This window comes from Narcine bancroftii, chromosome 1 (assembly GCF_036971445.1).
Source record: "Narcine bancroftii isolate sNarBan1 chromosome 1, sNarBan1.hap1, whole genome shotgun sequence".
Lineage (NCBI taxonomy): Eukaryota > Metazoa > Chordata > Chondrichthyes > Torpediniformes > Narcinidae > Narcine > Narcine bancroftii.
The window spans coordinates 75,885,794-76,174,151 of record NC_091469.1 but is presented as its reverse complement, the minus strand read 5'-3'; the positions used below and the strand labels follow the sequence as shown (position 1 = coordinate 76,174,151).

General features: G+C 41.6%; 2 protein-coding genes across 8 annotated transcripts; both read left to right on the top strand.

Moving 5' to 3' along the window:
• The first annotated feature begins 77,164 nt into the window (after positions 1-77,164).
• Positions 77,165-188,464, top strand: cep78 (centrosomal protein 78). Of its 6 annotated transcripts, none has more exons than XM_069930429.1 (17): positions 77,165-77,867; positions 98,455-100,455; positions 117,778-118,043; positions 124,498-124,673; positions 126,106-126,178; positions 126,269-126,372; positions 126,504-126,678; positions 127,393-127,506; positions 131,656-131,720; positions 154,657-154,765; positions 178,359-178,482; positions 179,347-179,389; positions 181,593-181,739; positions 184,264-184,341; positions 185,300-185,466; positions 187,250-187,385; positions 187,628-188,464. In XM_069930429.1, the coding sequence occupies exons 2-17, from the start codon at positions 100,325-100,327 to the stop codon at positions 188,162-188,164; spliced, it is 2,445 nt and encodes an 814-aa protein (XP_069786530.1). In that variant the 5' UTR covers positions 77,165-77,867; positions 98,455-100,324; the 3' UTR covers positions 188,165-188,464. The 6 variants fall into 6 exon arrangements, with proteins under 6 accessions (XP_069786530.1, XP_069786541.1, XP_069786537.1 ...); XM_069930440.1 differs by lacking the exon at positions 98,455-100,455 and adding an exon at positions 80,314-80,385; XM_069930436.1 differs by lacking the exon at positions 98,455-100,455.
• A 37,258-nt stretch (positions 188,465-225,722) lies between these two features.
• LOC138759938 (phosphoserine aminotransferase-like) lies at positions 225,723-267,108 on the top strand. 2 transcript variants are annotated; one of them, XM_069930420.1, is made up of 9 exons: positions 225,723-225,863; positions 249,222-249,282; positions 249,359-249,428; positions 252,025-252,230; positions 252,326-252,498; positions 262,219-262,388; positions 263,383-263,511; positions 265,308-265,445; positions 266,626-267,108. In XM_069930420.1, the coding sequence occupies exons 1-9, from the start codon at positions 225,801-225,803 to the stop codon at positions 266,729-266,731; spliced, it is 1,116 nt and encodes a 371-aa protein (XP_069786521.1). In that variant the 5' UTR covers positions 225,723-225,800; the 3' UTR covers positions 266,732-267,108. The 2 variants fall into 2 exon arrangements, with proteins under 2 accessions (XP_069786521.1, XP_069786522.1); XM_069930421.1 differs by lacking the exon at positions 225,723-225,863 and adding an exon at positions 225,932-226,118.
• Positions 267,109-288,358: the final 21,250 nt, after the last annotated feature.

Here is a 288,358-nt window from a genome sequence, read left to right as displayed (position 1 = left end):
CTAAACCTAATTGTTACTGAAATATTTGCTTGAGAAAAATTGTCATTGGCCCATTTCAAACTTTTTCTTTACATCCACATACCAACTTAACAAATCCCTCACTAATCACAGAGCATCCATGGCATAGGGAATACTTAAAATGGTATGTGAGTGGAAAGAAAAAAGGTTGAGAACCTCTGGTCTAGATCCTTCACATGGACACCCCCCCCCCCCCCCCACTTTTAGAAACTTATTGATGACACTTGCAAAATTACCCATTTTCATCCATTTCATTAACATAGATGATAAACAATAGATCCAGACTGATCCTTGAGGCACGCTACCAATCACAGGCCTCCAGATAAAGAGAAAATTATCCGTAGCTTCTCTGTAAACCCAATGTCTAATCCAATTTACTACATCACAATGAACACCAAGCAACTTAACCTCCCTGACTAACCTCCCATGAGGAACCTTGTCAAAGAATTTACTGAACTCTTTATGGTAAACACATACATGCCTTTCCTTCATTAACTTTCCTAGTAACCTTCTCATAAAACTCTATAAGATTTGTTAATCATGATCTATCATGCACAAAGCAACATTGACTATCCTTAATCAGTTCCTGTTTAACCAAATATTTATATATCTGATCTCTTAGAACACTTTCCAATAATTTATCCACCTCTGATGTCAGGTTCAGAAGCTTATAATTTCCTGGATATTTTTCAATCCTTTTTTTAAACAATGGAACAACATGAGCTGTAATATGTGGTTTGTGGAGGAACACGTGGCTTCTCTGTCTGGAACATTGTGGATTGCGGAGGGTTACACATCCTCCCTGTCTGAAACTTATTTGGAAGTTACATAATTTGCCAATTAAAGTTTGTCTCTGGCCACCCATTAGTGCACACCTTTCCATTGGCTCATTTAAATTACTTAGGGTCATCATCGGCCAGACGCCCAGCTCAGAACTGTATAAAACATCGATACATAGCACATTTCTTTCTCTCTGCCTCATGATCCAAGCGCCACACATCACTCTACACCAACTCGTTACTGTGGACATCACTGGAGAAGTCATGGGTAAAGTGTGCAGTACACATAAGCTGAGCCATAGTACTGCGATAGATCAGTGCTTGCAGAGAGTCCCCATTCCACCCCCATTGGTACAGAAAATCCAGAGTGTGTTTGAAAGTCCCTGTCTGTGAAATGTGTACTCATGCTGAGTGGGTAGAAGATAGATGGCCACTGGTATCGGACCTCAACTGGGGTCTGTTGTGAATGTCTATGTAGCTGTTTAGTACCAGAGAAATTAAGTATCATTTGATGGTCTTCCCCTATTTGTCTCCCATATGTTCAATAAAGTTACCACTTATGTCCAGACTCATCTCTCTCTGTGAACCCACTGAACCTGAACTTTCCAAACACAACACCCTCCAATCCTCCAGCGCCTCATGGCCATAAGACGTAAGTGTAGAAATAGGCTATTGAGTCCTCTCTGTCATTTAATCATGTGCTGATCCATTTTTCCACTCAGCCCCACTGCCTGGACTTCTCCCCATAACCTCTGATACCCTGGATAATTACGAACCTATCAATCTTTGCCTTAAATACATCCATTGACCTTCCCTCCATTTGGCCTGGGGTAACAAATTGCACAGATTTACCACTCTCTGGCTTAAGAAATTCCTAGGCATTTCTGTTCTCAGTGGATTCTCTTCAATCCTACAGTTGCGCCCTCTTGTCCAGACCTAGACTCTCCCTCCAATGAAAGCAACCTTTCTATATCTACTCTGTCCATGCATTTCAACATATGAAATGTTTTGATGAGATCCATCCTCATTCTCCTAAATTCCACTGAGTACAGGCCAAGAGTTGTCAAAGGCTCCCAGGACAGGTGAGATATATCTGCAAAGGCCCCTGCAATCTCCCTCGAGGTCCAAGGGAAAATCTTGTCAGATCTTTGGGGCCTCAAGACAGGAACTACCTCCTCCTCTTTTATCTGTTGAGGTTCCCTGACCTCACTTCTTGTTTGCCTCACTTCCGTAGATTCTGTGCCAGTTTCCTGAGTAAATACAAGTTGAAAAAACTCATTTAAGATCTTCCTCATCTATTTTGGCTCCATACATTGCTAACCACTCTGATCTTCCAGAGGGTCAATTTTGTCCCTTATTATTCTTTTGCTCTTAATATTTAGTACCTGTAGAAACCATTAGGATTTTCTCTCACATTGTCTGCCAAAGCAGCCTCACATTTTCTTTTAGTTTAACTTATTACTCTTAACTTAACCTAACTTAACTCCCTTCTAATTCTAAGTGCACGTGTATGTAATGTGCATATGTTCAGGAAAGTTCTTTGCTTTAATAGTCCAATAATTCACTTCTCACTTCTCCAAGTTCACTGGTATCATGGAATTCTTATACTGTGCACAGAATTTTCACCTGGCTCTGGTGCTTAAAGGTAAATGGTTACTGGTCAGGAAGGTTTTTGTTGGTTTCAGAGAGATATATGTTGCTCATTGGACACACACAAACTGATTCCCTTTGATCAGTCACTTCAGTGTCTTGTCAAAGAAACTTGCCCCATTATGGGTTTTCCAAATGATAACCTCTTCTTCCAGGTCACCACAGAGTTCCTCTTGTTTCCCTTATTTGAGGAGAAACACTCCAGCCAGCCATTTCCTCTTGTAAGGACTACAAGGGTTTTCAACAGGCTGAACTCAGAACTTACTACCCGTCTTCAAAAGTGGGTTTTCAGCAAGCCTGCCAGCTTGCCATGTTGCAACCTCAAAAACTACTGCAAAACTCACTTCTCTCTCTCTGCTTGTAAAAACCAAACCTCCTCCCAAAGCTCCAAATCCAATCCTTGAAAGATCTTTATTAGCCCAGACTTTTCATTTACACCTGTTTTTGAAATTCTTTCCAAAGCAGTTCCATTGTCTTTGCAAAAATTACTGGTGCCTGAATGTCTAGCTTCAGCAAGGCTCTAGCATTTTAAATGAGATGTGTTTTGTTACTCTGTTGTGAAGTGACCTACCCCATAATCTATCTCTTTTAAAGACATATTTATATATAATATAAAATATAATTTAACCTGTAACATATTCACAACAATATTCTAATTCCTTTTCCAGATTTCCCACCATCTTCTTTCTTTGGCTTGGCTTCGCGGATGAAGATTTATGGAGGGGTAAGTCCACGTCTGCTGCAGGCTCGTTGGTGACTGACAAGTCCGAAGCGGGACAGGCAGGCACGGTTGCAGCGGTTGCAAGGAAAATTGGTTGGTTGGGGTTGGGTGTTGGGTCTTTCCTCCTTTGTCTTTTGTCAGTGAGGTGGGCTCTGCAGTCTTCTTCAAAGGAGATTGCTGCCCACCGAACTGTGAGGTGCCAAGATGCACGGTTGGAGGCAATATCAGCCTACTGGCGGTGGTCAATGTGGGAGGCACCAAGAGATTTCTTTAAACAGTCTTTGTACCTCTTCTTTGGTGCACCTCTGTCTCAGTGGCCATTGGAGAGCTCGCCATAGAACACGATCTTGGGAAGGCGATGGTCCTCCATTCTGGAAACTACAGGGGAATCACGCTGCTCTCCAGTGCAGGCAAAATCTTCGCTAGGATTCTCCTTAATAGGCTAATACCTAGTATCGCCTAGTGTCCCACCATCTAAAAAAAGAACAAAAGAACAAGAAATATAAATATGAATAGCCATAGGTTGCCTCAGCATGACTCATGGATGATTGTATACCTTGCAATCCCCTCATCGTTTGGCTCATTTAATTTCCAAACATCTTACAAACACAACTTTAAATGTTTAAATGACTGAGCATCGACACCCATTAGGGTAGAAAACAACATAGATTTGTAAACTTTTCAATGACAGGTTATTTATCCTGACAATATGCCTCCGAGGATGATGTATTCAAGAATAGGTTTGATGGGTTCAAAGAGAATCAAGGTTGGACACATGTTATCAACAAACATTGGGCTTTATTTATGTACAGGGGAATTCACAAAAGGGCACACACTCACACAGACTAACATAAACAGCACAGAGGCACTTGAGAAACAAGGATTTAACTTCTTCAGCACCCATCACCCACAGGCACAGTATACTGAGAAACAAGGCTTTAACTTCTAAAGCAATCACCACCCATAGGTATTCCCAGAAACAAAGATTTAACTTCTTCAACATCCACGGTATATCACATATCTAATGTGTACATACACATGAACCTGATTTCCAGTGTTTCCGCTGCTCAGGATCCAGAATGGGCCCTCTTGAGCTGCCTGTGGTTCGCAGTCTGGAGTTCAGCAATGGTCACAACTAACGAAAACATACACAACAATAAATCACAAATAACTACACATCAAGTGTGAATAATTCACTGATAAACATTCTCAACTCCTAATTGGGAACGCAAGGGTTAAACACTACAGTATGATCAACTCTCTCTATCTCTAGCAGGCACAGCACTCTAACAAACAGTAAATTAATTACAGCTAACAAGTATATCAAATGAATCTGGTCTCCAGCATTGCCCACGGCTTGGGATCCAGGATGGACCTGTTGCATTCAGCCTTTCGGAGCTGCCCATGGCCTGTAGCCTGGAGTTCAATGATTGTCTTCAAGCAGCAGCAGTATACAAAGAGAGGGGGACAGAGACTGTGTGTGCTTGGCTTTTTCTGTCCAAGACCTGTCCACATGACCTACAAAACTGGATGCACAGCGAATCATTCTGGATGCTGAAGACATCATAGTGAAAAGCTTACATGAGGTGTTATCACTTATGCTGCAAACAGCGAGTAGCAAGGTGACCAGCAAGAAAGTAAGTGTGCAGCCTAAAAATGCAGGAAACGCTGTGGCCATCCCTCTCAGTAACAAGTAGACCATTTAAGAAGACCATGGTACAGAGCCTTTGGCCCACAATTTTGTGTCAACATATATACTGTCTAAAAATTCCCATAATCAATCTTACCTTTCCATCTCTCATAGTTAAAACATAACCTTCCATTTGTCCAACATCTATGTTCCTATCAAAAAGTCTCTTAAATGTTCCAATTGTATCTCCCTCAACCACCATCCCCGGCACTGCATTTCAGGTACCCACTACTTTCTGTGCAAAAAATAATCTACCTCTTACATTTATCCAAAACTTTTCTCCATTCACTTTAAACAGACGTCCTCTGGAATTGTCCATTGCTGCTCTGTGAAAAAGGTGGTAAGTGTCCACTCCATCTATGCCTCTTATAATCTTATACACCTCTATTAAGTTGCCTCTCATCCTCCATCTCTCCAAAGAGAAAATCTACCCCTCTGAACGTTTTTTCATAAGAGATGTTCTCCATTTAAGACAACATCCTGGTAAATTATCCTGCACTTCACATTCATGGAGATGCTGAGAACATAATTTTCACTGAGGTGGTTACACCTAAGAGGTGACCACCAGGAGAGGCAAGGGAAGGAAGCAGACAGTATTGTGTTCACCTGTGACCATGCCCCTGAATGACAGGTATACGGCTTTGAATAGTGCTCATGGGAATGACTCTTCAGGGACAAAGGCAAGGATACAGGCAGGCAGAATAAAAGTGATAGGAGTCTCAGTAGTGAGGGGAATAGACAGGAGATTCTGCAGCCACAGGTGAATGGACAGGAGGTTCTGCACCCATGGAAGAAACACCAAGATTGTGTGTTGCCTCATGAGTGCCAAGGTCAAGGACATTCTCAAGGAAGAGGTGAACAGTTAGAGATCATTGTACACATTGGTACAAACAACATGCTGTATGTCGAGTAAGAGATGAAATGCTGCTTAATGATTATAGGCAGATACATAAGAGCTTGAGAAGCTGAACCTTAAGGGTAATGATCACTGGATTACTCCCAGAACCACATGCCAGTGAGCTCAGAAATAGGAAGTTAAGCCAAATGAACTTGTGGCTAAAGAGCTGGTGAAGAGGACAAGGATTTTGTTTTTTGGGTCACTGGAATCTCTTCTGGAGAAGAGACAACCTATTCAAGTGGGGATGGGTTGCACTTGAAACAGAGAAGATCCCATTATCCTGGCAAGCAGATTTGCTCATGCTGTATGGGTGGGTTTAACTAGATGGGGGTAGAATCCTATGCAGGATGGAACCATGTGAGAAGATAGAAGTTGGTGAGAGAAAGTTTAGAGACCAGAAGAAAGGCAGGGAGCGAGGAATGTCTTGGTTTAAATTGTGCCTACCATATATACTCGTGTAATAGTTGATTGCATAAAATAGCTGACGGCACTTCTCCTGCCTTTTTGGCCAAAAAATCATGTTTTCCATACGACCCGTGTAAATGTTCCTCCCCCCTCCCCCCGCCAACATTTTTAGCTCTGCTGCCGCCCACCAGAGCTCCCATTGCCCTGAACACGGACATAATGCCCAGTCCCAGCCATCCAAGCTACTGACACCTTGAATGATGCAGGTACTTACCACAGTCAAAACAAGTATCACTATGTGATAAATGTAAAATCTTTCAGGCCTCTTTTTGATTCATATGTTTTGGGAATGCCCAAAATGAAAATATTTTTGGGAATAATTTTTCCAAACTTTATCAGAAATTCTTAGGATTAATGTAGAACCTTTCTCATTTATTGCTTTATTTAGTTATTCTCAACAAGAAAATATTTCCTTGAACTTAATTCTGAAAAAGAATTGTAGCCTTTACTTCATTGATAGCCAGATGAGCAATTTGGATGAAATGGAAAGATAGTTTACCACTAACTTAAATGCAATGGATATAGGATATTACATCTTGCTTAAGCTTGGAGAAAATTAGATATAATATTAAAGAGTTCATGATCAAATTTGACAAGATATGGGACCAGTTTATGGACTATTATCATAATTTGAATACATAGGCACTCTGATGGTTTCCTGTCCATTGTCCAGGAGCCAAAACTATATTTTTTGCATATTATTTGCTGGTGGTGGTGTTTAGTGGGAGGGGTAGAATCAGAATGGGGAGAGGGGGGTCTTTTTTACTTTCTTTTTCTTCTTTTCCTTTTTTTTCTTTTTAATCTTTTTTCTCTTTATAAGTAAAAGTGATTATAATTTACCATGAATATTGACGTGCAGTAAATAACTCAAGAGGCTGAGACTGAGTCACTGATTTTCAGGCTTTTATTCACAATGGACAGGGATCTCATCCACCACATATGTTATGGCTTTTGTGATGCCCTCCTTTAGGTGGCCCATGCTTCATTTGTAAGGAAGAAGGAAGTGGATCTGATAAGGGGCAGGCTTTATCTGCATAATGTGGAACCCACTAGGCATAATAAAAGAACCCCAGGCACCTTTTCAGGACCTTGAGGCTGTGGGTAAGGGGAAGGTCTAGCCAAAGACGCATGCAGTTGGGGTTGGGGCCAATGACCCTATTCTCCATGACACAGCCAAGGATTGCCAGTCAGGTAGTGTGAAAAACACACTTATCCTTATTGTAGGTCAGGTTTTTTTTGGTAATTCTTTATTTATCACACTATGAACCATATCAATCAAAATATTTACAGATGCATCTCTTTAAATATACACAGTGACATTTTCTCTTTTTTTCCCCATCCCTCCCTCCCTCCCTTCTCACCTCCCTCCAAAAACAGTAAATATTGAACATACAAAATACAATAAAACAACATCTTTTTTACAAAAGGAAAACAAACAAAAAAGACGTGACATCTACTTATACACATTAAATTTGATTGTGTTTGTCTTCTTATCGTTTTAGGTGGTGGTGGTCCAAGGCCTGCTCTTTCTGTTATGTTCCATATATGGTTCCCAGGTTTTTTCAAACATTGTAACTTTGTCTTTTAAATTATATGTGATTTTTTTCCAATGGAATACACTTAAATTTGGTTATGTATTCCATTAATATTTATAGTCATATAGTTCAACGTGGCCATCTTATATCTTTATTTTCACTTCTTTTCTGCCTCTTCACCACCTCCATCCCCTTTTTTCCATAACAGTTCTTTAAGTTTTCCTTTTTAATCTCACTATATGACAACGCACTTAAGACATGAAATAACCCAACAATCCCACAAGCAATAACCCTTTAACCCCAAATGAACTCCCCCCTCCTTGGGTTGCCCCTTGTCCATTTGGTTTGCAAACTTACTCGCAAGCGTCAAACGATTTCACAGTGACCGTTATCCTCCCCCCTCAGAGAACACTATTTTTGTATACATATAACAAAGCTCTCTCTCTCTCTCTTTTCCCCCTCTTCCCCTCCTTCCCCTTCTCTTATCTATCTTTAAATCTTTCTATATACATTATCTTTACAATATTATTACATATTTTTGTATATTTTCTTGCTGGTCTTCCTTGTCACTCCTCCTCCTCTATACTCCTGTCCTGCAAACATTCAGCAAATTCTTGGGCTTTCTTTGGGTCCGAGAACAGTCTATTTTGTTCCCCAGGAATAAATACTTTGAGGACTGTTGGATGTCTTAATATAAAGTTATAACCTTTCTTCCATAAGATTGCTTTCGCCGTGTTGAATTCTTTAAAAGTTCAAAGCTTTTTATCCAGGTAAAAAAATATTTTTTGTCCTTTATATTCCAACGGCTTATTGTCTTCCCTAACATTCTTTCTTGCCTGCTCCAGTATGTTTTCTTTTGTCGTATATCTTAGAAGTTTTACCAATATGGATCTCGGTTTTTGATGTGGTGGTGGTTTCAGTACTAGTACTCTATGTGCCCTTTCGATTTCTATTTCTTCATGTGAGTCTGTCATTCCCAACACCTTCGGGATTCATCCTTTTATAAATTCCTTCATACCTGACCCTTCTTCGCCTTCTTTCAGGCCTACTATTTTTATGTTGTTTCGCCTACTACAGTTTTTCATACGTCAGTTTTTTGTGACAATAAATCTTGTGTCTCCTTAATTTTTTTTGCTCTCTTCCAACTTCCCTCTTAAATAATTTCTCTCCATTTCTACAGCAGCTTCTCATTCCTCCACATTTTCTACTCTTTTCCCTATTTCAGTCATGACCAACTCTAAGCCTTGCTTTCTGTCTTCAACTCTTTTCATTTTTCTTTTGATTCAACTAAATTCTAATGATAGCCATTCTTTTAATGACCTCATTTGTTCTTCAAAAAAGGCTTTATCTAAATTTTGTCCTTCTACTTTATTTTCTTCTTTCCTTTGAAATTCTTGGTCTTCTTCCTCCTCCTCTTCTGTGTCTGTATCTATGTCTGTGTCTTCTTCTCTTCTCTGTACCAGTGTATCTTCATCCTTCTCTGATGAGCTGCTTCTGTATCCTTGCTAGGCCTCCAGCTGCTGTGTCTCCTGCTGCTGGGCCTCCTGCTGCAGGTCGACCCGCTGCTGGGCCCCCCACTGCAGGCCAACTGCTGCTGGGGCCCTTGCTGCAGGCCGACCCACTGCTGGGCCTCCTGTCGCAGGTCGTCCCCTTGCCAATCACCCTGTTGCTGCTCACCCTCTTCCAGCCCTTCATTCTCTTTCTCACCACTCTTCTTTTCTTCTTTCTTGCTTCCCTTAGCCAAATGCCCTGATGCTGGTGTCTCTCTCAGCTGGCCGCTCCTTAGCCGAGTTCCCCTCCCTCCAGTATTAACCTTTTCTTTTACTTGCGCACCTTTTCTTGGCTCTTAAAGCCATTTTTGAAGTCTACCGGTCGGGAGGACACTACTCCTCTCCACGGTGGCTCCCTGCTCCGACGTGTAGGTACGGCCTTCTTCTTTCTTCTCCAGTGATTTTCCTTCTTCCCTTTTCTCTGTTATTTTTACTTTCTCTCTTTTAGATGCCATCTTCTGTCTCTTTGTAACTTTATCTTTCTCTTCCTGTATTTTATATTTAATGAGCTCTGTTTTTTCAAACTTTTTTTCTTTTCTCTGGAGAGGGCTGGTTATACTCGACCAGCCACTATTCCATCACGTGACTTCCTCATTGTAGGTCAGGTTGAGGCATTTGCCGGAGGTGAGGAATTTCTGGAGGTTCGCGTCATGGCCTTGCAGGTCGTGGTGGCAGATTGTGATGTTATCCAGATATGGGAAGATGGCGTGAGGTCATTTTGTCCTACCATCCAGTCCATCTCCCATTAAAAGATGGAAACGCCATTGGTGACACCGAAGGAAACCCTGAGGAAGTGGTAGAGGCGACCGTCCACCTCAAAAGCTGTGCACTGGCGATATTCAAGGTGGATGGGGAGTTACAATACTGGGTGATTTGGTTAACCATATCTGCGATGAGAGGAAGGCTTGCTGAAAACCCCATTTTGAAGACAGGTTGTGAGTTCTGAATTCAGCCTCTTTAAAACCCTTGTCGTCCTTGCAAGAGGAAATGGCTACATGTAGCAATTAATGCTTTGACTATAGTCAATCACCATTCTGTGTTTACTCCCACCCTTGAACACTACTACCTGACCTCTCCAGGGGCTGGTACTGGTCTTAATAATCCCCTTGTCCAGGAGTCATTGTACCTCTGTCTTTATAAATACCCTGTTCTCCTCACTGAATTGTTTGCTTTTTGTGGCGATTGGCTTATAGTTGGGGGTGAGTTGGCGAACTGCAATGGGGGATTGATGCAGAGGATAGAGAGACCGTGTATCAGTTGGGTCAGTGGGGGAGGGAGGAGGTGAGGAGGGGAAAAGCAGCTGGTAAAAGAACTGCTGGTTGCCGACCATGAGGGGTGGGAAAGGGCCATCATATTGCATAGAGACAGTCTTTAAGTGGTACTGAAAGTCTAGCCCCAACAGTACCGGTATGCAGAGCTGCGGCATAATGAGGAGCTTACAATCTCAATATGCCGTGCCCCGCATGGTCACCATCACCGTAGTATTGCGTTGGATTTCTGCGGAGTGAGACTTTGAGGCTAGGGCGACTTTGTAGTCAACCAGTTTTGCCTCAAGGGAGAAACGTTGGACAGTGTCTGGATGGATAAAGCTCTTGGTGCTCCTGCTATCAAAAAGGCATTTAGTCACCTGGTTGTTGATGGAGATGTCCATCATGGAGCAGGCAAGTTGGTGAGGGCTGTTCTAATCCAGCACTACTGAGGCTGGGTTGGTCCATGGTCCGACCTATGCTGACTCGCCATCTGGGGGCATGATGACAGTGCCCACACAGTGGCATGAGTCTCCCTAGAAGTTGGTGGGATCCAAGATAGTGACCCCTATGTTGTGGTTGGTCATCCCTGGAAGATGCCAGTGTCCAAGATGGCAGCTATCATGCCATGCATGCAGTGGCACTGGGACAGGAAGGCTGTGATCAGCATAGTGGCCCTCTTCCTGCACTTGGAGCATACCGCATCTCTTGCTGGGCAGTATTTTCGGGGGTGTTTTGCCTGGCAGTAAAAGTAGCACTTTGGGTGCTCCTGGGAGACAGCGGCTGTGTAATCTGGTGCAGTAGCGGACTGGCGGCTTGTAGACCTGTATCCCAGGATGGCGACCCCCGTGTGGGCCCGTAAGCAGAGTACACTTCTACGTGGCAGAGGGCAATCTCCATTGACTTCACAAGATTGATCACCCCTTTTAAGTCTAACTTACTCTGCTCGAGTAACCTCTGGTGCACATAGTTGGACCTGATGCCTGCAACATAGGCATCCTGGATCATATCCTCTGTATTTTGAGTGACTGATACTGCCTGGAAGTTGGACATCCACGTGAGTCCCCAGAGGGCCCAGAGGAACTCACAGCCCAATTCACCCAGTCGCTATCTGTGGGTGGCCAGCATGTGACTGGCGTATACTTTGTTATCTTTTTCTGTGTTGTAACGGGACATGATAGAATAATTATGGGTAAAATATGTCTTTAAAGAGATAGATTGTGGGGGTTTAGTGTACTTTATACTTCATAAACAGAGTAACACTTCACAAAAGACATCTCATTTAAAATGTAAGTGCTTTGCTGAAGCTAGACGTTGAGGCTCCGGTTGACTTTGCAGAAGCAATGAAGAATGCTGATCTATTGTGTATGGGCAATAAAGTCCAGACTCAGAGATCTTTTAAAGATTGAGTTTGAAGCCCTGTAAGAAGTTGTATGTTTTTTTATATAAGCAGACAGAGGAAAAGCAGATGATTTCTCTTATAGCGAGAGAGAGAGAGAGAGAGAGAAGTGAGTCTGAAATAGCTTTTGAGGTTGCAACATGGCAAGCTGGCAGGCTTGTTGAAAACCCTATTTGAAGACATTGTGAGTTTTGAGTTCAGCTTGTTGAAAACCTTTGTAGTCCTTATAAGAAGAAATGGCTGGCTAGAGTGTTTCTCCTGAAATAATGGAAACAAGAGGAACTTTGTGGTGACCTTGAAGAAGAGGTTGGGAAGTTTCTTCTGCAAGACACTGAAGTGACTGATTGGAGGCAATTAGCTTGTGTGTGTCCAACGAGCAACAAATTTCTCTGTGAAACCAACAAGAATCTTCCTGTGCGATAACCATTTAACTTTTAACACCAGAGCCTGATTAAAATTATAAAAGTTGAATTCTGTGCACAATATTTAAGAATTGCCTGATATCGATGAACTTGGTGAAGTGAAGAGTAAATGATTGGACAGTGAAACAGAGAATTTTCCTGAACATATACACATTACATACACATGCACTTAGAATTAGAAGGGGGATAAGTTAGGTTAAGTTAATAGTAATAAATTTAAAATTGAGCCTGTTATTATGTTTAAAGAAAATTAAAAGCAACTTTTGTTTAAGTAACTATTGTCTTGGTGAATTTCTTTTGCTGCTGGGTTTTGGAGTCCTCTGGGCTCATAACACTGTTTTGTCCTTTGAGTATATCCATCGCTTCCACGTATGTGGTGGCGTCCTTGATCATTGGGAACACTCGGGGTTCAACTTGGGAAATACAGTCTGTTTGCTCAGTGGCCACGATGCCGGATGAGTTTTGTAGGAAGACCTTGAAATAGCGCAGCCAGAGTTCGAAGCTGTCTGAGGCATTAGGCGACTATGGATCGATCTCCAGCTTGTCAGGTTTCAGGAGTTGGTCCATTATTGGCAGTGAAAACAAAAAAAATTTGAATAAAATTGACGTGCTGTAAATAACTCAAGAGGCTGAAACTGAGTCACCGATTTATAGGCTTTTATTCATAATGGACAAGGACCTCATCCTGTGCTGTGATCTGGGCTTTCTTTGAAAGGGTTAGGGTGTTAGAGGATTTATACAAGGTCAAAAAAGGGAAGGGCCACAGGTACAGTCACAGAATGGGGTGGAACCAGGTATCATGAATACAGCAGTTCACCAGTTCACCACAATTACATTGTAATATTTGAATAAAGTTTTCCTAAGGGAATTTCCATTGTGTTTAAGACAATGTACAAACTACTTATGATTCATGTTCTATATTGTATTTTATAAAGTTGTGTGGTTTATGTGTGGTTAATATATAACAGGTAATCTTTCTCTCTTCCAAATCAATAAAAATATATTAAAGAGAAAAGAAAACCACATCCATGTAAAAATCAACCCCCCCCCCCACCAAATTTGACCTAAAAAAATTGATCAACCCTCCCCCCCCCAAATTCGACCTAAAAAAATTGATCGCATGGAAATGAATAAGTGTATTCCATTGGAAAAAATCACATATAATTTAAAAGACAAAGTTACATTGTTTGAAAAAACCTGGGAACCATACATGGAACATAACAGACAGAGCCGGCCTCGGATCTCCACCACCTAAAATGATAAGAAGATAAACACAATCAGATTTAATGTGTATAAGTAGATGACACGTCTTTCTTGTTTGTTTTCCTTTTGTATAAAGATGTTGTTTTATTATATTTTATATGTTCAATAGTTACTGTTTTTGGAGGGGGGTGGGAAGGGGGGAGGGAGGGATGGGGGAAAAATAGAAAATGTCACTGTGTATATTTAAAGAGATGCATCTGTAAATATTTTGATTGATATGGTTCATAGTGCGATAAATAAAGAATTACAAAAAAAATGATCCCCAAAACTCGACTATTTCACAAGTATATATGGTATTTAATGCTAAAGGCTTGACAGATACGATGAATGAATTCGGGACATGGATCAACACATGACTGGGATGTGGAATCCTTTACAGAAACTTGGCAGTATTGACAGCTCAATATTCTAGGCTACAGTTGCTGCAGGAAAGACAGAAGTGGGTAAAAGAGGAAGGGATGTTGCATATTGATTAAAGTTATCACAGCAATGGCCAAAGATGATATTACAGGTGGCTCTACCAGGAAGGAATATTGGAAGGACCAAGGACAAGAAGAATCAAGAATAATATTAAGAATATTAGTGTGAGCAAGAAACAAGCTGACTCAGGCGAAGTAAATGAATTCAACAGGTCAAGCAGCATCTGCTAAGGAAGAAACAGCACTTCCAATATTCCTTTGTGTCAACTCATCTCGGTCCTTCATTTGTATGTTTCTCATACTCCAGTGCTCAGATCTACATAATAACTAAGTTACTTTCTTTTATAGAGCTATCTAGAGCCTTTCATACCTTTATTCTTCAAAGAGGTGAAGTAAAAACAATTCATCACAGACTCATGACTTCCCATCCAAACTGTGGAACATTGGAACTTTTATGTCCTTTGAACAATTAAAACACAAATATAGAATGGCTGTTTTCTCCAGGTTAGATTGTCCTTAAGAGAAAGATGAGGACAAACATTGAGCCCACCTGAAATTAGTGTAACTGAATGAATGCTTTGGATGGGGAATATATCAAAATTTATAACAAAAATGTTCTATGCTCTCCAAAGAGAAGGTGCAAAACCAGGTTTGCAGAGGCCAAGAGAAAGATGAGAGTTGGACTTAGGTACGGTGATTTCAGAAAGAAGCTGGTCAGATTGGATTAAGGAACAGCATGAAATCAATTATAAATGCAAGATATGGACTGGTTCAGTATAATTTTTATATCAATTATACCTTACCCCACAAAAGTTACAAAGCTCAAAAACCGAAATTTCAGAGATGTGTTTCAGATGAGAGACTGAGACAGGAACCTTTCTACATGCCTCATGGTCGTGTGTGAATGTGAGGCCATTTTGACAAGAAATCACAGAAAAATTAACCAGAATATCAGGAGTGACCTTCACGGGAAACCCACAGCTATATCTATTAGGTCATTTCATGGACATAAGCAACAAATTGACTAAATATCAAATCTCATTTATAAAAATAGCACTGGCAGTAGTGGAAAAAAATATTGTGTTAACTTCAAAGTCTGATTCCCCTCTACTTATAGCATGATGGACTGTGGAAATGAATAACTGTATACCTTTGGAAAAAAAATCACTTATAACTTAAATAATAAATATGACACTTTTGTAAAGGTTAGGCAGGCATACCTGGACCATAGAGGGGTCCAGATACAGTAGTAAAAAGGAACAAAATAGTCTAAAAGTAACTATTATATATACAAAAATGTAGTTTCCCCAACTGTACTCTACAAACAAAATATATATAAACTCTGATGGTGAACGGATCTGTATGTATGGAATGGGGGGTGGGGGGTGCGGGGGAAGGAGGGAGGGATGAAAGGAGGGACATTTTTGTTTTTGTTTGTTGTATTTGTGAGAAAATGTTTCATATATTGTATATTTAAAATGTTACTACACATTTTTGTAAAAAAGAACAAAAATAAAATATTCATTAAAAACTGTGGAACATTTTAAGATCCAGGAAATTGGGTTCAAATAAAGACCTTGATAAGAGACTATCAGCAGGGATTAAGTAGCAAAAGGGATAATAAGGCAAAGACAAAGTTGATTGTCAGGCATCAGGTAAAGTTGCTGATGAGAGTGTTTTAGTTGCAACCTTTTACAGATAATTGATTCAGCCAGACTCATTCTGAATTACTAATAATGAAATGGGTACGAACTGAGATGATCAACAGAAATAGTACAGGCAGTTCCTACGCTACAAACACTTACCGATGGAAATCTCTACATATGAATGCGCTCCCATAGTATTATTGAATTCAAATGTCCAGTACATACATTAATTCCAACAAATAGTAAAACTAGTTTCCTCTCTCTTCACTTTCAGTATTTGTTCTTATCATTCTGATTTGCTTTCGATGCATTCATTAAAATAGTATAGAAGTATAGTTACCAGGTTGAATGATTTTCGTGTCATTTTCAAATTGTGGTCAAAATTTACTTATGGCTTCTGTGAAAATGGAAACTGTGGCCTGAATTTAGAAAAAAAAAACCTTGAAAATTTCCCAATGCATGTTGACTGGAGATAATTACTACATTGGGCACTCTTGCATTCAGAAGCCAGATCAACAAGAAAGCACAGATATATATTACATATAGAGCTCTATAAAGAAAAAAGTGGTATCACCATGACAACCCCATTTATCTCTCCATTTCAGAGGTTTGGAGATGGTTGAATGTGCCCCACCACCTTCTTGTGCATTGTTATTCAATGTAATTATTCTTTATTTTTGTTTATTAAGAACTACAAGGTTTTTTGAGCATTAAAAATAACATTGCTAAGATTGATTCTGTGATCTCTTATATTAACATGCTGAAAATGAACATTTATGTAAAATATTTCATGACCTTTTTTTCCAGAGACATTTTGAAAGATATTAACTGCTTATACACTGGCAAATGGCACAACCTCTAGCTGTCTATGGGATATTTGATTTCATTACTGGGCAGGTCTCAAATTGAGAAATCAGCATTCCTAAGGGAACATTTGAATAAAACGTAAAAAAAAACCGAAAGAATTTCAGAGATAAATAATAGGTAGTGTAGCAAATTTGTATCAAATACAATCTGCTAGGGGAACTCAGCAGGTCTTGCAGCATCAGTGGGAGAGAAAGAATGGTTGACATTTTTAGCGAAAACTCTTCATTCTGATGAAGAGTTTCGTCTCGAAATATTCACCATTCTTTTTTCTCCCACTGATGCTGCAAGACCAGCTGAGTTCCTCCAGCAGATTGTGTTTGACTTCAGGTTCCAAAATTTGCAGACTTCTGTGTGATTCAAGCAAATACGTGTTTTCTTTTCTTACTTCTATGTCAATTAATTTTAGATTTGATAAAAGTTTGGGCTCAAAATATAACATCTCTGTGGAAAGCTAAAAGCAAAATAAATGATGACGGGGTTATCCTGTAGCAGCCTGTGCATGGAGAAACGGACTGGCCCACAAAATGGCCGATGAATGTGGCGACTATGCAGACCTAGGGGTGACACCTAGGGCGTCATCCTAGGTGACCTCCCAAGCAGCAGGAAGATGGGAACTGTAGTAGGAATACCAGCTGATTCCAGGCCGTTGGTCCGATGATGCAGAGCCCTTACGTCAGCACCTGAGGTCCATATAAATGCAACAGCCAGTGCAATAAACCACTTTTGACTTCAAGGCTTTGGTGTGTGTGTCGTTCTTCTCCATACCCGTGCAGCGCTAATGCTACATTGGTGACCCTGACAGGTCCAATCGGCAGTTGGACCTGAAGATGATTGTCCAGGCGGAGCCAGTGACCATCCATGCAGTCTCCCTCAGGCTCACAATGTTTTGAATTTCGCAGCCACTCATGTGGTTTGAGCAGACCGAGGCTTAGTTCCAGCTTCGACACATCATCGCCACCGACGCCTGCTACTTCTACATCATGAATGCACTTGATCAAGACACAGCAGAAAGGGTTGTAGACTTCCTACTGCAGCCTCCAGAGCAAGGAAAATACGTGGCCCTCAAAGAGCTGTTAACCCATACATTAGGGCTCTCATGGCGTGAGTGTGCTGCCCAATTGCTGCACATGGATGGAATGGGGACAGGGTCCCTTCCACCCTAATGAGCAAGATGCTCGCTTTGACTGAGGGCCATAAGCCCTGCCTGCTCTTCAAGCAGATCTTTCTGGAGCAGCTGTCCGATGATATCCAACTCTTGCTCATGGATTAAGACTTTAGCGACCCCAAAAGGATTGTGGCCCGGGCAGACCTGCTCTGGAGAGCAAAGAAGGATGCCAGCGACTTTGTAGACCACATCAACAAGCCCCATGAACAGCCTTCTGTGAGACCAAGACCAGCAGAGAGACATTAATACCCTGGGACAATCCAGTTACTATCATCAGTGATGGGGTTTGGAGGCCTGTTGATGCCACCCACCCTGTGGGTTTCTGGGAAATGCCCTGGCCAACCGTCATTGATGGCTGCAGTGGTTGCCTCACATGATAACCTCCTCTACGTTTGGGACTTTTTGTTGGGCAGGCATTTCCTAGTTGACACCAATGCTGAGATAAGTGTTCTGCCCCCTGCAGGCCTCAACACCCAAAATGGCAAGCAGGGCCCAGCACTGATGGCACCTAACAGCTCCTCCATCTGGACTTTTGGTAACTGCACCATCCCCCTTTGGTTCAGCAACAGCTGCTTCACATGGGCCATTACCCTCATGGCAGTGGCGCAACCGCTCCTGGGGACCAACCTCCTTCATGTCCACTGCCTGCTTGTAGATATCAAGGGACAGCACTTGGTGCACACCAGAACTTTTCAGACTCAACCTCTGGTGGAAGCCAAGCTACCGGCCCCCCACCTTGACTCTATTACAAATTCACCCGCATCCTAGAGGAGTTCCCCTCAATAGTGGTGCCATAGTTCTCCACAGCCAAGCCAAACCATGGGGTGAGGCACCACATTCTGACCAAGGGCCTCCTACTCCACACCAAGGCATGCAGACTCCCTCCCAAAAAGCTCAGCCTAATGAAGGAGGATTTAAAGAAAATGGGGGAGCTAGGGATTTTGTGATGCTCTGACAGTCCCTGGGCTTCCCCCTCCACATGGTGCCAAAAACAGCGGGGATTGGAGGCTATGTGGCAACAACCACCTCCTCAATGAGGCCACCATGCTCGACATTGTGCGCCTCATCCAGGACTTCGCTGCCAACCTTCACAGGGCACAAGTGTTTTCCAAGGTGGACCTCATCCGGGGGTACCACCAAATCCCAGTTCACCCCCAGGATGATCCCCAAGTCTGCAATTATAACCCCCTTTGGCCTGTTTGAATTCCTATGCAAGTTCTTTGGTCTGAAAAATGAGGCACAAACTTTCCAGCAGCTGATGGATGCAGTGAGCCGGGACCTCCTATTTGCATTCATCTATTTGGATGATATCCTCATTGCTAGCCACAGCCCCAAAGACCACACCAACCACCTGTGACAACTATGCACCCAGTTAAGTAGTTGGTTTGACAATTAACCCCTGGACACTATTGATTTCCTGCTGCACAGAATAAACAAATATGGGGCAACACCCCTCCCTGAAAAGGTCGAGGTGATCCGGCACTTCTCCAAACCACATACAAAAGGGCTACAGAAATTTGCCAGTATGATAAACTTTTACCATGGATTCATACCAGCAGCGGCCCACATCTTGCACCCCCTCTTCGCGCTGATGGTGGGTGTCAAAGGTCATTAATTAGCACGATAAGTCTTCAAGGGTGTTCCAGAATGCCAAAGAAATGCTGGCCAACGCCACCTTCCTGGTACACCCCAGATCAAAGGCACCTACTGCTCGGATAGTCGATGCCTCCAGCACAGCGATAGGGGGTGGACTGGAGCAGTAGGAACACTTGGCCTTTATCAGCAGGCACCTCCACCGCCCAAAGCTTTCGACTGAGAGCTATTGGCCTTGTACTTAGCGGTAAGATTATTTCCATTACTTTTTGACGGTTGGCAATTCAACGTCTTCACCGATCACAAGCCACTGACCTTCGTCTTCCTTAAGATATTGGACCCGTGGTCGGCCCGTCAAAAAAGACGTGGTACATATCTGAATTTACCATGGATATACAGCACATCATGGGGAAAAACAATGTGGTAGCCAATGCTCTGTCAGGCCCTGCTAGTGAGTCAGTACCCGTCCTGTCCTGGGGGGTTGACTACGTGACCCTCGCCAAAGAACAGCAGCAGGACCCTGAGATACCTACGTATAGGACAGCCGTCTCCAGTCTTAGGGTGGAAGTCATCCCCATCGGCCCAGTTAACCTGATTCTACTGTGCGATATCTCCACTGGCACCCCTCGCCCCATCATCCTAGCTGCACGGAGGCAGCAGGATTTTGATACCATACACAATCTGGTGCATCCTACAATCCGAGCCACCTTCAAGATGGTTTGTCTGCCACGACCTCCATAAGCAGGTCAGCCAATGGGCCAAGACCTGCACGAACTGCCAGTCCTCAAAAGTGCAGCCTCACACAAAGGTGCCCACACAGACTTTTGAACCAGCGTAGCACAGGTTCAGCCACGTACATATTGATATAGTTGGACTACTACCAGTTTCCCATGGGACGAGATACCTGCTGACCTTGGCTGATTGCTCCATGAGGTGGCCTGAGATGGTCCCGTTGGCTAATACCACTACAGAAACCTGTACCAGGGCATTCATCGGCACAAAGGTGTCCCAATTCGTGGTCCCAGAGCACCTAACCTCAGACAGGGGGGCATAATTTAATTCTGGGCTCTGGGCATCACTGGCATACTATCCTCAGGTCAATGGGTTGGTAGAGCGGTTTCACAGACACCTAAAAGCAGTTTTGATGGTCCAACTCAAAGGTCTCAACTGGTGGTCGAACTGCCTTGGGTCCTGCTGGAGATTCACATCATGAAGACTTCAATACCTCAGCAGTGGAGATGGTCTATGGCATACCTTTAATTATTCCAGGGGAATTCCAACAAATTCCTGCGTGACCACCCTTAAGAGCTTGTGGTGAAAACTGGGGTCCCTGGTCCCACAACAACCCCCACCACACATAAAGCCCAAATATAACATCCTCAGGGACTTAAAGACTTGTCAGTATGTGTTCGTGCAAAGGGACACACACCAGCTGCCCCTACAACAACCCTATGAAGGGCCTTACAGAGTCATCAGGGACAATAGCTCCCCTTTCTTCCTCAACATAGACAGTAAGGAGGAGTCCTTTACCATTGACCACCTGAAACTGGCATATCTGGACTTTTTATTTGTTTAACCTCTTTTTGTTTCCAATCTATTATGAATCTTCCTTTTTGTTCTTGTCCACATTTCTCTTCATATCAAAATGTCTTGGTTTTTGATGTTTTGGTTAAAAGTCATCCACCAAAAATTTTAGCTCTAATTCTTTCTCCATGGGGGTCACTTGGCCTGCTTAGTATTTCCAGGATCTTCTGTCTTAATTTCATATTTCCAACATTCACAGCACATGCTTTTCCCCAGAAGTCTAATGATTGTTTCTAGCTCCACATATAATTTTTCACTCTTAATTTCAATTATTTTTTGAATATTGTTATTCCACAAACCTCACTACTACAACTTGTGCCCTCCAGGGGCTGTTACTGGGTTCTACGATGCTCTCTGCTAGCAGACACCCCACACTTTTATGAACTCCCTGTCCCCGAGGCTGTATCACCTGCTTCTTGTGGCTAAAGGTTTGCAGTCGGGGTAAGGTTCAGGAACGGGGGTCGGAGGATCCTAGGGTAGCCAGCCCACAGGTCGGTTGCCCCAGCTGGCCTTCTGGTGTGCGATTGGCCGTGTTCGGAAGGAAGGGTTATTTGGTTATTTCTGACTGTGAGGGGAGGGTGGGACCTGCCAAACTGCATCAGTATGCTCTTAAGCTAACACTGGAAATCGAGCCCCAGTATGATAGGCGTGCAGAGATGGAGCATTACTAGCAGTTTGAAGTTTTTACACTTTGTGCACTTAATGGTCAGGGTCACAGTGCAGCATCCACGGATTTCTGTGGAGTGGGACTTGGATGCTAATGCTACCTTGCACTTGGCAGGGGACACTGGCAAGGTGTAGCGTTGGACCATGCTTAGGTGTATAAAGCTCTCAGTACTCCTTGTGTTGAATAGGCAGCCTGTGGTATGACTATATACCTCAATGTCCATCATTGATCTTACCAATTGTCGTGGTCTGTTTTGGTCCAGCATGATGGAGGCTAGAGTCAACTTGTTGTTGGAGTCACTGCTGCTATAGCATTGGGACAGCTGCCACCAAGATGGTTGCCGTGGAGATCCTGAAGATGGCTGCCTCCATGGATTGCATGCAATGGGGTCTGGAAGAGATGCCAGACATGATGTCATCCCATGTCATCTTCCTCCCATTCCCACCATTTGGTTCTCAGCTACCGGAAGTGATGCAGAAAGAGGGTTGACACAAGATGGCGACGTGAGTCGCGGTCTGCACGTGGCACTGCTGGAGGAGGATTTAGAGTGGAATACCTTAGCGTAGTTGCCCTTCCTCTGGCATTTCAAATAGGTCATGCTCTGGGCCGGGCAGTACTTTCTCGGGTGTTTGGTCTGGCTGCAGTAGTTGCACTTCATGTCCTTGAGTCCCAAGATGGCGGTGCCTGTGCTCACCATCTAGTGGTCATGTGGTTTGCTGAATAGGCTTCAGTGTTCTTTTGGGCTGAATCTAACAATCAAGTCAGCTGTATAACTTCCTGGAGGCTCTGATCGCCCTTCTCATGGATGTGGTTGGAATAGAAGCATGCCACTAACCTGTCATGGATGAGTTCTTCTTGATAGGCAGCGCTGTTACATCCATGCACACACAGGCTCGTACCAACTCCCTCATGGCCCTCACAAAATAATTGACAGACTCACCAGGGTCCCAGCATTGGGTGACCAGTAAATAGTGGGCATACATCAAGTTCACAGGGGTCTCATATTGCTGCCGCAGAAGGGCCATCACGTCATCATACTTCACACAATCCCATATTATTTGGTAGGCTCAATAGCCCACCAATGAAAAAAGCAGATCATACTCATTGCCATCAGCTGAGATCTCGTGGCACCTCATAAAGGCCTGTAGACAGTGTAGCCACATTGAATTTAATGGAGGCCTCTGGTTCCCTGCGATCAGTCTTCAGCTTTTCTTCTTGGATCACCTTAACCATGGCAAAAGATTCAGAATATTAAATTGTAGTGCAATCAATAACGACAGGCAGGCACAAAGCAAGTGATTAAAGGCTATCTGAGTCCCATTTGGGGTCACTAATGGGATCTCTGTTTTCCAGCAGGAGATGGACTGCATGGTAGACTAGCACAACCTAAGATTGACCTTCTCGAACTTGGACAATGTCAGCATCTGCAGCCACGACCAGCATGACCATGATGACAACCTGGAGAGATTTCTCCGGATGGTTGAGGAGCTGAACCTCACTTACAACAAAGAGAGGTACATGTTCAGTACCACCCGCCTCGCCATCCTAGGGTACATCGTAGAACACAGTGTCATCGGTCCTGACCCAGAATGTTTGTGTCCACAAATGGAACTGCCTCTCCCCCACATGCTCAAGGCCCTCCACAGGGCTTTTCTCCTATCCTATTACTCCCAGTGGGTCCCCTGTTTTTCGGACAAGGTCCGCCCACTGGACCAAGCCACCATCTTCCCCCCCCCCCCCCCGCCCCCGAGGTGCAAGCAGCTTTCGCTCACATCAGGCAGAACATCACCAATGCCACAATGCATGCTGTGGATGAGGACATCCCATTTCAGGTGCATCTAATGACGTGATATCGCCCTTGTGGCCACCCTCAACTGGGATGGGAGGGGAGGGGGGGGTGGTGACAGATTATAGATATGTTTTTGGGAGATAAATTGGGACAGGTTTTTTAGTGCAGGTCATATACAAACACTTTAAAACTGATCTTATTTAAAATACTGGAGCTCTGCTCATGTGAGACAGGTGGGCTCAAAAACTTTTGGAGAGTGCCCAAGAGACTTCACTAATGGATTGTTGTTTATAAAAAGGCAACAGTTGAAAGAGCTTGTGGAGCCACATTCTGTCTGGAGTGGAACTTGCTGTTCTAAGAGGGTCATGTGGTTTTGCAAGCAGAGAGAGTAAAACAGGTTTTTTCTCTGAGAGAGAGAGAGAGAGATCAGTTTTGCAGTTTTACAGTCAGCAGCAGCAGCTGGGACTGGAACAGGACAAGCTGGCAAACTTATGGAAAAGCCCCATTTGGAAGACGGGTTATGAGTGCTTAGTTCAGCCCTGTCAAAGCCCTTGTGGTTCATGCAAGAGGAGAGGACTGGTTGCCTCATGTTTCACTTGAAATAAGAGAATATGGACTTCAGTAAGGCCTTCGATAAGTTACCACATGGAAGGTTAGTTAGGAAGGTGCAGTCTTTAGGTATAAATTTTAAGATAGTCAAATGGATTGAACATTGGCTGAAAGGGAGAGGCCAAAGAGTGGTAGTGGATAATTGTCTGTCAGGTTGGAGGCCGGTGACCAGTGGTGTGCCTCAAGGATCTGTATTGGGCCCATTGTTGTTCGTTATATACATTAATGATCTAGATGATGGGGTGGTGAATTGGATTAGTAAATATGCAGACGATACTAAGATAGGTGGAATAGTGGATAATGAAGAAGGTTTTCAAGGATTGCAGAGGGATTTGGGCTGCTTAGAAAGGTGGGCTGAAAAATGGCAGATGGAATTTAATGCTGATAAGTGTGAGGTGCTTCATTTTGGTAAGAAGAATCAGAATAGGACGTACGTGGTAAATGGGAGAGCATTGAGGAATACAGAAGAGCAGAAAGATTTAGGAGTAACGGTACATCGTTCCCTGAAGGTAGAAACTCACATGAATAGGGTGGTGAAGAAGGCTTTTAGTATGCTGGCCTTTATCAATCATTGCATGGAATATAGGAGTTGGGAGGTGATGTTGAGATTGTATAAGACGTTGGTGCGGCCTAATTTGGAGTTCTGTATGCAGTTCTGGTCGCCTAATTATAGGAAGGATATAAACAGAGTGGAGAGAGTGCAGAGAAGGTTTACCAGAATGTTGCCTGGGTTTAAGCATCTGGAGTATGGGGAGAGATTGGACAGATTGGGTCTTCATTCTTTGGAGCGTAGAAGGTTGAGAGGGGATTTGATAGAAGTATTTAAGATTATGAAAGGGATAGACAGAATGGATGTGGATAGACTATTTCCGTTAAGAGGAGGAAAGATTAAAACAAGAGGACATGAGTTAAGAATTAAGGGGCAGAGGTTTAGAGGTAACATGAGGGGGAACTTCTTTACTCAGAGAGTGGTAGCCGTGTGGAATGATCTTCCGGGAGAAATAGTGGCGGCGGAGTCAATTGTATTATTTAAGAAAAGGTTGGACAGGTATATGGATGAGAAGAAGATGGAGGGTTATGGGCATTGTGCAGGGAGGTGGGACTAGAAAGGGGTGTTTGGTTCGGTGCGGACTAGAAGGGCCTAATGGCCTGTTTCCGTGCTGTAATTGTTATGTTATATGTTATGTTAAACAAAAAGGAACTCTGTGGTGACCTGAAAGAAAGAGGTTATCATCTGGAAAACGCTGATGGGCAAGTTTCTTCAGCAAAACACTGAAGTGGCTGATGAAAGTAAAAGGAACAACAAATCTCTCTCTGAAAACCGACAGAACCTTCCTGAGCGGTAACCATTTACCTTTCAAGTACCAAAGTCTGGTGAACTTCATAAACGTTAAATTCTGTGCACAGTATAAGAATTGCCTGAAACCAGTAAACTTGGAGAAATAAGAAGTGCGATTGGACTATGAATCAAATAACTTTCCTGAACTTACACTCACATTACATACACATTAGAATGAGAACGGGGTTATGTTAGGTTAAGTTAATAGTAGAAAGTTAAAGTTTGATCCTGTTTTCATGTTTAAAAATAATTAAAAGCAACTTTTGTTTAAGTAACCATTTGTCTTGGTGAATATCTATTGCTGCTGGGTTTGGGGGTCCTTTGGGCTCATAACAGGGGCGACCCATGGCCTTCTTTTCGAGGATCCTCCATGGTTCCAAGCTCGGGCACTCTTGCCATTGAAAAGGAGGCCCAGACGATCTTGGAAGCGGTCCACCACCAGCGCCACTAACTGGCAGGCGGGAGGATCACCCTCCTCACTGACCAACTTGCATTGGCTTTCATGTTCAGCACCACCCATAAGGGCAAGATCAAGAATGATAAGATCTTGTGCTGGAGAGTCAAGCTGCCCACGTTCAGCTATGACATTCAGTATAGATCAGGGAAGCTCAACAACTCCCCCAATGCACTGTCCTGGACCTGCGCCACTGTGCAGTCTGACCAACTGCACAATACCCTTTGTCATCCAGGCGTCATGCGCCTGTACCATTTCATCAAGTCCCAAAACCTCCCCTTCACCATCCAAGTCTGGATGATGACTGAGTCATGCAGGGACCGTACAGAGTGCAAACCGTGCTTTTTCTGCCTGCCACAGACCCACGTTGTCAAGGCCACTCGGCCCTTTGAATGCCTTAGCATCAACTTCAAGGGCCCACTGCCTTCCACGAACAAGAATGTCTACTTCCTCGTGGTTGTGGACGAATACTCCTGTTTTCCCTTCACCATTCCTTGCCCTGACACCTCCACAGCCACCATTATCAGAGCACTGACGCAGACTTTCACCATGTTCGGATAACTGGCAATCATCCACAGTGATCGGGGGGTCTGGGTTCATGAGTAAGGATCTGCGCCAGTATCTGATAGCGCGAGGCATTGTGGCTAGTCACATGACTAGCTACAATTAGAGAGGCAACTGGCAGGTGGAGCACAAAAACAGGGTGATCTGGAAGGCAGTCCTCCTGGCCCTGAGATCCAAAGGCTAGTACATTGACTACTGGCAAAGGCACTCCATGCCATTACGTCACTCTTTTCCATGGCTACTAATTAGACCCCTCACGAGCGCATTTTCTCATTTTGCAGGAAATCAGCGACAGGGTCTCCCTCCCAGCTTGGCTCACATCTCCGGGACTGGTGCTCCTCTGTAAACACATGAGGGCCCACACATCCAACCCGCTGGTCAAGCAGGTGCTCCTCCTCCATACCAACCAGAACTACGCCTACATCAGTTACACCAGTGGCTGTGAGGACACCGTCTCGATCAGGGATCTGGCACCAGCAGGGGCCCCACCCCCCGGAGCATCATAACTACCTGGCCTGACCTCCCCACCATGGGTACCCTTGGCCTACCCAGGATCGGGAGCCGACCTCCTCCTTCCCCAGAGTGCCCCACTCCTAGTGGACCACACCCACCCGGCCACCCACACGGACAGATGTACAGATAGACATCAGGCTGTCCATACCAATGTCCACCACGGCTTCGCTGGACCCAGCCGACCCTCAGGCTGCAACCACACTCTCGCCGACCTTTGACCCCGAGCCAACCCTGCGACAGTCCCAGAGACTCCAATGGCCGCCAGACCATGTCAATCTGTAAATACCACCTGGCACCATTTTACATCTCCTCCCAGGACAATTTTGAGATGGGGGTGGAGGTGATGATACGGCCACCTGCAGGAAGACCACCTCAGGGGCTGACTCTACCTGGCTGGCTGTCAATCAGCCGACCTGAATAGAAACCTGAGCCAGCCCCTCCTGAGCCAGTCACACGGGGAGCCACCAAGGCTTGAACTGGTGTTCAACTTTTACTGGAATAAAGCCTGTTGTACAGTCTTTTGCGTTTTGTGCTTGTTTGCTGCTACCTCAGCTCACCACAACTCTCTTAAAGTGGCTCCTTATCCCTGCTTAATAAGAGTTGCCCTGGTCGAAGGGGAAGGTGGGGTTAATTATATGTAATGTTCTTTCGGACAGCTCCATGGTGGAGGAGGAACCAGCACATGCAGCAATGACTAAATGTTTTCAAAGTATATGACTGAAAATAAAGTAAAATGCTTTAAGTTTTATGAATTCATGCAAGTGAAATTTGTTCAGTGTAAGTAACGTATAGTATTTTTGTCTTTTCAACTGTTTATTCTTAATGCAGGTGCTTTAGTTAGGTATTGTAAGAGTAAGTCTAAAGCAACCGGAAAAAAAAACACTTATTCTGCATCTACCAATCCCCACAGGTGCCAGACAGCATGGTTCATTTTTACTGTAGTTGAGTTGGTTATTTATGCACAATATCTGCATTTAAAATTTTTCTTTCAGAAAAGGATATTTACCTTCACGCTTTCTGTTTCAACATACATTTTAAAGGTTTTTTTATAACTGGGACTGGCTCTTCTGTCCTAATTTCTCCTTGAAATTTCATTTCATGGCCCTGGTGGTTTTTCAGCTGCTGAAAGAAATTTTATGGCAAGTCGCAATATTTTATTCACTGCTGAATTAACTAATGGAAACTCAATCTTCAACACATATTTTGTTTCAGTTGCAGACTATTCAAACCTATCAGGACAAGGCTAACCTCACACTGATGGTGAAAGATCATGCCTTTGAAAAATGAGCAGACACATCCAAGAGAGGAATGCAGAATATGTTCCAATGAAACTCAGGAAGCAGGGCAAAAAGGCAGAAAATAATTTTTTTTAAATTTTATTTTGTTTTGTTTCCATGATCACCGATGCACTGAAGTATTAATCTCAGTAGGTCAGTAGATCAGGCAGCACCTCTGGAGAGAGAAACAGAATTAATGCTTCATGTTGATGGCCTTTCATCAGAACTGGGATAAATTAAAACTAAAATAAGTTAAAAGTTGCAGAGAAAGAATTAGGCCTGGAGAGAACAAGACAGAGACCAAATGAGCTAAAATGTTCAAGTTTATTGTCATACGTACCAAGACACTGTAAAAAAGATAATTTTGCAAGTAGTCTAGCAGATCAACCTATTCATCCTCATGGCTGGAAAGAAAATGTCCTTGAAACAGGTGGTGCGTAATCTCATGTTTGTGAATCTTCTTCCCAATGAGAGGAGAGTGTGCTGTGGTAGGATGAGTTTTTAAATTTGTTGGCTGTTTTTTGAAGTCAGCGGGAAGTGTAGATGGAGTGAATGGAGGGAAAGGGCATCTTGTGGGATAGCCTTAACAGCATTCACAATATGTGACACAAGTGCTGGCATTGCTGTTTGAAAGAGTGTTGTAAAGATATGTCTGGAAGAGATGTAAATAGGTGGAAGTGAATGCAAACTGTTACAGAGTTCTGTGTTGTGTATTGGTCTATGTGTTGTATGGTTTTATGTTAAAAAATGACAGTTTGCCTTAAAGAGCCAAGGTGAAGGTGGACTGCTGAGAGAGTGGGAGATGGACTGAGCATGGGCAGAAAATGATCTAAAAATTTCTGGACTTGGATGATAAACCACCACTGGGTGTTGCTGTGGAGTGGAAGAAGGCCCAGAGCAGGAATCGTGGTCTGAAGGACAGTTTAGAATGTTGGGATTTCAAAAAGGATGAACATTCCGAAAGCAGCCAGAAGGATCCGGACCAAACCAGTGGTTCCTCTCTCTGCAAGCAACACAAGAAGACAGCTTCGAATTTTGTGCTCTCTGTCTCTCTCTCTCTCTCTCTCTCTCTCTCTCTCTCTCTCTCTCAAAGATCTTTTGGTTTCAGTTTACCAAACAAACTGAATTTTGTTTATGATCTTTGCTTCGGTTGAGATCGAAGTTTTGTGAGTCTTGTGTGTTTTGTGTCTGAATTTTTCTGTGGGCTGGTTGGAAATATAACTTAGACTTTAATTACATATGTTATATTTAGGCTGGGGAATTTATTAGTTTTACATTGTTCTAGAAATTTGCATAGTAACCACTGGGCATTGTTATAAAAGGGAAGATTTTGAATTAAAGTTTGAAGGTGAATTTTTTTGTTGATAAAGTAATTGCTCATCTTTACCCCTGTGTGATATGCCTTCTTTGTGGTTGCTGGTTTGATCTTGTAACAAAACTGAAATATCAAAAGCAGAGAGAGCACAAGAAGAACATTGTCAACATGAGGCAGGAAACTATGTGGATAATTATTTTATATTATGGAATTTTATTCACTCTGTTCATTCTTATTATTCTGTCTTTTGTAAGTGATCCTTCACTCCATCTTCTCTTCTGGGCAGATCAGCTGAACAAATATTCATCACTCTCTCTCAGCCAGCTCTATAATCATTCACATTGTCATCTCTCTTGATTAATCATAATAAACAGGGGATTGTAGCAGGGTCACTATGATTATAGCTCGAGGGTGAAAGAAGACTTGCACTCCAAGAGAGTGTAATCAACATTGGCTTTATTGAACTGAAGCTCTGCCTTTTATAGGCAGCCGGCAGTGTCACCACTGAGCCGTGGCTTGAGCGAGGCTGGCTACTGATTGGCTGTCCTGGGTGTGCATGGCCAGATTGGACCTCCTGCAATCTGCTGGCAGTGATTGGTCGACTCGACTGCTATTCCTGCGGCCTATGGGTGCGGGCACCTTATCCTGCGTGCTTTCTATGGCTGTTTGCCGTGTCGGCCCGCAGAGTGGACTATGGGAAACTACAGGATGACCCTATTTATTTCTTTGTAACTTAATTCCCAATTCTGAAGAAAGGTCATCGAAGTGAAATGTTAACTCCTGTTCTTCTTTCCATAAATGTTGTCTTACCTGCAGTTTTCTGTCTCCATTCACATACTGGTTCACAGTTCTCATTAAGCTCAATTACAATCCCATCACCCTATTCCCTATAGGGACTTTATTCTAAGCATCTGCATTTTTTTGTTTTCCTCTCTGCATCTCGCAAGCCAGAACAAAAAGTTCCCAAGGGCGATAGTGTTGATTGAGTGCAGAAATTGAAAAATTGTGGCGCTGGAGATTACCTGTTAGAAGGTGTGGTAAACCACTGTTATACTGTGATTGGCTACTGCCGGCTGGACACACCTCCAAGACTGATCCTACCCATAACCCCTTTGCATGCTCCCCATTCATCCTGCCATTATCAGTTGATGCTCCAGTCTATGGTCAATAGGTCCTTACAAACAAGGAAAATGGCCAACTGCCTTTATGCCTAGAGACTTTCCTTTCTGAATACGCTGTGGCAGGCTCTGACGCGCCGAATCCAACCCTTCTCAGGGAAGGATAATCAGCGGAGTGCAGCGATCTGCTGCCTGGCTTAAATGTACAGCCACTGCAACCGGCTGGTTAAGGGCGGGCTGATGACAACATCAGCCTACGACCTATCTCCCCACTTACCCCTCTCCCTCCATGACCCCCTCAAGGCAGGGCCAGCGGCAGGAGCCATCAGGCAGCAGGGACTGATGGGAGCCGTCAGGGCAGCGGGGGCCGGCAGGAGCCGTCAGGACAGTGGGGCCCAGCGGGAGCCATTAGTGGTGGTCGGTGTGGGCTGTGATAGCCTCACCAGGCCACTCAGCTGGAACTGTTCTGGGAAACACAGAGCAGTTCCAGCTGTGTGGGGGATTATGGGTAGGGATGACGGCCTTTGCTCTGCTGTGCATTTATGATGGGTGGCGCTATGGCACCAGTCGCCCTGCCTCCATCAGATCTGGAGGGCGCTACAAGGTGCCGCTTCACATGAATGCAATGCTGGAGCAGCTTTTTAGGGCTGCTCTATGAAAGGTAAATTTTAAGTTTTCCCTCTGTGCTTGTAGCCGGCCTCCAGGTGGAGGCCTGGCATGAAATGGCCTAATAATAGCCTATCAGTTTCACAACTTCAGGCTTTTGTGGTCATTGATGGTGCATCGGAGGGATTGAAGATTGACTGGCTGACAAGAAAAAGAGATGTGTGGTAAATTACAACAGACAATTTGCTACAAGGATGAGTGCAAGACCTCAGTTGTTTTTAATTCTCTGCTCCACATTCACCGAATCCTTTTGCATGATTTTCAATCTCTACAATGTGAAATTGTCATCACCAAATATATCTTCTCCTCTTTCCATCATTCCAAACAGATCAATTCTCCTGCAATTCTTTTGCGCATTTTTGCTTCTCTGAAAAAGTCCACATTTTCTCTCATGCTATCTTCAAGAAATGCAAAATCCATCATAAAATTAAGATGCATGGAAGTTGTGTCTTCAGTTCAACACATCCATGCTGACAAAGTTGCTTTCCTAAGCTTGTCCTTATTGCTTGCGTTTGGTCTATAACTTATCCAAATGTATTTTAAATGTTATAATTGTTTCTGCCATTACCTCTGGCAGTTCATTCCATATACCCACCACCTTCTAAGTGAAAAAGTTGCTATTAAGGTCCTGTTTAAATATTTCCCCTCTCTTATTAAATCTATGCCCTCTATTATTAGACTCCTGTCATTTGGGAAGAACACGATGACCATTCACCTCATGTATGATCCCCATGTTTTTATATACCTCTACAAGTTCACTCCTCAACCTCCTACACTTCAGAGAAAACGGCCCAGTCCTTATAACTCAAACCCTCTACTCTGAGCAACATCCTTGTCAATCTTTTCTGCACCTTTTCCAGTTTAATGACATCCTTCCTATAGGTCGATAACCAGGACTGTACACAATATTCCAAGTATGATCTTGCCAGTATCTGGGAAGACAATTCAATTGGTGGAATTGATGGAATGTTTAATTTCACCTTTCAAGCAAAGACATTTTTCCTTCACTCCAACCACAAAAAAAGCTTCTAAGCACCTATTTTGTGCTCTACTCCTTCCAGGCTGTTAAAGTTTAATACCACTTTTAATTCTTCTAAACTTTATGGAATATGGACCCATGATATTCAATCTCTCCTCATATGCCAATCTTCTGATGCCAGAAATTAGTCAAGCAAGTCTATGTAGCACTATTTCCAAAGCAAGTATAAACTTTCAGTACAGAAAATAAATTTACACTCACAATTCCTAGTCCAAACCTGCATCCTTACAGTTCATTACTTCCTCTCTCATCCAGCTTTGCCTTGTTCATAAATCTATGCAATCAGCCCTTTCACAATTTTATTTATTTAAATTATTAACAGCTGAGGCTCACTACTAACTGCCGCACCCTGCTGGGTATTCTGCCAACTTGAAAATAATCTGGTTATTTTCATTCCATTTGCTATCTCTCAACCAACAGTGTATGCCTGTTAATATATTATCATAAAAATTGTGAGACCTTATTTGGTCTAAAAATCTTTTGCATGTATTTTTTTGTCACTGCTCTTGAGAAAACAAAACAATGCAACCAAGGTCACAGGGGTCCTTATCACAGTGCTATTTAGATCTTCAAAACAGCTGAGATCACTGGGGTCTCCCTTTCCTCTGTTGACAACATTTACAGGAAACATTGGTTAAATAGGCTTAAGAACATAGAACAAAGAACAATACAGGCCCCTCGGCCCTCAATGCTGTGTTGACCAATATATTTACTTTTAAAAGTACCAAAGCCTCCCTACCTCATAACCCTCAATTTTTCTTCAATCCATGTGCTTGTCAAAAAGTCTCTTAAATGCCCCAAATGTTTCAGCCTCCACCACCATCCCTGGCAAGGCATTCCAGGCACCCAAAACTCTCTGGAAAAAATTACTCCTGATGTCTCCCCTAAACCTCTCTCCCTTAATTTTGTATATATGTCCTCTGGTTTTTGCAATTCCTGCCCTGGGGAAAAGGCATTGACTGTCCACCCTATCTTTGCTTCTCAGAATTTTGAAGACCTCTATTAAGTCTCCTCTCCATGCGCCAAAGAGAAAAGTCCCAACTCTGCTAAACTTACCAGATAAGACATTTTCTAATCCTGGTAAATCTCCTCTTCACCCTTTCCAGAGCTTCCAAACCCTTCCACTAATGAGGTGACCAGAAATGAACACAATACTCTAAGAGTGATCTCACCAGAGAGTTGTAGAGTTGTAATATGACTTATTGACTCAAACTCAATTCCCCTGTTAATGAAGCCCAACATCCTATAGGTCTTCTTAACTATCCTACCCAACCCCAACCAACCAATTTTCCCTTGCAACCACTGCAACCGTGTCTGCCTGTCCCGCATCGGACTTGTCAGCCACAAACGAGCCTGCAGCTGACGTGGACATTACCCCTCCATAAATCTTTGTCCGCGAAGCCAAGCCAAAGAAGACCTTGAGAGGTGTAGGAATTTGGACCACAGGGTCCCCCTGTTCATCCACACTCTTAAGTAACTGATCATTATCCCTGCACTCAGCCTTCCGGTTTGTCCTTCCAAAATGCATCACCTCACACTTATCTGGAATGAACTCGATCTGCCACTTATCTGCCCAACTCTGCTTCCTGTCTATATCCTTTTGTAACCTATGACAACCTTCAGCTCCATCTATAACTCCTGCAACCTTCGTATCATTTGCAAACTTACTGACCCTTCCTTCCACCTCTTCATTGAGGTCATTTTTAAAAATCAGAAAGAGCAGGGATCCCAGAACAGATCACTGCGGAGCTCCACTTGTCACTGGACCTCCAGGCAGAATACTTTTCTTCCTCTACTACTCTCTGCTTTCTACTTGCAAGCCAATTTTATATCCACACTGCCAAGGTTCCATGGATCCCCTGCCTCATTACTTTCTGAACGAGTCTCTCATGGAGGACCTTGCCAAATGTCTTACTAAAATCCATATAGACCATATCAACAATTTATTTTGTTACCTCCTCAAAAAACTCAATTAGGCTCATGAGGCAAGACTTTCCCTTCACAAAGCCATGCTGACTATCCTTGAGTAGACTTCTCCAAATATTCATAGATCCTATCCTTAAGAATCCTCTCCAATAGTTTTCACACCACTGATGCACCCTTTGCACCCATCACATAGTATCTTTGACCTACGACTGTCATGAAGGAGGTACAGAAGCTTCAAAATGCCAAGCTTCTTGCAGGCTGTAAAAATTGATGAACAGTATTCTGTAAATGAGATAATTATACTGAATTATTTATATTATACCTTTATGTGATTACTACATCGTGTCTGCCTGTCCCGCATCGGACTTGTCAGCCACAAACGAGCCTGCAGCTGACGTGGACTTTTTACCCCCTCCATAAATCTTCGTCCGCGAAGCCAAGCCAAAGACATACATGCACCGTGGTCAGGGGAAACACTGATTTGTCTGGTTGTACATATATATAGTCAGATGATACATCTTCTCCTATCTTCATGATGCATGTGTTGCCTCACTGCATGTTTCAATATTATTCTGAGTTAAAAGTAATACATTATAGGGTGGCTTTTATATTTTTGAATCATTATTAATGTGGTGTCATAACACATTACATTGTCTCATTAGATTATTTTAGTGTTATACAGAATCTGTGGCCCAGTGTTATTTATGCTAAATATAATAAATGACTTTTTGCCAAAAATACAAAAGCAAAAAATGCAAGTAGGTAATCTATATATTTAAAAGAATGGAAAATGCGGTAAGTTACAAAACCCATTAAAAATAATCTTCTTATTCAGTATGCTCTTGTATTTATTTGTTAGTTTCCCCTTTGCACTCACCCACCTGGTGCCTTTCAATTCACCAAATAAGCTAATGTTTGAGATGAATTTCAAAGTATTCTCTTATTTTTGCAGACCAGGTTGATAAAATTCAGAAAACATTTTCAGAAAATATGGATCATGCAGGCAAAAAGAGTGTGGTCAAAAATAAATCTTAAGTTAATTAATTAACCATATTATTTCAAGATGATACATACTTCAATTGTGTTTTTTTTAAAAATTGAGGTTTAACTGCTGAATAATTTCTTATCATATTCCAACTTGCTTTGAAGATGTATATTTTTTGAGATTTTTCTTCTGTCATTTAGATCTGTGGAATTGGAAAGGTTTAAAACTGAAGACTTTAAATGCATGGGTTTATGTGTGGGAAATCATGTCTTACAAATTCAATAGCTTTTTTTCAAGTCAAGTCAAAATTTATTGATATTTGATTGTACAAGTACAACCTGACAAAACAGCATTCTCCGGTCCTCAGTGCAAAACATACAGACACACAACCTGACACAACACACAAACAGACAAACAATACATATGCAGATCAAGTATTTTTATCTTTTAAAATAAATATATAAATATTGTTTTGTACAAATGAGAGTCTTGGATGATTAGTGTGAGCAGTTCCTTGGGTTGTTCAGCAGCCTTACTGCCTATGGGAAGAAGCTGTTCCTCAGCCTGGTGGTGCTGGCTCTGATACTCCTGTATCTCTTCCCTGACGGGAGCAGCTAAAAGATGCTGTGTGTAGGCGTCTTCAAGGATTTTGTGCATTCTCTTCAGACAACAATTGTGGGGGGGGGGGGGGGAGTGGAGGGAGACTCCAGTAATCCTCTCTGCTATTCTTGTGGTCCCTTGGATTGACCTCCAATCCATTTCTTTGCAGCAACTATACCATATTGTGATGCAGCCGGCTAGGACACTCTTGATAGAGCTCTTATAGAAGGTTGACATAATGGTGGTTGGTAGCCTTGCCTGCTTCAGTCTTCCAAGAAGTTAAGTTACTGTTGCACCTTCCTCACAAGTGAGAAGATGTTGAGTGTCCATGATAGGTCACTAGTTAAGTTAACTTGGTGCTCTCCATTCTCACTACTACAGAGTTGGTGATGTATAGTGGAGGGTGGTCATTCCTTATCCTTTTGAAGTCCACAATCATCTCCTACGTCTTGTCCACGAGACAGGTTATTACTCTCAGACCATTTCATGAGATTTTCCATCTCTTCTCTGTAGTGCGATTCATTGTTGTTGCTGAATTGGACTGAGTGGAAACTGCGAGCATTGACTAGTCATTTGCCCTTCACATCCACCAGCAGGCCATGTGCTCTGAGGAAGTCAGCCCCCAACAGCGCAGTACCCACTGAGGCCAACACGAACTTCCAGCAGAACTTGTCTTTCCCAATATGGATCTGCGACCTGCAGGTGCCGAAGGTTTTGAGGCGGAACCTTTGGCTACCTGCAGGGTGGAACCCCGTGCTCGGGTGCAGGTCTTGAGGTCGGTTGGTTGTAAGACACTCCGTTCCGCTCCAGTGTTCACCAGCAAATGCTGGCCGGTGGACTTATCGGTCACATGCAGGAAGCTGTTTGCATGGCCAGCCGCCACAGCCATCAACGGTGGCTGATCGAGTCGTTTCCCTGAAAGGTGCAGGGCTGCCTGCACTTATGAGCTTGAGCCCCCCTAGAATTGGTGGTAGAACCACCAAGTGGGGTGGTGCTCCTCTGGCTTGTGCTTGGGGGGGGGGGGGCTGTGACCAACTAGGCCCTGGGCAAGTGACCTGGCTGAGGGTGGCTTCATTTTCCCTTTTGGTTCGCCAGAGGGTGTCTGCTCAGGCTGCAACTCGCCATGGGTCCATGAAGTACTCGTCTGCCAGCAGGAGTTGAATGTCCTCGGGCATCTGCTCCAAGAAGATCTGCCAGAACAAGAAGCAGGGCTTGTGATCCTCCACCAGCGCCAGCATCTTGTCCATCAGGGCTGACGGTGTTCTGTCTCCTAGCCCGTCGAGATGCAGGAGTCTGGAGGTGTGCTGCTGTGGGGAGAGACTGAATGTGCCAAGTAAGAGGTTCTTGAGGGCAGGGCATTTACCCTTGGCTGGCAGGTCATGGATGAGATTGTCCACCCTGGCCATGATCTCCTCATCGAGTACGCTCATGACATGGTAAAACATCATGGCATCTGAGAAATGTTCCTGAGGCGAAACTGCACCTCCGCCTACCCAAACCATGTACATGGACGATGTGTCCAGAAGGGGAGCAGTTTCACCGCGACAGTGTTGATCTCTGAGGGATCCATGCTGGGGGGCCGAAAAAAACGTCTGGACTTGTCGTGGTCACCAATGTAGTGGCAGCTACATTGAAGGAGACTAACGACCACCACATTGGAGGTTCTCAACGACCATTTATTTCAAATCCCGCGCACGCCCCTTTAAGGACAGTGTGAGCTCCGTCCCCACGCGGACGGTGACATCATCACATCTAGCTGAGGCGTGTGCTGGGCTAAAGCCACGAGGCAAAGAGGTCCCCCATCGGTGACATCTTCTCGTGGCTGCCCAGCCACGCGGCGGTACAAGTGGGGCTGGTTCGCCATGGGTATTTGTGCCGCCACATTATTTATTTGTTTTTATTTTATTTATTTGTTATTTTTAGATGAAAACTGATGTTTTGACTAATTAATGTTTTTCCCGTGGGATTGTGAGATGTGTTATATTGATTTCTAATGGTTTACGTGTGTGTTTTTGTGGCAATACCATGACCCATAAAATAGAGGGGGATAGTGCTATAATCTATGGCACTTTTTGGGTAGGGTTTTTTGTTTATTTCCTTTTTTTCTAAATTTGTACTTTGTTTAATTTTTCTGTTTTTTTTGGATTGCAGGTGGTAACGCTTGAGATAGTATGTTAATATATGAGTGTAGCAGGAGCTACTAAGGGGAATGAAATAAGGAGAAAACACACTATAAGTCACTTGCACTTCCAAAGGTTTTATTTTGAAAAGCCCATGCTGCGCCTTATAAGGTCGTCTGTAAGTCCCGCCCACGCGCAGGCAGTGACGTTATGATGCAGTCGAGTGCGCGTCTGCGTGCACGACACGTTTGAGCATGGGAGAAGATGTGCTCAGCGGCACTATCTTGCCGTGGCTGCTCCGCTGCTGCAACAGTACGGAGCCAGTTCGCCTGTGTCTCAATATGCGCCACCATACAACCCCCACCCAGAACCAGCTCTAGAGTTCCATTACCCCTTTGGGAGGTCATCCCCAGCGCTTGGGTTGCACTGGCTGGCTGAAGTCGAGATGTGCAGGCTTCAGCTGGTTGACTGTGAACAGTTCCTCCCTACCCCCACTATCCAGTGTGAATATTTTGCCCGTGCTGCGTAGGACTTTGTACAGGCCCTCATAGGGTCATTGGAGGGGGGCGGAATGTGGTCTGTGGTGGACCAAAACAAAGTCTGCAGTTAATAAGTCCTGAGGAATTGACGTGGGCCAGCGCCCGTGGTGTGAGGGTGGGTGGGGGGGGCAAAGAACGCCAACCTGTGCTGTAGTTTCTGCAATGCTGCTCTCCCCTCGGCATCTGGGTCTTGGGACAGTGGGAAGAACTCACCTGGCAGGATTAATGGGGCACCGTACAACTATTCTGCGGAGGAGGCCTGCAGGTCCTCTTTGAGTGCAGTTCCGATGCCCATAAGGATCCAGGGGAGCTCGTCCACACTGCTTTGGCCGGTTAAACGGGCCATGAGAGCTGACTTCAGGTGGTGGTGGAAGCATTCAATGAGGCCGTTGGATTGTGGGTGGTAGACGGCAGTCCAGTGCAGCTTAATGCCTAGGAAAGTTGCTAGTTGTGTCCACATTGCCGACGTAAACTGTGCTCCTCTGTCAGTGGTAATAAGAGCTAGGATTCCAAACCTCACAATCCAATGCACAAGCAATGTCCTGGAACAGGAATCATTTGAAGTGTCTTTTCAAGGGTTGGCTTCTGGCCATCTTGTGGTGCAAACTACCACCGTTAGCAGGTATTGGGCATCCTGGAAGACAGGTAGCGAGCCCATGATGTAGACATGTATATGCTCCAACCGCTTCTTCATCTCACACTGGGTCCAATTGCAGACCAGTTGGGCAACTTACTTTCTCAGGCCATGCCATGCAAACTTCTCCATCACCATGCGGGTTGTGGTTTTTATGGATGGCTGGGTGAGGATATGGACGGCCTGGAAATCTGGTGCCTCCATTGCTGTGGTACGACCGGTCACGGTGAGCCAGTGGAAACATCGCACTGCAGTGTGTCAGAGGTGTCTGGCAGGCTGATGTCCAAACCGAAGGTCAGTGATGGCTGTGCAGAAAGCCTGCGTTTCCACATCCTCTTTTTGAGCTTGTGTCAGTTTGGAGTAGTCCAGACCAGGGGACAAGGTTTGGATGGTGTGTCAAGAGAGGGTGTCGGCCACAACATTGTCCTTACCAGAGAGGTGCCGAATGACGGTGATGAACTCCGATATGTAGGATAGGTGGCGTTGCTGGCGAGCTGACCAGGGATCCTTGACCATAGAGAAGGTGTATGTGAGGGACTTGTGGTAGGTAAAAACCATGAATGGCCTGCCCTTCAGAAAATAGCGGAAATGTCTAATGGCAAGGGAGAGTTCCAGGAGCTCCCTGTCAAATACGCTGTATTTAAGCTCGGGTGGGGGGGGGGTGCGCAGATGGCAGCTGCAAAAGGCCATTGACAGATTGTTCGAGAATGCCCCTGATTGTTGTTGCTGATGCGTCAATGGTGAAGCCCGTGGGCACAACTGATCTGGGGTGAACCAGCAAGATGGAGTTGGCCAGAGCATTCTTAGTTGCGGTGAAAGCTGCGTTGGCCTCCCCTGTCTGAGGATCTTGCATTTGGCCGGCATCATGGTGAACAGTGGTCGCATGATCTGTGCTGCCCCTGGGATGAAGCAGATGTAGAAATTAACCATCTTGGTGAATTCCTGGAGGCCTTGAGGGAGTTAGGGCAGGCAACCTGGTGTATAGCTGTGACTTTGTCCGTTGATGGTGTTGCCCTTATGGTGATAGTTTGGCCCAGGAATTGCATGGAGTCTTTCCCAAACTGGCACTTTGCCAAGTTGACCGTGAGGCCGAAGTTGGACAGGCCGTATGTAGAGACTTTTTTAAAACTTTATTTATTCGTTCAAAATACAGATAGTAAATAACATATACAACAATGAACCAGAAACATGAACGTTATATTTTATTAAAAAAAAGAAAAAAATGAAACACCCCCTCCCCCCTTCAGCCAGCTCTCCTAAGGAGAGTCATAAAGAAAGGAAAAAAAATATTAAGGAAAAATTAAACATACATAGTAAAATCTAATCAACGTAAATCAAAATGTAAATATTCTGAATATAACAACCACTTACTAATAAAAAAGCTATAGTTATCACGTGAAACATATGTAATTTTTTCCATTATTAAACAATATGTCATCTCATTATGCCATCTATTAATATCAATCATATTTGTATCTTTCCACGGACTAGCAATACATTTTTTCAATTCAAATAATGCTAAATATACAAAAGCAAGTTGAAATTTATCTAATCCCAAACCTTTCAGAGGTTGCAAACTGCCCAATAAAGATACTATCGGATCTAAAAGTATTTAAATCTTATACAGATATTCTAAAAACAATTGAATTTTCCTCCAAAAAGATTATATATATATATAGCTTGCCGAAAGTGAGTCAGAGGAGGAGGAGCTTGCTGAAAGTGAGGAGAAGGTAAGCTATTAAAGTTGAGGGGCTTACTGGGGCTTGGGCCTACTTGGTTCGGCTGGGAGTCGGAGGAGGAGCTTGGAGAGAGTCAGACTGTGAATCAGAGGAGGAGGAGCTTGCTGAAAGTGACAGGGTTAATTGATCAAGGGGCCAATAAAAGGAGTGAAAGGGGAGGGTGCAGCCAGCGAGGAGTGGCTCAGTGAGTGAGTGGAGCAGTGAAGGAGTGAGACTTCCTGGCTTTGGCTTATCAGGCTTCGGCGAAAGCAGGCAAGGAGAAAAGGTAAGCTGAGTTATTTGCCTTCATATTCAGAGTCATGCCAATAGAGTTAGTGCTCTGTACTGGGTGTCAGATGTGGGAACAATGGGTGACCTCCACCCTCCCAAATGGCCACATCTGCACCAGGTGTACCGAGATGCAGTTACTAAGGGAGCGAATTAGGGATATGGAGTTGCAGATTGATGACCTGCGGCATGTAAGGGAGAGTGAGGAGTTAATCGACTCTACTTTCAGGGCGATAAATACTCCAGAACCCGTGTCAGGTAAGTGGGAAACCATCAGGGGGGGAAAGAAAAAAGCGAGAAAAACGGAGAGCACACCAGTGACTATCCCACTCAGCAACAGTTGTGTTGTGTTGGATTCTGTTGAGGGAGATGACTGGACAGAAGATGGCCACGGGCACCAGGTCAATGGCAATGAGCCTGGCAGAGTGGTGCAAAAGAAAAGGAAAAGGAGAAATGCAGTAGTTATTGGGGACTCCATTGTCAGGGGTACGGACAGGAGGTTCTGTGAGCCAGATAAGTATACCCGCATGGTGTGCTGCCTCCCTGGTGCAAGGGTACGAGATATCACAAATCGGGTCTAAAATATTGTGAGAGGAGAGGGAGAGCAGCCTGATGTCTTGGTACATGTGGGTACAAACGACATTGACAAGAAAAGGGAGGAGGCAATGAAAAGGGATTACAGTGAGCTGGGACGAAAGCTGAAAGACAGGAACGCTAGGGTGGTGATCTCGGGATTACTACCTGTTCCAAATCCAAGTGATGAAAAGAATCTAAGGATAAGGAAAATGAATGTGTGGCTGAGGTGCTGGTGTACAAGACAAGGATTTGGCTTCTTGGATCATTGGGATCTCTTTTGGGGAAGGCATGATCTTTACAAAAGGTGTCAACATTTTGGCAAGTATGTTTGGTACAGCAGTGGGGCAAGGTTTAAACTAATTTGGCAGGGGTATGGGAACCAGAGTGATAGGAAAAAGGGTAGGGAAGATAAAGTAATGGCCATGAAAAGTAAAATAGGAAAAGTAATGTTGGGAGGAGAAAGTAAAAAATCAGATGGTGCAGTGAGTTTTCGGGACAATGATAGTGTTAAGAAAATTACAAAGAAAAATAGTGGGCAGAAAAATCAAAAGAAAAGGTTACAGAGTCACTTGATATTAAAAGGACAAAGAGCATAAGGGCACTTTATCTGAATGCCCGCAGTATTAGAAATAAGGTTAGTGAACTTGAGGCACAAATCGGTACCCATGCCTATGATTTGGTAGCCATCACGGAAACATGGCTACAGGGTGACCCTAAATGGGAATTAAACTTTCAAGGGTATCAGGTGGTGCAAAGAGATAGACAGGATGGTAAGGGAGGTGGAGTTGCACTCTTAATCAAAGATGAGCTCCAGGCAGTAGTGAGGAATGATATAAGATCTAAAGAGCATAATGTTGAGTCCATTTGGGTAGAGATAAAGAATAACAAAGGAAAAAAATTATTGGTGGGTGTTATCTATCGCCCACCATATAACAATAGTTTAGTGGCACAGGAAATAAATAGAGAGATAAGTGAGGCATGTAATAATGATACGGCAGTCGTCATGGGGGACTTTAACTTCCACATAGATTGGGAAAATCAAGTTGGTTGTGGGAGTCTGGAAGAGGACTTCATAGAATGCATCCGCGATAGCTTTCTTGAGCAGCATGTTAAGGAACCCACAAGAGAAAATGCTCTCCTGGATCTAGTGTTGTGCAATGAGATAGGTAGAGTAAATGATGTAATAGTCAGAGACCATCTGGGAAATAGCGATCATAGTATGATTGAATTTCTCATTCAGATGGAAGGGGAAATAGTTAGATCTAAAACTAATATATTATGCTTAAACAGGGGTGACTACCATAGGATGAGGGAGGAATTGGGCAGAGTGGACTGGGAGCACAGGCTAATTGATGAAACAGTTGAGGAACAGTGGAAGATTTTCAAAGAAACATTTTGTAATGCTGAACAAAAATATATTCTGGCCAGGAAAAAGGGCAGCAAGGGAGGGAAAAATCAACCGTGGTTAACAAAAGAAATAAAGGAGAGTATAAAATTGAAGCGCAGGTGTACTAAGCTGGAAAGAGCAGTGGGAAACTGGAAGATTAGGAAAACTTTAAGAGACAACAAGGGGTTACAAAGCGGTTAATAAGAAATGGGAAAAAGGATTGTGAAAGTAAATTGGCACAAAATATAAAAACAGAAAGCAAAAAATTTTATAAATATATAAAACGGAAGAGGGTGGCCAGAGTTAACATAGGACCCTTGGAGGATGAGAAAGGAAAACTGGTAGCAAAAAATGAGGAAATGGCTGAGGCATTGAACAAATATTTTGTGTCAGTCTTCACGGTGGAAGACACGTCCAGCATGCCCAAGTGCGGAGTTAAGGATGCGAATGTTGGGGAGGGCCTTGATAAAATAGTTGTTACAAAGGAAGTAGTGATGGAGAAACTAATGGACAAATCACCAGGTCCTGATTATATGCATCCAAGGGTTCTAAAGGAAATGGCAGAAGTTATAGTTGATGCATTGGTGGTCATATACCAAAATTCCTTGGATTCTGGGCAGATCCCGGCAGACTGGAAGATAGCAAATGTCACGCCACTTTTTAAGAAGGGATGTAGGCAGAAGACTGGAAATTATCGGCCAATTAGCTTGATGTCTGTGGTTGGAAAAATGCTTGAAGCCATCATTAAAGATGAAATAGTGAAACTTTTGGAACGTAAGGGTTCAATCAGGCAGACGCAGCATGGTTTTAGAAAGGGAAGATCTTGTTTGACAAACTTGTTAGGATTCTTTGAGGATATAATGGGTGCGGTGGATAGAGGGGAACAGGTTGATGTTGTATATTTGGATTTCCAGAAAGCGTTTGATAAGGTGTCACACAAGAGACTTCTCAGTAAGTTACAGGAAAGTGGAGTCCGGGGAAATATATTGGCCTGGATTGAAAATTGGTTGTCTGACAGGAGGCAGAGAGTCGGGATAAATGGGAGTTTTTCAGGTTGGTAGAGAGTGGTAAGTGGGGTACCGCAGGGGTCAGTGTTAGGCCCACAACTGTTCATCATTTACATTGATGACTTGGAGGAGGGGACAAAATGTGGTGTAGCCAAGTTTGCGGATGACACTAAATTGAGTGGAAGAGCAAATTGTAATGAGGATGTGGAGAGTCTGCAGAGGGATATAGTTAAGCTGGATGAGTGGGCAAAGGTCTGGCAGATGGAGTACAGTGTTAGTAAGTGTGAGGTTATCCACTTTGGAAAGAAAAATAAAAGAGCTGAATATTATTTAAAGGGTGAAAAACTACAGCATGCTGTTGTGCAGAGGGACTTGGGAGTGCTTGTGCATGAATCGCAAAAAGTTAGGTTGCAGGTGCAGCAGGTTATTAAGAAGGCAAATGGAATGCTGGCCTTCATCGCTAGAGGAATTGAATTCAGGAGTAGGGAGGTAATGTTGCAACTGTATAAGGTACTGGTGAGACCGCACCTGGAGTACTGTGTCCAGTTCTGGTCTCCATATTTCAGGAAGGATATACTGGGTTTGGAGATGGTCCAGAGGAGGTTGATCCCTGGGATGAAGGGGTTGACTTATGATGAAAGATTAAATCATCTAGGATTGTATTCACTTGAGTTCAGAAGAATGAGAGGAGATCTTATAGAAACATATAGGATTATGAAGGGCATGGATAGGATAGATGTAGGAAGGTTTTTTGAGCTGGCCAGGGAAACTAAAAGGAGAGGACACAGTCTTAAGATTCGGGGGAGTAGATTTAGGACAGAGATGAGGAAAAATAGTTTTTCCCAGAGAGTAGTGAATGTTTGGAATTCTCTAACCAGGGAAGTGGTTGAGGCTGCCTCATTAAACATATTTAAAATTCGGTTAGATAAATTTTTACATGATAGAGGAATTAGGGGATATGGGGAGAAGGCAGGTAGGTGGAGTTAGGTCATAAATTATATCAGCCATGATCATATTGAATGGTGGAGCAGGCTCGATGGGCCATTTTTGGCCTACTCCTGTTCCTACTTCCTATGTTCCTATGTTCCTATGTACATAACCAGACAGCATGAAAAAAAGTTCCAACAGAATTACCATATCTAAAACACGAATCTAATTCACGAAAACCATACTTTTTTAGTTTTTCAGGTGTTAAGTATGATTAATATAAAAAACTATAATTAATCATTGCATAGCATATCAGTCTAATTACACTATCATAACAAATATCTAATCAATCATCTTCAGAAAAAATAAAACCAATATCCACTTCCCATTTACCTTTGGATTTATCCCAACCCTTTTTATCCATACCATCCTATAATGTTTAATACATGAATGAAATATAAGCCTTCTCTGGTACCTTCATAAGAAAAGTCTCAAATTTAGTCATTTCAGGAAAAATCATATCGCTACCAAACACACATTTTACCATAGATCAAATTTAAAAATAAAGAAACAAAGAGTTCTTATCAATACCATAGCTGTCCCTCATCTTTACGCTTAATTGAACTGTTTAAACCTCGAACATTAAAAGTAGCAAACCTCAACTTTAACATATCTACTAATATTACTAAAGACCAATAATGTCTTTATATAAAAACTCAAATCGTTGTATATAGGCCTTCCAATAGGAGAAAAAAAATCACAAATTAAAAGCTAGATAAAATGAAAATAAAAAAAAATAAAAATTAAAAAAATTAACAAAACCCTCCCCCCCAAAAAAAACTACCAAAATGTAGTAATCCCTAAACAAAATTTGGGTGTGGATCACCCAGCAGTGGCTGATGACTAATAGAACCTAGAACAAATCTCTTCCTCCCCAACCAAACAAAAATTAATCTCAAAATATAATAATGTAAAAAGTAAAATAAGAATAAGAAGATTCTTCTATTCATCCAAGAGGTTCCAAACTCGGAGATCCCATTTCAAAAGAAGTTGGACTCTTTCCATTTCCGTTTTTACCATTTCTGCCATTTCTTCCGTTTCCAGAACAACCAGATTTTTCTTTAGGAGACAATGGTGGGGGGGGGGGGGGGGGGGCGTGGCAAGATGGCATAAGGAATAGACGTGCCTTCCAGCCCTCTCCCGACTCTTTGGTTTTGTTTTGTCTTTAAATGCTCGTTAAAACCTTTTAAAGGTTAGATATAGTTAGAGCTGTTAAACTAGTTTCCAATGGTACAATTGTTGAAAAAAAGCAAGAAAAAACGGAAACAGATCATTAAGAAATTACATTTTCCGAAGATATCAGAGCCGACCTGTTTACAAGAAGCCAGGACTCAGAGTGGAATGGATCCAGGAGGAGAAGCACAGGAATCAGCAACGGAGCTCTGTTCTTTGCCGGTAGGGCTCTTTAAAAATGGCGCCCGGCAGCCCTTAGAACAAAGAGCTAGCCGGGCGCGTGTATTTCAATCAGCGCCCGCTACGAGCGCTGTTACAGAGCCTTTGACAGCTGAAACAGCTGGGAAGCCGTCAGCTGAAGGCTTGCAGTTAAAGAGACGCCCACTGACTGATGTAGCGGTGGCGCTGCGAAGTGCACCACCTGAAATGAAGATTTCTACAGACTTTAATGTGTCAGAGATGCTTGACAGAATATGGCTTGGGGATAACCCTCACCATCAACCTCCAGACGTTACTGGGAAGGTTACGGCAGGGGTTTCTACACAAAGTCACACTGCAAGAAAAGCAGTTAAATTAAGGGAGGGAATATAAGATCCTTTGGCTATTTAGAAACAACAGGACCCTATTGTGTCTGAATCTACTTCAATGGATAAGTTTCTTAAGAGTCTTGAATCTAAGTTAGCTGTTACATTGAAAGAATTCGCTAAAACTTTAGCTCAACTTGATACTAAAATTCAAACCTTGGTGGACATTAATACTCAACAGATGGATGATTATAGAGCTTTTAAACTTAAAACGAGTGAAGACTTGATTTTGGTTGTTTAAATTATTATGATAGAGAGACAATTTTGCGTGTGGCCATAAGAAGTGCACAACAAAGAAGATCTCCTTTGATGGTTCAGAATAATCGTGTTTTTTTAAAATCCGGATTTGAGTCAAGAAGTTATGTCTCAACGACGTGAATTTAACTTTGTGAAAGAAGTGTTGTGGAAAAAAGATTATAAAGCAACATTTAGATATCCTGCGGTATTGAAGATTTTTCAAGATGGTTACCAACCAAAATTTTTTGATGATCCTAAGGAAGCCATGGATTTTGCTCAATCATTACCAATTATACAATTTTAGGAAAGATGTAGTCCTCCACGGTCCCCAAAGAGAGTGGAGACATAAGATGGGAATCGAATTCCAAGGAGAAATGGAAATAATGGTGTTCGAAGTGATAAAGTTGATTAAAAAATAATAATAAAAAGAAGTTTTTTTTTCTTTGAGAAATAATGATGATAGTTATTTTGACTCCGTTTGTTAAATATATGCATTTAAGTTTGATTTAAATATGTTTTTAAGTGTGATATCTTAGTATTAATTACTTTTCTTTTTGTTAGTATTTTTTGTTTTTTTGTAAGTGGGTTTTTTTCTTACATATATTACTAACTTTATTAATTCTTCACTCTTTATTTTGGGGGAGGGGGGGTTGGACTAATTTGAGTTGGGTTATTAATGTTGTGTAATAATTATTGGGGGGGTATAGTTTATTTAGATTACTGATGCTGTATTGTAATTTCATTATCTTATTCTTAATTTTTTTAATGTAATCTTATATTTTATTCATGTTATAAAATCTTAAATAAAGTTTTAAAAAATAAAAAAATAAAAAAAAAAGGAGACAATGGTGGACTACATCTTTATCCTCTTATATCTGGCAATGAATCAGCAAAAATCATTGCTTCATGATCATCCTCAAAAAACCGAGATTGATAGTCTTCATGAAACACCTTCAACACTGCCGGATAGCGAAAAGTAGACTTATAACCTTTACACCACAAAACTTCTTTAACATTGGTGAGGCCAAATTTGGAGTACTGTGTACAGTTTTGGTCACCAAATTATAGGAAAGATATAAACAAAATTGAGAGAGTACAGAGAAGGTTCACGAGAATGTTGACAGGATTTCAAGGTTTGAGTTACAGGGAAAGGTTGTGCAGACTGGGGCTTTTTTCTCTGGAGCGTAGAAGATTGAGGGGGGACTTGATAGAGGTGTTTAAGATTTTAAAATGGACAGACAGAGTAAATGTGGATAGGCTTTTTCAATTAAGAGTGGGGGAGATTCAAACTAGAGGGCATGGTTTAAGATTGAAGGGGGAAAATTTAAGGGGAACATGAGGAGAAATTTCTTTATGCAAAGGGTGGTAGGGATGTGGAATGAGCTTCCAGCAGACGTGGTTGAGGCGGGATCATTGGTTACATTTAAGGATAGACTGGATAGTTCCATGGAGAGGAGAGGACTGGAGGGGTATGGTCCGGATGCTTGTCAGTGGGACTAGGAGGGTGGGAATTTGTTATGGCATGGACTAACAGGGCCGAACTGGCCTGTTCTGTGCTGTAAGTGGTTATATGGTTATATGGTTATTAAATCGACGTCGACGTTGAATAACCTCTTGACTCAAATCAGGATAGAAAAAAACTCTGCTATTCTGAATCAATAACGGAGTTTGTCGTTTTCTCGCATTTTGCACTGCCAGTTGAAGTATTGCTTCTCTATCCAAATAATTCAAACCAAATTATTACAGGTCTCGGTGGCTGACCAGGTAAAGGTGATCTCCTTAAAGTTCTATGAGCTCTTTCCAATGCCAAGCATTCAGAAAAAAATTCTTGCCCTAGTACTTGTGGGATCCAATCTGTAAAAAAATGAAGAGGATCTTGTCCTTCCATACCTTCTGGCAAACCAACAATTTTCACATTATTCCTTCTACTTTGATTCTCCAAATAGTCTATTTTCCTCTCTAACTTCTTCTCATGTTCTCGCAATTCTATAACGGATTTTTCAACCTTCAATACTTTTTCTGTATTAGAAGCCACTTGTTATTGACATTCCAAAAAAGCAGACTGAAATTTTTAAAAATCTTCTCAAGATGCTTCTACACGTGCTTTAACTGTATTCAATTCTGATCTTATCCTTTGAGCCAGCTCATTCATGATAGGCTGGATGACGTAATTTAACTGCTGACATTGTAGCTCAGAAAAGCTCAGCCCTGCTTTCTCTGACGTAATGGCAGAACCAGGTAACTGCAGCTCCTGCTGCAACTCAACAAAAGGCATTTTAACAGTTTTACTGTGGGTCTGGACTCCCAGCAACGGCACCCCGACTTCCTCAGGGGGTCGACGCCGGGCCTGCTCCACAGCTTCTTGTTTTTCCAGAAAATCACAGAGAAGTTCAAAATCTCCAGGTTGGAGTGGTGCCTGAAGCCTTTCAGACAATGGAGTCGTCTTCCTGTGTGCTCCCTCCATTAAAATCGGCAGGCTGCCAGAATCGGGATCCACTTCTTGGGAACACACACCTTCCTCCAGAGAATGGGTAATTCCAGTGCTATCCTTCACTTGGTGAGTAGTAGACATTTTTTTTCAGCTCCCACAGGCAGTCTTTGTAGTTTAGGCACTGAAGAAATTAAACCTGAGACTGTAGCAAGTTGTTTAGGACCCAAATCTTCAGTACTTCGAAAATGTAACTTCTTCTGCACTTGAGGTTTAATCTTTTTACCATTAATGGCCATAATAGTTCCTTAATACTTTAAACTAAAATTTAAAAAGTTTAAACTTGAAAACAAAGGGTTAAAAAATGGGTACTTAAAAGTCCAGCCAGAGAGGTCGAGATTACACGTCTAGACTCTACACCATCTTGCCACGCCCCTGTATGTAGAGTCCGCAGAGATGATCCTTGTGCTCTTCGTGGTCCTTGCTGGCAATGAGTATGTTATCCAGGTGGATGAACACAAAATCCAAGTCTCTGTCCACCACATCCATCAAGCACTGGAAGGTTTGTGCCACGTTCTTGAGGCGAAATGGCATGCAGAGGAATTCAAAGAGTCCAAATGGGGTGATGATGGCTATCGTCTGGATGAACAGGAATCTGGCGATAGCCACGCACTAGATCAACCTTTGAGAAAACCTTTGCGCCGTGCAGGTTGGCTGTGAAGTCTTGTATAGGCAGGATAGAGTAGCAGTTAAGCATGGTGGAGTCATTAAGGCAGTGGTAATCTCCACAGGGCCTCCACCCACCTGAGGACTTGGGGTCCATGTGAAGTGGGGATGCCCACGGACTTTCAGAACTGTGGACTATGCCCAACTCTTGCATCTGAGAAAATTCTTCTGTGGTCAATTACAGTTTATCCGGGGGAAGCCTTCTGGCTTTGGCATGGAGTGGGGGGCCTTGGGTTGGGATATGGTGTTGCACCTCATGCTGTGGAATAGTGGAAGTGGGGGGGGGGGGCGTGGCAAGATGGCGTAGAGTCTAGACATGTAATCTCCACCTCTCTGGCCAGACTTTTAAGAACCCGTTTTTAACTCTTTGTTTTCAGGTTTAAATTTTTTTAAACTTAGTTTAAAGTATCAAGGAATTGTTATGGCTATTAATGGTAAAAAAATTAAACCTCAAGTACAGAAGAAACTACATTTTCAGAGTGTTGAAGATTTAGAGCCTAAACAGTCTGCTACAACTTCAGGTTTGCTTTCTTTCAAGCCTAAACCACAGAGATTGCCTGTGGGAGCTGAAAAAATGACTACTATTCACCAGGAGAAGGACATCGCTGGAATTACCCATTCTCAGGAGGAAGGTGCATGTGCCCCTGGTGTGAATCCTGATTCTGGCAGCCTGCCGACTTTAACGGAGGAAGCACGCAAGAAGATTACTTCATTGCTTGAAATACCCCAGGATATACTCAAATCTGAATATTTTGGTCTTTTTTGTGAGTTTTTGAAGCAACAACGGGTTGCGGGGGGAGAACAGCGTCGGCCCCTGAGGAAGTCGGGGTGCTGTCGCTGGGAGTCCAGACCCGCAGTAAAACTGTTAAACTGCCTGTTGTTGAGATGCAGCAGGAGCTGCAGTTACCTGGTTCTGCCACTATGCAAGAGAAAGCAGGGCTGAGCTAAACAGCTAAGCCTTATCATTCAGCCTATGCTAAATTAAATGTCTCAGAGGCTCAGTTTGGAACTGGATACAGTTAAAATATGTGTGGAAGCATCTTGTGAGGATTTTAAACAATTTCAGGCTGCTTTTTTGAAATGTCAACAACAAGTGGCTACTAATACAGAAAAAGTGTTGGAGGTGGAAAAATCCATTAAAGAATTGCGAGAACGTGAGAGGGAGTTAGAGAGGAAAGTAGATTATTTGGAGAATTAAAGTAAAAGGAACAATGTGAAGATTGTTGGTTTGCCGGAAGGTATGGAAGAACAAGATCCTCTTCGTTTTTTTACCGAATGGATTCCACAAATACTGGGGCAGGAATTTTTCTCTGGAGGTCTGATATTGGAAAGAGCTCATAGAGCCTTAAGAAGAAGACCTCTGTCTGGTCAACCACTGAGACCCGTGATAATTCGATGTTTGAATTATTTGGACAGAGAAATGATACTTCGTTTAGCAGTGCAAAATGCGAGACAACGACAAGCTCCGTTAATGATTCAGTATAGTAGAGTTTTTTTAAATCCTGATTTGAGTCAAGAGGTTATTCAGCTTCGGCGTCTATTTAATCCAGTTAAAGAAGTTTTGTGGCGTAAAGGTTATAAGTCTACTTTTCACTATCCGGCAGTGTTGAAGGTGTTTTGTGGAGACTTTTAATCTCGGTTTTTTGAGAATGAGTGTGAAGCAATGAACTTTGCTGATTCATTGCCAGATGTAAGAGCCCACCATTGTCTCCTAAAGAAAAATCTGGTTGTTCTGGAAATGGAAGAAACGGCAGAAATGGGAGAAATGGGAATGGTAAGAGTCCGTTTCCTTGAAATGGGGTTGCCGAGTCTGGAATTTCTTGGATGAACAGAAGAACTTTTTTATTTTTATTTTCTTTTTATGTCATTATGATATCTTGTTGTTATTCTTTGTTTGGCTGAGGAGGGAGAAATTTGCTCTATGTTCTACTAGTCATCAGCCACTGGTGGGTGATCCACACCCAACTTTTGTTTAGGGATTACTACCTTTTGGTAGTTTTTTTTGCAGGGGGGTTTTCTTTTTATCTTTTTTTAAAATTTTCATTTTATTTAGACTTTAATTTGTGGTTTCTTTTTCTCCTATTGGAGGGCCTATTTACGTTGATCTGAGTCTTTATATATTGATATTATTAGTTTTTAGTAATATTAATGGATATGTCAAAGTTGAAGTTTGCTACTTTTAATGTTCGGGGTTGAAACAGTCCGATTAAGCGTAAGCGTATTTTTATCAAGTTTGATCTTTGGTAAAATGTGTTCGGTAGAGATATGATTTTACCTGAAATTATTAAATTTGAGACTTTTGGCAGAATGAGATGAAATATTGTTTAATAATGGAAAAAATTACATATGTTTCACGGATAACTATAGTTTTTTTTATTAATAGGTGGTTGTTATATTCAGAATATTTACATTTTGATTTATATTGACTAGATTTTAATCTGTGTGCTTTACTTTTCTTTATTTTTTTCTTTTTTCCTTTATGGCTCTCCTTAGGAGAGTTGGCTGAAAGAGGAGGTGGGGGGGTTTCTTTCCTTTTTTTTCCTTTCTTTTTTTAAAATATATATAAAATATAATGTTCCTGCTTTGTTTATTGTTATATATGTTACTTATTATCTGTATTTTGAACAAATAAATAAAGTTTAAAAAAAAAAGGAATAGTGGAAGTAAACTGCGGCCTGAGGATGGATGGGAATTCGTCCAGGATGCGAATGTACTCGTCTTTTGGGATGCTCACTGTAGCCATGCTTGCATTGTGAGTGTTGGTTGCTTTAAGTTGGATGGTTTGGAATGTTTATGCATGGACTAGGCATTTGGCCTTCACATCCACCTGCAGGCTGTGCGCTCGTAGAAAATCTGTGCCAAAGTGTGATGTGTCCATAGCGGCTAGTGTGAAATTCCACTGGAACTTTTCTCTACCAAGTTGCATTTGGACGTTGTGCATGCCAAAGATCTTGATGGCGGTGTTGTTTGCCGTCCAAAGAGTGGGACCTCGTGGGTGTGTTCATGTTTCCAGGGCTGTTGGCCGGATGACACTGAGCTTGACACCTGTGTCAACCAGGAACCACTGGCCACTAGCCTTGTCGGTGACATGCAATAGGCTTTGGTGTGGCCAGCTGCTGTAGCCATTAGCGGCGGCTGGCCTCGGTGCTTTCCAAAAACAAGCAGGGCTGCCTGTAACTTCGTGCATGTGACCCCCAGTGTTGGTGATAAAAACACCAGCTAGTGTTTGGTGCCTCTGCTGTTTGCTGGGGCACAGTTGTGCTTGATTCGGACGGGGTCCAGTCTGTTGACCTGGATGGGGAACGAGTTAATTGGTTCATGGTGGACTTGTTTTTGTGTTTTGTGCACCACAGAATGTCTGCTCTGGCTGCAATCTTACATGGGTGTGAGAAATCTTCATCCACCATCATCAGTTGTATGTCATCTGGCATCTGTTCCAGGAAAGTCTGCTCAAACATGAGACACAGCTTGTGGCTCTCTGCTAATACGAGTATTTCTGTCATCTAAGTCATCTAAGTGCATGAGCCTGGCAACACTCTGTTGTCTAGACAGGCCAAAAGTACTCAGTATGAGTTTTTTGAGGGCTGGGTATTTACCTTCCTCTGAAGGGTCCTGTATCAGGTCGTCTACTCTGGTGCAGTTTCTTAGTCTAGGGAGCTGACGATGTGGTAAAACATTGTCAAGTCAGAGGTTATCTGTCGGAAGTGAAATTGCATTTCTGCTTGCCCGAACCAAGTGCATGGATGAAGTGTCCAAGCGTTGACTGCTGCAATGTCCATGTTGTAGAGTTCAGAATTGCCTGGGCTCGTTGGGGGTCACCAATTGTAGTGGTAGCTACTAAGGGGAGTGAAATGAGGAGACTGTAAGTTGCTTGCACTTCCAACAGTTTTATTTTGAAAAGCCAAGGCGGCGCCTTATAAGGCGGCCCGTAAGTCCCGCTCACGCACGATGCAACAGTCCGTTTGAACACAGGAGAAGATGTGCTTAGCGGCGACATCTTCACACAGCTGTTCTGCTGCTGCAGCTGTAATTGTGCGGAGCTGGTTCACCTGCATCTCGATGTGTGCCGCCACATGGGAATTCTCCCTGGACAGGAGAGATGAAAAGGGATTTCAAAATAACAAAATATGAATAAAGCTATTAAGATTGTTAGTTTTAATATTAATGGGATAATGGAACAATAAAAAGAAAGAAATTACTATCTTATATTAAGAAATTAGGGGTAGAGATTGCTGTTTTGCAAGAAACTCTGAACTGAAAAAGAATACTTAATATTGAAAAGAGATTGGATAGATCAAGTAGTTTTTTTCTTCATTTAATTGTAAGGCTAGGGGAGTGGCAATTTTAACTAAGAAAAATTTACCAATTAAAATTCTAATGTTGTTATGGACCCTGCAGGCAGATATATAATGGTGAATTGTAAAAGATTTTCTGAAATGTGGGCTCTTCTAAATTTTTATGCACCTAATTTAGATGATGAAAAATTTATACAAGATTTTTTTTAATATGAGAATGTTTTAATAGGTGGTGATTTTAATTTTTGTTTGGACCTTTTTTAAATAGGTCTTCAAGAACAGTAGTTCATTCTAAAGCAGCTAAAGCTATGCTTCAATTGATGAAGGATTTAAATTTAGTTGATATATGGAGGAAAATCCATCCTGGAGATAGAGAATATTCTTTTTTATTCTATTCAGCTCAAAATCAATTAAGAATATTAAATGTTGATTATAAAGCAAGAATAATGTCTGACCATTCTCCACTATTGATGGTAATTGAATTTGCTGAAAAGCAACAGTCAGTTTATAGATGGAGATAAAATCCCACGTTATTAAAAATAAAAAATTTCTGTAATTTTGTAAGATATATTAAACTATTTTGTGATGTTAATTCATAATCAATGGATGATAAGTTTATCATTTTGGACGCAATGAAAGCATATCTAAGAGGTCAAATAATAACTTTTACTTCAAAGATTAAGAAGAAATATATAAGAAAGGTTATAAGGCAACCTTTAGATATCCAGCTGTTTTGAAGGTTTTTCAAGATGGTTACCAACCAAAGTTCTTTGATTCTCCAAAGGAAGCTATAGCATTTGCTCAAGAGCTGCCAATCACTCAGTTTCAACAGAGATATAGTCCGCCGCAATCTCCGAGGAGACAAGAGATGGAAGAAAAGAGCCGTGCTCCAAGAAGGAATGGTCGTAATGGTGACTCGGCAGTTGGAGCTGATTAAAAGAAGAGTTGTCCTTTTTTTTCCTAATGCTTTTTTTCAAAAAAAAATGGATATTAAATAATGATGATGTTAGTTTAAGATGAAGTGAGAGTTGGGGGAGAGCACTATTTTCTGAAAGTCATCTGCTACGTGTGAGTTATCTCACACCCATTTTTTTTTGGGGAGTTACCGCATTGCGCGGTTTAGACGGGAGGGGGTATTTTTAACCTCCTACCCGTTTTTTTTTCTTTTTTTTTGTATTATTAGATTAAAGAGTGAAGGGGTTTTTTTTGTTTAAATACTAAAAAATTTTTTTTCATTTTTATTTCTCTTCTTTCTTTTTTTCTTTTTTTTTGATCGTATTAAGAGACGGTAAGGGGGTAAGAGTTGGGGTTTTTTTCTAACTGTTGTAAGACATGTCAAAATTTAAATTTGCTTCTCTTAATGTTCAGGGTTTGAATAATCCTATAAAGCGTAAGAAAATACTTGCTTATTTAAAAAAATTTAAAGTAGATGTGGCCTTTTTACAGGAAACTCATTTGACAGATAAAGAACATTTGAAACTTAAGCGGGACTGGGTTGGACAAGTCTTCTATTCTTCATTTAATTCAAAGGCAAAAGGAGTTCCGGTTTTGGTACATAAGAATTTACCGTTTCAATTGCAAGACAAGGAGAAAAATGGAGGAAGACTACTTAAGTTGAATTGTATGATCTCTAATGAAGCCTGGACTTTGATTGATGTTTATGCTCCAAATGTTGAAGACACTGCTTTTATTACAGAAATATCTTTATTATTGGGACAAACTAATTCCAATGTGATGATTGGGGCGGATTTAAATATGGTATTAGAACCGTTATTGGATAAGTATCCAAAGGTAATTAAGAAATCTAAGATGGCGATACATATGGCTAATATGATGAAAGATTTGAATTTAGTTGATATTTGGTGTAGATTTAATCCTACACAGAAAGACTTTTCTTTTTATTCTTCTCGACATAATTCTTTTTCAAGACTTGATTATTTTTTAATTTCGGCACATTTACAGGATAAGGTTATATCTGTGGATTATAAGCCAAGGTTAGTCTCGGACCATTCATTGTTATTACTGGAATATCAAAGTTCTCAAGTTACACAACATACTTTAAGATGGAGATTTAATACTATGTTACTACAAAAGCCAGAATTTATTGTTTATTTGAGAAAACAAATTGAGGATTTCATTGCTAATAATGTTCACTCTGTTTCTGATCAGTTTGTTTCGTGGGATGCAATGAAAGCTTTTTTACGAGGTCAAATTATCAGTTATGCATCCAAACTGAAAAAAGAGAGAGTTAGAGAAACTGAGGATTTGGAGAAGAAAATAACAATCTGTGAAAAAGAATTTCAAAAGAAAGCTACTGAATTCCAAAAGATCCAATTAACTAATTTAAAGTTGAAGTATAATAAGTTACAGTCATATCGATTTGAATGTTTGTTGAATCGTTCAAAAAATAAATTTTATGAATGGGGTGAGAAAGCTCATAAAGTATTAGCTTGGCAATTAAAAAAAGAACAGTTATCTAGGATTATACCAGCTATTAGAAATAAATCGGGTATTACTTTTAGTCAAAAAGAAATTAACGATGAATTTTGTAATTTTTACAAAAAACTTTATTTGACTGAATGTAAAGAGATAAAAGAAGATGCAATAGACTCTTTTTTGAAAAATATTAATTTACCAGTTATCTCAAGACAGACAAGAGTTAGATAAACCTTTTACGGATAGTGAAATTGAAATGGCAATAAAAGATATGCCAAATGGAAAAGCGCCTGGTGGAAATGGTTTTTCTATTGAGTTTTACAAGACTTTTTATGTTGATATATCTTCCTTATTTAAGAATGTAATACAACAACTTTATGATACTTTTCAAATACCTGAGTCCTGTTCTAATGCTATAATTACAGTTATACCAAAAAAAGATAAAGATCCCTTACAGGTAGCTTCTTACCATCCTATATCTTTGTTAAATGTAGACTATAAAATAGTGGCTAAAGTTATGGCTAATAGGTTGGCTCAGTATTTACCAAAGATAATACATCGTGATCAAACAGGTTTTATAAAAAATAGGTATGCTTCGGATAATATTCTACAATTAATTACTTTGATAAATAGATCTAAATCTTAGAAGAATTATCCAATGGTGGTTTCATTTGATGCAGAAAAGGCATTTGATAGAGTAGAATGGAAGTTTTTATTTGAAGTACTTGAAAAGTTTTCGTTTGGTCTCTCATTTATTGGTATGATTAGGGCTCTGTATAATGATCCGAAAGCTAGAGTTGTTACTAACTAGTTGTTACTAACTTTCAGAATCCTTTAATTTATTCCTTTAATCCTTTAATTTAACAAGATCTACTATACAAGGATGTCCATTATCACCCACCTTGTTTGCTTTAGTTATTGAACCTCTAGCACAATTAATACGTCAGAATGATAGTATCAAAGGTATGAGAGTTTTGAATGAAGATTACAAAATAAATTTATTTGAAGATGACGTTTTCCTGTATTTGGTGGATCCTGATGTTTCTCTGCCAGCACTTCAAGATTCCTTAGAGATTTATGGTCAATTATCTGGTTATAAGGTTAATTGGACTAAAAGTGAAATTTTATCAATTAGTAAAGATGATTATTCAATGTTTAGAAATATTACGAATTTGAAGTGGACGAAACAAATTAAATATTTGGGAATTAATGTTAATACTGACTACCAAAATTTATATTCACTTAATTATCTTCCTTTAATGAAGAAGATTAAGGCAGATTTAGTTAAATGGAAAGATTTACCTTTGGGTTTATTAGGAAGAATTAATACTATAAAAATGAAAATTTTTCATCGTATACAATATTTATTTCAATCAATTCCTTGTTGTTTACAAAAAAGATTTTTTAAGGATTTATATAAAGTAATTAGGGATTTTTTGTGGAAAGGAAAATTTCCTAGGGTGGCGTTGAAAAAATTGATGTGGAATTTTCAATTTGGAGGGTTACGGCTACCTAACTTTCAATTTTATTATGAAGCAGCTCAATTTAGATTTCTTAGCGCATTAATGGCTACACAAGATACGCCTAGTTGGGCACAGATAGAATTGGCAGTTATTTCTGAACAATTTTCAAATGAATTTTTATTTCGATGGAATAAAAATTTATTACGAACTTATGATGTACCAATATTGAAACATTTAATGAATTTATGGACAAGAAAATTACATAAAATGGGATTGAAAAATAAGTGGTCGGGAAGATTACCATTATATAATAATCAACTTGTTCCTTTCACAGTATCTAATACTATTTTGAAACAATGGGAGGAGAAAGGAATACATAATTTATCTGACTGTTTTTTAGAAGGTCATTTTTGTTCTTTTGTAGAATTGCAAAAGAGATTTGATATAAGTGGTTATTCTATATTTGTGTATTATCAGTTAAGATCTTTTGTAAAACAGGTATGCGGTTGTCAAATGAATTTACTGTCTGAAACTGATTTTGAGAAATATGTGCTCTCATTTCCAAAAAAGGGTTATATATCAGGTTTGTATCGTATTTTGTTGGAAAGTGAAAGTAAAATAGATTGGGATAAAGATAAAATGAAATGGGAAAAAGATTTAAGTTTAACAATAACTGAAGAAGATTGGTCTGAAATCTGCCGTAATAGTGTTCGAAAATTGATTAATGCTAGATTGGCGATGATTAATTATAGTTTTATACATCAATTATATTTAACACCCGAAAAATTTAAAAAAATTTGGTTTTAGTAAGTCAGATCTTTGTTTTCGTTGTGATCAGGTTTCTGGTACTTTTTTACATGCTGTTTGGTTGTGTGATCAGTTACAACAATTTTGGAAAGGTATTCAATCTGTATTTAATAATCTATATAATCTTCATATTGTATTAGACCCTGATATATTTTTATTAGGGAATATGCAACCATTGATTGATTTAGAATTAGATAATTACCAGATCTCTTTTATTTACTTAGCGCTGGCAGTGGCCAAGAAATGTATAGCGATTACTTGGAAGAATAGAAATGTATTGTCTTTAGATAGGTGGTATTCAGAGATGAAGTTTTGTTTGATTATGGAAAGAATATCTTTTTCTAAACAAGATAAGATGTATTTTTATGAGCTAAAGTGGACCCCATTGATTGATTATATACAATTTAAATAAGTTTGAATTAATCATTATTTTCTTTAAAAAAACTTTTTTTATTATATATTTTTCTATATATATGTTTTCTTTTTTTTAGTTTTTTTATTAGTTGGGTTTTTTTTTCGTTTAAGTTCTTTTTGTTTTTGTTTTTTCATATATATTCTTATATAATAAAATTTTTTTGGATTAATAATTAATACTTAATTATTTTTTTTTTGTTTTTTTTATATATATCGATCTTTTTTTAAGATATATTTTTTTAAAAATTATACTAATAGTATTAATTCTTCACTCTTTATTGTGGGGGTGGGGAGGGGGGGTTTAGGGGTTAAAAATAGTTTTTTTCTTAGTCTTAGTTTTTAGTTGTTAGGGGGAGATGCCGAGATTGGTATTGTATTAACTATGTTACTTTGTACTTGTATTACTTTATTTTGTATTTTTTTTGTACGTGAATTACTTACTTTCTTCATATGTTAAAATTAATAAATAAAGTTTCAAAAAAAAAAGAAGGAATATATGAGGGATTTAGATAAATTAGAAAAATAAATAACTATATTGGAAAAAGATATACAAAAACACAATTGGAAGATAAACATAGACATTTAATTAATAAAAAGTAACAATATAATACAATATTGACCTATAGAACAGAAAAAGTTGATTCTTAGATCTAAACAAAAATATTATGGATTAGGTGAGAGATCACATAGTCTTAGCTTGGCAATTGAAGGAAGAACAATTAATTGAATACAACAGGATAACAAAAATGTGACATTTAAACCTCAAGAAATAAATGAAATTTTTAGGAAATTTTATGAAAAATTATATACTGCTGAATTATTACAAGATGATGTTAAAATAGATAATTATTTATCATGAATAGTACTCCCTAGTTTAACTGAATTAGATAAAGATGAATTAGACAATTTATCGAATGAGAAGTTAGAGAAGCACTTCATTGTTTACAAAATAATAAATCTCCATGAGAAGATTTTTGTGGAATTTTATAAAGAATTTAAAGATTTGATCATTCCTTTGTTTATGCAAGTAATAGAACAAGCTTCTAATATATGTGCTCTTCCAGAGGCTTCCTTAATAACCATAATCACGGTTATTCCTAAAAAGAATAGAGATCCATTAAACCAGCTTCTTATCGACCAATTTCATTGTTGAACGTTAATTATAAAATTATAGCGAAGATATTAGCAAATAACATTTATAAATTACTTTATAATACTTTGCAAACATAAATATGAGAGGATAATACAAAAATTGAAGCAACATTATTATAAGCTAGAAGAGAGGGGTCATAAAGTTTTGGCTTGGAAGTTCAAGACTGAACAAACTTCAAGGACAATAAATGCAGTTAGGAGAAACTTAACGGTAACTTATAAACCCCAGGAGATTAATGATGAATTTCGTACATATTATCAAGATTTTTCTACTTCTGGGGTGACTCAGGATAATGACCGGATTGAAACTTTCTTGGCTAATTTAAACTTACCTTCCTTGAATGAGAAAGATGTGAATGAATTCGATATTTTTTTTACTGAGTTAGAACTTAAGGAGGTATTACAAACTATGCCTAGTGGGAAATCTCCAGAAGATGGATTTACAATGGAGTTTTATAAAGAATTTTATGATCTATTACTTCCAGTATGTATGAATGTGCTCATACAAGCTACAGGTACACGATCCTTTATCCAGAACCCTTGGGGGACAGTGTGTTCTGAATTTTGGATTTTTTTTGATTTCGGAAACCCCACCTGAATTGTGCTTCCGTATCCACCCCCACCCCCTTCCAGTCCCTTGGCCGCCTCCGCCAAGCGCTTATTTGCTTTGTTATAGAATTACTTGTCCTGGTAAACTTGTACCTCTCACTTTGTTCGTTTTAGATTGGTCACCAAGTGTTCGAGCTACCAAAAGAAAATAGACACCCACACCGAGAGCAGTTCAGTTTATACAAATGTTTATTACAAATTCAAAAGCTGATTTCAAACTACAATATGCAAGCCCTTCCCAATTATACTTATCAACGCCTGGACTGGTCCAAACTGCTGAAGCGAGGCAATGACCGCACACTTGTAGTAGGTTGTCGGGGCGCCAGTAGCACCTTCTCCACCTCCCCCGACCAGGACATTAGCTGGACTCAAGAAGTTTTTCTTCTTGCTGAGAGACGTTTCCACCCCTCAGAGAGTCTCCACTTCAGCAGTGGGACCATGGCTTATATTACCCAAAAAATTGTTTTCTCATAGCTTATCTCTTTGAATAAATGATTTAATTATCTTCAAGGTCTCCTGACAGTCTGCGACCAACAAAAGGCAACTGTATCTCTGGGCTGACCCTCATGGTATAAATTAGATTATGTCTACTGATTCATATGCATCCCTGGGCCCCATGGTGTAATTTAGATGCTGAAGATCCAGCTGCGCTGGGTGGGTCACGTCTCCAGAATGGAGGACCATCGCCTTCCCAAGATCGTGTTATGTGGCGAGCTCTCCACTGGCCACCATGACAGAGGTGCACCAAAGAAAAGGTACAAGGACTGCCTAAAGAAATCTCTTGGTGCCTGCCACATTGACCACCGCCAGTGGGCTGATATCGCCTCAAACTGTGCATCTTGGCGCCTCACAGTTTGGCGGGCAGCAACCTCCTTTGAAGAAGACCGCAGAGCCCACCTCACTGACAAAAGACAAAGGAGGAAAAACCCAACACCCAACCCCAACCCACCAATTTTCCCTTGCAACCATGTCTGCCTGTCCCGCATCGGACTTGTCAGCCACAAACGAGCCTGCAGCTGACGTGGACTTTTACCTCCTCCATAAATCTTCGTCCGCGAAGCCAAGCCAAAGAAAGAAGACTAATTCATATGCATCCTGGGCCTCATGGTGGAATTTAGGTTATGTCTTCTGATGCAACTGCATCCCTTCTTGCATAAGCTGGTCTAAATCCTCCATTACACTACTGGCTCAGGTCATAAGACAGAATGTTGACATTAAGGGAAATAAAATTGGTGAGGAAGAAAATAAAATTAATCTGTTTGCAGATGATGTGTTGATATATTTAACACATCCTAGAAATCCCTTGGGGCAACTTCAAAATTTGTTGAATCAATATGGAGAAATATCTGGTTATAAAGTTAATTGGAATAAGAGTGAGATATTACCAATATCAGATGAGGATTATATCAAGATGTAACGGTCGATAGAGATTATCAAAATTTATATAAATTAAATTACATACCTGTGGTGGGTGAGCAGTGTAAGAAGCACAGCCACTACGCTGAGGGTCATTAACAACAGTTTTTATTTGAATTTGGCGCGTGTCCCTTTAAGGGCAGCGTTGGTTCAGTCACCACGTGCATAATGATGTCACAATCACTGCCTGGGGTGTATACCACGTGGGAGGTTTGAGTGAGGAAGAAAGCCCCGATGGCGCCATCTTTCCAGGGCTGCCCTGCCACGTGAGGTTACAAGCGGGGCCAGTTCACCCTAAGTGAGTGCGCCACCACACAGCCACCCCAGAACCGGCTATGCGTCTCGCCACTTGGGCGGGCGGCCTCATCGCTTGGAGCTGGCTATCTGCACCGGCTGCGACAAGTCCAGGTGGTCCATTGTGAAAAGTTCCTCCCTTCCCCCAACGTCCAGTGTGAAGGTTCCGCCAGACTGGTGTAGGACCTTGTACGGACCCTCGTACAGGTGCTGTAGCGGTCCGCCTGCGGTCTTCTTTGAACAAACATGAATTGGGCAGAGTCAAATTCCTTGGGGAGGTGTGCCGGCCAAGTGCCGTGTTGCGCTGGAGGCTGGGGGGGGGGCAGGAAGGCCAGTCTCCTGCGGAGATCTGCCAGCAGGTTCGCGTCCCTGGGTGCGGTGTCAGTTCTGGGCCAAAGAACTTGTCGGGCAGGGAGAGTTGTGCGCTATATACCATTTCCACTGCCGAGGCTTGCAGCTCCTCCTTGGGTTCCACCCTGATCCCGAAGAGGACCCAGGGTAGTTCGTCTGCCCAGTCCAGGCCGGTGAGTCTGGCCATGAGCGAGGACTTAAGGTACCGGTGGAACCTCTCCACCAAACCGTTGGACTGTGGATGGTAGGCTGTGGTGTGGTGGAGCTTGACCCCCAGGAGTTTTGCCATTTGGGTTCACAGAACAGATATGAACTGGGCCCCATCACTGGTGATGTGTGCTGGGACCCTGAACCGTGCGATCCACTGGCTGACCAGGGTCCTGACGCACATCTCCTTGATGAGGATAGCCTCTGGGACATCTCGTGGCTCAGTCCACCACTGAGTAGGTAATGCGCCTCCCTGGGCACTGGCAAGGGGCCAACAACATCTACATGTATGTGCTGAAACCTGCGAGCTGCTGAGTCGAAGTCCTGGATGGGAGCCTGCGTGTGCCAGTGGACTTTGGAGGTCTGGCACCTGGTGCAGTTCCTGGCCAGCTCCACCAGCTCTTTCTTAAGCCCATGCCACACGAACTGCTCCATGACCATCCGCACGGTCATCTTTACCATGGGGTGAGCGAGGTCATGTATCAGAATGAAGACTCCCGCTCTCCAGTGCGGTGGGACTACTGGACACGGTGTACCTGTTTAAATATTGCAGAGCAGCGTGTCCGGGCTGTCGACTGGTGTAGCTGAGGAGTCCATGGAGAGTACCGTGTGTGCCTCCGGCTTGTGAGTGCACCAGCAGCGTCACGCTGGCAAGGGCCTCCTTCATTGCCGCGAATGCCTTATCTGCCTCTTCCAACCAGGTGGCTATCAGCGCGAAAATTGGGCGCATGGTACAGGTGGCCCCGGGGATGAACTGAAGGTAAAAGTTCACCATTCCCATGAACTCCTGCAGGTCTTTAAGAATGGAGGGTTTGGGAAAAAGTTGGACGACCGCCACCTTCTCCACACGGCCCCAGCCGCCGAAATGGTATGCCCCAGGAACTGGAGAGACTCCTTCCCAAACTGACATTTGGCTGTGTTGACTGTAAGGCTGAAATCTGCCAGCTGGGCAAACAAGGTGAGGAGTTGGGCTTTGTGCTCCTTGTGTTTGCGACTGGCAATCAGCATATCATCCAGGTCCTTTCCCACCGCGTCCATGAGGCGCTGGAACGTCTGGGCCGCATTCTTAAAGCCAAACGGCATGTGGAGGCACTCAAAGAGGCTGAAGGGGGTGATAATGACCATCTTACCCACATCATCTGGGTGTACCAGGATCTGATGGTATCCCTGCACGAGGTCCACTTTGGAGAAAACCCATGTGCCGTGGAGGTTGGAGGAAAAGTCCTTTACGTGGGGAACTGGGTACCTGTCAGACGTGGTTGCATCATTCAACCAATGGTATTCCTCGCAGGGGCTCCAATCCCTAGACGATTTCAGGGCCATGTGGAGCAGTAATGCCCAGGCACTGTCCGAGCATCGGACGATTCCCAGCTCCTGTAGTCTGGAAAACTCCTCTTTCGCCTGCTGGAGCTTTTTGGGCAGCAGCCATCTGGGCCTAGCATGCAGTAGGGTCCTTGCAAGGTGATGTGGTGGAAGACCCCATGCTGGGGCAGGGCGTCATCAAAGCGTGGCTCCAAAATGGCGGGGAACTCGTGGAGGATGTCGGAGAACTCATCTTTGGCGGCAGCTACGGCAGCGATTTCAGGCTTGCAAGCACTTGTCCAATCATACAGAGTGGAACATGCAAGCATTGACCAGCCTCTTGCCCTTCATGTCGACTAGTAGACCGTGAGCCTTCAGGAAGTCGGCCCCCAACAGCGCAGTGCCCACTGAGGATAGCACGAACCTCCAGTGGAATTTTTCCTTGCCGATCTGGATCTGAGCCCTGCCGGTGCCTTAGGTCTTGATGGTGGAGCTGTTGGCCGTCCGCAGGGTTGGACCATGAGATCGGGTGTGAGTCTCTAAGACTGTGGGGGATAGGACGCTCAACTCAGCCTGTGTCCACCAGGAAGCGGCGGCCGGTAGATCTGTCTGTGATATGAAGGAGTCTATTCATGTAGCCAGCCGTTGCAGCCATCAATGGTAGCTGGCCTGGTTGTTTCCCTGAAACTCACAGGGTTGTCAGCACTTATGGGCTTGCACTCTCCAGTATTAATGGTAGAAACACCAGGTCGACTGGCTCTCCTCCAGCTTGGTCTTGGGGGCGGCTAGCGGTCAGCTGATTCCCGGTTGTGCCACCTGGTTGAGGACTGTCTTGTTCTCCCTCTTCATTCACCAGAGGCCATCCGCCCAGGCCACAGTCTTGCGTGGGTCCGAGAAATCCTCATCGGTGAGGAGCAGCTGGATGTCCTCCAGCATCTGCTCGAGGAAAATTTGGCAGAAGAGAAAACAGGGCTTCTGGTCTTCTGCCAGGGCCACCATTTTATCCATCAGTGCCAAGGGACTGCGATCTCTGAGGCCATCCAGGTCCAGGAGCCTGGACGCCCGTTGCTGGGGGGTGAGCCCAAATGTCCCCAGTAGCAGGTTTTTGAGGGCGGTGTACTTGCCCACAGCCGGGTGGTGGGGGTTAGTGGATGAGGTCGTCCACCCTCACTGCTTGGTAAAACATTACTCACAACTTGGTAAAACATTGTGGCGTCTGTGGAGATGTTTTGAAGCTGGAACTGTGCTTCCGCTTGCCTGAACCATGTCCTCAGGCGGTGGATCCAGAAGGGGGGAAGCGTGATTGAGACGGCATTAACCTCTGCCGAATCCAAGGTTCAGAGTCCAGAAAAACGTCTGGGCTCATCAGGGTCACCAATGTGGCGGGTGAGCAGTGTACGAAACATAGCCACCATGCTCAGGGTCGTTAACGACTGTTTTTATTTGAATTTGGCACATGCCCCTTTAAGGGCAGCATTGGTTCAGTCACCACGTGTGTGATGACATCACAATCGCTGCCCAGGGTGCGCACCACGCGGGAGGTTTAAGTGAGGAAGAAACCCCCAATGGCGCCATCTTCCCAGGGCCACCCCACCACGTCGTGTTACAAGGCTGGTTTGGCCTGAGTGAGTGTGCCACCACATACATTTAGATTAAGCTTGACTTGAATAGATGGAAGGATTTACCTCTTTGATAGGGAGAGTAAATTGCATTAAAATGAATATATTTCCTTGTATTCAATATCTTTTTCAAACTATTCCTTGCTCTGTACCAAATTTTTTAAAGGAATTAAATATGGTGGTACGATTGTTTTTATGGAAAAGTAAATAGTTGAGTTTCTTTACAGAAGTTGACATGGAAATATGAGTGGGGTGAACTTCAACTACCAAATTTTCAGAATTATTATGAAGCAGCACAATTAAAATTTATTAATAGGATGTTTGATATTGACCAATTCCAATTTGGGCTAAAGTTGAACTGGCTCAGATCTTTGAACATAATGTAAATCAATTTATATATAAATGGAATCCTACTTTTTTTTATAAAAATATAAATTGCCGGTATTGAGATATTTAATGGAGACCTGGTATAAAAGGGATCAAATCATAGGAACTAAAGGTAAAATTTCAGCTAAGACATCATCATATTAGAATAAAATAATTCCTTTTTCGCTTAATAATCCCTACTTGAAAGCTTGGGAATTGAAAGGTATTAAATTGATGGAGGACTGTTTTGAAGCTGATATGTTTCTTTTATTAGACAGAGAAAAATTTGGGATATTTTCAAGCTCTTTATTTGCTTATTATCAAGTTTGGGCATTATTGACAGAAATTTTGGACAGGATCTGATTTTACCTGGACAAACTAAATTTGAGATATTAATTGTTGATAATGGGAAGAAAGGGTACATTTCTGAAATGTATGCATTGTTACAAGAAAAGATGTTAAAAAATGAAGGATAAATGGGAGAAGGACTTATCTATTATGTTATCTCAGGAGGAATGGATGAATATGTGTGTAGACAGTGTTACAAAATTAATTAATGTGAGATATAGTTTAGTTAATTATAATTTTTTACATCAGTTGTACTTGACTCCTGAGAAGTTGAAAAAATACGGTTTGTCTTTTCGTTGTGGAAGACAGACAGGTACTTTCTTACATTCAGTATGGACATATGAAAAAGTTAAACCTTTTTGGGAAAAATTATTAAGTTTTTGGAAGATTTGTTCTAGATTGAACTACAACTTGATCCATTATTGTGTTTATTGGGTTATACTATTTCATTAACAACTGGTTTACAATTAGATAAATTCCAAATTGCATTTATACGTCTGGGGTTAGCTGTAGCTAGAAAATGTATTGCTGTTACGTGGAAGAATTGAATATTCAAAGATGGCATAATGAACTAAAATCGTGTCTTTATTTAGAGAAGGTAACTTATAATTTATGAACTAATTATTCTTTTTTTGATAAATTGTGGACTCCATATTTGAAATGTATGGGTTTGGATATACGGTAAATGTTTTTTTTAAAGATGTAAAGGGTCGGCACACCACACAGCAACCAATAATTACCTGTAATATGTATTTTGCTCCAACATGGGGGAAGGGATGTTGGGGGTAGGGTGGGGGCAATTGGGGTAGTAACAGTATAGTTTTCTTTTAGTAAGTTTTGTATGTATTTTAAAAATTCATAAATAAAGTTTTTTTTAAAAAGATGACATATTTGAAGCAAATGAAAACTTTTGATATGTCAAATAAATATTTTATGTAGAGGCATAATATTAACTTAATCTTGCTATACAATTTTATGATTATTACTTTCTGTCAAATAAAGTTGCATTCACAACTTCAAAAAAGTTTTAAGTAAATTTTATTTTGGATTTAATTTTATAAATTGGAATAAAGCACTTTATAAGAGCCCCAAAGCTAAAGTAATAATTAAGGACAGATATTTCAACCATTTAATTTCACTAGATTGAGTAGCAAAGATGTCCTTTATCCCCAGCTCTGTTTGTATTGGCCATAAAGCCTCTTGAGCAAATGATTCATATAGATGAGCTTTAGGGTATACCAAATGGAACATAAGATTAGTTTATTGGCATATGATGTTTTGGTATATTTGACTCAACCACAATCATTGTTACCTAGATTTTATAATTAATTGATAGAGTATGGAAGAATTTCTGGTTATAAAATTAACTAGGATAAAAGTGAAGTTATGGAATTAGTGCAAGGTGATTATTTACAATGTCAAAAATATATTCAATTTAGATGGGCTAAAATGGGATTAAGTATTTAGGGATATGTATAGACAATAATTTGAAAAATTTATATAAACTACATTCCATTGCTTAAGAAAATAACTGAAGACTTGAAGAGATAGATACATTTACTATAACTTTAAATGGAAGAGTTAATTGTATTAAAATGAATATTTTTTTTCCAAGAATTCAATATTTGTTTCAAACTTTACCAATTTCAGGAATTAAATAAACAAGTCAGGAAATGTCTTTGGAAAGGTAAAGGAGCAAGGTTATCGATGGAAAAATTAACATGGAAATATGAACAAGGTGGACTACAACTTGCTAATTTTAAGAATTATAATAAGGTGGCACAATTGAGGTTCTTTGCTTCTTTATTTTGGAAAATTAAATCAGCTTGAGTGGAAATTGAGATAAATAAAATTGGAGAAGGAAAAGCTGAAGAGTTTATTTATAAATGGGAACCAAGATTGATGACTGCTGACAGAGATGCTCCATTATTTAAACATTAGATCAATATTTTGAATAAAATTAATTTAGAAAATGATGGATGTTCCTGTCCCCAAATATGCCATTGGTTAATCCTCTTATAACTTTCTCTAAAGATAATCCATTTTTGAATATATGGTATCATTAAGGAATTTGTAAAATAAAGGATTTTTAAGAAAGTGGCTGATTGATGACATTTGATCAATTGAGAGCTAGCTATGACATTCCTGGTAATACTCTTTTTTGTTATTTTCAATTGAGAGCTTATTTAAGAGATAAACTGGAACCAGAAATGGTATTAATGAATTGTACAGATTTAGAATTGCAAGAGAAAATGTCTAAATTAGGTTTATAAAGGTCAAAGGAAAGGTGGGAACAAGATTGACATATATTAATATATCAACAGACATGGCAAAATTTGTGTAAAGGTATTATGATTAATACAATTAATGTAAGATATAATATAACTTTTTACATCAATTATATTTCACACCTAAAAAATTGAATAACTGGAAATCAGATATTTCAGATCGGTGTTTGAGGTGTGGTGATGAGATTGGAACATTTTAACATTCAACTTGGTCTTGTTCAAAAGTTAAACCATTTTGGATTTGTATTAGTAATTTTTTGCAACAAGTAAGTTATATTGTTTTTCTGTTAAATTCTGAATTATTTTTGATGGGAAATTTTGGAAATATAATTCTTAAATTAGATTTATCAGATTCTCAATTAAAATTTGTTGACTTAGCTTTGGTAATAGTTGTTGTTTGGAAATCTGATATCTCTTTAACATTATGAAGATAGCAAGCAGAAATTCAAAGTTGTATTCCATTAGAAATAAATATGTATAATTTGAGATTCACTTTTTTACATATTCTCTTTTTTATAGATTTAGAGCCCGTATGCTCAAACAGTAGGTATAAATTTATAAATAATTCCTTTCATTCCTCCGGTTTCAGGAAGTCTTCCCTTAATTAATTTTTTATATATGAAATCTTCAAGTGTTTCCAAGAGCAATCCAATCAATCTGTATTCTTATATTTTTTTAGTATATTAGTGTTTTTATATATATATTGTGTAGTTTTAGTTTTTTTGGGTAGGTAGGGCAGTTTTCGGGGAGCAGAGAGGGTGTTTTAGTTTTTCTTTTTTCCCCTTTCTTTTCATATATTGCATTATGTCCTTTGTATACTGTTTTGATATATGAAAATTGTATTTATGCATGTGTCTATTATAAATAAAATATTCAAAAGAAAGTATATAGCTAGACCAAGAAAGGTGGGCCAAGTGGCAAATGGAATTTAACTCTGGCAAACTTAAGAAGGAAATCACAAAATCTAAAATAAGTAATGAGGTTGCTTTGGAGGCAATATGAAGGAAAACCTGAGGGTTTCTACAGGTCTATTGAGAGCAGAAGGATAATAAAGGTCAAAATTAGACCCTTTGAAGATCAGAGTGATCAGCTATGTTTGGAACAAAAAGAGATGGGAGAGATCTTAAATGGGTTTTTTGCATCAGTATTTACTCAGGTAATTGCCACAGAGACTTGGAAGTAAGGAAAATAGGCAGTGAAGTCATGGGACCTACACCTATTAAAAGAGGAGGAGATGCTTGCTGTCTTAAAGAAAATAAGGATGGATAATTCCCCGGGGCCTGACAAGATATTCCCTCGAACCTTGAGGGAGGATAGTGTTGAAACTGAAGGGGCTCTGGCAGAAATATTTAAAATGTCCTTAACCACAGGTGAGGTGTTGGAGGATTGGTAGTTTATGTTATTCTGATATTTAAACAAGGTTCCAAAAGTAACCCATGAAATTATAGGCTGGTGAGTCTGACATCTGTAGTAGGTAAATTATTGAAGATGTCCTCTAAGAGATTGCATATACAAGTATTTGGATAGCCACAGACTGATTACAGATAGTCAACAAGGCTTTGTGCATGGTAGGTTGTGTTTAATCAATCTTAGAGTTTTTAGAGGAGGTTACAAGGAACATTGATGAAGGAAAAGCTGTGGATGTTGTCTACATGAATTTCAGTAAGGCATTTGACAAGGACAAGGTCCCACATGGGTGGTTAGTCAGGAAGATTCAAATACTCGATATTCATGATGAGTGAGTAAACTGGATTTGACGTGGGAGAAGTCAGAGAGTGGTAGTGGATGATTGCTTCTCAGACTGGAGGCTTGTGACCACTGGCATGCCTCAGGGATCAGTGCTGGGACCATTGTTGTTTGTTATCTATATCAATGATTTGGATGATAATGTGGTAAATTGGATCAGCAAGTTTGCAGATGACAAAGATTGGAGGCATAGACAGGGAGGAAGGCTTTCAAAGCTGGCAGACAGACCAGCTAGATTCCCTATTGTCATGCTATCAATTAGACACAACAGACCAGAAGTTGAGTTTTTTAATAATTTTTAATTTCTTGCACCATGAATCATATCAATAACATTCACAAATGATCATCACTAATATATACACAGTGACATTTCCTCTTTTTTCCCCCTTTCATCCCTCCCCCCACCCCCTTCAAAAACCAATAAATAATAAACTACATAAAACAAAGAAATAACAAAAAGCAAAGAAGTTGTATCATCCACTTTTACATATTTAAATCTTATCGTGCTCATAATCATGTTGTTTTAAGAGATGGAGGTCAGTTGGGTACCACTCTTTTAATTTCTGAGGTATAATATATAATTTATGTAGCCAGTTATATACGTAATATAGTATCTTGTTCCTCCCATGTTTTGTTCTTTATCTGTTTAGATCTTTTTCCCAACTTTGTTTCAGTTTATATTTTGTTTCATCCTCTTCCTTATATTGCAGTTTGATGTACAAGTTGGTTATAAATTTTTAAACTATCGTGGTGTCTGTGATTAGATATTCATACCTGCTACTTTCTGGTATCTCAAGCTATTTCCCAATTTATCTTTTAAATAAGTTTTCAACTGGTAATATGCAAACATTGTACCTTGTGTTAGTCCATATTTATCTTTTAATTGTTCAAATGTTAATAAATTATTTCTCAAAAAGCAATCTTCTATTTTCTTGTTTCCTTTTCTAGCCCATTCCTTGAAAAATAAATTATCTCTTGTAAAGGGGATTAATGGCTTTTGTGTCGATAACATTTTTGGTATTTGATAATTTATCTTTTTTTCTTCCAGGTGTATTCTTTTCCATAATTTAAGTATTTGATGTAATATCGGTGAATTGTTGTATTGCACCAACTTTTCATCCCATTTATAAAGTATATATTCTGGGACATTTTCTCCCAATTTGTCTAATTCTATTTTAGTCCAGTCCTGTTATTCTCCTCTCTGATAAAAATCTGATAAATACCTTAACTGCACTGCCCTATAGTAATTTTTGAAGTTTGGTAGCAGCAGCACCTCCCCCTTGTTTGTATCTCCATGTTAATTTTTCTAGCAATATTCTTGATTTCTTACCCTTCCATAAAAATTTCCTTATTATCTTCTTCAGTTTTGCAAAAAAAATTTTCTTTCAGGGGAATTGGTAAAATTTTTTATAGACATTGCACCCATGGAAACACATTAATCTTAATACAGTTTATTCTCCCTGTTAAAGTTAACGGTAGCTCTTCTCTAAATTTTCCTGTATTTTTTTTATTAATGGTTCATAATTTAATTTGTATAAATATTTCAGGTTATTATCTATTCTGATACCAAGGTAACGTATCGCCTGTGATTGCCATTTAAAAGGGGTTTATTTTTCAAATTCTGAATAATCAACTTTGTTCATTGGCATCACTTCGCTTTTATTAATGTTAACCTTGTACCCTGATATCTCTCTCCATACTCTTTCAGTTTCATATATAGTTTTTTTTAATTGATCTATCTGGCTCTGTTAAATATACAGTGATGTCGTCTGCAAATAGGCTGATTTTATATTTTCTCTTTTATTTTTATTCCTTATCAACTCCACCAATGGTTCTACAACCAAAGCGAACAGTGAAGGGGACAATGGGCATCCCTGTCTTGTTGACCTGCTTAATTTAAAGTGATCTGATACATATCTATTTGTTACAATCTTTGCTAACAGTCCATTATATAATGCTCTCATCCAGTTAATAAATTTTTCTGGTAGTTTAAATTTCTGTAACACTTTAAACAAATAATTCCACTCTACCCTGTCAAAAGCTTTCTCTGCGTCTAGCGTAACAGCTACCATTGGTGTTTTATTTATTTCTGCTGCATGAATTAAATTGATAAGTTTACAAACATTATCAGCTGCCCGTCTTTTTTTAACAAATCCAGTTTGATCTTGCCTTACTTGTTTCAGTACACAGTCATTCAGCCTGTTGCAATGGATAAATATTGGGAGGAATTTTGGTAAGATTACAGAAGATTACATACATTCACACATTTTAAAACAGATCTTATGTGAAAGACTGAAGAATTCATATTCAATAACATTGCAGGATCTCTGGAGAATGTGATGCACATTTCACAAGTAGGTGCTAATTGAAATGATGTCATGAAATGAATGGACTGGAGACACTCTGGTGGTTGGAAGCTCTGTTCAAGGGTTTACAGAAAGGTCACTCCTTGGTTTTGTTTACTTAAGGCAACAGCTTGACCAAGAGACTAACTCTTATCATTTGCTGGAGAAGGTGGGGGTTTTGAGAGAGTCACATGGGCTTCCTGCAGTTGGAAGTTGGTTGGAGAGAGAGAGAGAGGGAGAGAAAGAGAGAGAGAGATAGAGAGAGAGTCACATGGGCTTCCTGGCAGTTGGAAGTTGAAGTTGGAGAGAGAATGAGAGAGAGTCAAGTTAACAAGCTCTCCCAGCTAGTCTGTGTGACACTGAAGCAGCTGAACAGTGCAAGCCAGGAAGCTGGTTGAAACTGATGAAAAACTCCAGAGCAGTAGATGACTGGAAGTGCTATCTGTCTGATGTTTCTCTTGGAATAAGGAACAGAAAGGAACTCTGTGGTAGCCTGAAAGAAAGATGTTACCATCTGGAAAACCCTGATGGGGCAAGTTTCATCAGTGAGACATTGAGGTAACTAATAGTGGTACCTCAGTTGTGAAAATCCTGGAACAAATCTCTCTGTGCAAACCCTACAAGAACCTTCCTGAGTGGTAAACATTTATCTTTTGAGCACCAAAGTCTGGTGAACTTTAAATTTTATATATGTTAAATTCTGTGCACAGTATAAAAATTTCCTGCATCCAAAGAACTTGGAAGAAGGAGAAGTGAGATTGAACTGTGAACCAAGGAACTTTTCTTAAATACACACACACACACATCATACACGTGCACTTAGAATTAGAATTAATATAGAGATAAGTTAAAGTTTGATTCTATTTTCATCTTTAAAGATAATTATAAATAACTTTTGTTTTAAAAACTACTTGTCTTGGTGAATATCTATTGTTGCTGGGTTTTGGGGTCCTTTGGGCTCGTAACACTGTTTGCTAGTAATTTTGCTATTAATTTATAATCTGTATTCAATAATGATATAATCAATAATGATATAATCTGTATTCAATAATGATGCTCTTTAGAAAATTTCCATCATGTAGAACCCATTGACGGTGCATGCGATTTTCACATATCTTTTCCCTCCTCCACTCCTCTATCTGCTCTGGCACTCAGGTTCTCATCCCCTGCAAATCTTGTTTAAACCCATTGTTTATCACTAGAGGGATAAAATATATGTTATCCAAAACCTGCCCTTACCTGCTGAATCCTTTTTTTTCCTTGAAAAGGGTGGCCTGACATTTTTGTTAAGATCTGGCAACTATACCTGGACCACATAGGTGCCCAAATGCAGCAGAAGAAAGGAATTTTCTGAGTGGAAGTGATTTCCCTAATTGTATTCTATATCTTGAAAAGATATGAAAACTCTGCATATGAAGTGGGGAGGGAGGGAGGGAATATTTTGTTATTGTTGTTGTTTGTAAGAAATGTTTAATATATTGTGTTATTGAAGATTTTATGTAGATCTTTGAAAAAAAATCAAAAATATTCAAAAAAAAGGGCAGCCCTTTCTTACTTCAACTCCTACTATCCCTCACCTCTAAGCTGTTTTCACCGAAGCCTGTTGAGCCAAAGCCTTCCCACTCTGACTCAGTCCACTCTGACCTCGATGAAAGTATGGCTGAAGGACTGTTGCAGGAAAAAAGGCTATTGGTACTTGGATCATTGGGGTCAATTCTGGGGTAGGTGTGACAAGAGGATTGGGTTGCACCTAAATTGGAAGAGATCCAATATCTTTGCAGGGAGGCTTGCTTATGCTTCTTATGAGAATTTAAAGTAAATTGGCAAGGGCGGATGGATGGTGTTGAGAAGCGTAACAGCAGTGCAAAGTTGGGAAGAAAAATTTAGAGAGTAATTTTGCAAGTCCAGTGAACAGATCAGAGAAAGGCAGATTAAGGATCGAGGGCTCAGCTGCACTCACCATAATGCAAAGAACTTTACCGATAAGACAGATGAGTTTTGAGATGAATCAGCACTTGGTATTATGATTTTATTGTAATCATGGGAAGGGCCGAATAGTCGAGGCAACCTAATGTTCCAGATATACAAGTTCTAAACATCGGGCACACAAAACTCAAAACGGTCAACCAGTTTACCTATCTCGGCTGCACCATTTCATCAGATGCAAGGATCGACAATGAGATAGACAACAGACTCGCCAAGGCAAATAGCGCCTTTGGAAGACTACACAAAAGAGTCTGGAAAAACAACCAACTGAAAAACCTCACAAAGATAAGCGTATACAGAGCCGTTGTCATACCCACACTCCTGTTCGGCTCCGAATCATGGGTCCTCTACCGGCACCACCTACGGCTCCTAGAACGCTTCCACCAGCGTTGTCTCCGCTCCATCCTCAACATCCATTGGAGCGCTTACACCCCTAACGTCGAAGTACTCGAGATGGCAGAGGTCGACAGCATCGAGTCCACGCTGCTGAAGATCCAGCTGCGCTGGGTGGGTCACGTCTCCAGAATGGAGGACCATCGCCTTCCCAAGATCGTGTTATATGGCGAGCTCTCCACTGGCCACCGTGACAGAGGTGCACCAAAGAAAAGGTACAAGGACTGCCTAAAGAAATCTCCTGGTGCCTGCCACATTGACCACCGCCAGTGGGCTGATAACGCCTCAAACCGTGCATCTTGGCGCCTCACAGTTTGGCGGGCAGCAACCTCCTTTGAAGAAGACCGCAGAGCCCACCTCACTGACAAAAGGCAAAGGAGGAAAAACCCAACACCCAACCCCAACCAACCAATTTTCCCTTGCAACTGCTGCAATCGTGTCTGCCTGTCCCGCATCGGACTTGTCAGCCACAAACGAGCCTGCAGCTGACGTGGACTTTTTACCCCCTCCATAAATCTTCGTCCACGAAGCCAAGCCAAAAAAGAAGAAACATAAAAGGGGAATCCAAAAGAACATAACAGCAATACTTGTAGGGGATATCCTGAAGGAACATGTGAGGCCTTCGGAATCAAAGAAGGGAGTTCAGTTCATTGATGCTATTTTGTTAGCTTCCCAACAGTCAGTTGAAATTAGTATCATTTGGAAGCAAATATCGGAAAGGTACAAGAGCAATAGAATGATGATAGTGGGAGATATCAACTTTCGCAATCTTGACTGGCATTACCTTTGTGGAAGGGGCTAACATGGAAGGGGTGGTGGAATCGGCAAGTGCATCCAAGAAAGATTTTTGAAACAAAATGTAGATGGTCCCCTTCCAGAGACACAACAGCGCTCAACCTGACAAATAGGTGGACTCTCTTTTTCTGAGTGGAAGAGGCGCTTCAGGCAATTTCTGCCGATGGCGAATGTGTCTTCCTGATGGCAGCGAAAGCAAAACCCGTGTCATATTTGCACCGTTTCATGACATGACAACAAATGAATGTCAGTTGGGAAAGATTCTGGGAGCAGTGACCATATCTCTAAGTTTCAATGTTACATCTGACGTTCAGGGTCATTTCTTATCGACATTTTTTTCTTTGGCTTGGCTTCGCGGATGAAGATTTATGGAGGGGTAAATGTCCACGTCAGCTGCAGGCTCGTTTGTGGCTGACAGGCCGATATACCTTAAAACTAGTAGGGGAATACCCTAAACTTAATCACTGGACGTAGTTATAGCTGTGGCCTTCTGCCGTGCCTGCCTGCCTGCGAACAGGAACAATACTGGCTAACATTACTTCGTAATGACAGCCACGGCCAACGGATGTGAACTCCAGATGTTTCGGGATATTCGCAAACAAATGAATGCTGACATTCCTCGAAACATCAATATTGTCGCCCGCTTGCACAAGGACGAACAAGGCAGGCGGTATGTTGCGAGAGGCGGTTGGAAAACAAGGAGAAGGCGGATTTACGGACTGGAGCGACCGACGGGCAGGGCGGACGCCATGTTGAGAGAGGCGGCTGGAAACCAGGGAGACGGGGGGTGCACGGACTGGAGCGACCGACGGACAGGGCGGACGCCATGTTGAGAGAGGCGGCTGGAAACCAGGGAGACGGCGGGTGCACGGACTGGAGCGACCGACGGACAGGGCGGGCGCCATGTTGAGAGAGGCGGTTGGAAACCAGAGAGACGTGTGCACGGCGGGGAGCGACCGATGGGAAGGGCAAGCGCCATGTTGAGAGAGGCGGTGCGAAACCAAGGAGACGGCGGGTGGACGCCCAGCGGAGGAGTTTTCAAACTGCCGCTGTGAGCAGGTGAGGTTCGAAGCACTTTAAAGGCCTTTGCGCTGAGCTTCTTTGTTGCAAGGAGTTAAAGATTTGCAGGTGCTTGCAGTTTTTGCTTGGAGGGCTCGGGAAGAGAGTGAATGGCGGGTGGTATGGCTGGACGTTTAATAGTGCCCTTGCTATATTTGCTTAGACCCGTTTACCTGCTGGTGATGGGACGGGAATGTTCTGGCCCTTCCTGCCCCTCGTCCATCGCTCTTCAGACTTCGACCGTGGGAAAAAAAAATCCCCCTCCGCCAAAACAAATAACCAAGGCTTGCTTTGTACAGCTTTCCATCCGATACCTTGGTCGCAGCAAACACACTCTTCTCCCCTGCCCTTCCAAGACAACTTCAGCACTTCCCCAAATTCCCCCACAGGGCATCTATTCCGCTCACAACTTGATCCCACATCTAATTTTAGCCCTGGGACTCCCACCCCCCCACCACTCCAACCCTTGGCATCACCTTTCCCACCCCCCAACCCATGGCATCACCTTTCCTCCCCAAAACCCTTGGCATCACCTTTCCTCCCCAAAACCCTTGGCATCACCTTTCCCCCCAACCCTAGGCATCACCTCCCCCCTTGGCATCTCCTACCCCCCCAACCCTTGGCATCACCTTCCCCCCATCCCTTGGCATCACCTTCCCCCATCCCTTGGCATCAACCCCACATCCCTTGGCATCACCACCCCCAACCCTTAGCATCACCCCCACCCTTGGCATCACCCCACCCTTGGCATCACCCCCACCCTTGGCATCACCTCCCCCCAACCCTTGGCATCAACTCCCCCCCAACCCTTGGCATCAACTCCCCCCCAACCCTTGGTATCAACTCCCCCCCAACCCTTGGCATCAACTCCCCCCCAACCCTTGGCATCACCTCCCCCCAACCCTTGGCATCACCTCCCCCCCCACCAATCCTTGGCATCATCTCCCCCCCCACCACCAACCCTTGGCATCACCTTCCCCCAAGTTGAGCTCAGCCTCTTTTCTGCCCTCTCCCAATCAACACTTGGATATTCTTTCCATGAAATACAATTTTGATATCTAAATCATCCCTAAACTGTTGATTTCCATCACCTGGGCTCAAATTTATTTGAAGCTGGTGCCTCACTTGTTAATTGCTGTGTTGAACATGACAGTTTATTGACAAATAAATGTATAGATGCACCAAAATTGTTTCTTGCTGCAGCCAACCAGATAGGTAAGATACACCAACTGCAGATGGCACCTCAGACCGATTACAATGGAAACTTTTATATAGGAGCTCTACTGTATTCTGTTGAATTTAAGGAAAATGACAACATTTCTTGATTGAAGGGCTTCCACATGAGAATTTAAGAGTCGTAATGATGTCACTTAACAAGACAAAAGATATTTCTCTGATTCGATGGAGGGTTTCACATTAATCCAGAATCTTTGGCAAGGTGCAAATGAGGTTAGTTTATAAGACCTCGAAAGTGGTAATCTCTGAATTGCTGCCTGTGCCATAGCATTGAGGATAGGAATAGGAAGTTGTGGCAGATGGATGCATGGCTGAAGAGCTGGTGCAGGGGGTAGGGATTCAGATTTGTTGATCATTGGCATTTCTTCTGGGAAGGTTTGAACTGTACAAAAGGATGGGCTATACCTGAACAAGAGAGTGATCAATATCCTGGTGGCCAGGTTTGCTGGAGCTGTTGGGAAGAGTTTAAACAAGTTTGGTAGGGGGAATGGGAAGCAGAATGTGAGTGCAAAGAGCAGGGGAGAAGGAGGAAGAGATATGCCATGAGTTGTAGATTTGTAAGGAAGGACAGGCACGGGAGGAAGCATAAATGTAGTCAGTTGGAGGGTTACGATGGGATGAGGCAGGAACTAGGGAGAATAAATTGGAAACAGATGTTCACAGGAGAAAGCACAGATGTGGAGGATGTTTAGGGACCAATTGCATAAAGTTCTGGATAGGTTTGTCCCACTGAGATAAGGAGAAGATGGTAGGATAAGGGAACCAAAATTGACAAAAAAAAGGTGAGACTTCTAATTAAGAGGAAGAAGGATGCACACATTAGATTTTGGAAGCCAAAAAAAAGGGGCTAATAAGAATTATATGGTAGCCAGGAAGGAACTTCAGAAAGGACTTAGGAAAGCTTGAAGGGGGCATGAGAAGGCCTTGGCAAGTAATTTTAAGGAGAATTCCAAGGAGTTCTATGCATACGTGAAGAACAGAAGGATGAGGAGAATGAAGGTGGGGCCACTCAAATGTTCTAAATGAATATCTTGCTTCATTATTCCAGGCAGAGATAGGAATCAGACTGTAAGAATTGACAAACAAATCCGGTCTGAATTATGTCTGGATAGTATGACTAATATGATCAATGTAAGATATAGATTAGTACAATGTATTATTTTGAATCAATTGTACCTCACAACAAATAAAATAAACGGATACCTTTCAGATCGATGTAATAGATGTGGTGAGGATGCAGGAACTCTTTTACATTCAACCTGGTTATGTTCTAGAATCTAAAGTAAGACTTTTTTGCATACCTTTGGACTTTTTAAAACCCAGATGACAGGAACTTAATTTCCACAAAACGCAGAATTATTTTTATTTAGGAATATTATAGGAATAAGACACACATTGAAACTCCAAATATCAAATAGAATTTGTTAAAATTGTGCTGGCAGTGGCCAGAAAATGTATAGCTGTTGCAATGAAGTCTGATTCACATCAAGGTATGGCACATTGGAATGCAGAGATACATAGTTGTATTCCCCTGGAGAAGATTACCTACAATTTAAATATGACATTTTTACACATTTGGCAACCATATTTACAAAATTCAGGCTTAAATCTTTAGATGAGTTCTTCCCAACCCCCGAGACCAGCGTTGATCTCCAAAGAAAATTAAATAGAATATGAATTTGTGATCTGCCACTTTTCAGCAATCCAATCAGCTTTCTTTTCTCACTTTGCTATCTTCTTACCTTTTTCTTGCTTTTCTATACTTTCATTCATTCATTTCTTTTTTTTTTCTTTTGGGTTGGGGGGGATTGAGTTAATATCTTCATGGAGTAAACATTGAATGTACTTTTGTACTTGTATTTTTAACTTTGTAATTGACTCCCTGTTTGATAAAATTTAAAAAAAATCAAATATTTAAAATAAAGGCCAGCGGGATGCTGAGCTTTATTAGTCGAGGGAATGAGTTCAAGAGACGATAGGTCATGTGGCAACTTCACAAATCTCTGGTGAGACCTCACTTAGAATATTGTGTTCATTCCTGGTCACCTCATTATGGGAAGATTGTGGAAGCTATGAAGAGGGTGCAGAGGAGATTTACCAGCATGATGCCTGGATTGGAAAATAAGTCCTAGATAAGTTTAGCAGAGCTAGGACTTTTTTATTTGGAGGAAGAAGGATGAGAGGTGACATAATAGAAATCAAAAGGATCCTGAGAAGCTTAGATAAGGTAGACAGCCAGCACCTTCTTCCCAGAGCAGGTTTAGCAAACATCAGAGAACATCTGAACAAAGTGAAGGGAAGTGGTTTAGGGGAGACATCGGGGCTAAGTTTTTTTTTTATAATGGAGAGTTGTGGGTGCCTGGAATGCCTTACCAGGGTTGGTGGTGGGCGATGGTATAATAGGGATATTTAAGAGACTCAGAGATGCATAGAGGGTTATGAAGTAGAGTGAGTTTTGTTTTATTGGTAAGAATATATAGGTTGGCACATCACTGAGGACAAAGGGCCTGTAGTGTTCCATGTTCTGTAGGAGCCTGTGATATAACAGGAAACATACTAACATGGATAGACCATTGGCTGATTCAGAGGGAACAGAAAATACAGGGATCATATTCTGGTTGGTTGCCAGTGGTGTTGGGGCTGCATCTTTTTATGTTATATATCGGTGATCTAGATTATGGAATTAATGGCTTTGTGGCCCGTTTGTAGATGATTCGAAGATGGGTGGAGGAGCTGGTAGTGTAGAGGAAACCAAGGCTGCACAAGGACTTGGATTAGGAGACTGGAGAGAAAAGTGCAAATGAAATGCAATGTTTGAAAGTGTATATGCATGCACTTTGGTAGAAGAAATGAATGAGCATATTATTTTTTAATGGGCAGAAAATTGAAAATACCCTCAAAGGGATCTGGGTGTCCTCTTGAAGGATACCCTGAAGGTAAACTTGTACGTTGAGTCGATGGTGAAGAAGGCAAATGAAATGCTGGCAATCATTTCAAGAGGAATAGAATACAAGAGAAAAGATGTTAGGTTGAATCTTTATAGGGCACTGGTGAGACCTCACTTGGAATATTGTGAGTAGTTTGGGGCTCCTCATGTAAGAAAGGATGTGCTGACTTAAGACCCCAGTGAGCTTGCTCTGCCATTCAGTGAGTTGCTTTTTCCTGCAAGTTAGGCAGAATTTCTATTTATTGGTAGTACAAAAAACTGTACTCAAGAAAAGATACAGAGGCCATATGGGTGGAGTTGAGAACAAAAAAGTTGTTACCACACTGTTAGGATTGTATTATCGACCACCCAATCGTCAGAGCGAATTGGAGGAGCAAATCTGTAGAAAGATAGCAGATCAATATAGGAAGCAGATTGTTGTGATAGTGGGGGATTTTTAACTTCACAAGTATTGACTGGGAATCCCATACTGTAAAAGGGATGGATGGCTTGGAGTTTGTGAGATGTGTCCAAGAAAGTTTTATAATTCAATATATAGAGGTACCAATGAGAAGGGATGCAGTACTTGATCTCCTGTTCGGGAACAAGGCAGGACAGGTGACAGATGTATGTGCAGGTGAACATTTTGGGTCCAGTGACCATAATGTCATTAGCTTCAAGTATTTATGGAAAAAGGACCTCATATTGAGATTTTAAATTGGAGGAAGGCAAATTTTGTGTAATTGAGAAATGATTTAGGAGTTTTTCTTTGGCTTGGCTTCGCGGACGAAGATTTATGGAGGGGGTAAAAAGTCCACGTCAGCTGCAGGCTCGTTTGTGGCTGACAAGTCCGATGCGGGACAGGCAGACACGATTGCAGCAGTTGCAAGGGAAAATTGGTTGGTTGGGGTTGGGTGTTGGGTTTTTCCTCCTTTGCCTTTTGTCAGTGAGGTGGGCTCTGCTGTCTTCTTCAAAGGAGGTTGCTGCCCGCCAAACTGTGAGGCGCCAAGATGCACGGTTTGAGGCGATATCAGCCCACTGGCGGTGGTCAATGTGGCAGGCACCAAGAGATTTCTTTAGGCAGTCCTTGTACCTTTTCTTTGGTGCACCTCTGTCACGGTGGCCAGTGGAGAGCTCGCCATATAACACGATCTTGGGAAGGCGATGGTCCTCCATTCTGGAGACGTGACCCATCCAGCGCAGCTGGATCTTCAGCAGCGTGGACTCGATGCTGTCGACCTCTGCCATCTCGAGTACTTCGACGTTAGGGGTGTAAGCGCTCCAATGGATGTTGAGGATAGAGCGGAGACAACGCTTGTGGAAGCGTTCTAGGAGCCGTAGGTGGTGCCGGTAGAGGACCCATGATTCAGAGCCGAACAGGAGTGTGGGTATGACAACGGCTCTGTATACGCTTATCTTTGTGAGGTTTTTCAGTTGGTTGTTTTTCCAGACTCTTTTGTGTAGTCTTCCAAAGGCGCTATTTGCCTTGGCGAGTCTGTTGTCTATCTCATTGTCGATCCTTGCATCTGATGAAATGGTGCAGCCGAGATAGGTAAACTGGTTGACCGTTTTGAGTTTTGTGTGCCCGATGGAGATGTGGGGGGGCTGGTAGTCATGGTGGGGAGCTGGCTGATGGAGGACCTCAGTTTTCTTCAGGCTGACTTCCAGGCCAAACATTTTGGCAGTTTCCGCAAAGCAGGACGTCAAACACTGAAGAGCTGGCTCTGAATGGGCAACTAAAGCGGCATCATCTGCAAAGAGTAGTTCACGGACAAGTTTCTCTTGTGTCTTGGTGTGAGCTTGCAGGCGCCTCAGATTGAAGAGACTGCCATCCGTGCGGTACCGGATGTAAACAGCGTCTTCATTGTTGGGGTCTTTCATGGCTTGGTTCAGCATCAAGCTGAAGAAGATTGAAAAGGGTAGACGGCGATCCTTGCATCTGATGAAATGGTGCAGCCGAGATAGGTAAACTGGTTGACCGTTTTGAGTTTTGTGTGCCCGATGGAGATGTGGGGGGGCTGGTAGTCATGGTGGGGAGCTGGCTGATGGAGCCTCAAGAAATGGGGGAGATCTTAAATAGTTTTTTGCATCAATATTTACTTAGGAAACTGGCATAGTGAATAAGGATGGAAGGGAAACAAAAAGAAGTGTCATGGAACATATGGATTTTAAGGACAAGGAGGTGCTTGCTGCCTTGCAACAAATAAAGGAAACAAATCTCCTGGACCAGATATGCTATTTCCTCCGCACCTTGAGGAAGACAAGTGCTGAAATTGCAGGTATATTCAAAATGCCCTTATTCACAGAGGATTGGAGAGTAGCTCATGTTGTCCTGCTTTTTAAGAAGGGCTCCAAAAATAAACCAGGCAATAGAGGCCAGGGTGCCTGGTATCAGTAAGTATATAAATTATTTGAAGGATTTCTGAGAGATATTTGAACTATCATCAGCTGATTAAGGACAGTCAGCATGGATTCATGCATGGTAGGTCATGTTTAACAACTCGTAGAATTTTTTGAGGAATTTACTAGGAAGGTTGATGAGGGAAAGGCTGTGGATGTTGTTTACATGGACTTTAGTAAGGCCTTTGACAAGGTTCCATATGAGAGGTTGGTTCAGAAGGTGAGGACACACGGTATACATAGAGAGGTTGCAAACTGGATTTGAAATTGGCTTGGTGGAAGAAACAGGGAGTGGTGGTGGATGGTTGCTTCTCATATTGGAGGTCTGTTCGAGTGGCGTGCCTCAAGGATCTGTGTTGGGACCATTATTGTTTGTTATCTATATAAATGATCCAGATGATAACGTGGTGAATTGGATCAGCAAGTTTGCTGATGACACAAAGATAAGAGGCGTAGTGGACTGTGAGGAAGATTTTCAATGCTTCCAGAGGGATCTAGACCAACTAGGGAATTGGGACAGTAAATGGCTGACGGAATTTAATGCAGATAAGTGTAAGGTGTTGCACTTTGGAAGAGCAATTCAGGATAGGACGTACACAGTAAATGGTAGGGCATTGAGGAGTGCAGAGAAGCAAAGAGATCTGGAAATACATGTACATTGTTTCTTGAAGGTGGTGTCGCATGATCTTAGTCTTTATAAATAAAAGTATTGAGTATAGGAGTTGGAATGTTATGTTGAATCTGTTTCAGACATTCGTAAGGCTAAATGGGTGCAGTTCTGGGTGCCTAACTATAGGAAGGCTAGCTATAAGGTTGAAAGAGTGCAGAGAAGATGTACTAGAATGTGGTGGGATCTTCAGGGAAAGATTGGACAGGTTAAGATTTTATTCCTTGGAGCAAAGAAGAATGAGGAGAGATTTGATCGAGGTTAACAATATTATGAGAGGTATAGACAGAGTGGATGTGAATAAGATTTTTCCACTTAGAATTGGGAAGATAAATATGAGAGGTCAAAGTTTTAAGGTGAAGGGGGAGAGTTTTAGGGGTCTGCCCCTTTTTATACAGCTTACTACCGTGGTATCATCACCAAATTTGTAGACGGTGTTGTTGTCTTTATATTTCTTCTTTGGCTTGGCTTCGCGGACGAAGATTTATGGAGGGGGTAAAAAGTCCACGTCAGCTGCAGGCTCGTTTGTGGCTGACAAGTCCGATGCGGGACAGGCAGACACGATTGCAGCGGTTGCAAGGGAAAATTGGTTGGTTGGGGTTGGGTGTTGGGTTTTTCCTCCTTTGCCTTTTGTCAGTGAGGTGGGCTCTGCGGTCTTCTTCAAAGGAGGTTGCTACCCGCCAAACTGTGAGGCGCCAAGATGCACGGTTTGAGGCGATATCAGCCCACTGGCGGTGGTCAATGTGGCAGGCACCAAGAGATTTCTTTAGGCAGTCCTTGTACCTTTTCTTTGGTGCACCTCTGTCACGGTGGCCAGTGGAGAGCTCGCCATATAACACGATCTTGGGAAGGCGATGGTCCTCCATTCTGGAGACGTGACCCATCCAGCGCAGCTGGATCTTCAGCAGCGTGGACTCGATGCTGTCGACCTCTGCCATCTCGAGTACTTCGACGTTAGGGGTGTAAGCGCTCCAATGGATGTTGAGGATGGAGCGGAGACAACGCTGGTGGAAGCGTTCTAGGAGCCGTAGGTGGTGCCGGTAGAGGACCCATGATTCGGAGCCGAACAGGAGTGTGGGTATGACAACGGCTCTGTATACGCTTATCTTTGTGAGGTTTTTCAGTTGGTTGTTTTTCCAGACTCTTTTGTGTAGTCTTCCAAAGGCGCTATTTGCCTTGGCGAGTCTGTTGTCTATCTCATTGTCGATCCTTGCATCTGATGAAATGGTGCAGCCGAGATAGGTAAACTGGTTGACCGTTTTGAGTTTTGTGTGCCCGATGGAGATGTGGGGGGGCTGGTAGTCATGGTGGGGAGCTGGCTGATGGAGGACCTCAGTTTTCTTCAGGCTGACTTCCAAGCCAAACATTTTGGCAGTTTCCGCAAAGCAGGACGTCAAGCGCTGAAGAGCTGGCTCTGAATTTTATTCCTTGGAGCAAAGAAGAATGAGGAGAGATTTGATCGAGGTTAACAATATTATGAGAGGTATAGACAGAGTGGATGTGAATAAGATTTTTCCACTTAGAATTGGGAAGATAAATATGAGAGGTCAAAGTTTTAAGGTGAAGGGGGAGAGTTTTAGGGGTCTGCCCCTTTTTATACAGCTTACTACCGTGGTATCATCACCAAATTTGTAGACGGTGTTGTTGTCTTTATATTTACCTATTTATATATTATATTTATTATTTACTTCTGTACTGAAATAATTTAATGTATAATTGTAGATGGTTTATCGTACATATAGGTTTTATTGCAGAAAGTAAGAACTTCGGTGCATTTGTACAGCGTAGATCAGAAGACAGTGGAGCAGAAGTAGGCCATTCAGCCCATCGAGTCAGGCTGAGCAGTGGACCTGATTTATTTTCCCACTCAGCTCCGCTGCTTCGCCTTCTCCCCATAACCTTTGATGCCTTGGCTAATGAAGAACCTATCAATCTTTGCCTTAACTTCACCCAATGGCCTGGCTTCCACAAACATCTGTGGCAACAAATTCCACAGATTTACCACCCTCTAGCTGACGAAATTCCTCTCTATCTCTGTTCTAAGTGGCACCCTTTCACTTCTGAAGTTGAGCCCTCATTTTCTAGATTCTACTCCCATGGGAAACAACCTTTCTACTTCTTCTCTGTCTATGCCTATCAACATCCAAAATGTCTCAATGTGATCCACTCATTTTTTCTAAACTCCAAGTGCGGGTGAAATGAGTACAGTTTCACAAATGATAACCCTTTCATTCTTAGAATTATCCTTGTGAATCTCTTCTGAACCCTCTCTAACATCAGCACATTCTTTCCTAAATAAGGAGCCCAAAATTACTCAATACTCCCAAGTGAGGTCTTACCAGTGCCTTATCAGATCCCTGCTCTTGTATTCTATTCCTCTTGAAATGAACGGCAGCATTGCATTTGCCTTCTTCCCCATTGACTTGTTGGTCAGGACTCCCAGGTCCCTTTGCATGTGGGTATCTTCAGTTTTCTCTCCATTAAAAAAAAATCTGCTCTTTTTTTTCCTCCCAAGTGCATCACTGTTCTCTGACATGATATTTCATTTGCCACTTTTCTGTTCATTCTTCTAATCTGTCCCAAGTCATTCTGGAGCCTTCTTGTTTCCTCAACACTACCTGCCTTCATATTACCTGCAAACATGGCCACAAAGCCATTCATTCCACCATAATCCAAATATACAACTTAACAAACAGTAGCTTGAACACTGACCCCTCTGGAACACCACTAAGCAACTTGCAGCCAACCAGAATATGATCCCTGTATTCAAATTCTGCTTTCTGCCAATTAGCCAATGTTCAACCCATGTTAGTATGCTTCCTGTTTTACCATGGGCTCCTATTTTGTTCAAGTACACTTTGTCAAAGGCCTGAAAATCCAAATACACAACATTCTCTGCATCTCCCTTATCCAACCTGCTTGTCACTTCTTCCAGAATTCCAATAGGTCTGTTAAGCAAGATTTTCCATTCAGGAAAATCTTGTCATGTGCCTCCAAGTACAGGTACACAATCATTTATCTGGACATCTAAAATCTGGAAAGCTCCAAAATCCAGTAAGTGGGGAGAGAGACGGCAGTGTGAGTCAGGCAGACGAGGGGGAGAGACTGGCAGCGTGAGTCAGGCGGGCGAGGGGGAGAGGCCAGCAGCGCAAGTCGGGTGGGTGAGAGACTGGCAGCGCAAGTCAGGCGAGCGAGGGGGGGTAGAACGGCAGCGTGAGTTGGGCGGGCGAGTTGGGGGGAGACTGGCGGGCAAAGGGGGGGTGAAGAGACGGTAGCATCCATTGCTGCTCTGTCATCTTCCCCACCCATGCCATCTTCTTATCTACTTTGGCCAGTTCCTCTCTCATGCCACTGAAATTCCCTTTACTCCAGTGAAATATGGCACACCTAACTACAGTTTTTCCTTGTTAAATGTGAAATTGAACTCCCTGCTAATGTTTCCTTTACCCTCAGCTCTCTCGTGCATTACAGAATACCCAATCAGTACAGACAATCCCCTGGTGGGCTCATCAAGAAGCTGCTCTAAAAAGACATCTCGTTGGCTTTCTACAAATTCTCTTGAGATCTAGTTGCACATTAAAAAATCTCCCATGACTATCAATATATTGCCCTTTGACAAGCCTTTTCTATTTCCTGTTGAAATTTGTTGTCCACATCCTGGCTACTTTATATGGAAGTCTGTAAATATTAGCCAACGATGTCTTCTTTTCCTTTGCCATTTCTTAATTTGACCCACAATGTTGTATATATCATGATCCACTGTCACCACTTTCTAATGATTTAATGTTTGTTCCTGACCAACAGAGCCTTGTCACCCCTTCTGCTTACTTACCTATTTTTTCGATACACTATGTATCCTTGCTTTTAATGACATCCATCCTTGAGCCACAATTCTGTGATGGCCACTGCATCGTACCTGACAATCTATAGCTGTATTATGAGGTCATCCACATTATTTCTTGTGCTGTGTGCATTTAATACAAAATCTTTAGCCCTTTATTTGTTAGTTTTGACTCTGTGTTCCTGTTGCATTGCACTGGCTGCAATTTTGCTTGATTTCAAAATCCCTCCCAGCTGTCCCTACTTGAATGCCAACTGCCTCTTCATTTTGCTTCCCACCCCCTGCGAATCAAGTTTAACCCCCCTCCATCCAGCATTAGCAAATTACCCTGCCAGGCTATTGGTTCCCCTTGAGTTCGGGTGCAGCCTATCCCACTTGCACAGGTTACTCCTTCCCCAGAAAAGGTACCAATAATATTCCAATGATGATTGTACTTGCATCAATAACAGTAAACTCACTATCATCAGCTTTCATTTTGTCCAATTATCGAGGGCAGGCAAAAGTTGTGGGAAAAGATCCTGCTGATTAAATTGAGATATACAAGTACACCACTTTAAAGCAGTGAAATGATTCAAATACAAGGATGAGCATTTACTCATAGTGTACATTTTGAGACAGTATTGCATGCCAGAATAATGTCAGCATCAATAAAGGGCAATGTTGATAACAAAGCTGTGAGGAGATTCTTTTGGAATATAGCAGATGGTGAGGACCATGAGAGGCTGACACAGTGACAATGATCATTGTAATTGCAGCACTTTTAAAGATGGCTTGTAATTTAATGGTCATTGATTTAAGAGTTGAAATAGCTTCTAACAACTTGATTGTGGGTAATGATACATGCATCAAGATGTTTGCCAAAGTGCCATAAATAAAAAGCATACCAAATCTGAAGAAACATTTCAGCAGAAATTGAACATTTCAGGCAACATATAATACAGAATTTCTTGTACCGTTAAAAAGCAAAACTGATAATGATAATTGCTTGCTCCACAAACAATTCCATCAGATAAATTTAAAAAAAACTATTAAAAGAAGATTGGAAGGATATTTTAATGTGAACATGTCATAACATTAACAGATCATTTTCTGGAACAACGTGCAGATATATTTAAAAATTATTTACTGGTGTTAAAGGAAATAAAGTTCACAAGCACTACCAGTTGAATGACATACTAATCTACAAGCTTAGTTTGACTATACTGTGGATTCCGGTTTGTTCGGTGGACTTTACGAAATGACGACACCCAAACTTTTGTCCCGGTCAGACTATTTTATTCTGCAGAATTGTAAGCTATCTGCACAATGCCTCACAAAGATGATCTCTCTATAAAGGCAGGCAGAGACTGACCTCGTGTTTCACAGCTTGCCTTTGTTCAGTTTACACATGGGTCGGGTTACATTTGGCCCAATCAAAAGTTCACATAATACATTCTTACCCAATGCAATTGCTTCTGACATACACATTAGGTTACTAGTTAAGATTGACAGCCTCTTATCAGATTTGCTCCTTGATTGATTCAGAGTAAATTCCTATAATTCTTCTTTGGCTTGGCTTCGCGGACGAAGATTTATGGAGGGGGTAAATGTCCACGTCAGCTGCAGGCTCGTTTGTGGCTGACAAGTCCGATGCGAGACAAGCAGACACGGTTGCAGCGGTTGCGGGGGAAAATTGGTTGGTTGGGGTTGGGTTTTTCCTCCTTTGTCTTTTGTCAGTGAGGTGGGCTCTGCGGTCTTCTTCAAAGGAGGTTGCTGCCCGCCGAACTGTGAGGCGCCAAGATGCACGGTTTGAGGCGATATCAGCCCACTGGCGGTGGTCAATGTGGCAGGCACCAAGAAATTTCTTTAGGCAGTCCTTGTACCTCTTCTTTGGTGCACCTCTGTCACGGTGGCCAGTGGAGAGCTCGCCATATAACACGATCTTGGGAAGGCGATGTTCCTCCATTCTTGAAACGTGACCCACCCAGCGCAGCTGGATCTTCAGCAGCGTGGACTCGATGCTGTCGACCTCTGCCATCTCGAGTACTTCGACGTTAGGGATGAAGGCGCTCCAATGAATGTTGAGGATGGAGCGGAGGCAACACCGGTGGAAGCGTTCTAGGAGCCGTAGGTGATGCCGGTAGAGGACCCATGATTCGGAGCCGAACAGGAGTGTGGGTATGACAACGGCTCTGTATACGCTTATCTTTGTTCAGTTTTTCAGTTGGTTGTTTTTCCAGACTCTTTTGTGTAGTCTTCCAAAGGCGCTATTTGCCTTGGCGAGTCTGTTGTCTATCTCGTTGTCGATCTTTGCATCTGATGAAAGGTGCAGCCGAGATAGGTAAACTGGTTGACCGTTTTGAGTTTTGTGTGCCCGATGGAGATGTGGGGGGGCTGGTAGTCATGGTGGGAAGCTGGCTGATGGAGGACCTCAGTTTTCTTCAGGCTGACTTCCAGGCCAAACATTTTGGCAGTTTCCGCAAAACAGGACGTCAAGCGCTGAAGAGCTGGCTCTGAATGGGCAACTAAAGCGGCATCGTCTGCAAAGAGTAGTTCACGGACAAGTTTCTCTTGTGTCTTGGTGTGAGCTTGCAGGCGCCTCAGATTGAAGAGACTGCCATCCGTGCATCCTTTTGAATTGCATTGCCCACCTTACTAGACTGCTGCAAAATCTGACTGCTCTCACTGGCTTTTAACCCCTTCCTTCCTCATTTCCCCCCCCCCCCCCCTTTTGTGATTTTATCACAATTCCCTAAGCGGTCGTGGTGGTTTATAAGCAGCATATCCCAACAAAGGGGACATTGCACACTCGTCCCTAACCCACCATCGGCCACTTCCTCACTACCTATTTCCTATGCTCCTCTATATTCCCCAGCCTCCGACACTCAGCTTCCCAAAGCTCCAATTCTGTCTGAGCCTGTGTCTCCTTCTCATCCCACTGCCCAGTCTCAACCCCCACTGATCCCATTGTAGGGGTGGTTGGGCTTACCCAAGCCAAAAAGACTTTCTTAATTAATGGCAACAAGCAACATCTGATCAAGAGGGGAATTATTAATACTACTACTGTGAAAAATGGCTGGAGATGATTAAACTAGCACCATTCTGTGAAGGGTGATGAAATGCAAAATATGTAGATTAGAGCTTGAAAATAGTTAGCCTCCAGCTAGTGGGGGGCCCCTTTCTTATCAGAAGCCTCAAGGATAACGGAATCTGGTTTAAACTGGCAAGATGACCTAGGGTATCCAATAGTAATCATAGAACTAGACGCCCCCAATGATGAGACTGCCTGATTAACATAACATGCGATGTATGATGAAGGAGGGATTGTGCAGTATCTGCAGGGTTGGGAGTAGAAAGAGGAAGATTGTAAAGCATTGAAGTCCCGATTGGAAGGAGCCATAAGGAGGTGTGGTGATGTTGAGCGCAGGACTGTACAAAAGAGTGTTGATTTTTGACCTCTGGCGTGTCTTGGAACTAAGAGACATCTGGCTCTGCAGACCCGAAATAAAGCTGAACCTGTTCTCCAAGACTTTGTCTCCAGAGTAGTGATTGTGAACACTTTATATTTCACACTAGTTAAACCATCACAATCTTGGTAAACCACGAACCCCCCAAAGGCCAAAATTTGCATGCAACCAATTAAAAAATTGGTGGCCATAGCCAGCATTGTCCTTTAATTCTTGCTGCTGAGTCTTAAGTTTATTTATAGCCCAAGTGAATGAGACATTTGGAGCGGTGTTGTTGCTTGCCAAACATGATGCAGACACCTCCTTCTTTAGCCTTTAAACAGTCCAAAGCCTGTCGATTCTGCCATGTCATCTTGCTTGTCGCATCGACCTGCTCTCCTAGGGCATTCAATGCATCATTGCAATACTTGATAAATCTCTGTTGGTTGTAATAAATATAGTTAATCCATTCTGCATTCTTCGCAATTCCAATTATTGGTAGTAAGGCTTCCCAACCTGCTGCTATCTCATTCCTGGCCTTATATTCATTCGGTATGCCCTGGAGTTGTCCATTCACATCATTTGTTATAGTGGGGTCCAAGGTGTAATCGCGTTTTACTTGGTTGTGTGGCATCACTTCAGGGGTTATTATTACTTTGTGCATAATCATAACTCGCGCACATCTGCCTGCCCAATTATATGGGAGGGAATACCTTAAATCTCCTCCACAGTCCCACCATACATTTGCTAAGGCATGGACTAGGGACTCCATAATATCGGGAGGGGGAGGTGGCATATGCCCTGGGTTGTCTTGTGCCAAATTAGCCCAATCCTAAAATTCTCCTGAGACATTAAAAGTGTCTTCACACGGGCCTTGGAATTGTTCTACCTTATTATTATCCTCTCTCTCATAGCATTCAAACTTAGCCCCTGGAGCCCATATTACTCCTTCTGGGGGAGTCTGAATACAGTTTATAGTAGCCCAGGAATTAGAAGAATTGTAATTAGCCATAGAAACATAGAAGATAGGAGCAGGAGTAGGTCATTCGACCCTTCGAGCCTGCTCCGCCATTCAACGAGATCATGGGTGATCTTAAAGTTCAGTACCCCGTCCCCGCCTTCTCTCTGTTACCTTTAATACCCTTATACTGAAGAAATATATCTAATTCCCTCTTAAATATATTTAATGAACCTGCCTCTACTGCCCTCTGTGGCAATGAATTCCACAGATTCACCACCCTCTGGGTAAAGAAATTCCTCCTCATCTTGGTCCTAAATGGTTTGCCTATTATCCTCAAACCATGGCCCTGGGTTCTGGATTTTCCCATCATTGGAAACATCCCATCTGCATCCATTCTGTCCAGTCCTGCCAGAATTTTATATGTCTCTATGAGATCCCCTCTCAATCTTCTAAACTCCAGCGAGTACAATCCCAATTTGCGCAATCTTTCCTCATAAGTCATTCCTGCCATTCCAGGTATCAGCCTGGTGAATCGCCTCTGCACTCCGTCCCTTGCAAGAACATCCTTCAACATCTTTTCCCCGAGAATTCCACTAGTTAGCTGATTGATATAACACACACCACTAGGGGCTGGTGGTTTGTTTATTTTTGACCCTTCCCTTTATATTTTGATTCCATCCACAACAGGTTTTAGAGTTATACAGGACTGGGACCTTTAACTTAGGTGGGTTTGCCACCAAACAAAACACAACAGTCTGATTGGGAAACCAGTGTAGCGGTGTATTTGCCCACTTATACCACCCATTTCTCTCCACTTGATTCCAGGTGACTTCTCGCTTTCTGGTTGTTATGCCTCGTGTCATTCCTTCAAAAACTATTGTCAGTAGGCATCCAATCCAAATTCACTTCATCATACTTCGTTCTGTTTGTCTTCACTTGTTAAAGAATAAAATCCTACAACATATAAACTAGTTAGTTTAAATATACTTTCAATATATTTCTTCTGTCCCTTTTTCGTTTCCCATATTACCCACCCCCCCCAACCCTTTGGTTGGCAGAGCCAACCAACTTGCAATAGTGTAAGTGCACCCAAGAGTTTTTTCCTTCCACTTTTACCATTGTTGGAGTGGTGAGGAGGACCAAATGGGGTCTTTCCCATTGAGGGTCCATGGAGCCTTTCACCCAATTTTTAATCATAACAAAAGAATCAGGCTGACTAACAGTTGGTGTTTGTAAAGGCTCCAGTGCTTGGAAGGCAGCTCTCACACGAGAGGCAGAATCGCGTGTGTCAGAGCCAAGATATAGGTAACCACATCAGAACTCGGGATGCAAGATAATGGGGAGGGGATAACAATCATTATGTGGAGTGCGGAAAGGATGACCATAAATTATCTCCGCATGTGTCAACCCATGGCGGGAAGCCGATCCCGTACGAACTTGAAAAAGGGTGATCGGGAGCATTGCAACCCATGTTCCTTTTGTCTGGTTGTAGAGCTTTGCCAGTTTAGTCTTAAGGGTCTGATTTGCGTGTTCTTTCATACCTTCGGCCCTTGGGTGATAAGCACAATGTAACTGTTGTTTCATTCCAAGATATTACAAACTGCACGGTTTATAACAGCAATAAAATGTGGTCCTATATCTAAACTAAGGCAACAAGGAACACCAAAGTGAGGAATTAACTCTTAACATAACCCAACTACTAAAGCAATCTATTATTACTAAAACATATTTATAATTCTGACATCTAGGTAACTCAATAAAATCCAGCTGCAATGTATCAGATGGTCCTTCTGGCAAAGAAGTTTGACCAATCTGTCAAGGATGACCTTTACCTGGGTTAAAACGAGCGCAGGTGAGACACCTGCCGCTAATATGATCAGCAATTCGTCTGACCTCCGGATGCCACCAAATCTGCAGCATTTGACCGTAAGTGGCATAATGTAAAACATCAAGTATCCAGGCTGCCAGTTGATCATTCGTACACGTTTGACCGGCTGGCGTTACCCAAAGCACAAGTACATCATCATAATAACAACCGGAACATTTCCATCACTCAATTTCTCTATCAGAGATGCCCCTCTAGTAGAATGTAATCTGGATGGAAGCCATAAGGCTCATTGAGGAGGACTCCTGTTGCACTAAATTTTTGGAGACCCAATCCTGATAGCCCTGCGCTGTGGCTTTAGCTGCTTTACCTGCTGCCTCATTAAGTTTAGAAATCATTTCTTTATCATGGGTATGTGCTGTAACTTTAAGGATAGCTACCCTTTCTGGGAGTTGGATTGTTGATAACAAACTCTGAACCGTTTGTTGATGGGAAATGGGGGTCCCTGACGATGTTATAATGCCCTGATTTTTCCACAACTGTCCAAAATCATGTGCCACTCCAAAGGCATACCAGGAATCTGGGTAGCTATTTACCGACAGGCCCTCGGAGAGAATGCAAGTACGCACTAGGTCAAAGAGCTCCTTCCGTAGCAGTGGCCTCCAAGGTTTGCCCATTCTGATCAATCTGCAGAGCCTGTGTGTCTTGTACCTTGGGAGTCAATGTAAGTCAGTATAGATGGACAGATCATGGTCTTCCAATGGGTGGCCAGTCAGGTCCTGTCGAAGTAATACTGCGAGTTGGACATTCTGTAAACAGTTGTGCTTCGGCTCCTCCATCTCTTCTGGTGGGTGTGTCACAAAGGTGGCTGGATTGATCATTGTTGCTGTGCGAAAGGACAGTTGGGATTATTAAGCAGTGTTACCTCATATTTATTCTGCTTTGCCGTGGTCAAATGTTGCGTTTGTTGCTTTCCCAGCAAGGTTGTAACTGAATGTTCTGCATAATCTACTATATGCTGTTGGAGTGTCAGGTTGGTGGTGAGTTGAAGAGATAAATAGATAGCCACCAGGATTTGAATGCAGCGTGGAAGACCCAGCATTGATGGCTCCATCTTTGTGGCCTTAATGGAGTCTTCTTCCTGCTTGGTAGTTGAAGCTGCTTCTTCTCTGTCACTAACTCCAAGCCTTATCCATCTGCCTTGCTGACTCAACTCACGATCAGACATCTCTATGAGGGGAGCTGTTTGCTCGATGTCTCTAGCCCGACGAGATGACCTCTTCTCCATCTTTACACTTCAACCTGTCTTCTTTGAACTGTGAACAAATTTGTATCTTGCGTGGTCCCTCTAAGAGTATTCCTGGCTGTCTTAGTTCTGTGTTCTGTAGTATTCTGCACAAACTGGCTGCGTTATCTATGTTTTCAATAACTTCTCAAAACATTTCTTCTGGTCTTCCTGCCAATTTGCCTGGCTGGTAGAGTGGTATCTTATGTTTTTCTGCAGTGTTCACTTATTGCTCCTAGGTCAACAGGTGTCCTGCAAGACTTCTGTCCTCACTGAGGTTTCAGTTTAATTTTAAACTGTGCAATTGCAGACAAATGTGTTTTAACAAAAGTTCCACAGACTTTCTTTAAATCTTAACTTCTTTTTTATGGTGGCCAGATGGTTTATCATGGCTTCGGCTTCGGGCATTAACAGGATCCGAAAATACTTTGGGTACTGCTAGCGCAGAGGGGACCGCTGCTGGGGTCTAGATACGGGCGGATGATATGGTGGTGGCAGTCCTTGAGGGGGTCCCCGAGGAGTACTCGGGGTCCATCCTACATCCTCCCAGGGTTCACTCATCTCTCCCTCCTCTAACAGCCTTAGGGCTTCCATTTGACTGCGTAGTCTTTGTTTATCCTCTGATACAGGAGTTCTTCTTGCCTTCCTTTCACCTTTACTTTTTCCTGATCTTTCCTTTCCTGTTCTTTTCTATGTGCACATAGAACTGTGGAGGATCTCCACAGTTTTTACTGTTTCCGCCCTTCTGTCAGTGGGATCCCCAGTTTTACGGCGTTAGTCTGCCAGCTTGCAAGCTTATCTCTTTTCTTTCTTGTGTCAGTAGGTGCCATTTTCCTATTATATTTCTAGCTTTCTCATTTGATATACACTTCCAAATCAACTGTTGTGCCTCTTTAATTATTTCATCATCCCATGTACATCCTAAAGGCCACCCAATTTTACCAAACCTCTTATTCAAAGCTCCCCCACCCCCAAAAACTTTACGTATAGTCTTCTGGATATTTCTCATACATTATCTGTATTGGTGAACCCCATTCACTCTCTGTATCTGTACAATCACCCATTAAGGTCCCTGACCTTATCTGAGCTCCTGGAGCACCTATTCAACCGCAGTCCCGGACCGCTGAGTTCCCTGAACTCTAAATTAAAGTCTGACCTTTTGCTGTCCACAGTTAAATTCCATCTGGTCTCTCAGTCCCCGGCAATAGAATCACGCAGAGATGGTTCGTTCAGAGCAGGGAAAATGGAGAAGATAAAAAATGATACTTATTCCTCTGGCCAATTCCCTGGTCTGCACAGGTCCATTCCACTTCATTCCGTCTGCCAAAGATCTGCAGAGCCTTTGCAATCCCACTTCTGACACCAAATGTGGATTCCAGTTTGTTCGGTGGACTTCACGAAATGACAATACCCAAACTTTTGTCCCGGTCAGACTATTTTATTCTGCAGAATTGTGAGCTATCTGGACAATGCCTCAGAAAGATGCTCTCTCTTTTAAGACAGGCAGAGACTAACCTCGTGTTTCACTGCTTGCCTTTATTCAGTTTATGCATGGGTTGGGTTACATTTGGCTCAATGAAAAGTTCACACAAGACATTCTTACCCAATGCAATTGCTTCTTACATACACATTAGGTTACTAGTTAAGATTGACAGCCTCTTATCAGATTTGCTCGTTGATTGATTCAGAGTAAATTCCTATAACCAAAAATTTGAGGAAATTTGGGGGGCATCCGAGGCGCTCTAGTATTTGCCAAAGCCCTTTCCTACTCATGGTGTCAAAGGCTTTGGTGAGGACAACAAAGGTGATGTAGAGTCCTTTGTTTTGTTTTCTGCACTTTTCTTGGAGCTGTCTGAGGGCAAAGACCATGTCAGTAGTTCCTCTGTTTGCGCGAAAGCCGCACTGTGATTCGGGGAGAACATTTTCGGTGACACTAGGTATTATTCTATTTAGGAGAATCCTAGCGAAGATTTTGCCTGCAATGGAGAGCAGTCTGATTTCTCGCCTTTGTTTTTGTACAGGGTGACGATGATGGCATCACGAAGGACCTGAGGCAGATCTTGAAAAACTCATGCAGTTTGGCATCCAGAGTTTTGCCGCCAGCCTTCCAGACCTCTGGGGGGGGATTCCATCCATACCTGCTGCTTTGCCACTTTTCAGTTGTTCAGTTGCCTTATATGTCTCTTCCCGGGTGAGGACCTCATCCAGCTCTAGCCTTAAGGGCTGTTGAGGGAGCTGGAGCAGGGTGGATTCTTGGATTGAGCGGTTGGCACTGAAAAGAGATTGGAAGTGTTCTGACCATCGGTTGAGGATGAAGATCTTGTCGCTGAGGAGGACTTTGCCGTCTGAGCTGCACAGCGGGCTTTGGGTGAGGGGCCGTACACAGCCTTTAGAGCCTCGTAAAAAACCCCTGAAGTCGCCAATGTCCGCGCTGAGATGGGTTCGTTTGGCGAGGCTAGTCCACCACTCATTTTGGATCTCCCGGAGTTTGCGCTGAAGATGGCTGCATGCGCGACGGAAAGCTCGTTTCTTCTCTGGCCAGGACGGCTTTGCAAGGTGAGCCTGGTGGGCAGCTCGCTTCTTTGCCAGCAGCCCCTGGATTCCTGGTTGTTTTTGTCGAAACAGTCCTTGTTTTTCCTGGAGGAGAAGCTCAGTACCTCTTCAGTGGATTGCAGTATGGCAGTCTTCAGCTGATCCCAGATGGTTTCAGGGGACGAGTCCATGAGGCGGATTGCGTTCTCGAGCTTTGCACGAAAACCAACAAGGTTGGGTCAGATACAGCAATGAGCTCTCTGAACCATTTTCCATTAACAATGGCATGAAGCAAGGCTGCGTTCTCGCACCAACCCTCTTTTCAATCTTCTTCAGCATGATGCTGTAACAAGCCATGAAAGACCTCAACAATGAAGACGCTGTTTACATCCGGTACCGTACGGATGGCAGTCTCTTCAATCTGAGGCGCATGCAAGCTCACACCAAGACACAAGAGAAACTTGTCCGTGAACTACTCTTTGCAGACGATGCCGCTTTAGTTGCCCATTCAGAGCCAGCTCTTCAGCGCTTGACGTCCTGTTTTGCGGAAACTGCCAAAATGTTTGGCCTGGAAGTCAGCCTGAAGAAAACTGAGGTCCTCCATCAGCCAGCTCCCCACCATGACTACCAGCACCCCCACATCTCCATCGGGCACACAAAACTCAAAACGGTCAACCAGTTTACCTATCTCGGCTGCACCATTTCTTCGATACAAGGATCGACAACGAGATAAACAACAGACAAAGGCAAATAGCGCCTTTGGAAGAGTACACAAAAGAGTCTGGAAAAACAACCAACTGAAAAACTGAACAAAGATAAGCGTATACAGAGCCGTTGTCATACTCACACTCCTGTTCGGCTCCGAATCATGGGTCCTCTACCGGCATCACCTACGACTCCTAGAACGCTTTCACCAGCGTTGTCTCCGCTCCATCCTCAACATCCATTGGAGCGACTTCATCACCAACATCGAAGAACTCGAGATGGCAGAGGCTGACAGCATCGAATCCACGCTGCTGAAGATCCAACTGCGCTGGGTAGGTCACGTCTCTAGAATGGAGGACCATCGTCTTCCCAAGATCATGTTATATGGCGAGCTCTCCACTGGCCACTGAGACAGAGGTGCACCAAAGAAGAGGTACAAGGACTGCCTAAAGAAATTTCTTGGTGCCTGCCACATTGACCACTGCCATTGGGCTGATATCGCCTCAAACCCTGCATCTTGGCGCCTCACAGTTCGGAGGGCAGCAACCTCCTTTGAAGAAGACCGCAGAGCCCACCTCACTGACAAAAGGCAAAGGAGGAAAAATCCAACACCCAACCCCAACCAACCAATTTTCCCCTGCAGCCGCTGCAACCATGTCTGCCTGTCCCGCATCAGACTTGTCAGCCACAAACGAGCCTGCAGCTGACGTGGACATTACCCCTCCATTAATCTTCGTCTGCGAAGCCAAGCCAAAGAAGAAGAAAGAAAGAAATTCCTATAGTTGGTAGTTGTGCTAATTGGTCCTTTTGAATTGCCTTGCCTGCCTTGCTAAAATGCTGTAAAATCTGGCTGCTCTCACTGGCTTTTAATCCCTTCCTTCCTCAATACCATTTAAAGGGAGGCTCAAGGATCGTGTACCCTCCAATGCAAGTTTTTGGTCAAAATCACTGGGTGACTGGGCAATATCTGTTGTTGCAGTGTTTAGACAAAATTAACTAGATTATCAGGGATTATAGGTAAATCTCTGCTACAATATGGACAATGAGCAACACTGTGGACATGTATATTGGCATGAGCAATTAATTGTTTTCTACCTTTCGGTACCACCTACCATGTATTCTATCTCTTTATTTTACCTGTCCCTATTATTTTTTTTATCTCTCCAACTTTTTCCTCATCCCAGCTTCCCTTCCTAATGGCTTGTTCCTTACGTGTCTCTCCACCTCCCACAGCCAGTCCTATACTCTTGATGCCTCTGAGATTCTTCCTAACCTTCTTTCTCCCTTTTTATTGTCTGTAATTTCACGTGTTTATTTTTGTCTTGATAAAGGGTTCAGGCCCGAAACATTGACTAATTATTTCTCCCCATGGATGGTATCTGACATGCATCCCTCCAGCAATACTTTTTCAGAGAATTCCAACAACTGAAGGTTTTTTGTTTATATACCTTATGGCAGGTTGTTTGAGAATCAGAGAGAGATAGCATGGAAGATTCGAGAGACTTTAATACCCAGTTTCAATGTTTTACTTAAAGTGGGAATTGTTTAGTGTATCTAAACAAATATGATGTGGTAGCAAGAAGTTCAGTGAATAAACCACAACAGCAGTTATCTGTGAGCTGAACCAACAGAACTGTGTTATGGAATCTTCGCAGGAGTTTGATTAATTACAGTTGGCGTGCTATCACAATCACCTGATCTCTGAGGTCATGCACCTCCCAGTGTTCTTTGTGCCCCCGGCCACTGGGAACTCCTAATCCCGTGGAGGCCCGTAACTGCGGACACTGGTTTGATAATGAAGTGGCATGGTTCGCCACAATGTCATTCATTATATGATATTGTAGAGCGTGTGCTACCGCGAAGTGTGGGAAGAATGACACACACCCAAAAAGTGAAAGTCGAAGACTGGTTTATTGCACTAGAAACCTGGCTTGTATTCTCTCCCCGCCTCTGTTAGTGGGTTGCTACCCAACGCACCCCCAGAACTGGCGATTGGAGTGCTGTCTGCCACTTTCGGTGGCCTACCTCTTTGTCGCAGGGCCTGCGTGGAGACCAGTTGTGCTGGCTTGAGATGGTCGATGGTGAAAGTCTCTTCTTTACTACCAACATCTAGCACACATGTCGACCCATTGTGTCTGAGTACTTTGTTTGATCCCTCATATGGCCGTTGCAGAGGTGTCCTGTGTGCCCCAGCATACAAAAATGAACTCACAGATCTCTTCGTTTTTGGGGACATAGGACTTGGCATGGCTGTGCCACAAAGGGGCTATGCAGTCTCTTAGCCTTAATGAGGTCGTTCGGTCCTCTAGGTTCTTGCGGCTGCCAAGAATTGCTCTGGTATAATCAAAGGCGCTCCATACACCACTTTAACTGCTGAAATCTTCTTTCGGTGCGGTGCGGATCCCCCGAAGGACTCAGGGTAGTTCATCTGCCTAGTTCGGTCCCTTGAGCTGAGCCATCAAGGCTGCCTTTAGGCGCTTGTGGAACCGCTCTACCAACCCGTTGGCCTGAGGGTGATGTGCCGTAGTGTGGTGAAGCTGGGTTTCTAGCAAGTTGGCCAACGCCACCCAGAGTTCTGAAGTGAACTGTGTACCTCTATTGGAAGTCATATGCTCCAGGCCTCCAAATCTCGACACCCAGGTGTTAATCAGTACCCTGGCTCAGGTATCAGTGGCTTTGCCAGCCAGCAGGACTGCTTCCAGCCACTTTGTGGCAGTCAACCATGGTGAGGAGGTATCTTGCCCCACATAAAACCAGTAGCAGCCCTAATATGTCGATGTGGACGTGGCTGGTTGTGCCAGGTTGTGCACTGTGTCGAAAACCTGCTGCCTCCATGCTGCTGGCACAATGGGATGGGGTTTGCTGGTGGAGATGTAGCAGATGTCTGGCTATCAGGGCTGATTGCGATGTCCTCCACCCTGAGCCTGGAAACTGCTGTCCTGTATGCTGGGATCTTAGGGTCTTCCTGCTGTACCTTGGCTAGGGTTATATAGTCTGTTCCCTGGGACAGGGCCTGGACTGACTCGATTGCAGGGCGCAACAAGTGCGTTGGCCTCCACGTTGGTCTTACCCGTGATGTGTTGAATATCCATGGTGAATTCAGACACACATGAGAGGTGTCGCTGCTGCCTGGCCGACGACAGGTCCGACACTTTATGGAAGGCCAAGGTTAAAGGTTTATGGTCTGTAGAGACCCTGAATTGTCTACTTTCCAAAAAATAACTGCAGTGCCTCACATCTGGGTATAGCACCAATAGATCATGGTTAAAGGTGCTGTATTTGAGTTCAGGTGGCCGGAGGTGCCTGCTAAAGAAGGCCAGGGGCTGCCATTGCCCTTCGATTAATTGTTCCAGTTTGCCTTTTACTGCTGTGCTGGAGGTGTCCACTGTGAGAGTGGTTTGCACCTCTGGCCTGGGGTTACCAGAAGGGATATACTTAGCCTTCTCGAACGCCTCTGAAGCCTCATTGTCCTGGGTAACATCTTTATTTTCCCCCACCATGATGCAGGCCACTGCCGGTATGAAACTGTGATTAAAAATTAATCATACCAGCGAATTCTTGCAGTCCCTTCCCTATATGGGGCTTGGCGAAGGCAAACAGCCTCTACCTTTTCGAACAGGGGCTTCGCTCCATGCCTATTGATTCTGTGCCCCAAGAAGTCAATTGTTTCCAGACCGAACTGGCACTTAGCAGGGTTTATAGTTAGTCCGAATTCCTTTAGCCCACACGTCAAACTCTGGCCCGCGGGCCAAATTTGGCCCACGATATAATTATATTTGGCCCGCAAGATCATTTCAAAAATGTATTAGAGGTGGCCCGCTGGCCGCCACGCCAGTATAGCGCATGCACAGTAATACAACAAATCCCAGAATGCATTGGCGTCAGCCTGATCGCCCCCACCTCCTCTGCTTACGTGGCAGGGTCTCACCGTGGACTCTGGTTTTGGGGCCTGGCCGGTGTCAGGGGAAGCCAAGGCCGCTTCCCAGCGCCCGGAACCGGAGGCCTCAGGCCTGACCTCGCCAGGACCGTTGCCCACTGCCCCTCCCTGCCGCAGACCGACCCGCGACTCACGAAGACGGGGCCGCTGATCCGCCGAGATGCCGCCCTGCAGCGAGCGCCGATGCCCCCGCACTGTCGTTGTCCAACCCGATCGCCCGCAAACCCCGCCCTCTCGCACACAGGCCTGAGTAAGGACTATGAACTTCAATCTCAGGATAAAACGATCTTCCAATAGTTTCATGTCACAGTGATAAATATATTCCTGGTTAAAAATGATCCTGCATCTGGATACAAGCTCATTAGGCATAAAACTTGAAAAGTGTGTAAATCAAAGGATATCTGTACCAATGGAAAAAGGGCATGGCAAGTAACCCTGCTAGAGTTCATGCCCACAATCAGTCACCCATTTGATTGTTTCAGGAATCATATTCTTCTCCCACATTCTCAATAGCCCTCAGATTTTACTATTCGACAGCACACTAGCAACATTTGACAAATCCTATATAGAGAAATATTATTGATTGAATATTTTATTTTTCATTTGTTAATGAATGCTTCTGGAAAGAGTTTATCCAAAACTATTATTAAACATTTATTTTAATAAGAAAAAGTTTAACATTACATATGTTGAAAGAAGAGAAAACATGCAGATGTTGTTGAAAATTTTCAATAAATATTTAGTTCGGCCCTCAACTTAGTCCAAGTTTTTAATTTGGCCCTCTGTGAATTTGAGTTTGACACCCCTGCTTTAGCCGGATGCACAGTTGCCTTAGATGGGCCGTGTGCTCTGTATGATTGTGGCTGGCGATGAGAATATCATCCAAATAGATGAATGCGAATGTGAGATCCTGACCCACTGCATCCATCAGCCTCTGGAAGGTCTGGCCTGCATTTTTTATGTCCAAAGGGCATTCTCAGGAACTCTCAAGTCCAGAAGGGGTAAAAATGGCACTTTTAGGAATGTCATTGGGATGGACCGGGATCTGGTGATAGCCCCTGATGAGGTCGACTTTTGAAAATTCCCGTGCCCCTTGTAAGTTAGCGGTAAAATCTTGGATTATGGGGCATGGGGTATCTGGTCTGGTGACCTCACTGAGGAGCGATAGTCATATGGCCTCCACCCTCCTGCTGCCTTCTCCTCCTTCAGTACCATGTGCATGGGGATGCCCATACAGATCATGGCTGATCACTACCATCAGTACCCCTTTCCAGCCTTATCCCCATAACCCTTAACTCCTTTGCCCACTAGAGTCTTATCTAACTCTCTTTTGAACATAATCAGCGAATCTGCCTCTACCACCCTCTGTGGCAGAGCATTCCACAGATTCACACTTCTCTGGGTAAAAAAATGTTTTCTCATCTCCGTCCTAAAGGGCCTACCCTGTATTCTTAAACTATGCCCTCTAGTCCTCGTCTCCCCCATCATTGGGAACAAGTAATCCGACTTCACCCTGTCTATCCCCCTGATAATTTTGTATTCCTCAATCATGTCCCCCCTCATCCTTCTAAACTCCATCGGATACAAGTCCAGTTTTTCTAGCCTTTCAGCATATGTCAACCCCGCCATCCCTGGAACTAACCTTGTAAATCTGCGCTGCACACCCTCTATAGCTAGTATGTCCTTCCTCAAAATTGGAGACCTATGATGCAATGTGTAAATCTATAGATAGGCTATTAAAGTTAACAGATTCCTTCCAAATCAAACAAACACATTTCCCATTGACTTCTGTGAAAAAGTATTCATTTTCCCACTGTGTCTGAAATTTTGGCACTCCCTTGCTATTATCCATCTTTCTGGTTATGCAACTGAGGTAAACAATTTTGTCAAAGTGTAATGTTGCAAAGGTTGGTCAAGTAGTTGTTAAAAATATTGACATCTAGTGTGGAAACTAAGAAGTGCAACGTACATGCAGTGCAATTTATTGTGAGAAACTTCTAATAGGTCATACAGGGTATTCAATTTTATTTTTAAAATTCACACTGGACCACTTAAATGGGTAATGGGCCACAGTTTGCCTAGGGCCATAGTTTGGCCTTTCCTGCTCTAAATGCACATGAATTTTAAACAGAATTTGTGCCTGGTGATACCACATGAAATCAAAGGAAATCTACAACACAGCAAGAAATCCTTTCTTCATCCTACCTTCTCATACTTGTGCAAGTGGAAAATTAAATAGGCAATGAAACTTTTTTTTTTAAAATGTGGGGCTTCTTCCTGCATGCTGTGAGAGTAACCGAATAAATCATTCATAAATCACCTTTGTTGAGCTCACCAAAGCCTTCGACACTGAGCAGGAAAGGGCTTTGGCAAATACTAGAGCGCCTCGGATGCCCCCCAAAGTTCCTCAACATGGTTATCCAACTGCACGACAACCAACAAGGTCGGGTCAGATACAGCAATGAGCTCTCTGAACCCTTCTCCATAAACAATGGCGTGAAGCAAGGCTGTGTTCTCGCACCAACCCTCTTTTCAATCTTCTTCAGCATGATGCTGAACCAAGCCATGAAAGACCTCAACAATGAAGACGCTGTTTACATCCGGTACCGCACGGATGGCAGTCTCTTCAATCTGAGGCGCCTGAAAGCTCACACCAAGACACAAGAGCAACTTGTCCGTGAACTACTCTTTGCAGACGATGCCGCTTTAGTTGCCCATTCAGAGCCAGCTCTTCAGCGCTTGACGTCCTGTTTTGTGGAAACTGCAAAATGTTTGGCCTGGAAGTCAGCCTGAAGAAAACTGAGGTCCTCCATCAGCCAGCTCCCCACCATGACTACCAGCCCCCCCACATCTCCATCGGGCACACAAAACTCAAAACGGTCAACCAGTTTACCTATCTCGGCTGCACCATTTCATCGGATGCAAGGATCGTCAACGAGATAGACAACAGACTCGCCAAGGCAAATAGCGCCTTTGGAAGACTACACAAAAGAGTCTGGAAAAACAACCAACTGAAAAACCTCACAAAGATAAGCGTATACAGAGCCGTTGTCATACTCACACTCCTGTTCAGCTCCGACTCATGGGTCCTCTACCGGCATCACCTACGGCTCCTAGAACGCTTCCACCAGCGTTGTCTCCGCTCCATCCTCAACATTCATTGGAGCGACTTCATCCCTAACGTCGAAGTACTCGAGATGGCAGAGGCCGACAACATCGAATCCACGCTGTTGAAGATCCAACTGCGCTGGGTAGGTCACGTCTCCAGAATGGAGGACCATCGCCTCCCCAAGATCGTGTTATATGGCGAGCTCTCCACTGGCCATCGTGTCAGAGGTGCACCAAAAAAGAGGTACAAGGACTGCCTAAAGAAATCTCTTGGTGCCTGCCACATTGACCACCGCCAGTGAGCTGATATCGCCTCAAACCATGCATCTTGGCGCCTCACAGTTCGGCGGGCAGCAACCTCCTTTGAAGAAGACCGCAGAGCCCACCTCACTGACAAAAGACAAAAGAGGTAAAACCCAACACCCAACCCCAACCAACCAATTTTCCCCTGCAACCGCTGCAACCATGTCTGCCTGTCCCGCATCGGACTTGTCAGCCACAAACGAGCCTGCAGCTGACGTGGACATTTACCCCTCCATAAATCTTCGTCCGCGAAGCCAAGCCAAAGAAAGATTTACATTCATTTTATTTATATATTTATATTTATTTAAAATAAATTTTAAATTTATTTTAGTATATATGTGATTATTGTCCTCTCTTTCTCTCTCTCTCTCTTTCTCTATATACATTCAAGCATACTCTTGTATTACACGGTTAATAAGTTCCAGAGAAGTTCAGTGTTATGGAAAATCCTACAGTTCAAAGTGTTATTACAATGTACTTTAATGTAATACATTCCAATCCTCTAATTAATTGTCCTCTTACCTAGAACTCTTATGCAAACTTGCGCACAAAATATTTAAAAGGGATAAATAGAACTGAGGGATGACAAAGATTCCTTATTGCCAATAAGGGAACATTGTTTATTTAAGAAAATTTGTCTAATATTTATGTCAAATTGCCCACATGAGACTTTCACCAAAGTTAGATTGGAACCACTGCCAACCATTTTTACGCACCTACCGTTCCATAACCAACCGCACAAGCAAATTCCAGGGGTTCCCTCCATACAAATTAGCATTATTCAGTGGTTTGGAAACTCGCTGGTCTGCAACATCAGAGCAGAGGCAAAAATAAAATGATTCCCATCAGTGTAAGGCAGCATGCTGTGGGATAGTGCAGGGAGCCCGGTCACAGTGGGGACAGCAATAACTTTTAACACAGCCACTTTCTCTATTGCACAGCTCAGTGCCTATATTTCAACCGACTGTGGGAAAATTGCAGGGGTTCCCTTCCATACTTTTTTTTAAGTAAAATTACTGTGGGGGTTGGAACAGGGAAAGACACTCATGGATAACAACACTTTGAACAGACAGCCTGGCATCTAATTCAAAGCTGTAAACAGCATTATTGTTCTCAATTGAAAGACTTTATCAATGGATGTTCACTCAAAAAGGCATCTGTTCAAAGAGAAGACTATCTCCTTATGACTTAAGCTTTTGGGCAATTGAAACTGAAAACCAGTATTGATCAAGCAAGTCATGTGATTGAGACACCTGAAAAAAAAACAGCATTTAGTTCATCAGAAAGAAATCTGGAAAGATAGAATTGGAGTGACTTCGGGTGAGATGATCATTTCTGCTGTGTCTCCTTGTCAGAGGAGACCAGTTATCTACCATTATAATGGTCATTTTTTATAGACCCATGTCTGGGTAAAGGAAACACGATCAGTCCTGTATTTGGATCATGACCATTCTAATGGTCATTTTGTTTAAGCCTTGCCTGGGTTCGTGAAAGCATTGTGAAAGTCACAAATTTTATAACCCCCCATGCAGGGAAGAGAGGAGTTGTGACAAATCATTCGTATGAGGGAACATTTCTTTGAATGCAACTCAATAAGAATTCATGAGTTTTCAGAAGTCTCATCACTCAGTGTCTCACCTACTACTTCATAATTACTTCTGAACATCAGATTACAGGTTCTGAGTTTCAATACCAGATTTCCAAGACTGAACTTTGAATTTTTCAAAACTGTGCCTAAGCTGTAATGGTTTGGGTAATCCACACACTTATATACATTTGTGCATACTTGGGGTTAAGTTTAGATTTAAGTAAGATGTTATATTATTAATAAAAATTGTTTTAAGATACCATTGTCGTGGTGAATTTCTAATGCTGCTGGTCTACGACAAAATAAAGACTGGTGTTTTTCAGTGGTTTGGAAACTCGCTGGTCTACCACATCAGAGCAGAGAGAGAAAAAAATTTCCCATCAGCAATGACATCAATAACTTTCAACACTATTGCACAGCTCAATGCCTATATTTCAAATATTTTAAACTAGAGTCTTGCAAAGTATTATGAGATGATTTTAATAGCAGCAATAATAAAACTTTAAAGTAGCAAATAGACATAACATGGTTTTGAACAGCTCGGGTTTTGATATAACGTGGTTTGAAATTTTTGACCCACAGTTTTATACATAGTATATATAATTTTATATACAGTTTTATAATATATATATAGTTTTTTTTTAAACACGTTGTGTGATATCTTTGGCTTGGCTTTGCGGACGAAGATTTATGGAGGGGGTAAAAGTCCACATCAGCTGCAGGCTCGTTTGTGGCTGACAAGTCCGATGCGGGACAGGCAGACACGGTTGCAGCGGAAAATTGGTTGGTTGGGGTTGGGTGTTGGGTTTTTCCTCCTTTGTCTTTTGTCAGTGAGGTGGGCTCTGCGGTCTTCTTCAAAGGCGGTTGCTGTCCGCCGAACTGTGAGGCGCCAAGATGCACGGTTTGAGGCGATATCAGCCCACTGGCGGTGGTCAATGTGGCAGGCACCAAGAGATTTCTTTAGGCAGTTCTTGTACCTCTTCTTTGGTTCACCTCTGTCACGATGGCCAGTGGAGAGCTCGCCATATAACACGATCTTGGGAAGGCGATGGTCCTCCATTCTGGAGACGTGACCTACCCAGCGCAGTTGGATCTTCAGCAGCGTGATCCACGCTGCTGTGATATATCCCCCTAGTTTAATGTTAAAACTATTTTATCTAGATATAGTTTAATAAGACAACACATTAGCATTTTAAACACACACGGTTATTTGAGATAGAAGACAGAATGCAGCTGGAAATGAAAATGGATGCTGATTGAAGTTAAAATCAAGAAGATGAAAAGGACTTATGATGGTGCTTGAGATATTGGGGACAATAGGTGTTAGTTCAGAAGCACCTGTATAAATGCACAACCATTTTAGTTATGAGGAAAGCAGACTTCTCGGAGACATAAATGGACTTAAATGCTTTTAGTACATTCCTGTCTAAAGACCTTATGTGCTTCAAAGACAGAAGTGATGTCACATACCATGTGACATGAGAAATGGGCTGGAAATATATTATCAAAATGAGAGACAGTTCAGTTTGGAGAGGACAGAAGTCAAACTCTGTGACACACAAGGGGTGGAACCTTGTGAAAGACTGGGTTGAATTACAGTAACCAGAATAGGTGCTATTATGTGTAACTCCTAGAAAAAGGGGGTCACAAAATAAGTGGCTTTTGAAATAAGGAAGACCAATTCGCTGTCTCTTTTGAAAATAGGACAGAATTCTACTGGGTCCAATTTGTATGGCCACTTTGTTTAACCCTTGTCTAGGTTTGTGAATTCATCATGGAAAAAAAATAGCCACTTCAGTTAACCCTTGTCTGGGATTGTGAATTCATCGTGGAAGAAAATAGTCACTTCGTTTAACCCTTCTTTGAGTTTGTAAATTCATTGTGGAAGAAAATAGCCACATTTGCTGTTTCTTTGAAAAGAGGGCAGATTCTTCATGTGGAAAACAGATTACAAAATCTTCAGTACAAAGATTGGATCCTGGGAAGACAGGAATTGTACTCTCCTTTTCCCAGGACGTACATTGGTGGCTCAAAAAATGGTCACTTCTATTTAAAGAATATCTCTCAAGACATCTCATCAAATGGATTGTGAAGAAAGAGAACTTTAAAAATTATTTCTGAACTGAGAATTTAAGATCTTCAAGCAAGACTAAAATGATGCTGAAGTTTTAAAAATTGACTTTTTCAGAGAAGAACTTTATACACACACATATATTTTACATTTGCACATAGTCAGGTTAAGTTTAGCTATAAGTAAGAAATGCTATGTTATTGATTGGTAAATGCAAAGTAATAGTTTTTAATTAAACTATTATTTTGAATTTACCATTGTCTGACGAATTTTCTATTGCTGTTCTTTTGTTAGTGCTAACAAAGTCCCTTTAACAAAAATTCAAAGGGTTGTTTTAAACTATATATGTATGTGTGTGTGTAAAATATATATATGTGCGTATGTAATATGTGTGTGTCTATATATGTGTGCATGTGTATGTAAAATAAGTGTGTCTACATGTGTGTATGTACACACACACACACACACACACACACACACACACACACAGAGTGTATATATACACAAATGTATGTGCATGTATATAACCCTAACCCCACCTCACTGTCAAAAGTCAAAGGAGGAAAAACCCAACACCCAACCCCAACCAACCTATTTTCCCTTGCAACCGCTGCAACCGTGCCTGCCTGTCCCGCATCGGACTTGTCAGCCATAAACGAGCCTGCAGCTGATGTGGACATTCCCCCTCCATAAATCTTCGTCCGCGAAGCCAAGCCAAAGATTTTATATATAAAACTGAAGACCGGAAGGAGACCTCGAGGTCGTCCATGCAAGTCTCTGTCAGGACGCTGTCAGGAAACCCTATACTACTGTGACATCCAGCCAAGAGAACTAGAAGCTGCAGCTGCTGACAGATCCTGTTGGCAAGCCCTGTGCTATGAAGCCTACACCAGTTTTGAAGATAGGTGCTGCCAAAAATTGATGGAAAACCATGAATGGTGTCAGAAAGCAGCAGTTATTACAAAAACGGACTTCCAGTGCCCCCATTGTGCTAGTCTTCTTTGAATGGAAGGGCGCCCAATTAAAATAAAGTACGTATGTGTGTATAAATATATATAATGTATGTGTATACAAGCACACATGTGTGTTCATGCGCACTGTGGTCCAGAGAAACACTTTTTGTCAAGTTGAATATGTGTAGTCAGATGATGAACTTGAACTTGTTTATAAACACCCCTTGGACAGAGAGTTTCATACTTCTACCATTCTTTGGATTTAAAAAATGTATTGTCCTATTTATTTATATCAGTTAAATAACACAAGTGAGGGAAACTCAGCAAGTGACACAGCATTCCTTGTGTAGCAAAGATATGTTATCAACATTTTGGGCCTGAGCTATTGTCAAAGAATTAACAAAAAGGAGGGAGGCACCTGAATAAAATGTGGGGAAGAGCACAGACCTAAAGGTAATATAAGTGGATACGAGTGGGAGGGCAGATGATAAAATTAAAAAGCTGGGAGTTGACGAATAGCTCTGAATGGAGAGGGAAAGGGGTTGGGAGCTGGAGGAAAGGATGATGGAGCTGGTGAATGGATAGGGAAAGAAAGAAAGGGAAGAGGCCCAATAGAAACCAGAGAAGTTGATGTTAATACCATAAGGTTGGAGAGTGCCCAGATGGAATAGGTGGTGTTCCTCTGATTTGCAGGTGGCTTCAGTGCATGAGGCCATGATAGACATGTCGACATGGAAGTTGGGCATGGAATTGAAATGGTTGGCCACTGGGAGATGCCCACTTTTACAACAGACAGAGCCAAGGTGTCAAGTAAATGATGTCCCAATCGGCATCCAGTCTTTCTCATGTAAAGATAGCTACATTAAGAGCACTGGATGCAGTGGATGACCCTGAGGATTCATGAGTTTTGCTTTACTTGGAAGGACTGTTTGTAAAGGAGAAGGTGTAGGCATAAGTGTAGCACTTCCTGAGGTAATACGGGTAGGTGCCAAGGGGATGATTGGTGGGAATAGATGAGTGGACGAATGAATCACGAAGGGAGTGGTCCCTGCAGAAGGTGAAGAAGGGAGGAGAGGTGAAGATATGTCTGATGGTGGGATCGAATTGTAAGTGGTTGAAATTGTGGAGGATAGATAATGTGTTGGATGTGGAGGCTGGTGGGATTGTAGGTGAAGTTGAGAATCCTGTCCTTGTGTCTAGGGGTAGAGGGAGCCAGGGCAAATATGTTGGAAATGGAGGTGATACAGGTAAAGGCCGAGTTGATGGTGGTGGAGGGGAAGCCATGCTTTTTGAAAAGGAGGACATCTTGTAGGATCTGGGATAGAAGACCTTATTCTTGGGGACAGATGCCATGGGCACTGATGAATTGAGAGAAAGGAATGGAATCCTTACTAGGGACAGGGTGTGGAGGTGTTGTCGAGGTAACTGGGAGTTGGTGGGTTTGTGAAGAGTTTGTTTCCTCTATCTCCATGGAGATAGAGAGATCAGTATTCAGCCCTCATTAATTGCTTAAAAATGTAATCCTTAGTCAAAATCTTCCTAAATCCCTGCTATCATTCAATAATGTGTACCTTTTAAATTTAACATTTAAAAAATTTCATCCCTGCACTTTCTATATTCTTCTAAACTCTAGCTGTATTAAATACTACTGGTCTGATTTAACTGCCTTATTTTGAGGTCTTAACAAATCTGTCACTCCAATGTCATCCAGCAAGCTATGGAGACATGTTTAGTTTGAACCATTTGAATCTCTGAATGCCTCCCACTGGTCTGACTGTTGCACTCCCCAGCAGCAATTGAGAGAGGCATAAACAAATGGGTTAAGTTTAACACAAAATTTATTAACAAACAAAATAATAGAATAAACTTACACCCAAGCACAAGCCTTACTGTCAACAGATTATTATATGGCCTATGAAGGGGGAAAAACCCACACCATTACAATCCAAACTCAAATACCCCCATAAATCAGTAAAAATTCCCAAAACAAAACCCCAAGTCAGTCACGTCAAGTCGACCAGCCAAGAAGGAACAGCTTACAGATCTGGTCTCCAGGCTTGGGATTATTTGTTTCCTTGCCCACTGATCTTTTAATTTGAGGGTGAATCCAGATAACCGTGATCCCTGGAACCTCAGAACCCTGTCAGGGGAACATGAGACTTGCTTAAGTTTTGAATGTGGCAACAGCCACCTTTACATCCTTCACCTGGGAATTTTCACAGTGAACTCCCAGTCATCACATGAGGTTTACGCCTCCGAAGCCCTCCTTAGGGTTATCATATGACCCTCTGTCACACAAATCTTTCAAAGCCCTCATTAGGGTTAACAAGTGACCTTCTGTCATGCAAGTCCTCTCCTTTGGACACTCTGGGTTGGGTGGTCTTGTGACTCCTGTCAAACAAAGTCCTCCTCTTTAAAGGGGATGGGAAAGGCACTGGTCAGTCCCACACACACTCTGCATATCAATTGTCCGTAACTGTTTTCAGTTCATTTACACTTCTGAGCCTGGTCAAGTTTGTCTTCTGCTCCACCTACCCACCGCATGCTAAATTTAATCCTTTATTTTTTTGTTTTTGTCCTTTTCCTCAACTATGCTCAATCAAATAAGTGATCCAATGGAAGTGCAAAAAATTACAAGAGATGTAGATACTTTTAGTTCCCCAGTATTAGAGCACATAGATTTAAGATTAGAGGAGTAAGTTTAAATGAGATGTTTTTTAAACACAGAGTGGTTGTTGCCTTGGGAGAGGTAGTTGAAGCAAAGATAATAGCAACGTTTAAGAATTTAGATAGATCCACAATTGGCAGGGTTTGGAATGATCAAAACCATATCAGATAAGGATTTATTTTATTCTCCCTCTGTGTAATCCACCTAGGTTTTCTTTTCAACTCTGCTCCAGCTTCCTCGTAGCTCCATCCACACTATCTCCCACTACCTAGTTTCTTTTCACTTTCTGGTTCTATTGCTCATCACCCACACACTATGCTCATTAGGCCTCTTATCCACTGGTTCCATCTGTCCATTATCTTCCCTTATCCGGTTCTACTCAACATACTCCATGATTATCGTTGAGATAAAACCTGTCGCCCTTTTGTTGTCTTTACTTAATCATCTCACAGGCTTTATCTCTACCTCCACCATCTTTCACACCTGGCTCCACCTGTCCATCATTCCACTATTCATCTTGTTCCACTGATTACATGGCATCTCTTACCTCAGGTCTCCCCCTCACCTCTTTATACAACTAACACCTCTCCACAGTCAGTACTAATACAAGATTTTGACCTGAAATATTAACTATTCCTTTCCTTCCACGGATGTTGACTGACCCATTGAGTTCCTCTAGCAGTTTGTTTGGTTTTTTTGATTGCTTGCACCCCATTTATTTGATTTTTGATTGATGTTTCCATCAATAAAATTCTTAAAATGTCTGAAGAAGTGAAGAAGCATTGTTTCAAAAGGGAGGAATTTTGCAAAAGATTTTTTTCTAGTCAAGTCTACACATCAAACGTTCTCCCTAGGCACCTGAAAGCAGCAAGGCAAAGCGGCTAGCAGTTTTCAGGTGCCTAGCAGCGGTCAGGCTGTTGACAGTCAGCTGGCGACCTGCTGACAGCCACCCTTCCCGCTGCTGACACCTACCCTCCCCGCTGCCGACACCTACCCTCCCCGCTGCCGACACCTACCCTCCCCGCTGCCGACACCTACCCTCCCCGCTGCCGACACCTACCCTCCCCGCTGCCGACACCTACCCTCCCCGCTGCCGACACCTACCCTCCCTGCGAGCCTCACATTACATGTCAAAGAGCCTCATGTGGCTCGCGAGCCATGGTTTGGCCACCCCTGACATAGTAGGTGGCAGAAATGGTGGAAGAGGATATGCTGGATGCAGTCTAGTGGGGTTGTATGTGAGGATAAGAGGAATCCTGTCCTTGTTGCATGTAGGGACAGAAGGGGCCAAGGCACATGTGCAGGTAACGAATATATGCAGTTGAGGGCCAAGTTGATGGTGGTGGAGGGAAAGCCACATTGTTTGAAGAGGGAGGACATCTTTGGTGATCTGGCATGAAAGTCCTAATCCTGGGTGCAGATGCGATGGAGACGGAGGAATTGCGAGAATGGAATGAAATTCTTATAGGGAACAGGGTGTGAAGAGGTATAGTTGAGGTAGCTATGAGTGCCGGTGGGTTTGTAAAAGATGTCTATTGCGGCAAAATATCTTATTCAATTGAATCATTTTTGCCTCCAAGAAACAAAACATTTATGCAATAACTGCAGAACCAAAGCTGTCAAAGCTAAGTGTTTTGAGACAAATGGGTTTTGTGAAGGGTCATGGCTGTCATGTGACAGCATTGCCCACTATCTGGTTGGAAGACACATCACCTACCAATCAAGATTTAGACCCGCTTTACCCATTAGTGCACACCTTGCTGTTGGCTAATTTAAATAACTTTGTACTTGGCCTTGTACTTGGCCTTAGCCTTTGTAGTTGATTTAACTTTATTGACCCTGTAAATGTCCTGGGTTGGATCCAGCAGCCCTCCTATTCTTGGCCTTGGGCCATTGGCTATTGTAATTGATTCAACCTTGCTAGCAAGGAGCTATATACTTTGTAAATGACCTGGGCTGGACCCCCAGCCATCAGTACTATAAAAGGCACCATGCATGCTCGGCTCACTTTCTTTGCCATCTTCAAGAGACCACCCTGCTTCACTTCAGGCTGAGTACCGTGGAATGCGCTGGAGAAATTGTTGGTAAGGTGTGCACTGTTATAGAGTTGGGTTTATTTAGTAGCATAGAGACTTGCCTGCACTGAGTCAAGGGGTGGTGGGTATTGTATTGTTCTTCCTTAATTGTTTGCACCCAGTTCATTGTGTATGTGCGTGTGTGTTTTATTCCCGGTGCGATTTTCCCACTCTCGCTATAAATTGTGAGCATCATTGTCCTCGCTCGTCTTTTGTAAATAAAATCATTTACTACCATACGGTGTTCTGAGTCCTTGCTTTTGAGACCTATCGAATCTGTTTTCTCATTCACAACAACGTGTCCTTAAAAATCTAAATTCATAGCATTTTTGAAGGAAGGCAGAAATGTCAAATCATTTCTTGCTTGCTCTCTTACTCTCTCCGATGTATTGAATTTAAAAACTACTTTTTGAAGGAAGGCAGAAATGTCAAATCATTTCTTGCTTGCTCTCTTACTCTCTCCGATGTATTGAATTTAAAAACTGCTTGTCTTGAAGGTTTTTCCATGTGGACTAAACGTTTCAAACCCTTGCATGATTGTAAAACCCTGACATGAGTGAAAAGGTGCATGTTCCATTGAGGGATTTGAGCATAAAAGTCAAAGTTGACATCCCAGTGCAGAACTGAAGGAATTATATTTTATCTTTCAAAAGAGATTTTAACTCCTTTGAAGCAATCTTTGATTGAACTGTAGGGAATGAAGCTAGGAAGATAGGAGTGACAGTGAGGAATTTTTTTTTGTGGTTGTAATCATAATTTAATAGAATGTAGAATAATACCACACTTCAGGCTCTTTGGCCCATCATGTCTGAGCTGACCATGATGCCAATCTACCTCATTTCTTCAATCTCCACATGGTCCATCCCCCCCCCCCACCCCCCACATACACTGCCTATCGTGTAACTGTAAATTCCTCTTACATATTGCTATTATCTCTATTTTAACCACCCCTCCCACTCCCACCCCAACTGTCAAGGCTCTATGTATTTTAAAAGAAATGCCTCGCTGATCTCCTTTAAACTTTTAAACCATCAGTTGCTTGAATGATATGCAAGAACATTCCATGGGGTCCAATCTATTTCTGATCACAAAGTTTTTACATAGTTGTCAGACATTTTTGAAGCAAATAAAAGATCTCGAAGGGCGAGTTAAGGGTTGAACAGTGAATAATCCTTCATCCACATTAACAGGTTATTGTCTAGAATCCTTGAGTTTGTAAAATTTCATGAGTTACCTTTTTACTTGTACTTGAGAAATTGTTGATTTGCATGATTTGTGCTATGTTATATGCAGATATTTAACTTTCTCCATGTTGTTTTGAATTCATTTCTTAAATTTGGTGCTTGGGAAAGAGTGAAGAGCTTCAGAAATTAATTACTTTTTTTTCTTTCATTCTTTCCCTAGGCTCTCACATAAAATGATTGAATCAACTCAGTTGCGCCAGCGAGGGCCTTTGGATTTTGAATCACATTATGAACACTTGTGTGCTCTTCATGACCTAGTTCCACTGAGAGCAGTGAAGGCAAACTTAAATCGAGGTTTCCTGGATATTAATGGTGATAGGATCAAGCTGTCTGAGTGGACACCAGTCTTCCGTTCAATTAGCATTAACAAGCATTTGGCTTTTCTTGCCATTAGGAGTTACTACCAGCCTAGTCTTGGAGAAACAGGTAAAATAGCAAACGTCAACTAAAACAGAAATGTTGGATGAATTCATCCAGTCAAGTAGCATTTGTGGAAGGAGAAAGCATTTAATGTTTCAGGTTATAGACTCTTCATTGAATTGAAAAAGAGAGAAAGTTAGTGAAGCCAAGTAATGGATAAGGTAGGGATGGCAATGTTTGAATCAAAGGGAATATCTGTAATATAATGAAATGATGGACAACCATTGACTAGATGTCTATTTAATACGTTGTTAATGCTTTGAAGTCTGGGTGATGTGTTTTCTCTCTGATTGGAGTGTGCGGAGCAGGTCAGAATGTCCAAATGAAAGAGCCGCGGGGTGGGTGGAGTGTGGGGATGTACAAATGATACAACAAAATGAAATAGCAAATCATCTGACATTGGGGAATTCAAACTTTTGAGTCCAGCAGGATGAAAGATGAAACGTTGTTCCTTGAATTCACATTGAATTCACATTCACATTGTTCCTCATTGTAATAGTGAAGGTGGCTGGAGACTGAGGTTGGAGTGCAATATTGAATTTAAATTGTAGGTAACCAGGAGTTTGTGATCAGTCCCATGGACTGAACATAAATACCATGCAAAGCAATGATCAAGTCTGCATTTGGCTTTACTAATGTAGAGGAAGTCACTTTGTGCACATCAGATACAGCAGACTAGATTGAAAAAAATGCAAGTGAATTGCTGCTTTATTTAGAATTTGCTTCGCTGGATGGTGAGAATAAAAGAGGTGCATGTATGGATGTTGCATCTCCTCCTTTGGAATAGAAAGTCGTAGGTAGAAATCGAAGAGCAGACTAGTGGTCTTTGCAATATGCACAAAGGTTTAGAGAGGGAAATGTGACTGATGGTGCGACATGATGAATTAGTTAGGACTTTATATTTGTATATTTTGGGCTGCTAAGCACATTCCAATCGGCCAGATAATATAACATCACCCATTATTCATAACATTAGCAACACATTACACAGAAAAAGGAGCTTTAATGTCTAAAAACTTTTTCAGGGATTACTCTATTCATGACACCCTTTTGTTTACTTTTCCTGCGCCCCCTCACTTGATACTTTTCAGTGGAACTGAAGAAGGTGTTGCAATTGAAGGAGGTGTTATAACTGCCTCCCCCTTCTCTGTCCAGGGACCTAAACACCCCTTCCAGGTAAAGCCTAGTTTCACATGCACCTCCTTCAACATCATCTCTTACATTTGGTGCTCTCAATGTTGTCTCCTCTATATTGCCAAGTAACTGCATGCTTCACCTAGTTTCCAGCTATTTAATTCCCCTGAAAAAACAAACAAACAGAAGAGCTATAGAATCTATGAACAAAAAATGCAAGCTCGAGGGCCTCAGCCAGCATCCATGAGCCTTGTTAAAGGGTCCTGACATGAAAGGTTTCTCTCCATGAGTTCCTCCAGCTTCTTACTGTTTGCTCATTTTTAGTTCTCTTCTCATTCCCACACCAAACTGTCTTCTACCTTCTCTGCTGCCAGTTTGAAGACACATGCATTTCTGAAGAACCGCACTTCATATTCCACCTGGACAGTCAACAAGCCAAATATCAAGTGCTAATGAATTTTTTTTTACCATTTTTTAAGTCACCCACACCCTCTTGTTCCCATTCTTAGGTCCTCTCTCTCACACATACACCCTTCCTTTCAAATTTCATGCTGCTTGACCTGTGGAGTAACCATAGCAGTTTGTTTTTAACTGTCCACTTAATTGTTATCCACCATTTCATCTACTTCACTTTGTTCCATCCTTTGTCTTCAATGTTGTTTCTATTACTTTGTCTAACTTCCCAGTTCTTTTGAATGGTCTTCAACCTAAAGCATTAATATTGAAGCATCACCTGTTTTTTTCTTGCACTAATTGCAACTGTGAATATTTATTCTTTTATGTTTATTATATTTGTTTCTGTTCTGGCTTATTGTGGTAATTTAATGTTTATGATTGTAATTGGTGTATCTTCCATACCTGTTTGGCTGCAGCAAATAAGAATTTCAGTGCATCTATACTTTGCAGTTGTATATATGAAAATAAACTCTAATTTCTAATTAACTGATTTCTCTTTCTACAGATGTTTTTTGAGTGGTTGTGTTCTTCCAACAAAAAAAAACTGCTTGAGGCGCTCAGAGAGTCGAGAAGCCTCTGTGCCAGGGGAGGGGGAAGAATTGTTTTTCAGGTCAAGACTTGTAACAAATTCGAGCATCTACTGTTTTTCATTTTTAGATAAACTTGCTTTATTTTTTTTCAACCAGTACAGCAGCTGAGGGAAATCATGAGTTCTGCATGAAAAATCTAATTAGCGTGATTTTTATCATTTCGTTTCTAGTACAGAAAAAGACCATTCAGTCCAGAAGTTATGTATTGTGTATTTGTACTGCATCCGGTTTTTTGCTAATTCATCATGTTTTATCAATATATTTCAATACTTTTCTTTCAATACTTCTATGTTATTCACATCACTGACTCCTTGTGTTATAACCTGAATATTCTTCAGGCTGTCTTCATCTGTTTTGCAGTAGAATTTGCTTGTATTCTCTTGAGGTGGCTGATGAGGCAAATGTGTGAATTATAGATGGGGCAGTAAAGTAGGGTGGCCATTCCAAAGGAGGACATAGTCATAGGCTACTATATATATGTATATGTTGTGTGTTTTTAAAAACAAAAGATTTAAATGGTATTACAAAAATGACAAATGCAAGCACACTATATAACCTATGACCTTTGAAATGGCCACACCCTATAATTGATGCCAGAAAGATTGGGTGGGCTGGTAAGTTGTGAGGTAGTGTGTTGTGCTCCTTCTTCTATTTACATAACACATTTGCATGACTCAGATGGATGTACTTAAGTTCTCAATACCACCCTGAATAATGCTTTACTTTGGTTGTGGGTCAGAGATTTCCAGGAGTCAGTGGTGATGTTGCAAAGGCTGCAAAAGTAAAAAACATGGTTTAAATCTTTCATTACAGGCCACACCCTATAAATGATGCAGAAAGATTGGATGGGCTGGTAGGTTGTGAGGTGGTGTGCTCCTTCTTCTAGTTACATAACACATTTGCATGGCTCAGATGGATGTACTTGAAGTTCTCAATACCACCCTGAATAATGCTTCACTTTGGTTGTGGGCCAGAGGTTTCCAGGAGTCGGTGGTGATGTTGCATTTCTTTAAACAGGCTTTAAGCACATGCTTGTCTGTTTTCCAACATCAGGCATTTTAACAACATGCCTTCAAATCCAATAAAGGATTTTGTCCTTGCAAAGGGCATTAATGTTAGTTCCCTGTAAATTTTGGAGATTTTTCAGAGACAGCATTAATGGTGTCTTTCCAGATGTCTGGTGGACTATGTCTACATAGTCATAATCATTTAGGAGTAAAGGGATCTCTGCTTCTTTGTGCACTAGATCTGGGGTCCTGATCTTCAAATGCCCCTTTCTTTATTCAATCAAAGATTGTTCTGGTGCATGGAAGACAGCTGAATTTCATAATAAATGTCTAACTACTGCCTGTAAAGAAATTTTTACTGTCCTCCTTGTTTGTTTAAATTCATATCAGATATTTATGGCTTGTGGAAACATCAACATCATCCCTCGCAGACCATTGCTCAGTCTTCTCTAGAAAAAGGATCACTCAATCTTTGCCATAATTGTTGTAATCTCTGTGTTCTGGTATTGGTCTTGGGTAACAAAAATGTATCTATTTTAATACCTCTTGTTCCTTTGTGTAATTTAGAGATAGAAATTGAAAACAGTACCTTGTGATCTAACCAAGGTTAATTACATTTTTTTGTTTCCATCTAATGTTCTGTTTAATTAGATATTGACCCCATTCTATTGTATGACTTTCTGAATCTTAATGAATCACAGTTGGCATTGTGGTTAGGTTAGCGCAACGCCTTTACAGCGCCAGTGATCAGGATCAGACCAGGGTTCAAGTCCTATGCTGTCTGTAAGGAGTTTGTACATTCTCCCCATGTCTGTGTGGGTTTTCTTCAAGGCTCCACTTTCCTCCCACTGTTCAAAATGTACCAGGGATGTAGGTTAATGCGGTGTAAATTGGGCAGCACAGACTCCTGGGCCATAAAGGCCTGTAACCGTGCTGTATGCCTAATTTAAATTTAAATGATGAATAAATTTATGCCCCAGATCTTTTTTGTTCCTCTACCCTATTTTGAATTAATAGGTTTCAATCATGAAGAGATATAGCGTAGAAACAAGCCTATCAGCCTATTGTGTCTGGGCTGTCCATAAATCGCCCATTTACATTAATTGAGCCCCACATTCTAACACTCACCTCTACACACAAGGGGCAATTTGCAGTGGACAAGTAGTGTATTAACCTGCACCTTTTTGGAATGTGGGAGGAAACACTGAGCATCCAGAGGAAATCCATGTGTTCATAGGAAGAATATGCAAGCCCCATTCAGTCAGGTCAGGATTGAACTGGGTATCTTGGGCTGTAAGACAACAGCTTAACTATCTGCATGCTGCGCAGAGGGTATTAAAATAGTACATCTCCTTGCTAATCTTTTTGGAATGTACTCTTTAATTTTATATCTGGTAATGCATTGATTATATTTATTTGTGTACTGCTATAAGTATTTAGTGTTATAGGTTTGAATGGTTTATATATTAAAGTAATTTTTAAGTGGATTAAGATCATTATGGACTGCTCAGTTTATAGCACCCTCATCTTTTCAATCCCACTCCAGATTTGATCAGAAATACATAATCAAGAATGGCATATTGATGAATTATTTAGAAGTGATTAACTGTCATGGCTGACAGTTTCTGTTGAGATGCTAAACCAAAGTCCAGTCTGCTGCTCAGTCAGTTTCTTATTAAAAAAATCTCATGTACTATTTCTAAGACAGAAATGAATTACTGTATTTTGATTCTGTCCTTCTTACTAATGTTTCAGTTAAGATTAATAGAGATTATCAGGTCATCACCTACTGTTTCTGGGACTATATGCTCATTGATCATTTGTATTGCCATATTAGCTGTAAAATATTTTGGAATGCATTGGGTTTATAAAAGTTTTTTTTTAAATACAAAGTTAAGTTTGATAAGTTTATGGGTCTTAGGATCATTGAAGGGATTTACTGACCAAGGAATGTCCTCATGGGCTTTTAAGATATCTCATGATAGTTGAAATGATTAACATTATTCTGCCAGACTGAATTAAAACAAATAAACAAATTCATTTAAAATGCTTTTAAAGACTGGAAAGTAATTCATTAATGGAGCACATCTTTGTACGATGAACCATATGTAGCCTACTTTCTGGCCTGGAGCTTCTGAAATGGCAGACAGTGTGAAGTGGAGGACCTGTTTGTTGACTCAAATAGCATGTAAACACTGAAATTTTAACATTAAAGTTGACTATTTACAATATAGCTGCTTTAATATTTCAAATCTTTCTCCACAATGGACAAGTTCTATGTCTTTGTAATGCACTAAGTTTGTCAACACCCTACCTACAAATGCTACTTAGTAACTGCTGGTTGGAAGCATTTGCATCATTCCAAACTATTCTGATTTTCATCATTCATTGACCCATTGAGTACACAATGTCAAAATGCTGCTCATCGTGCCTTTAATTATTTTTGTTTTGGGGAAAATTACTCTTTTCTGCTGCAAGAACCCCTGAATTAATCCTTACTCCAGATCAAGAAACTCTGATGAGAATTAGCTTCACAAATGCAAGGAAGTGTACTCATCCAAATCTAGGAGGTTAAGGTGGGTTGAGAAGGCTTGCGACAAAATCAGGATTGAGTGCTCGTAATAATTTGCTGAAGAGTAATCCTTGGGCTAATGTGAAGTGTTATCACCTGTTGGATTATATTGGCACAATGAAAGGTATTTTAACTCAAGAAAGGTGGGTTTGGAAGCTTTGTTGGATAAAATGTTAATCTCAAACTTAATCCATTTACATTTTGCCCACATTTGCTTAAATGAGTGAGTGGTGACTAAACCACATTTTGTGTGTCTTGGCAATTTGGGAGAAAATGTTTACCTGCATTTTAACTATTTTTAATGCCCATGGGATAAGTTTCCAGGGGCAAAGAGAAGGTATCAATAAAAATAACCAAGAAGTGGAACTATAGCTCTGTGGTGGGAGAAGCAGGAATAATTCTCCCAAGATATCTTCCTTGAAGGGTGCATTTTGTTGTTTGGCATCTCTCTTTCCCTAAATCACTAACTCTTCATTTGCTCAGGGATCTCTGAATGTTAACTGCAGATCACCAACCTGTGCAACTAAGTAACAAGACTACTGGATGTGAGGGATGACAGTGAAACTAATATATGCTGATTTGTCTAAATATTTTTCCATATATATATTAAGCTAAGTAACTGTCGCAACTTTGAAGAACATTTATGCAGATTAAATCAAAATGTGTGCAAAGATTTATATTGCTGATTTTGTTTTCTGAAGGGAGTGAACGATGTAAACAATACTTGAGAAAACGTGTGCCAGCTATCCGTTCAAAAGGCTGTACACTTCAACTCTGTGGGTCGATTAAAGACTGTCTGATTGCTTCCAGCGCTTTAAAATCCGTAGAGCTGGAAGGATTACCTTTGAGGCATAATGATCTCCGAGCATTAACAAAGGTGAGAAATGTGGACCACAAGGCCATATACAATAGGGCAATATTAATTAGTCACATAATTATCTACTGCAGAGAACTCCTAACCAAAATAATATTTCTGCTGACTTGATCTCGGAATACTTGTTATGAAAAGAAAGGCATCAAATATTGGCTTTTAGCTGGTACAGTGGAACCCAGATTTAACATGCCCCGATTTAACGCGAATTTGGATATACCGTGACGAGTCATTGGACCCCTTAACGTCCACGTTCTATTCTTTGAGATAGGACGTTGTGAATCCATTTTAAAAGAATCAGTACCAGGGATGGCTGTCCTGTGGCACAGAAAATGTTTAGAAATAGTGCGTCTAAATAATTAAGGTAAGTACAGTAATGTTTATCTTGGGGAATTCATCGCATTGACAAGAATGTTGCTGAGAATGTTGAGGACGGGGGGTTGGGATTGAGGGCTGTCGCGAACGGAGGGTGGGGGTGATGGCTGTTGCAAACGGGGGGGGGGGGGGTGAACGCTGCCGGGAACGGGGTGGGTTGAGTACTGCTGCGAACAGAGGGAGGTGAGTGCTTCCATGAACAGTGAAGGGTGGTCGGATTGCTGCCGCGATTGATGTGTGTATGTATTGTACACAGTAGTGAAACCCCGATTTAGTGCAAACTCACTTTTTCGCGATCCGAATTTCTTTTGGACTCAAACCATCGCATTACAACAGGGTTCCACTGTACCAATCAAAATTACTCAACGTTCTGTTCAGGAAGTTAAGAATGGAAGCAGTCTTAACTTTATATCCCTGTTTTAGCTCCAGGCAATATCTACGGTAGTCCAGTAAAAATCAGAGTTTTCAAAGGTGAGGGGTCGACAGCCATTGTATTATTTGCATAGACAAGTGCATTTTAATAGCCGAACTTTGAAGTTGATTGCATCCCATTTTAATTTCAAAATCCAAAGAAAGTGCCCAACTTGATTCAGTAAATACAAAGCAATAATTTCATCAGTTTCAGTCACTTAGAAATTGAAATGTGTAGCACATTTTATGCACAAGTTATACACAAAAGCCACTTTTCATAGTTAAAGCATTCTTTTCAGTTATTGAGTGAGCTAATTTCTTTTCAAATAGAAATCCTGTTAACCTGTGCACTCCCCTCTCCCTCCATTCTCCAGCACCCTTGTCACATTCCATTACACCATCATATACTGTATGTTCTTTCTTGTGTCTATTTTCCCTGCCAATTATTTCTTTCCTCTCACCTCTTTTCCTTCCTCCATTCCATCGTCCTGTCCCCTCTCTCATCTATTGTTATTTCTCTCCCCTCTAATCACTGATTACAATTGAACATGCATGGATCTCAGTTACAGGTTTGCAAGTGAGATTATTCATTTAGTTTGCATATAATCTCTTTGAAGTACATTTTATTGCATATATTGTATGTTTCTTGTAGGGTTTATCCGAGACAAAAATTCTGCAGCATATTTCATTAGCTTATTGTCCTATTGGAGATGAAGGGTTGGAAAGTAAGTATACTGAATCTTGATGCATTTTTGCTACATCAAATTCTTCATATCAGCTTAAAAATTAATATTTTGTAAAACTTTTCTTTTTAGTTATTTGCAAAAGTTTGAAGAATTCTGCAACAATCAAAACAGTTAACTTCACAGGCTGCAATCTTACATGGTGTGGTGCAGAGCACATGACCAAAGTTATTAAGGCAGGTTAATACTTGTGTAATATAAACTTATGCAATGCTAGTTTTATTTCAGTTTTAGTAACTGACTCAATTTGTACTAATAAAATGTAATATTTTAATATTTTTAAAAAGTCGTACCTTTTTTTAAATAGCACCAAGCAACAAAAAGGCACAGTGAAGTTTGGGCAGAAAGTCTTCGCTACAGGCATCCTGATTTAGATTGCATGACTGGTTTGCGTCGTATTACCATGAACTGCAACACACTAATTGGGGATATTGGAGCTATTGCTTTTGCAGAGGCCCTCAAAGATGACCTCTGGTTGAAAGGCAAGTTGAATTTAAGATTTTGGTTTTTTTTTTATATGATGAGTATCTCTTAAAGCAGTTTAGCCCAACACATCCAATATGTATAGTTGTTTCTTGCATGGTGCATGTGAATACCATCTGCAAAATGTACTTCAGCCATGTTACAACTTTTCAAAAGGTAATGGCAACAGGGAAATGGGAACACTAATGCACCTGAATCTTCTTTCATGGCTCACTCTATCTCGACTTTCATGTGCATTGCCAATCTTTCATTGTTGGTCACTCAAAATTTTGTAATTGCCAATCTCGTGACCACCAAGGATTATTGTGGTTCATGAAGGTTTGAATTCTCAAGCTTCAAAGATTAAAAAAAAAGTATTTGGTCTGCCAGCAATATCCATATCCTATGATTAAATAAAATGGTTCAGCCAACTAACATGAGGATTTTAAGGAAGCTTGAATAGAAATGAATGAAATAGATGGTGTTAACTGACTAAATTGGGGAAAAAAAAATGAGCCTTTGGTATTGTCCCTTTTTAGAACCACAAGATGTCCTGATCAATTAATAAATTTTTTTTTTTGAAGTGTGGTCACTAGTTTATAATGCGGCAACAATCACCAGCATGGAGGTTTTGGGATTCATTTTTGGTGTATATTCTGTGAAAATACTAGATTTAGTGGAACCAATAAACATTTGTGGCATGAAATTCATTGATTGATGTGTTTTTATTACAGCACTTGATTTGCAACAATGTGGAATTTCTAATGAAGGAGCCAAAGCTTTGCTAAATAGCTTACAGTCTAGTACTACATTAATTGTTTTGGATATTCGAAAAAACCCATTAGTTGGTGAGTATTATTTCTTGTGGAAAAAATACCACATTTATACGTGTAATAGTCGATACTGTGTAAAATCAACTTCCTATTTTTGCCTCTTATTTTTGGCCCCGGCATGCACCTATCGAAGCTCCCAATGCCCCAATCGTGGATCCTCCCCTATGCCCCATCTGCCTACCCATTCAAGCTCCCAACGCCCCGAACACTTACTTGCACCCAGTCCCAGCCCCTGCCCGCCCATCAGAACTCCCGTTGCCCCGACAGGGAACCCTTCCCTCGACTGCCCACCTATCGGACCTCCTAACGCCATGACTGCGAACCCTCACCTCGGCCACCTTCCCACCAAAGCTCCCATCACCCCGACCTCAAATCCTTGCCTCAGCTGCCCACCCACTGGAGCTCTCGCTGCCCTGAGCTGTCCACCCACCAGAGGTCCGATGGCCTGACCGCAAAGCCTCGACTACCCACCCACCAGAGTTCCTGATGCCCCAACCATGGACCCTTCCCTCGGCCATTGCTCACTGGAACTCCAATCGCAGAACCTTGCCTCTGCCACCTGCCCACCCAGGGCTGGTGCCTGACTATTTTGCGCCCTAGGCAAAGCTAACTACTTGCACCCTCCAAAAAAAATTGTCAACTTCGATTTTCTAAAACAGATGTTTTGTTGAAAAAAAATAAAAAGCATAAAACTTGAAACTGCTTAATTTATTTTAAATTGCAAGAATAAGTAATACATTAATCTTTGGCTATCTTTCTCAAATACAAAAGAAAATATTTTGTCACACAAATCATTTTGAACTAAAGGGCACTTGGTAGAATGCATATCTCCACCAAGGGCAACACAATATTAAAACTGTTTACTTCACACACCTTTAAGTCTATATACCTTCCAGTGTCCATTTTTTTTCTACAAGAAGATGCAGTGTGAAAATGTCCCTTTGGCCCATCAAGTTTGCTCTGACTTTCCCTAACCATTTTTACAAATCTATGCTAGTCCCTTTTTTTATTTTCCCACATTTCTTTCATTTTTGCCCAGATTCTACAACTCACTTACACACTACAGCAAAGATCAATAATCCACCTGCCCACATCTTTGAGATTCGAGAAGAAATTGAAGCATCCAGAGGAAGCTCACATGGTCATGGGGAGATTGTGCAAACTGCACATAGACAGGGCCAGAGTTCAGGGCAGAAGCCAGGTTGCTGGAGTTTTGAGGTAGTAGCTCTATTAATTGCACCAGTGTGAGACAGCATCAACTATGGCAATAATAAAGTTGATTACATGTCTCTTTAAGAACTGCATGGAAGGAAAGTTTCTCCATATTACACAATAACAACTGTAAGAACTTGCAATGCACTGATTGATAGAGAACTCTGAGGAAAATGTTACTGATTCTCTAAATCAAAACTTGTCTCTTTCTTTCCTTGACTACCCCTGCCCCCCCCCCCCCCCCCAGAATTTGAGATGCCTCACAAAATTTGAATTCTGCAGATGATTAAGCCTAGTTTTAACTGCTAGGCATCTGTGGCACGGTTAGTGTATTGATTTGGGCAATACTATTACAGCGTCAGTGATCAGTATTCACATCTACTGCCAATTGTAAGGAATTTGTATATTCTCATGTGACTGTGGGTTTCCTCTGGGTACTCCAGTTTCCTCCCATGATCTAAAGATCAATGCGGTTAGTAGATTAATTGGTTACATAGGTGTGCAGTATTTGGGAATGCAGGCTCATGAGCCGAAAGGGCCTGTCTCTTGAAATAAAATTATGTCCTGTAACCTCCAGAAAACTTGTTTCAAATTGCTTGTATTAAAGTAATACAATGTAGATTTTCTTTCCAAAAGTAGGGTAATGGGCATATCGAAGCATACAAGTAAAACTTTTTGCCTCAGAGATGAAATAATAGTTTTGTTTTAAATTTAGACCCATTTTTGGTTTTCATTTATGGTCGAAATTTCGGTCATGCCGCCACTGAAAGAAAGTAAAGAAAGTTACAGTGCCATCTGATGGGCAAATGAAGAATGTCACATAAATTTCATAGGCGAGGATAAATATTGTCATTGTAATTTTGTAAAAATCTGCCAACATTTTCCTGCACAAGTATTGTCAATTTCAGGATTCCCACTAATGTACAAAAAAAATGTGGAAGGCTAGAACTTGTTGGCTATTTCTAAATGGCATATATTCCCAATTGCACTCCCATTTTATAAGACTTTGTGCAGGACGGAAGAGAAACTTGAAATTTACAGTAATTTTACAGTGATCAGACAAGGAATTTTTATAAGTCTACAGAAAGCGATAAGTAGCATAGAACAGTGACTTCATTTAAAAGGTGATGCATATCTGAAAGCGAAATAATAAGTTTGGGTATTGATGAATTTAATTAAATGATTATAATTGCTTTTGAGTTCTCCTAGTTTCATTATTTGAATTTAACTTACTTTTGAGAGAGGGACAGCCACAGGAGTCTCCTGCAGTACCTGCCTGCTTCTCCAAATGATCACCATATTTCTGGTTGAATCTTTCCATTATTGTCACATAATAGTACATTTAGAATTTAACTTGTGTCTACCATAAGGCAGACAGAGAGTCACCACTTTTTCCCAGTGCCTCTCACAGAAACCTACAGCACCTGGTGTTCCTAGGCGGTCTCCCCTCCAAGTACTGACCAGGCCTAGCCTGATTAGCTTCTGACATCAGCCAATTTCAGGTGTATTCAGGCTATTAGGCTTGAGGACCTCTGTGAGGCTTATTATTGATGTTCTCTCATGAGGTGTGCTCCTCAGCAAATGGGGGGAGTCTGAAAGTGGGACAGACAATGTTGCAACCATTTGCTTTTATCAGATTTTGTGCTTCCTTTTGAAAAATTGAAGTACAGTGCTAGTTATTTATTGGCTTAATCTTAACACTGGATCAATTATTTGAATAAATTTCTGGTTAGTTTTGTTGCTGAACATTAAAGATTTAATTTTCAGTCAATATTGTGTCATTAAAAAAGGAACAAATGATGAATATTGCATCAGCACAAATTATTTCTTATAAAAACATCTAGTTACCAAATATTTTGAAATGGATTGGCATTTTTCTTGTGCTCTCATCAAATTGGGTACTAAAATTTATTTCTGAAATTAGAGAAGTATCTGAAATTTTAGGGCACATGAGAATGAGGGGAGTCTGAAATATTTGATGGGGATTTGAGAGAGGGACCGGAAATGGAGACAAGAGAGAGATGCTGACATCTTCTAATTTCTCTTTCTCCTCCAATTCCTTACTCAACTAGATTATTTAAAGTGTTTGAAATACCTTGCTTTATGGCTAATGTACAAAACCACAAAATTCTTAACTCTTGGGGGAATGACGTTAAATTATTTAATCTTGGAAGTCGTGCTCTGATAATATTTGATTCAAAGTTAAAGGCAACACATCAAGTTATCAAACTGCCAGAATTGCTTCCAACCAGAATTTAATACCCTGCTCCACCAGTATGTTAGATGTAAAGTTGCTAACATTCCTTTCACTTGTGCAACAGGTTTCAAATGTGCAAGTGCAGGATGTATGCCAAAGACCGTGGCTGCAGTTATTTATCTTCCATTTAATTTAGGATCTTGCAGCCATATGGGCCCTTCTACATACGGATTTCTCCATGTTATCTACCAATGGGTCAATATCCACGATCAGGTCATTTATTGATGCAAATGGCAATCAATTTAGAATCCAATAAACTGAAGTTGCATTCTGCTGACTGAACTCCAAAGATTAGGCATGATCTTAAGGAAGGATAGTTTTTTAAAAGTTACTAAACAATGTCCTGAAATATTTGGCTCCTGTAGCATTTTGAACATACAATGGCCATTTTAGAATGAGGTGTTTCAAAAGAGAATTATAATGTACAAATTGCCTATGTGCCCCTGATTTACAGGGACTGATATTTACAGCTTTTGTAGGTTGTACCATTAATTAGTTCATATATCTTAATTCAAAACAAGTTTTGGAGGAAAGAGAACAGCATATTAGCCCACCTTGCAACCTGGTCACCAAAGAAGCAGATTTGTACAGTTCTGTAAAAATTACTTTGAAAATTTGCTCAGATAAACTTGCAGTAATTTGTAAATTTTGTCAAATTCATATGGCTACTGCTAATACTTTTTCATTCCATCTAGACCGATCCTTAATAAAATCCATTATTGAAAGGATATTGCTGAATGGAAATGGAGTAAACTCTGAGGTAAATTTTTTTTTAACAAAACTTAAATTTCACATTAACTCTGTCTAATGCAAAATTGTATTATGTTTGGCTAATTATGCAACATCATTACAATTGCAAAATTATGCAGCTTTGCTCAGCATCTCACACCATGCACACATTGGCTGAACAGCACTCTGAAATGTCAATATTGTGATTGTGTCATCACCAATTGAAAGTTTCAAATTGATTAAAACAAAATCACTTTTTAATATGTTAAAGGAAAAAGATCAAGTCAAATCACCTTTATTTATTGTTCATACCATACTCACATGGTAAAGTCAAAATAGTATTTCTCCGGGACCATGGAGCATATTTACATAAATATAGGTTAGAGTAGAAGTTCAACACCTTTAACATATTTAAGACTTGTACATTAACATTCCACAGCACCCAATCCCCTAATGTTCTGGGAGTTCAGGAGTCTGATAGCTTGGGGGATAAAAGCTCTTGTCTAATCTGGACATGCGGGCCTGAGTGCTGCAGTATCTCATACTAGATGGCAGAAGGGAGAACAGTTTACCTGAAGGGTGTGCAAAGTCCTTCACAATGTTTATTGCCTTTCACCTGCATTGAATGTTCTAAATGTCCTTCATGGTAGGCAGAGAGCCCCCAGTGATCTTTTCTGCTGATTTCACTATCCTTTGCAGGGTCTTGCGTTCTGAGGAGGTACAGCTTCCAAACCAGGTGGTGATGCAGTTGCAGAGGATGCTCTTGATACATCCTCTGTAGAATGTAGGGAGGATGGAGGGTGGGAGATGAACTTTGCTCAGCCTTCGCAGAAATTAGAGGTGATAAGGGACCACGTGAGGTTCTCTGTCAAGTGCGCTCTTGACAATCTCAGTGATTGAGCAATCATTGGTCAGTGGAGCGTGGTCCCACTGGGCCCTCTTGAAGTTAACAACCACCTCTTGTTTTTTTTGATGTTCAGATACAGGTTGTTAGCTGTGCACCAATTCATTCGCATCTCTAAGCTGACTTGTCATTTTTACTGATGAGGCCCACCACAGTTGTGTTGTCAGCGAACTTGATGATGTGGTTTGAGCCATATTTAGCTGCATAGTCATGGGTCAGCAGAGTGAACAGCAGTGGGCTCAGCACACAGCCCTGGGGGGACTCCGCACTCAGTGTAATGGTCTTGGAGATTCTACTACTGATCTAGAGTGCTTGCTGTCTCCCCGGCAGGAAGTCAAGAATTCAATTGCAGAAGGAGGTGTTTAGACCCAGCTGGCTCAACTTCCTTATCAGATGATTGTGTTGAATGCTGAGCTGAAGTCAGTAACCAGCATTCGAACATCCGAGTTCTTGTTTTCCAGGTGGGTGAGGGCTGGATGGAAGGCAGTGGTGAAGCATCGGCCATAGAGCAGTTGGGTTTGTATGCGAACTGCAGGGGGTCTAGTGACAGTGCAGCACTTGATGTACTCCATGACAAGCCTCTCAAAGCACTTCATGATGATGGGTAAGTGCAGCAGGGCAGTAGTCATTGAGATGGGACACAGCCAACTTCTTCGGCATGGGCACAATGATTGCAGCTTTGAAGCATGTTGAGACCATGGCACTTCTCAGGGAGATGTTAAAGATGTCAATGAAAACATCTGCTAGCTGAGCGGCACATTCCCTGAGCACTCTGCCAGGAATGTTATCCGGTCCGGTGGTTTTCCGCGGGTTGACTTTGCTTACTTCTCTTCACGTCAGCCTATGCAAGACACAGAACCTGGGCATTTGGAGGAGGAGATGTGGTCTTTTTCATTGGAATGTCCTTTTTTTTTGCCTCAAAGTGCTCATAGAAGGTGTTCAGTGTGTCTAGGAGGGAGGCAGTTCATCAAGATAGTTTCAGTGGTAGTGGAATACTTTGAAACAATCTCCTGACTGAAGCCTTCATTAATATAAAAAAAAATTGCAACTAATTTGTCTTTCTTCATTTTTTCACTTCTGAACAATTCTGCTATTCACATCACAAATTAGGGACTAATTGCAAAAATAATTCATTTCATACAATCCAAGTTCTTATTGATCAAATTAGAATGTGACTTCGTGAAGGCAGGGCTGCGTTTTTTTTTGTTTGCCAGAATCTTTTCTCACCAATTCTTCATTGCTTCTTCTCCAGACTTCAACCTTGCCATCTTCATATTTTTCTCCCTTTTCCATTTTAAATCCACTTTATTGCCACATCAGTAAAATCCAAGTTTTTGCCGCAAATATTTCTTAATTATTTACGTTGGGATACATTTCCTCTGTGTCCATCCTCAAGACAACTGTTCTTCTCAGTGGATCTGGGCATGAAAATGCTTGTTTCTGAAATAAAATCTGGCAGTGATGCTGGGGTATTGATGGTAATTCTTTGGGAGGCTCTTGTGTCTATAACCGCTTTTAAAAGTAGCTATCTGAAATTTGGATTGAGGAGTAATTTTTTTTTTAAATGAAAGAAGATACTGGCCATGCTCAGTGAACAAGGTGCATATGTAGAAGGACCAATGGTTCAGGTCAATGAATTTTCATCAGAAAACAATGTTGAGATTACAGACTGAAAATATAGGCAGTACAGGTCTCAGAGGTGACAGTAAAACAAAACATGGTTTACATGAGAAAATTATTAGCAATCTTTTGTAGATCTGTATCCATCTATACTGAACTCCAATGCTATACGTAGGTAGATTTGTACCTGGCTGTGCTCCAGTCTTTTCAGTGACAGACATTTACTCACTGTATCATATTCCAGTATTATACTATAAGAGAAACATTTAGAAGCTAGACTTCTGTGCATTAGTATATGGTATCCCAGACAAGGAACTGGTTTTGCAAATGGTCCTGAAGATAGGACTATATTTTTTGTGCTGATGCTAAGCCTAGCCTTTTTCAGTGGTCACTACCTTTGTAATTTAAAGGTGCACTTGTTCACAACTGCAAAAACATAGCATTGTGGCGGCAGGCTGTTAGGCAGGTGAACCAGCCCCGCTTGTAACACAAGCTGCGGGGCAGCCAGCCAAAATAGCGCCATCGGGGGTTTCCCCTTCGACCTCGGCACCAGGCTCAGAAGCCTGCGCTTGGGGACCCACGTGACGCCCTGGTGACGTCTGCGCCCTCAGTACGGTTCTCAACCAGGTCCGGGCTGGGAGTATAAGGCCAGCCGGGCAGCCTGCAATAAATCAGTTCTGCTTACTGAGCTCAACCTGTCTGGTTGTTTGTTATTTCAATTAGCAGTGTAGCTGCCACTACAGCATCAGCTTTCTTGTGGAATGTCAGCAATGCTCTTCTGCCATATCTATTGAGACAACATCTGGTAGAAACTTTCATTAATAAATATTGGAGCAACTCCCATCAGAAACTTCAACTTTTTCCAACAAGTGACAGAAAAAAGCCATTTTCTGTAATTTTGCATGAAATTCCTGTTCTCCATCAATGTGTTTTCTGGCCTAAAAAGCATCCCAGTTAAGTAAAATCATGATTATAAAATTCATGTCTTCAAAGAAGAATGAAAGAAATCTAGCTTGTGCTGATAAATGATACTTCCTAAGTCCTCCCGGTTCAGTCCCATGTTACCTTTTCCAATGAAATTCTCGACACTTTGTAATTCCAGAGGAATTGCCTTATACAATTATTTAATAATTTAAAGAAATTTTTAGGCAGTGTTTGAAAAAGATACTATAATTTTAGCCTTTTAATACAATTCACTCTTACTACTAAAGTATTCAGCAAGTCTTTTCATTGCTGTAATTCTTTCTATTTTTTTCTAAAGAGGAGTGTAATTAAATTTATATAAGTTCTGTAAAGTAATATCTGTCATTATTCCTAAATATTTGATTCCATCTGTCTTCTATTTAAATCTACTATCTTTTTGGTATCTTTCATAATCAAGATTTGTCAGTGGCATTATCTCACTCCTATCCATATTTATTTTATAACCTGATACTCTTCCATATTTTTCTAATATTGTTTGTAATCTTATCAGTGATCCAGCTGGGTCAGACATCTATAATCGCACATCATCAGCAAATAAGCTCATTTTATGTTCTTCCTGTCCAACTTTGAAGCCCTTAATATCTGGGGATCTCTTCTTCTAATCTCTGCCAGTGGTTCAATTGCTAGGATAAAAAGCACTGGGGACAGAGGACACCCCTGTCTACTCGATCTACTCATGATGTCACGCTTCCATAGATAAAATCCTGTGTGTCAGTAGCCAGTTAGTCTAATAGAAGTAAAGGATGAGAAAGCATCACGTCTCCAAGTCTTAATTGTGTGAGGGTATACACAACAGTGGGGATGAGGAACAAAATGAACCCTACACATACTCCATACACCAACCGTGAGAAAAAAGGTAGAAAACAACTACCTAACAACTCCAACAAATTTCCGCCAAAAGATCAAGGTGAAAGCACACCAAGATGGTAGAGGGAAAGTTCGGGGATTTCAACAAAGTAGAAGAAAGTTGGGATAACTACGTAGAATGGTTTAACTACTACTGCGTAGTCCACAATATTCTGAAAGGTCCAGTAAACCCCAAAGGTGCCCTCTTCCTCAGTATAATGGGCAGCAAAGCATTCGACCTCCTTAAGTCCTTGCTGTCCCCATAGGATCCAGGGACAAAGATATTCAGTGAATTTCGCACAGCTCTAAGGAACTATTTAAGCCCCAGACCACCAGTTATGACAGGAAGGCAATGATTCTATGAAAGGAGCAAAGGACCAGGAGAAACAGTAAGTGAATACCTGGCATAGTTGCACAAACTGGCGGAGCACTGCCATTTTGAGCAGTTTCTAAATCAGGCACTGCAAGACAGATTAGTGATAGGGCTGGTAAATTGCCAATCAAGGCAAAAATTATTAGGAATAGATCAAGACGTTACGTAACAGATTGCATACAGAACTGCCTGCAGCTCTGAAATGTCAGATAAAAACCTGAATGTAGGTCAACCAGACCTACTGGTCAGGAGGTCTTCCCGCCAATGATGCCTCGGTTGTGGGAAATACAACCACTTACCAGAAAATTGTTTCTTCAAAAATTCTAAATGCAACCTTTGCAAAACAGAAGGACATATCAAAACTAAATGTCCACTTCTAAAACATAGGTGGTCTGCAAATAAACAGGCAGCTAAAGTCAAAACAATTGCAGAGAGAGGCAACCTAGCAACAAAGATGATAACAGGCCAATGGCTGACCTACAAGCTCCTGAAATTTCAGCCCCTGAAATATTATACATCTGAGGAATAAGTGGAGGAAACACAGCAATCTTTATACAGCTCAAAATAAACAGACACCCACTGAAGAAGATGTCCCTAATGCCATTACATGTAAAGGAACGTTTGCTACCACGCCTCCTGGTTTAAAAACAACGGAAATCTGTTACAGGAGACAGAATCAAAACGTTTGGAAAATGTATGGTCCAAGTACAATACAAATCTTTGGCTTGGCTTCGCGGACGAAGATTTATGGAGGGGGTAAAAAGTCCACGTCAGCTGCAGGCTCGTTTGTGGCTGACAAGTCCGATGCAGGACAGGCAGACACGATTGCAGCGGTTGCAGGGGAAAATTGGTTGGTTGGGGTTGGGTGTTGGGTTTTTCCTCCTTTGCCTTTTGTCAGTGAGGTGGGCTCTGCGGTCTTCTTCAAAGGAGGTTGCTGCCCGCCAAACTGTGAGGCGCCAAGATGCACGGTTTGAGGCGTTATCAGCCCACTGGCGGTGGTCAATGTGGCAGGCACCAAGAGATTTCTTTAGGCAGTCCTTGTACCTTTTCTTTGGTGCACCTTCTCTTTCTACATCGTCGATACCCAGGGACCAGCACTTTTCAGAAGAAACTGGCTACAACACATTCCCCGAGATTGGCTGGAAATCGGTTCAATACTTAATGTAAACCATGAGGACACCTCCCAGCCAGAACTCAACCAACCATGCAGTGGTTTTCAATTTGGGAAAAATCAAAGGTGTTCAAGCCAAACTGTAATTAAAAGATAATGCAGAACCAAAATTCTTCAAAGCCAGAACAGTCCCATTTGCTATGAAAGGAAAAATTGAGGCTGAATTAAACAGACTAAAACATGAAGGCATATTAGAACCAGTACAATACAGCACCCATCGTACCCATACGAAAAACAAATGGTGAGATTTGCATTTGTGGCGATTACAAAGTCACCATCACTCAAAATACACAAACACCCAATGCCCAAGGCAGAAGAATTGTTCTAAGCACTAAATAGGGCAAAAATGCACAAAACTAGATTTGTTCCAAGCATATCAACAAATAGAATTGGACAAAAAATCAAGAGAATATGGGACAATCCCCATCTGGGCCTATTCACCTGTACACGCACCTGCCTTACGGAGTTTCAGCAACACCTGTGATTTTTCAAGCAACAATGGACAAATTACTACATGGACTCTCAGTTGGGTGTTACCTAGATGATATCATCATCACGGGCTGAAACGACAGTGAACACTTACAAAACCTTGTAAACATTTTAACCAGACTACAACAGGCTACGAAAGGACAAATGCGTCTTCATGCGCCCCTCAGTAACATACTTTGGATTTAAATCAACAACAAGGGAGTGTGAATGAATCCAGCAGGAACAGGAGCCATTCACAAGGCCCTGTACCCAACCACCAAATCAGAATTACAGTCCTTCCTAGGACTTGTTAATCACTACTGGAAACATATCCCTAATATGCCTACACTATACAGCCCGCTGAACCAATTACTCAAGAAATATCAATCATGGTATTGGAACACAGAAACTAAAAACACAGTCAAATCAACTAAACAAAATACTAAAGTCAACAAATAACATGCTGACCCACTACGACCCGAGTAAATAAGTTACACTAGCCATAGATGTTTCACCAGTGGGACTAGGAGCGGTACTATCCCAAATCACAGAAAAAGTTGAGCAACCAGTAGCGAGTGCTTCGCGAACATTAATCACAAGTGAATGCAATTATGTCCAACGATAAAAAGAGGATTGACAATAAATTTTGGTGTAAAACAATTCCACCAAAAAAAATTCACCCTGATCACAGACACAAACCAATTAGTTTAATCCTGGGGCCACACAAAGGTATTAGCTGCCACCAGAATTCAAAGATGGCGGTGTATAACTATGATATAAAACATAAACCAGGAGCACTCAACAGCCATGCAGATGCCTCCCGAGACAGAAAATGAGAAGAAATTATTAAATGAATGGGAGAGAAAAGGGATCAAAAGAATAGAAAATTGTTTTTTGGGAAATAAATTATTATCTTTTGAACAAATGAAGGACAAATATAATATAACCCACTATACAATGTTTGCATACCACCAACTGAAAACCAACTTGAAGGACAAATTGGAAAACAGTCTGAGGTTACCAGAAGGAAGCAATTTTGAATATGTGATTACAGACACAATGATAATTTAAAAATTTATAACAAACATGTACATCAAACTGCAAGAAAAGGAGAACGAGGAAACAAACTGTAAACCTAAACAAAAATGGGAACAAGATCTAAACATAAAGAATGAAACATGGGAAAAGCTATGCTCCTAAACACGAAGTTACGCATGATACAATATAATTGGTTACACAGGCTATACATCACACCCCAAAAGTTAAATAAATGGGACCCAACAGTATCAGACAGATGTTTTTGCTGTAAAAAGGATATGGGAACAACAATACATGCAATTTGGGCATGCGAGAAAGTGAAAAAAGTTTGGGAAGATCTGAACCAGATATTAAATAAAATCACAAAAAGCAATATACCAAAAAACCCAGAGATCTTCCTTCTAAGTAATAAATAAAGAATTTGGATGGAGCACAGAAAAGATTTATTATGATCGCCCTAGCTGTAGCAAAAAAATGTATTATGTCAACCTGGAAATCAGAAGACAACTTGAGAATACAACAATGATACATAGAAATAAATAAATGTATTCCATTAGAAAAAATAACATATAATTTAAGAAATAACATCACAATATTCGAACAAATATGGGAACCATACATGAAACACAATAGAGAAATCCTACCGTGGACCTCCACCACCTAAAATGACAGAAAGAGAAGACAACGAAATGAACTGACTCAATATATAAAAGTAAAAGACAAAAATTTCTTGTTTATTTTTATTAAGTGACGACATTGTTTAACGGGTTTAATATAGGTTGAACTTTGAATAAATGGGAAGGGGGGGTGAGGGAGGGAGGGAAGGGAGGGGGGAAAAAGGGGAGAAAATGACTATATATTCAAGAGAAAAAAGTCTGTATTTTGGTCAGTAAGGTTCATAGTGTGAAAAATTAAAAAAAAGAAGTTCACCAGTCTTTGGTGCTTAACAGGCAAATGGTTACCACTCAGGGGGTTCTTGCTGGTTTTCAGAGAGAGATTCCTTTTCCAGGACATCTGCAACTGATTTCTTCTCAATCAGTCTTGCTGATTAAATTTGCCCCCTTCAGGGTTCTCTAGATGATCCTTTCAGACTGCCAGTCTTCTCTGTTGACCAGGCAACCTTCCAAAGTTTGCCAGCTTTGTCCTTCTGGAACTGATTTCTGTGTCTCTCCTCTCTGTTTCACACCCTCCCTCTCTGAGAGCAAAACTGTTCTCCTCTGCCTGCAAAGATCACATGCTCTCCCAGGCAAGCTGCTGTCGATACTTTGTTGCTTTCTGCAAAAAGCATTCTGCAAAAGTCCTGCAAATACTCTGTTTTAAAATGTGTGTGTGCAACCTGCTTATAACAATTCCTCCCAAACCACCTCTAAATACTGTCATAACATCGTTATACTCCTTCCTTTGATTAATCAAAGTAGGATTAAATCTTAAAAAAATAGCACTTTTTCATTGTTAATCTCGGGCAGTCCATTATTTTATATCCCTCTGCAGACTCTCCACATCCTCATTACAATTTGCTCTTCCACTCAATTTGGTGTCATCTGCAAACTTGGCTACACCACATTTTGTCCCCTCCTCCAAGTCATCAATGTAAATGATGAACAGTTGTGGGCCTAACACCGACCCCTGTGGCACCCCACTTACCACTCTCTGCCAACCTGTCAGACAACCAATTTTCAATCCAGGCCAATATACTTCCCCGGACTCCACTTTGCTGTAACTTACTGATAAGTCTCTTGTGCGGCATCAATTTATTTAATTCAATTTATTTAATTTCAGTCGCCCTTTCAGAAATGTCTTTCATTACAGTTTTGACACCTGCAAATTGATTGCTTGTAGTTGCATTATTCACACAGCGAGTGAAAGAACCACACAGAGTCGAAAGTGAGTTGAACCAACTGACTCTAACAAAACCCTCACATGCACTTAAGTCCTTCAAAATCTGATGACATTTGTGACTCCTGGGACCTTTATGACATCAGCCGCCAGGTAGTGGGCTTGTCCCGTACCTGGATCTCTCACAGACAGGTCTGCTGCAGATTTGCCCATGCCTCCATGAGCCGGGTCGCATGTTGTGTAAGTGAGCCACCACATGAACCACCCCGCCCCTCCCCTCTCAGAACCGGTGTTAGGAGGTGTGGAGTCTACAGCCAACATCCCTTTAGTCTGTTTGGGTGACGGACCTCATTGGCATGGGGGTGGCACGTGTGCTGGCTTGAGGTGGTCAATGGTGAAGATTTCCTCATGGCCACTCACATTGAGAATGTACGTAGTTACGTTATGATGCACCACCTTGTACGGGCCCTGTTGAAGGCATTGTATTTCAACTCCGAGGGTTGCAGGTGCCGGCTGAAGAATGCGAGTGATTTCCACTGATCCTCAATTAGTTGTTCAGCACGCCGCCAACTGCTGAGTTGGAAGAGTCAACCGTGAGGGCTGTGGGCACCCGTGGGTGTACCTGGAGGGTGGCGTTGGCAAGGACGTCCGTGGCCTACTCAAAAGCTGCTACTGACTCTGTGTCCTAGGTGATTGCCTTGGCCTTGCTGGACATCAGGCCGAATAGGGGTCATGAGATTCGGGCCGTTGATGGTTGGAATCGGTGGTAAAAGTTGATCATACCCATGAAATCCTGTAGGCTCTTGACTGTATTGGGGCTGGCAAACTGGCGTATGGCCTCGTCTTTCATCAGCAGAGGAACCGGTCTATGCAGTGCCCAAGGAAATCAGTGGCCAACAGCCCGAACCGCCACTTCGCGAGGTTGATGGCCAGGCTGTATTCACTCAGGTGGCATCAAATGCTCTTGGTGTGAGTGGCTGACGATCAGGATATTATCTTAGTTGATGAAGACGAAATCCAAGCAACGCCCCACTGAGTCCATGAGCTGCTGAAACATCTATGGTGAGTTTTTAGTCTGAAAGGCATCCACAGGATCTCGACAAGGCCGAATGAGGTGATGAGAACATATGGCACACGAACATGTTTTAGAGACATTGCTGAGGCGGACCAAAATCTAGTGATACCTGTGGACCAGTTTGACCTTGGAGAAGATGTGAGAACCATGCAAATTGGCTAGAGAATGTGGAGTGCTGGGTAGTGGTCAGCCATGGTCGCATTGTTGAGCCTTCTGCAGTTGCTGCATGGCCTCCATCCTCCAGCTGAGTTGGGCACCATGTGCAGCGGAGATGCCCACAGGCTGTCGGAGTGCCGGACAATCCCTATTTCCTCCATTTTTCTGAACTCCTCCTTGTCGAGCTGGAGTTTGTCAAGCGGAAGCCTGTGTGCCTGTGTGTGTCACAGTGATCCTTGAGAGGGAATGTGGTGCTGTACACCATGTGGAGAATTGTGGCATAATAATGGTCAAAACTCTGCTAGTATTCTGGCAAATTTGTTGTTTGGCAAAGTCACAGCGTCCAGGAGTGGGGCCAATAACTTGTCTTTGCTGAATGAGAAGGTCTGGAAGGTCTTGGGATTCACTAAGTGGTTTCCCTTGAGGTCCACTAGGAGGCAGTGCGCTCAGGGGAAATTTTCACCCAATAAATGCTGCAACACTGCTGCCAGCATTAACGACCAGGTGAAACGGCTAGAACTGAACTGTAGTGGGATTGTTCGTGTCCCGTATGTGTGAATACTGGTGTTGTTTTTATTTGAATATTTTATTTAAAATTTAAACCATGTTTACACACATAATACAATTAATACAAAATATGCCTTCAAAACAAATGTGGTTCATATATAAAAACCCCTCTAAATCTACCCCTATCCCCTAATACTAACATTAAACCCCTCCCAACATTACAACCCTTATCTATAACCTTATTAACCCCTAAAAGAAAGAAAATGAGAAGAAGAGGAAAAATAACCGAAAACAACAAAAACCAAACCATGTGATGGGGAGACCCTGCCACAACTAGGTTCAATTTTTTAAAATTTCAAATGTAAATACTCCATATAAAGGCTGCAAACCTTCCTAAAAGTAGAGTATTTATCTCTCAAATTATACATTATTTTTTCTAAAGGAATACAGGATCTTAATTCTGAATGTCATCTCTGTAAATTAAGTTTTATCTGTTCTTTCCACAAAATTGCAATACACTTCCTTGCTCCTGCTAAAGCCAATCTTAAAAAAGCTATTTGAAATTTGTCTAAACCATTTTTCAAACAAATTGTACTTATATCTCCAATTAAGAAAACTTTTGGATCCAAAGAAAACTTAATTTTCAAAATATCTAACAAAAATTCCTTAACCCAAGATCAAAATGGTTTAACTTTTTCATATAAAAAGGTCCCCTTATGCTTCTTGCATCTAAAACATCAATCTGAAGAACCATATAACCATATAACAATTACAGTACAGAAACAGACCATCTTGGCCCTTCTCGTCTGCACTGATTTAAGTGATCTTCTATAGTCCTACCTACCTGCTCCCTGCCCATAACCCTCCAATGCCCTCGCATCCACACACTCATCCTACCTTCTCTTAAATGACACAATTGATTCTGCTGCAACCACCTTTTCGGAAAGTAATTCCACTCAGCCACCATTCTCTGAGTGAAGAAGCTCCCTCTTATGCTACTTCTAAACATTTGCCCCCTAACCCTTCACTTATGACCCCTCATTTCAATCTCACCTACACTCAAGGGGAAGAGCCTATTCACATCTACTCTATCTATCCCCCTCATAATTTTAAATACCTCTACCAAATCCCCCCCTCAGCCTTTTACACTCCAATAAATAAAGACCCAGTCAACTCAATCTTTCTTTGTATTCTAGATACTGCAATCCAGGCAACATTTTAATAAATCTTCTCTGCACTCTCTCTTCCTTGATATCCTTCCTATAATTTGGGGACCAGAACTGCACACAGTATTCCAAATTTGGTCTCATCAATGCCTTGAACAGTCTCATCATCGCCTCTCAGCTCCAATATTCTTGCTTTGATTTATAAAGACCAGCATACCAAAAGCCTTCTTCACCACCCTATCTACATGAGAATCCACTTTCAAAGAATGATGGATCGTTATTCCAAGATCTCTCTGTTCCTCTGCATTCCTCAATGCCCTCCCCTTCACCGCATATGTCCTGTTTTGATTATTCTTCCCAAAATGAAGCACTTCACATTTATCGCTATTAAACTCCATCTGCCATCTTTCAGCCCACTCTTCCAAGCAGTCCAAATTCTTCTGCAGTACCTGAACTATCCACAACTCCTCCTATTTTTGTATCGTCCGCATATTTAATACCCCAATTTACTACTCCATCATCCAAATCATTAATTTAAATGACAAACAAGGGACCCAACACCAATCCCTGAGGCACACCACTCGTCACTGGCATCCATCCTGACAGACATCCTACATGACTCTCTGGCATCTACCTTCTAGCTACTGTTGAATGTTCCAGGGTTAAATATATTTGATGTATAAAATTATAATGTACAAGTCTCTTTTGAACATTAATAATCTTTGTCATGCTATCTTTACAAATAGTTTTCTAATGACCTATATTAAATTCAACTCCTAAATCCTTTTCCCATTTTAATCTTGTCTTTTGTATATTTATTTTAGACATTTTCTGTTGCAATAATTTATACATTTCAGATATAAATCCTTTCTTTTCACCTTCCCAAATTATCATTTCAAATTTTGACTCCTTTTGAAGTTCCACATGTTTCCCATAAGAATCAGAAAACAACGATTTAATTTCATAATAACAAAAAAGTGAATGAGTTGGTATTTGATATCTTTCTTTCATTTAAAAAAAATGAAAGATATTGATTTAATTCATAACAATTATTTACTATCTTAATATCTTTCTGATCCCAAATTTTAAGAAGGTGATTATTAACCAAAAAAGGAAAAAGTTTATTCTGATATAGAGGAGTATATCTAGATAATTTACTTTGGGTACCAATTTCTTTATTTACATTATTCCATATTTCTATCAAATAAGATAATATTGACAAGTTATATGGGCATAGCAATTTAGTATTCCATTTATAAACAAATTGATCCCTTCTATTTTCATTAATTCTATTTAATTCTGTTTGCCCAAATCAAGAAACTATCAGAATCAAACATTCTATTAATGAGTTTTAACTGAGCAGCTTTATAATAAATTTGAAAATTTGGCAGTTGTAAACTCCTAATTCATATTTCCATGTTAATTTTTGAATGGTACTCTTGTCATTTCACCCTTCCATTTAAAAACTTCCTAACTACCGTATTCAAATCTTTAAAAATTTTTTTAGGGATTTTACATGGAATAGATTGAAAAATATATTGAAGTATTGGAAACACATACATTTTAATACAATTCACTCTCCCTATTAAAGTTATCTGTAAGTCTTTCCATCTAACTAATTCATCTTTAATTTTAGAAAATAATGGTAAATAATTTAAAACATACAAATGATTTGTATTTCTATTTGAATAGCTAAATATTTAATTTGATCTGTCCATTTAAACCATACTACATCTTTACAAGTAGAATTATCAGCTTCAGACAGTGGCATTAGTTCACTTTTCTTCCAATTAACTTTATATCGCGATAATTCTTCAACTTTTCCTGTAAAACTTTCAGCGACTCTTGTGGTTCCATTAAATAATCATCAAATAAACTAATTTTAAATTCATCCAATCCTGTTTTAATGTCTTTTATATCACTACCTTGCCTTATTAACCCTATATGTTCTATCACCAATGCAAATAATGCAGGTGACAAAGGACAACCTTGTCTAGTTGATCTTTCTAATTTAAAGGACTCAGATAAAAGTCCATATGTCACAACACTAGCCTTTGGATGTTTATATATTGCCTTAATCCAATTTATAAACATTGGTCCAAATCAAAACTTTTCCAACACTTTAAATAAAAAAAACTCCATTCAGCCCTATCAAATGCTTTTTCAGCATCTAATGATAAGACTATTGGTAAGTTGGATTTCTCCTGTGAAACATTAATTAAACTAATTAATTTAGTTATATTATCTGCAGAATAACGACCTTTAATAAAACCTGCTTAATCAATATGAATCAACGTCCGTAAAAATTGAGCTAATCTATAATCAGCATTCAATAATGAAATTGGTTGATCAAAAAGGTATTAAATTTGTACAAGATTATTATGAAGCAGGTTATTTTATTTCTTTTCAAAGAATGTAAGAGAAATGTGATATTCCTTCATATACCCATTTTTTTCTTATTGTCAAATTAAAGCTTTATTATTGGATAATTTTGGACATCCTTTACGGTTACCTAGGTGATCTAAGTTTGAAATTTTACTTAGAGAGGATGATAAGAAGGGATTTATATCTGAGATGCATTCTTTATTATGGAATAAAATGCCAAAGTTGAATATGCATAAATATAGGTTGAAATGGGAAAAGGATTTAGGAATATTTATTCATCAAGATGATTTGATGAATTTATGTAAGAATAGTATGCCTAAAATTATAAATGTTAGGTATCGGTTAGTTCATTATAATTTTATTCATCAATTATATTTAATTCAGGAAAAAATAAGGAGATATAATTTAATTTCTTCAGATTTATGTTTTAGATGTCAGAAGGAAGTAGGTTCTTTTTTTACATTCTACTTGCTTATGTGAAACAGTAAAACCTTATTGGAATAGGCAAGGAATTTTTAGAAGTTATTTTGAAAGTAAAAGTTTCATTAGATAATTTAGTATTTTTTGGGGTAATATTAAGAGGTTGAGTTTAGATCTAAGATTAGAATTCAAATTACATTAGCTGTAGCTAGAAAATGTACAGCAATTACTTGGAAAAATGAGACTGATTTGACTATACAGAGATGGCATATGGTCTTGTATTCTTTTGGAGAAAATAACATATAATTTACGTGATGATATCTTTTTTATTGTAAAATTTGGAGCCCTTATTTGGATTATGTGGGTTTGAATTTCTGAATTCCCCAGCCACGCACTGGTGGTGTTTCTCTAATCCATGATAATCTTTTATTGAAAGTTGTTATTGTGGTTAATCTCCTCCTTTCTTTTTCTTTGGAGGATAGGTTAGTGGTGGGTGGGTTGGTTAGGGGGGTGGGTGGGGGCTTGTAGCAGGTTAGTCTGTATAATATACCATGTATGGTTTTTTCTAAGCTTTATCAATGATTGTATATGATTTTTGAATATATGTATCATGGTTTTAATAAATAAAATATTTTTTAAAAATGAAATTGGTCTATATGACTCTGGATTCAAAGGATCCCTATCTTTTTTAAGAATTACTGTTATAATAGCTTGTGAAAAAGAGTCTGGTAAAAAAATGTGTTTCTCTAGCTTATTCTAAAACTTCAATAAACAGAGGAAACAATAACTTCTGAAATTCTTTGTAAAATTCTGTGGTAAACTCTTCTCTCCTGGAGATTTACTATTCGGCATTGATTTAAGAGCTGCCGTAATTTCCTTAGGAGCTTTTAGGTGGAGTGCAGTGTGCGCAGTACTGGCCCCACCCTTTACACCCATGGTTCGTGTGCCGTGGCCAAGAGCAGGAAAGGGCTTTGGCAAATACTAGAGTGCCTCGGATGCCCCCCAATGTTCCTCAACATGTTTATCCAACTGCACGAAAACCAACAAGGACGGGTCAGATACAGCAATGACCTCTCTGAACCCTTCTCCATTAACAATGGCGTGAAGCAAGGCTGCGTTCTCGCACCAACCCTCTTTTCAATCTTCTTCAGCATGATGCTGAAACAAGCCATGAAAGACCTCAACAATGAAGACGCTGTTTACATCCGGTACCGCACGGATGGTAGTCTCTTCAATCTGAGGCGCCTGCAAGCTCACACCAAGACACAATAGCAACTTGTCCGTGAACTACTCTTTGCAGACGATGCTGCTTTAGTTGCCCATTCAGAGCCAGCTCTTCAGCGCTTGACGTCCTGTTTTGCGGAAACTGCCAAAATGTTTGGCCTGGAAGTCAGCCTGAAGAAAACTGACGTCCTCCATCAGCCAGCTCCCCACCATGACTACCAGCCCCCCCACATCTCCATCGGGCACACAAAACTCAAAACGGTCAACCAGTTTACCTATCTCGGCAGCACCATTTCATCGGATGCAAGGATCGACAACGAGATAGACAACAGACTCGCCAAAGCAAATAGCGCCTTTGGAAGACTACACAAAATAGTCTGGATAAACAACCAACTGAAAACCCTCACAAAGATTAGCGTATACAGAGCCTTTGTCATACCCACACTCCTGTTCGGCTCCGAATAATGGGTCCTCTACCGGCATCACCTACGGCTCCTAGAACGCTTCCACCAGCGTTGTCTCCGCTCCATCCTCAACATTCATTGGAGCGACTTCATCACCAACATCGAAGTACTCGAGATGGCAGAGGCCAATGCTGCTGAAGATCCAACTGCGCTGGGTGGGTCACGTCTCCAGAATGGAGGACCATTGCCTTCCCAAGATCATGTTATATGGCGAGCTCTCCACTGGCCACCGAGACAGAGGTGCACCAAAGAAGAGGTACAAGGACTGCCTAAAGAAATCTCTTGGTGCCTGCCACATTGACCACCGCCAGTGGGCTGATATCGCCTCAAACCGTGCATCTTGGCGCCTCACAGTTCGGCGGGCAGCAACCTCCTTTGAAGAAGACCGCAGAGCCCACCTCACTGACAAAAGACAAAGGAGGAAAAACCCAACACCCAACCCCAACCAACCAATTTTCCCTTGCAACCGTGTCTGCCTGTCCCACATTGGACTTGTCAGCCACAAACGAGCCTGCAGCTGACGAATCTTCGTCCGCGAAGCCAAGCCAAAGAAAGAATTTCCTTAAGATTTATCAGTTTCTCCAATTCTTCCCTAATCTATTCATTCGAAAAGGGTCATTGTAATTTACTTAAAAATATATCTATTTATCTATTTTAACTTTGCCCTTTTTCCTAATTCATAATATTTTTGTTTAGATCTTTGCAATAAATGTTCAAACCTACAAGTTTGTAATTTCTTAGAATTTAATTGTACTTTTTTCTCTTTGTCAAATGGATTTTTTGTAATTATTTTTCCAAAACATTTCTTTCTTTCTCGAATGTATCTGTATCAACTAAATTTTGCTTTTTAAGTTTAGACGTAAAACCAATAATATGGCCTCTTAAATATGCTTTTAATGCATCCTATAATACAAATTTACTATCCACAGACTCTTTATATCTAAAACTGTTGTATTTGTTCAGTAATAAATTTGCAAAATTCCTAATTTTTAATAATAAAGGATTAAATCTCCAACGATATATAGAGTTCATTTTTTCTGCTTTTGCATGTCAATAAAACAAGTGAAGAATCTGACAAAATTTTAGACTTGTATTCAACCAATACCACATTATCTTATAACTGAGCCAGTAACAGAAAAAAATCAATTCGAGAATAAGCATTACATTGAGCCGAATAAAAAGAATAATCCCTCTCTTTTGGGTTTAATCTCCTCCAGAAATCAATCAAATTTGCTTCTTTCATTAAAGATATCAATTTTTTAGCCATCTTTGTTCTAGATACCATTTTACCAGATTTATCCACTAAAGGATCTAAACAACAATTAAAATCACCCCCCATCATAATTTGATCATAGGACAGTGCCAAATTAAGAAAAACATCTTGAATAAACATCATCAACATTTTGTGCATAAATATTCACAAGTGTCCAAGAATCTGAATAAATTTTACAATTTACTACCAAAACATTTCCGACTGATTTGTATACAGATTCTGAAATGATAAATTTAATTTTATTAACCAAAATTGCAACTCCTCTAGCTTTAGAATTGAAAGAAGCAAACACTTGACCCACCCAATCTCTTTTTAATTTTTGATTTTCTTTTTCAGTTAAATTAATCTCATGCCAAAATGCAATATCAACCTTTAATTTTTTAATATAAATTAACACTCTTTTAATCGTATTAATGAGCCTATTCACATTAAACATAGCAAATTTTAAATAAGTCATCTTATCTCACGGCCATCCTAACCAGTGTAGCAGGATCCCCATCCACATAGATCATACTCAAATTAATCCACATCTCCTCAACAAAGTAAAAAGAAAAGGAACGAAAGAAAGAAAAATTACCAAAACTGAAAAAACCCTCCCTCCCAACCCTACAAAGTACTTAGTGTACTACCCCCCTCTACGACATGGATGCAGCCTGAACCACTAAGTGACCAACTGTTTCGGTTTGAGATACAATGAGATTTTGCATCTCTTCCAAACAGAAACAGCAAAAAGTTCAATATGATAAACTTCTTCTAATTCTTTATTCACTTGCTCCTCATCAATAGATATCTCTTCAGAGTCAGTACATTCCTTTTTTTCCGTCTCATTCTGGTCTTTCTGTGCTTCTTTTTCACCTTCTGCATCCCATTATTCTCTCTAGAGACTCCATTTGATTTTTGCATATAAGAAGACAATGACTGACCCTTTTTAAGATCAGATAAAAAATTGGCAAAGATCAATGTATCTCCATCGTCATCAAAAAAATTGAGATTCATATTTCCCATAAAAGACCTTTAAAACTGCAGGGAATCTGAAAGCAAATTTATAACCTTTCTGCCAGAGGACTGCTTTAGCTGAATTAAATTCTTTACGTCTTTTAATAATATTTTGACTAAGCTCCGCATAAAAAAAACACTTCTATTATGAACCATCAACGGGCTGCCATGTTGTCGTGCATTTTGAACCACCAATCTTAATATCAGTTCTCTGTCTTGATAGCGTAAACACCTCACCAAAACAGACCGAGGTGGTTGAACAGGCAGTGGTTTCCTTCTAATCACTCTATGGGCCCTATCCAATTCCAACCTGTCTGGAAACATGTCTGATCCTAAAATCTCTGGATTCCATTTTTGAAAGAACTTTACTGGATCAGAGCCTTCAAAATTTTCCAGAGGTCCCACTATCTTCACATTATTCCTCTGGCTCTGATTCTCCAAAGAATCAATTTTCTTCAATAAATAATTTTTCTCTATTCTCCATCTAGTGAAAGAATCATCAAAAGTATTTAACTTCTGTTGACATTGATCTATATCACAAACACAATTCTCCATCTTCCATCTTCTTAACTTTCTCTTGTACTCTATCTGCTACTTTAGCACATTTTACTATATCAGCTTTAACAGTTGCTATTTCTTCCATAACATTAGAAAGCTTGTTATTCACAGATTTAAAACCCAAAGAAATCTGTTGCCCTTGCTTGAAATTGTTGTTCAAAATAATCTTTACATTTAGCTGTAGGCCTACCATGAGCTGCAGACCCTTCTTCTTCAACCTCTTCTTCCTCACTAAATTCCAGTTCTTCCTCTGAGCTTTCAACTCTAGTCATTACTGCAGCTCCTGCTCCCAATTCTTCAGCCTCCACCACAGTTACTCTTTTACTCCCCCCCCCCCCACAGGTTTTAGGTTGATCCTCCACTGACCCAGATTCACTGGGTCAGCAAGCACCAGCTTCCCCCCTCCCCACCGCCCCCGCGGGAAGAAAAATACTTGGTATAGTGCGCGTGCGCTACTTCTTCAGCTTCAGTGGAAGAGCGTCACTTGATGTCGGTGCCAAGACCTCCATGGCACTGGTGCCAGCGTCACTGGGGGAACATTACTTGAATGCCCTGGATCTAGCTCTGAGGTAGGCCTCACTTTTTTCCAGGCTTACCAATTGCTTTAAAATCGGTTTCTTCATCATTTGAGCTCGTTTTCTTCATAATTATTCCTGCTTCTGCTTATAATACCTTCTTAAAACTTTTATACTGTTAGAAGGTTATTTCAAAATGGGCTTTTCTTTAATCTGTCTGGAGAGATATCCACTTGCATCTCTCGCCTATGCCTTCATGCCATGCCCCCTCGAATACTGGTGTTGGCTGTGGTGAGCACCGGTCCTGATTTCCTGGCGCGGGTGTCATGGCTCGAGGGGAGCAAGATACTAGCCTCTGCCTCTGTGTCTACGAGGAACGTTCGCCCAGAGTGTCAGTCCCATAAATAAAGAAGGCTATCACGGTGACCAGCCAATGTAGCCATTAGCGATGGCTGACCCCAGCGTTTTTTGGAAAAGAACAGTGGGCTCCTGAACCCCATTTTTGATGGTAAAAACACAAACAGTCCAAACTGGGGTTTCTCCCTGCTGCAGGCGTCACCGTCACTGGCTTTGTTGGTGGCTTGGGGAAGGCCCGTGCCTTAGGGTGTGATGCAGCAACTTGGTCGATGGAGGCCCTGCCATGCTGTTTGGTGTGCCCTAGGATATCTGTGCAGGCCACGACTTTGCATGGGTCACTGAAATTGTCGTCAGTGATGAGGAGGCAGATATCTTCTGGCATCTGCTCAAGAAAGACTTGTTCAAACTGTAAACATGGCTTATGGGTGTGTTTTTGTGCCAGCATCTCATTCATTAAGGTTGATGGCGTGCAGTCGCCTAGGCCATCCATGTGGAGCAACCGCGTTGCCCGCTCATGGCGGAAGAGGCCAAAAGTATGGATCATGAGTGCCTTGATTGTGTCATCTCTGTTCACAACTGGTGGCTGGAGTAAGAAGTTGATGATGTGGCAGCTGTTTCCTGCTTAAATGAACTGACCACATAGTAATACTTTGTGGTGTCCGAGATGATTTGCCTGTCCTGGAATTGGGCTTCAGCCTGTTCAAACCAGACCTGCGGCTGCAAGGACCAGAAAGTTGGCAGTTTCAATGAAACTGCATTCTGTGTGCTTGGGTCGGTCATCGCTGGGTCCAAATGCCATTTAGACTGTCGGGGTCACCAATGTAGGTGCACTAGGTATGCACCAAACGAAAGAACCATGCAGAGTCGAAAGTGAGTTAAAACAACTGACTTTAATAGAACTCTCGCACGCATTTAAACCCTCGGAACCCAGTGACACTTGCAAATCCTGGGACTTTTATGATGTCAGCCACCAGGCTGTGGGCTTGTCCCACTCCAGGAGCTCTCACAGTCAGATCTGCCGCATACTTTCCTGCGACTCCATGAGTTGGTTCGCCTGTTGCGTGGGCGAGCCACCAAATGCTCAAATTTTCTATTTTCTGCAGGATAATATTTAGTTCTTATCCCGATTCCCTGGCTCTGGCAGGGTACGTCGCTCCCTTTCAGTCTTCACTTGATGTTCCTGGCTGAGTAGAAACTTCCTCTGCTTTTGTTTTCTGCTGCCTGGTCTCTTGGTACTTGCTTTGTCCATTTCTTGGTGAAAAAATTCTTCATTTTAACTGTCTTTTTTATACTCTTCATGGAGAGCTCAATCAAAACACGTCTAAGTCCTTCACATGGCCACGACCCTCCCCCTCCCCCCCAATAAATGAGGATTTCTGTTTTGTTTTGGATATCCTCATTTATCCGAAAAAAATTTTTAAATTGGATAAATTAGGATTTTGGATAATGGGAGTTGTACTGTGTGTTATTTTCTCATCCAATTCTGTTCTCGTGACCTTTCCAGGTTCAAATAGTTCACCATTGCTTTAAGCTTCCAATACTTCAAGCTCAAATTTTTTTTTCAAAGCTTTTGTTTCTGTAGTGTCATTTAAGATGCCCTTTAAAACCAACACCATAAAAGTTCTACTCAATATATGGCTGGGTGTCAGTTTATAATGAAATCTGCTATGAAAGTTCTTAGGATGTTTTGCTGCATTAAAGGTGCTATATTTTGTTTTTGTTGGCTTTCAGTGTTGAAGTTTGCACTATATTTTAGTCACATTTATACATTGAATAGTAAGAACATTTGTATGAAATTTACTTCCACTATTTCTTAACTTTAGTTCCTTTGTTGTGCTTGTGGAAAACTGCACAAGGTTAATTGTCAGAACAGGAAAATGACAATATTCTACAATGAAAAGTCTGAGCTGCCTTTTTCCCAAGTTATGGAGAGATCTAATAAGCATGAGTAAAGGTATTTTTTGTTGGTGTAATCTGAGATAGAATTTTTAAACTCATATGGAACTTATTTCATATCTATCCCAAGATGATTTTTGAAAACAAATTTAAAAAATCAAATGTAACAAATGTCTGAGAGGTTGTCAGAAGCTTGGTACAAAAGTTGAGTTGACTATTAAAGGAAGACTGTGTTATGAATGGGAGGAGGGGGTAATTTCTTGATTTAGGCAATATGTCTGCATAACCACAAATGGTTAAGCAATGAAAAGGCAAATGAGAGTAGGTCCGTCAGAGGGGCAGAGTTGCAGGGTTGGAGAATTTGCAAAGGTAGGGAAGTGTAAGAAGATGAGAGTTTTCATGGCTGAAATTCCTCTCCAGATTCTACAGCCACTACGCTACAGTCAAATGTACGTAGGTTTCAACTTGCCTTTGGAATGTTGGGGGGGAATTCTGGAGCACTCGGGAAACACGTCTGTTAAAGGGAGAATGCATGATCTTCACTCAGACAGCACCACAAGCCAGGACGGAGCCCAGATTGTGAATGAATAAGACGTAATGTTCAAATAATAATTTTGTACAGTTTTTTGTGAATAATAGAATATGTTTCAGTAGTATACAATGAAACTATGCCAGTAACTTGCATGTTAATTTAATCATTAATATTATCTTTGTCTTACTGTTTGAAATCTGCAGTACAAATGGCTGACTCTTGCATCCTCGAGAGAACCTGCTAAACAAAACTTGAAAAGGAAAACTATAACTCTAGGACATGGTTTGAAAGGAAAAGCTACTATTCGCATTGGTAATTATTTTTAGTTTCCCTCAAGGACCTTTATAAAAATGTTAAAAGTTTGCATGTTAACAAGACTACAGTGTTATATATTTAATGTCAATTCACATTTACAATGCCATGTCAAAATCGATCCACCATTTATTTATCAAGGAATGCCATCAAACCTTGAGGTTATTTGATCCAACAGGTTGGTAATTTAGCTTCTAATTGGAACTTTTTATTGTAATAGACAACTTCGAATTTGCAATAAAAAATCATCCTTTCAAATATGTATTCAAAGCCATCCTAAAAATTATGTTAGTCTCGCCTCCAAACATTTTTTTTTGCATTTCTTCTTCTAATAAAATAACCAAATGTGTAAAGATAGAAAGCGATAATATAATTAATTTTTAAAAAAATTTCAGCCATTAGAACAACTAATTTTATAAGCAAAAACAGTAATAGAACTTAAGTTGATTATTCCATGGAACCATAGAACAATTACAGCACAGAAACAGGCCAAGTCCCACTGACTTGAACTCCGTCCATTACCCTCCTTACCTCTCCCATCCATATACCTCTCTAAATTTCCCTTAAATGTTAAAATTGAGCCCGCATCTACCACTTCAGCTGGAAGCTCATTCCACACTCCCACCAGTCTCTGAGTGAAGACGTTTTACCTCTTGTTCCCCTTAAACTTTTCCTCTTTCATCCTTAACTGATGTCCTTTTGTTTGAATCTCACCCACTCTCAATGGAAAAAATCTATCTACATTAACTCTGTCTATCCCCCCCTCATAATTGTAAATATCTCTATCAAATCATCCCTCATTCTTCTATGCTTCAGGGAATAAGGTCCTAACCTGTTTAACATTTCCCTGTAACTCATTCCCTGAAGTCTGTGCAACATCCTAGTAAATCATCTCTGCATTGTCTGATGAATTGATTAAGTAAGTCCAGGTAATCTGTGGAAGATGCTTTAGATAATTTTGTTTTCTATATTGTTTTTCCATTTTATTATTGAATTTTCAAAATTAGCTCTGTAATTTGTGTTAAATTTAAAATTTTTAATGTTTAATTAAAAAAAAATGTTAGACACACAGTACGCTACCAGGCCCTTCCAGCCCATGAGCCTATGAAGTCCAAATACTCCAATTTACCTACAACCTTGTATGTTTTGGGTGGGAGGAAACTGGAGCATCCAGAGGAAACCCACGCAGACACAGGGAGAATGTACAAACTTCTTACAGACAGTGCCAAATTCGAACCTGGATCACTGGCGCTGTAATAGCTTAGCACTAACCACTACGCTAACCGGGTCGCCCTAACCCCAAGAATCTCAAGAAAACAGTGTTAAAAACATATATAATGGTAAGAAATGAGGATGTACGTCAGGATTTACATTGTTATTGAAACTGAGACAGTGTCCCACCTCTATTGTTGACAAACTTATTGGCCAGATATTGGCTGTGAGAAATAACGTGAAAGTTGTGACAGTTTTGAAAAATAAACTGTTACCTTTTGTTTTGTTGCTCACATTGATCTCTGCTGGGATGAGACAAAACAATAAATAATCAAAGTTTAAAAAAAACATTAATATCTTTCTCACATGTTCTAAATAATCTTAATGTCTTTTGGCCAGTAGCTTTGAATAAGGAAAAAGTTACCTTTACATAAAAATCTCATTGGATAGGGGTAATTTATACATTAGAGACCTCTGAAAATGTGCATTTTTGATTAAAATATTTCTAATATTGAATACTTGATTTAGATCCTTCCTGCTTGGAATCATTCAATTTTCCGTGAAATATTTGTCAAGCAATGAAACTGTTGTAAAATAGAGCTTGCACTCAATTTACTTTCATTCCATAATTTAAGATAATTTTTAAAATTACATGCAGGTAAGCTTTAAATAAGAGCAAGTTGAGTTTAGTAACAGCTGTGTATGACATTCCATTTCCCTGCAGTCATATTCTTGTCCTAGAACATCTCCTTGAACTGAAAATTTGAAATTTAAAATCTTATTCGGGCATTGACATTAGTAATTTTAACCTGCTACATTACCTGAAAATTACTTTTACCTGTAAGCCTTTGCTCTAGCCCACCCTTTCCTAAAGTTCAAGTTCAAATTTATTGTCAGAGTACATATATGACAGGTTTGTCTGTCTTTTAGGTGGTCAACCTCTGCGACAGACTGTTTGTTGGCTGCTGCAGTGGGGAAGACTTGTCCGCATGAGTTGGGTTAAGCCTGTCAATAATGAAAGACTGTGGCTTCCCTCCAATGTCCAAAATACAGATCGACTTAGTTTGTTGGATATGCAAAACCTATTAAACAGCATTCATATACAATGAATATTGAGAAGTCTAAGCTGGTAGATCAAGAGATTGAATACTGTTAAAGAATTATTTAATTAGATACTGTTGGGTCCCATTTATTTAACTTTTTGGGTGTGATATATAGCCTGTGTAACCAATTATATTGTATCATGCGTAACCTCGTGCTTATTGTATTTCTCATAGTTCCAGAGCATAGCTTTTCCCATTTTTCAATTTTTATCTTTATGACACACCAATGGCATCATGAAGAAAGCCTCTACTTCCTCAGGAGTTTGCGGATGAGCTAGTGGAGTTGTTCAAGTGAACCGGTACGGACTTGAAGGGCCGACATGGCCTGTTTCCGTGCTGTAAATGGTTATATGGTTATATGGACTGAGTATCCTATAAGGTCCTTTGTAAGGCGTCTGCAAAGGTTGATCAAGTGTTCCCTTACAGACGAAGATATATTTGTAGTTTTTGAAGTCTTCAGGCACAAAGGAAGATGATGGTGGTATAGGGGTCAATTTTCCTATGGTCTCCCTTAGTCTGCACAACAGTTCCTTAGGATCATCGCTGGAGTTAGAATGGTAGGAGATTAGTGGTGCACCACACACGAGCTCTGCTGATGAAGCTTGGAGGTCCTCCTTTGGAGTTGTTCTAATGCGGAGTAAAACGCAGGGCAGCTCATCAGCCCAGTTAGGGCCCTCTAACTGAGCCATCAAGGCTGACTTGAGATGTCGATTAAATCTTTCCACCATTCCATTGGCCTGGGGATGATAGGCATTTGTACGATGAATTGTTGGACTGAGCAAGCGAGACAAGGAAGTCCACAGAGAGGAAGTAAATTGTGGTCCTCTATCCGAAGTAACATGCACTGGTAAATCAAAACGAGACACCCAGGAATTGAGTAGCATCCAATATAGGCATGGGCTCGGGCCACCGCATAAACCAGTCTATTACTGTCAAGATAATGGTATCCTCTTGAGACAGGAAGCAGACCAACAATGTCCACGTGGACATGAGCAAAATGCCGAGTAACTGCTGGGAAGGACTGCAGTGGTGCCTTAGTATGCTGCTGAACTTTTGCTTTTTGGCAGGCAATTCAGAACCTCGCCATTTGTGTGACGTCTTTTTTAAGCAACCTGTCCGAAACCATACAAACGGTTGATCTAATAGATAGATGTGAGAGATTGCGCACAGAGTCGAATACTCAACATTTCCATGATGCCGGAACTATGTCAGAGAGGAGTAGTTTGCCATTAACTCCAAACTGGACATCTTTCAATTGCAGGTTCATGATTGCAATCCAATAAGCATTCGTCTCGTGGTCATGTTCTTGGGCTGCGGCCAAAGTTCTGTAGTCAATACCTTGATCTACAGACGAAACCTCGAGTGGAGCAGAGCGGAAAAGTGCATCAGCTACTACATTGTCTTTTCTGGAAATATGTAGTATTTTTGTGGAAAATTCTGAAATGAATGTTAATTGCCATTGTTGTCGAGCTGACCAGGGCTCCGCAACTTTAGAAAATGCAAATGTGGTCGATGTAAAATCTCTGCCCTCCAAAAAATATTGGAAGTGTCAAATAGACAAGTAAATGGCTAAAATCTCCTTATCAAAAGCTCTGTATTTCTTCTCTGCTTCACGAAGATGGCAGCTGTAGAATGCTAACAGTTTTCATTCCCGTTGACATATTGATGAAGTGCACATCCTACGGCAATGATGGAAGCATCTATACAAAGAGTAGTGGCTGCATTTAAAACTGGGTAGCTGAGCATAGTGGAATGAGTCAGCAAATCTTTCGCCTTCAAGAAGACAGTGTTTCTCTCTTCAGTCCAATGGATGGTTCTGGCATATCCGGGCAGTAAATCGAAAAGAGACTTCATGATATGAGTGAGCAAGGGGCAACTCGGGGGGTGGAGGGAACACTTGGGGTTAAGGGAATTTTAGATGTGGGAGTTGTTGAAGTATTTTATGTTTTAGAAGTGTTGTCATACATTGAGTTCAAAAAAGGAAAACAGGAAAAAGGGAAAATATGGTGGTGAGGAAGCGGAAATGAGGTGTAAACAGAGTATGAGATGGCCATGTTGAACTATATGACTATAAATATTAATGGAATACATAACCAAATTAAAAGGAAGAGGCTATTAAATTTACTGAAAAAAGAAAAAATAGATATAACATTCATGCAGGAAACACATCTAACTGAAGTGGAACATAATAACTTAAGGAGAGACTGGGTAGGGCATCATCATATGATGTTGGCAGCATCATATAATTCAAAAGCCAGAGGAGTAGCTATATTAATCAATAAAAATGTACCAATCAAAATAGAGGAAGAAATAATAGATCTAGCACGGAGGTATGTAATGATAAAGTGTCAGATATATTCAGAATTTTGGAATTTGCTCAATATATATGCACCTAATGAAGATGATCAAAAGTTTATGCAAGATATTTTTTTGAAGATTGTAGATACGCAGGGGAATATATTGATAGAGGATTTTAACCTTAATTTGGACCCAAAGGTGGATAAAACTGGACAAAACACTAGCAAAAAGAACAAAGTAGCCAAATTTATGGTTAAATCAATGCAGGAAATGCAACTTTTGGATATATGGAGGAGACAACACCCAAAGGATGCTCGTATTATTCGATGAGACATAAAACATACTCAAGGATTGACCTGTTCCTGTTGTCAGCCCATATCCAAGGGAGAGTTAGGAAAATGGAATATAAAGCTAGATTGTTATCTGATAATTCACCCCTGTTATTAGCAATAGAACTGGAGGACATATAGATGGAGATTAAACTCCATGTTACTTAAAAGACAGTAATTTAGAGAATTTATTGGACGCCAAATTAAAATGTACTTTGAAATAAATACGGAATCAGTGAAAGACAAATTTATATTATGGGATGCAATGAAAGCCTTCATTAGAGGGCAGATAATAAGTTATGTAACTAAGATGAAAAAGGACTACAATCGGGAAATAGAGCAGTTGGAATGGGAGATAGTAAGTACAGAAAAAGAACTAGCAACAAGGGAAGATACAACAAAAAGAAGAGAATTGGCGGACAAAAAAATAAAGTATGAAACATTACAAACTTATAAGGTGGAGAAGAACATAATGAAGACAAAGCAGAAGTATTACGAGCTAGGAGAAAAAACGCACAAAATACGAGCCTGGCAACTTAAAACAGAACAAGCTAAAAGAACTGTATTGGCATCAAGGAAAAAAGACAGACAAATTACATATAACCCAACAGAGATCAATGAAAACTTTAAGGAATTCTACAAACAATTATACCAAACTGGGAAAGAAGACAAAATAGATGAGTTTTTAGCTAAAATTGAACTGCTGAAATTGCAAGAAGAGCAGCAAAATAAATTGATAAAACCATTTGAAATAGAGGAAATACAGGATATATTAAAAAAGCTACCGAACAATAAAACGCCTGGAGAGGATGGACTCCCATTAGAATTCTATAAAACATTTGAAGAGTTATTAATTCCTCCTCTCCTGGAAGTAATGAACCAGATAGAAGAAACACAAAACTTGCCAGACTCATGTAAGACAGCAATAATTACAGTAATACCAAAGAAGGGGATGGATCCACTAACACCAGCATCATATAGACCAATATCTCTACTTAATTCAGATTATAAGATAATAGCAAAACTATTAGCAAACAGATTGGCCGACTGTGTACCAAAAATAGTAAAACAAGATCAAACTGGATTTATTAAGAAAAGACGAACAACGGACAATGTCTGTAAGTTCATTAACTTAATCCATGCAGTACAAGGAAATAAGATACCAACAGTGGCTGTTGCTTTAGATGCAGAGAAAGCCTTTGACAGGGTAGAATGGAATTACTTATTCAAAGTATTACAGAGGTTCAACCTACCAGAAAAATATATTAATTGGATTAAAGCATTATATAAGGGACCATTGGCGAAGGTGACAGTAAATGGATATGTATCGAACCAATTTAAATTAAGTAGGTCAACTAGGAAGGGATGTCCACTATCTCCCTCACTGTTCGCTTTAGCAATAGAACCATTGGCAGAACTGATAAGAACAGAAAATAAAATAAAAGGGATAAAAATAAAGGAGAAGGAATATAAAATCAGTTTATTTGCAGATAACATCATAGTATACTTAACAGAACCAGAAATATCAATAAAAGAACTACATAAGAAATTGGAGGAATATGGAGAAATATCGGGGTACAAGATCAACGCAAATAAAAGTGAAGCGATGCCAATGAACGATGCGGATTACACAGAGTTTAAAAAAGAATCTCCATTTAAATGGCAAACACAAGCAATCCGGTACCTAGGTATTAGATTAGATAATAATTTAGGCCACCTATACAAATTAAATTATCAGCCATTAATGAAGAAATCACAGGATGACTTAGAACATTGGAAAAAATTGCCACTAACACTGATAGGGAGGGTAAATTGCATTAAAATGAATGTCTACCCAAGGATACAATACCTATTTCAATTGTTACCAATTCCCTTCACATAGAAATTATTTAATGAACTAAAGAGAATAATAAGGAAATTCATATGGAAAGGGGGGAAACCGAGGATAACGCTAGATAAATTAACAGAATGGTACAAACAAGGTGGTTTGCAGCTACCAAACTTTAAAAATTATTATAGAGCAGCACAATTAAGATATCTATCAGATTTTTATCAAAAAAGAAAATATCCAGATTGGACCAAGATAGAGCTAGATAAAATAGGGGAGAAGGTACCAGAACGTATACTTGACAAGTGGGATGAAAAACTGGTGCAATATAGAAGTTCACCAGTACTGTACCATTTACTTAACATATGGAAGAAGATTCACGTAGTAAGGGAAAAAACAAATTACCAACTACCAAAATTATTATTGACGCAAAATCAACTAATCTCTTTCACAATAGATAACCGATCCTTCAGAGAATGGGAGAAAAAAGGAATTAAAAGAATAGAAAATTGTTTTTTGGGAAATAATTTATTAACATTTGAACAAATGAAGTACAAATATGGAATAACTCATGGTACAATGTTTGCATACCACCAACTGAAAACCTACTTTAAGGACAAATTTGGAAGCAGACTGAGATTATCAGAAGGAAGCAGCTTTGAATATGTGATTACAGAAACAACGATAATAAAAAGATTTATAACAAAGATGTTTTCCATCAAGCTGCAAGAGAAAGAAAATAATGAAATAAGCTATAAACCCAAAAAAAAGTGCGGACAAGAATTAAACATAAAGATAAAAAATAAAATATGGGAAAAGTTATGCTCTGGAACTATGAAAAATATAATAAATACGAGGTTACTCATGATACAATATAATTGGTTACACAGGCTATATATCACGCCACAAAAGTTAAAAAAATGGGATCCAACATTATCAGATAGATGTTTTCGCTGTAAGAAGGAAACGGGAACAACAGTACATGCAATTTGGGCATGTGAGAAAGTGAAAAAGTTTTGGAAAGATCTAAATCAGGTATTAAATAAAATCACAAAAAGCAACATACCAAAAAATCCAGAGATCTTCCTTCTAAGTAATGTAAGAAGTAAAGAATTAGGCCTCAAACTGGATGAAGCACAAAAAAGATTTATTATGATGGCCTTAGTTGTAGCAAAAAAATGTATAATGTCAACTTGAAAATCAGAAGAGAGCCTGAGAGTACAGCAATGGTACATAGAAATGAATAAATGTATTCCATTGGAAAAAATAACATATAATTTAAAAAATAAAGTCACATTATATGAACAAATTTGGGAACCGTACATGGAACATAACAGAGAGGGCCTACCGCAGACCTCCACCCCCCCCCTAAAATGATAAAATGAGAAGAAGACAAAATGACGTGATCCGGTGTGTTACAGTAGATGACACAATTTTCTTGTTTATTTTCATTGTGTGATGACATTGTTTAATGGTTTTATTGTATTGTATATGTTGAACGTTTAATGGGTTAGGAGGGGGGTGGGAAGGGAGGGGGGGAAAAAAGGGGAGAAAATGCCACTGTGTATATTCAAGAGGGAAATGTTTGTGTGTATTTTGATTGATAAAGTTCATAGTGTGAAGAATTAAAAAATTTTGATATGAGCGAGCAGCTCCCGAAGAAACTCATGGTAAAAATTTACCATTCCCAAGAATTTCTGCAGGCTTTTAACCAGAGTAGGTTTTGAATATTTGGTAATGGCCTCAACTTTGGTTGGCAGTGAGTCATGCCTTCCTGGGTAATCCTATGCCCCAAGAAATCAATCATTTCTTGTCCAAAAGCACATTTATCTGGATTGATGGTCAGTCCAAAGTTTTGAAGATAAATAAAAAATGTATGAAGATGTTCCAAATGTTCTTACTTAGTCTCATTTTTAGAATGTCTTTTCATTCTATGCACCAAATGTATTTTGGATTAGATCTTCAGTCCATACAAATTAGCCAAGAAATCCTGAATATGAGGTATAGGCTAATGATCTGGGATGGTGGCGCCGTTAAGCCACCTGTAATCCCCATATGGTCGCCAATTTCCATTGTGTTTCGGGACCATATGTAATGGAGATGCCCAGGGACTGTCGGACCTACGAATTATTCCTAGATCCTTCACCTTGGCAAACTCTTCTTTAGCTAAGCTCAGCTTCTCTGGAGGCAAGCAGCACACTTTACCATGGATAGGAGGGCCCTTAGTACAAATGCTGTGAGTAACACTGTGCTTTGCAGTGGAGGCAGAAAATTGTAGAGTAGTAATCTCAGGGAAATCTTCCAACAACTTGGAGAATTTATCCACTGATTTACTTAATGTTTGGAAGTGCAGAGCTGGGGTATAGGCGTATGCCAGAGCAAGAATCTGAAAAGTAATTCCATTTATTAGCCAATGCCCTTTTAAGTCATTGAGGAATGAATAAGCCTGAAGAAAATCTGCACCAAGCCAAGATCGAGATACTGCTTGACATTCATCTTCCTGATACCAAAGGTCGGAATGTTGGAACTGTTAACTGCTCATGGTTGCTGGTCCAACATAGGATGGCGTGTATCAAAACCCGTGGGTGGAAATACACTAACTTCTGAACCTGTGAGCACCAGAAATTTTTGCTGGGACTGCAGGTTTCTTGCCAACTGCCGAAGCCCTCACTGGTGGTTGGCATGGGTGTTTCCCACAAATGAGTAGGGTGGAACGTACCCTAGTTACCCCAAGACCAGATGTGTCAGGTAAGTGGGTAACTGTCAGGGGAGGGAAGAAAAAAATCAGGAAAATGGAGAGCGCACCTGTGAATATCCCTCTCAGTAACAGGTATATTTTGTTGGATGCTGTTGAGGGAGATGACCTGACAGAAGCTGGCAGCAGTGACCAGGTCGCTGGCACTGAGCCTGGCAAGGTGGACCAAAAGGTAAAGAGGAATGCAGTGGTCATTGGGGACTCCATTGTCAGAAATACAGATAGGAGATTCTGTGAGCCAGATAGGTATGCCCGCATGGTGTGCTGCCTCCCTGGTGCAAGGGTGCGGGTTATCTCAAATCGGGTCCAGGGTATTCTAAAAGGGGAAGGCGAACAGCCTGATGTCTTGTACATGTGGGTACCAATGACATAGATAAAAAGGAGGAAGTACTGAAAAAGGATTACAGAGAACTAGGACAGAAACTAAGAAATAGGACAGCCAGGGTGGTGATCTCTGGTTTGCTACCTGTGCCAAGTGCAACTGAGGACAAAAATGGAAGGTTAAGAAAAATTAATGTGTGGCTGAGGGGCTGGTGTAAAGGACAGGGTTTTTGGCTTCTTGGATCATTGGGATCTCTTTTGGGGAAGGCATGACCTCTACAAGAAGGATGGGTTACACCTAAACCCAAAAGGGGTCAATATATTGGCTGCTAGGTTTGGTACAGCCGTTGGGTGCAGTTTAAACTAATTTGGCAGGGGGGTGGGAACCTGTATGATAGGGCAAAGGACAGAAAAGATAAAACAGGAAAAGTTAGGTTAGGCAGCGAAAGTAAAAAATCAGAAAGAGCAAAGAGGGTGAAAAAAGCAAATCTGAAGGCTTTATATCTTAAGGCAAGAAGCATTCGGAACAAGGTAGATGAATTAGCTGTGGAAATTGAGATAAACAAATATTTGATTGGGATTACAGAAACATGGCTGCAGGGTGGGTAAGCCTGGGAACTTAACATCCCGAGGTATATGATATTTAGGAGGGATCGGCAAGAAAGAAAAGAGGGTGGGGTAGTATTGATGGTGAGAGAAGAGACTGACACGATTGACAGAAAGGATATCAGCTCGGAAGATGCGGAATCTGTATGGGTACAACCGAGAAATAGCAAGGGGCGGAAAACGTTAGTGGGGGTGGTATATAGGCCTCCAAATAGTAGTGTAGAGGTGAGGGAAGGCATTAAAAGAGAAATTAGAAAAGCGTGGAATAAGGAAACAGCTGTCATCATGGGAGACTTTAATTTGCATAGAGATTGGACTAGCCAAATTAGAAAAAATACTGAGGAGGAGGAATTCCTTGAATGTTTACGGGAGAGTTATCTAGACCAATATGTCGAGGAACCAACTCGGGAGCAGGCCATTTTAGATTGGGTATTATGCAATGATAAGGGGCTAATCAACAATCTTGTTGGACGAGGCCCTTTGATTAGGAGCGATCACAATATGATCGAATTCTCACTCGACATGGAGAGTGATGAAATTAAAACCGAGACTAAGGTCCTGAATTTAAATAAAGGGAATTATGATGGTATGAGACGGGAGTTGAGTAAGATTGATTGGGTGGTGTTTATGGGGGAGTTGACTGTGGATAGACAATGGAAAACATTCACAGATCTAATGGAGAAATTGCAAAAATCGTTTATACTGGTTTGGCATAAAAATAAACCAAAAAAGGTAACTCAACCGTGGATAACAAGGGAAATTAAAGACAGCATTAGGTCCAAAGAGAGAGCATATCAATTGGCCAAAAAAAGTACCACAACCAAAGACTGGGAGCAGTTCAAGATGCACCAAAGGAGGATGAAGGGATTAATCAAGAGAGCAAAAATAAATTACCAAAGCAAATATAAAAACCGAATGCAAAAACTTTTATAAATATGTCAAGAGGAAAAGATTGGTGAAATCCAGAGTAGGTCCCTTGCAGTTGGAATCAGGGGAATATATAATGGGGAATAAGGAAATGGCAGACCAATTAAATTCTTACTTTAGTTCTGTTTTTACAAGAGAGGATACAAATAACCTCCTAAGGATGTTGGGAAACATAGAGACTAATGCAAGGGAGGAACTGAAAGAAATCAGTATCTCTAAGGACATGGTCTTGGGGAAATTGATGGGATTGAAGGCAGATAAATCCCAAGGGCCTGATAATCTACATCCTAGGGTACTTAAGGAAGTGGCCATTCAGATAGCAGATGCTTTAAGAATTATTTTCGAGAACTCGATAGACTCAAGATCAGTACCCATGGATTGGAGGGTAGCTAATGTTACCCCACTATTTAAAAAGGGGGGGTAGAGAAAAAGCGGGGAATTATAGGCCGGTGAGCCTTACATCAGTAGTGGGCAAAATGATGGAATCCATTATTAAGGATGTAATAGCGGAGCATATGACTGGCAGAGAAGGGATTGGTCGGAGTCAACATGGATTTACAAAAGGTAAATCATGCTTGACAAATCTATTGGAATTCTTTGAGATGGTGACAGGTAAAATAGATGGGGGAGAGCCAGTGGATGTGGTGTACCTGGACTTCCAAAAGGCCTTCGATAAGGTCCCGCATAAACGACTGGCTTCCAAAATCAAGGCTCATGGGATTGGGGGTAAAGTATTGATGTGGATTGAGAACTGGCTGGCAGGTAGAAGACAGAGAGTTGGGATAAATGGCTCGTTTTCTGAGTGGCAGGCGGTGACCAATGGGGTGCCACAGGGATCTGTACTGGGACCCCAGCCGTTCACAATTTGAGGGGATTGGATGTAATATCTCCAAATTTGAAGAGGACACTAAGCTAGGAGGGGTTGTGTGCACGGAAGAGGGGGTCAGGAAGCTCCAGTATGATTTGGATAAATTGAGGGACTGGGCAGATACATGGCAAATGCACTACAATGTGGATAAATGTGAGGTAATACAAACCGGAGGGCAGATTACTATTTGAATGGCAATAGATTAAGAGATGGGGAAGTGCAGAGAGACCTAGGGGTACTTGTATACCAGTCTCTGAAGGCGAGCATGCAGGTACAGCAGGCAGTTAAAAAGGCAAATGGTATGTTGGCCTTCATATCAAGAGGTTTGAGTATAGGAACAAGGATACCTTACTGCAGCTGTACAGGGCCTTGGTGAGACCACACCTGGAGTATTGTGTGCAGTTTTGGTCACCTTATCTAAGGAAGGATGTTCTTGCAGTGGAGGGAGTGCAGAGGCGATTCACCAGGCTGATACCTGGAATGGCAGGAATGACTTATGAGGAAAGATTGCGCAAATTGGGATTGTACTCGCTGGAGTTTAGAAGATTGAGAGGGGATCTCATAGAGACATATAAAATTCGGGCAGGACTGCACAGAATGGATGCAGATGGGATGTTTCCAATGATGTGAAAATCCAGAACCCAGGGCCATGGTTTGAGGATAATAGGCAAACCATTTAGGACCGAGATGAGGAGGAATTTTTTTACCCAGAGGGTGGTGAATCTGTGGAATTCATTGCCACAGAGGGCAGTAGAGGCAGGTTCATTAAATATATTTAAGAGGGAATTAGATATATTTCTTCATTATAAGGGTATTAAAGGTAACAGAGAGAAGGCGGGGACGGGGTACTGAACTTTAAGATCAGCCATGATCTCGTTGAATGGCGGAGCAGGCTCGAAGGGTTGAATGACCTACTCCTGCTCCTATCTTCTATGTTTCTATGTACTTGCAGGCATTTACTATACAATCCTGTAGTAATAACACCAATACGAGGTGTCCCTAGGCTGCTTGCTTATCTTGGGGCATTGCCTGATTGTAGAAAGTGATGTGCTAAGAGCAATGGAGTGTGACAAGGGGTCAATATCGGAGGTGTTGGTTGTGCAGACTTGTCTTTCCTTGCTTTGCTTTTTAGCCAGCCATAGAATGCCTGCCTCTGACGCTACAGACCTTGGGTCTTCAAATTAACACTTGGATGTCAAGAGCCTAATATCATCTGTCATTCACTCTAAAAAGAGCTGCTCGAATAACATATTGGGACTTTCGCTAGCTACCAGGAATAGCATTTCATCCATTAGTTCTGAAGGGGCTTGGTCTCCTAACCCATCGAGATGTAGTAGTTTGGCTGCCCTTGCCCTATGGGACATCCCATATACATGTAATAAAAGTGCTTTTAAAGCTTCATACTTGTTGGTACTTGGTGAATCCCGTAGGAAGTTGCTGACCCTCTTAGCAATGGCCTGGTTCAGGGCACTAACAAGATGGTAATAATGAGTGGTGTCCAATTCAAATTTGCGAATGTGAAATTGTGCTTCAGCCTGTTGGAACCACAGTTCAGGCCCAGCTGTCCAGCAATGGCTGCAGAGTCCATGTTTGCCCAAAAATACGTTTTTAGACTCATCAAGGTCACCAGTTGTGGCCACTGGAATCGCAATTGACATGACAAAATAACCACACAAGGCATTTTTAGAGTGAATCAAATAGATTTACTATTCATCACCCATGCAATCTTTTAAAAGCCCAAATCATGCTCTCGGCATGTACTGACGTCATCACGCACTGATGGCTGGTTCGATGCCTTCTGGGAGTTGTAGTGCCGCCATAGCGCCACTGCACAGGCAGAATTCCTTATTAACTACAGTGTAACTTGTACTCAAGAAATAGATACTTTGTTGTGGCTGCACACCCACGAGGGCTTTGTGTAGGGCTAGTTGCCACTGGTGAGGACAGCGTCGCGGTCACTTGCAGGGAATGAGTGAAGTGGGTAGTGCGGGTAATGTAGAGAAGGGCAGGCTGGAAGTTTTGATAAGGTTGGAAATGGAGAATAAATGATAAAAGGCTGTTTGCTGAACCAAATAGTGTGAATCTTCTATTTGTGCAGCGCACAAAAAAGATAGAACTGTAAACAAATTGCAAATAGAGAAAAAAATATTAAGTAATAAAAAATGTGCAAAGTATGAGGCCTTAAATGAGTCTCTGATTGAGTCTGTTGTTGAGGAGTCTGATGGTGGGGAGGTAGCAACTGTTTCTGAACCTGGTGGTCTTGTGGAACCTATACCTCTTTCCTGATGGCAGGAGCGAGAACAGAGCATGTCTTGGATGGTGTGGATCCTTGAAGATTGCTGATGCTCTCTGGTGGCAGTGTTCCATATAGATTTTCTCAATGGTGGGGAGAGTTTTCCACTGATAGGTGTTTGTAACCCCATTGCAGGTGGTGATGCTGTTGCTCAACACACTTTTCACTGCATATCTGTAGAAGTTTTCCAAAATTTCCAATGTCATATTAAACCTCTGCAAAACCTGAAGTGGTGGCACTGACTTGCTTTCTTCATAATGATGTTTGCATGTTGGTTTCAGGAAAGGTCGTCGGAGACAGAGACTCCCAGGAATTTATATTTGCTCACCCTCTCCACCTCTGTTCTCCCAATGATCACTGGATCGAACACCTCTGGTTTTCCCTCCTTGTTTTTGGTGACATTGAGTGAGAGATTGTTGTTTGTACACCATTTAGCAAAGTTTTCAATCTCCCTCCTGTGTGCTGACTCAATGCTCCTTTTTATACAGCCCATTACTGTGGCATCATCAGCAAATTTGTACATGGTGTTGTCGTACTGAGCTACACAGTTGTAGGTGTAAAGCAAATAGAGCATGGGGCTAAGCCTGCAGACCTGTGGTGCTCATGAAGATTTTGGGAAGATGTCCTTGACAATCTGCACTGATTGGGACAAGAGGTGAAGAAATCCAGGATCCAATGGCATAGTGGGGTGTTTAGCCCATGTCTTAGAGTTTGCTGATCAGTTTTGAGAGAATGATGGTGTTGAATGCTAAACTGTAGTCAATAAAGATGATCCTGATGCATGCATCATTGCCGTCCAAATGTTCTAGGGTTTTGTGTAGAGTCAGTAAGACGGCGTCTGCCATGTGCTTCAGGTGTGGGCAAGAAATTGGTACCTTAATATACTCCACATGCACCTGTGCGAAGGTGAGACCCTAACCCTAACTAGGATTACAGGAAAAGACTTCCCGCTATAACAGCAGCCCACAGTTCTAAAAAGCTAACTAAATACAAATGACAACAGCAATGAAATACCTCAAAGAGTGGAAATAGATTAGAAAGTCTGGCGGTACACTGAAATTTTATTTTCCTTTTTTTAACCTTTTTTCTGTTTGTCACTTTAATTGTTTTAGTTGTTTAATTTTCAAAGTTCTGAGGAGGGAAGGAAATTGCAAGTAAGTTGATATAGTATTTGTATCTGAGAAGTGAATTATACTAAAAGAAAGTGTTTACATTAAAAAAAATCATGTGACACTATGTTTTGGAAAAAAGTTGAAAAATAAAATTTTCAAAAGTAAAAGACGACATCTGCTGTCGACTATTGCTGCAGTCATCAAATCCACTGCTGCTCAGACAGGAGGTGATGTGTTTCAACGCCATCCTCTCAAAGCACTTCACCAATGTGATGCAAGTGCCACTTGTCCCTCCTCTCCTCCTTACCCCAGTTTTTTTATTCAGACACTTACCAGTTACTGCTTACTGTGCTTGATCCCCCATATCTGTACACTTTCTGTTCAACTTTTTTATATAAAGGATCTGAATTACAGGTAAGATGTACGGAAGGTGGATGGACCCTTGGTTTTCAAGAGATATTGAGACCCTGGTTAAGAAAAAGAAGAACGGGACGCATAAAATCAGTGAACCGGTGTGGACTCGAAAGGCCAACATGGCCTGTTTCGCTCCGTAAATGGTTATATGGTTATATGGTTAACTCCTCTTTCCATCTCTTGCCTAAGAACCACAAACAGGTCTGTCTTGATGGGCCCATTAATAGGCCTGCTCTTGCCCCACTGAACTTATCTTCATACCTTGACAGAGGAACAATGCAACAAAATATAGTCTTAAAATTTAGCATTTAATTCTCAGGCAACAGTAATCTTTTGTCTTGCAAAGCTTTATATTTTTGCTTTTATCGGTATTCATAAAATGTACGTGTCACTGGTAAGATCGGCTCTTATTGCTCATTCCTTACCATCATTCCTAAGTGATGGTGATCTACTTTCCAAAATAGCTGCTATCCTTCTGGTGAAGATTCAAAACTCAATGTTTTGAGTGGATACTTAGTGGATTTTGCCTCATTGGCGATAAAGGTATCTTAATTTCAAACTCAAGTTAGATGTGTTTTTGAGAAAATCCTGCCTCTTTTGCCATGAAAAAGATTATGGAATCCAGGCAAATACTGCAGTGTATTTTGTAGATGGTATATATTGCAGCCACATTGTGTTCATGTGATGGAAGGGAGTGCTTAGGTTTGTGAATGGGATACTGCTCAAGAAGGCTGCTTTGTGTTGGATGATGTTGAGCTGGGTGAGTTTTGGGAATACCTTTCCAAGAAAGTGGAAAATATTCCATTAATTACCTAAATTCTGTGCCTTGAAGGTGATGGAAAGGCTTTGGATAACCCTGAGATGAATTACTTGCTCCAGGATACCTAGCCTCTTACCTGCTTATGGTGGTCCAATTAAATATTTGGTCAGAAGTGGTCTCCATTCTGTTGATGGTTGGGGCCTCCATATTGAGTGTCATTGGGTATATTTTATTTTTTTAGAGAAGATCATTGCTTGAGTAAACCATCGTATAGGACAGCACAGGAACAGGCCCTTTAGCCAACATGTTCTAGTTGAACATGATGTCCAAATCAAACAAAATCTGCTGCTACATCTGATAGATATCTTTCCATTCCCTTGACATTCATGTATTTATCTAGAAGTCTCTTAAATGCTACTTATTGTACATCTGCTTCCACCACTACTCCTGGCAGCCTGTTGCAGTCATGTACCACTCTCTGTAAAATATTTGCCCTGCACATCACCTTAAATACATGTCCTCTGATGTGTGACAATTTTGCCCTGGGAAAAAGATTCTGACTGTCCACCCTATCAGTGTCTCAGCCTCCTATGCTCTAGACAAAATATCTCAAGTATGTTCAATCTCTCCCTATTACTCGTACCCTCTAAACCGGGCAACATCCTGGTAAACCTCTTCTGTATCCTTTCCATGACCTCCACATCCTTCTTGTAACCAGAATTGCACAGAATATTTCAAGTTTTACATAGCTTGACATTTATTAGACAAACTTGAATAGTTTCTAAGTCTTACTGCATTCATTTCATGAAATGGTTCATTTTCTGATCAGTTGCAAATAGATTGGAATATTATGCTATCATTGTACATCCTCACTTCAGACCTGATAGATGGAAGATTATTGATGAATCAGCTGAAATCATGTTGATAAAATGGCCAGGGAAGCGCACCAGTGCCTCTACTTTCTTAGAAGCCTATAAATTCCACTGTCTTGAAATAGCAGCCAACACATTAAAAGAATTGTCCAATTCTCTTATCTCTTCTTTCTCCCTCCTGTCAGGAAGAAGATTCTTGAGAATAAGATCATACACCACCAGATTCATGATAGTTTTTGTCCCACTATTATGCTCCTGAATAAACTGCAAAATAGTAAAATTATGTTGCCTTTGCTTCATGCCAACTGATCTCTCTCTGCAACTCTGTGCTTCTGTACTGTGACTTTCTTGTATTTTAAATGAGATTTCTTCTGGCCTAGCAAAATAATCACTGCATCTTGATACATGTGACAGTAAACCTGAACTTGAAGAACATCTGGGCCTGAGCCATTGCTCTGGGGAACTGCTGCCACAATCCATTGGAGCTGGAAACAACCACAACAATGATCTTTCTGGAGGGTACAAATCCAGCTATTGAAAAGTTTTCCACCTTCTGCCTATTGTGCAGTTTTTTCAGGCCTTTTTTATTGTCAGAGTTGATTAAATGCTTTGATGTCAAGGTTGTTACTCTCATCTGTCCTCTGGATTTCAGCTCTTTGGTCCATGTAATTAGATCGAGAGCTGAGTGATTCTGGTAAAACCCAAACTGTCCACATTATTGGTGAGTAAATATATTTGGTTGCACCTTATGAAATGTCTTTCACTTTGTTGATTGCAATTGGCCAGATAAGATTTTGGGGATCTTTTGTGGACAATTGGCCACATTGTTGGATAGATATAACACTAACTGTATTGGAGGTATTGCTGGTTCGGCTGTGCAAGTTGGAAGAGGTATATCCTGGTTATTGTTAATGTTTGGTTCTTTTAATTGAAATTATTGACTTGGTGGAGATCTCAGTGAGGAGCACTTATAGTTGATGAATGCAAGTGCTTGTTCTTGGTATTCATATGCAGGGCTCGAACATTTTTGAGGATGGGGTATGTTCTTGAACCCTTCACTTCGTATGAGCTTTTTAATTGTTAACATATATTCAGCACTAGATACGGGAAGATGTTGGATCTTTAACCCAATCCTTCTGATTCTGAAGGATTGATTCACTGATTATGTTGTGTCGATTTTCACATGTATTCTAAACAATTCAGTTGAGCATATTGTGAGAAACTAGGACTGTATTTTGTACTTCATGTTTTTCCTTTTGCACAGATGACTGCAACCTCATCTTTTAAGCCTAATATTACTGAAATTGTTTCATTTTTTTTTATTGCTGCAGTTATTTGGAAGTATATTGGTAAGAAAATAATTTGTGATAAAATTTCTGTATGGCAGCAGTATCTTCAAATAAAAACATTTAACTCAAAAACAAAAATGCTGCGACAGGTGGAAAGTGACAGAAAAACAGATCATACTTAGGATACTCAACAAGCCATTCATCATCTGTGGAGAGAGGAATCTTAAATTTTAACTTGATGACTTTTAATCAAGACTGAAAATAGTCAGCTAAATGGTTGTCAATCTGAAATTTTAATGCAAATCCAAAACCTCCACAATTTTCTAATTTAATTTCAAGTGCTATTTATTGTTTAGTAAAAGAATCATTGATAATATTACAGTATTGTTGAATACATTTATAATTTTGTTGAATTTTGTATTTAATTTATGAAATTTACCTTAATCCTTTGTGATTTCACTCTCGTACAATATGGTTCATGACTAGCCATCATTTATTGAGGTCAAATGTTCTTCCATTTGTTCCTTTGAAATGGAAAACACATCACCAACATAACAATACAAATATTACTCAACTTTTTACTTATCCTGCTATATTGCAAATAGCCACTGGAATATTACATGTTAGCTATAAGAAATGTTTATTCTATTTTTAATCTTCAAATAACTTTAGATGTAGTTTTATAAATTTAAAATTTGTGTTTCTTGTGTGAAAATAGGTCAACTAGAGTTCTCTGAAGAACTCCTGACTAATTGAAGTACACTGGACAGCTTGTTCCTTCAACAGTGCATTTCAAAAGTGATTAATGAATTGGAGTTGTATCTAATCTTATGCATCATCACTGGACTTATTAACAAACTGAGTTGAAAGGAGAGAGACATTTGGTATATGGTTTTCACTTTCACTCCAAGGATGCCTGGCATCTGGCTAAAATCGCCAACCTTGATTGATTGTTAAGCTAAATGGCTTAATACTTCATTTTACTAAGTGCTCTTAATTTCTATCATTTAATTTTTATGTTATTATTTATTATTGTAAATCCAACTGCCTAGTTTTTCAGTCGTTCTAGAAAATAAAAAGACAAGAGTTCATGACCACTTAAATCTTGGACTTAAATATAAGAAACATAAATAAGATGTTTCATTTGAAAGGAAAATGTGATATAAAAATGAAAACATTTTATTGTAAATGACCTGTTCATTTGGACAAAAAAATGGTAAATTGAATTTAATCCTGAGAATTGTGATGTAATACATTTGAGTCAATGAGTAAGCAATAGATGGGAGGGTGTTGCGTGGTGTGGAAGGAGCTTGTGTGTATGTGTATAGATTCTTAAAAGTAGTCATTCAGATAAATGTACTGATATAATAACTTAGATGGGAAGTTGTGCTTTAATAGTCGAGGTACTGACATGTTTAAATAAAACCGACGAGCCTGCTTCATCTTTCAGTTAAATCGTCTGATTTTAACCTTAGCTCCACATTCCAATTCGTTGTACAATAGTAACATTTTACTATCTTGCTTATCAATAATCTAGAAAAAATTCCTCTGGTATTTGAAGAAAGTTCCAATCTTTGACACTAACAAAAATATGTTGCAACATATTTTTAAACCCTCCCCCTCACCCCAGTTCTCAATCTTTCCACAAGGGAAAAGTCCTCTTTACATACTACCTCTAAATACCTCTCAACATTTTATATACTGTATTTAAATCAAGCCCTTCCCACTCTTCAAAACATTTGCAAATGTAAGTCTAGCTGAGCCTGCCTTTTCTCTTAAGGTAAGTCGCTCTTTCAGAGTGTCGGTCTAGTGCAGCCATTAGGATACTTAGGTCCCACTACATCTTGGAGCTGTGCTATCTTGCCATTTTCCCATATAATGTTTTCCCCATATAATGTTTCACTCGCAGACTTGGTATGTCCACTTCACAACTCGCTTTAATAACTATTTTTGTATTTTTAGCAAAGTTACTTGTATGCTTATAATTTTTAAGGCTGAAACCCTCATCCTTGTGGTACACAATTATGGGAGCTATGCTGTTATGCAAGTGGACTTCTTCCAGATTGCATGTGACCTCAGATTGGCAGTTGACAAGGCCAAGGATAGGCAGGTTAGTATAAGAAGGGGAACTCAAATTACATGAAACTGGAACCACGAGGTGGCCATTGTATACAGAGCATGAGCTCTGCAAAATGGCTTTGGCTTGGTCACATCAGTGCATCAAGAGCACTGAGCATAGCAGCAAGTTGGCATACAAATCTCAGCTTCACTTGAAAGGCTTTGTGTCCCTGGATGGTTGTGTGGGGATGAGATAGGTGATGAACAGAGAGTGTAGCGGTTAACGCAACAATATTACAACGTCAGTGACCGGTTTCAAATGTGGTGTGGTTCATGAGGAGTTTGCATGTTCTCTTGGTGTCCGTGTGGATTTTCCCCAGGTGCTCCAGTTTCCTCCATCCCTCCAAAACTTATGGAGTTGTAGGTTAATTTGGTTGAAATTGGGCAGTACAGGTTTAAACGGCTGGAATCAGCTTCTAGCTTATGTAAAGGGCCCAGAGGACCCCAAAACCCTGCCGCAATAGAAATTCAACAAGACAAATGGTTATTTAAATAAAAGTTACTTTTAATTATCTTTAAACTTGAAAACAGGATCAAACTTTAACATTATGATTAACTTAACCTAACTTAACCCCTTCTAATTCTAAGCACACATGTATGTAATGTGTATATTAGTTCAGAAAAATTCTTTGATTCACAGTCCAATCTCATTTCTCACTCCTCCAAGTTCACTGGTTGCAGGCAACTCTTATATGGTGCACAGAATTTAACATTTATGAATTTCACCAGGCTTTGGTGCTTGACAGGTAAATGGTTACCACTCAGGAAGATTCTTGCAGTTTTCAGAGAGAGATTTGTTGCTTGTTGGTCACCCACAACTGATCCCTTCCGATCAGCCACTTCACTGTCTTGCCGAAGAAACTTGCTCCATCAGGGTTTTCCAGATGATAGCCCCTTTCCTCTTCTGGTTCTCTTATTTGAAGTGAAACATACAGCCAGCCATCTCCTCTTGCATTAAGGCTTTGACCAGGCTGAGCTAAGAACTCACAACCAGTCTTCAAAATGGGGGTTTTCCACAAGCTTGCCAGCTTGTCCTGTTCTGGTCCCAGCTGCTGCTGCTGCTGCTGAACTGTAGAACTGATTCTCTCTCTCGCTTTCTTCCCCCCCGCCTCCCCACCGAGAAAACCACATGAACCTCTAAGAACATCAAACTGCACTCAAACTGCGGCACCAAGCCTAATCTTCTGAGTTTGTTCATCTGTTGCTTTCCAAAACAATAATCAATTACTGAACAGCATGTCCAATTAACACCCACTTGTAAAGTCCTTATAGGCATTTTTCAAAGGTATTTGCAAAGGCACCCGGATCCTGGACTGTCCGGCTTGAGCAGAGCTCTGGAATTTTAAATGAGATCTGTTTTGAAGTGTTTGTATGTGACCTACACTAAAAAAAACCTGCCACAATTAATCTCCTTTTAAAACATATCTCTATACAATATAAAATATAACATAATCTGTCACACTTGCTAGAATTTTTTTAAAAATAAATGTTTAATCTCAGGTTGTAGCAGGAGGGGTAAGGTTCATGGCTAGAAATGGGCAAACCAGGGAATCATAGATAGTGGTTCCTCAGGAAAGCACAAAGAAGGGGTGAGGGCTGAGGGAAGATGTGGTGATTGAGATCCCATTGCTACTGGCAGAAATGGTGAAGGATAATATGGTGAATGCTGAGACATGGTCTCTTCCCCTAGCTATCCCTCCATCTCTCTGACCTTCATTTGTCCAGTATCCTATTACCTTGGCCCCTTACCAGTGCTTTGCTTTGTCCCCTTCCTATTCTAGACTTGAAAAAGGGTCCTGATGCAAAACATTGATTGCCAGCTTCTCATTGAATGCTCATAGATTCCAGCTTCAGCAATTCTTGCGTTTCTCTTTTCTGTGTGCGCTCTCTTTTCTGTGTGCGCTCCTTTCTCCCCCCCTTCCCCATTGTAATTTAGGATCCTGAACTTGTCTTTGATTGACAGACTCAGTGGGCCAAATAACTGATGTGTCTTCAATTTGTATGATTCTAAGCTGTTAAAAGACCATCACGGTCATCTGGAATCCTTCATTTGTTGCTTCATCAATGCTTGCAGATTATTTCACCTCACAGAAGATTTGGGGCATCTCATGCTCCAATAATAAGATCCTTAAAGCCACAATTCATGAAATCAGTTGTAATAATTAATGTACAGTTTAAATAGTGGTTCAATACTTGTACCAAGAACAAAGGTAGTTCAAATAAATGGTTCTAAGGTTACATTGCATTTAATACTATACAGATTAAATCTTTCATTGAATAAATAAAATTGTCCCTTTAGGGATATGGCGGAATGCAGAAACAATTCCACCAGAGCTTTGATGCTATATCTGAACATGATGTCCTCATTTTATCTCAGAAAAATATTTCTGGTGATCACAGTGTTATGAATTGATTAAACTGTTTACATTCTCTTGTGGTCTGCAGTTCAACAGTTGGATGAAAAGTAAAAGTCAATTTTCTGTTCAAGGTGCAAGGAAGTTTGCAGAGAATGTTAAGAAGGCTGTTTCTTCAGATTTTATTCCGGAACCAATGCAACCAGGTACAGAGGGATATGTGCCCTGGCGTACTGCAGCACGTGCAAATCGATTCAGGTGGTGTGATTTTCAGAACTTTTGTTCTTGTGACTGTTGTTTTCTTTTTTTCCCACCATTGATATTCTTTAAAAATCATCAAATTAGATGTTTCTGCAATGTTCATGGGCTCATATTAGTGCTCTATTGATATCCAGATGCAAAAATTACTGTGAGTATGGTGAGATAGTGGGTATAAAGACACATGATTATATTGAATAATGAAGGAGTCCATTAGCCTATTTCTGTACACCTAGTTTACCTTGTTTCCACAAATCGAAGCTTAGAAATTATATTCCTTGGTCTGGTTTCTGAATGTTGTCTTTCATTTCCTATGTATGTTAATTATGCAAGTTAACCTTGTTTAGAGGGAGGGGTTTGATTAATAGAGGGAGAGGTTCATTTTTTCTGTTTTTCTTTTGAAATGTTTTGAAAATGGGTTTGATTGAGAAGAGTGCTCACAATTTATACTATGTAGGCTCAAGGTATCATTTGAGAAGTACAAATTATCTATCTTTTATATTTCACCCCATGTACTGGATGTGTATATGTTTTTTAATTAAACTCAATAAAGATATTTAAAAAGAAAAATAAATTATATTCCTGACTCATTCTTAGTTTATCCAATCTGAGAATTTGATAGATATTGCATCATGGGTGGATCAGGAATTGTTATTGTAGCTCTTTCAGGTCTATTGGAGAGATTATTTGTAGTTTAACTGGTTCCTGAAGTGTTTTGTGCATGAGGGATTGCTGCATGAATGAAATTGTGATATCTTTTATGGAGAACTGCGTATTACTAAAAGCAAAATTTGGTTGGTCGTGGATATGTTTGTTTATCGATCTGTTTACATGATTTATAAATAGTTGCCTTATTTTTAATAGGGCTATTCATCGGGACGTGTCACTCCAAAATAAAATGATTCAGGTAATGGTACAGCAGTAAGTTCCTGAATACTGATTGTGTATTTTATAAAGTACAGTACTTTGCCTATTGTTGTTGTAAGTATTTTAAATTAAGATGATCAAAATCAACAATTAACTTCAGCAATGTTTTAACTTTCATACACAATGCCCCTGCGGAGTATTTATTCTCATTATTAATGCTTTTATCTTTGTGCAAAATATTTTTGGGTCATGCAAATGGTATTCTCCAAGATAGTACTGATTTTGACATCATCTTGAATATGCAGTGCTTTTAAGTTGATTGACATCCTGAGAATCTTTACTGGAAGGCACAAAATAAATGTAGTGTTGAAACGGCTGAAGGTTGGTTGTGGTAAGAGTTAATGCAAAAGAGATTCAAGTGTAACAGTAGGAGGTTTTAGGGTGGATTTGAGTAATATGTTGAAAGAAAATTACGTGTATGAACAGATATAAATCATATTGAAATGGAAAAAAAAGTCAAACTAGTGTACCTTTAATTACAGGGATAGGGATGAGGAGGGAATGGATCCTGATATGTGATATTTTATGGCAACAGAAATTTGATGTAATGAATGAGAGAAGATGCAAACCAATATGCGAATAGTTCATTCTGAAAATTATAGTAGCATGAGGGAATACCTTTGAGGCAACTGTTCTGAAGTAATTATTTATTAGAATAGACACATGTGATCCCCATAATCAAAAGGGAAGTGCATTCAAGAAATTCAGCTTGTGGATGAATTGTACAAAATAATCTTTTCTTGACAGCCATCAGGGAAAGGAATGGAGAGGCGAGGTATTAGGTGGTTATTGATGAAGAGTGATGAAAACACCAGACTTTCTCATGTTAAGGTGGAGCAAAATTGCAACTCTTCCAAGACTGGATGTTGGATAACGTTTTGATAGAATCATAACAATGGCTTTCTTTTTGTTTTGATTTTCCTTTGCACTGTTGGTCCTAAATATTTATTTTAATTTCTTTTTATCAAATTACTTTCAAATATTAAGCCTTCCTTTACGTGCTAAGTCTTAGAGAAGCATGGAAGTCCACAGACACTGTGATTGTAGTAAAAACTCACCAAATTACTGGAGAAACTCAGCCGGTCTTTCACTGTCCATAGGAGACAAAGATATACAGCATTGCCAACATTTTGGAACTGAGCCCTTCTTCAACGAATAAGCAAAGAATAAGCAAAATGAACAAAAGAAAACAGGAAATCTCAGAATGCAGACAGGGCTGGCCAACAAAAGGTTTTAATTGGATATGATAAGGGAGAGAGGTGAGAATTGATTGTCTCTGGGAAAGGAGACAGGGAAAAGGGAGAAAGACAGAGCTGGGGGAAGAAGTGAATTGGGGGAGGGTTTAAACGAAAGCCAGAGAAGTTGATATTAATGCCATCTGTTTGGAAGGTCCCCAGTCAGAAGATGAATTGTTGTTTCTCCAATTGAGGTGGTCTCAATCTGGCAGTGCATGGGAGCATTGACAGATTTGTCAGCAAGGGAATGGATTGATAATTGAAATGGGTGGCCCAAAAGTCACGTGATTTCCATATGAACTGTGTAAAAAGTCGACCCCCTCCTTTATTTTTGGCTCTAACCACCTGCCCACCTACTCGAACATCCTTGTCCTGGATTCCCGTCTACTGGAGCTCCCAACACCCCGACCAACTCCCCATCCAGGCTACCGACGCCCCAACCACAGATCCCCACCTCAGCCATCTGCCAGTCTGAGTTCCTGCCCAGTCCCAGCCATCCAAACTCCTGATGCCTTGAATGATGCAGGTACTTACTGCGGTCAAAAGTAGTATCCATCTAATAGTCAACTCCAACCCCCCAAAAAAATTTTGACTTGAAAAATTGGTCCACAAAACTCAACTATATGCTAATCTCTCAAATCATTGTTAACTGTAATGTACCCTAAAATGGGATGATAACATGTTTGCTCAGCAGTTTTCTTTACCCAACCAAGAAAAAGAAAACAAATCATTTGAAACATTAGAAAGAGTGACATATAAGTATTCAATGTGTAATCAGTCTAGATGTATAAAATTGCTTTTTTAAATAGAATATCAAAATTTGGCCATCCTTGTTAACAGCAGTTCTTGTGTTCTTTTGTGTAAGAACAAAACAATTATGGCATTATTTTGTTATTAATTACTTATTTTTTGAGTCAATAATTTAATTTTCATTTCTTTCAAGTGCAGACTGGCAATCCAGTGAAAGTAACATTGGAGAGTGCATCATCTTCAGATACTGAAGAAACTACCTGTCCTCCGAAGCAACTGTTGCAAATGACTGTTGTGGGAGACTCATCTGAAACAGTCTCAATGGAGCAATATAAATGTTTAAAGGTTTTGGCAAGAAATTAATTATTTATTCATGAAGGCAAATCTATCCCCTTCCATTAGCTGTGTTTTTATTCAATATTAGAACTACATTATATTGTTTTTGAGGTGGATTATAGAATATTTTTTACACTAGAAATGTGTAAGGAATTTGCTGTGCATTAAAGCTGAGCTGTGCTGATATGTTAATGCCTATAAAACCACTTGTGGTTTAAATGTTAACACTATGGCCTTAAAGTTTTTGCTTTAGTAATCTCTGGTGTTTTGTGATGTCTGTGAATATTTTGTTTAATGCTGTTGTCTGCCATTTATTGCAACAATGAAGTAAAAGCATTTTTTTTAAGTGATATAAATTTTACTTTTTAAAAAATTGATATATTCAACATGGCAACAGGCGCTTGCGGCCCATGAGCCCGTGCTGCCAAAATACCCCAATTAAATCTGCAACCCCATTCATTTTGATGGGTGGGAGGAAACAGGGGCACCTGGAGAAAACCTATGCAGACAAAGGAACAAAGTATAAACTCCTTACAGACAACTCAAGATTCAACACTGGCATTGTAATACTGCATTATCTGCTATGCTAACCATGCCACCCTTAGAACATACTGCACTATAACCGCCCTTTCCATCCCACAAGCCTCTGTCACCCAAATACCCCAATTAACCTACAACCCATGTTTGGAAGGGTGGCAGGAAACCAGAACACCTGGCGGAAACACATGCAGACACAGGGAGAACATTCAAACACCTTACAAACAGCACACTTCGAACCTGGAGGACTGGTGCTGTAATAGTATTACACTAACTGTATGACTGGAGAATTAAATAGACTTAATTAGGATCTTTCAGCTTCTGGAATCTGGAGCAGCACACAATCAATTGGAGGAACTCAGCAAGTCGAGCAACATCAGTAAGGATAAAAAATAATTGTCAATGTTTTGAGCTGGAATCCTTTATCAGCACTGAGATTGTGGAGGAGCAAGAGCTAGTATAAAGAGGACTGGGTGGGAAGTGTAGTACTGGAACCAATGAGGGATTGGTGGACCAGGGAGAGTTGAAGGACGGCTAATGGAAGTGGAGAGAGAGGTGGAAAGGGATAGAGAAAAGCAAAGGGTGAGGTGGAGGAAGAATGGTCAGGCTAGGTGTGGGAGACAGGTAGGGATAAAGGCTGCCATTGCTAGAATCTGATAAGAAGGGAAAGTCTAATGCAAAACCTTATGGAACTAAAGGGGATGTGGGGGGGGGCGGGGTGGTAAGAAGTATTCTTTGGGGGAAATAAGTGTGGAACTGGAAGGAACCAAAGAGGGAGAGGAAGGAAAATGTTTGGAGATGGTGAGAAAATGGATAAAAGTGGATGGAGAAGGAGGGAACCTAAGGGCAAAGGGGAAGAAAGGAAGTAGTCCACAAGAGAGAGAGGACATGTTATCTAAAACTGGAAAATTCATTGTTCATGCCAGTGAGCTGTAGACTGCCAAGGTGGAAGATGAAGTGTTGCTGCTCTGCTTGTTTTGGGCCTCACTTAAATATGTCATTGAGGGAATGGGAAGGGGAGTTGGGAACTTGGGATAGCTATTGCGGACAGAGCAAAATCATCTTCATGTCTGCATTTAGAATCACATCTGGAGGACCAAATGAAAAATCAAAATGTTTTTGTACAATTGAATTATCAATTTATCCTTTCTCATATTTGTCTTGAAAGAATGAAATCATGTCTTGACATGACTTCAGAGTCAACAGACTGCAGTTTTCAAGACATCAGCCAATTATTTGTTGTATATTAAAATGAGCTTATTAGCAGTCTTCATTTACAGACTAAATTCAAATCTTTGTTTGTACTTTGTGTTCTTTGGAACCCCAGTGGTTATTAGTTAAAATAATTAAGGAGAGCAAATGACATGCAAAACTTTGTAATTTGCGATATTTGAAAATTTTCTTGGGTGAGTTGTAATTTAAGTCAGTTGCCAGAACACCATAAACTTGAAGGTAACAAAAGGTATGAAGAATAATTGCAGACTGAGAAGCAGCTGAGCGGTTGCAGAGTTTTGATTTTCTGTCAAGAGGAGGATGATGTCTTTGGTTAAGCTAAAGGCGATTCAGAAATTTTTTTTTGATGGATTGTTGGACAGGGAAGTAACCAATATATAATTGATCCTGATTCTGGAAAAGTAAATTCTGAATTTTGATTCTGAAAAGTGCGTGAGGAATCATTTTCATAATTGTGGTCATTGATGTCCAAGTACCTCCCATACCATATATTGAGGCAGAAAAGGCTGAGAAAATAACTGAGTTGATTCTTGATTAGATGGCCTGTAAATGATGTATCAAATTGTATGTATTGGAATAGATGCACCCTTATCTGTTGTGAGGTAGCATTATTTCTTCATTCACCGTTTTATGGAAAACTATTGAGTATTTCATTTATCATCATCAGTTCATGTCTTCAAGACCTGTACAATTGTTCATTGAATTTCTTGGCCTTAATCATTAAACAGAGCATTCAAGAATCAATTACAACTTTTTGTTTCAGGTGGAGTTGAATAAATGTCATTTGAGACTGGAGGAAGAAATGAGAGCACGAACAAAGGCTGACACTCGATTAAGGGAGGTAATGAGAAATTGAACTTTTTTTTCCTGACTGGCAGATTTGTTTGCAGTTAATTAGGGATTAATCATTGCAGTTAGTAGAGAAATTAGGGGATATGGGGAGAAGGCAGGTAGGTGGAGTGAGGTCATAAATTAGATCAGCCATGATCGTATTGAATGGCGGAGCAGGCTCGATGGGCCATTTTTGGCCTACTCCTGTTCCTACTTCCTATGTTCCTATGTTAAAGATTGGAATTTTAAATTGTTTTCTTTATGCATTGGTAATTAGTTTGTAAGTGAAGAACATTATAATAAATTGCTGCTAGTATCTGACGCAATTTCTGCACTGTGATTCTTGGTTCATTCTGTCTCCCATCTTGAGGTCTAGCAGAGGCATGTATCAAGAATTCAGATTTTTTATGATCTCTTTCTGTAGAAGCTATCCAGTTCAGCTGTCAGGTCTGTGTCAGCTCTCAGAGTAAACCCATATTCCACTACTTATAATTTATTTTACCCATCCCCATTCCCATCAATTTACCACAGATTCTTTAACATTGTCTAATTAAACTACAAGACCATTTGTCCTTGGAATATGAGAGGAAACCTGAGTAAATTCATTATGTCACAGGGGTGAAAACTCCATATAAAAACTATACTAGAAGTCAGGATTGAAACCAGCTTGCAGGTGTTGTGAGGCTGTGCCGCTTTGTTGCCAAGAAAATGTATTGATTTTCAGTGGAATGTAATTTTAAAATGCCACGTGATCAATCCCATCTGGCTTATGGTTTTACTACAATGGAGACATGGCGATCATTATACTCGATAATGATTTCAAATTTTCAAGGAGAGTTAAACATGGTGATTTCAAACATGAATAATAAAATAACTAAATGTTGGAAATGATTTATAGAATTAACCATAAAAATTATGATTTCTTCAAAACAATATATGTAATTACTTGTTCATTGCTCATCTTGTAGCTTGAGATTGAAAATACTCGGCTTCGGAACATCAATGCATCACTCTATGATACTCTTCATACACAATCAATAACAGGGACCATTCTTGAGGATGAAGGTGTGCTCGAAAGCATTGAAGCTTCTTTCCAGAAATTTCATGCTTTTTTAGACCTCTTAAAAGATGCTGGGTAAGTTGTGATATATTTCTTGTATTCAATTTTCCTTCATAAAATGTGTTCACTTTTGTAAATATGTAGTGTCAGTGCCACAATATGGCAATGCTTATTATGGGAAAATATTTTCACACTATAATTAATTGCTGGCAATTCTGGTTACCTCTGCTTATATCACATAACCAAGTAGATTAATTGATGAAGACCAAATATCCATTACCCCCGATGATTTGCCAGTAACATTTTAAAAAAAATTTCACAGCAAGCAATTTTTGTTCCTTTTTTTCTCACAAATGATATCACTTTGAAAGTTGTAGTCAAATAAACTTTTAAAAAGAAACTTCAGTGAAACTGCCTTATGTTTGATTCTTTAACCCATGACCATGCTTACAGATCCTATATCAGTCTAACCTTGATAGATTTTTTGAGGAGTCCAGCAACAGAATGCACCTGGGATGTGACTAACATCTTGATCTACATGTTTAGAATGTCATCATATGAGTAGGAACAGAATTAGGCTATTCAGCCCATCGAGTCTGCTGCACCATTCAAATCATGGCTCATGTATTTTTCCTTTCAATCCTTTGATGACCTGACTAATCAAAAAGCTATCAACCTTTGTTTTAGATCTAATGAATGACTTTACCTCCACAGTTGTCTGTGGAAACAAATTACACAGTTTCACAGCCTTCTGATGAAACCTCTTCTCATCTCTGTTTTAATGGGATGTCCTTTTATTCTGAAGCTGTTCCCTCTGGCCCTGCACTTTTCCACCACTGGAAATGTCTGCCTCACGTCCACTAATATTCAGAATTTTTTGAGACGAGTCCCCTTCCTCCTTCTAAATTCCACCAAGTACAAGCCCAGAGCCATTAAATGTTCTTCATATCTTGAGCCTCTGATCCCTGGGAACATTCTCGCATACCTCCTCTGGACCCTCTCTGTCGTCAGGTCATCCTTACTTCAATATGGGGCCCATAACTGCTCGCAATACTCCAAATGTGGTCTGACCAATGCATGGTGAAGCCTCAGGATTATGTCTTTATTTTTATATTCTAGTTCTCTTGAAATGAATGCTGACAAGCTGTGATGTAGAATACCTGTATATAATATTTAGATTTTTTAGAAACAATTTTTTGCACTGTTTAATTTGCTTAATTTGAGTGTTAACTGCAGTTATAAACTGGAAGCTTGGCATTGAGAATATTTTTTGTCCACAAATGATCATGTGTTTCCAATGCTTGGATGTAGCAGGGAATTTTCAAACTACCATGTAATTTCATCAGTGATTAATGATGACTTTTTGATGTGTCTGTAACATTTCTGTTACCTGAGATGAGAACCACATCAACTTTTAAATGTTTCCAGAAGATAGCATCAACCACACAAGGTGCCTTGCTTCCAACTGCAGTAAGAACTGAAGACCAGTAACACTGACTATAAAGACCAATCTCACAATATGTGGGCCGTGTTCTTCAATTAATTCACTTTCCTCAGTTCTAAGAAATACCATGCTTATTTCTTTCATTAATCCCACTGAGAAATTTGTGACACAACTTAGAGAATCAAGTTTTTGAGTTTTGTGGAAGACACTTTTCATGGTCCTGTCTTCTGCTCCATCCAATGACAAATTAGTAAATTCCTGTTTATCTAAAGGTGAACTTTAATAATAAAATCTATCTTTAATAATAAAATCATCTTGATGAAGAAAGCACAGGTCAAAGTGGTACAATCTAGCGACAGAGAAAGTGATTTGTATAGTGTTGTATTGTTTTGTACTTTAAGCAATGTTTTGCAGTCTTGGACAGTTGGCCACAATTGCTGGAATAGACCAATCAGATTTTAGTTCTATGGGACGGCCTCCACTCTTATCTTCGGTTGGAAATGATAAAACAAAAGATAAAATACACTCAGAGGCACCACAAGCCATACAGGTGAATGAAGTTTACGTTTCTAAAGCATGAACTTTTATTAACATTTTAAGTTTTCACTGTTACAGAGTTTTGATATGAATTGCATTTTTATTAGATTATTTAAATTAAGATATGAATTTCTATAGTAATTACTTAGATTCTATTGAGTTTGTATTTTTTAAAATGGAGAAAGAAAAAGGTAACTTGGAACAAATTGCTTTATTATTTTCTACTATTCAGAGATGTATTTTTTTCCCCTTTAGCCTCATGCTGCAGATCAGGCTCTTTTGAAACATTCTGAATCTGAAATAATCCCCAATGGTTCCACAAATCTGCCCATTCAACTTGCAAATCAATCAGATGGCCTTAACAGCACAAAATTCCAGTCTGGTCATGCAAACTCTGAGTTGAAAATTGGCGATAAATTTCAGAAATTAGAAGAAGTAACTGATAAAACAAGCAAGCAACTTTCCTTGAGAATTACTGGTCAACCACAAGAACAAGCAATGTCTGAGCTTTTAGCCAAATTGCCGGATCATTCAGGAGATGATGTGTCTAATGGTTTAGGGACAAGTGACACAAACAGTGGGATGAATTCCAACAGCAGAAAATTAAAAGGTGTCATGAAGAAAAATAAAAAACAAAGTTTTAGAGAATTTGGAGCTGGTGGCTCTTTGAAACCAATTGGAGGGAATAAAGTAACAATCAATGAAGAATCTGTGAATTGTGAATTAAGAACAAATATCATTGAAAATTTTCATTCCATTGAGTCACATAACAATGCAAAAGGAAATATTTAAATGCCCTTTTTTTTGAAGTGGGTACTGCTTTTAAAACTTGCAACATTTATTGCATTGGTCAAAACAAGTCTTCTTTTTACATTTGTATAGTAGCTAATAAATTCAAAATCAATCTAGGTTTGTAGGCCAATTAAATTGTATGAAGAAGGAACTTATCGTGAAGGGCTACAAACACCTGACATAAGGGCTGAAATTTTATGAAGTTCTTTCCCGATATCTATGTCCTCAATGTGATCTTGGAAAAGAATTTTATCTGAAAATGTGAAATACCATAATATTAAACTATTTTATGAAAAAATATTTCAAGGTTCATGGTTCTTTTTGTAAATGTTAAGTTAGAATTTTGGTGAAGATATGTATGTGCATTCCTTAGTATCATCTCCTACAACAATAAATTGATGTATGGTTTTGGACAAAAAAGCATTCCAAGTTTGTTTTATTGATTCTCATTTTTGGCTATGGACTGTCAATCAAATTGACAATGGTTGCATATAATGTTGATAAGCAAATTGATCACCATTGGTTGTGATTAAATCCCTTTTGCAAAGAAGTTGCTAATATTATTAAGCTCATTTGTAAGCTCATAATTTAACTCCAAATGCAAGGTGGTCTATTCTATAGCCCCTTTCCCACTACCAACCCTCCTAGGAAGTCGGAAAACTTACTGGATACTGCACCTCTGGAGCCTTTCCCACTGGGTATACTGCACACTGGGTATTACTGGGTATACTGCACCTCTGGAGCCTTTCCCACTGGGTATACTGGGTATATTGCACACTGGGTATTACTGGGTATACTGCACCTCTGGAGCCTTTCATACTGGGTATACTGTACACTGGGTATTACTGGGTATACTGCACCTCTGGAGCTTTTCCCACTGCACCATGATCTATTGGTAAATCGGCAACCCCACATTTTAAGGGTCGTCCCACCTCCAGCAGTGACAATGCGAGAGCAGATTGTGCTTTCACACCACCAGAAGGCAATTAATGAGTTAACTCAGCTGGGCTCTGACAGTTACTCCCACCAAGTATCAGAGCCTGGTTGGATTTAACTCGCCTTGCCTGGTTGGATCATTTCACACTGTGGAATTACTTAGAATTTTAAGGGGGGGGGGGGTCCCCAACTCCAGCAGTGACAATGTGAGAGCAGATTGTGCTTTCACATCACCAGAAGGCTATTAATGAGTTAACTCAGCCGGGCTCTGACAGTTGCCCCCACCAACTATCAGAGCCTGATTGAATTTAACTTGCCCTGACCAGTTGGGTTGTTGCACACTGCGCAATTAACGGGAATGGACTTGCTAAATTAGCAGGTTAACCCACATGGAATTGGTGGTGTGAAAGGGGCTTATAGTATCTGTTATGAGCCCAAAAGACCCCAAAACCCAGCAGCAATAGACATTCATCATGACAAATGGTTACTTAAACAAAAGTTGTTTTTAATTATCTTTAAATGTGAAAACAGAATCAACTTATCACTATTATCTAACCTAACTTAACCCCCTTCTAATTCTAAGCTTATGTATATGTAATGTGTGTGTAAATTTAAGAAAAGTTCTTTGGTTCACAGTTCAATCTCACTTCTCATTCTTTCAAGTTCACTGGTTCCAGGCAATTCTTATACTGTGCACAGAATTTAACATGTGTAAAGTTCATCAGCCTTTGGTGCTCGAAAGGTAAATGGTTACTGCTCAGGAAGGTTCTTTGTAGGTTTGCAGAGAGAGATGTATTGTTCCAGAATTACCACAACTGAGGTACCACCATTAGTCACCTCAATGTCTTGCTGATGAAACTTGCCCCATCAGGATTCTCCAGATGATAACCTCTTTCTTTCAGGCTACCACAGAGTTCCTTTCTGTTCCACTTATTCCAAGAGAAACGTCAGACAGATACCATTTCCAGCCATTGCCACTCTGGAGCCTCTGTTTCACTTCCAACAAGCTTCTAGCTTGTTACAGCTTTCTGTGTCACACACAGTCAAAGACTCCCTTCTGTCTCTCTCTCTCTTTCTGAGAAAACTGCCAGGCAACATGTCCTTCTCCCTATCACTTGCAAAACCCCTGACCTTCTCCAGCGAACAATAGGAGTTTGTCTTTTGGATAATCTGTTGTTTTAGGTAAACAATAACCTCTCAATGACCTTTCTGCGAAGAGGTATTAAGAGACAGCCTGTCTCTTGCTGTGGCTTTAAAGACTTCAATTAACAGCCACTTGTGAAATCTCCAGAGCATTCTTCATAACTTCTGTAAAGTCACTGTGAATATGTAATCTCCATTATTTCAAATAAGATCTGTTTTAAAGTGTGTGTATGTATGTAACCTCTAATTTTACCAATTTATCTCCCAAAAACATTCCCAAATATTCCATCACATACCTAATTAATGTTACCATGCTTTGTGAGTGTGATTGTATTCAAGCTTAAGAATCTTTGATAAGAAGGAAAAATATTGCATTCATTGATCAAAGCTTCTGGTTCAGTTAAGTGAGCATTTCAAACTTCAATGTGTGCGCAGAATAGAATGTAGATCTTCCACCGAGTGAGAGTCATTAACACCACTGAAAAAACAAATGCATCAGATTTGCCTTTGAGAGTACATCTTATGGATTTATACAGTGGTAAGTTCAACCTCATTCGTTTTTATGATAAACCTTGTACACCTATTTGTCAAGTTATAATACAACAATGATTTTTAGTTATCTGTTTACCATCCTATTTAATGTGTTTGTAACTTTCATATCTGGATAAATATTTGATAAATATATTGCCAAAATTGTTTTAAAATATAGCAACAATACAGTACAAGGTACTGTTGATTGTCAAATGTTAGGACTTTAAAGACATGGACATTTTTATTTCCTGTCATCAAAATTATTGTTAGATTCACCTTCATGTTTCAGTATGGCTTTCACCGAACATGAAATACAGGAATAGGCCATTCAGCCCACAATGTTTGCACTGACCATGATGCCAATTTAAACAAATCTTATCTGTTTGCACAATCTAAATTCCTTTCATCCTCTGCCTGTTCATTTACCTGTCTAAATGAAAACATGTTCCAGGCACCTACCACTCTATTTTAAAAAATAAGATTGCCGTGTAAATCTCTAAATTTTCCCTTCTCACCTTAAAGTTGTGCTCTATAGTATTTGTTTATCTCCCATAGTGGCTAAAAAGACTATAAATATGTGTCCTGTCAATGCCTCTCATAATTAAGCCCCTCAGTAAAAATAAACAGGTTTAACCAACTTCTAATAGCTAATATTCTCTAATCCAGGTAGCATCCTAATTTAATTTTGCTTTGTGTATGATGTTTGTACAAAAGAGACTATTTACTAATTTCTTCTGTTAACTTAAAGTACTTTTGCCAAAACATCCTCATGCATCCAGTAAATCAGATCTAAAATTTCAAGGCACTGATCATGGTACATTTCCTTGCCAGCTGTTGTAAGTCTAATCAGAACCCATGCTGAATTTAACTCGCCATGTCTAGTTGGTTGGGTTGTTTCACACCATTCAATAACCTGGTATTTTAAGCGGGTCCTGCTTCCAGCAGTGACATTGACATCTTACTGAAAATTATGACATGTATGCAAGTTGATTAGGGAGGAGGAGGAGGCAACAGGATGAAAGGTTAGGCTTGTGCTTTTTCTTTTAGGGTAGGAAGGAGGGATCAGGCCTGCGTGACGGTTGGAAAGGTGTCGCAATGTGGGACATGATGAATTATTGTTGTTTCAACAACATTCGCTCTCATTCTAAATTCCAGAGTATAATCCCATATAACAAAATCTCTTCCTTATCTTTTTTTGGAAAACTTTATTTATAATCAATATTAAATGATACATTAAAAAAAATGCAATACGTATTTTATACCATAAAATTCCCCACACCCCATTCCTATCCCTCCCATTTTACCCAACCCACTACTAAACTATCCCCAAAAAAGAAAGAAGAAAAATAAATGGCGGAGAGCAATTAAAACCATACATTCAGGTTTGTGTTGCAGTTTGGGACCACACCACCCATGTATGGGAAAATATTTTAACAATTAGAACACATCCAATCCATGTACAGGCTCCAAACTTTAAAAAAAGATAATTATTTTGTAAATTGTATGTTATGTGCAGAATACATGACCTCATCTCAGCGTGCCATTGTTGAATGTTCAGTTTAATCTCATTCTTCCATATAACTGCAAGACATTTCCGAGCTACTGCTAAAGCCAATCTCATAAAAGCAATTTGAAATTTATCTAATTTTAACTCTAAACACAATGATGTAATGCTACCCAATAAAAATATCGTAGGGTCAAATGGAATTTTAAATTTAAACATACCTTCCAAAAATTCTTTAATTTTATTCCAAAAAGGTTTAACCATCTCACATAACCAAACTGAATGTAAAAAGGTTCCTACTTCCCTATGACATCTAAAACGTAAATCAGAAGTGACATATTTAAATTTCTTCAATTTCTCTGGGGTTAAATATATTTGATGAATAAAATTATAATGAACCAATCTATATCGCACATTCACAATTTTAGTCATACTGTCTTCACATATCGACATCCACTCATCTGGGGAGATGGATATTCCTAAATCTTTCTCCTATTTCACTCTAGTTTTGTCAATATTCGGTTTAGGTATTTTAACCTGCAGTAAACTATACATATTCGATATAAATCCTTCCCTACCACCATCACTAATTAAATTCTCAAATTTAGATCTTTTAGGAAGGTACGAAGTATGCCCAAAATGATCTAATAGTAAAGCTTTAACCTGATAATAAGTAAAAAGGGTACTCAAAGGTACATCATATTTCTATCTCATTCGTTGAAAAGAAATAAAATATCGTGCCTCATAACAATCCTCCACCAGTTTCACTACTTTTTGTTCCCATAACTTCAAAAGTTGATTATTAATCGTAAATGGTAAAAACTTATTCTGGAACAAAGGTGTCTTAGTTGAAATCTAACTTTCTGTACCTAAAAGTTCATTCTTATTTGTACATAACTCAAACGAATGTTTCATTACTGGTAAATTATAACTACGTAATAACTGAGAATTCCATCGATAAATAAAATGATCCATCTTCTTTTCTCCAATCGGAGATAATTCAATATTAGCCCATACCAAGGGACTATCCACTTGAAACATCCTATTGATACATTTTAACTGTGCTGATTCATAATAATTTTGAAAATTAGGTAATTGTAAACCTCCTAATGTACATTTATATGTTAATTTTTGTAATGAAACTCTTGCTATTTTATCTTTCCAAAGAAACTTTCTTACCAAAGAGTTTAAATCCCTAAAAAATTTATAAGGTATCTTACCTGGAATAGATTGAAACAAATATTGAATTTGAGGAAAGATATTCATTTTAATACAATTCCACCTATTCAAATCATCTTTAATTGTAACCAGTAATGGTAAATAATTCAATGCAAATAAATGTTCATAATTATTATCAATAATAACACTGAAATATTGAATATTGAATCTAAACTTCACAATCTGTCTACATGATGAATAATCCATCTCTGCCAAAGGCATATTCACTCTTCTCCCAATTTACTTTATAATCAGATATCACTCCATACTGTTCCAAACGTTTATGTAGGATCTCCAAAGACTGTGAAGGATGTGCTCAATATATCACCACACCATCTGCAAACAAGTTTATCTTGTATACATTAGAATTCACCTTAACAACTGTTATAGCTCAACTCAGGAAGGGGAGGGGATAGTGGGGTTAAAGAAATTCTAGATAGGAGAATAAGGGAAATGTTTGATGTTTTAGAAATGTCTTATAAAGCGTTCAAAACAAGAAAGCTGCAATGGATAAGAAGGAAAGGTGATGATGAGGAAACGTAAAGGAAAGATAAACGAAGTATGAAATGGCTATGTTGAACTATATGACTTTAAATATTAACGGAATACATAACCAAATCAAAAGGAAGAAACTGCTAAATTTACTGAAAAAAGAAAAAAATGATATAGCATTCGTGCAAGAAACACATTTAACTGAAATGGAGCACAAGAAATTAAAGAGAGATTGGACAGGACATGTAACAGCAGCATCATATAATTCAAAAGCTAGAGGAGTAGCTATATTAATCAGTAAAAATGTACCAATTAAAATAGAACAGGAAATAATAGATCCAGCAGGGAGATATGTAATGATAAAATGTCAGATATATTCGGAGTTTTGGAATTTACTCAATGTATATTCACCTAACAAAGAAGATCAAAAGTTTATGCAAGATATTTTTTGAAGATAGCAGACACGCAAGGGAACATACTAATAGGAGGGGATTTCAACCTTAATTTGGATTCAAACATGGATAAAACTGGGAAAAAAATTAACAGAAAGAATAAAGTAATCAAATTTATAATTAAGTCGATGCAAGAAATGCAACTTTTTGATATATGGAGGAAACACCCAAAGGAAAAGGAATATTCATATTATTCAGGTAGACATAAAACATACTCAAGAATAGACCTAGTCTTGTTATCAGCTCGCATGCAAGACAGAGTTAGAAAAACAGAATATAAAGCTAGAATATTATTGGACCACTCACCCCTGATATTGACAATAGAGTTAGAGGACATCCCTCCAAGAATGTATAGATGGAGATTAAATTCCATGCTACTTAAAAGGCAGGATTTTAGAGAATTCATTGAAAGACAAATTAAAACGTACTTTGAAATAAATACGGAATCAGTGAAAGATAAGTTTATACTATGGGACGCAATGAAAGCGTTCATCAGAGGGCAAATATTAAGTGATGTAACCAAGATGAAGAAGGACTACAATCAGGAAACAGAGCAGTTGGAAAGGGAAATAGCAAATATAGAAAAAGAATTAGCAATGAAGAAAGACACAACTGAAAGAAGAGAATTAGCAGATAAAAAAATAAAATATGAAACACTACAAACATATAAGGTGGAGAAGAAAATAATGAAGACAAAACAGAAATATGAACTAGGAGAAAAAACGCACAAAATTCTAGCATGGCAGCTTAAGACAGAACAAACTAAGAGAATGGTATTGGCATCAAGGAAAAAAGACAAACAAATCACATATAATCCAACGGAGATTAATGAAAACTTCAGAGAATTCTATGAACAATTATACCAAACTGAAAACGAAAGGAAAGAAGACAAAATAGATGAATTTTTAACTAAAATTGAACTACCGAAATTACAAATAGAGGAACAAAATAAATTAACAGAACCATTTGAAATAGTAGAAATACAAGAGATAATAAAAAAAACCTACCGAATAATAAAACACCAGGAGAGGATGGATTCCCAATAGAATTCTATAAAACATTTAAAGATTTATTAATTCCTCCCCTCCTGGAAGTAATCAACCAGACTGATAAAACACAAAGCTTACCAGATTCATGCAAAACAGCAATAATTACAGTAATACCAAAGACAGGGAAAGATCCACTCGCACCAGCGTCATATAGACCAATATCTTTACTTAACACAGATTATAAGATAATAGCTAAACTATTAGCAAACAGATTAGCCGACTATGTACCAAAAATAGTAAATCTAGACCAAACTGGATTTATTAAAAAAAGACGAACAACAGACAATATCTGTAAATTTATTAACTTAATTCATGCAGTAGAAGGAAATAAAGCTCCAACAGTAGCGGTTGCTTTAGACACAGAGAAGGCCTTTGACAGAGTAGAATAGAATTATTTATTCAAAGTACTACAAAAATTCAGCTTACCAGAGAAATATATTAATTGGATTAAAGCATTATATAAGGGGCCATTGGCGAAAGTGACAGTAAATGGATATATATCAAAACAATTTAACTTAAGCAGATCAACAAGGCAGGGATGCCCACTATCTCCCTTATTGTTTGCGTTAGCCATAAAACCACTAGCAGAACTGATAAGAACAGAAAATAAAAAGGGATAAAAATAAAAGACAAGGAATATAAAATCAGTTTATTTGCAGATGACGTTATAGTATACTTAACAGAACCAGAAATATCAATAAAAGAATTACATAAGAAATTGAAGGAATATGGAGAAGTGTCGGGATTTAAGATTAACGCAAATAAAAGTGAAGCAATGCCAATGAATAATGCGGATTTCTCAAAATTTAAGAAAGAATCACCATTCAGATGGCAAATGCAAGCAATACGATACCTAGGTATACAAATAAATAAAAACTTCGGCCATCTATATAAACTCAATTATTATCCACTAATGAAAAAATTACAGGACAACTTAGAGCAGGGGTGTCAAACTCAAATTCACGGAGGGCCAAAATTAAAAACTTGGACTAAGTTGAGGGCCGAACTAAATATTTATTGAAAATTTTCAACAACATCTGCATGTTTTCTCTTCTTTCAACATATGTAATGTTAAACTTTAGGAGGATAATGTTACAGGTCAGGAGTAGGTAGCTCAAGGTCACCCTTTGCTTGACCTGAGGGAAACATATTTGGTCCCTGTGGAGATGTAGTCAGCATTCACAGGCTGTGTCCATTTTGGCCTGCATCAGGACTCAGCATTTCCTGCTCACTCCTCAGGCTCTAGGCCTCTATTCACCCTCGACCCACCATCCCTCTACCTGACCAGTCCTTTACCCAACCTCTACTCACCCCTCACTCCACTCGCTCTGCCTCTACTCACCCCATCCTATACACGCCCCTCTACTGCCTCTCCCCTCAACCTGTTCCTCCCTCTACCCATCTCTCACCCTCTAATCACCCCTCCCCTACTCGCCCTGCCCCTCCCCTTTTAGCACTTCCCTATCCACCCCTCCTTCTACTCATCCCTCCCTCTAACTGCCCCTCGCACCACCATAACTTCCCCTGCCCATTACTCCTCACCTACACCCTCTGCCCACCCCTGCTTACCCACCCATTCAGGCCCAGCGCGCTGCCGATCAGCCTTCACGTGCAGGGCCGAACCATCTGTCCCTGGGGTCCGCGTGGGTGCAAGCGCTGAAGGCCGTGGCGACCGGGAGAAGTGCGCTCACACTGTGGAAGGGCCGTCCAGTGCCAGTCGCATGGGTCTCGCACTGCCCAGGGGCCGTGCGCAGCCTGCCATGCCCGTCGTGCCGACAGGAAATCACAGGTGCTCGCCAATCCGCTGCACCGCTCGACAGGTGGGAGAAGTGACTGGTTGTGCGGGGAGCCTTCCAACTGGCTTATCGGCTGATGACATCGACAGACTTCTCGTGTTACAATTTCTCGTGTTACAATGGGGAAGGATGTGCAATGAAGGGGGAGGATGGTGGGGGTAACATTACCAGAAAACAGCATCAGCTCTCGCTGCAGGGCGGGCCACCTCTAATACAGTTTTGAAATGATCTTGCGGGCCAAATATAATTATATCGTGGGCCAAATTTGGCCCGCGGGCCAGAGTTTGACATGTGTGACTTAGAGCATTGGAAAGACTTACCACTAACACTAATAGGAAGGATAAACTGTATTAAAATGAACATTTTCCCAAGGATACAATACCTATTTCAGGCATTGCCAATACACTTGACGGAGAAATTCTTCAAAGAGTTAAAGAAAATAATAAGGAAATTTTTATGGAAAGGGGGGAAACCGAGGATAGCACTAGATAAATTAACAGAATGGTATAAACAAGGAGGCTTACAACTGCCAAAATTTTAAAATTATTATAGAGCCGCACAATTAAGATACCTATCAGATTTTTATCAAACAAGGGAAAAGCCAAATTGGACTAGATTAGAACTAGATAAAATAGGGGAGAAGATACCCGAACATATATTATATAAATGGGATGAAAAATTGGTACAATGTAGGAATTCTCCAGTATTACATCATCTGCTCAATATTTGGAAGAAGATTCATGTAGAAAGGAATAATACAAATTACCAACTACCAAAACTAATACTGTCGCAAAATCAGCTATTCCCTTTTACAATAGATAACCTTTCCTTTAGAGAATGGGAGAAAAAAGGGATCAAAAGAATAGAAAATTGCTTTTCAGGAAATAAATTATTATCCTTTGAACAAATGAAGGATAAATATAATATAACTCACAATACAGTGTTGGCATACTACCAACTGAAATCCTACTTGAAGGACAAATTGGGAAGCAGTCTGAGGTTACCAGAGGGAAGTAATTTTGAATATGTGATTACAGACACAATGATAATCAAAAAATTTATAACAAACATGTATATTAAACTACAAGAAAAGGAGAACGAGGAAACAAATAGTAAAACTAAACAAAAATGGGAACAAGATCTAAACATAAAGATAAAGAATGAAACATGGGAGAAGTTATGCTCAGGAACTATGAGAAATACAATAAATACGAGGTTACGTATGATACAATATAACTGGATACACAGGCTATATATTACACCTCAAAAGTTAAATAAATGGGACCCTTTTTCACTGTAAAAAGGAAATGGGAACAACAATTCATGCAATCTGGACATGTGAGAAAGTGAAAAATTTTTGGGAAGATCTAAACCAGATATTAAATAAAATCACAAAAAGTAATATACCAAAACACCCAGAGATCTTCCTCCTAAGTAACATAAAAAACAAAGAATTTGGACTTTATTTGGATGGTGCACAAAAAAGATTTGTTAGGATAGCCCTAGCTGTAGCAAAAAAATGTATTATGTCAGCCTGGAAATTAGAAGATAACTTGAGAATACAACAATGGTATATAGAAATGAATAAATGTATTCCATTAGAAAAAATAACATATAATTTAAGAAATAATATTACAATATTTGAACAAATATGGGAGTCATACATGAAACACAATAGAGAAAACCTACCGGGGACATCTACCACCTAAAATGACAGAAGGAGAAAGGAATGAAAAGAATTGACTCAGCGCAAATTCTTGTTTGTTTTTATTAAGTGACAACATTGTTTGACGAGTTTAATGTATCTTAGATTCTGAACTTTAAATGAATGGGAGGGGAGGTAGGGAGGGTGGGATGGGAAGAGGGGGGGAGAAAACGACACTGTATATATTTGAAAAGGAAAATGTATGTATCTTGATCAATGTGGTTTATAGTGTGAAAAATAAAAAAATTTAAAAAAAAACAAAAAAAAAACAACTGTTATAGCTTTATCTTGCCTAATCATCTGCATCAAAGGTTTAATCACCAATGCAAACAAAACTGGTGATAAAGGACAACCCTGACTAGTTAATGTAAAAGGTAAAGATATCTGACCATTTGTCACCACTCTCACATTAGGATTTTTATACAAAGCTTTAAGCCAACCAGTAAAAAGAGGCCCAAAATTAAACTTTTCCAGGACATTAAACACAAAACTCCATTAAACTCTATCAAAGTCCTTTTCAGCATCCAAAGAAATGACCATCGGTGGGTCAGACTGCTGCCGTGAAATATTAATTAAATAAATCAATTTTACTACATTATGGGTATGGATTTGTCTACGGCATACAAAGTGGCTGTGGCAATATCCGACTTGATGCAGTCGAAGGCTTCCAGTGACAAGGGGAAGGAGGTGGACTTAATTAGTGGTCGTGCCTTGTCAGCGTACTGTGGGACCCATTGGGCATAATAGGAAAATACCCCAGGTAGCGCTTGAGTGCCTTCTGGGTATGGGGCGGTGGAAGGTCAATGAGATGGTGCATGCAGTCGGGATCTGGCTTTACCACCCTGTTTTCCACCACACAACCTAGTATTGCGAGGCGAGTGATCCGGAAGACACACTTCTCGAATTTGTAGGTCAGATTCAGACGTTTCGCAATTTGGAAGAATTTGTCTAGGTTGGCATTATGATCCTACAAGTCGTGGCCACAGATGGTGACATTGTCCAGATATGGGAATGTAGTTATTAGGCTGTTCTGGTCTACCATCTGATCCATCTCTCGCTGAAAGCCCGCAACACCATTTGTGACACCAAAGGGGACCCTGAGGAATTGATAAAAATACCCGTTCACTTCGAGGGCCAAGAAAGGGCAGTCTTCCATGCAGATCGGGAGCTGGTGGTAGGCTGATCGGAGGTCGATGGTGGAAAACACACAATATTGGGCGATCTGATTCACCACATTTGTGATTTGCAGAAGAGGGTAAGCGTCCAAGAGCGGTTGACAATTTGGCTGCAGTCAACTACCATCTGCAGCTTCTCCCCATTCTTCACAACTACCACCTGCACCCTCCAGGGACTTGCGCTGGGCTCAATGATGCCCTCATCCAGCAGTCTTTGCACCTCACTTTTAATAAATTTCCTGTCTCTGAAGCTGTACTGTCGGCTTTTAGTGGTAATTAGTTTCCAGCCAGGGGTGAGGTTGGCAAAGTGTGCTGGTGGAGAGGCTGCAAGTGGATCATCGGGGCACGGGGACTGGTGTGGGCTGTTGCTGGCAGGAGGTCTCCGTGGTGGAGTGGTGGCAGACAGAGTGGAGAGGGGACCCCCGTAATGCAGTGACACCAATTTAAAATGACATTGGGAATCCAACCCCAACAACACAGGTGCACATAATTGAGATAGGACCAGCAACTTAAACCCTGTAAATTTGATGCCCTGAACTTTCAAGGTCAAGGTCACCCCTTGATGCCCATTGAGTGGGCTCTTGTGGCCAGCGAGATCTTCTAGTCTGTCGGGTGAACTCCCAGCATACATCGTTAGACCAGGTCCATGTGAATGAAGCTCCCTGTCGAACCTGAATCTAACAGACAGTGAGCATTACTGGCTGTTCACCTTAATAGTTTCCATGACCTTAACTAGGGGGTGCAGCTGGTCCTGGTTTAATGTCACTGATACAGCAACCAATGCAGGGAGTGGGGCTGCTGGCTGTGTTGGTGACTGTGGAGGCTGGCGTGATGACATCACTCGTTGCTGGGGAGGTCACCTGGTGGATCCTTGGGTCGCTGGAGTAGGGGCGGAGTGCCGAGGGACCTCAGCCTGGTGCACACTACGCTCATGAGGTGACGTCATCAGAGTGGTTGGCCCGTCGGCGGCAAGTTACAGAGGCAGCAGCGTCGGGCCAGAGTCAGCGGTGAGCTGTTGAGGCGGCGACACTCGTGGTGCAGGCAGGCCGATGGGGTATTCTGGTGCCAGGACCCGGTCGGAGTCGGCGGCGGCAGTCGTTGTGCAGGCAGTCCATCGGGGCCTGCTGATGCGAAGGTCCTGTTGAGCGGGGTGGGGGGGGCACATCAGGGATCAGCATCACAGCAGCAAGGGTGAAGCGTTGCGTCGCAGTAGCGAGGGTGGAGCATTGCGAGGGCGTTGCCTTCCATGTATGGTGCTTGTGTAATGATGTCGAGCATTGCCGCACGATCAATTCCTCGCTCTCATTGTATGAAAGTTCTGAGGATGAGTAAGTTGAATTTGTGAAAGGCGGTTGGGCCTTGCATGAGACGCTGTGGCAGGCAGTGGCCATCTTGGACCAGCAGATGGTGGCGAAGTTGCCGTTCTTTCCGCACTTCTGACATCAGGCCTTCCTTGCAGGGCACAAGGATTGACAGTGCTTCTCCCTCCCGCAGAAGTAGCACTTTGGGGCCATGTCTAGTGTGGTGGTGGTGTCGAGGCCATCGACGGGGCATGGGGAGGCTGGGTTAAATGCAGGCATTCTACTCACATTGTAACGGGGTGCCCAACCCTGTGCATAGGTGTTAATGCTTACGGCTGCAGCCTCCATCATTTCAGCAATTTGAACGGTCTCCACCAGGCTATGTTCCCCATGCTCCAGCAATTGTTGCCTCACCTCATTGGATCAGACCCCAGCCACATAAGCATCCCGGATGAGGTCATCGGTGATCCTGGCCACAGTTTTGTCGGTGCACGCGCAAGCTCTACCCAGTAACTTCAGAACCTGGAGATAGGCTCTGCAAGACTCACCAGGCTGCTGCCTCCTGGTCGCCAGAATGTGCTGGGCATAGACCTACTTTATTCACTGGCCGCTTATAGAGTCCCCTCAGCACGTTCATGGCAGCCGTGTAGGAAGTCGCGTCCTGGATATTTTCGTAAACCCTCGTGGACACCATGGACACCAGGACTAGCAATTTATTGGTGTCTTCCTCCACAATGAGTTCTGAACACTGCAGATATGCCTTGAATCACCTCACCTAGTGCCTGAAATGACTCTGGTCAGTAGCTGACTACAGGTTAACGTTGAGATGTTCTGGTCGCAGCATGCGCTACATCTGTTGAAATTTTTGTTAATAAAATTGTAGCACGTCGAATGACTCAAGACTTGTTGACTCAAACCAAGGCTTTTATTAACAAAAGACTGGAGCGTAGTACATCGAGGTCAACCAGTCCAGACTAACCTGGGTCTGGTTAGGAGCAGACCTTTATGACCTGCCAGTAGGCGTGGCTATGGCTCTCAGCCAATCACTATTACTATATGTAAATATATATAAATATATACATTGGTGATAGTATCCTGTACTATCTTACTCAGTTAAGTAGCAATTTTAAAGTGTCCAACAAGGTCCCTGACCTACCTCAGAGGTGGTCAGGAAATCCAGTTAAACTTACCCAGGTCTCCTTCACAGCCGATTTGAAAATGAAAATTGCTGACCCGCTTACTCTGGTGACGTCAGCACTGTAGACATTGCCAGCATCTGAACATCATGAACTTTCAGTGTGTGCAGAAACAACAGCAAAGACATCCCCTGCCCCCTGAGTGCTCCGCCGGCAGCCTGTCCTGGTTGCCCACTGATTGCCCCACTGGCAGCCTGCCCCAGTCACCCCCTGAGTCCCTGCCAGCAGCCTGCTTCAGTCGCCTGCTGACTGCTCCACCGGCAACTCACCCCAGTCGCCCATAGTATCCTGCCAGCAGTCTGCCCCGGTTGCCCACTGACTGCCCCACCAACAGCCCACCCTGGTCGCCGCTGACTGCCCCATCAGCATCCCCTGCACCTTTCAGCCAGGAATGGAATGGCAGGTACAGGCTTAAAATACATTAATGCAACTTGTGTATAATTTATGGGGTTATGATGGGTGGCAGCACAATGCAATAATCACAATGTTTAAGACAATACCTTTTAATCAGAGCTGACAAGGGAGTTCATGAGAGTGAGAGCACGACACGTCATTAATTGTGTCATTGCAGGGGCAGGATCTCCCTTAAATCACCGGATTGGTGATTTAGCAGGTTGGTCCACCTTTGATTTGAAAGGTGCATCCTGCACCCAAGACCCAGTAATTGCAGCCGGGTTCAAAAAGGGCTATCTGGGTGTGGCAGTTTGAAAGGGCCTACTAATTCAACACTGTCTGCGGGATTTTCACCCTTTCATGTCCACTTTCGCTCAGCACTCCCTATTCAGGTGTGGTCTTTGAGAACCGATCTCAGGGTGGATGGAGGTTAGGGGCTGTACTGGTCGGGGGTCTGACCATCTGGCGTGACCGCCGTGACGCCGGGATTGGGGTCACCAGAGTCGTGTCGCTGGCAGGCCCATAGGGTGCGGCCACTGCTTCGCTCAATTCCCCAATGGCATTGTCGACAATCTGGCCTGAGCTGGTGGGGTGGTGCTGGTCCCTCTGTTCAAGCACATGACCTGGGGGAGAAGGAATAGGGGGAGATAGGGTTCAAGGCCTGCTGCGCCTGATCTGGCTTGGGCTAGGACCCTTACCAAGACTGTGTCCTCCCATCTGTCTGGGTACTCAACATAGGCATAATGCGGGTTCGCATGGAGCAGAGTCACTCGGTCAACCAAGGGGTTATTCTTAGAGTACCGGACGTGGCATCGTAAAAGGACTGAAGTGGGAACCGTGAGCCATGCCGGTATGGTCGTACCTGACTCAGATTTCCTCGGGAAAGAGAACATCCTTTCATGGGAGGTGGCATTGATCGCGGTGCATAGGAGGGAGTGGATGGAATGTAGGGCACTAGTGAGCACATCCTGCCAGCGAGAGGTGGAGAGACCTTTGGACCGGAAAACAAGCGTAACCGCTTTCCAGACGATGGCATTCTCTCTTTTGACTTGCCCATTACTGCGTGGGTTATAGCTGGTGGTCCTGCTTGAAGCAATACCATACTCCAGAAGGTACTGCCGCAACTCTGCGCTCATAAACGAGGACCCCCTGTCACTGTGGATGTAACTCGGGTACCTGAAGATGGTGAAGATGCTGTGCAGGGCCTCTATAACTGAGGAGGCAGTCATGTCTGAGCAGGGCACAGCGAACGGGAAGCGGGAGTACTCATCGATGGCCGTAAGGATGTAGGTGTTACGGTTGGTTGACGGTAGGGGCCCCTTGAAGTCTACGCTGAGACGCTCAAAGGGGCGGGTGGCTTTGATGACATGGGTGTTCTCCGGATGGAAGAAGTGGGGCTTGCACTCAGCACACACTGGGCAGGCTCGGGTCATAGAGTGAATCTCCTCAACCGTGCAGGGCAGGTTGCGAGCTTTGACAAAGTGCGCGAACCTAGTGACCCCTGGATGACAGAGCTCCTTGTAGATTTTCTGCAGCCTGTCCAGTTGTATGTTGGTGCAAGTTCCCCTGGAGAGCGCACCTGGCGGGTCATTGAGTTTACCTCGCCAATACAGTATGTCATAATTAAAGGTGGAGAGCTCGATTCTCCACCTGGCGATTTTGTCATTTGATCTTACTCCATTGCTAAACATGGAGGAGACCACGCGTTGGTCGGTCAGCAGTGTAAAGTGCCTGCCAGTGAGGTAGTGTCTCCAACGACATACTGCTTCGACTATGGCCTAGGCCTCCTTCTCGAAAGAGGAGTGTTGGCTCTCAGGACCCTGGAGGATTCTGGAGAAGAAGGCTACCGGCCAGCCGGCCTGGTTGAAAGTGGCTGCCAGTGGAAAGTCTGACGCATCGCTTTCGACTTGGAATGGAATGGACTCGTCGATGGCGTGCAGCATTGCAGCAGCGATGTCCGATTTGATGTAGCTCTGGCTTTGGTTGACAGGGGGAAGGAGGTGGTCTTGATGAGTGGCTGTGCCTTGTCGGCATAGTGTGGAACCCATTGGGCATAGTAGGAGAAAAAACCCAGGGAGCGTTTGAGTGCCTTCTGGGTGTGGGGGTGGGGCGGCAAGTCCATGAGGGGATGCATGCGGTCAGGGTCCGGCATGACCATCCCGTTCTCCATCAAACAACCCAGAATAGCGAGCCGAGTGGTGCGGAAGACACACTTGTCAAAATTGTAGGTCAAGTTCAGCCGAGTTGCAGCCTGAAAAAAATTCTCAAGGTTGGCATCATGATCCTTCGTGTCATGGCCGCAGATGGTAACATTGTCCAGATACAGGAAAGTAGCAGTCAGCCCGTTCTGGTCCACCATCCTGTCAATTTCCCACTGGAAGACCGTGATGCCATTTGTGACCCCAAAGGGTACCCTGAGGAATTGATATAGCCACCCATTCACTTTGAAGGCCATGAAAGGTCGGTCTTCTTGGCAGATCGGGAGCTGATGATAGGCCGAACGTAAGTCAATGGTGGAAAATACACGGTATTGGGTGATCTGGTTCACCACATCCGTGATCCATGGAAGGGGGTACGCATCCAGGAGCGTGAAGCGGTTGATTGTCTGGCTGTAGTCAACCACCATCCACGGGTTCTCCCTGTTTTTAACAACCACTACCTGGGCCCTCCATGGACTCGAGCTAGGTTCGATAATGCCCTCATCCAGCAGTCTGCGCACCTCGCTTGTGATAACTATATTGCCAGTTTTTGGTGGCCACAGGCTTCTAGCCAGGGGTGAGATTTGTGAAAAGTACTGGTGGAGCAACTCAGAGGGTAGAGAGAGTACAGTTGAGGCCCTGGGGTGCAGGTGCGGGTGGCTCGGGCTGCCGCTGGCAGGAGGTTTCCGGGGTGGAGTGGTTTCAGACAGAGAGCGGAGCGTGAGGTCCCCCAAAGTGCAGGGAAATGGTTTGAAACTTGCACTGAAAATCCAGTCCCATCAGAGCAGGGGCGCACAATTGGGGAAGGACTAATAGTTTGAAGTCTGTGAACGTGATGCCCTGGACTTTCAGGGTTGCCACGCAGCACCCCTTTACCCCAGTCGAGGGCGATCTGGTCGCCAATGACCTGAGCCTGCCCAGTGTGCACTGAGTGCAAGCCTCACTTCCGTCCGGAGAACACCCACATCATACTGGTCGCTCGTAGAACCCTTTCAGCACTTTCATGGCTGCGGCGCAAGTGGTCGCATCCTGGATACTCTGGTAGACTCTCAGGGACACCTTAGTCATCAATATTAGTAGTCGATGGTTGTCTTCTATCACAGCAGGATCAGAGAGCTGTAAGTATGTTTCGAAGCATCTCACCCAATGCTTAAAGTCATTCGAGGCTGTAGCTGACTGTGGGTCGATGTCGAGGTGTTGCAGTCGTAGCATATGCTCCATCCCTTCAAAATTTTTTTAGTTAATAAAATTGTAGTGTGCGTCAAAAGAACCAAAGACTTGTTGATCCAAACCAAGGCTGTTATTAACTAAAAGACTGGAGCATATCACAAGTAGGTCAATCAGTCCAGAATGACTTGGTCTGGCTTGGAGCAATCCTTTAAGACCTGCCAGTAGGTGTGGCCACACTCTCAGCCAATCACAGTAATCCTACACTACCATCTGTACATATGTACATATACACATTGGTGATAGAATCTGTGCTATCATAGTTATATATTGTGTATTGTTATCTCTTTAGTAATTTTAAGACAGTTTAGTTATAACTGAATTATAACTCAAGAGTTAAAACTCCCTTTAAAGGGCGAAGGTGTGACAGAGTATTTAAAGGTGGTTTGGGAGGAATTGTTAGAGCAGCTTGCACACAACATTTTAAAACACAGAATATTTGCAGGACTTTTGCAGAATGCTTTTTGCAGAAAGCAACAAAGTAGCAACATTCAGCTGCTTGCCTGGGAGAGCATGTGATCTTTCCAGGCAGGCCAGAAGAGTTTTGCTCTCAGAGAGGGAGGGTGTGAAACAGAGAGAGAAGGAGTCACAGAAATCATTTACAAAAAGAAAAACTGGCAAACTTTGGAAGGCTGCTTGGTCAAAGGAGAAGGCTGGTGGTCTGAAACATGACCTGAAAGAAAGACGATCATTTGGAGAACCCTGAAGGGGGTAAGTTTCGTCAGTAAGACTGATTGAGAAGGAATCAGTTGTGGATGTCCTCGAAAAGGAGTCTCTCTGAAAACCAGCAAGAACCCTCCTGAGTTCTTGAATTCTTTAGAGTTACCCATTTTAAACAAAGAACAAAATAGAACGTTAACTGCTGAAAAAACTGAAGTTGAACTAAAAACTGAAATTAGTAGGATTAAATTAAGCAAGTCACTGGGATAAGATGGATATACAGCAGAGCAGAATAAAGAATTTTAAAATGAGTTAATTCCTGCTTTAATCCCCACATTGAACTGGGCTTTAAAAAAGGCGAAAATGCCACCCAGCTGGAAGGAAATGATAATCACAGCTATACCAAAAGAAGGCAAGGATAAAATGGAATGTGGGTCATTTAGACCAATATTTGTTCTTAATGTAGATTATAGATTATTTACCTTCATTATGGCCAAACAATTAGAAAAGTTTTTACTTATTTTGATACATAATGATCAGACATGTTTTATTCAACAACACCAAACACAAGACAATATACGAAGGACACTTCACATTATGGATCATATACAAAAAAAATTAAAGCAATAGTTATTAGTGTGGAAGATGAAAAGGCATTTCATTCGGTTGATTGGAATTTTCTTTACAGAGTTTTATGTAGATTTGCTTTAAAACTATACAGGCACTATATGACAATCCTACTGCTAGGATTAAAATCAATGGATTTCTATCAAATAATTTTATACTAGGAAGGGGTACGAGACAGGGTTGTACATGGTCACTACTACTCTTTGCATTATATTTGGAACCATTAGCTAAATACATCAGGCAGAATGAGGATATGAGGGGAATTACTATTAAATGGACAGAGCATAAATATGCAGATGAGATTTTGATAATATTTAGGGCAACCAATGTACTTTTTACCTAAATTGAAGTAATTCTTTGAAAAATATGGTCAATTGTCAGGATACAAAATTAACATAGATAAAACCCAATTATTCTCATACAACTATAGCCCACTGAGAAATTGAAAGTAGCTCTGGGCATGACAAACAGTGTCTGTTAAGTTTTTTGGGATCATTATGCAAAAGATTTGGCAAAATTATTAGAAATCAATTATTTGCCTATATATAAAAAAAATTAAGAAAGATAATATAAAGAGGAACCTAATTACCTTGGAGAGCATTCTGGCTGGTTGCACACTGCCTGGTATAGAGGAAGAATAAACTCCAGAGGGTTGTAAACTTTGCCTGCGACATCACAGGTACCAGACTTCACTCCATTGAAGATATCTACATGAGGCGGTGTTTTAAAAAAGCAGCCTCTATCCTCAAAGACCTCCACCACCCAGGCCATGGCCTCTTCAATCTGCTACTACCGGAAAAAGGTACAGGAGTCTAAAGACGAGCACTCAATGGCACAAGGACAGCTTCTTCCCCGTTGCCATCGGATTCCTGAATAATCAATGAGCCAAAGACACTGCCTTACTTTTTGTGCACTATTTTGATTTGTTTATAGTAATGTCATAAGATGGTTAAAATATGTATTTTTTGCACCATGATGCTACTGAAACTGCATTTCATGACTATAAATCCTGATTCTGACTTCCTTTTTTTAATCTCTGTTCAAGGATTGAATGTATTAAAATGAATACATTGCCCAGACTATTACATCTTTATCGGACCCTACCAATAGAGCTTAACCAAAATCGATTCAATGAATGGGATAAAATGTTATCAAGATATATATGGCAAGGTAAAAGGCCTAGAGTTCATCTCAAAACTATGCAATTAGCCAAGGATAAGGGAGGATGGGGCCTCCTGCTCTTAAAGATTATTATTTTGCAGCACAGTTGAGAGGTGTGAGTATAACCCATCATATGATGCTCAGTGGAAAGATATTGAGGAGAGGATCATTTACATTCCCATACAGGCAATTTTGGCTGATACCCACCAACAAAGATACATAAATAGTGTTTATAACCCAGGTCGGGGAGTAGGACTGGGACATGGCTGTCATGTCTTTGCACCATGATGAGTTGATGATAACACAAACACCACCTCCCATGGTTTTTCCTGACGTCAGTGTTTAGTCAGCGTGATGGAGAGTGCAGCCCTTGGGCTGTAGCGCCGTGTCCTGAATATCTGCGTTTCTGCAAAGCACATCACATAGCACTCCCTGATGTCTCTCTAATGTTGAAGTCTGAGTTGGAGCTTATCAAGTTTGTTCTCAAAGGATTGTATATTGGCCAGGAGGATGGCAGGGAGTGGAAGCCTCAGGGCCCAGTGTCTCATCTTAACCTGTAGCCCACCTTCTGTGTCCACGTGGTCGGTTCATTGCTGGTATTCCTGCAGTGTTTAAATAGTCCATGTAATGTCCCTTTAAATCCTATGCAATGTTTAATTGTACTGAGTGTCGAAGTTTAACTGATTGCTGGCGGTTTTGGTTTGGCTCAGTAGGCGTTCTTCATGGTGGTGTAGTGTTACGAGCCCAAAGGACCCCAAAACCCAGCAGCAATAGACATTCACCAAGACAAGTAGTTACTTAAATAAAAGTTGTTTTTAATTATCTTTAAACATGAAAACAGAATCAAACTAACTTATCTCTATTAACTTAACTAACTCAAATTAATCCCCTTCTAATTCTAAGTTCACATGTATAATGTGTGTGTAAATTTAAGAAAAGTTCTTTGGTCCACAGTTCAATCTCACTTCTCCTTCTTCCAAGTTCTCTGGTTGCAGGTAATTCTTATACTGTGCACAGAATTTAACATGTATGAAGTTCACTAAGCTTTGGTGCTCAAAAGGTAAATGTTTACCACTCAGGAAGGTTCTTGTAGGGTTTGCAGAGAGAGATTTGTTGTTCCAGGATTTCCACAACTGAGGTACCACCATTAGTTATCTCAATATCTTGCTGTTGAAACTTGCCCCATCAGGGTTCTCCAGATGATAACCTCTTTCTTTCAGGCTACCACAGAGTTCCTTTCTGTTTCCTTTATTTCAAGAGAAACATCAGACAGATAGCACTTTCAGCCATCCACCACTCTGGAGCTGTGACTGTTCAGTCTCTTTCAGTGTTAGACAGCTTGTTGAGCTTGTCTCACCTCTCTCTCTCTCTCTCTCTCTCTCTCTCTCTCTCTCTCTCTCTCTCTCTCTTTCTCCAACTGAGACTGTGAGAAAGCCCATGTAAAAACCCCCACCTTCTTCAGCAAATAACAGGAGTTATCCTTCTTGGTCAATCTGTTGTCTTACGTAAACAAAACCCAGGAGTGACCTTTCTGTGAGCACTTTGTAGAAAGGTCAGAAGCCTTGTAGTTATTCAACCAGCCAGCCTGTCTCCAATCCAAACAATGATCCATTAATTTCATGATGCCATTTCAATTAGCACCTACTTGTGAAATGTGCATAGCATTTTCCATTGTTTCTGTAAAGTTCCTGAATATGAATTCTTCAGTATTTCAAATAAGATCTGTTTTAAAATGTGTGTATGCTTGTAGCCTACTCTAATTTTATCAAATTCTCCCAAATTATCTACTCCATTACAGTAGCAATGGTTGAATATGTTGGCTCCCCTGGTCTGAACAGGAATATTTGATAAGAACTCTTATTCCTATAGGTATCCAATCCTTAAATCTAGCATTAAATTTATTTAGCATAAAATCTGGGTCATAAGCACACCATTTATAGAACTGTAATATCTACCTCTAGTTTATATTCTTTTATAGTAGTTTTCCATATTTTAAGAGTCTATTTCACCCATGGGTTATCACTGGAGGGACTGAGCATTGCAGATCTTGATGAAGTTGGTGATACCTGTTACATATTCATTCAAATCTATAGATGAGTTCTTGAATATGTTCCAGTCCACCGATTCAAGGCAGTCCTGCAGACGCTCCTCCGCCTCCCTCGACCACTGTGATTAACATCTATGAGTCACCACATTTTGATGCCTTCCTGATCATTGTAGGGAAGGCCAACTCTGACAAATTACCATCAACATATCACATGCAAGACAGGGGAGACAACATATTCAACCATTGCTACACCACCATGAAGTACGCCTACCAAGCCAAACCAGAACCGCACCTCGGCAAGTCTGAGCACTACTCCTGAGATTGAGGACCACAACAGTAGTGGTGAAGATGGCAAAGATGTGGTCGAGGGAGGCAGAGGAGTGTCTGTAGGACTGCCTTGAATCAGTGGACTGTAACATATTCAAGAATTCATCTATAGACTTGAATGAATATGTAACAGTTATCACCGACTTCATCAAGATCTGCATGGATGAGTGTGTTCCCCAACCAGAAGCCCTGGATGAATCAAAATCTGCAATCTGCTGAGGGTGAGAACAAGGGCATTTAAGGCCAGGGATTGAGATCTTTACAAGAAGTCCAGGTAAAACCTGTGGAAGGTCATCTCTGAGGCAAAGTGACAATTCCAGTAGAAGCTAGTCAGAGACAGATACACGGCAGCAAGAGCAGGTAGTGCAGGTGATTACAGCCTATAAAGCGAAGGTGAACAACATAGATGGATATAATGCTTCATTACCTGATGAGTTGAACATCTTCTATGCCTGCTTTGAGAAGGAGAACCTGAGCCATGTGATGAAGTTGTGGCTGGTCGGGTAGAACCAGCCCTCTCCAGAAAAAAGTTTAAAAAAAGCTTGGGAAAAACAGAACTCAACAAACATAAAACTCAAGAAATAGAAGATAAAGCTACAGAGAAGAGCCAGAAGATGGCACCCAAAAAAGAGAAAGTAAGAACAGAAAAAAAAGGAAAATCACAGGAGAAGAAAGTAGAAGGCCTTACCTGCACGCGGGAGCAGGGAGCTACGGTGGTGAAGAGCAGCCGATCTCCGATGTTGGTGAGTGCCCAGAGAAGTTGCAATCTCCCTACCGTTGGACTTCAAAAATGGCTCTCGGAGCCAAACAAAAATGTGCAACTGCGCAATCAAAAGACAAAGTGAACACCGGTGGGAGGGGGGCTTAGCTGAGGAGCGGGCAGCTACAGCGTGACCAGCTGAGAGACGCTCAGCATCGGGGCGCTCAGCTGAAGGAAATCTACAATCAAGAAAAACGAAATAATGGCGAGGAAAGAATCGAGGAGCCGGAAGAGGGAGAACAGCAACAGGGTGATCAACGATGAGATGATCAACAGCAGGAGGCCCGACAGACAGACAGCCCGCGACCGGAGGGCCAACAGCAAGAGGGCTAGCAAGAGGTGGCCTGACAAAGACATAGAAGTAACTCATCAGAAAGAGCAGAAGAGACACAGATACAAAGAAGACACCGACACAGGTACAGACACAGAAGAAGAGGAGGAGGAAGAAGACCAAGATCTTCACAGGGAAAAATAAGTTAAAGCAGATGGACAAAATATAGATAAAGCCTTTTTTGAAGAGCAAGTGAGGTCATTAAAAGAATGGTTATCATTAGAACTATGAAGAATACAATAAACACAAGGTTACTCATGATACAGTATAATTGGTTACACAGGTTATATACATCACACCTCAAAAATTAAAAGAATGGGATCCAACAATATCAGATAGGTGTTTTTGCTGTAAAAATGATATGGGAACAACAAATCATGCAATTTGGGCATGTACAAAAGTGAATACATTTTGGGAAGAACTAAATCAGATATTAAAAATCACAAAAAAAAACATACCAAAAAATTCAGAAATTTTTCTTTTAAGTAACATAAGAAGTAAAGAATTAGGCCTCAAAATGGATAAAGCACAAAAAAGATTAATTATGATAGCCTTAGCAGTAGCAAAAAAATATATAATGTCTACTTGGAAAATGGAAGAGAACCTGAGAATACAGCAATGGTACATGGAAATGAATAAGTGTATTCCATTGAAAAAAATAACATATAATTAAAAAAATAAAGTTACATTGTTTGAACAAATTTGGGAACCATACATGGAACACAACAGAAAGAGCTTGCCTCGGATCTTCATCTCCTAAAATGATAAGAAGATAAAAAAGATTAGATTTAGTGTGTAAAAGTAGATGACACATTTTTCTTGTTTGTTTTTCCTTTGTGTGAAGACATTGTTTTATGGTTTTATTGTATTGTACATGTTTAATATTTATTGGTTTTGGAGGGGGTAGGAAGGGGGGAAGGAGGGAAGGGGGACCAAAGGGGGAAAATGTCACTGTGTATATTTAATGAGAAATGTCTGTACATATTTTGGTTGATATGGTTCATAGTGATCATAGATAGTGACATTATCCAGATAGGGGAACGTACCCTGTAACTCATACATGCTTACAATTTTATCCATCTCCCTCTGAAACACTGACACACTTAAGGTCGATAGTCGAGTATACTTTATATTGTGCTATCTGATTAACCATTTCATCAATGAAAGATAGTGGGTAGGTGTCCAAGTTAGTATAACAGTTAATTGTCTGGCTGTAGTCAATAGCCAGTCATTTCTTAGTGTGATTTTTCACCATTACCACCTGGGCTCATCACGGACTCCTGCTGGGTTCAATCACCCCCTTTTAAGTCGTCTCTGAGTCTCAGCCTTAATAAACTCACGGATCTCTTTGCTGTAAGAATGGTTCTTAGAGGCAATCAGTCGAGATAGATAATTGAACAGGGAGGGAGCTTTGATCTTTAGTTTGGACAGACTGCAATAACCAGTGTGGGGGATGGTAAGTGTGGGTAGTAGCCCATCGAAATTTAACACTACACTTTTCATCTGAGATTGAATATCCAACCCCAGTGACACGGGAGCGCAGAGATCAGGCATTATGAAGAGCCAAACATCAGCAAGACAATGTCCCTGCAAGTTCAGAGTACACTTGTCTTGTATAGTGTTTTTAAGTTCACTACAAGCCATTGATATCTATTAAAGGCTTTAGCAACCTTTTCATGAATGTAGCTGTCAGTGCTGCTGGAGTCTATTAAGCAATCGACAGTCTCACCATTTACTTCCCCCTTCATAGTCGACCGTTCCAGTCCATAACAACCCCCAAGTTTTACAGTCAATTGAGCTATCACAGGGGAACTTTGTATTGATCTCACCTCGCTGTCACTTGAAGTCGATTCAGCGGGCTCGTCTGAAGATCCCCCCCCCCCACCCCCCCCTTCACAGTCGTCTTCCATTCCAGCGGCTCTAGGATGAGTTTTCTTGGTGCTTTTCTTCTTCTTCTTATCGATGGGAGTATTTTTTGCCCTACATGCTTTCGTGAATTGACCATGTTTCTCACAGTAGCTGCAAGTAGTGAATCGAGCCAGACTTTTATTAGTAGAAACTAAGTAGTACAATAATGAATGATAATGGGTGCATACACAGTTATAACCAAGGGGAGTGTCTTTAGTGATAGAGATACACATCCAATGTCAGTAAAGCAGACTAAGCACAGCGAAAGACTGACAGCATGACACAGATTCATCACAGGAGCCAACATGGCCGGCTGCAGTGGCACACCGCTGGCATTGGGATATGGGTTGTTAGGGAGTGGGCACTGATCATGGGTATCTATAGGGGCACCAGCAAGCACCACTTCTCAGGGAACATGAAGGGCTATTTCGTCACTGCCATACGCCCCAACCTTAGAGGGGTGGTCTTGCCCCTCATGGGACTGGCAACAGGGATGGTGGTACGGGAAGCCATTACTCTCCGGGAAGGTTCAGAATACATGGAGTGGAGAGCTTCCACTCAAGTTTTCAGGGCTGAGGGCTTTTGGTAATGTCACCCTGTTTCACAGAGACATGTGTGCTCTCTGGGAAGCCCTATGGGGGTGGAGCTTCCCATGCATTGCCCACTCCGACCTGCTCCAGCCTCCTCTCAGGTTCTCCCTCATCGGAGGTGGCCCCTAACTCATCTATCTTTTGAGGTCTCCCAACTGTCCCCCCCACCACAGAAAACTATTACCCTTCAAGCTGTTCCTCTTCTCAATGTGCGGGTCTACAAAACACTCAACACAGACTGCTGCGATCTGAATACAGATTTCACACAGCATCGATTCAGCAACCAAGCAAGAACCATCTCCTGACACTTATTATTCAAAGAACACTCAGCAGACAGGCAAGAGCTGTTGTCATGGAAACCTAAACCTCAGCATTGGGCATTAGATCAAGACTAATCTTGTGTGTATTCGGGTGCACACTTTGTAATGGATATTTTGTGTTGTTTTTCTCCTTTTTAATCATCCTGAGCTGTAGTAATGATGTCTTTAAGTACACTTGGGGAACTGAAGTTGCAAGCCCCTTTTCCACTGGTATCCCAGTTAATTGGCTGTACAGTGCCCCGGGATAGGAAGCCCTTTGTGGTGTTTCCACTGGGCCACCTTTAACTGGGGCACTAATTGCTTTTCCACTGAACACACTCATCCCCGGAGATTGAGTAGAGTGTTCTACATTCAACTGGAAATGGGTGACTTTCTGCTGTCGCTTTTCCACTGGTTTTATCAGCACGCTGGTGTCAGCAAACACCCGGCGTGAAATGACGTCATTTGACGCCGGCGTTCAGACAATGTTCCTTTTCCAATGGACCCTGTCCCAGTAAATTCCTAGTTAATTCCTGGGACAGGGTGCCACTGGAAAAGGGGCTACAGATTCAAAGTTACAATTTAACAGAAGAGTGTCATTGATCAAACACTAGAAAGAAACGTATATATTTTGTTTCACTGTCAATGACAGCATTGCCCCAGCCCTCCCATTAACAGAAACAAATACTTCGTGGGGTGGGTGCTTCAGGAGCTTTTATTTAAAATCAGAAATTGACTAACTTTTAATCCCAACTCTTCCTGGCTCTCGTTATAGGGATCCAACTTGTGGTACTCACTTAAAGAGAACATGTGCAGGAATGGCATCCTGGTGTTAGACAACAGCCAAGGAAAATGGAGCGCCCCAGGTACACCCTGAATATACGTCTGCCGGCCTGCCCCCTGCCTCACCATAGGATAGCATGGTAACAGCCATATAGGCTCTGTGCTTAGGAAGTGCTCAAGTGTGAGGCCAAGGCATGGGATGCACAAGCCAAGAGAGGACTTTGGATGACCTTGCACTGCCTGCTTGCTGATGTTAGTGGTAAAGGTGCTCACATTTGCCAGCCAAGCTGGAGAAACCAGGCGCATGAGTTGGTTTTCTACCCTCCCCTCTGACACTGGTGAGTAGCTCCCACAGCACCCTGCTCCATTGGTAACACAGTGACCCTGTTTGGTCGGTGGGGTGTGGGGAAAGCTGGTGAGGTGGTGTCATTGAATTTGATTATGTGCCTTGTCCAGCATACGGAGGGCGCGTGTATATATTGATCTGCTTGATTGGTATCATTTTTTAAGCATGTCTTTTGTTTTTTCTTTTCCTTTATTTTATATAGTTATAATTGGTACATGAGTTATTGATTGTCTTCATTGTGATTGCAGAGTGATGTGGCTTCCAAGGGGTGGAATGTTGTGTGTGGAAGAAACGTGGCCTCCCTGCTTGTCTGGATTATGTGTATTGTGGGTGGTCATGTGTCCTCCCTGTTTGAAACTTATTTGGAAGTCACATCACCTGTTAATCAAGGTTGGACTCTGGCCACCCATTAGTGCACACCTTGCCGCTGGCTAATTTAAATCATCTAGGGTCATTATTGACTAGAAGCACAGATTATCACTGTATATAACACAAATGCTCAGCACATTCTTTCTCTCCGTCTTGTGGTGCAAGCCCTGGACATCATTCCATGCCAGGTTGCTACTGTGGACATCGCTGGAAGTTTCAGAACATTGAAGCTGAGCCATCGTATTGCAATAGGTCAGTACTCACCATGAAACTTCAACCGATGTCCACAGTACCTACCTGGCATGGAGTGATGTCCGGTGCTTGGACAATAAGGCATGGAGCTGCACCCCCATTGGTAAGGGAATGAGGTGTGTTTAAGAGTCCCTGTTTGTGGTGTGTGCGCAGGTCGAATATAGGTTTACCATTGTCGGAGTCCACCAACGCGAAAGTCTATATCGTCGCTTAAATGAAATTGTGATTGAGTACTGTTCAATGTTCTCCCTTGTTTGTTTCCCATGTGCTAATAAAAGTTATGTGTGTCGGTAACACTTGTGTCTAGACTCATCTCTCTGTGAACCCACCTAATCTGATACTCTTCTCAACATGAGATCCCTCTTAAATTCTACTACTCGCCTACACACCCAGGCAATTTAAAATGCTCAATTAACCTCCCAACCCACATCTCTAGGATTTGGGAGGAGACCTGAGCACTGAAGGAAACCCATGTGGTCAGAGGGAAAACATACTAATCCAAGCAGGATTGAACCTGGGCCTTTGGCACCATGAGACAGTGGCTGTGCTAGCTGCACCGCTGTGCTGTCCCCTCTCCCTAAATACCACAGCTTCCTCCCATCATTGATCGCCTTCCCTTTATGATGTGCTAAGAGATTGCAAAACAAGGCCTATTGAGAATCGAGCATGACCTAGATTTAACAATTTGGCATGATGCATCTCAGAATAATCATTCCTTTGTGGCCCCAAACCAGTTGGCTGTAAACTTCCAACACAGTGGCTTTTCAGAATATCTTCATGCAGTGAAGAACATACAGTCAAAAAAGGAAATAAAAAAAGTGTGTTTCACAAGAGCTCCATGTAAAGAAAAATCCAAAAAAAGGAAGTTTGCCTTGAATACACATGGAAACAAATATTTATTAATGTTAGAGTTAAAAACTAAAAGAGAAATCTGAAAACAAGGATTTATCTGACATCAAAGGCTAAGAGATGGCAGGATTTTTAAAGAGCAAATAGGGTTATTAATGAGTGCGATGGAAGTTGACCCAGTAGATTAGGAAATTAAATGGTTTTCCTCCCACTTATATTCACAAGAGAAACAAATGCCATTTTGCCAATAACCAAATTGTGTACAATCAGCAACAATAATCCTAACTAAAAGGAGAGATTAGGAAGGAAGTGCCCATTATCAGACTAAGAACTTCTGAAAGCTGATGCAGTACATTTATTCCAGGATATTAATGGAGGAAATCAGAGGAGCCTTGGCAGAAATTTGCAACATTCAATTCAAACAGGAGTGCTGGTTCTGAATGAAGCAAAAACAATAATGTTACAATTTAAAAACTGACAAAATAGTGTTCTAGAACAAGCAATATGGTCAAATTGTTTCATGCCAATATCATTACCTTGACAAGGCAAGTACATCTAAAATCAAATAAACAAAAATCCTCTTTTTTAACAGTCATAATTTGAGTGATTTTGGCAAATTGGTTTAAACTATTAGGCAGAACCATGCAGCAAAAATTATTTACCTGAACTCTTTTAGGTGTATCTCTAGTATCTTTTACATTTAAATTGATTTACATCATGGTGGAAGCCAATTCCGTCCATTGAAACCCATGCGGCCCAATTTGTTTGAGAAGCCTGTACATCTTTGGAGGGTGAGAGAAATACAGTCCCTTGTTCCAGGCACCCAGCACTCTCTGTATGAAAAAAATTGACTTGAAAATCTTGTTTATACTTTTTCCCTCCCACCTTGAAGCTCTTCTGTTATTTGCATTCCCACAGAGAAAAAAAGACTCCATCCACCTTATCTATGGGCACTTATATTATGTATTCTATCAAGTCACCCCTAGGCCTCTGATGCTCCAAAGAAAACAACTCAAGTTTATCCAACTTCTTTTTGCCGGAATACCCAGAATTTTATACCTAAAATCCATGCTTCCAGGTTTTCATGCTCTCTCCAAAGTGAAGTAACTGCTTCCCACTCACTCTTCTAGGCCTCACATAATTTTATGCAACCTAATTTCATCTCCTCATGGTCTCCTTTGTTGCATAGAAAATAAATTCAGCCTAGTCAGTTTCTCCTCATAGGCTTTGCTCCACCCTCAGCGCTTGTAACAAGAGTCATCAGTGGAGCAGAGGAAGAGTTGATGAGCCTTGCCTGCATAGGCTTGTAATATTGATTACTCTGCATAGGCATGCATAGCTGGGCCCCATGTGAGTACCTATGACTACCCCTTTCCAACTCTGTCTGTTTCTTTGCCTATCCCTCTGCCTCATGATTGCGGACCTTTCCTGCAGCTCTGCAATCACAGAGCTAATCCCTTGCGCTGATGAATTCTCAGTTTTACTCACCTGCACTCCTATCCATATCCACCCATGCACCCATGGCCTTTTGCCTGTTGGCTTGTGCGCCTCCCCCTGTCCTTTTTCCCTCTCTCCCCTCCCCCCCCCCCCCCCCTGCCACACCAGTGCCTTTTAAGGGCTCAAACTCGCAACCTTGCTCTTATATCCAGTTTCAGTTACACCCATCTCTCCCTTTGCTTCCCTCTCTCTCTCTCTCTCTCTCTCTCTCTCTCTCTCTCTCTCTCTCTCTCTCTCTCTCTCTTTCTCTCTCCTTTCTTCCAGCTTTGCATTTACAGGGTCACCCCCCTCCATCAATCAATTCTCTCCTGCCATCCTATTTATGTCCACCATTGACCTCGGCTGTGTTCCACTTTCTTCCTTTTCTTCCCTCCTTCCCCACCATCCCCTCACCCCACCAGCTTGCTTTTTGCTCATACTTTGATGAAGGGCTCAGGCCCAAAATGTTGGTTATAAGTACACACTGATGGACTCACTGAGGCCTGACACAGCCAATGCGAGGACACTGCAGGGAAGGACCACAGTCATGAATCCTTCTGTTACTGGGCATTGAGGGACTGAGACCAAGGGAAAGCACCTCAAATAACAGAGAGGAGAGTTACAACAGATTTCAGATTTATTGTCAGAATACGCACATCACATCCTATAGCTAGGTGTGATAGTACAGATCTATCACCAATGTACTTAGTGTATATAGTTACTGTATCTAGACTGTGCTTACAGCGATTGGCTGAGAGCTAAGCCACGCCTATTGTCTGGGCCTTAAAGGGTTGTGTCCCTAGCCAGGTCGGATCATTCCGGACTGGTCGGCCACCTGTGAAGAACTCCTGTCTTTTGCTAATAAAAGCCTTGGTTTGGATCAACAAGTCTTTGATTCTTTCAACGAGCTCTACAATTTTATTAGCAAAAAGAATTTTTCTTGAAAGGGATGGAGCATTTAGCTCGGCCAGAAAAACTTGATATCAACCCACAGTCAGCTACAGCCTTCAAAGCCTTTAACTTCTGGCTGCTGAACTTTGAAAACTTCCTGAGATTCATTGAGGTGGAGGAGGATAACCAGCGTCTAACAGCATTGCTGTCGATGGTGTCCTTGAGAGTCAACGAGAACATCCAGGATGAGACCACTTACACCACAGACATAAAGGTACTGAAAGAACTGTATGATCAACCGGTGAACAGAGTTCATACCCGGCTCGTGCTTGCTTCGAGGAAGCAACAGCCCGGCGAGTCCAGCAGGGCATATTTACAAGTATTAAAGGCGTTGGGCAAGGACTGTAACTGTGTGGACAAAACTGCTGCCGAGATCACAAACGATCTCGTCCGGGATGCCTGTGTGGCCGGGCTCCGATCGAACGAAGTGAGGCTGCGCTTGCTTGAGCAAGGGGTAGAAAAACTAGAGGACGTGGGCCGGATTGCAATCACAATGGAGGATGCAGCCTTAAAGTCCACCGAGTTCTCGAGGGACTGGACCCCTCGTTCTGATGTGAGTAGAGTGCCCTTCTACCCTACCACCCCCCGAGATACTGACGGCCTGTCGGCTGCTGCTACCCTGCCCGGTGTGAACCTAAAATGTTATTTCTGCGGGAGGGACAAGCACAGCAGGTCCCAGTGCCCAGCAAGAAAAGCCAGGTGCCAGAAGTTCCTTAAAAAGGGCCACTTTGCTGCAGTCTATAGGTCTAAAATGGCCACCAGCAAACACAGTGCCTCGTGTGAAGCCCAATCGCCATTATCCCATTCAAACTCTTCTTCCCCAGGGCTCTTGTCCAATGAGAGTGAGGGCTCCCCTGCACGGCAACGCCTGACGTCACGGAGACGCTGAACCCGGAAGGGGCAGCCCACCCTCGCAACCCTGGTGTTGGCCCGCCTCTCGCCCCCATGCGGAACACTCGACCCGGCCTTGGTCCTGACTGTGGCTACCGCTGCGGCTGCCGCCGCCGCCACAGCCACCCCCGGGGCCGACGCTACCGCTGCTGCTGCCGCCGCCACAGGTACTCACCCTAGCGTCCATCGCTGATGACAGCCGGGGCCTGACTGCCGCGACCGACGACCTACCCACCGCCAACCGCGAGCAACTACAAACCCCACTACTCACCTTTCATCCGCCGACGCAGCCACAACAGCACTTCCGGGAGGTCCTCCAACCTGCTCCTCCAGCGTTGACTACGTCATCCTGTTGCGTGATGTCATCCCGTTGTGTGACGACATCACGTTGCGTGACGTCATCACGTGAAACTCCCCTGTCAACTGCTTCAATAACACTAAACCAGCAATGCTCTCATCCCCTCACCAGAGCAATGGAACTTATTAAAGTGCATGGACACTACACCAATTGCTTATTTGACTCTAGGTCAACTGACAGTTTTATCCAGCCAGATCTGGCCCTCCGTTGGGGACTTGACATTATCCCCACTACCCAGAGGATCTCATTAGCGACGAGGTCGCACTCGACCGGGATAAAGCGGTATTGCATCGTCACGCTGGAAGTACAGGGCGTAACGGTCACCCACTTCAAATTATTCGTCCTTCCCCAATTGTGCGCCCCAGTGTTGCTGGGATTAGACTTTCAGTGTCAGTTCCAAACGGTGTCCCTACACTTTGGGGGACCTCACGCCCCCCTCTCGGTCTGCCATCGCCCCACCCCCGAAGCACCCGAGCAACCCGCCCCCGTGCCCCGGGGCCAATCCTGCGGCCTTTCCACACTCCGGATTGCCCCGCCAGCACTCTTCGCAAACCTCACCCCTGGCTGCAAGCCTGTGGCCACCAAAAGTCGGCAATATAGTTACAAAAACAGGCAATTTATTAGGAGTGAGGTGCATAGATTGCTGGATGAGGGCATCATCGAACCCAGTTCAAGCCCCTGGAGAGCCCAGGTGGTGGTTGTCAAGAACGGGGAAAAACTACGGATGGTGGTCGACTATAGCCAGACCATTAACTGCTTCACGCTCCTGGATGCGTACCCCCTGCCACGCATCACGGATGTGGTGAACCAGATCGCCCAATACCGCATATTCTCCACCATTGACCTACATTCGGCCTACCACCAGCTCCCGATCTGCTGCGAGGACCGACCATTCACGGCCTTTGAAGCGAATGGGCGGCTATATCAATTTCTCAGGGTACCATTCAGGGTCATGAATGGTGTCGCGGTCTTCCAGCGGTAAATGGACCGGATGGTGGACCAGAATGGGCTAACCGCTACCTTCCCGTATCTGGACAATATGACCATCTGCGGCCACGACACGCAGGACCACGACGCCAACCTAGACAAATTTCTTCAAACTGCCCGTCGGCTGAACCTGACTTACAATTTGGACAAGTTTGTCTTCCGGTCGACACGACTCGCTATTCTAGGTTGCGTGGTGGATAATGGGATAGTCATGCCAGATCCTGACCGCATGCGTCCCCTAATGGACTTACCCCCCCCCCCCCCCCCCCCAGACCCAGAAAGTACTCAAGCACTGCCTCGGCCTTTTCTCATATTACGCCCAATGGGTTCCACACTACGCCGACAAGGTGCGTCCTCTTATCAAGACCGCCTCCTTTCCCCTCTCGACCGAAGCCAGAGCGGCTTTTGATCGAATCAAATCTGACATCGCCGCTGCGACGCTGCATGCGATCGATGAGTCTGTCCCGCTTAAAGTCGAGAGCGATGCATCCGACTTCGCCCTAGCAGCCACCTTGAACCAGGCCGGTCGGCTGTAGCCTTCTTCTCCAGAACCCTCCAGGGTCCAGAGAGTAGACACTCCTTGATCGAGAAGGAGGCCCAGGCCATAGTTGAAGTGGTGCGTCGTTGGAGACATTACCTCACTGGGAGGCACTTTACACTGTTGACTGATCAACGCGCAGTCTCCTTTATGTTCAGCAACACCCAGCGTGGTAAGATAAAAACCGACAAAATCGCCAGATGGAGAATCAAACTTTCCACCTTTAATTATGACATCCTGTACCGGCCTGGTAAGCTCAACGACCTGCCTGACGCGCTCTCCAGGGGGACGTGCGCCAGCATACAGATGGACAGACTACAGAAACTCCATGAGGCACTCTGTCATCCAGGGGTCACTAGGTTTGCCCACTTTGTGAAGGCGTGCAACCTACCCTATACAGTCGAGGAGATCCGCTCCATGACCCGAGCCTGTTCCGTGTGCGCTGAATGAAAGCCCCACTTCTTCCATCCGGATAACTCCCACGTTATCAAGGCCACCTGCCCCTTCGAGCGTCTTAGCGTAGACTTTAAGGGGCCCCTACCGTCAACCAACCGTAATACCTACATCCTTACGGCCATCGATGAGTACTCCCGCTTCCCGTTCGCTGTGCCCTGCCCAGACACCACTGCCACCTCAGTGATACAGGCCCTTCACAGTATTTTCGCCATCTTTGGGTACCCCAATTCCATCCACAATGATAGGGGGTCCTCATTCATGAGCGCAGAGCTGCAACAGTACCTTCTGGAGTGTGGTATCGCTTGAAGCAGGACCACGAGCTATAACCCATGCGGTAACGGCCAGGTCGAGAGGGAGAATGCCACCATATGGAGAGCAGTTACACTGGCTCTCTGGTCTAAAGGTCACCCCACCTCTCACTGGCAGGAGGTTCTCACTAGTGCCTTACACTCCATCCACTCCCTCCTATGTACTGCAACAAATGCCCCCCCCCCACGAAAGGATGTTCCTTTTCCCGAGGAAATCCGAATCAGGAACCACTGTACCGGCATGGCTCACCGTCGCTGGCCCCGTCGTTTTGCGACGTCACGTCCGGCACTCAAAGAACGACCCCTTGGTCGACCGAGTGACTCTACTCCATGCGAACCCACATTATGCCTACGTTGAGTTCCCAGACGGGTGGGAGGACACTGCTTCGGTGTGGGACCTAGCTCAGGACGTGGTAGACCCAGCAAACCCCCCAAACCCAACCTTCCCCAACTCTTTATTCCCCAGGCCCCGTGCCGCAACAGAAGGATTAACAGCACCCCAACGATCCGGGCCACCTTGCCGACAACACGACTGGGGAATTGAGCGACGGAGCAGTCGCACCCGACGAGCCTGCTGGCAACACCACTCCAGCGACCCCAATCCCGGCACCACGGTGGTCACGCTGGATGGTCAGACCCCTTGACCTCTACAGTCCTTGACCTACCCCTTCCTTTAATTCTCTCCCTCGTTTTTGTTTTTTTTCCAGGGTCAGTTCTCCAAGAAGGGGTGAATGTGATAGTACAGATCTATCACCAATGTACATAGTGTATATGGTTACTGTATCTAGACTGTTCTTACAGCGATTGGCTGAGAGCTAAGCCACGCCTATTGTCTGGGCCTTAAAGGGTTGTGTCCCTAGCCAGGTCGGATCATTCCGGACTGGTCGGCCACCTGTGAAGAACTCCTGTCTTTTGCTAATAAAAGCCTTGGTTTGGATCAACAAGTCTTTGATTCTTTCAATGAGCTCTACAATAGGTTCTGTTAGAACCCTAAGATTCTCTCTCTGCTGGTGAGGCAGAATGACCACTTATTTGTAGTGCAAAAAGAAACTACCCAGTGTATACATGTAAACAAATCAAGAACTGTGAACAGATAATGAATGTAAACAAACTGGCTGCAATACAGAGAGAATTTAAAATATCAGTGAAGTGCACAAGTAAGAGTCCTTAAATGAGTCCTTGATTGAGTTTGTTGTTGAGGAGCCTGAAGGTGGAGTCTAATGGGTAGCAGGTGTTCCTGAACCTAATGGCGCAAGTTTTGCGGCACCCATCTGTCTTTCCTGATAGAAGCAATGAGAACAGAGCTGGGTGGTGTGGATCCTTGATTGCTGCCGCTCTCTGACAGCAGCTTTCCCTGTAGATGTTTTTGATAGTTGGGAGAATTTTGCTTGTGATGCCCCAGTCTGTATCCTCTACCTTTTGCAGGGCTTTATGCCTAGGGGTATTGGTGCCCCATACCAGACTGTGATGGCACACTGGTGGCAATAGTGTAATTAGACAGCCTATTTAAAAATGTACAATGATGTGAATGTGTAGACATGATACTAAAGGTGCGAAGAGATTTGGAGTGATTTTATTTTTTATAAATAATTTATTGTGAATAAAGTCTATTTTTGGGAAAAAAAAAGTTCTTTATATCTTTGCCTCTTGGACTCTGCGAAAGAACCTGCTGATTATCTACAACACTTTTGTGAATATTAAAGGCACATTAAAATGTAACAAAACTATAGTCTGACTATATTTTCTTATTATTTAAAGACAGTCACTGCAGATGAAGGACGGGGTTGACTCTGCGCAGCGAAACACAAAAAGGCTGGTGCAATCTCAGTCATTCTTGCAAACAGCGGCTCCGATCACGTGGCATCCTTGTTCGTCCAGGAACTGCAGTCAGCCAATAGGCTATCACGCCGGTTTGGCAATAACCAATCAGAAGTCATAGAAAACTGTGTGAAAGGACCCAATCAGAAAGACACGGGTTCCGGGAGTTGGGAGAAAAGGACTGAGTTAGGTGGGGGTGGGGCTTCTGCGGAATATATCACGGCTGCAATGGAAGGTAGTGGGAAGCAAGTACTTAATTTTGCTGCTGGTCCTGCGAAGCTCCCGCGACCGGTGAGTTGCTCTCTCTCTGCCAACCAAGTGTGTTTGAAACCGAATTGGCGTTGAATTTGTTAGCACAAACCTCGGAAAACCGCGTTTGAATGGAAGGAGGCTGTTGATTGGAGAGAGCGCTTGTATCAACTTTTTGAGAACGTTGCATTTATTTTTAATTTGTTTCGGGACTCCCCGTGTATGAATTTTGGTCTCTATAGTAGGGGTGGAAGCATCATAGCGACTTCTGGTGGTTGGCACTCGATTGCGATTCAGGTCAGTAGATCTGCATGTTACTGCGTGCACTTAAATAATTTAACAACTTTTAAAGCAAAAAGTTTCTGCAATTTGCAAGGAGAATAATAATGAGGCTACCGATATTCGCCGGTCGATGGACCCGCGACTGGAACTTTTGAACCGTTTCAAACAAAAGCATCAGAAATTGGCAGTGGTTCATCGCTCCTGCACAAGCTCCTTGTGACAATTCTCGCTGTTCAAACACAAAGCTAAACATGGTATCTTCATCTTATTACTGCTGAGCAAACTCTTTAATGTTCCCTGTGATATTTTGATATTGTCGCCGATGAGCAGCCTGCTGTCGCCGATGAGCAGCCTGCTGTCGCCGATGAGCAGCCTGCTGTGGCCGATGAGCAGCCTGCTGTCGCCGATGAGCAGCCTGCTGTCGCCGATGAGCAGCCTGCTGTCGCCGATGAGCAGCCTGCTGTCGCCGATGAGCAGCCTGCTGTCGCCGATGAGCAGCCTGCTGTCGCCGATGAGCAGCCTGCTGTCGCCGATGAGCAGCCTGCTGTGGCCGATGAGCAGCCTGCTGTGGCCGATGAGCAGCCTGCTGTGGCCGATGAGCAGCCTGCTGTGGCCGATGAGCAGCCTGCTGTCGCCGATGAGCAGCCTGCTGTCGCCGATGAGCAGCCTGCTGTCGCCGATGAGCAGCCTGCTGTCGCCGATGAGCAGCCTGCTGTCGCCGATGAGCAGCCTGCTGTCGCCGATGAGCAGCCTGCTGTCGCCGATGAGCAGCCTGCTGTCGCCGATGAGCAGCCTGCTGTCGCCGATGAGCAGCCTGCTGTCGCCGATGAGCAGCCTGCTGTCGCCGATGAGCAGCCTGCTGTCGCCGATGAGCAGCCTGCTGTCGCCGATGAGCAGCCTGCTGTCGCCGATGAGCAGCCTGCTGTCGCCGATGAGCAGCCTGCTGTCGCCGATGAGCAGCCTGCTGTCGCCGATGAGCAGCCTGCTGTCGCCGATGAGCAGCCTGCTGTCGCCGATGAGCAGCCTGCTGTCGCCGATGAGCAGCCTGCTGTCGCCGATGAGCAGCCTGCTGTCGCCGATGAGCAGCCTGCTGTCGCCGATGAGCAGCCTGCTGTCGCCGATGAGCAGCCTGCTGTCGCCGATGAGCAGCCTGCTGTCGCCGATGAGCAGCCTGCTGTCGCCGATGAGCAGCCTGCTGTCGCCGATGAGCAGCCTGCTGTCGCCGATGAGCAGCCTGCTGTCGCCGATGAGCAGCCTGCTGTCGCCGATGAGCAGCCTGCTGTCGCCGATGAGCAGCCTGCTGTCGCCGATGAGCAGCCTGCTGTCGCCGATGAGCAGCCTGCTGTCGCCGATGAGCAGCCTGCTGTCGCCGATGAGCAGCCTGCTGTCGCCGATGAGCAGCCTGCTGTCGCCGATGAGCAGCCTGCTGTCGCCGATGAGCAGCCTGCTGTCGCCGATGAGCAGCCTGCTGTCGCCGATGAGCAGCCTGCTGTCGCCGATGAGCAGCCTGCTGTCGCCGATGAGCAGCCTGCTGTCGCCGATGAGCAGCCTGCTGTCGCCGATGAGCAGCCTGCTGTCGCCGATGAGCAGCCTGCTGTCGCCGATGAGCAGCCTGCTGTCGCCGATGAGCAGCCTGCTGTCGCCGATGAGCAGCCTGCTGTCGCCGATGAGCAGCCTGCTGTCGCCGATGAGCAGCCTGCTGTCGCCGATGAGCAGCCTGCTGTCGCCGATGAGCAGCCTGCTGTCGCCGATGAGCAGCCTGCTGTCGCCGATGAGCAGCCTGCTGTCGCCGATGAGCAGCCTGCTGTCGCCGATGAGCAGCCTGCTGTCGCCGATGAGCAGCCTGCTGTCGCCGATGAGCAGCCTGCTGTCGCCGATGAGCAGCCTGCTGTCGCCGATGAGCAGCCTGCTGTCGCCGATGAGCAGCCTGCTGTCGCCGATGAGCAGCCTGCTGTCGCCGATGAGCAGCCTGCTGTCGCCGATGAGCAGCCTGCTGTGGCCGATGAGCAGCCTGCTGTGGCCGATGAGCAGCCTGCTGTGGCCGATGAGCAGCCTGCTGTGGCCGATGAGCAGCCTGCTGTGGCCGATGAGCAGCCTGCTGTGGCCGATGAGCAGCCTGCTGTGGCCGATGAGCAGCCTGCTGTGGCCGATGAGCAGCCTGCTGTGGCCGATGAGCAGCCTGCTGTGGCCGATGAGCAGCCTGCTGTGGCCGATGAGCAGCCTGCTGTGGCCGATGAGCAGCCTGCTGTGGCCGATGAGCAGCCTGCTGTGGCCGATGAGCAGCCTGCTGTGGCCGATGAGCAGCCTGCTGTGGCCGATGAGCAGCCTGCTGTGGCCGATGAGCAGCCTGCTGTGGCCGATGAGCAGCCTGCTGTGGCCGATGAGCAGCCTGCTGTGGCCGATGAGCAGCCTGCTGTGGCCGATGAGCAGCCTGCTGTGGCCGATGAGCAGCCTGCTGTGGCCGATGAGCAGCCTGCTGTGGCCGATGAGCAGCCTGCTGTCGCCGATGAGCAGCCTGCTGTCGCCGATGAGCAGCCTGCTGTCGCCGATGAGCAGCCTGCTGTCGCCGATGAGCAGCCTGCTGTCGCCGATGAGCAGCCTGCTGTCGCCGATGAGCAGCCTGCTGTCGCCGATGAGCAGCCTGCTGTCGCCGATGAGCAGCCTGCTGTCGCCGATGAGCAGCCTGCTGTCGCCGATGAGCAGCCTGCTGTCGCCGATGAGCAGCCTGCTGTCGCCGATGAGCAGCCTGCTGTCGCCGATGAGCAGCCTGCTGTCGCCGATGAGCAGCCTGCTGTCGCCGATGAGCAGCCTGCTGTCGCCGATGAGCAGCCTGCTGTCGCCGATGAGCAGCCTGCTGTCGCCGATGAGCAGCCTGCTGTCGCCGATGAGCAGCCTGCTGTCGCCGATGAGCAGCCTGCTGTCGCCGATGAGCAGCCTGCTGTCGCCGATGAGCAGCCTGCTGTCGCCGATGAGCAGCCTGCTGTCGCCGATGAGCAGCCTGCTGTCGCCGATGAGCAGCCTGCTGTCGCCGATGAGCAGCCTGCTGTCGCCGATGAGCAGCCTGCTGTCGCCGATGAGCAGCCGATTACAGATTACAGATCGTTTTAAAGTCAGCGTCGAGCAATCGCCACAGATGCATGCCACAGTGAGGTGGTGTCGTCTGATGCCTTTTGAGGTATGCTACCCACCGCTTTTGCTAATGAACTTGTGGTGATATGTAATTACACCACTAGGTCACCAGGGATCATCCTGGTGACCTTGTCTGTAAAGCAGTTCAGAACTACAGTCGAGCCTTCCAGGTTTGTCTTGCAGAGAGACAAGACCTCTTAGTGTACATTATTAAAGCTGTCTTATACTCGCACTGCTGGTGTGGTTGTTGTCAGTACAGAACTAGCACTGAACTATTAGTCATTCTTGATGTAGGCTTGTGTCCATCTACTTGTGCAGAAGAAAGGGTGCATTTGCAAGTCGTTTCATAGGAACCTGTATTAACAATATTGGATTAATGTAAAACACTTTATAGGAGTGCTTTCTCCTTAATCATGTATAATTCCCAGGAGGTGTATTTTGAGCATCTCAGTTTAATGTGATTGGCCCCTCTTTGAATTTGTTTGTGGTAAATTGTTATAGTTCCTTGTGGTTCTCTCAAATGTAAATCACTGATGTCAGTTCCCCACATAATTTTAAAAAAAAAGTTGAGGTAATGTCTAGAGGTTTTACCTTCAATACATATGGAACATCTGTGCTCTGTGTTCTTTGGGTTAAGATTTAATTATCAAAATGCTAATTATTAGTCTGGAGTTAATCTCTTTAAAACACAAAGCAAAAGAAGCCTTCACACCTACAAAGCAAAGGAAATTGCCTTGGTATCTGACTGATGTTTGATGTTTCTGCCTTCTGTAGTAACTCTGACAGACTGCTATTGGCCAGCTATTAATGAATGAGTTCTGTCAGATTGATTAAGATGTGACTGCTTCTGTCCACCTGTTTAACAATGCACAATTTAAAGTGGCCTTTAATGGTGAATTTAAATGCTAATGTATCTCTGGTGAAAAGCTAATGACTGCTTTTAATAAACATCACTTGTGACTCTTTGTAACACTGGATTAAATGCAAGAGGATCAGTATAAATAAAGACCTGCATTTCATTAATGATTGTTGTATCTGGATGACTTTAAAAATAGAATCTTTAACATTCCCTCCTTTTAGTTTTCTATGATGACCACTAAAAGGACTGTGGAGGATACTTGGGCAGCATAGAAAAGTAAATCGAGAAGGGTAGCTACAAACATAATTAAAAATTTTTTTTCCAGCCACTGGATCCATCCAGTACCAAAGTATTTTAGGTGTAATAGTCAGGTATTTCTCAAGTCCTGTAATTTTTTTGCTTGTGGTTCACCAATTTAGTGATGTTGTCAGAGCAATATGTACAGCACTCTTGACCTACACTTCCATATGTCTCCCCATGATCAGCCAGAATACAGCCAAGGTCCATTTAGTTCTGGATTGTTACAGTACAGATGGCAACCATCTCTGCTGACAGTTGAGAATTTCCCTCCCACCTTCTTGGAGCCCCTTAGCCATATTATCTCCAACACTGAAGCAATATAATGGATACCTTTCCTTTTTTGTAGAAGGAGAACAGAATTGTAAAGACCTGCTCCACCTTGTACTTTGTCTTGAACCTGGTTTCATCTGGCCAATCAGGGATTTGGTGTAGCTTTTGTACAGATATAGAGGGAACCACCAATCCCAATTAACAGGACCCCATCCAATTAGTAGTTAGCCTTGTGTCAAAAATACAATTTTACTGTATGCAATGAGACATTTTAACATCAACTTTCTCTCAGCTTTGTTCTAGTTGTATAACTGTAGGTACCATTTAATAAAAGGTATCATGTTATACCCTGCTATCATCTACATGTTTGTATCCTTACTTAATAAGTAACTAAGTAAAGATCTGGACCCACTGCAATTCACCTTTTGTCACAATCACTCAGCAGATGCAATATCGTTGGCTCTCCACTCAGCTCTGGATCGCCTCAAAGAGCAATTCATACTGTTCTTCATAGACTACAGCTTTGCCTTAAGTACTATTATTCCATCAGTGCTCGTCAAGAAGCTACAAACTCTAGGATCTGCAACTGGATCCTTGACTTTTCTCATTGAAGACTACAGTCAGTACGAATTTGAAACCACGTAATTTCTGATCATCAATACAAACACACTCTAAGATTGTGTGCTTAGCCCACTGCTTTATTCATTATACGCACACCACAACTGTGTGGTCAGGCACAATTCCATCTGCAGGTTTTCTGATGACACCACAGTTGTTGGCAGAATTACAAATGGCACTGAGGAAGCATAAAGGAGGGAGATAGCTCAGCTCGTTGAATGGTGTAACGACAGCAAGCTTGTGCTCAGCATTAGCAAAACCAAGATGATTGTGGACTCGAGGAAGTCAGGGGAACACGACCCAGTCCTCACTGAGGGCTCAGTAGTAGAGATGGTCAAGAACTTCAAATTCCTTGGTGTCAACATCTCTAAGGATCTGTCCTGGAGCCTTCATGTTGATGTCTTCATAAAGAAGGTTGGCACTGGCTATACTCTGAGAGGTGCTTAAGGAAATTGTGTCAGTGAAAACTCTCGTAAACTTCTACAGGTATACCATGGAGAGCATTCTGGCTGGTTGTTGCATCGATGCCTGGTATGGGGGCACCAACATTCAGGACTAGAATAAACTCCAGAGGGTTGTTAACTCAGCCTGCAACATCACGGGCACCAGACTTCATCGAATCAGTGTCTTTATATATATATTTAAAAAAATGTAGCCTCTGTCCTCAGAACTCCCTCTTCCTTCTGCTATGGAGAGGGAGCCTAAAGACGAGCATCCAGTTCCACAAGGACGGCTTCTTATATCAGATTCTTGAAAAATAAATGAGCAAAGACACTGCCTTACTTTTCATGCACTTATTATTTACAATAAGGTGGTAAGATGGTTATGTATGTTTGCACTATGATTGCTGTCACAAAACACTAAATTTCATGACTTGTTCATGACAATAAATTCTGATCTGACTTACTCTTGTCTGTGATCTGTTCAGTCTAAAAATCCATTCTATCACATCATGTATGGGGGTAGGGACTGGGTCTTGAGGGGATACCTCACATAAGATTGGTTAGAATATGTTAGTAGATTAAACAGCTATAAACATTAATCTTGTGAACATTTAAGTAAGACTTATTTAAAAAGATACAGGTACACCATCCTTTATCCGGGTGGGAAGAAACAGTGTGTTCCGAATTTCAGATTTTTCTGGATTTCGGAAAGCCAGATTTAAGCCCACCTGAATTGTGCTGCTGTATTCCCACCCCCCCGCCCCCACCCCACCCCGAGCAAGGAAATGTTGTGACAAACTTTTGTAAGAAAGGACATCTCTCTGGAAGCAACTTGACAAGGATTTGTGATTTTTTTTTTCCACTAGACCACACATGTCAAACTCTGGATTTGGCCCGCGATATAATTATATTTGGCCCGCAAGATCATTTCAAAAATGTATTAGAGGTGGCCCGCCCTGCAGCGAGAGCCGATGCTGTTTTTTGGTAATGTCACCCCCACCATCCTCCCCCTTCATTGCACATCCTTCCCCACCCCCTAACTATCCCCTCCCCCTAAAACAACCCCCCTTAAAAGATGGCCAGAATATTCTCAAAAAGGAATCCAGAATAGTAAAGTTCCACAAACCTTCTGCTGGGAATTCTAACAACACCCGGGCATCAGATCCACGGGACACGGAGGGAGCAAGAGTGTTGGAGGTTGACCGTGCAAACTTTGAGAACGGGGAAAACAAAATTGTAACACAAGAAGTCTGTGGATGTCATCAGCCGGCAAGCCAGTTGGAAGGCTCCCCGCACAACCAGTCACTTCTCCCACCTGTCGAGCGGTGCGGTGGATTGGTGAGCGCCTGTGATTTCCTGTTGGTGCGATGGACATGGCAGGCTGCGCACGGCTCCCGCTGTTCCGCAAAGGCTGATCGGCAGAGCGCTGGGCCTGAGTGGGTGGGCAGAGGGTGTAGGTGAGGAGTAATGGGCAGGGGAAGTTATGGTGGTGCAAGGGGCAGTTAGAGGGAGGGATGAGTAGAAGGAGGGGTGGATAGGGAAGAGGTAAAAGGGGAGGGGCAGGGTGAGTAGGGGAGGTGTGATTAGAGGGTGAGAGACAGGTAGAGGGAGGAACAGGTTGAGGGGAGAGGCAGTAGAGGGGCGTGTATAGGATGGGGTGGGTAGAGGCAGAGCGAATGGAGTGAGGGGTGAGTAGAGGTTGGGTAAAGGACTGGTCAGGTAGAGGGATGGTGGGTCGAGGGTGAATAGAGGCCGAGAGCCTGAGGAGTGAGCAGGAAATGCTGAATCCTGATGCAGGCCAAAATGGACACAGCCTGTGAATGCTGACTACATCTCCACAGGGACCAAATATGTTTCCCTCAGGTCAAGCAAAGGGTGAACTTGAGCTACCTACTCCTGACCTGTAACATTATCCTCCTAAACTTATATCCTAAAGTTTAACATTACATATGTTGAAAGAAGAGAAAACATGCAGATGTTGTTGAAAATTTTCAATAAATATTTAGTTCGGCCCTCGACTTAGTCCAAGTTTTTAATTTTGTCCCTCCGTGAATTTGAGTTTGACACCCCTGCACTAGACTGATCAATCACCCTGTCACCTTTTGTAATAAGTTGTGAGCATCAGTTTAGAAGTCTGAGCGCGCGCGCGCACTTTAAATTAAAAACAAATTGGTTATCTTGTCTCTGTACCTGAGTTGCTGCATTTCAATGACATGGAAATATTCAGACTTTCAGAATTAGTATGACCTTATTAATTTTTAATTTTTATTGATTCCATGGCCTTTGACGGTTCGCAGGAACGCAAGGTTGATGTGATTGAGCTTGGAGTCCTCATCTTAAAAAAAGAATTTGGCGTTTTTAACAAAAACAAGGGTGGTTTAAAAGTTAACATTCTGAGGTGAAGAAAAAATAGCAATAAAAATCTACACTGCACTGAACATTTTGAAATGTTTTCAGAACACTTTTTGTGTCTCACATGTATGTCACAATCTAAACCCCTTAATGCCTTCATTTGGGCCAGTCTAGGCAAAAACGACCAAATAGAAAAATATTTTTCCTCCAAGGCAGATCTTTGCAAAGCCCTTAAATAAAACTACAGCATGCAGTTTGGCTTGAAATGGGGGAGAAAAAAAGAGAACCAACTTTAAATTTGCAAAGCTGTCATGCTGGATTTCCAATAATTGCTGCAGATTGCTTGACATTGTTCTGCTCCAAGTAATTAACGCGAAATCTTGCACTTCTTCAACTAATGTTCCATAGTCAACTTTTTGAAAGCAATAGATGCATTCTATTTTAAAGGGGGAAAATGGTTGCAGAATGGTAAATCTGATGATCAGACAATGGTGTACCCCTTCTAACATGTTGAATTAATGCATGAAAGTTTCCGAGGTGTGGGGAAAAAAGGGGCACTGTTAAATTCTTTTCATAATGCCAAAAAGTTTTTTTGCATATATTTTAAGAACTGTTATTTACCATCTTGTTTTGGTCACTGGCATGTTTTAACCTTGGGTGTCAAATAGAACATTTAATGTGGACATTTAAAGTGGTAATTAAACAGAACTTGCTGGAAACGCTCAGCAAGTCTGGCAGAGTTGATTTCATTTCAGGATCTGTGGCACTGCGATAAGCAATGCACTGCTTTGTGTGGAGGCGCCAACTCTCAGGACAAGAATAAACCCGAGAGTTGTTAACTTGGTCTGCGACATCATGGGCACCAGACTTCACTCCATTGAGGATATCTACATGAGGTGGTGTATTAAAAAAAGTAGCCTCAATCCTCAAAGACCCCACCACCCAGGCCATACCCTCTTCACTTTGCTACCATCGCTGGGTGGGGGGGGGGGGGGGGGCGCGAACGGGAAGATATAGGAGCCTAAAAGCGAGCCCTCAACGGCACAAGGACAGCTTCTTCCCTGCTTGCGTCAGATTCCTGAGTAATCAATGAGCCAAAGACGGTGCCTTTCTTTTCGTGCACTGCTGTTTAAATTGTTTTTCATAGTAATGCTGTAAGATGGTTATTATGAATGTTATTTTTACTCTTTGACGCTGCTGCAAAACACAGAATTTCGTGACTTGTTCATGACAATAAATTCTGATTATTTGCATCATGGCCTAATTTGGTCATTTGGATGTCCAGGAAAGCAGTAGGCTACAGAAAGTTGGAAACCTGGTCATATCCATCGTGGGCTATGAACTTTCATCCATTGAAGATCTGTGAGACACTGCCTTATTAAAGTGGCCATCATCATAAAGGCACTCCATCACCTGATCATAAACTCTTCTCTTTGCTGCCTTTGGGAAGAAGGAACAGAAGGCTGAATTTTAGCACTGCCAGGTAGAATAGTTCTCCCACCCCCCCCCCCCCCCCCCAACAAATCTTGGCTCAGGCAAATCTTGAACCTCCCTGTATGACCTTAATCATAAACTATTCCTGCACCATAAAAAAAGCAGTATCCACTAATAAATCACTTTTTTTTGAGTTGTATGAAACTATTAATATTTGTCTTTCAATAGAACACTACAGCATAGAACCAGACCTTCAGTTCATCTGGTCCACACTGTCAGAAATAAAACTTCTCACACATGAGTCTCTTTAAAACTGATGACACGACAAGCTTTATTTACAAGTCTGCAGAGTTGGACTCAACTGGTTTCTCACCAGCTAAGCCCCGATACATACAGTGCATTGATTTTTATACCTTTATTATTTGCCCTTCCCCTTCTTATTAATACTGTTTTAATTGGTTAGTATTACAAAAACATTCTGAGTATAACTGCATTATTAATTATCACGTTCGTTACGTACGCTGTGAACTCTACATTCACTGAATTCTGTTTCTCACACTTCTTATCAATCCTTTGTCTCCTGCATGTCTCTCATTATGACCATGAAAAGATAGGTTTAAAAAAACATATTCAGCAGCTCCTTCTGTCCTTGACTGCTAGTAAACTCTCTGTCCGTTCTGGCTTCCCTGTTTATGATTAATCATCACATTTTAACTTAAGTCTTTTTAACCTAAATTCTCTATATCACAATCCACCCCTTTCTCTCTTTAAAATGTGTTGAATATATGTATAGATATGAATGGGGATTCTAAGCTAGGGAAGATAAATGTTTTATGATACATTAATCTCACGCTGAAATAAAAGTCTTACAGGGTCTCCCATCCCCCCTGGTTGCATAGCTTGTTCGACCATGGAAATCATCAGGCTGCGTAGACAGGGAATAATACAGGGCAAAATAAGTAGGAGGAATAAAATACCTCCGATGACCCACAAGAAGGTACGCCACCAGGTTCCTCCAAACCATTTGTCCATCCAATTAAATTGTGGGAAAGGATGCCAGGTTTGAACCGGTACATGGGACAATGTACGAATATTATCAGCGATTTTACGAACAGCTTTTCCATTATCATCAATCTGTAAGCAGCAGTTAGTCAAATTAAGTTTGCCACATACACCTCCTTCCGTGGCTAGGAGATAGTCTAGGGCTAGACGGTTCTGATATATAGCAGAGCGCATCTGACCTTGCTGGGATGCAAGTAATTGCAGGGCTATAGCTGTTTGATTTGTAACAATTTCAAGCACTGCTTGTAAGCGAATTATGCGATTTAACATATATATAGGAGTACGATAACCCCAAGATCCATCTTGAGCCCATGTAGCGGGACCATAATATTGAATTATGCGCTCTGGAGGCCAATCATCTCTCCATTCTCCCAAATGTACCGTGGTAGAGCGGGGTTCACGATGTAATGTATCAAAGACCTTCACGCCTAATTTATGACCGTGATCGTGGGGTAGAAGGAAAAATTCTGGGCGGATTATTCCTAGGAAACAAGTTCCACTCCACTGTGAGGGAAGACGAGTATAAGCTTTATTACCACATACCCAGAATAATCCATTTGGGGATACTCCATACCCCCTTTCCCAAACTCTTTTAAGAACAGGATTTGATTGGTATGGTCCTGTGATGGTGGAAGTGGTACAATTCCAAAACTGAATACTGCTATTAGACAGGGGTAGGCAATTAGTTTTAAAAACAGTGGATAAGAACCAAGTCTGAGGTTTAGGAAACCAAGTGAAAACACCAGGTGAAATGCGAATCCATACAGCCTTGCAGGGACTTTCTCCTACTGGGTATTTTCCGGCTCGTGAGAGACAATAAAAACCAGAGGGGACGTTAGAGAGAGACCAGGTTTCTCTTGATCTCGTTCGGTTAGTTGTCCAAATGCGGGAAATCATGGTCAATGAATTGAGAGGTTCTCCCCACCAAGGCCATTGTTCTGACATCCGTGGACCCCCGCAGACCCAACAATTAGTTACATTAAAAGTTCCTGCAATTTTAGTTGCCAGATCTACAAAAAGGTTATCTCCTCCAATTGCATTACCGAAACTTACATGGTTATTTGGATGGACTCTAACTAAGTCCGGCTGTCTTAAAGGGACAGGCAATTTCAAGTGTGGAGTGTAACTTTTCATTGGAACAGTACGTTGGTGTATGCAAAACCAGAGTCCATCAGGGCATGGTGGGCTTGAGTCACATTTCCAACCGTTAAGAGGGAAAGGAGTGGTATTAGGAATCTGTATATAATGACCCATATTATTTCCTTCTTTTTCCACACAAGGGGTATATGGATGTTGGGTGGTATTTTCTGCCCAGCATTTCTCAGGAACTGAGGTATGGGAAATGAAATTACCTTCCTTTCTTCCCCAAATGTGGTCCTGAAATAGGACCACTGTATCTCTGCATTTCTTACATTTCACACCTGATAAAGACATAGGCAAACTAAGAAAAATCAAAGAACATAACAATAACATTGTGAATTAAGTCTTTTTGCGAAATCGTAAGGTAAGAGGTTTTTCTCCAGGAATACAAGTCCAATCTGAGTTCGTATCAGGGTCCTGTGGCGCCTCTACAGGTCCCTTAAATCTGGATGAGTGTGTCCACCCCTTCTCTCTTGTTCGTGCTGCAGCTTCTGTAGTTAAGAGAACTTGGTATGGACCTTCCCACTGGGGCTGGAGCTTTTCAGTCTTCCAGGTCTTGATAAGAATCCAGTCTCCTGGTTCCACTTTGTGTAAAGAAAAGTCTAGAGGCGGTGTTTGTGCCAATAGTCCTCTCTTTCGTAAATCTGTAAGAGAGCGTGACAGTGCCTGTAAATAGTTCCTAACAAATATATCCCCTTCCCCCAAGGTGGGACACCCCTCAACTGTACTCCAGAAGGGAAGCCCAAACATCATTTCATAAGGGGACAGCCCTACATCTTTTCGTGGGGCAGTACGAATTCTTAATAAGGCTAGGGGCAGACACTTTATCCAAGGCATTTTAGTTTCCACCATTAACTTTGTCAATTGGATTTTTAGTGTTCCATTCATACGTTCGACCTTCCCTGAGCTTTGTGGATGCCAAGGGGTATGTAATTTCCAAGAGACCTGTAATGCATCACAAATCAATTGCTGGATTTTTGAAGAAAAATGTGGACCCCTGTCTGAGTCTATAGAATCCATTATACCATATCTGGGGATTATCTGCTCTAGGAGGAGACGAGCTACTGTAGAGGCTGTAGTATTTATTGTTGGGAAGGCTTCTACCCATCGGGTAAAGTGATCTATTATCACCAACAGATATTTCCATCTTTGAACTTGAGGTAACTCTGTGAAGTCGATCTGGATACGTTGAAAAGGGCGTATGGCCAATGGTTGACCTCCCATGGTCCCTGTCCTCATTATCTTTTTATTAATTTTTGTGCATAGGTAACAATTTTGCACCTCTTGTTGGGCCAAGGTGTAGATTCCCTTACACACATATTCTCGAAGCACTGTGTCACATAAGGCTTGGGTGCCCCAGTGGCTCTGTTGATGCAGGTGTTTTAAAATATTGCGAGTTATTTCTTTATTTAGAACAATTCTTCCATCTGGTGTTTTCCATGTTCCATCAGGTAACTGGCTTGCGCCCAGCTGATCCATGTTCTTTTCTTCCTTAGCAGTGAAAATGGGAGCTGTCTTTATGCCTTGTCTTATTGGGATTAAAGTCAGCAAACGGACTTCTTGTTGCATGGCTGCTCTTTTGGCTTCTTCATCAGCCAGTCTGTTTCCAATTGCTGTCGGGTTATCTCCCCTTTGATGGCTTGGTATGTAGACTACTGCTATTTCTTGGGGTAATGTTAAGGCTTCTAAAGTCAGAGTAATCATCTGTTTGTGTGCCAATTCCTTTCCTCTTGATGTAATTAGACCACGCTCCTTCCAGATCTTACCAAAGATATGCACTACCCCGTATGCGTATTTGGAATCTGTGTAAATCGTTCCAATTTTCTTTGCCAGTATTCTGAGGGCTCTCTGCAAGGCATATAGTTCACAGGATTGTGCTGACCAGCTTCCGGGTAGTCTCGTGGATTCTACTACTTTCCAAGTATTTCCTTCTATTATAGCATACCCATTTCTTCTCATTCCGTCAACACATCTGGCGGAGCCGTCAATGTAGAATTCATATCCTTCTCCCAGCGGAGTATCGCAAAGGTCTTCTCGGGTCTTGGTCTGAAGATCTGTCAACTCGACACAGTCATGCTCCACCTCTTTCTCTGTTTCACTGCCGTATAAAAATTGAGCTGGGTTGCAGCTATTAATTTTTGCAAACTGTAAATCTTCTCCAACCATTAAAATGGTTTCATACTTTAATATGCGAGAATCAGTCAGCCATCGATGGGCAGTTTGTGTTAATAAAACACTCACAGAATGGGAGGTGTACACAGTCATCTTTCCTCCAAAAGTAAGTTTACGTGCTTCCTCTACCAACAGAGCAGCAGCCGCTACTCCCTGGATACACGTCGGCCATCCGCGAGACACTGGGTCCATCATTTTGGAAAGGAAAGCTACTGGGTGTCGCTGACCGCCTTTTTCCTGTGTTAAAACTCCCACAGCTGTTCCTTGGTTATGAGTGACAAATAGCTGGAAGGGCTGTTTTAAAGAGGGCAGAGTGAGCACTGGGGCTCGTGTTAGGCGATGTTTCAAGTCCTCGAACCATCCCTCCTCCTCCTGGGTCCATTTCAATGGATAGTCATTTTCATTTGTCAGTTTATCATACATAAACTTCACCAAAGCTGAGTAGTCCTCTATCCATAACCTACAGTATCCTAAGAGTCCCAGGAATTGTCTTATTTCCTTCTTATTACGGGGTAAAGGCATTCTAGTGATTCCCGCAATTCGTTCAGGGGTAATTCGTTTCTGTCCTTTACTTATCTGGTGTCCCAGATATATCACAGTTTTCTCAACAAACTGTAACTTGTTTCTGGACACCCGTAGACCCTTTTTCCCCAGATAATTCAAGAGTCTAATGGTCTCTCCCCTCATTTCTTGTTCCTTGGGTCCTGATAATAGTAAATCATCCACATACTGCATTAGTTGGGAATCATCAGATTGTGGATAGTCCATCAGGATTTGTTCTAGCATTTGTCCAAACAGGTTTGGAGATTCAGTGAACCCTTGGGGCAATACAGTCCACCGAAACTGTCTCCGTCTACCTGTCCATGGATTTTCCCATTCAAACGCAAACATATCTCTACTTTCCTCTTCTAACGGACAAGTCCAGAAGGCATCCTTCAAGTCGATAACACTAAACCACTCATGGTCTGGGGGAATCCGACTCATAATAGTATAGGGATTAGGCACCACTGGGTGGCGGGTCTGAACAATAGCATTCAAACTTCTTAGATCCTGAACTAGGCGATAGGATCCATCTGACTTTTTTACTGGGAGTATAGGGGTGTTATAAGGTGACATGCATTCTTCTAATAGTCCGTCTCGTATTAAAGTCTCAATTACCGGCTGTAGCCCTTTTCTCCCTTCCAAAGAAATAGGATACTGACGTTTCCTTACCGGCTGATGACCTGGTATTAATGTGACATGTAAAGGTGGGATGTCCAGACCTCCTCGATTTCCCTCCTTATACCAGACTCTCTCGTCAATCTGCCGTTCATCCTCTTCCTTTAAAGCGCAGAGGTGGACTCGCACTTCTCCGTCCACAGGGAGAGCACCCAAACCTAGGAGAGCCTGTTAGTCCCTTCCTAGGAGGTTAAATCCAGCCGAAGGTAATAACAAGAGGTCTTGTACCCCTTCTCTTTCTTCCAGTTTCACTGTTACTTGGGGAATTATTGATACCATTCTGGGAGCCCCTTCTATCCCAGAAATTGTCAAATTACTTTTTATAGGCTCAGTTCCGATTGGCACAGTTATTACACTACTTCGTTCCGCTCCTGTGTCCACCATAAACACCACCTCTTCTCCCTTGGGACCAATTTTTAGTTTTACCAGGGGTTCCCTCTTATATTTGGTCCCTAACATTTGGAACCCCTGACACCCCTAATCTTCTTCCATAAGTTCGAGGGCACGCAATTCCCTCTTGTATCGGGGGCATTCCCTCTTAAAGTGTCCTTCCTCATTGCAGTAATAGCACTTAACGAACCTCCGGGGTCTTCCCTCTCTTGGATATTTTGGATTGTTTAGAGGAAGGTTTTGTTTTCTTTCCCCTCTGGATTCAGCATTCATCTGTCGGATAGTCTGTACCATAACCTTTGTCGCCTTCTTTTGATCTTCTTCTTCTCTCTGCACATATACTTTTTGTGCCTTTTTTAACAGTTCACTTAGGGGTTTTTCACTCCAGTCCTCCTCCTTTTCTAGTTTCTTTCTAATGTCTTGCCATGATTTGGAAACAAATTCAATTCGAATAAGCTGTTCACCCATTGGTGTACTAGGGTCCACACCAGCATACTGTTGGACATTCTTTCTCACCTTCTCCAAAAAATCAGTAGGGGATTCATCTTTCCCCTGGTGGTTCCCAAATGCCTTGGTAAAATTGTGACCCTTTGGCACAGCCTCCCGTATCCCTTTAATTGTCCACTCTCTATATTGTCTCATACTTGCCAATCCCTCGGGTGTTCGTTTGTCCCACCTGGGTTCATTTAAGGGATATTTTTGTTCATGGGGTCTAGGGTCCCCAGGTTGTTCATATTCCCACATGAGGAGGGCAGCCCGTCGAATCATCTGCCTCTCCTGGGGTGAAAATAATGTTCCCATTATTGCCTGCATCTCTTCCCACGTATATGTGTTTGGTCCCAAGAATTGGTCAAGCTGTTCAGCCAGTCCTATAGGATCTTCCAATAACTTTTTCATTTCTTTCTTAAATCCCCGCACCTCTGTACTAGTTAGGGGAACATTCACATATCCCGTTCCCCCTCCCGGTCCTCCCATAGGAACTTCTCTCAGGGGATTTAGGTTTATTGAAAACTTTGATGGTCCTGGACCAGTCTGGGATCTTGTCCAGGGTCGGTTTACCGGTGGAAGTTTAGGGTCCGACTCCCTTAATTCATCCTTTTTATCCCGGCCCCCTTCGGGGCAATCAGATTCATCACCTTTCCCCTCCGGTAATAAGCTTTCCTCGGGCGCAGTAGGCACCGGGGGAATATAAGGAGGGGGAAGGTTGTCCAGAGGTTCCCATTTCTTTTCTCCTGCCACTCTCAATTTAAAACATTCTGTTAAGGATCCTGGCCAGGGAACCCAACAAAATGCATATGCTGACTCTTCTTGATTCACCTTTGGTCTCGAATTTACATATATGTTTAATGCTTGTCTAACCCAATCCTCATCAGATCCAAATTTCGGCCACCAGACCGAGGAACCTTTAATAGGTTGTTTTGACCAAAGGAGACAATATTGGACCATCTTTTTCTTGTTTTTGTCCCGATATCTTTTACTATCCCAATTTTCAAACATTCTCCCCAAAGGGCTGTCAAGGGGTACTCCCAGGAATTGTCCTGAATTTTCAGACGAGCCCTTAGATTTTGATCCTCCCATTTTCCCACCTAGATCTGTTTATCGTTGCTGAGGACCCTCTCGCTCTGGACCCTACTCCCTTCCTCTCAGACGCCTCGTCGGAGGTGCTGTCCCTCCTTCGGTTACCGCTGAGGTTTTCCTGGGGTTGACCCCTCTCTTCTCGGCACTTCGTCGGAGGTGCTGTCCCTCCTTCGGTTACCGCCGAGGTTTCCCTGGGGTCTATCCTAGAGTCCCGCGACAGGGTCCTCACACAACGACAAAAGATCTATACTTAATCTATTCCGTTAGGTTTTTATCCAAACAGGTGTATCCCGTTACACCTGTTACCCAATCCCCAAACCACAATCTTAAGTCGTCACTTACCGGTGTCTTCCCGGGGATTGAACCGTCACCCTTCTCCTCTCCGTCTTGTCGTGTCACCCTGTCCGGATACCACTCGCTCAAGCCGCCCGAAGCGACGAGCAAGGGACTAGGAGCCGCTGAACTCAGCGGGGTGCACCGCCTCCGATGTCCCTCTTCTCGCCTCCCCTCACGGCCGGAGTGTGGATCCCGGACGAGCCCCCATTTGTCAGAAATAAAACTTCTCACACATGAGTCTCTTTAAAACTGATGACACGACAAGCTTTATTTACAAGTCTGCAGAGTTGGACTCAACTGGTTTCTCACCAGCTAAGCCCCGATACATACAGTGCATTGATTTTTATACCTTTATTATTTGCCCTTCCCCTTCTTATTAATACTGTTTTAATTGGTTAGTATTACAAAAACATTCTGAGTATAACTGCATTATTAATTATCACGTTCGTTACGTACGCTGTGAACTCTACATTCACTGAATTCTGTTTCTCACACTTCTTATCAATCCTTTGTCTCCTGCATGTCTCTCATTATGACCATGAAAAGATAGGTTTAAAAAAACATATTCAGCAGCTCCTTCTGTCCTTGACTGCTAGTAAACTCTCTGTCCGTTCTGGCTTCCCTGTTTATGATTAATCATCACATTTTAACTTAAGTCTTTTTAACCTAAATTCTCTATATCACACACACCAAACTGTTCATTCAGCTTGGTCCCATCGATCTTCGCCAGTACAGTTTTTTGGACGAAGAATAAATTTTTCCTTGCCTGCAGGAAAAAGAATCACAAGATTGAGTGTGATATCATGTTTGAACTCTGACCATACCCTTGTGTACTCCCTCCCATCCATGCACCTATTCAATTTTTTAAATGTCTGAATCGAATGTGCATCACCACCTCAGCTGGCAGCTCATTCCATTCATCACTTTCTGAGTGGGGAAAAAAGTTCCTACTAATGTTCCCCTTAAATATTTCACCTTTTTTACTTTAATCCTTGTCCTCTAGTTCTTGCCACATCCAATCTTGGTGGGGGGGGAAGAAACCTATTTGTATTTACTCTTATTGATACTGTTTTTAATACCTCTATCCATTTTCTCCTCATTTTCTGCTCTTGGGAATAAAGCCCAAATCTTTTTATCCTCGATTCTCAGCTCAAGTTCTTGAACACTCTTGTAAATTTTATCTGTACTTTTTTCAATTGTATTTGCATCTTTCCTGCAGGTAGATGACTAAAATGGACATAATACTCCAAATTTGTCCTTGCCAATGTCTTGTACACCTTCAATGCAACTACATTCAATACTTTGGGCTTCATAAATCTAAAGCTTTCTTTACAATCCTGTCTACCTATGTTACCACTCTCATGGAATTATGTAACTATATTCCCAGATCCCTTTGTTCTATCACACTCTGCAGTGCCCTGCATTTCCTACTTTCGTTTGTCTTTCCAAACTGCAATATTTCACACTTGTCCGCACTAAATTCCATCTTCCATTTTTCCAGCTCTTCCAGATCTTGCTGAAAGTTTGAGAGCTTTCATTGCTGTCCACTGAAACCCCTTGGTGATATCTGCAAATTGACTGATATAATCTACCACATTATCATCCTGATTGTTGATATGGATGCAAAGCAAATTTATTTATTGTCTCTACTGGGGTAATTTAAGGAATATTCTCTCCCCCACCCCTGACATACCAGTTTGGCTGGAGCAAGTAAAAGTTTTGGTACATATTGAAATGACAGTTAACTTGTTTTTGTTAAATTGACTAGATTTGGCTATATTCAATGATTAGTTACTTCCTTTTTGATTATTAACTCTAGCATCTTACCAACAATAAATGTTAAACTAACTGGCCTATTCATCCCACCTGTCTTCCTCCCATTTGGAACACGCTGCATTGGCTGTTTCCAATATTCCACCATTACAAGAGCTGGAAAATCATGTCTGTCAGCTGCACAAGGGATGATGTACACTATATTTTAGCTCTTGAAATACTCTTCAATTATTCTATTTGGGTTTAAAATATAGATTTAAAGCACCTTGTGTGTTAAAAAGATTTTCATTGAAACAACTATAGTTATTTTCCTAATCTGTGGTTCATTTTCATTGAATGTACAATTTAATGACGAGTTGTTCGATGATAGATATCAGTAAATTATCAGATCCCTGGGTGCACGATATTGTGCTGATCTGTATAAACCTACTACAGAACAATCTAATCTTTTCCAGTCTCGCACCCATAACCCTCTGTATTTCTTGCATCTGTGTGCCTATCAGTTTAAATGTTGCTTTTGTACCAGCCTTCACCACCACCCCTGGCAATTCATTCCATGCAGATTCCACTCTCTGGTTTAAAAAAAAAATTGACTCTGACATCTCCCCTAAGGTTTCTTCCACTCACCTTAAACAAATGTTCTCTAATTTTTGCTATTGTTACTCCAGGAAAAAAAAGATGCAGGATATGCTGCCTATCAATGCATCTCATAATCTTGTATGTCTCTTGGATAACTCTCATCCTTCATTTCTCCAAAGAGAAAAACTCTAGATCAGTCACTACAGCTTCATAAGACATGTTCTTCAATCCAAGCAACATTCTGATAAATCTCCCCTGCACCTTAAAGCTTCTACATTCTTTCTGTAACGAGGTGACAAGAATGGAACACAGTAGTCTTGATATAGTCTTGGCTTTTGAACTCAATCCCTTGACTAATGAAACCCAGCACACTGTCATCTCAACTGCCTATTAACTTGTGCAGCAACCTTGAGGGATCCTTGATCATGGAGTCTAAGTTCTTTTGTTCCTTCATTCTGTTAAGAATCCTGCCATTAACCTAGCTTGACCTTTCAAAGTTCATCTTTTCGCTCTTGTCAAGATTGGCAGAGTTCAAACTGTATCCTATTATAACTTGTGTCAGCCTCCTACACTGTACACAACACTTTCAACCTCATCATCTGCAAACTTACTGACCCACCTCTCCACTATGTCTGAGGCATTTGTATAAAAATCACAGAACAAGGGTCCCAGAATGCTACTCCAGGCAAAATGTTCTATCTGATACTATTCTCTGCCATCTGAAGGTAAGCCAATTGTGAATCCATGCAGCCAAGGTTCCATGCCTTGTGACTTTCTGGATGACCCTACCATGGGGGACCTTATCAAACGCTTAAATAAAATCCAGCTATAGCACATGATGATACCTTCATCAATTCCTTTTGTCATCTCATTAAAAAAAAATCAATTTATTTTGGGGCACTTCATGGCCCTCAAAGCCATACTGATTATCCCCAAGAGTACTATGCTTCTCTGAACACTTGTGAATCTTTTCCAATAGTTTACAAGCCACTGACATAAGGCTCATTGGTCTATAATTCCCAAGCTTCTCCCTATCCCCTTAAACAAGGGGACGATATTTTCTATTCTCCAATCCTCTGATACCTCTCCTGTGGTTAGGGAGGATATCTAAATCATTGCCAATGCCCAGCCAATCTCTTCCCTTACTTCCATTTATAACCTGGGGTACATCCCTGCTATTACTGGTACTTGTCTACCAGAATGTTTTTAAGATTCAACACACCTTTTTCTATCCTTTATATGGTCCAGCATATTAGCCTGGTCTGTCATTCACCAAGGTCCTGCCTGGTGAAATTGAAGAAAGAATTCATTTTGGATCTCCTCTGCCTTACAGATGCATGTTTCCCTCTTTACCCTGAAGCAGCCCTACCCTCATTCTGGACACCTTTCTCGTTTTCGCAGGCATGTAGAACACCTTGGTGTTTTCCTTGATATTATTTACTGAGGCCCTCTGTTCCCCCTTCTAGCTCTCCTGCATCTTTGCTCAAGTTCCTTCCTAGTGACCATATAATTCTCATGAGCCCTTTCTGACTTTTTCTTCCGAAACCTTGTGTATGCTTCCTTCTTCCTCTTGACTTGCTATCCCACCTCTCACATCAACCAGGCTTCTATGGAATAAGCCCACCCAGAGCCCTGTGCAAATGGTCCTAAAATAGCCACATTTCTGCTACGCATTTTCCTGAGAACATTTGTTCCCACTTTACTCTCCCAGCATAATTATGTAACACTTTACCATTTTTGTCTACTCTCTTATCCTTGTCCATGGATTTGCTAAAAGCCAAGGAGTTGTCACTTTCACTGGAATATACTTGACCTCAGTATCTGCATACTTTGTTTGCCAGGGCTTTTTCAGACACATGCTCTCGCTTCAAGTCTTGTTGCTAACCACAAACTCAATAAATCCAAACAGGCCTGTTAAAAGTAGAAAAATCAAATTTTTCAGATATTGTGACATTAAGTTTTATATTTAATGCAAGTCAATATGCAGGAATATGGTAATAAAATTGTGCTAGGAGATTACATGGAGCACTACTGGGGAAAACAACAGTAGGGATACAATGGAGCTGATGGCTATTGTTGTGAAGACTAAGATCTCAGCATTTTGCTTGATGAGAAACACAGCTACTTGCAGTTGGCATTTGAGATGAGAAGCTTTTTACCAATAGTTTTGAATTGTCAAAGATGTTTATTAATGAGTACTTTTCTCACCGCCCCCCCCACCCCCCCTTAAGTTTGGCACATTCCAAAACACCATTGTTTTTTCATCAGTCACTTTAAACTTCGTGTCCAATTGCTTGTTTTAGTTTTGAATTTCATAATACGACTGTACTGCGCAGCTCCTGAACCTTTTCATCCTTGTGCTTTGGAACCTCTTGGTAGTAGTTCCACTCTGCATTTCATTCTCTCTCAAACTCTTGACAACAGTCTTATCATGGAAGTGCACAAAATTGAGCAGATTTGATGGCGTAAATATTAAGTTTCTTCCCATGTTGAGGAAAGAGTTGCAGGCTAAGTTGTTGACAATGAGTTGTGAGGAGTTTGCATTTCTGAGGGTTGTGAAGCTGTGCATAATAGGTCACTCGGTAACTGTGTGGCTGAGAGATTTTGTTAAATTGGAGAGTTGTAGATTATGGGAATAAGGCCAACAATCAGATTAGTCATGATCTTGTTGGATTTCTGGACATGCTTGAAGCCATATGGTCTCCTTTTAATTATAATGTTTTTCAATAACTTTCACTGAACTACTACTGTTTTTCCTAGTGCTGCTTTACAGAAGTAGACTCTATTTCATAAATAAAAATGTGATCATTTTTTATTTGTTTGTGGTAAAAGATGCAAAGAACACGTTCCCCAGACTTTGGCATTCCAAGAGGAGTGATGGTTCAGTGGGAGCTGACTTGATCTTTGACCGCATAATGCACCTTAAATCATTAAACTCAGTTGCACAATGTGCTCCTTTTAATGCTGTCCTCGGAAATGAGACCAAAGGAAACATGGTTATAAAAGCACAAGTTTATTAAAATGCATTAAATGATAGGTGAAGCATTACATTTGATTCTGAATATGGTAACTGCATTTAACACAACACCCTCGGGACATTATGATGCAAGGCCAGCAGGTTTTCTGGAATGTTGCCTTATTATACACTGACTCTTTTGTTATACAGTGGTAACTTTTGTAGTAAACCTGATGAGTTTAAAAGCAATATGGGAACCAATACCCAATGATCCAGATGCTGAGCCATCTGGATTCAGAAGAATTGGATAGCGGATTGAAACTTCATTGGAAGTTTCAATATTAAAATCCAACCAATGACCTTTACTATATTCCGTGTACAGTAAAGGTGAAGGAGAAATGAGTTCTGAAAATAGGAAAAATTTCTGAGGCAATTGATAAAAGTTGTTGCTTTAGGATTTTAAAATGGTGTTCCTCTGCTTACTGCATGGTTTTTGTACTCTTTTTCAGGTCCTACTTCAAGCACAGAAAGAGCTGTTAGATTATAGAGGACTTGGAATTAGTGTTCTTGGTAAGATTCCAAATGTTTGGATTAACTTGATTCCATTTGTCAATTATATTCTAATGCCATCCTTTCCTTTAAACAGAAATGAGCCATAGATCGGCACACTTCATCAAAATTGCCAACACTGCTGAAAATGACCTGCGAGAACTACTGTAAGGAGCAAGCACTTAAATCAACCATATACACTGAGCACAGTATTCAAATACATCTGTGAAAATGGATCAATAAATAGTTGCAGATTTTTCTTTATAGAGGGTGGGTGGGTGGGAGAAGTGTTCTTTCTTTTGGCTTCGCGGATGAAGATTTATGGAGGGGGTAAATGTCCACGTCGGCTGCAGGCTCGTTTGTGGCTGACAAGTCCGATGCGGGACAGGCAGACACGGTTGCAGCGAGGGAAAATTGGTGGGTTGGGTGTTGGGTTTTTCCTCCTTTGTCTTTTGTCAGTGAAGTGGGCTCTGCGGTCTTCTTCAAAGGAGGTTGCTGCCCGCCGAACTGTGAGGCGCAAGATGTACCGGAGAAGTGTACACTAGTGCTAAACATGCATTTAGTTTTGAGCATCATTGGACTAGAGGACATGTTTCTTTTTGGAAAGTGCCTCCTGATGAGAGTTGCCAACTATGTCTCCCTAGTGTGATAAACTTGTTTCTGATGTTAAAGCACAAAGCTGGAGAAACTCAGCAGGTTCAACAATGTCCTTTATATAGCAAAGATACATAACTGATGTTTTGAACTTGAGCCCTTAATCAAGGTATGAAAAAATGTTGGCAGCCATCTGAATAAAAAGGTGAGGGGGAGGAGCAAAGGCCTGAGGTAATGGGTAGAAAGGAGGGTACAGCAGTAAGCAAGGGGAGGAAAGATGGTGAGGGAAGGGGGTGGAGACCTGAGGGAAAGAAGATGGGGGGAGAGAGAAAGGGAGAGCAGGTTAGCAGAAACTGAAAAAGTGGGTGTTAATGCCATTTGGTTGCAGAGTACCCAGACAGAAAATCAGGTAGTGTTCCAATTTACGGGCAGTCTTGATGGGATATTACGAGGCCATGGATAGACTTGTGAGCCTGGGAGCGGGACAGAAATGGTTGTCCACTAGACCCTGTCACTGGTACAGACAGAGGGACTAGGAGGGTGGGAATTTGTTACGGCATGGACTAGTAGGGCCGAACTGGCCTGTTCTGTGCTGTAAGTGGTTATATGGTTCTATGGTTATATGGAAGTGATCTTCTAGTCTCTCCGATGCGGAGAAAGCCACAAAGTGATCACCAGATGCAATAAATCAATCCTGCAAATACACAAGTATGTGTTGCTTCACTCGAAAGGGCTGGAATGTGGTGAATGTGTAAGTGTGGGCTCAAATGTGACACCACCTGCAGTCACAGGGGAAGGTGCTGGGGGAGTGATTGGAAGGAATGAGTACACGAGGGAGTCGACCAAAGTCCAAGAAGGGAAAATTATCACGGGAAGGTGCTAGGGTGGGGGTCTAATCACAGGGGAAGGTGCTGGGGAGAGGGGTGGGGGGAGGGTATCAAGGGAAGGTATCACTTGGGAAGGTGCTGGGTGGGGTGATTGGCTTATCACAAGGTAAGGTATTAGTGGGGGAGGGAATAATCATGAGTTACCAGTGGAGGGGAGGTGCCAGGGGTTTGAGTTTGTTCTTGGCTGTGGGGCACATGACTGAGTCTGGCAGGAATGTGTCTGGTCATTCTCGTGGCTAGTGTTTCTAATGCAACCATTTGAATTAGGTGATTGATCTTGAATGAAATGTTGTTGCTTCCTTATTTCCATTAATGTTTTAAATTGACTTCTAATAGTTTATCAATTAAAACAGTTTTAAAATATGCTTATAATGTTGGTGTGCTGTTTAAAATCAGTTCAAAGGACTTTGACCACACTGCAAGCTGTCAAGAGGGCCATGCTATTTTCTGGGTAGGGTTTGGTATCTGCTGACAAAGGTCACTTGAAGTTTTCATTTCAATGGAAGATGTTTGGATATGAACTGTCAGCTTGATTGGTCAGACCTAAACTGGGTTTGTGGTGCTCTGTGGGTGACCATTTCCACCTCGCTGGGCTGAATCCACTTGCATTGGACTTTAAGTAGGTAACTTGCCCTAAAGAATGCAGTTCCCTGCCTTCCAAACAAGGTGCTATCAAAAAAAAGCTCCTTTCACACTGGCACTTGAACCCAGTAATTAACCACCTGCCAGTGTGAACGCTCCCAAACTGGTGGTTGGGGGGCAAATTAACGGATCCTTGTCGATCCGTTTTGAATCAGCATACTGGGTTGCCCAGTGTGAACAGGGCACTTGGTTTGCCGGGTCCCATTAGTGATGCATTGATGACATTCTTTTATGTGTGCAGGAACATGAAGGACACAAAAGATATTCTTCCAAATAACAACACTGGTTTTTAAAATTAAGGTACAAACTTGTATTCCGTTGACTAAATCTGCAATCCTGAACAACATATTATGATCTTGTATTTAAACAAAATTATTCATGCTTAATTAAAACAATTCAGTGTGAGCCCTTCAGCCCATGGTGTTCAATGTCTCCTTTTTGTCTTTGCTGCATGTGAAACCCTACAGTTCAACTGTACTATGAAATGCCAGAGTGCAGATTGTTTAATAATACAGCTGTTGCAAACTTTTGAAGTGATTCTCTGCAATTTAAAAAAAAAAATGACTTGAGTTTCTTTTGAGTATTAATTATATTGAATCATTTTAAACAAAAGCTTGATCTGCAACCATTTTTAATGTAGAAAAATTCCTGAAAACTACAAAGTGATCTTTCTCCAGGGAGGTGGAACTGGACAGTTCAGTGCTGTACCTTTAAATCTGATTGGATTAAAAGAAGAGAGGAGTGCAGATTATGTGGTTACTGGAGCCTGGTCTGCCAATGCAGCCAAAGAAGCAGAGAAATATGGAAAAGTGAATATTGTACACCCCAAGCTTGATGCTTACAGAAGTAAGAATTGATAATTTGGCTGTTGATCTTAAGATAATCTATTAAAACTATAATCAGATCTCAACTGCTCAAGATTTATTTATCTTGTTCTCCAGCTATTCCTAACCCAAGCAATTGGAATTTGAACCCGAATGCCTCTTACATTTTCTATTGTGCTAATGAGACTGTTCATGGTGTGGAATTCCCCTTTATCCCAGACATAAAGGGAACTGTGCTGGTCTGTGACATGTCCTCCAGTTTTCTTTCGAAGCCAGTGGATGTATCCAAGGTAGGTCCTAATCAAAAATGGTCTTGATTTTTTTGTAATGCAAAATTAATAATTTGTGACAGTTTTGATAATTAAAAGTAAAATCCTAACTTACAAGTTGAGTCTTGTTGATCTCTAAACTACATAGAGTGGCAGGATATTTATGATGCTGTGACAGATTGTGCTGTGTTTGTATATAGTTATGTTTTTGGGAGATAAATTGGGGCAGGTTTTTTAGTGTAGGTCACATACAAACACTTTTTAAAACAGATCTTATTTAAAATACTGGAGCTCTGGTCAGGCTAGACAGGCTGGCGCCAAGAGCCTTTGCAAAATCTTTGTAGAGTGCCCAAGAGATGTAACTAATGGATTGTTGTTTGCAAAAAGGCAACAGATGAAAGAATTCTGCAGGCTGTCTGGAGTGGAACATGCTGTTCTAAGAGGGTCACGTGGTTTTGCAAGTAGAGAGAGAAAAACAGGCTGTGTGTGTGTGTGTGTGTGTGTGTGTGTGTGTGAGGGAATTCAGTTCTATAGTGTTACAGTCAGCAGCAGCAGCTTGGACTGGAACAGGACAAGCTGGCAAGCTTGTGGAAAACCCCATATGGAAGACTGGTTGTGACTGCTTAGTTCAGCCTGTTCAAAGCTCTTGTGGCTCACACAAGAGGAGAGGACTGGCTGCCTAATGTTTCACTTGAAATAAAAGAAACAAAAAGGAACTCTGGTGACCTCAAAGAGAGATTATCATCTGAAGAACCCTGGAGGGGCAAGTTTCTTCAGCAAGCCACTGAAGTGGCTGGTTACAAGGAATCAGTTGTGGGTGTCCAGCGTACAACAAATCTTTCTGAAATCTGACAAGAACCTTCCTAAGTGGTAACTACTTACCTTTCAAGCACCAAAGGCTGATGAACTTCATAAATGTTAAATTCTTCGCACAGTGTAAGAATTGCCTGCAACCAATAAAGTTAAAATTTGATCCTATTTTCATGTTTAAAAATAATTAAAAGCAACTTTTAATTTGTCTTGGTGAATATCTATTGCTGCTGGGTTTTGGGGTTCACTGGGCTCATAACACTAGACACAGAAACTGGTCTTTTAGCCTAGTCTATACTGCCAATCTTTATGCCAATTTATTCTAATCCTGTTTGTCTGCATTCTTTGTCTTGATTCTTCAAATGCCTATCTAATTCTAATAAACACTGGGCATTTCAGCCACCATTGTGGCACTTTGCAGTATCATCTTCATTAGCTCAGTGCCAAGAACTGAAGATGCTGGAATTTATAAAGAAAAACTGGAGGGATTTGGCATACGCTGCATTTGTGAAGAGAAACTTCAAAATGCCTGTTAAAGGAGTCTATGGTGTTTTAAAGTCTTGCAACTGTGGGATCTGTGCCCAAGATGACAGCGCCTGTTCTGGGCACAATACCATAAGGAGTTGCAGGCTCTGGGGAAGCAGTGGACTTGTGCATGGCACCAGAAATGGGAATCAACCTACGTGGCAACCTTGAGAGGACTGTGGATTTGGGCCCCAAGTCCCACATCTTGCACACAAAAAGAATCCTGCAGTTAGCTATGCACCCTTCTAAAATGCATCATTTACAGTTGTCTGATTGAATTCCTTCTGCCACTCTGTGCTGGATTTAGGGATAATCTAAACAAGCTACATCTTGGGGCCTCACAATCTGCAGGTGCCTCCAAAATGTATTAATGTATGTTAAATGTATTTATTTTTAAATAGTTTTAAGTATGGTTTCCAGACTGTACTGTAATCTATGATAGAGATTGAGCCATCCAAATGATAAATTGATTACTGTGAAATCAGTAAATGCATACATTTGAAAATAATTTGTATTGTAATATTTTTAATAAGTAGCCTTCAAGCTATATAGCTTACGGCCTCACCAAGTCTAATCCAGCACTGTCTACATCCTATCATCGGCAAAATTTCTGACCTATCCCTCTTCTTCATTCAGATAATTTATAAAAATCACAAAGAGCAGGGGTGCCAGAATAGATCCCTGTAGAACTTCAGACAGAAGATGTTCCATCTGCTGCTACCCTCTGGTTTCTGCAGGCAAACCAATTTTGAATCCACTCAGAAGTTTCAATGGATCCCATGCCTCGTGACTTGCTGAATGAGGCTATTATGGAGAATGTTGCCTTACAAAAATCCATAACCACCATATCTACTGCCTTACTTTCATCAATTTGTTTTTAACTACTTTTAGAAAAACTCAATTAGGGTCAAGAGGCATGACCTATTCTAATATGGTCTTGACTCCCTGAGAAGACTTTATTAAATCCTGTCCCTCAGAATCCTTTCCATGAGTTTAACCATCATTGATGCAAGGCTTGCTGGTCTATAATTCCCAGCATTCTCCCTATTACCTGTAAACAAGGGAGCCACATTTGCAATTCTCCAATCTTAGAGGATTGAAAGATCATTGCCAAAGCCCTAGCAATCTCTTCCCTCACTTTCTGTAAAAACCTGGGTTATTTCTTGCTGGTTCTGTTATGTTTCTTCCTTGAAGAACAACCGTGTGTGATTTTAATACTTAAACAATTTTATATTTTCAAGCTGCTTGAACCACAATGCACTTGACTTCTGTCCTAGTCTACTTTTTGTTTCTATGCCAACTGTGTGCATAGTCTACTAAGAAACATAGTTCTTTATTGTACATGCATAATAACACATCTTCCATTTAAAAAAAAAACCCACAATACTACATCTACACAATAAGAGTGTCTATATTCTGTGGCCAGTCTCTTTCCACTCAGCAGCTTTCAATCAGCCTCTGAGTTGGTTTGTCATTTTTGGTCTGCTACTGGTGTTTTGGTTGCATTTGCTGCATTAGTATTTTGTCTTTCTGTGAACTCTGAGTAACATGTTCCTTTTCTATATGTGCTGACCCCTTTTGTGTACTGACAAAGTGTACTGACAAAGGGTTGGAACTTGTGGTCGTAGACCAATACAGTTTCTTCTCAGTAGTGTCCCTCCTGCTACCTGGATTTGATAGGAATGTGGATCTATTTTCTCTTGCACATATCCTTGCATGGACCATATGGCAGAATTTAACAAGTGGAATTTAACATATGGCAAATCTCCGATTTGCACTTGAACTCAAGGCTTCAGGACTGCAAGGCCTTTCAGTCTTATCATGATACTGTTTCTGTTTTACTTTCTCTTCCATTTTAGCTTGTTTGACCTTGTGTGCTCCTTTGGGTGTCAACAGATTTTCATACACTGGAAGGTTGGTCTGTATGTGTCGATACATCAGCATTTGGACAGGAGAAAGGTCATTCTGTAAGTGGCGAACTTCTGTGAATCATTAGAAAATAGGTGCTGGAGTAGGCCAATTGGATGATCATTCACTATCAGACCTTTGTGGAAATCCTCTTGTCTATCATGTGCTTTCTTCGAAGCTCTTCACCACCTTCACGGAACTCTCAGCTAGGCCATTAGACTTTGGGTGGTGTGGGCTTGAAGTTGTGTATCAAAACCCCCAAGTATTGGCATAGGACTCAAATTTACTGCTTGAAAATTATATACTACTTCACAAGGAACTCCATGCCTTGCAAACACATTTTTCATGAAAGTGGTAACTGGTTTGCTGGATGTTGGCTGCAGTGTTGTTACCTCTGGGTAATTGGAAAAATAGTCCGTTACTACTATATGACTCTTCCCATTACAGTTAAACAAATTTACTCCAACTTTGAATTACGGCCTGTCTGGTACAGGGTATGGTGAAAGCAGTTCTGCTTGCTGCTTTAATCTACAAGTAAGGCATATTTCGCATGAAGCAGTGCTCTGGCTTGTGTCTTGGTTCATTGCTTGGCCAATACATTAACTCTTGAGCTCTACAATTGCATTATTCCTCACCAAAATGACCTTTGTGTATTAATATAGAGCATTTCCTTGCATAACAACACTGGAATCACAAACCTCTTCCCTTTGAAGGCAATTTCTTTCACAACTGGCAGTGCATCTCTGCATGCCCAATAATCCCAAATACCCATTGGACAGTCATTCTTAGCTGCTGGCCATCCTATCTGATTTGTATTTTTTAAGCTCTTTCATTATTTCATCTCTCTATTGCTTTCCTGATTTGCTCAGTTCTTTCCTTGGATACTGGAAATGAGATGATAATCATGTCAACATAGGGCCTGTATCTCTGTATTAATCTATAGATTGCTCTTTTTTGTCAACTGCTGCTGCTTTCCTGGTGTGTAGATCATTTTCACATCATATTTCTGCATCCTCCTCAACATGCACTGTAATCTCATGGGAGAGTCGTTCAGTGGTTTGGACATAATTGAGACCAATGGTTTATGGACCATCTCCACTTCAAGAGTTTTTCTATAAATGTATTGATGGAACCTTTTGCATGCATAAGTGCTGGCAAGCAGCTCTTTATCTGTGTGTAGTTGGTTTCTACACTTGTTAAAGCCCTTGATGCATGGGCCTCAGGTTGCCATGTGTCCTGGTGCTGCTGCAGTAGTACTGCTCTAAGGCCATGTTGGGATATATCAGCTGAGATCCTGGTGTGCCTGTCCGGATCAAATTTTAATGAATGCTCTTCAGGTAGGATGGTTTTGAGTGCCTGGAAGCACATTTATTGCTCATGTGACCAGATCCACTCATTTATCTGCTCAAGAAGTAACCTAAGTGGTGTTGACACAGTCAACAAACAAGGGATGAACTTATTCAGGTAGGTTACCATCCCCAAGAAATGCCTCACCTCCTGTTTTGGGGCCTCACAAAATTCTGAATGGCTGATGTCTTTATTGGATCAGATTTTACTCCCTGTTCAGATATGACATGTCCTATGAAGGTCCATATCTTTACGACAAACTTAAATTTTGTCAAGCACTTGCCTTAGTATTATGTGTATTATGTTTATCCTTGTTGGACCCCTGTACAATAATGTCAATCACCATCGTCTCAACTCTAGGTATACTTTCAAAGATCACATGGATGGTTTTATGGTAGACTTCTGGTGGAAACAATTTGCCCTGGGTAGTTGAATAAAGCAGTATCCTTTTGTGGAGTATTGGAAATGCATAGTCTCTAACTTGCCTTATCGAGCTTCATCTGCTAAAACCCCAATGACGCATTGAGCTTGCTAAACCACTTGGTACCTGCAAACTAGGACATGATTTCCTCCCATGTCAGCAGCAATTTAAAATGCTCTCTCTTGATGGCTTTTTTGAGATCTCTTGGGTCTAAACTTAAATGGAATGCTGCATTTTTCTTTTGCACGATGACCAGTGAGCTGCCCCAAACTGTTGGTTCTTCAATTTTCTATACAACTTTCATCCATTCCATGCATGCTAGTTCTTATTTGCTTGTCTCTAAGTGGAAACCACTTTCCTGCATGCAAGGACAACAGGAGCCACTGTCTCATCTATGTGGATCTTGCGTACACCAGGTAAACATCCAAGCTCCTCAAAGATATCTGCATACCTTTCCATGAATGCTCTGTGCTCATCAGTCTGAAGCCACTATGAAAACTCTTCACTAGGTTGAGCTCTTCACATGCATCAGACCTAATATTGGCTGTACTCTCTCTTCTACAATCAGTAGCTGTGACTTTAGATGCTGCCCTTTGTTTTAAGATCACCGTACAGCCCCTTTTTTTACTGGAATGTCTCGCCAGTGTAGCCTGTTACTTTAATTTCACTGGATAAATCTTGATCTTTACAGTGAAGGTCTTGCAATTGTCCATAGACAACAGATTTACGTGGGCTCCAGTGTCAAGTTTAAATGGAATTTCTGTCTTGTTCTTAGTCACTGGAATGATCCATTCTGTTTTACCAGGCAGCAACAGTCGGTAGTGAATCCTTGAAAAATCCTTCCATTTTTTCGTGCACTGTGTGCACCTTTCTCTTGGTGGCCCCTGTTGCAGAACTTTGCAAAATGATGATTCTTCCCACATTTATTGCAGGAGTTTCCATAGACCGGATACATCTTTAGAATATGTCTACCTCCACACCGGCTGCATTTGGTGTTTGAGCTTACCGCTTTGCTGTCGCTTTGATAAACTTTTGGTGCTCGACTTCTCTGTTTATACTGCGTGCGCTGCTGTCTATCCTGTGCGGCTCCTTAGCTTATGCTCATATGGTCTCTGCTGCCCTGCACATATTCACAGCCTTTTCCAGTGTCAAATCTTTTCTACGCAACAGTCTTTCTCTAAGCCCATTATCTGAGATTCCACAAGCTATTCTGTTTCTAATGAGTTTTGCAAATCTCCAAATTGACAGGACAGTTAAGTTTTGGTCGAAGCTTATAACCTTGTTTCTGGTCACAGGAGAATAACTTGAATCTAACATTTATGTTTTTACTTGGAACAAGGTGGTCCTTTGTCACTGTCCAACATGAAAACTGTCTCATCAATTTGAAAACTTGGGCCATCATGTGTAGAACTATTGACACTTTGTTTTTTATTGGTCTCTCCCACTCCACCAGCTTCTAAATAAATGTTGAATCGCTGTTTGAAACCTTTCCAATGATCTGTTAGATTGCCGGAAAACTGCATCGGTGGGAGGACTTATCCATGACGGGAACTATTGTCTTGCTTAATTATAGACTTCTAACACCATGTTATGCTTTTTACTTGAAGAACATCCTTGTGTGGTTTTAATGCTGAAACAGCTATTTTCTCGAGCTGCTTGAACCAACTTCTGTCGCAGTCTACTTTTTGTTTGTGTGCCTTTCACGCACATTGCCAACTGGGAAATGTAATTCTTTATACATGCATAATAACACAGGTTCCAGGGACCTGTCAATCCTAATGATTCTAAGAAGATCCAGCACTTTCTCCTTCTAAACCTCAACTTACTCCAGCACATAATCTTGTTCTATGCTGACCTTGCATTAACTAAGGTCCAACTCTCTGGTGAACACTGAAACAATTAAGCATTTAGGACCTCCCCTCCATCTTCTATCTTCAGCCACATACAGAGAGACTCTGACTTGCGATGTTCTGACGTGATATTTCAAAGTTATGATGATCAGAATCCATTTTGATAAAGGTAAGACAGGGTCTACCTGTATAAACATGGTTGCTTTTCCTTCTTTGAAGGAAATATTTCCATTCAATCAGCGCACGTAGATCGCTTCCCACTGCTACCTCTCCCCAACATCATTTTGGTGCTCCTCTTGTAGTGACATCAAGGAAGCATAATTTGATGGACCCAATGCCTTTTTAAAAAAAAAAAGATTTGGAATGCATGAACAGATTGTCATCAATGGGGCGAGAGATAGGGCAATCTGCGCATGCATTCTATTACGAGCCCACAGGACCCCAAAACCCAGCAGCAATAGATATTCCCCAAGAAAAATGGTTACTTAAACAAAAGTCGCTTTTAATTAAACTTGAAATCCTCTTGCAGTAAGGAGATGCCAGTCAATCTTTGGAAAATTAGTCTCCCAAACCAACAACCTTGGTATTTCTGCACCATTACAAAATCTGCTGATTTGCATGCTCCCTCATGTCATGAGGGCTATTTGGGGGCTAAAGTCTACTCACAATAAAATGAATGTTCCCTTCCTGTTTCTGACTTCTACCCACATTGACTCAGTAGGTGATCCCTCCACAATGTCTTCCCATTCTGTAGCTGTGATGCTATCACTGATTAGTAATGCTACTCTTTTTCATTTTCACCCCTCCCCCACACCCTTCCATCCCTTTTAAAACATTAAACTCAGCTAATCATGTCCTTGTGTCAGTCAAGTCTCTACAACTACCACAACATCATAATTCTTCCTCCCCACCCCCCACCACCTCTGGTTTTGCTTTCTATGGTTTCACTGTGGTCAACTACAGTCTGAAACTGCCCTGCTCTCTCACCACGTGGGTCCCACTACCCTCCTTGGTCCCCACACTGATCCCTAATTGCAAATAAAAAGTTTGCAGATATACTATTGTATCATGTATAGCTTTGCTAAATGTATAATATGGTTACTATGTCCGCATCACATGATGCCCAATGTGGATGTTAAACAGTGCATACCCTGTTAAGGTTCAGTACTATCCACGATTTCAAGCATCCGTTGGGGGTCTTGGAATATATCCCGTGCATATATGGGTGGATTACTGTACTGATCAATGCTCTGTTATTGAGGGGAATGGTGGCAGGGGTGCTCTTATCCTCTCCTGACTGTCACCCAGCTACCTTCCTCCTGCATCCAAGGTGTGGTTGTGTTCCTGTAACTTCTGTCCATCATCCCTTTGGTTTCCTGAGGGAGTCAATGTTCATCTGGCTCCAATTCCTTAACACAGTTAAGAAATTGCAACTAGATGTCGTTGGATTCCATGACTCCACATTCTGCATGAGGAGTGTTACGGGTTATATTAAATTTCATATATATAAATATGTCTTTAAGAGATTGTGGGGAGGTTTAGTGTAGGACATTTCTAAAGCAGACATTAACTTTCACAAAAGATCTCTCATTTGAAATGCAAGAGCTGTGCATAAGCAGAGATTTTGAAGAGTGCATATGGAGACTTCACAAGTAGGTGTTAATTGGACTAATGTTGTGGAAGAAATGGACTATTGTCTTTAAAGAAATAGATGGCCTGAATCAAAAAACTGACTCCAGTGCCAGCAATCTGTCTGATTGCAGTTTGCTGTTCAAAAGAGGGGTCATATGGTTTTGTAAACAGAGGGGGGAAAAAAAAACATGATTCTTTGGAGAGAGAGAGTGAGAGTTCTACAGTTCTGCTATAGCTTTTTGGAATCTGCAATGTGGCAAGCTTGTTGAAAACCCCATTTTGAAGATGTGTTGTGTGTTGAGTTCAGCCTGTTGAAAGCCCTTGTAGTCCTTACAAGAGGAAATGGCTGGCTGGAGTGTTTCTCCTGAAATAAGGGAAACAAGAGGAACTCTGTAGTAACTTGGAAGAAGTTGTCATTTAGAAAACCCATGTTGGGGCAAGTTTCTTTGGCAAGACACTGAAGTGACTGAATGGAGGAAATCATTTTGTGCGTGTGTCCAATGAAATCAATGAGAACCTTCGTGAGCTAGTAACCAATTACTTTAAGCACCAGAACTTGGTGAAAATTCATAAATGTTAAATTCTGTGCACAGCATAAAAATTGCCTGATACCAGTGAACTTGGTGGAGTGAGATTGGACTGCAAATCAAAGAATTTTCTTGAACATGTACATATTACATATTTGTCTGCTTAGAATTAGAAGGGGATTAAGTTACTACTATAAAGATTGATCCTGTTTTTATATTAAAAGCAACTTTTGTTTAAGTAAGTATTTGTCTTGGTGAATTTCTATTGCTGCTGGGTTTTGGGGTCCTCTTTAACAGGAGAGAAATGTCCCTGCCCTGGTGCTATTCCCATGGTCAATGAAATAGAGAGAAAGAAATGAGGAAGAAGCTTGCCCTTGCCTGTTTAAACACACCTGTTCTCGACTCTCACTTTATCTCCTGTTCGCCGGAAAAGAACTGACCAGCACTTCACTCACCATTTAAACAAGCCTGTTCTCAAACCCTCTTGTTCTAACTCCCATTCTCTTCTTGGTACCTCTGTGATTGGAAAACTAATTATCTGACTTGTCTTTCCTTCGAATGTTGCTTAGAATGTTGCTATCAAATTACTCCTTGGGAGTTTTCACTCTTGCAGAAATCCAGTCCAGACTATCTAGTCTCTCTGTATTAAATGAGTTTTACTGTTGTGTTTTTGAAAATTGGATGTAAGGCAAAAAGGTGATGAAACTGCTTTTTTCTGCAGTTTGGTTTGATTTTTGCTGGTGCTCAGAAAAATATCGGATGTGCTGGGGTGACTGTAGTAATAATCAGAGAGGATCTTCTGGGATATGCACTGAAAGAATGTCCAGTCATTTTTGACTATAAAGTGCAAGGGAGTTGCAGTTCTCTGTACAACACTCCAGCAATCTACAGGTAAATTAATAAAAAAAAACTATGTAATTTATTATTAATATACATGTTTCTTTGAAGTCATCAATTTCTGCTTTATTGGAATGAATAGAGTTAATAAATTGAGGAAAATTGAGCTTGTAGCTTTGGGCAAGGAGCTGCTGTTCTTGAATTTGGTATTTAAATTGCAGTCAGAGTTGTACCCCCTCAACTTTTTTTTTGCTTTATGGAAATGACATCCCTGTCTGGCCCTCATTGAATGACATGAATCTGCTGTCACTCTGTAATAGAAGTGAACATACCACCAAGATTCAATAAACTCTGAGACTGATACCACAAATGTTTTAGATGGAAATTAAACTTAATATTATTTCAAGTCTAAATACCCTTTAGTAATTTGTTTATTGCTGCCAGTCTCTTCCTGTTCATGATTTGACATTTAAATTCATTAATTCTTAGTAATCTTTCTGATTTGATATAATTGCTTGCCTCGTTTCCCTTTGTCTCTTTCTCATATACAAGTCTTTGATGATGCTCAGTAGATGATCTGCCTCTAAAATACAGTATTCACATTGCCCTCTGAACCAAGTCATTCCTGAGTATTTTTATTTGCCTGACGTATAAAATTCAATACTATGCTCCTGAAGCTTTGACGATTTGTTTTCCTTTCTGCTTTCTACAAGGTTTATAGAGAGTCAATATACATATAACATCTAGTTTGAAATAGAGTAGTGCACAATGGTCACTTAATGCGATTGTCATTGAGTCGGACCTGAATATTGAAGTGTGAATAAATGATGATTGTGGTAATAGATAAAGAATATTGCTTCTATTGAAAATATGGCAGATCTACATTTGTAGGGAAGCAATTCAATAGTGAGCATAGAATGATTCCTTAACCTGTACAGAAGTTTTGGATGAAGTTTAAATGACTCTTCAGGCTGAACCTATGTTAATGTTCTTCACAGATAAGACAAAATGAAATGTTCAGTATAATAGTTTTTTTTTTCTTTTTTAGTATTTACATTATGGGATTGGTCTTACAATGGATCAAAAATTCTGGGGGTGCTGAAACAATGGGCCAGAACTGTGCTGTGAAATCAAAGCTGATTTATGATGTAATTGATGGATCAAATGGATTCTATGTGTAAGTGTGTGCACTTTATTGACTTGGTTTACTTATGCATGTTGCATGCATTGTTTTGAATTTTAAGCTGTTACTGGGCCAGCGACTGAATTGAATGTTGCCTGAAATCTCACTGAGACTAGTGAGATTAATGGTAACATTTAAAAAGGCAGCTCATAATTAAAACCTCATAATGCAAGGTGACTGAAAACTGTTAAAACACATAAAGCTAACTGTTAATAATTACCCTTTGAATAACTTTGGCTATTGTGATTCTGGACATTTTGTTACTGGTGGGTTGGTGACATTAGATTGCCTCTCAAATTAATAATTGACCAGATGTTTGTAATTTAGTTTGGAGGGTGGATGGTACCTGAAACTATAAAGATTTCATAAGATGGTCCAAAAATTAGCCCGTTTAAAAAGTGCTAAGGTACAGTAAGAGCTTATTTTGCTCGCTGTACAGCTGGTCAATCCAGACAAACTACAGCAGTGGAAAGTTACTGAGAGAAGTCCAAGCAAGGCAACATTATATTGTCTTTTAGCTGCCTATCAAATATTAGAATGAAAATATCATGGATTAATTAGCAGGCAAGTGGAAGGATAAATGGGTCATTTTCTTTTGGTGGTAGGGGTGGGCAGCTGTTCCCAATTTATATCAGGAAATAATAGAATAAAAATCTAACCCAAACTTAATGAGTGACAATTGAGGGGAAGATGATGTCTTGGGGCTTCAGAACAAGCTTGATGAATAGTCAAACACCTGGCAGATGAAATGTATTGTGCCAAATATGAGTTAATCCTTTCAATAGTGCAAACAAAATGGTGAAGGATTGAAGTATTCATACAAACCTGGGTACTCTTGCACACAAATAATGCATAGTTAATATGCCAGTTCAGGAAGCATTAAGTAATGCAAGTAGCACGTTGGCTTTATTGCAAGAATTGTATACAAGAAAAGTTGTTCCAATTTTGTTTTGGATCCTGATGAAACTGAATCTGAAACATTTGTATATACCAGTGTGGTCTTCCTCCAAACAAGGAAGGTTATTTAATGTAAAGTGAATTCATCTCAGAATTAAATAGGTACACCATTAATTTTTTTAGACTGCCGCCCTCTTCCTAAATCTCATTTCAATCTTCTAAACTCAAAACAATGCCACCTCTATTTCTGCAATTTCTATTTGTACACTCGATTTGCCATCACAGGAGTGAGTTGCGCTAGTCTGCAAACTAGGAATGTTGACACTTCATCTCCTCATGCCTTGCTGAGTTTGTTTAAATTTGAAACTCCATGATGTATGAGGGAAGGTTTAAAGAGATTGGTACATGTGCCCTTTTTGAGTTTAAAAGGAAAATTAAGCCATCTTGTTGAAATATGCAAAGCTTTGTAGCAATCATCATTTTCCTTCCCGAATGGTTAGAACCAGGGGTCGGCCTCAAAGTAGGAGGTCAGACATCCAAAATAGATGAGGAAAACGTCTGTTCACCCAAGGGTGGTGAATGTTTGGAATTCTTTACCAAGAGGTTTCTGGAGGCTTGGGGCCCTGAGTGCATTAACGTTTGAATAATTTTTGGAAATGGAGGGATACCAGGTTATTGCAAGAAAGAAGTTTGGGCGAAAGGTCAGCCTTCTTAAATACCAACACTGTCGCAAGTTTAAGTGGCCTAATGCCGATTTCTGATGTACCCATTTTTGCATCTGCGTATTTGCTGAGGGTGTTCTGTAAATAATACATTGATGTTCGGAATCCAGGAATAAGGCATTGTTTGTGCCCTTTAAGAAATGATTAAAAATTCATTTGAAACTCTTTTAGGAGTCTGGCTGCCTCAACTTGTAGAAGCAGAATGAATATTCCAATACGCATTGGGAGTGCAGATGGAGACAATGTTCTTGAAACAGAGTTTGTTGACAAAGCTGCTGAAAATAACATGATATCATTAAAGGGTCACAGGTAAATCTTACAATCAATTCCTTTTCTAAACTCCATTAATTTAACAGTATGTGTGCAAATTGTTCCAAAACTGCTGAAGTTTGGGAGTATGATGATCCTACAACAGAATGGAGAGTTGGGTGGAGAAGATGGGAGTCCAATCTGGATAGCATTTTGCAAAGTCAAACTTGAAGGGAGGATACTTATCAGTGTGGGGAAAAAACAGGAACCTTTGCTTCCATAATCTCTCAAGGTTGCTGTACAGGTTGATAGGGTAGTTTGTTTGAGATTAGTTTCGAAAGCTTATGGTATGCTGGCCTTCATTAGCCGGGGGGTAGAGTTGAAGAGTCGAGAGGAAATGTTGCACCTTTAGATCTGATAAATCGTTTTTTTAAATTATTTTTATTTGTCATATTTTTCTTTGTGTTTTTTTTAATACATAATATTATTAATTTTACTAATTCTTCACTCTTTATTTTGGGGGAGGGGAAGGGTGGATTTTTTATATATATAGATTTTTTAGTTCTTGTATATGTGGGGGGTTAGGTTGAATTAAGTTGGGTTATTAATGTTGTATTGTAATTATTATTTTATTTTATATCTTTTCTTTAAATGTAATTTTTTTTATTCCTGTGATAAAATCTTTAAATAAAGTTTATATATATATAAAAAAAAATGTTGCAGCTGTAGAAAAGTCTGTTTAGACCACTTGCATTCAGTTCCAGTTGTCTCATTACAGGAAGGATGTGGAAGCTAAAAGAGGGTGCAGAGGAGGTTTAGCAGGTTCCCTGTATTAAGAGAACATGTCTTGTGAGGCAAGGTTAGTAGATCTAGGGCTTTTCTCATTGGAGCGAAGAAGGAGGAGATGCGGCTTAATAGAAGTCTACTAGATTGTCAGGCCTTTTCCTGGGTTAAGTAGCAAGCACCAGAGGACATCAGTACCAATCAAGGGGAGAGGACATAGGTATTTTTTAACCGAGTAGTGGGTGCCTGGAGGCTTGTACAATAGGGACATTTAAAGGTCTATTAGACAGGCATATATGGATGAAAGAAAAATAGGGTCTCAAGGTACAGGTGGTTTAATTTTTGGAGTAGGTTTGTATAGGTTCACACAATATTGTGGGCTGAAAGGCCTGCACTGTGCAGTTATGTTCTTTCTAAATAGTAGGTTTAAATTTACTTTCTCTTTCTGTAATAATAGGTCTGTCGGTGGAATTCGAATCTCCCTATATAATGCTGTGACAGTGGAAGAAACTCAAAAACTGGCGGACTTTATGGTCAACTTCATGAAGGAACGTTGTGCTTGAAATCTTTTCCCTTTTAGGGCTAAACGTCAGTTTTGGTTTTGCCATTGAATAACTTTTTGGTTTCTATAACATGTGTTTGTAGCTTTTCATGTTCTTTATTTAGAGCCTGAGTCGTCTGGAAGTAGAGGGTTCTGCAAGCACCAATTGTTGTTGGATAGTCAAGGCACACGTAGTTTAGTTTCTCTGCCTAGCCTGTGAACTGCAGGGGCATATAATGCAAGAATTGGGGTCTTCAGTAGCAGCAAACATTTCCTTTTCGGAAACTAGGTAAAATTGCACCACTTGTAAATATAAAAAACTGGATATAGATTGCAATGTCACTAATGTTATGTAGAAGAATGGGGGTGGGGGGGTTGGGTTGGGGGCAGAAGCCGACACAAGCCAACTGTAACATTTATTAATGGAGAAATAAAGATGAACTTTAACATTCTCTTAATTTGACATCAATTGAGTGAACTGTTGCATCTACATTTTGGCACAAATGCACTTTGCTGAGGCAAAAATTCACTAGAATAGAAAGGTACAGAAACGACGCCCTCTACAAATTTGAACACTTTGAACAAAAAAAAAACTAGAATTGCATCCAGTGGATACTAGAGGTTTTACTCTGACTCATTCTTGTACTAAAAGTGATACTGTAGTGGTCCGTTGTTTTGCCTCTGGAGGAGATGGGATTTTATTTCATTGAAATGAGCCCCAGTTGCAAAGTGTAATGCACTAAATGGTGGTGAATTTCTTGGTACTTGTTTGAGATAAGCATCCTCTGTGGCACGTTGAGTGTGCAAAATTATTTTCTACGAATTTATTCAGTAGGTCTAGAATTTATCAGAAGCAGGTAATTTTGTAACAGATAATTCTGTAATTTGTCTGTGACAGCAGCATTGTATAATCAGGATTTTTGCCTTGTATTGTCTAAAGTCAGAACCGAATGCAAATTTCCTCTTGGGTATGTACCAATTTGTTTAGGTTTAAGGATTGTTACCTTAGTTGTAATGTGCTGTAGCTTTTGCATTGACAGAAGATATGTCTGGAGTGATTATTAACTATCTAAGCAGGCTCAGGACTGGTCAGTACTTGGAGAGTAAACCGCCTAAGAACACCAGGTGCTATAGGTTTCTGAACAAAGTGGTGACTAGCTTCCTTGTGAGATAAAAGTTAGAATTTCATGCATGTTAGTTACATTCTAAATGTAGTATAATGTGATAATAATGGAACCTTTACTTTTATGGTCTCCATCTCTCCAAAGTATTGAATAATACAAAGGGGGAAATGAGCCTTTCACCCTACCAGTCTGCACTGACTATCAAGCATTTGTTATACTAATCCTTTGTTCATCCACTTTATTCCAACATTCCCATCAATTCCTCTTTTACCCCCCCCCCCCCCACCCCCGATGCCATCTGGTTGGAGGGTGCCCAGAAGCAATCTGAGATGTTTCTCTAATTTGCGGATGGTCTCAGTCTGACAGTGTATGTGTGTGAGACCATAGGCAGACATAACTGCTTGGGAATGGGGGCAGGGAACTGAAATTGCTTGCCACCAAGAGGGGCAGCAGATAGGGTGACCACTGGGAGATTTCCAGTATTGCAGTTTACAAGCTCCTCAACTCTTCCTCTATTTCATTTTAGCCATGTCTACCTGCATTAGCCCATTTATACCTGACTTTTTGTTGACTGTGGAACAATCATCCTACACAGGCAAGGCTGCTCAACTCTTCCTCCACTTCATTGATGTCCACATTGGTGTTCCCTTGTGCACCCAGGATGAACTTGTCAACTTTGTAGCCAACTTCCACCCTGACATCAAATTCACATGGTCCATTTCTAACAGCACACTCCCCTTTCTCTTTTTTTAAAAAAAATCTCTCTCCATCTTTCGAGAAACAGGCATGTTCTACAAACCTACCAACTCGTACAATGATCTCAACTACACTTCTTTGCACCCTGTTCCTTGTAAGGATTCCATTCCTTTCTCACATTTCCTCCTCCTGCCATGCATCTGCTCCCAGGATGAGATATTCCATGCTAGAACATCTGAGATTGCCTTCATTGGAAAAAAAACAAAATGTGGTTTCCCTCTAGTACCATCAACTCAGCCCTCATCTGTGTATCCTCCATTACCTGCATGTCTGTGGTGGACCTCTCCACCCCCATGTGGCAGGAAGGGTAGGATTCCCTTGTCCTTCCACCATTCCAGTAGCCTCTGTGCCCAACATATCTTTTTCTGCCATCTACTTTGTAATCACTCTGCCAGATAAATCTTCTCTCCTCCCCTCTGTCTTTTTGCAGGGACTGCCCCCTCAGTGACTCCCTCATCCACTCCGATCCCACCAATTGCCCCCCATGGTATCTACCTCTGTGACTGCAAGAAATGCTGAACTTGTGCCTGCACCTCCTCCCCTCTCCACCATTTGATGCCCCAAGTAGTTCTTCCAAGCAACACTAATTGTGAATCAGCAGGGGTCATGGTACTGCATCTAGTGCTCTCATTGAGGCTGCTTTGACAGACAAGAGACTGGAGGCAGAACTGCAATAGCCAGAATCTACCAGTGGCAATCCAGTTCAGTTTTCTGCCCCATTCCTGTGCCAACCTGTCCATTCATAGTCTCATGCCCTACCTGACTGAGACCACTTACAAATTGGAGGAACGTGCCATCTGGGCACCCTCCAATCAGATGGCATGAACGTAGACTTCTCTGGTTTCCATAAGCCACCCTGCCCCATCTTTCCCCTTCCCCTAGCTCTGCCTCTTTCCCTCTCTCACCTCCAGCTCTCCATTCACAGAACTATCCCCTCCCTGATCAATTCTCACCTTTCTTCTCGTCCTCCCATCTCTGTCCAATTATTACCTTTTATCTGTCGCCTTCTGCCCTTCCCTTCTCCCCAGCCTTTTTATTAAGGTACTTGCCTGCATTTTGCACATACCTGGATGGAGGGCTCAGGCCCAAACCATTGGTTATATATCTCTCCCTCCTATGGATGCTGCGAGACCGGCGGAGTTCCAGCATTCTTGTGTTTTACTTTAGAAGAATCTGATGCTTTGATTATTCCACTTAACGTTTTAGCAAAAAAATTACTTTGGAAAATGTTGAGTTTTTAGCTTGGCTTTGCTCACCACACAGAAATGTAGGAGACAGAAATAAGCCATTTGGAATTTTTTTTTTGTCTGCTGACATTTACCACTATTTCTGATTTTCTTCCCTTGATGCCTTTTTGTGCCTAGAAATCAGCATCTCTTTGTGCATACCAACTTGACAGCCTGTGGTAGAGAATTGCACAGGATCGTGGTCCTTTTAATTCATTTCTACTTGTCACAGTCCTAAATATCATGCTTTGTAGCCTGAGACTGCCTCCTTGTATTATTTCAAAGCTCAGTCAGGGGCCACATCATTTCTACTTCTAACCAATGGAACTTTGCTGTTGCCTTGCTCTTGACATGACTCTTGATTTAAAAAAAAATGTAGAAATTTGGTTAAAGGTATAACCAAATTTATTTTTCGGAGTAATCCTCAATGTGGAGCAGAGGAAGAGTATACATTCTGCTACATGTATATCAAAGGAGTAGAGTAGGGACATTGAAGTGACTGCATATGAAATATCAACTGGTTAAAAGCCATATACATGGTACATACACTCCATGTTGGAGTGGATAATTCTAATAACAAGAATAATTATTTTGGCAATTCAACAGACCCCCATGGAGAATTTGTCGTGGGATATGCACAATTTCTTTGGGTTAATTTGACGCAATACATCAGGCTTCATTGATGACGTGAAGAAAAAGAGGAGATGTAAAGTTTTTAGGTCTAGTTAAAAAAGGTAGTCAAAGTTGCTCAAATGTAATGACTGACAAATGAACAGTTAGTACTTTTATTGTAGTTGTAACTGAGCAGTTGCATATCTGAGTCTTCAAATTGGCTCAATTTGTAGTAGATACTTGTGTCCTCTCTTTTGTCTTCAGTAGTACCCAAGGTCTAGTGGACCTTGGCCGTCTCTTAGTACGGTGGCGGCCTGGTTGACTTGTGCACCTCCTCCTTGGACAATCTTGTTTAGGCACTGTTAGGAGAACCACCCTTTTCAGATTGGCCTATGATGCTTGTTAATGGAGATCTGTCAATTCTATCTGAATTCCATGATTTATCCCATCAACATGCAGTAAAGAGCAGAGAGCAAGCTTAATCATGATTTTTTTTCCTTTTTAAAATGTTTTTGCAACTTTGAAACTTAAAAAATATTTTGTGATTAAATACAGTAGCTGTAATAGTTTTGTGCAAAAAGAAGATCTAACTCCAATCCACCTCCTGATCACTGACATTAAATGGTCATTCTATATTTGTTTAAAATGCCCTTCAAATGATCTTGCCTGCAAAGTAATTTCCTTGCCATTGAATTATGACATGTATCCTGTAGTTATTAAAGCCGACACTAGAGGGAGACGGAGACCAGGTAGTGCCTTGAATGTATTCCTGTTAATAATATTCCTCACTTTTTAATCAATGCAAAATTAATATTTTATGAATTTAATGAGTTGAGGAGCAACCATTCCAAGAAGGCCATTTAATGTACTAATACTTTCTTATCCTTGCTTCTTGTTCGTTATAATATTTTGAGCAGGAAGTTGCGCTGCTTGTACTTGGGGTGTGGATTCCCTAATGATTATTCCTTTAATGTTGTGAAAAGGAAGTTAAAGAAATAAAGTGGAGCCTTACAGCCAAGGGTTGACATAGATTTCTCCTTCCTCCAGCTGGATATTAATTCTCCTGATACTCAACTACGTAAATGAAAAGGACAGTGAAAGGAAGATTTTGGCGTTTTGGTTTTTTTCTTGCTCTTGTGCTTCAGCAGGTCACCTGATTCCGGCTAATCCATTAACCAAAGAACCTTGCGTCGGAAAGTCCATTATTGGAGACAATTCTTGGGGATAGATTTACATTTTAAAATGCATAGACTTGTTAGGGACAGTGTGGCTTTGTGTTGTCATGGCTTTAAATTTTTTTTTAGGTAAATTTTTAATGAGAAATGGGCAGTGAATGTTTGATGTGAACTTCAGTAAAGTATTCAACAAAGTTCCTCTGTGTCGGCTGATCCAGGAGATTGGAGCATGAGGAATCCATGAGGATTTGATGGATTGGATTCAAAATTGCCTCGGCACAAAAGACATGGCAGTGTTGGAAAGGTGCAGCAGGGAATGATTTGGATAAAAAAAGTAGGTTGACTGATTAGTAAGTTTCCCGATGACACAAAAATTGTTGGAGTTATGAGGAAGGTTCTTAACAGATTCAGCAGGATCTTGGAGGGGACAGAAATGGTAGATGAGTTTATTCTGGTTAACTGAGATGTTGAACTTTGGAAGGTCAAATGTAAAGAAATAAAAAAAAAAATAAATGCAGGAATTTTGCGAGTGCGGATGAACGGAGAGATCTTGAGATGTAACTCCATAACTCCCTGAAAGTGGCAGTGCAAGTAGAAGGGATGTTAAAGGTGTACACTATGTTTGCCTTCATTGTTAAGAATGTTGAGTATCTTGCAGCAGGTGTATAAAACTAGTTTGGTCACCTGGAGTACTGTGAACACTACTAGTTGCCCGATTGTATTTTGTCCCTTTCCCCTCTGACAATCCAAACACTTTTGTTTTCTCTCTCCCATCCCCTAACCTACATTACTCCCCTTCTCCACCAGCAACAATTTCTCAGCCTCCAGTCATCCTAATTCCCCTGAGAATGTTGGATATTTTTCTTTGGGTGAGGGGGGAAAATCGAAGGATATGGGGAGAAAAATGGAATAAGGCTACTGAATTTGATCAGCTGTGATGATATTTGATTGGTGGAGAGCTTTGAATGGTCATATGGCCAACTCCTGCAATTTTATGATTCTGTTACTGTTTTATTAGTTTTTCAGAAAGTGATTCCAAACTTCTTCTATCCTCTGGATGAGGAAAACCTATCTTCACCTCTGCCTCAGTCCTGGTTTTAAACCTACAACCCTCTACCCCTCACCAGTCATTGATATCTCTGCTCATGGAAATACTCCTCTGCTTTATCTGCCTCAATTAAGCCTCCCCTCATCCTATAATCCTTAAAACTATACTTTTCCAGACCTGGGAATTCCACCATAAACCTCCTTGGCTACCCAACTGGAGCAACCCCTCCTTTGATGAGAACTTCTCAAAGCTGTGGTATAACTGGAGTTGTGCACAGTTCTAGTTTAACCACTACATGTACTATATGCTTTGACTAACAAAGGAAAATGTCCCATGTCATTTTATCCAACAATTTCTGCCTTTAAGGACCTGTGGATTCTCAAAGGTCCCTCAACACCACTCAATGTGCTTTCATTTTTTTTTAGAAAAAAGTATTCCCTTGTTATTTGCTCCCAAAGGCATTACCTTGTGCCTTTCTAAATTACATTATTATTTTCTAAATCATCTATTTTTCTTAGTCCAAAGACTTTCTTTTTGCCATCACCTGAAAACTTGTTTATTGCTCAATACATTGAGGTGAAAAATAATTTCTTTTATAAAAGCATTCAGAATGAGTTATGAGCTCTGTGACCTCCCAGAAAACGCTTCAACTTTTACCCTTTACTGCCTGCCACTTGTGTTGGACTTGGATCCAATTTATGGTTTTTGCTGAGAGGTTGAGTTTCATGTTTTAAGCAATCTCCACGTGAAATCTTATTCACGCCCTCTTCAAGGAGGAGGGTGAGCAGCCAGATGTTGTGTCCATGCAGGGACCAATGATGAGGGTAGGAAGGGTTCAAGATGGCAGCAAATAAGGTTCCAGTGGCCACTTCAGTTCCTAAGAACGGTGAAATTCCCTAACCCACTATGTTGTATCTACAATCGGGAAATACTCATCAAAACACAAAGCACAAACTGGACTTTCAAATTATCAGATTGGGTACATAACCCTGACTTGCTGAGTGATTCCATCATTTGCTACCATATATGCCATTGTATAAGAAGACTCATGTATAGGATGATCCAGGAATTTCCACCTAAAATGTTGGCTTTGGCTCTGCAAATCTGGCTCTTACCACTGACCAGTTGATCCTGTTAAAAGCCGAATCACAATATTTTAATAACAAATAATTTTTTAAAGGTTTAAATTTTATTTCAATTTTTTTAAAAATAAAAAAGATTGGGACCAATGCCTGAAGAGGGCGCACAAAAACAGTGAACCGGTGTGGACTCGAAAGGCCAACATGGCCTGTTTCCGCTCCGAAATGGTTATATGGATCAGTAAGATTCTGTGCTGATATGACCTACTGAAGCAGGAAACACAGACTGCTGCAAACCCTGGAGCAGATCGCGGAGATGCATGAAAGGCCTTCGGAAGTGCTTGAAAAAGCAGAACCGTGGAAAATGGCATTGGGATTAGACTGAGTTAACCTCTTCAGACCCGCGTACTCCCAATGATCTTGCTCTCAAATGTCAGATGGCTGGAGAAGAAAATGGATTACCAGAGTCTGCAAGGGACACCAAATTTCGTAACTTGTTCATGACAATAAATTCTGATTCTGCATCTGACCAGAGAGAAGTACAGAGCTGTGTTCTGGTGATTACACAAATGTGGCTTCAGGGCACCATCCCAGACTCAGCGATCCAGCTGGATGGCCTTATTTCCTTCAGTGCAGGCAGATATACTGCTGCCTCTGGCAAGGCTCATTTGGGGGGGACTGTGCATTTACATGAACATGAACTGATGCACTAATGTCTCGGTTGTGAAGACTTTCTGCTCAGCAGAGATAGAGTACCTCCTGGTGAACTGCAGACCTTTCTACTTGCCATGCTGATTGATACAGACTAGGTTCCACCTTTGGCTAATGAGGGTGAAGCCATGAAGGAGCTTTACAATGCCATCTGCGAAGCCCTGATTTCCCACCCCAACGATATCATGATTGTTGCTGACAACTTCAATCATGCCAACCTGTAAACTGTTATACCACAGTTTCAACAGCATGTCAACTTCTCCACTAGAGGAGAGAGCACCCTGGAATGGGTGTTCACCAATATCCTCGTCCTCATGTTTCAGGGAGGTGGTCACCAACAATGGTCATGTACACCAGCTCAGTAAATGGCTACATCGGTAGGTGCCTTGAGGATGTCACTAAGATCAAATCACCTACAGAAATTGTTCCACGATGATGCATCACTCCATCTTGACCCACCTGGAGAACAATGCCTTCAGCTTGGCATTTGTATTGGAGGATTTAAACCATGCTTTTCCTTCTGCAAGGCTGAGAATCAGTAACCTGCTTTGAGACTCAGCAGACATGAGCTAAATTCCACCATGGGACCCAGAGATGCAGTTATGTGACAAAAAGACATCTGTGTACCAAGAACGTTTAATCTTCCTGCTCGTTAGTATATTGGTCACAGACTGTCAGACAGCGACCTTACCTTGAAGTAAAATAAACCATTGTATTCAAAGTGATAAGCTAGAAAGTTGTGTTATTTGATAGAAGCGAAGGCATGCTAGTTTGCTCGCTTATCGTTTTGTGCTGGGAATAGGTGCTTGGGTAAGCAGTTTTTGGGTAATATAAGCCATGGTCCCGCTGCTGAAGTTTGAGACTCTCCGAGAGGTGGCAACATCTCTCAGTAACAAGAACTTCTAGAGTCCAGCCAATGCCGTTTGGACTCCCTCAGTTGGGGGAGGTGGAGAAACTGCTACTGGCGCCCCGACAACCTACTACAAGTATGCAGTCGTTGCCTCACCTCGGCAGTTGGGACCAGTCGAGGCGTTGATAAGTATAATTGGGAAAGGCTTGCATATTGTAGTTTGATATCAGCTTTAGAATTTGTAATAAAGATTTATATAAACTGAAGTTCTCTCGGCGTGTGTGTCTATTTTCTTTCGGTAGCTCAAACACTGTGACCAATCTAAAACAAACTTAAGTGAGAGATACAAATTTACCCAGGACAGCATTTAACATGATCATTTCCCGGAAGTTGATGGAGAAGCTGTCCCTGGTGTGACTCAACACCCCTCTCTGTAATTGGATCATGTACTTCCCAATGGAAAGACCACAGTTTGTCCGGGTCGGTAGCCAAATGTCAAGCACTCACGCTGAGGACTGGAGCACCTCGGGGCTGTGTGCTCAGCCTGCTCCTGTTTGTGTGATTGACCCTTGACTGCATCAACAGATCCTGCTCCAACAGTGTCACCAGGTTTGCAGATGACACAGCAGTAATCGGCCTTATCAGCAACAATGATGAGTTGCACTATAGAGAAGAGTTGGAAAATTTTGTGAAATGGTGTGAGAATAACAACCCAAGTCTCAACATGGACAAGATGAAGGAGATGATTGTGGGCTTCAGGAGAACCAGGAATGAGTGCCCTCCACTACACAAAAATTCTGTAGTAGAGAGTGGAGATAATCAAGTTCCTTGGTGTTAACTAATGACCTATCATGGACACTCGATGTCTTACTTATCAGGAAGGCAAAACAGTGACTGTACTTCCTGAGAAGACTGAAGCAGGTAAGGCTACTGGCCACCATTATCTCAACCTACAGGCTCTCAACTGAGAGCATCCTAGCCAGCTGAATCACAGTGAGGTATGATCACTTCAGAGAAGTGGATCGGAGGTCAATCCACAGGACCATAAGAGTGGCAGAGAGGATTGCTCAGTTCTCCCCATTTCCTGCCCCCCCCATCCACCATTGATGTGATATACTGGGATTTTTGCCTGAAGAGGGCGCAAAATAAATGACCCCTTCCACCATGCACACAACACCTTTCACCTGTTCCCATTGGGGAAGAGATGCAAAAAAGAATCAGAACCAGCGCCACCAGGCTGAGGAACAGCTTCTTCCCATGATCACTGAGGCTGCTGAACGACCAAAGGGACTGTTCATACTAACAATCTGTGACTCATATTCATGAAATTTTATTTGCATAGATGAAATACGTGCCCTGCATATGTACAATATTGCTTATCTGTATGTGAGCTGTGTGTGGTTTTATGTCGGTGTGTTTTGCACTGAGGACTGAAGGACACTGTTTCATTGGATTGTACTTGTACAATTGTATGATAATAAACTTGATTTGAACTCCTGTAGAGAGTTCAGGGAGTTGGGTGTGAAGGAAAGGACCTCCAGGGTTGTGATCTCAGGACTGCTGCCTGTACCATGTGCTGGTGAGGTTTGAAAGGGGAGGAGAATCCAGCTTAATACGTGGCAAAAGTGATGGTGGAGGAGGGAGGGTTTCAAATTTCTGGATCATTCCAGGGAAGGTGGGACCTGCTGTGATAGGATGGTTTGCATCTGAAGAAGAGGTGGATTAATATCCTTATAGGAAGGTTTGCTAGTGCTGCTCTCGGGCTGTAAACTAGATTGGCAGGGGAATGGGAACCTGACTGACAGAGCAGATAGTGGAGTGAAGGAGGACAAAGATGTTAAGACTCCATATGAAGACGGGAATCAAAGGGTTATGTGCAGTGGAAATAATGTTCACAGCTGTATCTACAGTGCACTCCATAACGTTTGGGACAAAGATGCTTCCCCCCCCCCCCCCCCCTTTATTTGCCCCTCTGCTCCACGGTGTTAAATATGTGATCAAACAATTCACGTGGATAAAGTGTAAATTCCAGATTTTATTCAAGGTTATTTGTTTCCATTTTGGTTTGACCATGTAGCAATCACAGCACTTTTGATACATCGTCCCCTCATTTCAGGGCACCATAATATTTGGGACATACTGACATATTAAAGTGCTAAGAAGTAACTCACAAAATTCTGTGGACACTGTTGAAGTAAAACACACAATACTGGAGAAGCTCAACAGGTCAAACAGTGTCCTCTATGTAACAAATGTAAAGATGCAGCAATGAGGGGGAGGAAGGATGGGTGGGTGGAAGACCTGGAAAGACAGGAAAGGGGGAGGGGACAGAAAAGGCGAGCAGCTTTAGTGGAAAGCAGTGAAGTGAATGTTAATGTCATTTGGCTGGAGAGTGCCCAGTCAGAAAATAAGGTGTTGTTCCTCCAATCTGCGGGCGATCAGGGTGGCATCGTACACAGGGCCATGGACAGACATGAGCGACTCGGAGTTGAAATGGTTGGATACTAGGAGGTCGCTGTGGTTGCAAACCACAGAGGTGCTGAGCGAAGTGACCTTCCAGTCTGCGACCAGTTTCTGGATGTAGAGAATGCCCAAAGGGTATGCTGGATGCAGTAAATAAGTCCTCTGGAGCTCAAAATCCAGATATTTGTGTTCGCTTTGACCACTGTTCTTTTCTAAAAGCTCCTGTGAAGCTGCTTTGTGATGCACCATCAATTGCCACAGAAAGACCGAGGTTGTGAAACTGATGGGTTTTTATTGGCTATAGACTGGAGCAGCAGCCAGCTTCATCGACTGATCATGGCAGAACAATACCAAATCCCAGATCGAGACCATGTCCTCACGCTGATCAGGGGAGGCCACGTAGTCTTGGGCTTTGCATGAAGGCGAAGGACCCTCTTGACCAGTGGGTCAGTCTTAGATTGCCTGGCATCCTTCCAAAGCAGAACCAGTCCTGGGCAGGTCAGTCAGGCAGACAGCGTAGTCCCTGACACCGACTTCCTTGGGAAGGGAAACGTGTGTTCTTGAGGCATATTGTTAGTGGCCATACATAAAAGCGACCATATAGAGTGGAGCACACCTGGGAGGTCCTCTTGCCAGTGGGAAATGGAAAACTCATGACTTCAGTGCTAGGAGGATGGTTTTTCAGACCATGGCATCTCCTTTTCCATCTGTCTATCCCCTCTGGGATTGTAGCTGGTGGTCTTGTTAATGGTGATGCGCCTGCCTAGCAGGTACTGCCACAGCTCGTCACTCATAAATGAAGTGTTTCCCCCCCACCCCATTCGCTGTAATGAAGTAGGGGTACCCAAAAAGCAAGAAGAAAATGCGGGCGGCCTTGATCACTGTAGCTGTGGTCATGTCTGGGAGGGGATGGTAAAAGGGAAGCATGAGTATTCGTCAATGATTGTGAGTAAGTGCACATTCTAATTCGAGGAAGGGAGAGGACCCTTGAAGTTGATTCTCAGGTGCTCGAAGGGGTGAGTAGCATTGATTAGAGCACCTTGTCAGCGCAGTAGAAGTGTGGTTTGCACTCAGTGAAGATCTGGCAGTTTTTAGTCATTGTCCTGACTTCCTCAATGGAGGAACCTCAATGGGCTTTAATGAAATGGAAGAACCTTGTTGCTTTGGGGTGGCAGAGGTTGTTATGGAGGGTCTGCAATCTGTTCATTTTGATGCTGGCACAAATCCAAGGGCACATTAAGTTTGCCTGGCTGCTCTAGGATGTCATAATTATAGGTGGACAGTTTGATTCTCCACCTGAGGATTTTTATCATTCTTGGTTTTGCTCCTCTGCTTGTTGTTGAACATGGAGGTGACCGCTTGCTGGTCTGTAAGGAGGGTGAGTCATTTGCCTCCAGTGGTGTACTGCCTCCATGATGGTCTAGGCCTCCTTTTCAACTGAGGAGTGGTGGATTTCAGGGCCTTGGAGGGTATGCGAAAAGGAGACTGGTCTGCCTGCTTGGTTGAGCCAGGGTGAAGTTGAATGCATTGCTCTCCACCTGGAATGACATAGACTCCTCTATAGCATGCATCACCACCTTGGTAATGTTGTCCTTGATATGGCCGAAAGCTGCAGGCCTCTGCCGACGGGCTCTGGAAGGTCAGCCTCAGCAGCACAGAGCTGTGGCATGCTGAGGAACCTGAAGTGTTTGTAGACTGTGCCTTTTTGGTCAAAGTTATTATACAGGACCCATGGACATATGCTGTATGGGAAAATCTAGTTGTCAAATCTATTTGTTACTACTCTGTTCATCTTCTGGAACTTAAAAGTGCTGCAATTGTCAAACCCTTTTTAAGTCTTCAATTTCAGCAAAATCCAGATTCTTTGGTGCGACCTTAGCAGGTCATATAGCTTTCCTCAAAAGTAAAACGAAGTTGATGTTCTGGGCCTAAGCCCTTCTAAAGAATCTTCTCTCCTGGAAAAGGACTTCGGTCCAAAATGTCAACTGAGTTTTATTTTCTATGAACGCTGCATGACCTGCTGAGTTTATCCAACTTTTTTTTTGTGTGCTCCACTAAACCCCATCATTTGCAGATTTTCTTGTTTATCTCTTCATTGTGATAGGAATAGTTTCCTTACCATGTAATCAGAACATTTATCATTACAGTTCAACAGAGAAAATAATTCAGTCCATACCAACTCCTGAAAGAGCTCTGCAGTTACTTCTCTTTCCCTGCTGTTTCCTTAGCTTTCCATTTAAAGTATGTATCACTTTTAAATTGGAATAAGATCATTCCAATCTAACTGCTGGGTTTACCATTTTATCAAGGTTGTGACAAACATTTGATCATCTTGGTTTAATGTTGATTTTTCTTTTTGTATTTATCAATTACGATGCAAAGAAGTTTGTGCCAGGAATCCTGTTGGTCATCCTTCTGCGTGCTAAATGAACCTCCACACATGAAAGTGTTTTGTGCTGATTCTGGGATTGAATCCGAGGAACTGTCCTTATAGGTCTCTGCTGGCAGGAGGAGAAGAATTCAACTGCATGGTCTCAGAAATAATGTTACTCTTCTGCGATTAAAATGAGATCCATCTGTTATTAAACTGTTCATCTTCTGGAACTCTAACTGCTGCAGTTATGGAACTTCATGAAATGAGGCTTTGAAACCACCAGCAGAAGTTTTCAATTTACTAAGAAATTGGAAGGTTTGATTTTTATAATTCATTTGTATGATTGTGAAGGTTGGTAGGAAAAAAAATTGCTTTAAATTAACACTGTTGAACCTTGTTGAAAGGTTTTCATTTTCTGATGATTGTGTATCAATTTCAGTTGTGCTTTATGAATCAAAGCTCAACCATCCTTTGTGATTTGGTCTGGGTGTCTCACTGATGGCAAATTAATGGCACTGCAATGAAGTGTACATCATTTAGATTGTAGTTTTATTACAGCTATACCTATTTTATCATTTCTATCCTTGAGATGTCACCTCCTTTCTGCATTCTACATTCTTCCATGGACCTCGACGTTATCTGATTCTTCACTAAAGTGGCTATTATTCAATTATGTGAAGTCTTGTCCTATCTTCTATTTACCACTCTTGCTGCCAGAATTCTAAATGAAAACATTTTGAATTGAAAGGCAAATAAAAGTATCAAATATCGAACAGGTAACTAACAATTTTGACAGAAAACCTTGAATAAAGTGAAATTACTTTACAAATAATAGAGTTTAGGAAGGAAACAGAGGCACAGATTTTTTGTATTTTATCTTGCCATATTTCAGTATGCACCGCAAAATAAATGGGTCATTAGCACTTGCTCAGTGGTAGCTGAGCCTTGTGGGGTATTGATGAAGAGACCAGACTGAGAGGAGAAAAATGTATCACTGAGGCCACTTATCAAAAAATACCTTTGTAAACAATGGGTGTGCTACTTTTTATTGTAGCCTCATTCGATTAGGAATAAAAAGAAATAGACAAAGCAAATTCAATAAAAAATACCTGGTGCACTGTGCATTGTTGAGGACTGTAACTTAGCATGACTGAAGAGTTCTCCCTATCATTCCTTATCACTGCATTAACTGAGATCTAATTGTGATTGTTCTTTATGTTGGCAGATGCAACTGCTGCAGAACAACAGCCCAGGCAGAGTTCTTTGATTAATGCCTCCAGCTGTCATATGTCCCATTATTTGTACATTTGCATAACTTAATGCTTTACGACACGGCAGAGTGGATACTTAATTTAATGTTTAGCAGACACCAGATAGCCGAATAATTCAAAACTGTCATGTGAGGTCAGTAATGCAATAATATGGCACTGCATTTATGATTCTGCATATCATTAAAGTTCTAACACTGAATAAATAAAAAAAAATGCTCAGAGGAGTTAGGTACTTAAGCTCTAAGGCCCAATAAAAGTAGGGTTGATGTGTATTATTTTATGCTCGACTTAGAAAGTTCCGGTAAGCTCTCGAAAAGGCTGCAATGCTCTCAGGTCCATTAATATCTGAACAACAGATCTCCTTTGAGGTTGGGCCTTTCATCCAAATCCTGTGAAGACAATTTTTTTTACTTTCTCATTTGTGCTTAATTTCAATTTGGGTGAATTTCTATTTCATCCCTTTCCTTTCTAAAAACCCAGGACTATATTACTAGAATATTCAAATTGATGCACTGGGCCTTTGGAAATCTCTGGTTAAAATAGTTCTTATCCATGTGAGAGCATTCAATGTTGTCTTGGTTTAACAAAACTGAACACAATCTTGTTCTATCTTAACATTCATACAAGCATAATTCCAGTTGATGTCATTGGATAAGGATGACGAATAAAAGTCTGCTTGATTTTTTTTTTCCCCTCATCTAGGCACACTGGAGTTGATTTTTAAAACACGCAACTGGGTGTATCTTAATCACTATGGACCATGGAGTGTGTAGGTTACCTACCTTGTTTATATGGCCCAGGTGATTCCTGTCAAAAACTATGCTCTAGAAGTTTGCTAGCATCTACAAGGACATGCTAATCTAATGCCACATGATGTCCAAAATCTGCTTAAGTCATGGGGATTGCACAGTTGGGAAAATAATTTATGGTGTCTAGCTTGCTTGCTACAAGAAAGGTGAGGAATTTTAATCCTTTAATTAAAGTTAGATAATGGAGTCAGCTGGGGTAGTGGGTTGCTCCAGTTGTGGGATGTGGGAAATCTTGGACAGCGTACTTGTCCCTTACAACTACTCCTGCAGAAGGTACATCCAGCTATAGTTCCTTAAAACCCAAGTTAGGGAATTCGAGCAGGAAATGGATGAACTCTTGAGAGAGGCAGAGATAGTGGCAGACAGGAGTGTCAGGGAGGCTGTCACCCCTATAAGTTAGGAGGCTGGTGTCTGGGTGTCTGTCAGGAGAGGGAAGGGGAAGATGTAGACAGTGCAGAGTACCCCTATGGCCATTCCAATAAACAACAAGTATACCATTTTGGATATTGTCTATGGGGATCTCCAAGTGACAAGTCAAGGTGGTTATTGTTTCTGGTCCAGAGGCTGGCCTCCCCAAATCAGAAGGGAAGGGGGTGGGAGAAAGAAGATAGCGATAGTGATTTGGGGACTTGTTAGACAAGTGGATGAGGTTTTCTGGATAAGATCGAGACTCCCACATGATATATTGCCTCCCAGGTGCCACGGTCAGGGACATCTCTGATTGAGTACACAACATTCTGGAGGGGGAGGGTGAGCAGCCAGTTGTAGCCAACATGGGTACCAGTGATGGATAGAAGTTGGGGTGAGGTCCGGAAGGAAGTATATAGGGAGTTAGGGAAGAAATTAAGAAGCAGGACCTCACACGTGGTAATCTTGGGATTTCACTCTGTGCCACGCACTAGAGAATGTCAGAATAGGAAGATGTGCCAGATGAATGCGTGGCAAAAGAGTTGGTGCAGGGGGTTCAGATTTGTAGATAATTGAGATCTCTTCTGGGGAAGATCTGACCTCTACAAAAAGGATGGGCTGCACCTAAATTGGAGGGGGACCAATGTCCTGGCAGGCAGATTTGCTAGATCTGTTGGGGAGGGTTTAAGTTATTTTGGCAGGGAGGTAGAAATCTGAATGAGAGTACAGAGATTAGGGTAGAAGGACAACTAGATTTGAAGGGAGAGAGAGGAATTAGATTGTTAAAATGAATGAAGGAGAGAGGGCAGTAAAAGTAGATGGTAATCAAAGGGGTGAATGTGTGGGACATTCAAGTGTATATATTTCAATGCAAGGAGCATGGTAAGTATGATGAGCTTAAAGCATGGATTGACACATGAGAAATGTGATATTGTGGCTGTCAGTAAAACTTGGTTGTAGGAGGGGCTTGATTGGCAGCAAAATATGGATTCCATTGCTTTAGGCATGATAGAACAGGGGATAAAAGGTGGAGGAGTCACATTGCTTGTTAGACAAAATATAGCAGTGCTATGGCAGGATGGATTGAGGGTTCATCCAGTGAGACTATTTGGATGGAAATGAGGAATGGGAAAGGCATGAAAACACTAATGGTGTATTATAGACACTCTAATGGACAGAAGGAGTTAGAGGAGAAAATTTGTACGGAGATAGAATATAAGAGTAGTAAATATAAGAGTAGTAAATATAAGAGTAGTAAATATAAGAGTAGTAAACATAAGATGGTGATTGCAGGAGATTTTAACTTTCCACACATTAACTGGGATGCCCATATGTAAAAGGGCTGGATGGGTTGGAGTTTGTCAAATGTGTTCAGGTAAGTTTTCTAAATCAATACATAGAAGAACTGACTAGAGAAGGGGCAGTATTGGATCTCCTATAAGGGAATGAGATGGGTCAAGTGACAAGTTTGTGTTGGAGAAGACTTTGGGTGTAGTGATCATACTATTCTTTGGCTTGGCTTCACGGACGAAGATTTATGGAGGGGGTAAAAAGTCCACGTCAGCTGCAGGCTCGTTTGTGGCTGACAAGTCCGATGCGGGACAGGCAGACACGGTTGCAGCGGTTGCAGGGGAAAATTGGTTGGATTGGGGTTGGGTGTTGGGTTTTTCCTCCTTTGCCTTTTGTCAGTGAGGTGGGCTCTGCGGTCTTCTTCAAAGGAGGTTGCTGCCCGCCAAACTGTGAGGCGCCAAGATGCACGGTTTGAGGCGTTATCAGCCCACTGGCGGTGGTCAATGTGGCATGCACCAAGAGATTTCTTTAGGCAGTCCTTGTACCTTTTCTTTGGTGCACCTCTGTCACGGTGGCCAGTGGAGAGCTCGCCATATAACACGATCTTGGGAAGGCGATGATCCTCCATTCTGGAGACATGACCCATCCAGCGCAGCTGGATCTTCAGCAGCGTGGACTCGATGCTGTCGACCTCTGCCATCTCGAGTACTTCGACGTTAGGGATGAAAGCGCTCCAATGGATGTTGAGGATGGAGCGGAGACAACGCTGGTGGAAGCGTTCTAGGAGCCGTAGGTGGTGCCGGTAGAGGACCCATGATTCGGAGCCGAACAGGAGTGTGGGTATGACAACGGCTCTGTATACGCTTATCTTTGTGAGGTTTTTCAGTTGGTTGTTTTTGCAGACTCTTTTGTGTAGTCTTCCAAAGGCGCTATTTGCCTTGGCGAGTCTGTTGTCTATCTCATTGTCGATCCTTGCATCTGATGAAATGGTGCAGCCGAGATAGGTAAACTGGTTGACCGTTTTGAGTTTTGTGTGCCCGATGGAGATGTGGGAGGGCTGGTAGTCATGGTGGGGAGCTGGCTGATGGAAGACCTCAGTTTTCTTCAGGCTGACTTCCAGGCCAAACATTTTGGCAGTTTCCGCAAAGCAGGACGTCAAGCGCTGAAGAGCTGGCTCTGAATGGGCAACTAAAGCGGCATCGTCTGCAAAAAGTAGTTCACGGACAAGTTTCTCTTGTGTCTTGGTGTGAGCTTGCAGGCGCCTCAGATTGAAGAGACTGCCATCCGTGCGGTACCGGATGTAAACAGCGTCTTCATTGTTGGGGTCTTTCATGGCTTGGTTCAGCATCATGCTGAAGAAGATTGAAAAGAGGGTTGGTGCGAGAACACAGCCTTGCTTCATGCCATTGTTAATGGAGAAGGGTTCAGAGAGTTCATTGCTGTATCTGACCCGACCTTGTTGGTTTTCGTGCAGTTGGATAATCATGTTGAGGAACTTTGGGGGACATCCGATGCGCTCTAGTATTTGCCAAAGCCCTTTCCTGCTCACGGTGTCGAAGGCTTTGGTGAGGTCAACAAAGGTGATGTAGAGTCCTTTGTTTTGTTCTCTGCACTTTTCTTGGAGCTGTCTGAGGGCAAAGACCATGTCAGTAGTTCCTCTGTTTGCGCGAAAGCCGCACTGTGATTCTGGGAGAATATTCTCGGCGACACTAGGTATTATTCTATTTAGTAGAATCCTAGCGAAGATTTTGCCTGCAATGGAGAGCAACGTGATTCCCCTGTAGTTTGAGCAGTCTGATTTCTCGCCTTTGTTTTAAGTTTTAAGTTAATAATGGAGGAGGATAGGGCTGGGCTTATTCTTGATTTGAACAAGGCTAATTTTGAGGAGAAGATGTGGATTGGGATAATTTATTTTCTGAGAATCATGTAACAAATAAATGTAGGATATTAAAGGGGAAATTTTGAGAGTACAGAGTCAGTGTGTCCCTGTGAGGATTAAAGGAAAGGTTGAAAAATATGGGGAGTCTTGGTTTTCAAGGGATATTGGGAACTTGGTTCAGAGGAAGAGGGATGTGTACAACAAGTATAGACAGGGAATAAATGAGGTGTTTGAGGAATATAAAGACTACAAAAGAATCTTAAAGAAATTAGAAAGGTTAAAAGAAGATATTGGGCTACTTTGGCAGACAAGATTTTTTTAAAAAATCCAAAGGGTTTGTACAGGTATGTTGAATGTAAAAGAATAGTGAGGGATAAAATTGTGCCCCTTAAGGATTAGAGGGGTCGGCTATGTAAGGAGTCAGAGAGATGGGTAAAATTTTAGATGATTTAAAAAATAACCTCAAAGTAAACTGGGTAATTATAGGCCTGTCAGTCTGACATCAGTGGAAGGTAAATTAATGGAGAATGTTCTTCAAGATGGATAGAAAGGGACTGATTAAGAGTAGTCAACAAGGTTTTTTGAGTGGTACATCATGTTTAACAAATCTTAGAATTTTTTGAGGAGGCTACTAAGTAGATTGAAGAAGGTTCAATTAAATTAGATAGAGTTCATAGAGCTATTAGGAAGAAGCCTTTTCTGGGTCAACCACCATGCTCTATTGTAATTAGGTGTTTATGTTATCAAGATAAGGAAAAGATACCAATGGCATCATGAAGAAAGCCTCTACTTCCTCAGGAGTTTGCGGAGGAGCTAGTGGAGTTTTTCAATTGAACCGGTACGGACTTGAAGGGCCGACATGGCCTGTTTCCATGCTGTAAACGGTTATATGGAAGGGTGTGGATGTTGTCTATGTGAACTTTAATAAGGCCTTTGGCAAGTTTCTGCACATGAGGTTAGTTAGGAAGGTTCAGTCATTAGGTATATATGTTGAAGTAGTGAAATGGATTTAACAATGGTTGGATGGGAGATGCCAGAGATTAGTGGTGCACAATTTTGTCAAATTGAAGGCCGGTGTCTAGAGGAGTGACTCAATCTACCGAGTCCATTGTCATATATATATATCTATATATATCTATATATATATATATCTATATAGATATATATCTATATAGATATATATATCTATATAGATATATAGATATAAATATATAGATATATATCTATATATCTATATAGATATATAGATATATAGATATATAGATATATAGATATAGATATATATCTATATAGATATTAATGATCTGGATTATAGAGTGGTACATTGGATTATTAACTATGCAGATGATACTAAGATTGGTGGTGTTGTGGACAATGAGGAAGATTTTCAAAAATTGCAGTAGGATGTAGGCCAGTTAGAAGAGTGGGCAGAAAGATGGCAGATGGAGTTTAATACTGATAACTATGAGGTGTAAATTTTGGTATGACTAATCAGCAAAGGTCATACATGTTAAATGGAGTGCAGTAGAACAAAGGGATTTTGGAATTCTGGTATATAATTCCCTGAATGTGGAGTCACATGTAGTGAAAAAAGCTTTTGGTATGTTGGCCTTCATAAATCAGAGTATTTCATACAGGAGTTGGAATGTCATGTTGAAGTTGTATAAGGCATTGGTGCGGCCAAACTTGGAATATTTTGTGCAGTTTTGGTCACCAAACTATAGGAAGGATATCCACAAAATAGAGAGAGTGCAGAGGAGATATACATCACTGAAAATCAAGGTTGGACTCCAGCCAACCATTAATGCTCACTTTACCGTTGGCTCATTTAAATGATTGCGTGTCATCATTGACCAGATGGCTAGCTCAGAACAGTGTAAATCATCGATGCACAACAGATTTATTTCTCTCTGCTTCTTGGTCCAAGTCCCTGACATTGCTCCACGCCAGGTTGCTACTGTGAACATTGCTGGAGAAGTCATGGGTAAGGTGTGCACTACAATCAAGATGAGCTATAACATTGCGATAGATCAGTGCTTTCAAAGAGCCACACCCTCATTGGTACAGGGAATTGGGAGTGTGTTTGAAAGTCCCTGTCTGTGAAGTGTATACATGTGTGGGAGCATGTAGAAGATAGATGGCCGCTGGTATTGGAGTCCAACCTGGGTCCAATGTGAATATCTATATAGTTGTTTAATAGCAGAGTAATTAAGTATCCTTTGATGTCTCCCCTGTTTGTCTCCTGTGTGTTCAATAAAGTCAGACTCGTCTCTCTGTGGAACCCACCAAACATGAAACTTTTCAAATGTAACAGCAGGTCAGTGCATTGGGGAATTTTGGTGAGTTGGGAAGGTCGGTGATTTGGAGGGTTGTGAGTCAGTGCAAATTCAGTGAGTTGAGGGAGGTTGGTAAATCAATGGGGAGTCACTAAGTGGGGGATTTTTTTTGAGTTTAGGGTGTCAGTGAGTTGGAGGAGATTGAGTCAGTGAGTGATCAGGAAGTTGGGAGTTGGTGGAAAGTTTAAGAGTGGGAAAGCTGGGAATTGATTGGAGGTCAGTGAGTAGATAGAAGTTA

Bases quoted from the DNA above. Each gene is read 5' to 3' on its own strand.
- cep78 (XM_069930429.1), top strand. From the start codon at position 100,325: ATGTCTGCCTGTCCCGCATCAGACTTGTCAGCCACAAACGAGCCTGCA. The intron at 131,721-154,656 runs GTAAATTTTTTT...TGAAATCTGCAG, and splicing joins GAAATGGAGTAAACTCTGAG to TACAAATGGCTGACTCTTGC. The intron at 185,467-187,249 runs GTAAGTTGTGAT...AATGTTTTGCAG, and splicing joins GACCTCTTAAAAGATGCTGG to TCTTGGACAGTTGGCCACAA.
- LOC138759938 (XM_069930421.1), top strand. From the start codon at position 226,044: ATGAATTTTGGTCTCTATAGTAGGGGTGGAAGCATCATAGCGACTTCT. The intron at 262,389-263,382 runs GTAAATTAATAA...TTTCTTTTTTAG, and splicing joins AACACTCCAGCAATCTACAG to TATTTACATTATGGGATTGG. The intron at 265,446-266,625 runs GTAAATCTTACA...CTGTAATAATAG, and splicing joins ATATCATTAAAGGGTCACAG to GTCTGTCGGTGGAATTCGAA.